General features: G+C 40.2%; 3 protein-coding genes and 1 pseudogene across 9 annotated transcripts in view; 1 reads left to right on the top strand and 3 right to left on the bottom strand.

Annotated features, from left to right (window-relative positions):
• The window catches only part of LOC122438673 (solute carrier family 23 member 2-like), a 57,365-nt gene extending 5,761 nt beyond the window's left edge, over window positions 1-51,604 (bottom strand). Inside the window, exons 1-8 of one of the 2 annotated variants that reach the window (XM_043463785.1) lie at window positions 51,491-51,604; window positions 36,658-36,801; window positions 33,532-33,689; window positions 22,045-22,204; window positions 10,167-10,348; window positions 8,373-8,493; window positions 7,126-7,282; window positions 6,220-6,473 (exon numbers count right to left, since the gene is read on the bottom strand). In XM_043463785.1, coding sequence (XP_043319720.1) covers window positions 6,220-6,473; window positions 7,126-7,282; window positions 8,373-8,493; window positions 10,167-10,348; window positions 22,045-22,204; window positions 33,532-33,689; window positions 36,658-36,801; window positions 51,491-51,532 — 1,218 coding nt within the window. In that variant the 5' untranslated portion in view covers window positions 51,533-51,604. Of the gene's footprint in view, window positions 1-6,219; window positions 6,474-7,125; window positions 7,283-8,372; window positions 8,494-10,166; window positions 10,349-22,044; window positions 22,205-33,531; window positions 33,690-36,657; window positions 36,805-51,490 lie in introns of both variants that reach the window. The other variant, XM_043463786.1, reaches the window with a different exon arrangement.
• LOC122438675 lies at window positions 44,591-44,988 on the top strand (annotated as a pseudogene).
• A 19,432-nt stretch (window positions 51,605-71,036) lies between the features above and the next one.
• Window positions 71,037-72,191, bottom strand: LOC122438674 (transmembrane protein 243-like). Its single transcript, XM_043463787.1, has one exon. It carries the CDS (start codon window positions 71,847-71,849, stop codon window positions 71,493-71,495), a length of 357 nt encoding a protein of 118 aa, XP_043319722.1. The 5' UTR covers window positions 71,850-72,191; the 3' UTR covers window positions 71,037-71,492.
• Window positions 72,192-93,406: 21,215 nt separating this feature from the next.
• CNOT4 (CCR4-NOT transcription complex subunit 4) lies at window positions 93,407-243,055 on the bottom strand. 6 transcript variants are annotated; one of them, XM_043463789.1, is made up of 12 exons: window positions 242,834-243,055; window positions 172,945-173,210; window positions 159,759-159,956; window positions 152,127-152,213; window positions 151,229-151,330; window positions 150,389-150,514; window positions 147,479-147,603; window positions 128,983-129,040; window positions 126,037-126,286; window positions 124,650-125,147; window positions 95,471-95,683; window positions 93,407-94,798 (listed from the first exon to the last, which is right to left on the bottom strand). In XM_043463789.1, the coding sequence occupies exons 2-12, from the start codon at window positions 173,116-173,118 to the stop codon at window positions 94,497-94,499; spliced, it is 2,133 nt and encodes a 710-aa protein (XP_043319724.1). In that variant the 5' UTR covers window positions 173,119-173,210; window positions 242,834-243,055; the 3' UTR covers window positions 93,407-94,496. The 6 variants fall into 6 exon arrangements, with proteins under 6 accessions (XP_043319724.1, XP_043319723.1, XP_043319726.1 ...); XM_043463788.1 differs by having other exon boundaries at window positions 147,470-147,603; XM_043463791.1 differs by lacking the exon at window positions 95,471-95,683.
• Window positions 243,056-279,194: the final 36,139 nt, after the last annotated feature.

A 279,194-nucleotide genomic window follows, 5' to 3' on the forward strand; every position in this document is an offset into this window, starting at 1 on the left:
GTCATGACTTGAAGAATTAGTATATTATTAAATGTCCATATTACTGAGGTCATCTACAGATTCATTGCAATCCCTATCAAATTTCCAACAGCATTTTTACAGGAATAGAAAAAAAATCCTAAATGCTTATATATAGTAGTATAGTGTCAGTTGTTCAGTTGTGTCCAACTCTTTGCAACCCCATGGACTGTAGCCCACCGGTATCCTCTATCCATGGAATTCTCCAGGCAAGACTACTGGAGTGGATAGCCATTCCCTTCTCCAGGTGATCTTCCCAACCCAGGGATCAAACCTAGATCTCCTGCATTGCAGGGGGATTCTTTACCATCTGAGCCACCAGGGAAGCCCCCTAAAATGCTTATGTAAGCACAAAAGATGCCAAATAGCCAAAGCAATCCTGAAAAAGAAAAATAAAGCTGGAGCCATCTCAATTCCTGATTTCAAACTATACTACAAAACTATAGTAATCCGAACAGTATGGTTCTAGCATAAAAATAGACACATACACCAAGGGGGCAGAACTGAGAGCCCACAGATAAGTCCATGCATACATGGGCAATGCTTGACAGGGCTTCCCAGGGTGCAAGTTTCATCCCTCATCCTGGAACGAAGATCCCACACGCCATGTGGCCCAGCCAAAATGCAAAAAACCAAAGAAACAAACAAAAACATTAAAAAGATACTCCAGGATAGTTTATTTTGTAGGAATAAAAAGCTGTGAAGATCTGTTGCACAGCATTGTGGATACACTTAATAGTACTGAACTGTACACTTCAAAAATATTAAGATGGTAGATTTTATGTTATGTGTCTTTTACCACAATTTTTAAAAATTTTAAGATACTCCAATGTCAACAACTTGAAGTCCGTTAGTGCACTGATAGAGTAGTAGATTCTACCTTTGCTTATTTTTCTTCCCAGCTTAAGAGCACAGTGACCACTGACTGACACCTGGTGGTTGGTGAAGGTTTATACGGTCAGTGAGGACCAGCAGTGGGACAACCAGGGCACCAGTCATGTCCTCTGGCTACATGGAGTGGCTGAAGGGCATGCCCCTGCTATACAGGGCCTAACAAAACATGGTCCACTGGAGAAGGGAATAGCAAACCACTTCACTATTCTTGCCTTGAGGACCCCATGAGCACAATTTATTTAACTGACTTCATAAGAAAACATGTGATAAGAATTTACCACATCAGCAGGCCTCCCTCGCCTGCCCGCTGCATCTCTTAAAATTATCCTATATTAATAAATCTACTTCTTGCCTATCAAAAGAAAAAGAGTTTACCACACCAAAGGAAACTTCTGTTTTGTTTATAACCCTAACAATGAACTGTGGGAACTAAGCATGAAGCTAAGCACAATATATCAACTTGTCAGGTTCAACCAATGCCCTTTGGATATACTGATGATCTCATAAATGGCAGGTCATCCAAAATCCTACCACCACAGTATTTACCATGCAACCCTGGGCCTCTTTTGGTCTCAGGATTGACATCTGAGCTGGAAGCTACAACACCCTAGAGAAGTGATGGGAGGTCTCTGACCTTCAACCTAATTCCTCCCCCCACGCCACCACCTGTCCCCCACTTCCCACCCCACCAACTAGGAGAGAACCAAGAACTAGTGAAAGGCAAAGGAGAAAAGGAAAGATATACCCATCTGAATGCATAGTTCCAAAGAATAACAGGGAGAGATAAGAAAGCCTTCCTAAGTGAACAATGCAAGCAAATAGAGGAAAACAAAAGAATGGGAAAGACTAGAGATCTCTTCAAGAAAATTAGAGATACCAAGGGAATATTTCATACAAAGATGGGCACAATAAAGGACAGTATGGACCTAATAGACACAGAAGATATTAAGAAGAGGTGACAAGAATACACACTTCTATACAAAAAAGAACTTAATGGCCCAGATAACCACAAAGCGGTGATCACTCATCTAGAGCCAGACATCTTGGAGTGTGAAGTCAAGTGGGCCTTAGGAAGCATCACTGCGAACAAAGTTAGTGGAGGTGAAGGAATTCCAGCTGAGTGATTTCAAATCCTAAAAGATGATGCTGTTAAAGTGCCACACTCAGTATGCCAATATTTGGAAAACTCAGCAGTGGCCACAGGACTGGAAAAGGTCAGTTTTCATTCCAATCCCAAAGAAGGGCAATGCCAAAGAATGTTCAAACTACTGCACAAAATTGCACTCATTTCACACACACACAAAGTAATGCTCAAAATTCTCCAAGCCAGGCTTCAACAGTACGTGAACCGTGAACTTCCAAATACACAAGTTGGATTTAGAAAAGACAGAGGAACCAGAAACCAAGTTGCCAACATCCATTGGATCACAGAAAAAGCAAGAGAATTCCAGAAAAACATCTACTTTTGCTTCATTGACTATGCTAAAGCCTTTGTGTGGATCACAAAAAACTGTGGAAAATTCTTAAAGATACAGAAATACCAGACCACCTTACCTGCCTCCTGAGAAAACTGTATGCAGGTCAAGAAGCATTAGTTAGAACCGGACATAGAAGAACGGACTAGTTCCAAATCGGGAAACGTGTACATCAAGGCTGTATATTGTCACCTTGCTTATTTAACTTATATGCAGAGTACATGATGCGAAATGCTGGGCTGGGTGAAGCAAAAGCTGGAATCAAGATTGCCGAGAGAATTATCAATAACCTCAGATTTGCAGATGACACCACCTTATTGCAGAAAGCAAAGAGGAATTAAAGAGCCTCTTGATGAAAGTGAAAGAGGAGAGTGAAAAAGTTGGCTTAAAACTTAACATTCAAAAAACGAAGATCATGGTATCTGGTCCCAACACTTCATGGCAAATAGATGGGGAAACAATGGAAACAGTGACAGACTTTATTTTCTTGGACTCCAAAATCAATGCAGATGGTGACTGCAGCCATGAAATTAAAAGATGCTTGCAACATGGAAGAAAAGCTATGACCAACCTAGACAGCATATTAAAAAGCAGAGACATTATTTTGCCCACAAAAGTCTTTATAGCCAAAGCTATGGTTTTTCCAGTAGTCATGTATGGATGTGAGAGTTGGATCATAAAGAAGGCTGAATGCCAAAGAACTGATGCTTTTGAACTGTGGTGTTGGAGAAGACTCTTGAGAGTCCCTTGGACTGCAAGGAGATCAAACCAGTTAATCCTAGAGGAAATCAACCCTGAATATTCATTAGAAGGGTTGATACTGAAGCTGAAGCTCCCATACTTTGGCCACCTGATGCAAAGAATGGACTCATTGGAAAAGACCCTGATGCTGGGAAAGATTGAAGACAGGAGGAGATGAAGATTGAAGACAGAGGACGAGAGGGTTGGATGGCATCACTGACTAAACGGACATGAGTTTCAGTAAGTTCTGCGAGATGGTGAAGGACAGGGAAACCTGGCGTGCTGCAGTCTGGGGGTCACAAAGAATCGGACATGACTGAGCGACTGTCACCCTGCTTGTTTACCTTATATGAAGAGTATATCATGCGAAATGCCAGGCTGGATGAAGCACAAGCTGGAATCAAGATTGCCAGGGGAAATATTAATAACCTCAGATACGCAGATGACACCACCCTTATGGCCAAAAGGGATGAGCTAAAAAGCCTCTTGCTGAAAGTGAAAGAGGAGAGTGAAAAAGTTGGCTTAAAACTCAACATTCAGAAAACTAAGATCATGGCATCCGGTCCCATCACTTTATGGCAAATAGTTGGGGAAACAATAGAAACAGTGAGAGACTTTATTTTGCGGGGCTCCAAAATCACTGCAGATAGTGGCTGCAGCCATGAAATTAAAAGACGCTTGCTCCTTGGAAGAAAAGCTATGACCAACCTAGACAGCATATTAAAAAGCAGAGACATTACTTTAACAACAAAGGTCCATCTTGTCAAAGCAACGGTTTTTCCAGTAGTCATGTATGGATGTGAGAGTTGGGCTATACAGAAAGCTGAGCACTGAAGAATTGATGCTTTTGAACTGTGGTGTTGGAGAAGACGCTTGAGAGTCCCTTGGACTGCAAGGAGATCAAACCAGTCCATCCTAAAGGAAATCAGTCCTGAATCTTCATTGGAAGGACTGATGCTGAAGCTGAAACTCCAATACCTTGGCACCTGATACAAAGAACCAACTCATGGAAAAGACCCCAATGCTGGGAAAGATTGAAGGCAGGAGGAGAAGAGGACTACAGAGGATGAGATGGTTGGATGGCATCACCGACGTGATGGACATGAGTTTGGGTAGGCGCCAGGAGTGGTGATGGACACTGGGAAGCCTGGTGTGCTGTCATCCATGGGGTCACAAAGATTCGGATATGACTGAGCAACCGAACTGAGCTGTAGTCCATGGCGTTGCAAAGGGTAGGATATGACTGAGCAACCGAACAACTGGATTTGTAGCCTGCTCATGTACCTTTCCGGAGAAGGCAATGGCAACCCACTCCAGTACTCTTGCCCAGACAATCCCATGGACGGAGAAGCCTGGTAGGCTGCGGTCCATGGGGTCGCTAAGAGTCGGACACGACTGAGTGCTTTCACTTTCACTTTTCACTTTCATGCCTTGGAGAAGGAAATGGCAAATCACACCAGTATTCTTACCTGGAGAATCCCAGGGACGGGAGCCTGGTGGGCTCCCATCTATGGGGTCCCACAGAGTTGGACACAACTGAAGTGACTTAGCAGCAGCAGCAGCATGTACCTTTCTGCCCTGCTCCTTCCCTCTAGTCTAAACAGCCTTAGTTCAGAAAAGAGAAAGTTAGTTCAGAAATGATACATCAAAAAAATTTTTGTTCCGTTTATTGAGTATAATTTTCTGTTCTGCATGATATTTGCTTCATTTAGCAGGAAAAATTGTTGCTGCTTTATACTCATGTAACCCATTCTTGTTATATTTCTGTGTGGGTCAGTGATCCTCATTCCTTTCACTTGCACTAAAGGTTTGGAAACTTTGGGAAAATATCCAAGAGTCCATGGTGTCAGTTCACATGGTACTTGCTCCAGGCTCTGCTGTTGCTCACATTTTAGCTCCCACTGTGGACCCGAGGTCATGCAGATACAGAGGTGGATAGGTCTGAGAGAGCGATTAGAAAATGCAGGGAGGGGAAGTGGATAGCGGGCTCTGTATTCTCCAAAGCTGACTTCACTTGTTCTGGGAAACACCGCACTTCTGCACTGAAGCAGACAGGAAAGCAACATTGTAATACTATTCTTTTCAAGCCTTTCTTAGAAAGCACCATCTTGAAGAATTTGTGCTGAACTTAGGGGGCTTTGCTGTGGAAAACGGGAGCCCCCAAAGAGATTTTAAGTAGGGACTAATTTAATTGGATTCTAGGAAGATCCTTGGGCAGCCACGTGGCAGCTAGATGAGAGATGGGCAAGATCCTGGGAAGGGACAGTTAGGGATGCTACTGCGTTCAGGTGAGAGATGATTGATCAAGCTGTAGTCCTGCTTGGAGAAAAGCGGACAGGATGGCCACAGGCACCCAGAGAAAACAGAATCCACTGTGAGGGGTACAGGACAGAGATGACAAAGATTCACTGGGACAAGCTTTACAAGGAGGAGAAGTAAGAACGGGGCATGGACTGAACATCACAGAGGTCACGCTGAGTGAGAGGTACCTGTTGGACATGCAGGTACAGGAGACCACAACCAAGAAGGTCAAGAACAGTAAGCAGAATGAGGCTCCTCAAAGATGTCCACATCCTGATCCCAAAACTCACATGGAAAAAGGGACTTAAGGATTTTGAGATGGAGAGAGTATCCTGAATTACCCAGGTGGGCCCAATCTAATTACACATACCCACATAAACAGATAATCTTTCCCAGGTGTAGTCAAAGGGAGACGTGACAGAGGAAGAAAGGTCAGAGAGATGCAATGTTGCTGGCTTTAAGATGGGGGAAAGGGGCCATAACCAAGGATGTGGGGAGCCTCTAGATGATGGAAAAAGCAAGGCAATGGATTCTACCCTGGAGCCTCCAGGCAGGAACGTAGCCTTGCTAATACCTTTACTGTAGTCCTGTGAGACCTGTGTTGGAGTTCTGACCTCCAGATTGGTAAGATAATAAATTTGGGTTGTTGAAAGCCACTAAGTTTGTGGTAATTTGTTGCAGCAGCAGTAAGAGACTAAGACATGGGTGACAGATCCAGGTACTTAGCCTGCACACCCACCCCCACCCCCGTCCCCCACACACACCTATGGACCTCTGTCTGCAGCCTTACCCTGGTGATGCCCAGCGCGCCCACATTCTCACTGTAGGAGGTGGTACCGTTCCCTGTCCCCCAGGCTCCTGCCAGCAGGCAGCCCAGGCCCTCGATGCCGATGCCTCGGTTGATGGCGTGCTTCGGAGGGGGTGGCACCCCCACCAGGCGGGCACAGGCATAATAATCGCCTATTGACTCCACCATTGAGGAGATGACGCCTGCGCTGATCCCAAAGACCCCAGCCAGGCTGACGGTGGGGAGGCCCCACTGTCCTGAAAATCCAATGCAGAGGGAATATTAACCCAGAAGACAACAAGTTACTGGACCCCCAAATAATTTCTTTCTGAGAGGATTCTCCGGAAGGCTTTAAAAACTGGGCAACACGTCTTCCAGCCCCACAACTGTCCTGAGACTTTGTCTTGAACCCCTGCTTACCCATGCCTCCCTGGGGGTAGGTCAGATGCCCTGACCTTGAGCTCCCAGGGCACACAAAGAACGAGCACCCCGGCCTTTTCCCAGGAAGGCCCTGAAGCATTCTGAAGTCAAGATACTTACTCAGGGAGGCGCTAGCTCCCTAGTCCATGAGGCCACCCCTGCCTATCACTGCTGAAACGTGCTTATTCACACAACCTGAGCCAAGAACTGCAGGGAAAGGAGACAAAAGAGGCCTAAGCGATGGCCTTGACCTCCAGCCCAGAAATGTTCTCCTTCAGTCTCGAGCCTCCCTTGTGTGGGACCCTCCAAGTCCAGGAGACCCAGATGCTGGCTAGAGGTCAGGTTCCTCTGTGCTTTTCCCACCCACAGGCTATTGTCAGATCCCTTGGAGAAGATTCTCCACCCACCACCCACTCTGGTGCCCTGAGCCCCATGGACAGACCTAAGAAGCGTGTGTCCCAGGCAATAAGGGCCCAGTGCTCTCATTACCTGGGTAAGGGAAGCGAAACCACGGAGCCTGGCTCAGGACGTTGCCTCTGGTGTCAGTGCGGGCCAGGTACCCGTAGGCTGTGGGCGCTGACGGGAGGGCGTCGGTGACTGTGAGCGCGAAGCAGAGCAGCCACGAGATGCAGAGCCCCAGCAGTACCTGCGGAAGGGAGGTACCCTTCACACCTGGCCCCACTCCCTGCCCCGGTCCACACCTCCCAGCAGGGCTGGGCAAAGGAGAGAATTCAGGAAACCTCTTCAAAAGGAGGAAGTGTTGGATTAGGATCCCTTCCAGTGACAACAGAAATCTGCCGTGTCAGTGGATGAGTAACTCAGTAAAGGAACACAGACAATAAACCATAGGGAGACCTTATGCCAGGTAGAGGCAGAAATGTCTAGGAAAGTAGACAAGGCCTGGGTCAGAAGGACTGCAAGCTGACTCCCTTTCTGCTGTTTGCTGGTCACGTGACTTGCTTCAAACTCCCTGAGGCTCAGTTTGCTCATCTGTACAATGGAATTTCAGCCATTGCTCTGCAGAGCCTGAAGCAGGATTTCTTAAAGTGGGGTCCTCAGATATGTTGATTGTTAATCTCTGGTGGTAGAACCCCAGACATCTGTATTTTTAGCAACGTTCCCAAGTGAATCTTATGCACACTGAAGTTTTGAACCACTGGCCTACAGGGTTGTGGAAGGATCAATGAGATCACTATATGGAAGTATCTTTTTTACGATGCAGAATGTCGTTCATAGGTGAATTAAACCTGAAAACACCTTTATGGGGTTGGCAAATGTGCCTGCTTGACAGAATGGAACAAATTCAACAGAGAAGGCTCTGAAAAAGGAGGCACCATCTGAATCATCCAGGAACCAATGAGAAAGAATCTAAGCATCTTGGCCCTTCGTTTTGCACCCATAGTGGTGATCCTGGCTATCTCCCCCAGGGCCATGTTCTGAGGACGTCCCGGCAAACATAAGGAAGCTGTCCCACACTGGCAACCACTGTAGCAACCTGGGGCGAGCTATCTGCTCCTGCAGGAGAGAAACATTGAGGGAGGAGCTGCAGGGCATCAAGCCAATGCTCCTACCACCCACGGGCAGAGTGGGGAGGAGCAGTTAGGGGAGGCCGAGGAGTAGAGGCCACTGCAGGTGGAGAGCATTTGACTTGAGGCCCATCTGGATGAGCAGGAGGCTGCTCCTCACTCTCCAAGTGAGACAGCTAAGGATGGTGGCGGGTGGGGAGTGCTTCTTACAGGGAAGACCTGAAACAGGTAGAGCTTAGAGGTGTGACACTTCTTCTCTCGTCCATAAATGGGCACGGGCACTGCGATGTTTTTCAGGTACTGAGAAAACAGCACGATGAGGAAGATGGTCCTGAAACAGAAACAAACCACACCCAACCTGGTGAGCTGGGGCTCATCCAGAGCGAGGATCCAGGAAGCTGGGCCACTGTGTGTTTCTGGGTCTGGGGAGCAGGGACTGTGCTAGGAGGGCCCTCATCTAGGCCCTGCTCTGCATCCTGCCAGCTGGGAACAGGTGGGCGGGTCCCTTTCAGAGGCTGCAGGTGGCTGAAGAGAAAGAGTGGGCAGAGGACTACTATTCCTTGGGACCTGAGAAATGAGCATGACAGCTGCATAGATCCAGACTGGAGCCAAAAACCATCTTTTCTCCCACATGGTCCTGCAGGCCCTTGAGGTCAGAGTGAATGAACACATCCATCTGTTGTTGCCAAATTCCTCCAAAGCTCTGTTTAAATGTTGAGGGCCTCTTCTCCACCCCACTCCTAAGCCTTCCTGACACTCTTCCCCGCCATCTCCATCCCCCACAAGCTGGCTGTCACTGCCCCATCCCCTGAACAAGCTTGACACTCTGGGACCCTCAACACTCTCTCCTGGTGTCACAGGTACTTGGACTCAAGTCTTAACCCTCTGCTAAACTACCAAATGCTTGAGAGCTGGGCCATGTCTCTGTACCCTTCCCAGGAGCTGGAGGTGTACAAATATTTGCTCAGTGAAAGCCTAGGAGGCAAGGGACGGGTAGCATCAGCCATCTGTGAACCCTGCACTAAGTATGTTTATACACTGCCTATGGTGAACTCATTGTCTGTGAGGATTAATAACAAATAAATAGTAATAATACATCCTAAATAGCCATGTCACTGCTTTTTAAGGTATTATAATGTACATGAACTAGAGAGCCTCTTGATGAGGATGAAAGAGGAGAGTGAAAAAGTCAGCTTAAAACTCAATATTAAAAAAATTAAGATCATGGCATCTGGTCCCATCACTTCATGGCAAATAGAAGGGGGAATTGTGGAAGCAATGACAGATTTCCTCTTCTTGGGCTCTAAAATCACTTCAGATGGTGACAGCAGCCATGAAATCAGAAGACAATTGCTTCTTGGCAGGAGAGCTATGACAAAACTAGACAGTGTGTTAAAAAGCAAAGACATCATTTTGCTGACAAAGGTCCATCTAGTCAAAACTATGGTCTTTCCAGTAGTCATATGGGTGTGAGAGCTGGACAATAAAGAAGGCAGAGTGCTGAAGAATTGATGCTTTTGAACTGTGGTGCTGGAGAAGATTCTTGAGAGTCCCTTGGAAAGCAAGGAGATCAAACCAGTCAATCTTAAAGGAAATCAACCCTGAACACTCTTTGGAAGGACTGATGCTGAAGCTGAAGCTTCAATACTTTGGCCACCTGACGCAAACAGCTGACTCACTGGAAAAGACTCTGACGCTGGGAAAGATTGAAAGCAGAAGGAGAAGAGGGTAACAGAGGATGACATGGTTGGATGGCATCACCTATTCAATGGACATGACCTTGGGCAAACTCCAGGAGATGGTGATGGACAGGGAAGCCTGGCATGTTGCAGTCCATGGGGTCACGAAGAGTTGGACACGACTTGGTCTCTTAACAACAACAAATGTTCATGAAAGTACTTGTAAACCACCCGAGCTTGCCAATATCCAGGACTCACTCTTTATATTGGGTAACCTTCCTCTAGAGGGAACTCAAATGGCCCTCCCACCCCAGAGGGTACTTACGTGACAGCAATCCCCCAGTGGATCCCCGCGTTGTCGCCCGCAGAATCGAAGAGAGGCAGGGCCACCAGGGAGATTGTGGGAGCAATGGTCAAGGGGCCAATGAAGCGCATGAGGAAGCCAATGAGGCCAGAGAAGCCGACCAGCATCTGGACACAGGAGGCAACCATGACGGCTCCCTGCAGCTGAAAAGGAAGAGTGGGGCTCATCGACTGAGAGCCCGCGGCGGGGCGGGGCCTGCGGCGGGGCAGGGCCTCAGGCCTGCCCAGGCCTCCGGGATCGGCGGTACCTTCGGAGGCAGGGCATGGGGCAAGGCTGGACCCCAAAGGAACCCACGGAAGGCGAGCTCTGACCTCACTCCTCTCTCCAGCCCTCTATTGCCAACTGTCTGTTGGACATTTTCACCTTATGTGAAGTTTTTCAGAAAGTAGACTTCAAGATTATCTGTTGATCAGGGTGATAATGCTGACGACTTGTAATACTGGTGTTACCCAGTAGTGTATTGACCGTCTTGCTGCTTTACTTTTCTCTGTTTGCCTACTTTCTGTCGCAGAGGCTGGCAGAGGGGACAGAGAGTGAATTGTTGAGCTTCTGTGGGCTGTCCAGGCTCAGTCAAAACTTTTCCAGACAAGATGGGAACAAATGAGCTTGCCCATGTTCTAATAAAACTCCACGGACAGGCCCTGAAATTTGTATTTTGTACAATTTGGACTTGTCGTAAAATATTATTCTTCTTTGATTTTTTTTCCAGCCATTTAAATTATAAAACCATTTTTAGCTTGCGGGCCATTCAAAAAACAAACAGAAGACAGGCAACCGGCCAAATTTGACTCATAGGCTGTAGTTTGCCAACCGCTGAGCTATGGGACTCATTAAGTTTATTTCTCTGTTTTTACTTTACTTATTTGGGTGTTATACATTCTTTTTTATCCCTTGCTTTGAAGTCTGATTTCCCAGAAAAGAAAGAAGTCTGATTCCTGCTTTATTTTGATTAGTGTTAATATAGTATATTCCTCTCCATCTATTTACTTTTAAGCTACATGTATCTTTATATTTAAAGCAGGTTTCTAGAGAAAGACAAATATAATATGATATCACTTATATGTAGATGTTTTTTAAAAGGGTACAAATGAACTTATTTACAAAACAGAAATAGAGTCACAGATGTAGCAAACAAGCTTATGGTTATCAGGGGATAAGAGAGGAGGGGTAATTAGAAGACTGAGGATGACATATCCTGAGGATGACATTACTATATATAAAACAGATAACTAATAAAGACCTGCTGTATAGCATAGGAAACACGACTCAGTACTCTGTAACGGTCTATACATATGAGAAAAGAATCTAAAAGGAGTGGATATATGTATATGTATAACTGATTCACTTTGCTGTACATCTGAAACTAACACAACAGTGTAAATCAACTCTACTCCAATAAAAGTTTTTAAAAATCAAAGTAGGTTTCATCTGGACAACATATGGTGGGGTCTTATTTTTTGATCCACTCTGACAATCTCTGGTCTTTTAATCAGTGCATTTAGAGCAATGATGTTTAAAGTAATTATTGATCTAGTTGGCTTAATATCCACCATATCCATTACTGTTTTCTATTTGTTGCCCTTGTTCCTCACTTCTTTTTTTGTCTTCTACTCTTTGTTTTTGTCTTCTACTCTTTTTCTGCCTTTGGTGGTTTTAACTGAGATTTCTATATGACTCCATTTTCTCTCCTTTCTTAGCATAACTATTATCCATTGTTTTCCCTTTAGTGGTTTCCCTAGAGTTTGCAATAAACATTTACAGTGAACTCAAGTCCACTTTCAAATAACACTATACTACTTCATGAGTCGCATGAATAACTTATAGTTACAAAACAATCCTAATTTCTCCCACCTAGCCATTTTATCATTGCTGTCATTCATTTCACTTATAGATAAGCATACACAAGTATACACAATTTTTTAAACTACCCTAATACCAGAAGGTGAAGTTTAAATTGGTGTAACGTGTTGAAACCTGAGCTTGCCATCTCTTCCCTATCATCATTTTCTTAAAACACAATCACTATTTACCTTTCCTTTCTATTATTTCTTATCTCCCAGAAAGTAATGACATGACTATTGGTCCTATATTTGCCTCACTTTCATTTGTGGCTACTATTGTGATGTAGAGTGGGACTGCTAACCATTGGTGGTTTCAAGACTTGAGATGTGTGTAAACAAATATAACCCAGTGAAACATGGAAAAATCTACCTTGAATTCCAATAGGCTAGCTCAGTGAATTAAACCAATCCATTGATCAGTGAAAGGAAGTTGAAACTTGCAAAAACTTTCCCTTGTTTACTGGTGAAAAACCCTGGACCAGCAGATGGAGCTAAAACACCACAGCTAAGACTCTGGGTTTGTGCTCACTCTCAGACACTTGGAAGTGATGTGGAAAAGAATTAGTGGAGGCTACCGTTCTGGATCTGGGCAAGAGGAACCCCTACCCTGGGCCCTGTGCTTTAAAGCAGGGGTTGGCAAACTTTTCCTATAACTGGTCAGATAATAAGCATTTCAGGTTTTGTGGGCCACAGGTAGTTTCTGTCACATATTCTTTTTTTAATTTTAAACAACTTAAAAATGTAAAAACCAGGACTTCCCTGGCAGTCCAGTGGTTACAACTCCACCCTTCCATGTCAGGGGGGCAAAGGTTCAATCCCACACACCCCACAGCATGGTGTGGCCAATAATAAATAAATAAATAAAATGTAAAAATTATTCTTAATTGGTAAGGAGTGAAAAACAGATTTGGCTTCCCTGGTAGCTCAGCTGGTAAAGAAACCACTTGCAATGCAGAAGACCCCAGTTCAGTTCCTGGGTCGGGAAGAGCCCCTGGACAAGGGATAGGCTACCCACTCCAGTATTCTTGGGCTTCCCTGGTGGCTCAGATGGTAAAGAATCCGCCTGCAATGCAGGAGAACTGGGTTCGATCCCTGGTTTGGGAAGATCCCCTGGAGGAGAGCATAGCAACCCACTCCAGTATTCTCGCCGAGAGAATCCCTATGGACAGAGGAGCCTGGTGAGCTACAGTCCATGGGGTCTCAAAGGGTCAGACATGACTGAGCACAGCGCAGCACAAAACAGATTACAGGCTAGATCTGGTCTAAAAGCCATAGTTTGCTGACCCTGGCTTTAGAGGACTCAGAAGCACAAGAATAGTGAATGCACTAAAGAAAACTCGGTTACATCTGTCACTTGGGATCCTGTGCCCGGTGCAGGCTCAGCATGACCCACATCCCTGAACATCCTCTCACTGCTAGTACTGTGTCCTCAGAACACAAGGTAACTGCTTCTGACTATTCCAGTGTTGCAGCAGACACGTCTTTAGAACCCAGGAAGGATTTGAGCAACAGAAGTGCTCAGGCAGGAGAGGAAACAAATTAACTTGTTGGATCTTTCTTCTCAGATAGTACGAAGGCAAGAGATTCTTGCATAAGAAATTACAGTTCTCGGGGCTTCCCTGGGGACTCAGTGATGAAGAATCCACTTGCCAATGCAGGACACACGGGTTCCATCCCTGATCCAGGAAGATCCTACAGGCTGCAGAGCAACTAAGCCCATGGGCCACAACTATTGAACCTGTGCTCTAGGGTCCAGGAGCCACAACCACTGATCCCACGTGCCTCACCTACTGAAGCCCGAGTACCCTGGAGCCCACGCTCTGCAACAAGAGAAGCCACTGAAATGAGAAGCCTACGTGCCACAGCTAGAGAGTAGTCCCCGCTTGCCCACGCGCAGCAATGAAGACCCAGCCCAGCCAAAAATAAATTTTAAAAAAATGAATTATAGTTCTCAGTAAGTCTAAGTGAAAGGGAAATTGTGCCCCTGGCATCTAGCAGATCAGGGTAAAGAAACTGATGAAATAAAATTCATATTTTAAGGCAGACAAGAAAAAAATTAAATATAAAAGATGATTGCTCCTTGGAAGAAAAGCTATAACAAACCTAGGCAGCATATTAAAAAAGCAGAGACATTACTTTGCCAACAAAGGTCCGTATAGTCAAAGCTATGGTTTTTCCAATAGTCAGGTGTGGATGTAAGAGCTGGGCCATAAAGAAGGCTCATCACCAAAGAATTGATACTTTTGAACTGTGGTGCTGGAAAACACTCTTGAGAGTCCCTTGGACTGCAAAGAGATCAAATCAGTCAATCCTAAAAGAAATAAATCCTGAATATCCATTGGAAGGGCTGATGCTGAAGCTGAAGCTCCAATCCTTTGGCCACCTGATGTGAAAAGCTGACACACTGGGAAAGACCTTGATGCTGGGAAAGATTGAAGGCAGGAGGAGAAGGGGATGACAGAGGATGAGATGGTTGGATGGCATCACCAACTCGATGGACATGAGTCTGAGCAAACTCTGGGTGATGGTTAAGGACAGGGAAGCCTGCGTGCTGCAGTCCATGGTGTCGCAAAGAGTCAGACACAACTGAGTGACTGAACAACAACAACAAAGGAAGACAAGAAAAAAAATTAAATATAAAATTCTTTCTGTTTGTTTGGGCCTCCTCCCTCCCTAAAACGCAGTGTGCACCCACATTACACATTAACCAGAGCTCTTCAAAGATGGAAGGGCCAGATAAACAGTAAAGCAGTCTTTTTTTTCTTCTGATGCTAACAATGTAACTTCTTTTATTTGTTTATTTATCTTTTAATTGAAGGATTAGTGCTTTACAGAATTGTGTTGGTTTCTGCCAAACAGCGACATGAATTAGTCATAGGTATACATATGTTCCCTCCCTCTTGAACCTCTCTCCCATCTCCCTCCCCATCCCACCCCTCTAGGTTGTAGCAATGTAACTTCTTGAAAGAATAGTGTTCTTTCTCAGCTCTGTTGGGAGTCATGGTGACCTGCTGCTCCCTTCTATGTGTTTACCTGGACAATGTGTTCCTGGTGAACTTTACATGAAATATCAGTATGTCATTTTAACGTATGATCCTTTGTCTCAAAAAAGTATATGACTATGCCTTTGACTTCTAACAGGTGAAACAGTTCCCAGAGCTTCCTGACAATCTGCTCCCTGGGTTATAATCCTCAGTTTGGCTTGAATAGAATCCCCCACTTTTTTTTCCTTAACTTGATAGTTAATTAAAATTTCCACTTCTTATTCTTTGCTTAGTTTTAATTTGGATTTACCAAAGCCAAGTATTGGCTCCCTGGGGGAGAGCAGAAACAAAACCAAACCTCAAACCACATGTGTTTTGTGATTCATGCTATTGATGATATAATACAAATAGGCTGCACTGAAGAAGAAATACACCCTGCTTTGAAAAATGTTGTTGTTTGACAAATGGCATTTGAAGGTTAGCCAATTGACCTGGCAAAAATCCAGGGCCCACCAGCTTGACAAGTGAAATCCTTAGGTATGTCTTGGTCTAGAGCTACATGGAAAAGTTTATTAAATATTAAAAACTCCTGTTAACTCTGGGTCCACCTTGAGAAAAGAAAGGAAGCACAAGGACTTGATAGATCACTGAAGTACATCCACATCTCTTGGACTGTACATCAGAGCACAGGCATGTGCAGAAAGGCTGTTTTGAAAGGGAAGAACAGCAGAAAGTTCTGGCTGAAATTCACAAGTTATGGCTCAGACTGGTCTCAGACCAGCACCCCAACCAGCACAGCACTCCTGAGATAACAGAAGTGTTGGTGGTTGAGTCCACACTGAATGAGGCCTGACCCTGGCAGATGCTAGGTGCTTCAGCTCTGAGTGGGGCATTTGATGCAGAGGTGGCCCAAAGCAGTTACTCAGCCACTCTCCCTTTGAAGTGGCTAAGCCACTCTCCTAACTAGTCTGCTACTGGGCACTGTTTGGAATTAGAGCACTATTGACTGGCACCAAATAACTCTAAGATCAGAAATCTCAACGATATCTTGAATGATGTCAGAAAGACATTCAAATAAGAAAGGGGCGTGTGTGCATGCTAAGTCTCGTCAACAGAACTTGCTGGTTAAAGGGAAATAGTTACAATCAGAAAAAGAAAACACAGTTACACAAGGAGGAGTTCATAGGATCCAAGAGTAAGTGACAGTCCTTGCCTTCCCTGGGTGGACACTACTTCACAAGATAATCTAACTCTAGCAACCAAGATTTGGATCTCACTATGTGGGTCTTTGAATTCAGAAAGCAAGTTGGAGTCTTGCTAAAGGTGCTGCTCATCCACCTGAGAGAGACTGATTCTAAAAAGTGTAACATTTCAATAGAAAGGCTCTGATGGAGGAAGGAAGGCAAGTCTAAGTCCAACCAATGAACAATGTGTGTGATGTGCCAGTGGACACGAAATTACCCAGAATCATCCCTTTAGAATTTTAGGTTTTCAAGCTGTGGCCAATGGACTAGCAGTTTGGTCTGGCAAGTCGGTCATAGAGGCTGTACTGAAATTTCACCTTTTATGGGACAGGACTTAATAGTCAAATCTCAAATACTGGTGGTTCATATCAATGTCCCCGTGTCTTAAAAAAGAGGAGGGAAGTATGACTTTGAATGTAGTCACTAGGGTCCAGGAGATGACACCTCAGGTCACAAGCCACGCACATGTGGGCTCCACAAACTGCACGATCTCCATCTCTGTCTGACGTTGTTTGTGTTTCCCAGGATGATCCAGATTGATGACAATGATTGATTAATGACAGTGATGGTCACAGGTGCCTCTGGTGGGAGAACATGAAGATAAATGGCCCATCACAGAACTGGTAGGCTGCCCAAACTGGACAGTCCACAGAGTATGGGAGATTTTTAACACTCTTTAAAAACCTGGTGGTTCTGGAGAATTGTGGTGCTGGAGAAGGCTCTTGAGAGTCCCTTGGACAGCAAGAAGATCAAACCAGTCAATCCTAAAGGAAATCAACCCTGAATATTCATTGGTAGCTGAAACTCCAATACTTTGGCCACCTGATGTGAAGAGCTGACTCATTGGAAAAGATCCTGATGCTGGGGGAAAATTGAGGACAGGAGGAGAAGGGGGTTACAGAGGATGAGATGGTTGGATGGCATCACCAACTCAATGGACATGAGTCTGAGCAAACTCCAGGAGACAGTGAAGGACAGGGAAGCCTGGCATGGTGTAGTCCATGGGGTCACAGAGTCAGACCTGACTTACTGACTGAACAACAACATGAAAAACCTGGTATGGACAGTGTTTCTGATTTGAACTTTGCCTATCCCATCACTGAAACCCTGGCCCAGGCTACAATATAGAGACCAGCAATCCAGACTGAAATCATCATGAAGATCAACTTATGTATTAAACAGCTCAAGGATCACTTTTCACAGCATGAACATGACAGGAATGGACCAAGAAATACAATATCAATTGATCTTTTCATATTTCATGACACTTCACCCCAAAGGAGTAAAATTACTGCAAAATTAGAATGTGTGCTTGAAGCAATAAAATGTGGGTGACAAAGGCAGGAAGGGCAGGCTTTGCAGGGTAACATAGTGTAAGCTCAAGATCGAGCTGAAAATGGGGTACAAAAGTGAGTTGCCAGTGGAGCAGTTGGAGCAGAGGGTAAAGAAATCTTATTTTCCCAGGACTAGAGCTTTGGTTGTGTTCCTTAAGATGGAATACTAGAATCAATTTAATTTGACTTGCTGGTATTCTGACGGTATTTATGGGCCGGATTGGAAAGTCTGATATGTTTTTCAGGATGCATCCTACCCAGTGGAAAGAATCCAGTGACAATATATTTATTAAATCATTTGAAAGTACCTTGGGAAAGGACACACAAAGGAATGTTTAGCAATGTTATTTTTCCTGCCCACTAATTAAAAATTAGGGGAGAAAAACTCAAAACCCCCTCTAGGAGCAAGAAAATGGGTTGAGAAGGGCTCATCGTGGGAGGGGGGGAAAGATGGTGGCAGAAAGAATTAGAGTCACCAAATCTTGCATCAAATAATGCTACTTTTGCCCATTGTGTTTAAAATGGGAATAAGAAAATGATTTCTTAGTCATACTTCTAGATACATCTTCAATCTGGGATGAGGGGTGCTGGCATCATAGTTAATTCTATGAAACTGAAGCACATCTAATAAAGTTAGACCCAAAGTATACTGGGCTGTACTGAATGGACAGTGAGGAATGAACACCAATACCTACAGTGATGCTGGCATATTTAGGACGTGGTCTGTTGTCTGAACTTTAAGATTAAAAGGTCATAGACTGACTATGAGCTCACAGGTGATTTACATGATACTTGATGAAATGAAAGTCACAGAAATAATGATAAATAACAAAATCTATATTGGGATATTGAACTCTAGTCACCAGTTAAAGGGCTTCCCAGGTGGCGTAGTAGTAAAGAATCTGCCTGCCAATGAAGGAGATGCAAGAGACTCGGGTTTGATCTCTAGGTCGGGAAGAGCTGCTGGTTTAGGAAATGGCAACATATTCCAGTATTCTTGCCTGGAACATTTCATGCACAGAGGAGCCTGGCAGGCTACATGGGGTCACAAAGAATCATACACGACTGAGCACACACACACACACACACACACACACACACACACACACTGTTAATGTGGCAAGCATAGGAGCAAGAGTGAGTCCAGGTTTTCAAATAGACCTATAAGATGAGGACAATTATAATTAATTCTATATCATTCAATAGCATCATAAAAGAATGATACAAGTTTACCATAATGCACTCAGGAGAGTGGCTAACATGAAAAAGCTAGAAAATGTTGGTGAGATTGTGGAGTAACTGGGACTCACATGATGCTGGCAGGAGGGTAAATTGGAACATCCACTTCAGAAATGTATTTGCTAGTGCTTACCCAAGTGGAACATATGCACAATGTGATGGTGAATTTTATATGTCAACTGGACTGAAGGATGCCCAGACAGCTGATAAAACATTATTTCTGTGGTGTTTCCAGAAGAGATTAGTATATGAACTAGTGAACTGAATGAAGCAGATGGCCCTACCCAAAATGAGTATCTCTCTCTGCTGAATCACTTCAGTCATGTCAGACTTCTTGTGACTCAATGGACAGTAGTCCTCCAGGCTCCCCTGTCCACGGGAGTCTCCAGGCAAGAATATTGGAGCTGGTTTATACTGGTTATATTCCAGGCAAGAATACTGGAGTGCTCTTCTCCAGGGGATCTTCTTGACCCAGGGATTGGACCCATGTCTCTTACATCTCCTGCATTGGCAGTCGTGTTCTTTACCATTAGTGGCACCTGGGAAGCCCACCCAATGTGAGTGAGTGCCATCCAATCCTTTGAGGGACCCAACAGAACCAAAAGGCAGAGGAAGAACATTTTCACTTGCTGCTTGAGCTGGGACATCCATCTTCTCCTGCCCCCAGACATCAGCACTCCTGGTTCTCAGGCCTTTGGAAACAGATCAGGACTTACATTGTTGTCCCTCCGCCCCATCCCCCGCTGGAGTGTTCTGTCCATTCTATTCCCTCTCAGTGGTCAAACTTGGGTAAGAATAGGAATCTTGTTAGGAATGTGTCTCCTCTGTATTACCGCTTCCTTCATCTGTCACGTAATGAGAATGTGACCCTTATTGCAGCCATGAGGCTGCTGAACTTGGACTGGGTGGGAGGCTGGATGGGCCCTGGCTTCGCTAAGGAGTCAGCTAGACTCCCAGGGATATCTACTAACAGACTCCACCCTAGGTCCATAGCCCTGAGTTTTGGAATGCCTTTGGTCCAGTCCTAGTGAGCTTAGGGAAGGCACACTAAGACAATAAGTGAGGGCTGGAGTAATGCCTGAGCAAACTACCTTGTACTAGAAGGAATGGAAAAGATCAGTTTTCATTTCAATCCCAAAGAAGGGCAATGCCAAAGAATGTTCAAATTACCCCATAATTGCACTCATTTTACATGCTAGCAAGGTAATGCTCAAAATCCTTCAAGTCAGGCTTCAACAGTACATGAACCATGAACTTCCAGATCTTCAAGCTGGATTTAGAAAAGGCATAGGAACAAGAGATCATATTGCCAATATTAGATGGATCATAGAGAAAGCAAGGGAATTCCAGGAAACCATCTACTTCTGCTTCATTGACTACACTAAAACCTGTGACTGTGTGGATCACAACAAACTGTGGAAAACTCTTCAAGAGATGGGAATACCAGATCACCTGACCTGCCTCCTGAGAAACATGTATGCAGGTCAAGAAGCAACAGTTAGAACCAGACACAAAACAATGGACTGGTTCCAAATTGGGAAAGGAATACGTAAAGGCTGTATACTGTCACCCTGCTTATTTAACTTATATGCAGAGTACATGTTGTGAAATGCCAGGTTGGATGAAGCACAAATGGAATCAAGATTGCTGGGAGAAATATCAATAACCTCAGACATGCAGATGACACCACACTTATGGCAGAAAGCAAAGAGGAACTAAAGAGCCTCTTGATGAAAGTGAAAGAGAAGAGCGAAAAAGCTGGCTTAAAACTCAACATTCAAAAAACTAAATTGTGTCATCTGGTTCCATCACTTCATGGCAAATAGATGGGGAGACAATGGAAACAGTGGCAGACTTTATTTTCTTGGGCTCCAAAATCACTGCAGATGGTGACTGCAGCCATAAAATTAAAAGATGCTTGCTCCTTGGGAGAAAAGCTATGACCAACCTAGACAGCATATTAAAAAGCAGAGACATGACTTTGCCAACAAAGGTCTGTCTAGTCAAAGCTATGGTTTTTCCAGTAGTCATATATCAATGTAAGTGTTGGACCATAAAGAAGGCTGAGCATCAAAGAACTAATGCCTTCGAACTGTGGTGCTGGAGAAGACTCCTGAGAGTCCCTTGGACTGCAAGGAGATCCAGCCAGTTCATCCTAAAGGAAATCAACTCTGAATATTCTTTGGAAGGACTGATGCTGAAGCTGAAACTCCAATACTATGGCCACCTGATGCGAAGAACTGACTCATTTGAAAAGACCCTGATGCTGGGAAAGATTGAAGGTGGGAGGAGAAGGGGATGACAGAGGATGAGATGATTGGATGGCATCACCAACTCAATGGACATGAGTTTGAGTAAACTCTGGGAGTTGGTGATGGACGGGAAGACCTGGTGTGTTACAGTCCATGGAGTAACAAAGTGTCAGACATGACTGTGACTGTGTGACTGAACAACAAGAAGAACCCCACACCATCTAGTGCTTGTGTAACTCTGCCCCTGCTCCAGAAGAGGTGGTCCTTTGAGTCACTCCAGGCTTACATATTTAAGGTCAAGCTGGGAGGGAGCTGATTGGACTTCCTAGAAATCTCAGGCAACCTTCACTCTCATATATTATTCCACCCATGAGCCATCCTTGACACCTCACCTCAGGTGAGGCCAGGTGAGGATGTTAGAGTTTGGAAGCTGTGAGGCCTACGGTCCCTGAGGGTGTGGCTGGGCTTTCTGCTGACAATCCTGTGTGCTGATTTCCTAATCATTTAGATAAGTCAACCTGGAGCACAGGCTTCCTGGTGACTCAGAGTGTAAAGAATCTGCCTGCAATGCAGGAGATCAGGATTCCATCCCCGGGTTGGGAAGGTTCCCTGGAGGAAGCCATGGCTACACACTCGAGTATTCTTGCCTGGGGAATTCCATGGACAGAGGAGCCTGGTGGGATAGAGTCCATGCATTTCCAAAGAATCAGACACAACTGAGCAACTAACACTCACTGAACTCAACTTCTGGAGCACAGCCAAACTTTAGAGCCTGCTTCAAGGCCACCCGTTTCTTTCCCTGAATGACACAATTGAATTAAACAAGAACCAAGTGTCTTAAAGTTTGGAATCTTGCCTAGCAGTGATCTGAAAAAATGAGTCAACTCCGAAGCCCCTTTTGAGGACCACCCCATTCCTCGTACCCCCACCCCCTCAACCCCTTACCTCTCGGATCCTCTTCTGCCATTCCTCAATAAATTCAGGCGAGCTGGTGTTCACCAGGCTGGCATTGAGTGTCCACGTGGGGCACTTCCAGGTGGGAAGAGACAGCATGGCCAGGGAGGGTGCCAAGAAAGCAAATGTCCCTCCCTGGAGAATGGGCAGCCTGGAGGAGGGGAAAGGAGACAGTTACCCACTAGCCCCTTTAACACTGGCCTGTCACTGGCCCCAGCAGAGGCCTTTTAATCCCAAGTCCTACCTTGGTTCCAGGGCAACACATGACTCCTGCAGTTCTCAGTTATAGGGAACTCCTATCAATCTCCAGGTCAGATCCACGAACTGTGCCAGACTTTGGACAGGTAGGAGAGGTGGGGAGGATAAGACCAGCAGACCTGATCCCGTTCCTGGAGATGCGGGCCCAGGAGCAGAGAGTCACGTACTGGGAAACGATCTGGGGCAGCACAGAACTCAGGGAACATGTTTGGTGAGTGCCGCTGCCTTCCAGTCCCAGAGATCAAAGCACAGTTCACACACATCAAGTTCCCCCACTGACAAGAGATGCACAGCCTAGAATCTGGGTGGCCAGATTCCTTTGCACCTTCAAAAATGAAGGGCAATTCCAGACCTCTACCTCCAGGCTCCTTTTTATGACAGGGACTGAACATGCTTGAGGTCCATTATCAGGGCGCGTCCTCCACACAGGCCTTTCTTCCTCCTGGTCAGCGTCTCACTCTGGCCTCTGTGAGAACTTCTAGCAGTGTCCACCTGACTTGTCTCCCTTCAAGGTGAATGTAGCCTGATAAGTCAACCTCCAATAACCCTGTCTTACTAGAAGGTCAGAAGCTGTTGAGGCTGACCTAGTCTCCTCACCCTGCATATTATAATAGAACTGGTGTGGAGGGAGAGTGGAACAGAGGATCTTAGCCTCTTGCTTGCATTTGTCATAGTATAGCATACCCAGTTTAGATACTTGTTCTAACAATACTAAAAGAGTACTTTTGAAATCAGGATTCCATGAAGATAGCTTAAAGAGTCTTCTTGAGAACAAACACGTTTTATTTAATGAAAATATTAAGTATATGAAAGAGTTTTACTGCCTAACTGGATTTTGTCCTGGCTAAACATAGGAACTAGCAAGGCCTGAGCATCAGCCTCAGATGAGTTCACAGGCTTGTCAAATGGTACACCCAGGCATGGGGAGAGCTTAGACCTCCAGGTGATTCTAACATCAGCCAGGGTTGAGAACAACTGATCTAGATTCATAAATCTAGACCCATAAGGCTCCAAAAGATTGGAATATATGGCACACACAGGGCAGGAAACATGGGTGATGGAATGGGTATGTATGAATGATTTTTTAATTAAAAAAATTATGGTGGGGAGAGATAAATTAGGACTTCAGGATTAACATGTACACACTAATATATATATATAAAATAGGTAAACAACAAGGACCTACTGTATAGCACAGGGAATTATATTTTATAATAATCTATAATGAAAAAGAATCTATATATATAATATATATTTATATATATGTATAACTGACTTAACTTGCTATATACTTGAAACTAACACAACACTGTAAATTAACTATACTTCAATTAAAAATTCATAGAAATTATGAAGCTAAGTATCTTGACAGAGAAGGGAAACACACTATACTTATATCATTGCAAAATCCCTTTTGAGCTTTTAAAATGAACACAGACATCTTTGCATATCATATGTACCAACAGTATGTAAGACAAGATTTGTGTTTCAGTTTTTTGCTGTAATTCCATATGCACATTTCATTCATTCAACAAATATTTACTGAGGACTTGCTCTGTGGGAAGCACTGGTTGTCAGGCATTGGAAATACCACAGTGAGTGAGACAAAATTCCCACCTATATTCTAGTTACATATTTCCTCGTTAGCCCTTGTACTAACAAACTAATCATTTACAGTAACTCACTCTCAGGGATTCTTTTTTTTTTTTCCTCAGGGATTCTTTAAACAGTTTACAGTTATACTTATAAACAATCCATCATTGCTATACCACCATGGCCTCAGCCATTTCAGTATTACTGGGTTCCATGAGGGCAGAGAAGTCTATTTTTCTTTTCTATCCCTCCAGGACCGAGGTTAGTATTGCAAAATCTGTCAACATTGGGTTTTCTCATTTCATTTTTTTAGTTTAATAGGCATATAATGAAATCCTGACAAATGTGAATTTGCATTTCATTAAGTCATGAAAGATGTGATTTTATGTCTGTTTTTCCTTGTCTATAAACTGTTTTACTCATTACATAGAAATTAGATACTGCCAAAATATATTTAAAGCAGTTTCACTGATGGTGAGATTTGTTTTCACTTAAAAAATATTTTCTGTTTTTATATCCCTAACTTAGAACTTATTTAAGGGATATTTCAAAATTTTCAAGTAGTTCAGCATTTTTCTAACTCTGTTCATGTTATTTTTTTTTTTCAAGATTATTACATGTAGTTGGGATAATGTACTAACATGATAGATGCACTTTTTACCTTTTTTTTTTTTTTTTGGCTGCACCTCTCAGCTTGCAGAATCTTAGTTCACCCACCAAGGGAACTTGCATCAAAAGCACCAAGTCCTCACCACTGAACCACCAGGGAATTCCCCCTACCTTTTTGTAACTACTAAATACATTTTATGTTCAAGAGCAAGATGAACTGTTTCCATTAATTTACTAGAGTGTATTCCTATGTCCTACCACTAGATTCATACAATGTATCCATAAATTCGTCCTTCGCTCTCCTATACTCAGATCTTCCAATCCCATTTTCCATCCATTCCTGTCCCCCTCCCCACCTTGTTTTATGAGCATTACCACCTTGCTCATACTTCTTATTGATACTCTTTTGACAGAGATCTATGTATATTTCTTGCATTTCTACTAGTTTTTCTTTTATGCACTTTCTTGGTACATGTTTAAGATATATGCATTCAGTATCACTACAAGGCTTTCATTGTTCTTTATACATTTTACCTTTTGTGGTGACTTTAATGTATCTCAGAGCTGCTTTTAATTTCACAGTTAATTTCTTCTTATTTTAAAAATTGAATTACCTTGAATATTACCTTGAATATGATTCACTATTATTATACATATGCCTTCTAACTCCTTTGTAAACCACAGATTGTTGATTTTTAAAACTCAACATTTTAGAAATAGAAGGGCCATTTGAAGCATATCCAGCCGGGACTTATCACTTTATAGATAACAGATCTGGAGACCAGGGTCATAGAATTAACCAGGATAAGTCTTAGGTTTTTTCACCACAGCCCTATAACACCAATTAAGAGCATGGTATAGACCAAAGGCAAGTTCGAATATGACTTTGCCTTATCAGCTGTGTGACGAAGGCATGTTGCCCAGCTTCTGCAAGCCTCTGTGTCCTCTTTGACAAAATATAGTAGTAATCTCCCAAGGAGTAACAGTGAAGATAAAATATATATAAGTGATTAGCACGATGCCTGGGGAAGAGCTCAATAAATAGAATAATCTTCATTATTATTCCCTCTGAAATGTGTGGTTACTTCTGGAAAGGGTCAGTCAGTCAGTTCAGTCACTCAGTCATGTCGACTCTTTGTGACCCCATAGACTATAGCATGGCAGGCTTCCCTGTCCATCATCAACTCCCAGAGCTTGCTCAAACTCATGTCCACCAAGTTGGTGTTACCATCCAACCATCTCATCCTCTGTCATCCTCTTCTCCTGCCTTCAATCTTTCCCAGCATCAGGGTCTTTTCCAATGAGTTGGCTCTTTGCATCAGGTGCTCAAAGTATTGGAGCTTCATCTCCAGCATCAGTCCTTCCAAAGAATATTCAGGGTTGATTTCCTTTAGGATGGACTGGTTTGACCTCCTTGCAGTCCAAGGGACTGTCAAGAGTCATCTCCAACACCACAGTTCAAAGGCATTAGTTCTCTGACACTCAGCCTTCGTTATGGTCCAACTCTCACATCCATACAAGACTACTGGAAAAACCATAGCTTTACTATATGGACCTTTGTTGGCAAAGTAACGTCTCTGCTTTTTAATATGCTATCTATGTTGGTCATAACTTTTCTTCCAAGGAGCAAGCATCTTTTAATTTCATGGCTGTAAGTCACCATCTGCAGTGATTTTGGAGCCCAAGAAAATAAAGTCTGTCACTGTTTCCACTGTTTTCCCATCTATCTGCCATGAAGAGATGGAACCAGATGACATGATCTTAGTTTTCTGAATGTTGAGTTTTAAGCCAGTTTTTTCACTCTCCTCTTTCACTTTCATGAAGAGGCTCTTTAGTTCCTCTTCACTTTCTGCCATAAGGGTGGTGTCATCTGCATATCTGAGGTTATTTATATTTCTCCCGGCAATCTTGGTTACACTTGTGCTTCATCCAACCTGGCATTTCACATCATGTACTTTGCATATAAGTTAAATAAGCAGAGTGATAGTATACAGCCTTTATGTACTCCTTTCCCAATTTGGAACCAGTCCATTGTTCCATATCCTGTTCTAACTGTTACTTCTTGACCTGCATACATGTTTCTCAGGAGGCAGGTCAGGTGATCTGGTATTCGAATCTCTTGAAGAGTTTTCCACAGTTTGTTGTGATCCACACAGTCAAAGGCTTTAGTGTAGTCAATGAAGCAGAAGTAGATGGTTTCCTGGAATTCCCTTGCTTTCTCTATGATCCAGTAATATTGGCGATATGATCTCTTGTTCCTATGCCTTTTCTAAATCCAGCTTGAACATCTGAAAGTTCACAGTTCACATACTGTTGAAGCCTGGTTTCAGTCATATGAGGACTTTCTTCATAGCTCAGTTGGTAAAGAATCCACCTGCAATGCAGGAGTCCCTGGTTTGATTCCTGGGTCAGGAAGATCTCCTGGAGAAGGGATAGACTACCTACTCCAGTATTCTTGGGCTTCCCTTGTGGCCCAGCTGGTAAAGAATCCACCTGCAATGTGAGAGACATGGTTTGATCCCTAGGCTGGGAAGATCCCCTGGAGAAGGGAAAGGCTACCCACTCCTGTATTGTGGTCTGGAGAATTCCATGGACTGTATAGTCCGTGGGGTTGCAAAGAGTTGGAAAAGGTATGTATGCTAAAACATTTTCTTAATTTTTCCTCAAATAACAGATGTTATAATATGGGCTTTTTGTTTTGTTTTATTTTAAAGCTGTTGCCTGGCATTCCCATTTCTTGAAGGTTGGTTCTCTAAGATGTGCTTTCTCAGACTCTCCCTTGTCCATTCTCCCCTTCCCTTCCCTCTTTACTATCTCATCTGTATGCTCAAGTCTGAAGAACATTCCCCACCGTTTTCCTTTACAACAACTTGCAAAATCTACAGTCTCAGGAACGTGCCTTAGAAATTTGATAGGATTGGTATTTTAAGTGGTCAAAGCCACAGATATGTGTCCGTGGGGGTACTATCAACATCTAAGCTCGTATAGTGTTGTAAAGTTACACAGCATTTTCTCATCCTTATCTCAGGAGTATTGCAGGGTGTGTAGCACAATGCTGCTTTGTCTCTGTATGAGGAACTGATACTGGGGGAGGTGCCAGTGGCAGGGTTCAACTGGGAAGCGCAGAGCCCTGATCAGAAAGTCTAGTCACGGGGCCAAATTGTGACAGTATGTTTGTTATAAGAACAGTTGGTAAGAGGACATGTGGTAAGAACAAACTGCTTACACAGTTTATGGTAACGATTATGTGAGTAATTTTTCTCATTTCTTAGTATATATGAATACTTCCATTTGGGCTCATAAAGTAGGAACAGCTAACCTTTTGGAAGTATTGGGAAGTCAAGCTTCAATCCTTCTCCCTGAGTTCTCATGCACTCCATAAAAATAGTATACATGACACTTGTTAAAGACGTTAAGGCAGGCTTTATTCAAGGGGGCTACTACAATGGGATTTAGTAATAGGGGAGAGACATCAGGCTCAACTCCCAATGTGACAAGGAAAGGTGAGAATTTATAGCCAAGGAGGAGGGTGGGGTTCAGTGGATAGAAAAGTACTAAGAGGAAGCATCAGGGTGAAGAGAGGATTCTTGATGAAGACAGGACAAGGTGATCGGACATCACCTGGGGATGATGGAGAATGAGGAACCCAATCAGAGAGTGAGGGTGGATAGTCTGACCTCAAGGACTGAGCAGGATTCTTGCTAAAATTGGACCTTGCAGAGACCAACATGCAAGCTCAAAAGTCAAGCCTAGTTGAACAGTTGTAACAGTAGGATGATCATAGTCAATCTTGTATGTTAAGACACTATGACTAAATGGATCTCTTCCAGTTAAATAGACTCAGCACAACTTGGGCTTGTACAAAATCCTGCAGCAGAAGGGGGAAGGTTGCATAATACTTTGGAGTTCCTAAAACTACACTGGAAACTAGAAGGCAAGGGAACAATGATTTCAAAATTCTGAAAAAAAAAATTATTTCCAACCTAAAATTCTATATCCAGCCAAGTTATCAATCAAATATGAGAATAGGATCAAGATATTTTCACATATGAAGAGTCTTACAGAATTTATCTCCCATGTGGTCTCTGAGGGAACTACTGTGTAATCATGTTCCACCAAAAAGAAGAGGAAGGCCTGGGATCAAGAGATCTAGACTTGAAAATAGACATGAAGAGAATTGCCAGGATAAGGGTAAAGAGGCATCTCAAGATGACACATCTAATATACACCAGGCACACGTATCGACTGTTCCAGACTATAGCAAGTCAGAGAGCCCCAGGGGGTAGTCCATCAAGATGAAGCTGATAGCTACCTGATGCGATGAAATTATCAAGAAGAGATTTATACCAACAGGCAGGGAGTTTATCGTTGAAATGAAAATAAACAGAAACTTTAAAGTATTTTTTAAAAGATATTAATTTTAGAGAAAACACGCAGTCATTATAATGTGCAGGCTTCCCTAGTGGCTCAGTGGCAAAAAATCCACCTGCCAAGGCGGGAGACATGGGTTTGATCCCTGGTTTGGGAAGATCCCCTGGAGAAGGAAATGGCAGCCCCCTCCAGTATTCTTGCCTGGGAAATCCCATGGACAGAGGAGCCTGGTGGGCTACAGTCCACGAGGTCTCAAGAGTCAGGCATTACTTAGTGACTAAACAACAACATTATAATGCGAACACTCAATGATGACCAGGAGACTCAGGGGAAAATAGCTAAATAATCAGCTTGGAGGGATGAGAGTGCTTGCCTCTGCCTAGAAGAAAGGGGAGGGGATAGATCTCCTTCTCTGGTAGGAGAAGGCTGTGTGTCTGTCTTCTTTAAAGCCATCACTACCTACTGCCTTGAGAGTGCCTTTGACAGCCACCCACATTGCTCCAGTCCTCCCTTCTGATCTGCCCCACAGATTTGCACACCTATTCTTTTCTTTTTTCTTCTAAGGGCTTTAATGCTGACCACCACAGGGAAACAGATTGGGAAAACAGAGATAAAAGCAGGTGAAGAGACAAAGGTTGCAGAATCTGGGAGGTTGTCTCAAGCCTGGAGCCGTGAGCCATATCTCCCAGCCCCACTTCCAAGATGGTAATGAGCAGTCTACTGGACTTTTGCTCTCAGGCAAAGTACATCATGCAAAATGCTGGGCTGGATGAAGCACAAGCTGGAATCAAGATTGCCAGGAGAAATATCAATAACCTCAGATATGCAGATGACACCACCCTTAAGGCAGAAAGGGAAGAAGAACTAAAGAGACTCTTGATGAAAGTGAAAGAGGAGAGTGAAAAAGTTGGCTTAAACCTCAATATTCAGAAAACTAAGATCATGGCATCCGGTCCCATCACTCCATGGCAAATAGATGGGGAAACTGGAAACAGTGACAGACTTTATTTGGGCTCCAAAATCACTGCAGATGGTGACTGCAGTCATGAAATTAAAAGACGCTTGCTCCTTGGAAGAAGAGCTATGACCAACCTAGACAGCATATTAAAAACCAGAGACATTACTTTGCCAACAAAGTCTGTCTAGTCAAAGCTATGGTTTTTCCGGTAGTCATGTATGGATGTGAGAGGGAGACTATAAAGAAAGTTGAGTGCTGAAGAATTGATGCTTTTGAACTATGGTGTTGGAGAAGATTTTTGAGAGTCCGTTGGACTGCAAGGAGATCCAGCCAGTTCATCCTAAAGGAAATCAGTCCTGAATATTCATTGGAAGGACTGATGCTGAAGTTGAAACTCCAATATATTGGCCACCGGATGAGAAGAACTGACTCATTGGAAAAGATCCTGATGCTGGGAAAGATTGAAGGCGGGAGGTGAAGGGGACAACAGATGATGAGATGGTTGGATGGCATCACCGACTCTATAGACATGAGTTTGAGTAAGCTCCAGGAGTTGGTAATGGACAGGGAAGCCTGGCATGCTGCAGTCCATGGGATCACAAAGAGTCAGACATGACTGAGTCACTGAACTGAACTGAACTGAAAGATTCAAAGGGTGTGGGGCTCAAGAAACATGCCCTGATACTTTTCTAAGAAAGAGTTTTAAATGGTTCTTATTTCTCCCAGTTATAAAGCAACACATGGACTCTGAAGAAAAATTAATGGTAAATAAAAATACAAAGCATAAATCAACATAATTCCACAACCCAGAAATAATTTTTAACATCTTGTTCTAATCATTTTTTTAACCCTTGAGTAGATAAACTTTATCAGCACACATACAATATTGGTACATATCTTTCATATATAATATGTATCACCCAGAAATAACCTTTAACATTTCTTTGATTCTTTTTGCTATCTTTAACTAGATAAATGATTATCAGTTTACATAAGATGTATTTCTCTCGCGGGCTTCCCTGGTGGCTCAGCAGTATAGAATCTGCCTGCAATGCAGAAGACCCAAGTTTGATCCCAGGGTTTGGAAGATCCCCTGGAGAAGGGCATGGCAACCCACTCCAGTATTCTTGCCTGGAGAATCCCAAGGACAGAGGAGCCTAGGGGGCTACAGTCCATAAGGTCACAATGGGACATGACTAAAGCGACTTAGCAAGCACAGAGTTCCAATGGCACATCTGGTGGCTTGTGCGATTTGTCATTGAGGCAAGGGCAAGGTGGCTGCAGACCTCTGGTGACGGGCATGGACTTTCTGCAGAACCTAGCAACAGATACAGAGCTCGGGCAGATCAGGGCCCAGCTGCAGGCAAGTCCATGGAAGAAAAGGACCCAGGCTGATTTGGGCAAGACTATATAGAAGCCAGATCTGAATGTCTCCACACTTGAGACATTCCCAGGAAAATAAAAAGGGAGATATATCACTTGGAACCACTCCAGAAAAAGAAAATCCTAGGTAAAAATGAATAATTCCAGAAATGGAATTAAGACCCAGAATTACAGAGTCAATATTTCATTTCCTTTAGTGACAGCATTTAAACTTAATGCTTTCTTTTGAAACAAATGGTTACATAAATTCAGAATTGAGCACCTCAGTGGGAAGGGCCTTGGGAGATCCATCCAAGACCCTAAAGTCACACCAGGGAGGCAGCCATCCCTCTGCCCAGGGCTGCAGCTGCCTGCTCCGCAGTGGGCACTGCGCTCTCCAGCTCTTATTCGGGAAGCCGTTATTGCCTCTTATCATTCCCTTTGACTATTTAACATGGTTTTAATCATTAACACCTTCTGAAATCTTATTGCAGTATCAGCATTGTTGTTTACAGTCTAAAAAAGTACATCATTAAATACTGTTTATCTGATAACCTGCAATCAAATCTACTAGGCCTTTGATTCACAGGCTATCAGCTAGTTTTATAATTTCTAATGTCTCTAATGAGCTACTGTACTTGTTAGTCTCCAAACAGGAAGGCTATTTTGGGGAAATAATCTCAGGTGTATTCCTGTCCCCATCTTAGTCTAAGACATTAGCATGGCTTTATTTCTTAATTTTATTTCCCTCTTTCTTTGCATGTTTAGGTAAACAGATCCTTTTAACTCTATCTTCTGATTTTGTTACACCTCTCACAGGGTTTACCAAAAGGCGAGGCCCACAAGCACCCTCAGTACTGAGATTCCAGTTGGAACATAGTACTGCATCATCTTCTCTGTCAACAACACAGGTGTCCACATATTAGAGATGAAAGGACTTACAGATACGACACACTTCAACTCCCTCATTTTACAGATGAGAACACTGGGTTTTAGAGAGGGTGAATGGCTTGTGCAGGTTCCCACAACACAGAAGCCAGAACTAGAATTCAGGCCCCCAGCTTCCAAGATCAACCTTTTTCCATTATTATAGTGAACACCATCTCAGTTTAAGGCAAGGAGCTCCCCCATCCAGAAGAGCCTTGTGTATGTAACTCTCCACGGGGCGGCCCAGGGGTGGGACCTCCTGGGTGTCCAGGCAGGTGGCTGCAAGGCCTCGCTACTGCGGCACCTGTCACTCCAGGGGTTGATCCTGGGAAGGTAGGAGGGGGCCTGGATTTCAGGGACTTGAGAAACAGACCAGACCAAACCTTAAACCTCTCTCAGTGCTTGGTGGGGGGTTTGGAAGAAATCTTGGCTCTCAGAGATGATGACAAAAGAAGGAAGAGAGAGAAGGGAAATAATCTGACAAAGATGTAGGCTCTAAACCCCTCTCCTCAACAAAAATAGGAGACCTTAAGCACTGGTATATCTCCTGTAAATGACTTGCAAAAGCAGCACTTTGGAAAGAGTCTTTGATTTGATTTAGGCAAGAAGACTAGGTTAGGAAGGAATATTCTCTAGGTACTCTCTACAGGCAGCCTATCTTGGAATAATCAGCCACCTTGTAACAGCCTTCACTTGTAGTTTGATTCAGATAATTGACAAAGGATAAATAAATGATAGAGTAAATCCTGAGTTCTCATCAGAAGGAAATTTTTTTTCTGTTTCTTTAATTTTGTATCTATGTGAGATGATGGATGTTCATTAAATTTACTGCGCTAATCATTTCTTGACGTATGTAAGTCAAATCCTCATGCTGTCACTTATACAGTGTTGTCTGACAATTACAACTGGAAGGAAAAAAAGAATAAATAGTAATTTTTCCTCTCAAGTAATTTTCTCACAAGACAGGTTGGACAGAAGCACATCGTAGGGAATGTTTTTCATGTTCCTCTGCATCTCCAAAACTGGGCACAGACCTGGCACAGATTAGGTCACAAGCAGACTTACAGTGAAGATTCCCTCACTTGCACTGCTCCTTCTAAAGTCCAGGGAGGAGTCCCCACAGTGTGTTCACTAGCCACAAGCCTTGTAGAATTTGCAAAGGTAAAAGGTTTCAAGCATGGCTACCTGTAGCTATTTGTATTCCTTTAACCAAGAACTCTGGCTAATGTAGATAGTAAATGTTGGAGCTGGGACTTCAACTCAGGTGCTTATTTCTGATCCTTTGCTCCCTCTATCATGTCACACCAGCTTTCTAACTCATCTCAGGCTACAAGCCAAGCAAATCTTATTGCTACCCTGGGAGATAAAAGTCAGAATCCATGGGGAGGAGTTTTACCTACCTGATTCCTAAAAATACTTGCAGGAGAGTGCAGATGCCAGAGACAAAGAAAATGGTGCTGATGAGGTAGCTCTGGGTCAGGGGATCATGCTGCAAACACAGGTCCTTGGCCAGGATGAGCGGCACTGCCACAAGCCCCCCTAGGGCCGTGAGGAAGTGCTGTGGGCAGAGCAGAGAGAGGAGACAGACTTAGAGATGCTGTGGCTGCCTACTCCGCCTAATCCTATTCCTCCCACTGGAGGCTCAATCGCTGGTCTCAGAGGAGATCCAGGCAAGTGGCAGGAACTAGGAAGCCCTGGCAGCAAGAAGCAGGGACACAACCAGAAGGTCTGGGCTTCAAAGGCAGGACCCTGGGGCTGAGAACTGCTGTTCTAGGTAAGAAACCAAGGTAGGGACACAGTGCAGGAGGATGTAACGGGAACCAAGGAAGTGGCCTTAAGAAAAGGAATAAGACAAGAGGCTCATTATTAAAATAAGGCACAAGGTGAGGGCAAGACCATTGACCAGGAAGGCCTGAGCACGTTCTTCAAGACTGATTATACATTAGGTCACAAAACAGCATCAGGAAATTTAAGACGACTGAAATCAAACCAACAATCTTTTCTGTCTGCGATGGTCTGAAACTGAAAATCAATAAGAGGAAGGAAACTGGACACAAATTGGTGGAAATTAAGAAACACATCCTGAACAACCAATGGGTCAAAGAAGAAATCAAAAGGGAAATAAAACATAACTTAAGACAAATGAAAATGGAAATACAACATACCAAAACTAATGGGATGCAGCAAAAGCAGTTCTAAGAGGACAGTTTATAACAATGTATACCTACATTAAGAAAGAAAAAAGGTCTCAAATAAACAACTTAACTTTATTTCTCAAAGAACTAGAAAAGGAAGAACAAACTGAGTCTCAAGTTTGAAGAAGAGAGGGAAAAAATACAGATCAGAACAGAAATAAATGAAATGAAAAACCATAGAAAAAATCAACAAAACTAGAGCTCTTTTAAGATAAGCAAACCCTTAGCTAAACTCAGAAAAAAGGAGAGAGGACTCAAATAAAATGAGATATGATACAATAGAAATACAAAGTACCATAAAACAATAGTAACATTACACACCAAGAAATTGGATAATCTAGAAGAAATGGATAGATTACTAGAACATGCAACTTGCCAAGACTGAATCATGAAGAATAGAAAATCTGAACAGACCAATGACTAGTGAGGCAACTAAAACAGTAATCAAAATTTCCCAACAAAGAAAAGCCCAAGACCAGATGGTTTCACTGGCAAATTCTATCAAATATCTAAAGAAGAATTAACACCAAGCCTTCCCAAACTCCTCCAAAAAATTTAAGAGGAGGGAACACTCTCAAACTCATTTTACAATCCAGCATAACCCTGATGGGGTTGTGGCTCAGACCATAAGGAATCTGCCCGCAATGCAGGAGACCCAGGTTTGATCCCTGGATTGGGAGGATCCCCTGGAGAAGGAAATGGCAAGCGGCTCCAGTATTCTTGCCTGGAAAATCCCTTGGACAGAGGAGCCTAGCAGGTTACAGTCCATGGGGTTGCAAGGAGTCAGACGCAACTGAGCGACTTTCACATAACCCTGATTCCAAAGCAAGATAAGGACCCTACGAGGAAAGAAAATTACAGGCCAGTATCCCTCATGGATATAGATGCAAAAATGCTCAATGAAATTCTAGCAAACAGCATTCTATAGTACATTAAAAGGGTCATATGCCATGATTAAGTAGGATTTTTATCCCTGGAATGTTAAATATGTACAGATCAATAAATATGATACACCATATTAATAAAATGAAAAATAAAAATCACATCACCCCAATGGATGCAGAAAAAAAATTTAACAAATTCAACACCCTTTCATAATAAAGTATCTGCATTATCCATTTTATTGGCTCACAATAATATTTTTAAAAATAGTAAGACATTTGCTTCTCTTCTTTTATGGAAAAGCACAAGGATGAAAACAGAAAAGTATATCCCACCCCTGATATTCCACATTGAACATTTTGGGATTAAAATGAAAACAAATCCATCTATGAGATTAAAGATTCAAGCTACAAAAAGTTACAAAACAAATAGTGAAAGTTGAAAACTACTTTCCTTTTTCTAGTTCCTCAACCCAAGGTTAAATACCTCTATTAGTTTCTTATGATTCCTTCAAGACATGCAAAAATTACTACATATACTTATTTCTGCTGTTCTCTTTTTTTGTTTGTTAGTCTTTAACATAAAAAAAGATCACACTATACACAGTTATTTACTTGACTTTTTTCACTTAATCTATGTTGGTGATCATTTTTTAACTGTAAGGTAAATATATCTTTCTATTTCTAACAGCTACATTAAAAAATTATTTGTTAGAATATGCCACAGTTCTCCAAGATGGATATTTTGGGGGTGTTTCTGGGTTTTGCTTGTTGTTGTGATTTTATGATTAATCAATAGAACATCTTTGTACTTATCTTAACAAGTCTTGCCAGCATATCTAGACAGAAATTGTTTAAAAAAAAATTTTTTTTTAATTTGGCCAGGCCACATGATTTGTGGGAACTTAGTTCCCCCCACCAGGGATTGAACCCATGCCTTGGCAGTGAAATGATGGACTCTTAACCACTGGACCACTGGGGAATTCTTTACAGAGAAATTCTTAAGCATTAAGGCCTGGGTTAAATAACATGTATTTTACCAGTAAATAGAAAAGTTGCACCAGATAACATTCCAACAAGTGTTTGACAATGCTTGTTTTCCAATATTCCCCAAGCACTGGTTATCAAACATTTCAGTTGTTTCCAAACAAATTAAAATTGGCATCTTGGGGAAAAAAAAAAAAAAACCTCACAATGGCCCAGTTGGTGTCCTTGATGTGACCTAGTAGCTTAACATGGGGGAGAAACTTCCCCTAACTCCCTGCCCCCATCCCCAAACTCCTTGGGAGAAAAGAAAGCCTGGAGGAGCCTTGAGTCCCCAAAAGGTTCACAATACGGAAGCCAAGAACATAAGCAACTGAAGTTAGATCTTGACTAATTTGATCCATGTGTGTTGATGTGCCTTTTGAGACAGAGCCTCCTTGCACCCAATGCTTCTGTGTGGCCTTACCTGGATCCCCAAGAAGATACAGAGATACCATGGTGGGAAATCCAGGATGCCATAAGCCAGGTGGCTGCTGCTGGGAGTCTTGAGCTGGCCATCCTTCTTTCTGCCTTTGTCACTTTCATGGGAGCTGAGCACACCATCACCCCTCTGCTGGGAAAAAGACAAAAACACGTTTGAGCATTTCAAGAAGAATCAAGTGCATTTTGATGCCAAAAGTTTGGCCTCTATGTACCAGTGTCAAATCAAATCTCAGAGACAGAGTTTTGGATGAAGTAGAAAAGAATAGCTCATTGCTTTGCCAGGCAAAGGGGAACACAATGGCTCCTGCCCTCGAAAACCATGTGTCTCCACCCAGAGGGATTTGGTGAGAAGTTTTATAGCAACGGCTCAAGCGTGGGGCTGCTAATAAGATCAGGCCATGTACAGTTCAGTTCAGTTGCTCAGTTGTGTCCAACTCTCTGTGACCCCATGGGCTGCCGTGCCAGGCCTCCCTGTCCATCACCAGCTCCCGGAGCTTACTCAAACTCATGTCCATCGAGTTGGTGATGCCATCCAACCATCTCATCCTCTGTCATCCCCTTCACCTCCCGCCTTCAATCTTTTCCAGCATCAGGGTCTTTTCAAATGACTCAGTTCTTCCCATTAAGTGGCCAAAGTACTGGAGTTTCAGCTTCAGCATCAGTCCTTCCAATGAACATTCAGGACTGATTTCCTTTAGGATGGACTGGCTGCATCTCCTTGAAGCCCAAGAGACCCTCAAGAGTCTTCTCCAACACCACAGTTCAAAAGCATCAATTCTTTGGTGCTCAGCTTTCTTTATAGTCCAACTCTCACATCCATACATGACTACTGGAAAAACCATAGCTTTGACTAGATAGACCTTTGTTGGCAAAGTAAGGTCTCTGCTTTTTAATATGCTGTCTAGGTTGGTCATAGCTTTTCTTCTAAGGAGCAAGCATCTTTTAATGTCATGGCTGCTGTCACCATCTGCAGTGATTTTGGAGCCCCTCCCAAAAAAAGTCAGCCACTGTTTCCATTGCTTCCCCATCTATTTGCCATGAAGTGATGGGACTGGATGCCATGATCTTAGTTTTCCAAATGTTGAGTTTTAAGCCAACTTTTTCACTCTCCTCCTTCACTTTCATCACTCTCCTCCTTTCACTTTCATCACTTTCACTTTCATTTAGTTCTTCTTCGCTTTCTGACATAAGGGTGGTGTCATCTGCATATCTGAGGTTATTGATATTTTCCCTGGCAATCTTGATTCCAGCTTGTGCTTCATCCAGCCCAGTGTTTCACATGATGTACTCTGCACAAAAGTTAAATAAGAAAGGTGACAATATACAGCCTTGATGTACTCCTTTTCCTATTTGAAACCAGTCTGTTGTTCCATGTCCAGTTCTAACTGTTGCTTCCTGACCTGCATATAGATTTCTCAGGAGGCAGGTCAGATGGTCTGGTATTCCCATCTCTTGAAGAATTTTCCACAGTTTGTTGTGATCCACACATTCAAAGGCTTTGGCATAGTCAAAAAAGCAGATGTTTTTCTGGAACTCTGTTGCTTTTTCGATGATCCAACAGTTGTTGGCAATTTGGTCTCTGGTTCCTCTGCCTTTTCTAAAACCAGCTTGAACATCTGGAAGTTCACGGTTCACGTACTGTTAAAGCCTGGCTTGGAGAATTTTGAGCATCACTTTGCTAGTGTGTGAGATAAGTGCAATTGTGGGGTAGTTTGAACATTCTTTGGCATTGGCTTTCTTTGGGATTGGAATGAAAACTGATATTTTCCAGTCCTGTGGCCACTGCTGAGTTTTCCAAATTTGCTGGCATATTGAGTGCAGCACTTTACAGCATCATCTTTTAGGATTTGAAATAGCTCAACTGGAATTCCATCACCTCCACTAGCTTTGTTTGTAGTGATGCTTCCTAAGGCCCACTTGACTTCACATTCCAGGATGCCTGGCTCTAGGTGAGTGATCACACCATCATGATTACCTGGGTCATGAAGATCTTTTTTGTATAGTTCTTCTGTGTATTCTTGCCACCTCTTCTTAATATCTCCTGCTTCTGTTTGGTCCCTACCATTTCTGTCCTTTATTGTGCCCATCTTTGCATGAAATGTTCCCTTGGTATCTCTAATTTTCTTGAAGAGATCTCTAGTCTTTCCCATTCTGTTGCTTTCCTCTATTTCTTTGCACTGATCACTGAGGAAGGCTTTCTTACCTCTCCCTGCTATTCTTTGGAACTCTGCATTCAAATGGGTATATTTTTCCTTTTCTCCTTTGCCTTTCATTTCTCTTTTCACAGCTATTTGTAAGGCCTCCTCAGACAACCATTTTGCCCTTTTGCATTTCTTTTTCTTGAGGATGGTCTTGATCCCTGCCTCCTGTACAATGTCACAAACCTGCATCCATAGTTCTTCAGGCACTCTGTTTATCAGATCTAATCCCTTGACTCTATTTCTCATTTCCACTGTAAGGGATTTGATTTAGGTCATACCTGAATGGTCTAGTGGTTTTCCCTACTTTCTTCAATTTAAGTCTGAATTTGGCAATAAGGTTTTCATTATCTAAGCCACAGTCAGCTCCTGGTCTTGTTTTTGCTGACTGTATAGAGCTTCTCCTTCTTTGGTTGCAAAGAATATAATCAGTCTGATTTTGGTGTTGACCATCTGCTTATATCCATGTGTAGAGTCTTCTCTGTGTTGTTGGAAGAAGATATTTGCTATGACACAGAAAACTAACCAATCTGATCACATGAACTACAGTCTTGTCTAACTCAATGAAACTATGAGCCATTGCCATGTAGGGCTACCCAAGACAGACAGATCATGGTGGACAGTTCTGACAAAACATGGTCTACTGGAGAAAGGAATGCCAAACTACTTCAATATTCATGCCTTGAGAACCCCATGAACAGTATGAAAAGGCAAAAAGATAGGACGCTGAAAGAGAAACCCTCCAGGTTGGTATGTGCCCAATATGCTACTGGAGATAGTGGAGAACTAACTCCAGAAAGAATGAAGAGATGGAGCCAAAGCAACAACAACACCCAGTTGTGGATGTGACTGGTGATGGAAGTAAAGTTTGATGCTGTAAAGAGCAATATTGCATAGGAACCTGAAATGTTAGGTCGATGAATCAAGGCAAATTGGAAGTGGTTAAACAGGAGATGGTAAGAGTGAACATCAACATTTTAGGGATCAGCGAACTAAAATGGACTGGAATGGGTGAATTTAACTCAGATGACCATTATATGTACTACCATGGGCAAGAATCCCTTAGAAGAAATGCAGTAAGAATCATAGTCAACAAAAGAGTCTGAAATGCAGTACTTGGATACAATCTCAAAAACGACAGAATGATCTCAGTTCATTTCCAAGGCAAACCATTCAATATCATGGTAATCCAAGTCTGTGCCCCAACCAGTAATGCTGAAGAAGCTGAAGTTGAACAGTTCTATGAAGACCTACAAGACCTTCTAGAAATAACACCCCAAAAAGATGTCCATTTCATTATAGGGGAATGGAATGCAAAAGTAGGAAGTCAAGAAACACCTGGAGTAACAGGTAAATTTGGCCTTGGAGTATGGAATGAAGCAGGGCAAAGGCTAATAGAGTTTTGCCAAGAGAACGCACTGGTCCAGCAAACACCCTCTTCCGACAACACAAGAGAAGACTGTGTACAGGGCACTGCTTTAATCTGCTCTCAGGTAATCTGATGAGAACCTTGTTCTTGGGCTTCCCTGGTAGCTCAGACAGTAAAGAATCCACCTACAATGCAGGAGACCCAGCTTTGATCCCTGAGTTGGGAAGATCCTCTGGAGAAGGGAATGGCTACCCATTACAGTATTCTTGCCTGGAGAATTCCATGGACACAGGAGCCTGGTTGTCTGAAGCCCATGGGGTTGCAAAGAGTCAGATATGACTGAGTGACTAACACACACGATCTTATGAGTTTGAGGTTCCTTTAATCTGGAATGAAGAATGGTGACATCTTCCTCCTTAAAAAACTAGGTATAAAACCACCATATGACCCAGCAATCCCACTCCTAGGCATATACCCTGAGGAAACAAAAATTGAAAAAGACACATGTATCCCATTGTTCATCGCAGTGCTATTTACAATAGCTAGAACATGGAAGCAACCTAGATGTCCATGGACAGATGAATGGATAAAGAAGTGGTACATATTCACAATAGAATATTACTCAGCCATAAAAAGGAATGCATTTGAGTCAGTTCTAATGAGGTGGATGAACCTAGAGCCTATTATACAGAGTGAAGTAAGTCAGAAAGAGAAAGATAAATATCATATGCTGCTGCTAAGTCACTTCAGTCGTGTCCGACTCTGTGTGAACCCATAGTTGGCAGCCCACCAGGCTCCCCTGGCCCTGGGATTCTCAAGGCAAGAACACTGGAGTGGGTTTGCCATTTCCTTCCCCAATGCATGAAAGTGAAAAGTGAAAGTGAAGTCGCCCAGTCGTGTCTGACTCTTAGCGACCCCATGGACTGCAGTCTACCAGGCTCCTCTGTCCATGGGGTTTTCTGGGCAAGAGTACTAGTACTGGAGTGGGTATATACCAACGCATATATACAGAATCTAGAAAGATGGTACTGAAGAATTTATTTGCAGGGCAGCAATAGAGAAACAGACAGAGAGAATAAGCTTATGGACATGGGAAGAGGGGAGGAGAGGTGAGATGTATGGAGCGAGTAACATGGAAACTTACATTACCATATGTAAAATAGATAGCCATGGGAATTTGCTGTATGTCTCAGGAAGCTCAAACAGGGGCTCTGTATTAACCTAGAGGGGTGGGATAGGGAGGAAGATGGGAGGGAGGTTCAGAGGGAGCAGATATATATATACCTATGGCTGATTCATATTGAGGTTTGACAGAAAACAACAAAATTCTGTAAAGCAATTATCCTTCAATTAAAACAAACAAATAAATAAAAAGAATGGTGACATCTTCTATTTATTGGGGGGTTTTAGTCCTTTTGTTATTGCTGTTCAGTAGCTAAGTCATGTCCCACTCTTTGTGAACCCATGCACTGCAGCATGCCAGTCTTCCCTGTCCTTCACTATCTCCTAGACTTTGATCAAATTCATATCCATTGAGTCAGTGATGCTATCTAACCCTCTCATCCTCTGTCATCCTCTTCTCCTTTTGCCATCAATCTTTTCCACCATCAGGGTCCTTTCCAGTGATTGGGCTCTTTGCATCAAAAGGCCAGAGTATCGGAGCTTCAGCATCAGTCCTTCTAATTCATATTCAGGATTGATTCTTTTAGGATTGACTGGTTTGATCTCCTTGCAGTCCAAGGGACTCTCAAGAGTCTTCTCCAGCATCACAACTTGATAGCATCAATTCTTTGACACTCAGCCTTCTTTGTGGTCTAACTCTCACATCCATACATGACTACTGGGAAAACCATAGCTTTGACTACATGGACCTTTGTTGGCAAAGTGATATCTCTGCTTTTTAACATGCTTCCTAGGCTTGTCATAGCTTTCCTTCCAAGGAGCAAATGTCTTTTAATTTCATGGCTGCAGTCACCATGCACAGTGATTTTGGTGCCCAAGAAAATAAAGTCTGTCACTGCTTCTACTTTAGTTCTTTAAAGAGCTCGAAAGATATTGTTTTATCTCTTGAGGTGGAACCAGGACCTTGCCCAAAGCCTGCACTATTGTTTCCTGGCTGCTCTCTGTTATCTCCAAATCCCCTCCTTTCCTTGGTTAGCAACGGTTTGAATCTACCCTTTGGGACTCAGGGAAGGTCATGGAGGCTGGAGTCTGTTCCCCACAAACAGAGAACAAGGGACATGGAAAGGCTTCTGTGCCCAGGAGCCCCAGAGGCAGGGGGGGGGGGGCTTAGTTTCCCTTTCTTATTACAACCAGACAGATGGACAGCTTTCTAGAAGCAAGAACAATGGTATTGTGATATATGCTGGCCAGCTTGTGGTTTCTAGATTCAGACTCAAAAGACCAGTGACTTTTTATATTACACATCTGCAGCAAGCCCTAACAGAAAATAAACTTTGTGGAAGAACGAATGGGGATCAACTCCATGGTCAGGAAATGGGCAGAGGAATTCCTTGATGATTCATTTAGTGGTTAGGACTTCATGTTTTCACTGCCAAGGGCAAGGGTTTAATCCTTTGTCTGAGAACTAAGATCCCACATGGTGTAGCCAAAAAAAAAAAAAGAAAGAAAGAAAAGTGGGTTTCTCAAGAAAAAGTGCAAGGAAATAGGGATTCTGACCCAGATGATGTAGCTGCCGGTGTTTATGCTCCCACAGGCCAGCCCTGTGCCAAAGCCCTTATCATAATGTGTTTATTACAATGGACTATTTCCTTATCCATTTCTGCTGCTGGAACTGAATTCCTAGGATGCATTCACTGTGCCTTACTCTCCTTTGTTGTCCCAGCTTCTAGAACAACCCCAATGCTCAGTGTAGACTGTGTAAATGGTGGAATGAATGGACATAACACAAATGTAAATAAGTGTAGAGCATATAGAATGTTCTAGGGTCAATAGCCACAGAAGGCAATGGCACCCCACTCCAGTACTCTTGCCTGGAAAATCCCATGGACAGAGCAGCCTGGTAGGTTGCAGTCCATGAGGTTGCTAAGAGTCGGACATGACTGAGTGACTTCACTTTCACTTTTCACTTTGATGCATTGGAGAAGGAAATGGCAACCCACTCCAGTGTTCTTGCCTGGAGAATCCCAAGGACGGGGGAGCCTGGTGGGCTGCCGTCTATGGGGTCACACAGAGTCAGACACGACTGAAGTGACTTAGCAGCAGCAGTAGCAGCAGGGTCAATAGCCAAGTTACATTCCTTTAAGGTTACTACAAATTAACTTCAACTCATAAACTCTCTCCTCTAATTTATTGGCTATATAGTTTACCAAACATGGGCAAATTATTGACATGTATAAGCCTTATTTTTCTGATCTGTGTAACAAAAATGTTAATAACACCTACTTCATAGATGAAAAATTTAAATTGGAACATGAAGAAATGGGGAGATGTTACTCAAGGGATACAAACAAATAGTTTAACATGAATAGGTTCTGGGAAACTAATGTACAGTGTGGTGATTATAGTTAATAATTGTATTATATATTTGAAAGTTGCTAAGAGAGTAAATCCTAAATGTTCTCAGCACAAAAATGAAGTGGTGACTGCATGACGTGATGGAGGTGCTAACTACTAATAACTGCTGCTAACTCACTAAGTCACTTCAGTTGTGTCCGACTCTTTGAGACCCCACGGGCCATAGCCTGCCAGGTTTCTCTGTCCATGGGATTCTCCAAGCAAGAATATTGGAGTGGGTAGCCATGCCCTCCTCCAGGGGACCTACCTGGCCCAGGGATCAAACCCAGATCTGTTAAGTCTCCTGCATTGACAGGCAGTTCTTGACCACTAGCGACATCTAGGAATCTATTAATAACTGCTATGGCAGAGACATTACTTTGTCAACAAAGGTCCGTCTAGTCAAGGCTATGGTTTTTCCAGTAGTCATGTATGGATGTGAGAGTTGGGCTATAAAGAAAGCTGAGAGCCGAAGAATTGATGCTTTTGAACTGTGGTGTTGGAGAAGACTCTTGAGAGTCCCTTGGACTGCAAGAAGATCCAACCAGTCCATCCTAAAGGAGATCAGTCCTGGGTGTTCAGTGGAAGGATTGATGTTGAAGCTGAAACTCCAATACTTTGGCCACCTGATGTGAAGAGCTGACTCATTTGAAAAGACCCTGATGCTGGGAAAGATTGAGGGCAGGAGGAGAAGGGGGTGACAGAGGATGAGATGGTTGGATGGCATCACTGACTCGATGGACATGGGTTTGGGTGGACTCCGGGAGTTGGTGATGGACAGGGAGGCCTGGTGTGCTGCGGTTCATGGGGTTGCAAAGAGTCAGACACAGTGTCAGGTCAATATGGCGGGCTGGCCAGCTGTTTCAGCATCAAGCAGGTGGCTGGAGGGTATTCGAAAATGGCATTACAATGCTGTCAGGTTCAATAAACTGGGCTTCATGCGAGATGACACAATATATGAGAATGACAATGTAGAAGAAGCCATAAGAAGGCTACCTGAGAACCTTTATAACGACAGAGTGTTTCACATTAAGAGAGCACTGGACCTCAGCATGAGGCAGCAGATCCTGCCTAAAGAGCAGTGGACAAAATACGAGGAGGATAAATTCTAACTTGAACCATATCTGAAAGAGGTTATTTGGGAAAGAAAAGAGAGAGAAGAATGGGCAAAGAAATAATTTAATAGTCTAAATCTGTGGGTACAGCTGTTTTCAAGTATTTTTATGAAGTTGGTTAAATGTGAAATGTACAATGTAGAACTATTTTGGCTGTAAGTGTATTACTTTAAATAAATACCATAATTATTGTTGGAAAAAAAAAAAAGAGTCAGACATGACTGAGTGCCTGAACTGATGGTGGTAATCATTTTGCAGCATATAGTTGTATCAGGTCAATGTCTTAGACACTTTAAACTTACACAATGTTATATGTTAATTACATCTAATAAACCTGGGGAAAAAAACAGAGCATGAAGCACATAGTTCTGTGATCTGCACAGTAAGCCTGCCCAGTAAATATATTATTTGCTATAACTATGATAAGCTTCTGGTCCCATGTTTCAAAGGCTTTTAACTCACACTTGAGTGACATTCGGGCAGCTGTAGGTGAGAGGAACAGGAAAACAATGTCTTCAGTATGGCCAGAGGGGGGGTAAGGCCACCAGCATGAAGATCAGGCAATTAGGTGACAAGCCCCAGCAGGGTCCTAGGCCCTGGTCAGACCACAGAAGAAGAGCAGGTTCTGCCTATTGGCACAGCCAGGGTGCCCTGAAAATAGTGTGGGCTTCTCACAGAGAAGTTCTGGAAAAGACGTTAAAGGCACCTATACCAAGACCAACCTCCATGGTCAAGCACCCTTTACTCCAGCACAGCCTCAAAGAACATCTTCTGAACTGAAGCTGCACTATGACTCCTGGGAATGCTAATCACTTCAATGCTATGGGCTCCTCCTATAGAAGAAATCTGCTATTTTTTGTGACTATATTGATATAAAGATATATTATTATATACTAAAAATTTTCTCTTTCATCTAAAACTTTTTTTTTTCCTTCTGATTTTGAAAGAAATGGGAGCAAAATTGTGGGCACAGAATTGCCCACAATTTTGTGGGCTCTCCCTAAGGATCGCTCCCTAAGGATGGCTGCTCTCCCTAAGGATCAGTGGCCCTGCTCTGGAGAAGGAGAAGCAGATGAGTGGAGGGGAAGGGGTCACCAGTTGCTTTGAAGTGGAGAGAAGCAAGAAAGTCACCAGTTCAAGAACTGGGTGTTTGTCCCCTACCACTTCCAGGACAGCACTGGTCCCTGCTGCTGCTGCTGCTAAGATGGCCCTAGGGAACATTATATTCTAAGACAGGGTTTCTCAACCTCAGCACCATTGCCATTTTGGACAGGATAATTCTTCCTTGTGTTGTATGTGTACATGGCAGGGGTTGGGGCTATATAATGCACTCCAGGATATTTAGTAGCATCTTTGACCTGGACCCACTAGATGCCAGTGGCAAGCCCCTGCCCTCACCTTCAGTTCTAACAACCCAAAATGACTACAGACATTGCCAAATGTCACCAGTAGGGTAAAAATCACCCCCAGTTAAGGACTGCCATTTTAAGAGTATTGTTCAGATCCCACCAGGGAAGCTGCAACTAAGGACAGTTCTGTCTGAAGTGGGGAGTGGGTGGGATGGATGTGCTATCTCCACGTGGAGATAGAGGAAGCCAGTCCTCCTCTTCCATGGGATGGAGCACTGGCAAACCGGATCTCAACTCCTTCCCAGTAGGTGGGGGCCCCATCACTGGCGATGGAGAAAATATCCCAGGGCACTGAGGTCCAGGCAGTGGGAGGAGCTCAGGGCTGCGTCAGGCTTGCAGAGAGTGGGTGGACTGAGTCAGCCACAACACAGGTCTGCAGAGTCACCCTGTTCTTGGGGCTCAGTGCAGCATTTGCCCATGAATATATTATTTAGTTTCTGAAACTTAAATGTAAGAGTTTTGCTTCTACTCATCTATTCAGCAATGCCTGGAAGCATGCCTCCCAAACCTGCTCTAGGAAGCCTTCCCTGACTTCTCTCCTGCCTCAGACTACAGCCCCAGGCATGCCTCACAGCCATAAAACACGTTTCCTCATCTAAAAGGCCATAAAGTCCCATAACTTCTCTACTCCATCGCTAGCACAGAGTTAGTGCTCACAGCACAATCTGTTGAGTGAGAAAATAAATAAATGAACACATGTATAAATTAATGACCATGAAGATTCTCTCATCAACTTTTAAAAATAAATCCATAACTGGTGAGAACTCTTTGGAAACATTATGCTGATCTATTTGGATTCCTGAAAAGAAGGCTGTACTGATGCAGCTTTGGTATTTGGGTTGGATGTGAAAGAAGGGTGGTTTTGCCTAAGCAGATCAAGGCCAAGCCAAAGATAGCCTGGAGGATGCCCGAGGGAACTCCGGAGCACTTATCGCGAGGTTTTAGTGACCGCGTGGTGCAGTCAATAGGCACAGCAGCAGCAGAACCTGCTGAAGAAAAGAGGAGGGGCAGAAGAAAAAAGAGTGGCTGTTGATTGGCTGGCTGGTTGATTGACGCTGCGGAGGCTACACAGAACAACAGAGCGCGCAGTTTGAACTGGGGCCGCGGTGGTCTGTCCGTCCCCTGCTTGGCAGCCATTAGCACATCACTGCTCAGACTGTCAAGCGTCTGCCTACAATGAGGGAGACCCGGGTTCGATCCCTGAGTCGGGAAGATCCCCTGGAGAAGGAAATGGCAACCCACTCCAGTATTCTTGCCTGGAAAATCCCATGGACTGAGGAGCCTGGTGGGTTACAGTCCATGGGGTCGCAAAGAGTCCAACACGACTGAGTGACTTCACTTTCACTTTCACTTTCCCCTCTCTCAGACTCCGTGTCCCCTTCTGACTCTGGGAGGGTTGCAAAAATGCTCAGAAGTGTATGTGGCTTCCTGTTATGTGTGCCTGTGAATGAGCTCACATGACTCGGGCAGGTACAGCTCTAGCAAACTCACCTCATACCTTCTCCCAAGACCCCTTGGAATTCTCAGAAAGGCGAAGGGGCGGGGGGTGGGGGGAGGGTAGGGGGGGACAGTAGGGGGGATGTTAGTTTGGGGCCTCCCCCCCCCCCCATTTAGGAGTCAATGAATGACTCAGGACTTCCCTGGTGGTCCCCTGGTTAAGATTGCCTTCCAATGCAGGGAGTGAGGGTTTGATCCCAGGGCAGGGAGCTAAGATCCTACATGCCCAGTGACCAAAACAACAAAACATGAAACAGAAGTATTGTAACAAATTCAATAAAGACTTTGAAATTGGTCCACATCAGAAAAAAATCTTTAAAAAAAAAAGTCAATGACTCAAAGAGTGTTCTCAGCCTGATGACTCTGAATATTCTAAGTTTTGTCTGGATATCAATCTGGATCTGATGAGGTTATGGAAACCACTTCTGTAATTGCTTTACAACACTTTTCTGGGAAATTGTCCTTGTATGAGGCTCAACATGGAAAAAAAAATTAGAACTTAAGAGTGGAGAAAAGCTCTCTTCCTTGAGAACAGCTGGTTCCTCACTCTGATAAGAGTGTGACTTCTGTGAAACATGTCAGCTATGGCTGGTAGAAAGCACACGGCCTGATCAAAATACGTCTTTTGCTGTAAAGCACTTTGTGTCACTTACAGAAAGTGCTGGGATAAAAAGTAAAATAAGAAGGTACAAGTGGGCTAAGATTCCTGTGTGTCAGAGATGAGTCACTAGCATATTAAAGATATACATGGAAACGTGACGTCCCAGAGATATTGTAGAGCAGGGGCTTCCCAGATGGAGGTGGAAAAAGCCCCACCTCAGTACATATCCAGATGAGGGAAGTGACTTTATCCCAGGGAAATCCCTGGTCAGTAAAATTTTGTAACTCTCAGACTTCCCTGGTGGCCCAGGGGTTAGGATTCTGAGCTCCCAATGTAGGGGGTCCAGGTTCAATCCTTGGCCAGGGAACTAGATTCCACATGCCTCAACCAAGAGTTCACATGCTGCAACTAAGACCTGGTATGGCCAAATAAATAACTTGTTTTTAAGTCTTTGACTCATAGTGGCAGAAGAATGCCTCTAAGCCCCTTTTTGAAGGAAGAATAAACTCTTAATGAAGTTTCCCCATGAGTCAGCACTGGTATGAGAAGATGGGCCACAAGCTTTTCTTCTGATTGGAAGAGTCTATCAGCTCAACACATGGGCTGTAATTTCACGAAAACACTTGCTCAAAGAGGCATTCGTTGAGGTGTGGCATTTTATAGCGCTTTACAGTTTGCAAAGAGCTTCCAGTGCATCCTCTCGTTTGATTCTCACAACCCAGTTTCCAGAGAGGAGATTGAGGCTCAGTGAGATTACACGGCTTGTCCCAGGTCCCCTTGTAAATGGGAGAATGGAACTCTCCTCTCCTGGTCGAGGGCAGTTGCTGGCATGCATTCCTGTGTGTTCAGGGACAGCCTGTTGTCTCCCTGGAGCAGAGCAGGAGGAGACTGGCACAGAGGGAACAGCAGTGGGAAGGAGGATTCCTGGGGGGAAATGAATCCCTTGGCCCTCTGACTCTATCCATCCCCCACACAGCCTCCCACTCCCCAACTTGCCCCCTAGGTTTGTTTCCTAACACTTCCAGTCAACTGACTCTAGCCATTGGGATTGTCCAGGTCTCTCCAAACATGGCTGGGAATCTGTCTTCCCCATGTTTATATCCCTAGAAGGTTCTAACAAAGCAATATGCACAGGAAAACCAAAACATCTCAGAAAAGTGGCCTTTTAATCTGGGTGCTGAGATCGAGGCTTTGAGGAAAATGAAAAGACAGTTCACTGAATAAAGATAGATATGTGCCCAGACCCTACCACTCCCTATTGGCCTCAGGTATGCTAAAGATGTGGAAAACATCACAGCTTTCAGAAATAGAGTCTTCAACTTATTTCCCAAGTTGGGTTTTTTTTTTTTGTTTTTTTTTTTTTGCGTCTATGAGATGGTAACAGAGTGTTTAAAAAAATTTTTAAAGGTCCAAAATGGAGTAACTAATGCTAAGCCCATATCAGCCAACCAAGACTTAATACCTAACCTAATTAATTGCATGCAGTTTTGGTCTCTTACAGGAATGTAACCTTTTGCTATTCCGTCTTGAATTATCTGGTCAGAACTAATGAAGTGATCTGCCTGGTAGACGGCTGCTTTTCAGGAAAGTGACTTGGCCTGAAACAATCCACTCTTTGATAGAATAACTTTGCCATGCCTCCTTCTGCCTATAAAACTCCTCCATTTGGTACAGCTCCTCAAAGCTCCCATCTATCTTCTATGATGGTATGCTGTCCATTTCATGAATCACTGAATAAAGCCAATTAGAGTGGACTTCCCTGGCAGTCAAGTGGTTAAGATACCACACTGTCTCTGCAGGGGGCCTGGGTCCAGTCCCTGGTAGGGGAACTAAGATCCTGCATGCTACGAGGTGTGGTCAAAAGACATAATAATAATTTAAAAAATAAAGCCAACTAAGCTTTAAATTTGCCCACTTGAATTTTTACTTTCAGCAGTAGGAATTCTGAGAAGAGAGGAAATTTCTCTGAGGTGCCTGTCACAATTTTCCAGAAGAGTCAGCCACAGTCTCTTTACCAGAAGGCTGATTAGCAGTGGGCAAGGTCTGGCAGCCGGGCTCCAGGGGACAGTTCTGAGGGCCCAGCCCAGGCTCATGCATGGCACCTGTCCCACAGACACCATGGCTGGGCCTGGTGGGGAGAGGCTCTGTCTGGCTATGGTGGGCAGAGGGTCCCCCCTCAGTCAGCTCCCCCCACCCCCCGCCCCGGTTGTTTTTAGGGGGCCAAACTAGGCTGGAAAGAATGGTGGGAGCAGGGCTCAAGAACTAGCTGGAGAGGCCTCCAGATTGGTTATTGTCACTTTACTTCCCTGGGCCTCAGCTTCCTTGTATGTAAAAGAAGTGCATGCTTCGCTGGCTTGAAGGAAGCAAACAATGCTGGGACTTCAGCCATTCAGTCAACAGAAGTTCATTCAGTGCCTCTCTCGCTCCCTGTATGTGGAAGACGCCTCTTCCCTCGCTGTTCCCGAAGGTGACCTCAAGTTTGCCCTTGCCCACAGGTCTGTGAGGGTCGGGGGTGGGGGGGCGGTGCAGTCAACTCCCCACTCCTGGACCCTCATTCTCTCTCTGCTTTCCTCTTTCTCTTTGCTTTGCTTCAGAAAGGGTTTCTGATCAAAGAAATCATAATGCTGATAAGCCTGGAAAACAAACACCTAGATTCAACAGAGTAAAACAAAGAGGACCTTTCAGCTCTCCCTTCTTCCTTTGTAATTCTTTCACGAAGTTTAGCACCGAGGGTGGAATCTTTGCCTTGTGAGGGTGGCGGCAAGAGAACAGCTGTAACAATTCAAAGTCTCACTTAGAACACGAGCCACCTTGCTTATGAATCAGCATTAGGACTCCATGCTGGGACCTTTCTCCAGAGTCTTTCCTCTTTTCGGCTACCCCACCAATCTGCCTGCAATGCAGGAGACCTGGGTTTGATCCCTGGGTCAGGAAGATCCCCTGGAGAAGGGAATGGCAGCCCACTCCAGTATTCTTGCCTGGAGAATCCCATGGACAGAGGAGCCTGGTGGGCTACAGTCCATGACGTTGCAAAGAGTCGGACAGGACTGAGAAATTAATACTTAACACACCCCCCACCGCTATCATCCCCTCTCTTCTACCAGCACTCACCAAGGGGTTGGGGTGCTCACAGCTGGTGATGGCAGAGTTCATGGCCACCTGGGGTCTTCTCGTTTTGGCTTCCTCTCAGAATAGAAAAGAAGCAAAGCTGCTGCAGGAGAGGAAGATTAACTTCTCACAGCCTGCTGAAATAATAAGAGAGAGGGAAAGACGAGGATCTGAGAGGGTGGGGCCTCCAAGCCCCACCTGCTGGTCTATAACAGACACCCCCTCCGGCCCCCTGCGGTCACTGCAGGGGACCAAGGTACACCTAGTGATAGTAAGCGTTGCATCATTTGAAAAGTGTGGGTAGTTGCAGAAGTTAATGATCCCCCATGGCACCAAGAAGACAAATCAGGGTGCAGCCTGTTGAGAAGTGGCAGGGCAGCACTTTCCGGAAACCAGGTTCCCAGGGGCAGGAGAAGAGGGGGGTGAGGCTCTGGGCCAGACATAGAGGCTTTTCTGTTTTCTAAAGCTGATTTCTAGTGACTGGTTGAGCTGGAATGAAAGCATTGCAAAAGTGACACAAGCAGCCTGGCCCCTGAGATACATGGACACAGTCGTTAGGGAGGGACGGCTGACCCTAAATGCTGACTTGGGAGAGGGCAATAAGTCTCACGGGTGGAGCAAAGACCTCAGGTGAGAGGCTGAGAAAAAAATGCTTCTACTCCTTGGGTGCCTGTCTCCCTAATATGCAGAAACTTCTAGCAACCTACCTATTGGAGAGACAAATCCAAGAAGGCATAGTCTCGGTCTTATCCCGCACAGAGTACTAAAATGCTCCTCTAAAACTCTCGATAAACTCCGCTCTTTGAAGTCCAATGGGGCTTCCCAGGTGGTGCTAGTAGTAAAGAACCCGCCTGCCAGTGCAGGAGATGTAAGAGATATGTGTTCAATCCCTGGGTCGGGAAGATCCCCTGGAGGAGGGCATGACAACCAACTCCAATATTCTTGCCCAGAGAATCCCATGGACAGATAAGCCTGGTGGCTACAGCCCACTGAGTTGCAAAGAGTCAGACACGATGAAGCAACTTAGCATGTATGCACATGAAGGCCAATGCAAGCAAATACCTGTTATTCATAATGATGGAATGTTCTAGAACAGATAGCACTGGGACCCAAGTTTCAGGAAACACATAGTGGGACATATATAGACACTGATAGGAGTCCATCCAAGAGGAAGCCCTGAAAAGCACAAAAATGAGAAGCTTGACATGGGAGGGGACAGAGCTGACTTAGGCTATAAGAGAAAAAACCAAGGTCAGAAGAGAGTCAAAGGTAGTTGACCTTTACTGAATATTAACTGAGCACTGCACCATACCTTTTCTGTTTTTCTTACTAATTGTTCACTACAAACTATCATTCACATCCTTATTTTACAAAAGGAGTTAAAATCCTATAAATTCAGATTTTTCTAAGATTAAGAAATATGGGTGTCGATGGGTTAAGCTATTTGCCCAAGATTCGTAGCAAATGCAGGAGCTGAGATTCAAACCCAGACAATCTTGTCCTACAGCCCACGGGGCTCAAGGAGATGCCCATCGGAGCCAGGCAAGTGTTCTGGGCCTGAAGAGGGCTCAGGGGACACTGTCCAGGGAGTGTGGTCAGAGAGGCTTCCCCACACCACCCAGAAAGGAAATGTGGATTGTTCTGCCCGTAGTCCGAGTCCCCGGTCGGGAAAGAAGACTCCTCAAAACAATGCAACTTGCAATAGGGGAATTTATTACTGACTTGAGCCAGGGCCTCCCGCCCTCACCAGGTATGTGAGGACAAAAGGCCCCGAGCCCCAGTTCTCTCAGGTATTTATTAGGTCAAAACAAGCAGCAGGTAGTTGGCGCAAGCGGATTGGTTACACAGTGGGTAGTTGGCATAAGTGGATTGGTTACACAGTTGCAAGGTAGTTTTTGGGCTTGCAAAAACGTGGGGCTTTCAGCTTTCCCCTGATAGGTTCCCCTTTTTCTGGCTAGGCATATGTTGATTGGCTGGCTCAAGGAGGCCTGATAATTATGTTACCCTGGGAAACCAGGCCTACTCCTAATCTAGGCTGCCTGCCATGGCGTTAGCCATGACAGCCTCACATTTCCCCCCTGTCTGTTGTTCAAGTAGAGGAATCGTCCTCTTCACCCTGTGAAATTGACTGATACTGTTGTCTCAATACCATAATTTGGATGGTATTTAGGCGCTCCATAATAAATGAGACCAGACGGTTTAAAATGCATGGACCAAAGGTCAGTAACAATATTAATATTATGAGTGGACCCAGGAGGGTGGAAATCAAAGTGGTCAACCAGGGGGAGCGCTGAAACCAAGATTTAAACCAGCCTTGTTGGGCTTTTTGTTCTCTCTTTCGCTGGGCTAGTCCTTCTCTTACTTTCTGGAGAGATTTTTGTACCACCCCTGAATGGTCGATATAGAAACAGCATTTTTCTCCCAGTGCTGCACATAATCTTCCTTGTTGTAGAAACAACAAATCTAAACCTCTCTTATTCTGTAACACTACTTTAGCCAAGGAGCTCAAGGATTTTTGGAGGTGCGAAGTGGACTGTTCCCATGGTTTTGCAACCCCAAACGGCGCAATAAAAAGAGTCAATTCCCCCACATTTTTCATTTTGGTTCTGATCCCTTCTTCCCCCCCAGGCAGACATAGACAGGCACCTGTTCGTAGTACTGTGGGCCTTTTCGCTCACAGTTATGGGTGAACAGACCGAAAGAGCCGTGGGCAAAGAACTTGGTCAGTTGGTGGGGACCAAACCCATTACCGTCAGCCGCCAGCATGCACAAATCAAAGGTCAGTACTGGCCACCATGTCCCTTTGGGGGCCACGTTGGAGCTCGAATTAAGCACATATCCATTCTCAGGATTGTAGATCACCCAAGTCAGGTTAGCTGGCTGATGGGGGTTGTGGCTGGTTGTTCTTGGGCCGATGAAAACTGTTATCAGCAGGAGAGTTAAGAGGGCTCTCGTCGTACGAGTTTCAGTTTCAAAGGATTTGACGGGTGATGTCTTGCCTCCCATTCTGCTTGCATCTTCTCTTGTTCTTCTGGGGTGGCTTGCCGCAAGTGATTGCAGTGAACCTAGGGCCCAATCCCATCGACCTTAACAGCAGTAGGAGTGGTAAGGAGAACAACATAAGGACCTTTTCATCTAGGTTCTAATGCTTTAGATTGGTGTCGTTTTACCCAAACCCAATCACCCGGGCCAATATTATGTGAGGGGATGGTCCCCTTGCTTGTTACTTAATGCCATCAGTGTTTGCTGGAATTGTCCCAAGGTAGGGGGTGGTAGGCATTTTCTCTCGAATATAGGACACACAGGAGGGGGTCTTCCATACAGAATCTCAAAAGGGGTAAGATTCAGCTTATAAGGGGTGTTACGCGCTTGAAAGAGCGCGAAGGGAAGGAGGGTCACCCAGTCCCCGCCAGTCTCCATTGCCAACTTTGTCAGAGTTTCTTTTAGGGTCCAATTCATTCTCTCAACCTGTCCTGAGCTCTGGGGATTATATTTACAATGTAACTTCCATTTTGTCCCCAGAGCTTGGGCCAGCCTGTGTACAATCTGGCTCACAAAGGCAGGTCCGTTATCAGAGCCTGTCGTCACTGGCAGCCCGTACCTAGGCACCATCTCCTCTAAGATCTTTTTAGCAACCACTGGTGCTGTCTCTCCCTTATTGGGGAAGGCTTCTACCCATCCTGAGAAGGTATCTACCAGAACCAACAGATAGCGATACCCGTACTTGCCTGGTCTTACCTCAGTGAAATCTATCTCCCAGTGTTGCCCTGGCTCTTCCTCTTGGTACCTCGTTCCAGTGTGCTGCCTTTTCCCTGTCCTCATCAGCTGGCACACTTTGCAAGCCTGGATTATCTCTCATACAGTTGCATTTTGTCGAGGGAACCTCAGGCAGGCCATCTGGAGAAGAGTCAAGGTCTTTTTTTCTCTCAAGTGTGTAGTTGTGTGTAGGTGTTCACATAGGTGATGACCCAGGATGGCAGGCAATATCAGGTTGTTGTTTTGATCTCAGTACCATCCATCTTTGTCATCCTTCTGGAGGGTGGTATCCTCGTTGATCCAAACGAGGTCAGGGAGGGAATAGTCGGGGACTGGCGGCAGAGTCCCCATACCAGGAGGTGGAAGTCCCACGGCTAATATGGGGGCGGCGTAGTCCCGGCTGGCCACTTCTAGTAGGGCCCATCTGAGTGTCTGGAAAGCCTGTTTCATTGGCTCAGTCCAAGTCCAGTTTGGGGTCTCTTTACTTCCCTCATATAAGGGCCGGGCCTTCTCAGCAAACCCCATGATCCACAGTCTACAATATCCAACAGTCCCCAGAAACTCTCTCACCTGGCGGGGGTCTTGGGCTCTGGTATCTGCAATATTGTTTTCTTCATGGCCTGAGTTAGCCACCTTTGCCCCTGCCTGATCTTATACCCCAAATAGGTGACCTCTTGCCGGGATATTTGCGCCTTCTTTGCGCTAGCACGATATCTCAAGGTGCCTAGAGTCTGTAAGAGGTCTCTGGTGGCCCGGCTGCATGCCTCCTCTGTGGTTCCAGCCAATATAAGGTCATCCACATACTGCAGCAGGATGACCTCTGGGTGGCGAGTCTGATATTCATAGAGGTCCTCACTCAGAGCCTCATTAAACAAGGTAGGGGAGTTTTGGAACCCTGTGGGAGGCGGGTCCAGGTTAGTTGTACTACCGGTTGGCCTTCCCCCTAAGTCTACTCAAAGGCAAAAATCTCCTGGCTCTGGGCCGCCAGGGGTAGGCTGAAAAAGCATCTTTCAAGTCCAACACAGTGTACCAAGTGTACTCAGGCAGGAGACTGCTCAGGGGGGTATACGGGTTGGGGACAGTAGGGTGTATGTCACTCACCCGCTTGTTGACTTCTCGCAGGTCTTGGACAGGTCTGTAATCCGTACTCCCCGGCTTCTTCACCAGTAGTAAGGGGGTGTTCCAAGGGGATTGGCACCGCTTGAGAATTCCAGCATCTATGAGCCGTCGAATGTGGGGAGTGATCCCCCGCCGAGCCTCCTGGCTCATAGGGTATTGCCTCACCCTCACAGGAGTTGCCTCGGCTTTTAGTTCGATGATGACCGGATGTCTCTGTTTAGCCAGTCCCATTCCTGCTGTTTCTGCCCATGCCAACGGGTATTTGTGGACCCATGGTTGTGTATCTGGTGCTATAACCTCTGAGGGCTTAGGCACAAAAAGTCTGTATTCATCTCTTAAAGCTAGAGACAAGACATGTATCGGCTGTCCAAGTCCATCCGTGACTGACATCCCCCCAGGGTCAAAATGGATCTGAGCATTAACTTTAGTCAACAAGTCCCGTCCAAGTAGAGGGGCTGGGCATCCTGGTATCACCAAAAACGAATGGGACACCTGATGGGTCCCCAGATTTACTTTCTGTTCCGTGGTCCAACAATATTTTTTTTGTCCCTGTGGCTCCCTGCACCAGGCTGGTTTTTTTAGACACTGGTCCCAGTTTTTTATTTAAAACAGAATGTTGGGCGCCAGTGTTCACCATGAAGCCAGCGGGTTTCCCCTCCACATGTATGGTTACCTAGGACTCGGGGAGGGGTGTCGAGTCTTGACTCCCCTAGTCACTGTCTTCCCCCACATATAGAACTCGAGTTCCAGGGGAAATTCTCTCTCTCTGGGTTGTTCCTCTCTTCGGGTCCCTCTTAGGGCACTCATTTTTCCAGTGCCCCCGTTCTTTGCAGTAAGCGCACTGATCTTTCTTTAGGGCCTGCCTTTTTGGTCTCTCTGTTTCTCCCGTCTGGGGGCCTCGAGGCTCCCTCAATTCTGTTCCGGCCTTCATCCCCGCAAAAAGAATCTGGGCTAGCTCTCTCTGGTTCTTCCGGTTTTCCTTCGCCCTATGTTCCCTATCTTCTTTCCTGATCTTTTCAGCTAGTTCCCTTTCCTCCCGACGAAGTCATTCCTCCCTTTCTTCTGGGGTCTTCCTATTATTAAATACCTTTTCAGCTGCTTTCAGTAAGTCTTATATTGTCTGTTCTCCTAACCCCTCTATCTTTTGTAATTTCCTCCTAATATCTGGGGCTGTCTGATTCACAAACACTAGTAGAACTGCAGCGCGTGATTCCTCAGCCTGGGGGTCCATGGGTGTATATTGCCTAAAGGCTTCCATTAGCCTCTCTAGGAAGGCTGACGGGCTCTCAGTGGGCTCTTGCCTTACTAGATTTACCTTTGCCAAATTTGTTGGCTTTTTAGCTGCGGCCTGCAGGCCAGCCATTAGAGTCTGGCGGTACACTGGAGACGCTCCCTACCTTCCACTCTCTCAAAATCCCAGTTGGGCCGCAACAGAGGAAACCCCTCGTCCACGAGATGAGGCTGGGCGGTTGGTCTCCCGTCGACCCCCGGGACCCGTTTCCGCGCCTCTGCCAGGATTCGCTCCCGTTCTTCTGTGGTGAAGAGCACCTGCAACAGCTGCTGGCAATCATCCCAGGTGGGGTTATGAGTGAACAAAATGGGAAAAGGGCCAGTATTGATAGGTTCGCTCTCCGTCTGGATTAGCTGGTCCCACCGGGACGGGGAGTGCCTGTACAGTAGATGAAGGTAACTCTGGGTCCCCATGATCCTGCTCACCCCTATTTCCTCTATTCCTTCTCCGGGGTTGGGATTCCCTTGTCCCTTCTGATTAATCGTGGAGGGGGGGGGCTCTTTCCCCCGGGGGCACCTGCAACGGAGGAGGGGCATATGGCGGGGGCCTAATTTCCGTCTCCAAGTCAATCAGGTTCCGGTCCGAGGATTTCTGCAAGACCGGTTTTGGGCCCTTATTCTTCTTGGCTTCCTCTGGGGGAGTGGGAGTTTCCATAACCAGGGCCTGTACATTAGGAGAATCAGGGAGTTTGTGAACAAAAGGTTTTAACCATTTGGGCGGATCTTCTACTAGATCTTGCCAGACTATAATTTGGCAAGACTATAACTGGCAAGACTTCCCAGACTATAACTATGGGACTTGGCCCGGGTGGCCCCAGGGATCAGGAGCCATAACTTTTTCTTTCACCGCCCGAATAATAGAAGGTTGAAAAGTTCCTTCTGGAGGCCATCCAACTTGGAAGGCGGGCCACTCTGCAGAGCAAAAGGTTATTAATTTACTCTTTGTAACCAGTAGCGACAGATCATACGCTCTAGCCCTGACATCCGAGAAATGATCAGTCATGAGAGAGAGTGGGGTGGATTCTCCTTGCCCCATAGCGAGAGTCAGAAGAAAGTCACCGAGAATTTCCACCAATAAATCTTATCGGGAGTGGTGGCGGCCAGGAGGTTGGGCTTGTGGTGTGCTTCGTGGAACTATTTGAGTGCCTTAGTCGTTGCACGGAAGTTTTCTTGCTGGGGGCGGGCACCCTAAGGGTTTCTAGCCCGTTCCGTGACCCCCTTATCCTTTCACGGGAGTCTTCCAGTGGCAGGCGCCCTATCGGCTCTTAAGTGCCTGTCCCGTGCCCACACAGACGGGTTTTTATTTGGCCAGATTCTCGGTGTAGAATACGAGAAAAAAGAAAGGAGTTTCACCCTCTTGGGCTCCCATTACTGGGGCTGACTTGTTGGGAGGCCTTCAGAATCCGCCAGGGAGTAGCCCTGGCCGGGACTCGTCAGTTGCCCCAACAACTGTCTGCCTGTTCACTGAAACTCCCAGAAACAGAAATGAGGCTCCAAGGCCTTATAGGAAGAAGTAGACAACGACACACCAGAGAACAACGAGACAGGAGACAATGCCGGCAATTACACAGAAAAACACACAGACAAACATACATTGGCCGACGACACAGATCCTCTGGAACAAGGGTCACCTTACCGTATGGCGTCCACTGTTCCCCAGATTCGGGCTTAGGAGAGGAGGTCTCCTTCCCGCAGAGCTGGTACTACCGCGCACAGTCCCAGCGTGCTCGGCGGCCCTCGGCTCACGCCAGCCGGAACGGCCAGTTGTTCCCTCATGGAAGCGTTTCCTAACGCCAGACACCTTCCCGCTTCACAGCAGGGCCTCGGCTTTACTCTGGTCTTTTTCTAAACCTGCCTGAGCACCGGTGCTATTCCCTATCTTTTTTTCCCCTTTGTTCCAAAGAGCGTTCTTCCCCGGTCAAGGGATCCCGGACGAGCCACCAAATGTTCTGCCCGTAGTCCGAGTCCCCGGTCGGGAAAGAAGACTCCTCGAAACAATGCAACTTGCAATAGGGGAATTTATTACTGACTCGAGCCAGGGCCTCCCGCCCTCACCAAGGGTGTGAGGACGAAAAGGCCCCGAGCCCCAGTTCTCTCGGGTATTTATTAGGTCAAAAAAAGCAGCAGGTAGTTGGCGCAAGCGGATTGGTTACACAGTGGGTAGTTGGCATAAGTGGATTGGTTACACAGTTGCAAGGTAGTTTTTGGGCTTGCAAAAACGTGGGGCTTTCAGCTTTCCCCTGATAGGTTCCCTTTTTTCTGGCTAGGCATATGTTGATTGGCTGGCTCCAGGAGGCCTGATAATTATGTTACACTGGGAAACCAGGCCTACTCCTAATCTAGGCTGCCTGCCATGGCGTTAGCCATGACAGCCTCACATGGATCTTCTCCAAAAGGCACCTGGGGCCCCAAGTCCACCTGAGAAGGGGAAGTGAGGCTGCTCAGCTTCAAGGGGATGGGTCTTGCAGGGGTTGGGATCCCCAGAGCAGGCTAATTCTGTAGTCCCCAGGGCAGGGAGAGGCAGGAGGTGATGACAGAGGGCCAGAGCCAACATTTACATGGACAATGAACAGCACAAGCTCTGTACGTTGCTCCAGGAAGGCCTGGCTTAAGGGGGGCACTAGGAGGGTCCAGGAGTGGGGAGTTGACTGCACTGCCCCCACACCCCCGACCCTCACAGACCTGCGGGCAAGGGCAGAGTTGGGGTCACCTTCAGGGACAGCGAGGGAAGAGGCGTCTTCTCAGACTCTGCCCTCCCCACACTGGAGGCCTGGCCTCGCAGGCTCTGACTTTTCCTCTTGCTGCCAATTTCTTGGATGGACAGTTAAACTCTTCTATAGACTGAGGTAAAATGGCACTGGGTTAGCCACACAAGGAAGGTAAAGCAGAGAGATGGGCTCCTCTCACCCCTTTGTCTGGCTGCCTGTACAGTGTCTCAGCGTCTTCCTCCTTCTTCAACCTCAGCACCTCTCTTCCGGGGCTGACACTCTGTCTCACAAGGCTCTGTGCTGGGCGTCCTCCCAGCGTTGGCCCCTTGGCCTGTGGTCTCTGCCACTGTTCCTTTCTTGCTCAGTGCTGTGAGGAGCCAAGCCAGCCGCCCCACCTCCCCTACTTTCCCTCCACCTTCCACACCTTAGAAGTCATTTTCAGGGAATTCCCTGGCGGTCCAGTGGTTAGGGCTCGGTGCTTTCAATCCCAAGGGCTCCACTTCAATCCTTGGTCAGGGAACTATCTCACGACCCTCACAGCCAAAAAAGGAAAAAAAAACAAAGTTACTTCCACAGATTCGTCCCTCCTCTCATGCTTGACTGGGCCTGGCTTTGAAACAGGAGGGAAGGGCCCTCGAGGACTAGCTAGAACCGACTAGATGGTGGAAGAATTGACTCCCAGCAGCCCCTGGGGGCTCATTATAATATATTAACATGCTGATGACACACCCACAGCCACCATGACACTTTCGAGGCTGACCATAAAAGGCCAAAAAGTGGGCAGTGGCCCAATTCCTAGAAATCTCCACTGCTTTTCCAAGATAGTTGAAATAATCCTCCGACTCATTAGCCTACAAAATTGTTCTTGCTTATTTGCTAAGTCCTGTCAGACTTTTTGCAACCCTATGGACTATAGCCCACCACAGACAGATTTCTCTGTCCATGGGATTTCTCAGGCAAGCATACTAGAGTGGGTTGCCATTTCTTTTTCCAGGGGAATCTTCCAGACCTAGGGATCGAACCTGCATCTCCTGCATTGGCAGACAGATTCTTTCCCACTGAACCACCAGGGAATTATGAAATTACCTAGTCGGTATGAAGTTACCCAGTCGGTAAAAACTAACCATCCCATGTTTCAGGGCCTCTTGCCTCCTGAGATGGCCCACACTCTGTGGAGTGTGCTTCTTCTATGACAGCACTCACATGAGATGACCTCATGCCCTCCAGCTGCTCTTGCCTTTTGAAACTGCCCAGATACTGTCTGTGGAATGTATATTTCTCCAAATAAATCCATGTATTACCTATTGCTTTGTCTCTCACTGAATTCTTTCTGTGCTGAGCTATAAAACCTGAACTTCAGTAATTCTTGAGACCAGGTGTGTGATTTTAATTAAAAGACAGTGGGTTCAAGTCTCATCTGAGTTATGTGGTTTCAGCTTCTGCTACCATCTCTTACCCCAAAGCCTCAGTGGTACCCCAACTCTCCCATTTCCTTGGCTATCCCAGACATTGGCTCACCCCTACCTCCCTGATTAGAATGATCCTGCTACCCTATACATACACTAGCCTGCGATTCTCCGCTACACATTCAATACAGTCACATGTGATTATTTATTACCCTGTGTTTCAAGTTACAGAAATCTTGCTGTTCAGTCACTCAGTCATCTCCGCCTGTTTGCAACCCCATAGACTGCAGCATGCCAGGCCTCCCTGTCCATCACCAACTCCTGGAGCTTGTTCAAATTCATATCCATCAAGTCCGTGATGCCATCCAACCAACTCATCCTCTGTTGTCCCCTTCTCCTCCTGCCTTCAATCTTTCCCAGCATCAGGGTCTTTTCTAATAAGTCAGCTCTTCGAATCAGGTGGCCAAAATATTGGAGCTTCACCATCAGTCTTTCCAATGAATATTCAGAGTTGATTTCCTTTAGGATTGCCTGGTTTGATCTCCTTGCAGTCCAAGGGACTCTCAAGAGTCTTCTCCAAAACCATGGAAATCTAGTAATTAGTTCAAGCAATGACAGTTTTAAGAATATGAAATAAGAATAAGAAACTGGTTTTAAGAATATGTGGTCTCTCTAGGGACCTATCGGAGAAGGCACTGGCAAGTGCCACTCCAGTACTCTTGCCTGGAAAATCCCATGGACGGAGGAGCCTGGTAGGCTGCAGTCCATGGGGTCGCGAAGGGTCAGACACGACTGAGCAACTTCACTTTCACTTTTCACTTTCATGCATTGGAGAAGGAAATGGCAACCCACTCCAGTGTTCTTGCCTGGAGAATCCCAGGGATGGCAGAGCCTGGTGGGCTACCATCTATGGGGTCGCACAGAGTCAGACACCACTGAAGTGACTTAGCAGCAGCAGCAGCTAGGAACCTATGAAGGTTCCTCAAACCCATGAAGGAGTTAAAAACTCTTCCATTACATTTTCACACATAAACTTCTAATCCAAGAGCTGAGACAGTTCCTCAGGCCCCAGGCACTTTGGGAGGAGAAAGGCACTGGGTCTCTCCATCTATAATGCATAATAGCCCCACTGAATGCACCATCTTTGTATGTGGAATAGGCTACACAAGGAGGCTTGATCTGGACTGATTGAGGTCAGATAGATTGGTAGTCGGTGGTCGTAGGAGGGAATCTGCCGGGAGACAGCCATGGGGCAAGGCATACCTGACGGCAGGAATGAAAGAGGCCAACAGAGTTTCTCAGAAGGTCAAGCTAAACTAAGGGTTTTACCACTGAGAATCTGCTTAGCCTTCCCCGATTTTCCGAGCTGGAACCATCCTGACCCCACAGCAGCCAGCCCATGGACTTCAGGCAGAGTTCACTCTGCCCCTGGCTGCCTGGCTTGAGGGTGAGAGGCCAGTTGTATACTCAGTTGCTTAGTTGTGTCTGAACCTTTGTGGCCCCATGGACTGTAGCCTGCCAAGCTCTCTGTCCATAGAATTTTCCAGGCAAGAATACTGGAGTGGGTTGCCATTTCCTACTCCAGGGGATCTTCCGGACCCAGGGATCAAACCTGTGTCTCTTGCATCTCTGGCATGAGGGTGAGAGGCCAGCTGGAGCACTGCAAGCTCCTGGCCACTGCCTTGGATGCGTGATGGGCATGTTAGCCAACCAGAGTAACAGATGCAATGGAATTTTGCTGGGATTTGGGGAAGGGAGGGATTCTGTCTTTGTCGCTAAACCTGAACCCACAGGATGTAGCTTCCAACAGCCACCTCATGACACAGAGTCTGTGAAGGAAGCCAATATGAAGAAGAGAGACCAGGCCCTAGTGATATTTGAATCCATACATCAAGCCATATATCTCAGGTAATAAGTTCTCCTTTTGGCTTAAATGAATCTGATTTTCATTTTCTGTCATTTGAAGCCAAAAAAAGAAAAAAAAAAAATTCCCATACTTACACTTTTCTCTTTAGTCCTAGACTGATTCTTTTTCTGGAATAACTTACACAAAATTTACCAAGGTCTTACCCTTCACGAACAATGATTGTTAAATTTCAAAAGCAATAAAACTAACTTAAAATTGACTCCAATGCAGACAACCTCAACATGCTTCTACACAATAGAATCCATTGTTTAAAATGTGACACACACAACCCAAGAGAGTAACGAGGAAGCAGGGTAAAGGCTACTTGTCTCTGAGATGCTTCACTCAAATGAAAACCTAATTTGTTCATCTTTTTTTAATTTTAATTGAGGGGTGATTGCTTTACAGAACTGTGTTGGTTTCTGCCAAACATCAACATGCTGATTCGTTAATCTTATACTCTTGATGTAAAAGGCCAAGAAACCGACATTAGTCATGGAGGCTGGGATTTTCTAAATGTTCATCAAGTCCTGACTTGTTTTAACAGAAGCTGAATTCTGTTTAGACTTTTAGGTTTGATTTTGCCAAGTTATTTACTTCAAATTTTGATACATGCAGCTTGGGAAAATGCTTCAAGTGGACTGTGGCTTTTAATGTATGACCTCCTGGTCTAAATATTAATAATTCCCATACCCAGTTAAATCTCTCTTATAATGCAGAGATTGGTAAACTGACTCACAGACTAAACCTGGACCATGGCCCATTTTTGTAAATAGAGTTTTCTTGGAACACATCCATGCCCATTCATTTATATATTCTCTATTGTAACTTTGGTGTTACAAGGGCAGAGTTGAATAGCTATGACAAGATAGAAAGCCTAAACTAATTTACTACCTGACCCTTTATAAAGAAAAAAAAAGTTTGCTGATTCCTGGTAGAGAATATCAGTCTGAAAATTAAGTCTTTAGCATGTAATTTTTTCATCTATAATGATACAATGGAGGTACAATTTAAATAAATGAAGTATAGCTAAGAACTCATTAAAAATTCTGTTTTTCTCCTCTTTTTTATATATTCTTTTCAGATTCTTTTCCATTATAGATTATTACAAAATATTGAACACAGTTCCCTTGCTCTACAGTAGGTCCTTGCTGTTTTTCTATTTTATATACAGTAATGTGTATCTGTCTTATTTTCTCTTTTTCAGTTGCTATCCCTCTTTGTTTTTCTCTTCCAAAGCTGCTTGACAGGAGCAGTCACCTGTTGTGGCTTAATAGGAACATACCAGGCAATTTGCCAGTTACACTATTTTCTCTTTCTCTTCTTGTGTAGACTAAATGCTTCTGCTAATCGTTTAGCTCATGTCTGTCTCTGTGTGTCCACGTCCTTCTGTTGGGCAAGCGGGGCCCTGGGAAGAATATCCAAGTCGCGTCAGGGGAGACAGGGCTGGACACCTGGATGAGATGGTACTGACCAGGAGACTGCTGTCTGTAAAACCAAAATCCAAAACCAGCTTTTGGAGAGTGGGGTTGAAAACTATTACTCTGATACAGGGCTTCCCTGGTGGCTCAGAAGATGAAGTATCCACCTGCAGTGTGGGAGACCTGGGTTTGATCCCTGAGTTGGGAAGATCCCCTGGAGGAGGAGTATTATAGAGTATTACTCTGTCCAGTACTTGCCTGGAAAAGAATCCCCATGTGCAGAGGAGCCTGGTGGGCTACAGACCACGGGGTCACAAAGAGTTGGACACAACTGAACAACTAAGCATACTCTAATACAACCAGGCATATTCCAAAGTTGGAAAACAGGTTGCCAAAATTTAATGGCTGTTACAAGCTGCCCGTTGCCCTGCAGCCAGCTCTGGTGCCTTCACAATTCTAGCTCTTCCTACGGCGTGCTCTGCTAATCGCCACCCCCCACCTCCATCAGGTCAATAAGGCTGGGAGAGGAGCAAGGGGCTGGCTGGAGACCACTGAAAGTCAGGTTGGGCTCTCATGCAGAGACCCTTCTGGCATGAGCGATCCTGGGATTACAGACTCCACCAGCTTGAAGTGCCCCATCTGATCTTTTTCCCTGCCTGAGCACCACTCAGCAGCCTTCGTGGGTCACCTCGTGGCCCACATGGCCAGAGGGCTATCTTCCAGAGCATTTGTTGGCAACTCATGATGCACTGGCTACCGCCTGGCCATTGGGGGAGCTGGGAAATCAGAGGATGCCTAGTAGGGGTAAATCAAATGCTATGAGTTAGCATTCTTAGTTGCAAGCAACAGAAACAGACTGTGACCAACTTTAGCAAGAAATGGGCATTTACTTGAAGAACTCTGGTAGCTCAGAGAATGAAGAATTGACCAACCAGGAGCTGGGAAGGATGGCAGCTGTGGATCTAGAATCACAGCAGCAGGAACACAGACTTTGTCTTTCCGGGTATTACCTCCCCCACCCACTGTCTCTGCCTTGCGCCATCACTCAGAAGTCAGACTCTAGGAGACGGGATCTGATTGGTCCCACCTGGGTTATGTGCCCACCCCTGCAGGCAGCCCATGGCACTGGCGTGGTGGTGGGGTCCTATAGCGGGCAGCTGTCTGCAGGACACCTAGAATGGGGAAGGTGCAGTTTTTCCAAATGAAAGGGAAGAAAAGCAGAAGGAAGGTGTAGAAAGGAGATGATCACTTGGCAGCATAATAGGGAGCATCCGGGTGGAGGAGCCTAACAAGTTTTCCCACGCAAGTTCTGTGCTATTGCAGGCAAGTGAACTGGCCACGTGATCAATAAGAATTACCAGTTCAGTTCAGTTCAGTCACTCAGTCATGTCTGACTCTTTGTGACCCCATGGACTGCAGGACGCTAGGCTTCCCTGTCCATCACCAACTCCCGGAGCTTGCTCAAACTCATGTCCATCAAGTCAGTGATGCTATCCAACCATCTCATCCTCTGTTGTCCCCTTATCCTGCCTACAATCTTTCCCAGCACTAGGGTCTTTTCAAATGGGTCATTTCTTTGCATCAGGTGGCCAAAGTATTGGAGTTTCAGGTTGAGTATCAGTACTTCCAATGAATATTCAGGACTGATTTCCTTTAGGATGGACTGGTTGGATCTCCTTGCAGTCCAGGGGACTCTCGAGTCTTCTCCAACACCACAGTTCAGTTCAAAAGCATCAATTCTTCGGTGCTCAGCTTTCTTTATAGTCCAACTCTCACATCCATACACAACTACTGGAAAAACCATAGCTTTGTCTAGATAGACCTTTGTTGGCAAAGTAAGGTCTCTGCTTTTTAATATGCTGTTTAGGTTGGTCATAGCTTCTCTTTCAAGGAGCAAGCATCTTTTAATTTCATGGCTGCAGTCACCATCTGCAGTGATTTTGGAGCCCCCAACAGTCTCTCATTGTTTCCACTGTTTCCCCATCTATTTGCCATAAAGTGATGGAACCAGATGCTATTATCTTAGTTTTCTGAATGTTGAGTCTTAAGCCAACTTTTTCACTCTCCTCTTTCACTTTCATCAAGAGGCTCTTTTGTTCTTCTTTGCCTTCTGACATAAGGGTGGTGTCATCTGCATATCTGAGATTATTGATATTTCTCCCAGCAATCTTGATTCTGGCTTGTGCTTCATCTAGCCCAGCATTTTGCATGATGTACTCTGTGTATAAATTAAACAAGCATGGTGACAATATGCAGCTTTGACGTACTTCTTTCCCGACTTGGAACCAGTCTGTTGTTCCATGTCCAGTTCTAACTGTTGCTTCTTGACCAGCATACAGATTTCTCAGGAGGCAGCTCAGGTGGTCAGGTATTTCCATCTCTTGAAGAATTTTCCACAGTTTGTTGTGATCCACACAGTCAAAGGCTTTGGTGTAGTCAATAAAGCAGAAGTAGATATTTTTCTGAAATTCTCTTGCTTTTTCAATGATCCAGTGAACGTTGGCAATTTGATCTCTGGTTCCTCTGCCTTTTCTAAATCCAGCTTGAACATCTGGAAGTTCATGGTTCACGTACTGTTGAAGTTTGGTTTGGAGAATTTTGAGCACTACTTTGCTTGCGTGTGAGATGAGTGCAATTGTGTGGTAGTTTGAACATTCTTTGGCATTACCTTTCTTTGGGATTGGAATGAAAATTGACCTTTTCCAGTCCTGTGGCCATTCTGAGTTTTCCAAATTTGCTGGCATACTGAGTGCAGCACTTTCACAGCATCATCTTTTAGGATTGGAAATAGCTCAACTGGAATTCTATCACCCCCACTAGCTTTGTTCATAGTGATGCTTCCTAAGGCCCACTTTACTTCATATTCCAGGTGTCTGGCTCTAGGTGAGTGATCACTAGGTGAAGTACCAGATGAAAAGTGAAGTTGCTCAGTCGTGTCTGACTCTTTGTGACCCCATGGACTGTAGCCTACCAGGCTCCTCCATTCATGGGATTTTCAGGCAAGGGTACTGGAGTGGGTTGCCATTTCCTTCTCCAGGGGGTCTTCCCAACCCCGGGATCGAACCCAGGTCTCCCACATTGCAGGCAGACATTTTATCATCTGAGCCACTAGGGAAGCCTCCACCAGATTGCTCAGTGGTAAAGAATCCACCTGCAGTGCAGAAGATGCAGGTTTGATCTCTGGGTCGGGAAGATCCCCTGGAGGAGGAAATGGCAATTCACTCCAGGATTCTTTCCTGGAGAATCCCATGGATAGAAGAGTCTGGTAGGCTTTAGTCCATAGGGTCTCAAAGAGATGGACATGACTGAAAGCCCAACAACAGAGTGGGCCTGCCCTCTAGGCCCCCGCTGAAGCACTTTCCACCTCTATGCCCTATCAAGCACACACCTGGAAGGTGATTACCTGCTGCCCTCCCCCCTTCATCAAGAAATAAACATTCACTGTAGTGAGAAGATCCCATTTTTGCACTGTTAATGCGTGTTTTCTGTGCCCATATTCTCTGCTCCCCATGCTCTGCCTGTTCTATAAGACACAGCTCTAAGGCAAGCAGGCAGGAGCCCTGAACTGATCAAGTTTTAGAACAATGTGGTCAATTTCCAGACTTGATTTTCCAGACTGAGAATCCTACCCTCCAGTGTGGGAACTCACCCAGTTGGCTAGACTCCTCGGGCAGAGGCGACTGATCACAGACCAGAAGGAGATCCACTCACAGCCATGGGAAGTTGAGTAGAGTCACAGTGGAGCCGCTCAAGGCCGGAGTTCAGAGTGACCCTCCAGGCTGCACGGGGGAGGGTCCCACGGAATGCTGAATGCTTTCAGCAGATTCAGGGCCAATGGAAGAACAGAGATGGGAGTTACGCAGGCTGTTAAGAGTCTGTGGACCAGATTCACTCTTGATTCAGAAGAAAATATTAGAAAAGGAGAGGCATAGAGAATGAATTTTTAAGCTTCCCAATGCCAGGTTTGGGGCTTCCCAAGTAGCACAATAGTAAAGAATCCACCTGCCAATAGAGATGCAAGAGATGTGGGTTCGATCCCTGGGTCAGGAAGATCCCCTGGAGAAGGAAATGGCAACTCACGTCAGTATTCTTACCTGGGAAATCCCATGGATGGAGGAATCAGACAGGCCACAGTCAATGGGGTCACAAAGAGTCAAATATGACTGAGCACAACACAACATGCCAGTCTTGGAATTTCTAGAACAGACACTCTTCCTGGAGAGGGAGGGGGCCATTCCAGGAGCCCTCCTTCTCTGCCTTGAGGGTTGAGGGTATTTACTAGACCTGGTGTGACTGGCTGGGACCAGGCAGGGGTCACGGCCCATCAGATGGGAAAGGAGGGGGGCACTTTACCGGAGAGGCCCCAGGTGCCCACCCAATGAAGGGGGCCAGGTTCAATGCAGAAACTGAGTTTGGGGAGGGTTCTGAATTCCTAGGAAAGCCAGAGCAAATGAGGCATCGTTTCAAGAGATCTCTTCAGGATTTGGGGCCTATGGGTGTCCTTTTTGCTGTATTTCTAGGACTTTCTGCCCTTTCAAGGGTGGTTTGACCCATAGACTTGTGAACTCTCATTTGAAAGTGTGAAAGTGAGGTGTGGTTGGGAAGGTCTCAGGAGACCAGGGGCACAGAGGCAGGAGCGCTGAGGGTCCCACACAATCCTACCCCCAGCTGACTCTACACCGGTATGATGGCAGAGGGCTGAGACCCAGGGACAAGGACTGGAAGAAGCAGATATAGCTGGAGACCGGGGGCAGGTGGCCACCCACATTCACCGCTTACCTTTAAAGCTGAGATCCCAGGGAATAAAGCCCACCCCCACGCCCGCTTTCAGGGAAGACACTCAGAGACTTATCCAGATTCAAGGAAAGTTATGCTGGGCCCCTGTATGGGAAGGAGAGAGGGAGGGGCGGGCATGGTGCCAGGAAGGGAGAAGAGATCTTTGCCCGGTATCCAGTCTCAGCTAGCTGTCCCCAAGAGACCCTAGGAGTGGCTGACCCACACAGCCAGGCACTCATTGTGCAGGGCAGAGCCAATGTCCCCATCTTTGTGAGGACATCAAACTTACTAGGAAGGCACTGTGGAAGCATAATATTTTGGAAATAATGATAATACTGGGTTCCTCAGGCTAAAAAATAAAAGTTCACCATTTATAAAGGGAAGGATTTCACACTGCAGGTAGTTGAGGGGGTCGATGATGAGCGGAAATGGAAAATGTCAGAGCCTTGTGGATCTCCAAGAGGTGGCTGAACCCCACTTCCTGGGGAAAGAGTCCCTCAAGAGGACGGCAAGACCCTGAAGGGACCATCTGCACAATGGGTCCAAGTGGCAGGGACCCAGCAGCACCCTCCCAGGAGACTGAGGCAACTGAATAATTCCTGGGTCCTCAAGCCAAAAAATCAGAGAATCAGAGGTGGTCATGATGGCTGATGGCCTGAAATGATGAGGGCCTTCTCATGGGGACATATGTGAACTGAAGAACATGGAAAAGCCAGAAAACAGACAACTCCGGGGACACCTTTGAGCACAGCTGTTAGTCACTCAGTCATGTCCGACTCTTTGCAACCTCATGGACTGCAGCCTGCCAGGCTCCTCTGTCCATGGAATTCTTCAGGCAAGAATACTGGAGTGGGTTGCCATTCCCTTGTCCAGGGTATCTTCCCGACCCAGGGACTGAACCCGGGTCTCCTGCATTGCAGGCAGATTCTTTACCATCTCAGCCACCAGGGAAGCCCTGAGTACAAGTGACTCAAGGCCAAATGGGACCTTTCCTAAAGCCCTGGCATGACCCATGTGCTCCCGAACTTAGCCACAAACTCCAGGAAAGGGGGAAACCCCAGCTGGAAAGGTTGAACATCTACCATCCTAGTAGAATGAAGGGTCACAATAAAAAATGAATGTTTTTTCCTCTTTGCCCACCTACATTTTTTTTTTGTATAAATTATTTTATTTGTTACTGTAATTAGATCTACACAATCAAAGTTGTCTTTTCACCGTCTGTGTTTTGTTAACGTGAAATTGTAGTTATAAGCAAAAGTTGGTTGCCTAGGGAACAATAATTGTATATTCAGTTTAACAGAAATAAAAGAATATTTGTCTTAAAATGCAAGATTGTTTGTTACATAGCCTTGTGCCATGCAATTACTTTATATAAAAAATTTCAAAAGTGAAAATGACTTGTGCTTTAAGGGGTAATGTTTAAGTGCAGCATCGGCTCCTTAAAGAAAAAGCAAAGTGATATAGGATATGTCTCCCCTGCAAGAGGGAATTTAGATTTACAATTAACATCAAAATCATGTATCAGCGTTTTGCAGGAGACTCTTCAGCATACCTTATCCAGCTCTTATTCGAGTCCAAATGTATTGCTTTGAAGAGACCTGGTGAGTGTATCTCTCGGCAGCCTCACTTTCCCACATCATGGAAGTACAGATTCGCACATATACATAACATGATGATAGAAAATAAGATATAGTAAATAAGGTTTCTAAATTTCGGTTCTAAATCTCCTTGTTGATACCAGTAGATAAGTATGCAGGCAGTGATACTGCTCAAAGAGATGCAGACAGCAAAAAATATATTCAACGGTTTTGGAGGTAGTTGAGGGAAAACAAAAGCACTAATCAGCGTTACTAGGATCAATAAAGATGTTAAGCTGCCAACAACTAAACTGATGATTCGATCCTTGGCAGACGTCTCTCCGAACAGAGGTCTGTTGTCCAGGCCACTTGTGCCGTAGGTCCTGGTGGAAAAGTCCTCCATTTTAGGGTTTCGTCACTGTCCCCGAGCCAGCATTGCCTCCCGGAGTCCCGGGTCTACGACTCGCGGCGCCGCCGCTCACCGAGCGCTCATCGCCGAAGCCCAGGGAGGCCGGAGTCCCGGCGGCGGGGGTGGGCGCTCAGACCCGCGGGACGAGGCCGCTCCGCCCGAGCCTCTCTCCCCTCCTCATCGTGAGCAGCTCGGCGTCTCCAGCCCCCCCCCCGCGCACGCTCGGGAGTCCTGGCCGCACTGGGGAGCGCGGGTGCCGGTCCACGTCGGCGCGGGGATGCGGTGCCAGGCGTCGGGGAAAGAGAGAGAGAGAGACCTTCCGCGCGGGCGGCGAGAGTGTGCTGCGCGGCGGGTCCCCGGTCCGCTCCCACGGCCGGGACCCGCGGCCACTCTACATTTTTTTTTTTAATAGGAATTCAGCCTTGTTATCGAAACCTTAAGGAGGAGGGCTGATGCTTTACACAAGTAGAAAATTGCTCCAGGAGTAGCAACTGTGGTTGTGTGAGCCACAGACAAAGCAGAATGAGTGTTTGTCTTCCCCACACTCCACCTTCGAGCTCAAATCAGGGACTAGATATCATGGAGGTGCCCATGGTTGGCCGTTCTTCGCACCATCGCCAGTGTTATACTGGAGACAGTGGTGTCCTGGCACTGCGCTCCATTGCAGCTCTTCGGCTCTCGGTTGATGGCGGTGAGGGGTGGGGGGTGGGAGCCCAGAGCCAGAGACCTTCTAAGATCTGCGCTCTTGTGCTCCCCCCAAATTCATATGTTGAATCCTGATGCCCAACATGATGGTCTTTGGAAGTGGGGCCTTTGAGGGAGTGATTAGGACGTAAGGGTGGAGCCCTCATAAATGGAATTAGCGCCCTTATTAAAGAGACACCAGAGAATTTCTTCACCCCTTCTGCCCTGTGAGGACACAGCAGGAAGATGACCGTCTGTGAACCAGGAAGCAGGTCCTCAGCAGACACTGAGCCCACCAGCACCTTGATCTTGGACTTTCAGCCTCCAGAACAGTTGTTAAAGCCACTCAGTCTATAGTAGTTCTGTTATCACAGCCCAGACAGACTAAGACCATCTGGCATGTGTGGAATTCCCTTGTGATTTGCTTTACAAGAAGAGTGGCTTTAGCCTCTGGCCTTTTCTTCGCTCAATTTCTCTCGATAGGAGTTTGACCTAAATACTTTTTGCACGTGGCGTCCATCTTCTCGTTGAACATTTCTAAGGAGACTGAGAAGCAGCAGAGCTTGGGCTACATGTTGAAATGCTTCTCCTGAGAGGCACACCAGGTGGGCATCATGGGTGGTTTCTGCCCAGCTCTGACCAAGATCCACGTGAACTCAGTCCTCTGAATGCCGGTCTGGCAAAATATCAGCAGCTGACTTCAGAGCCCACCAGGGTAAACATTGCTTCTCCCTTTTTTCCCTTCATCTTCTTGCAGACATGTTTCTGGAAAGTAGGATTCTAGATGATGAAATATGGAAAGAACTATAGAAGAAACTAAGGTCCAGAGAAGGACAGAACCTGCTCCGCCCACACATCTCATCTCAGTGAAGGACACTAATGTCCTCCAATACCCAAGCCAGAGCGCAGTCCACCATATGCAGTTCTTCCTAAGTCCTGTCCACTTCACCTCCTAAATGTATCTCATGTGTGTCCAGTTGTCCAGGGGTGGCAAATTTATAATATTTATTTCATCTAAGCTAACTTCATTGAGTCAACTCTTAAAACATAAATCTAGTCTTGTCATTCTCCTTTTTAAAACTCTTCCTGACTCACCTGTGCCCCAAGGTTACAGTAAAATGAATCCTTGGCATGGCCTGTGATGGCTTTCACAATTTGCCTTCTCAGAGCCCCATGGCTCACCACTCCCCATCACTCTGAATGGCACACAACGGTAGGTCCTCCATGAAGAACAGTTGGATTGAATCACATTATCCAGACATATTCAGTATGTCTCAGTCATTAAGTTGTGACTTTGAACTCTTGGGCCAGGTCTTTGTCCACAAACAGGTGGAGACTCCAATACCTCCTCTTCCACCGGGCAGGCTTTCTGTGAGCCCCAGATGCCAGAAAATAAGAAAACACAGTTGATACAATCCTGGATGGAGAGGTTTGGAGTTTCTCACGTGCCCACTGCTCACCAGAGCAGCTCCTCAGGGATATTGCATTGGCCACCTTCCCCTTCGTAATGAGGACTTCCCAGGTGGCACAGTGATAAGGAATCTCCCTGCCAATGCAGGAGATGCAGGAGACTTGGGTTCAATCCCTAGGTTGGGAAGATCCCCTAGAGTGGGAAATGACAACCCAACCTAGTATTCTTGATGGGAGAATCCCACGGACAGAGGAGCCTGGTGAGCAACAGCCCACAGGGAAGCAAATAGTTGGACACAACCGAGCAACTGAGCACATACACTACACCTTTGTAATGACATTTCTTCCATGAAAAGGGCCCATGGAGAAGGACCATGGGAGAATTTGGGGAGAGAGAAGTGAGAGTCTGAAATAGAACTTGTCTTTGCCATCCTTTCTAAACAAGTTTTGCACTTTGGTGGGACAAAATAGACTGATGTTGGAGCTGAGATAGGAGGGAGAGAAAGCACCAGAGATCAAAGGGGAGAGTGGCTGCTAGACGGCTCAGGACGGCCCTGGGGCTTGAATCACCTACTTCTTGGTCACTTGGCTTTTGGCCTGGGATCCAACTGGACAGTCACAAAGGTCAGTCCTTACTGATGTCTGTTTCCTTCCTTCCCTCAGATCTGCTCTGGGTTGGAGCAAGGTGTGTAGAGGGCTGGGAAGTGGGGGTGGGACACAGCTGCTGACACCAAAGCAGAAGCACAGGGAACCTCCTGGTGGTCCGGAGGTTATGACTTTGCGCTCTCACTGCCAAGGGCGTGGGTTCAAACCCTGGATGGGGAACTAAGATCCCTGCCCCTCACCCCAACTCCCACCCCCAACATAGCAGCAGCACAATCAGGCTTAGCAAGGTGGCTTTGTGGAGGAGGAGGAAAAGGAAGCTATTAAAGGATTGTGTCAACAGCTCTGAAAACTATAAACAGGAGGGGGGTGTGGGAGAGGGCTGTTCTGTTGAGGGTGACTGAAGAGTGAGCCACCCAGGCTGAACTTGGAGGTGTAGTCAGGTCCGTGTCTCACGGAAGTTTCTTTTCAGGAAACTTGCACACACCTGCATAAGTCTACACACCCTCCTTCTGATACTGTCTGGTTTCAGCTTTGACTTTTTTTTCTTTCCCAGGATCAGGAAAGTGCAGAGGGCTAGACCCTCATCCACCCTGTGTCTGATGTCCTGGAAAAATCTCAAAGCCACTCTGATTGCTGCTGGAGATGTGAACAAGTTTCCTGAGCAATGCCACTCCCTGGACCGACACTCAGAAGAATTTGAGGGGTAGGTTCAGAAGTCCCCAGAGGGGGTCTAAGAGGTCCAGAGTCATCAAGTCAAGCACACTTCTCCTAAGACAGTCTGGGAGAAATGACTTCAGTGGCCAAGACACCCTCATTGACCAGAGGGTCTCTGGTGGATGCTGTGAGTGTGTGTTTGGAGGATGGGGGGCAGGGGAAGGATGATGAACTTGAAATGATGGAGCAGGGCAGGTAGAAATCAAAAGGCATTGTAATAGTAGCTTCAATGGCAGTGAAACAGAGCGGGATCCGATGGTCCTTGCCACTCCCCCCACCATGTCCTCTGCCTGCCTTTTGTCAATGGAAAAACTTTAGTGAAAGAATAACTTAATCAGAGAAATGAGAACATATAAAAACAAAGGAGAACAGTCAAAGGAGACTAAATAATAAAAAATGTAGTCATTAAGCATAGTCAAGGACTTTGAGTTATTTCTCAAGGGCTGTAGATAATATTCTGAGCCATATCCTGGGAGCTGTCTTATAGGTACTAGAACACAAGGTGCAGAATTTAACCACATGGTGACCAGACTGTACCCAGGACATGAGCTGCCACAATTCTGAGAATTGGCCACAAAGAAATGGGAACAAATGGACCCTGGAACTGAAGGTTAATTGTACCTAAAACAACCAAGATGATGCTGGTCAGACCACTGATGACCGATTTGAAGATGACTGTTAGAGATGACGGTGCTGTTTCTGCATGAAACACTCTGTCTATAAAAGCTTTCACCCCTGCTTTTTAGGGGGTAAGGGTGGAGCTGGCTTTTGCACAGATATCCGCCCCCTGCTCCCCACCAGTTGCTGGCATCTGAAATAAAGCAAACTCTCCTCTCCACTAACCTGGCCTGTTTATTAGTTTTTGAGAAGCAAGCAGCCTCTTTCATTAAAAGTAGGTGTCTGGGGCAGGCATGTTAAATTTTAGGCTGAAGGACTTCCCTGAGGGTCCAGTAGTTAGGACTCCATGCTTCCACTGAGGGGACATGGGTTCAATCCCTGGTCAAGGAACTAAGATCCCATATACCACAAGCCACCCCCCGCCAAATATTTTTAGGCTTAAACCAGACACTCTAAAAACGTACGTGGAGGCTCAGAAGCCTGGCAAATCAGAAGTAGAGTGGCATAAAATGACCAAGTCATGGCAGGAGCATTTGAATAAACTAGGACGCAGGCCAGGAGAACCCTTGTGTAAGAGCCTCTTGAGGGACCTGTCACTCAGGCCTGACCTTCCCTCCTGCCTCAGACATGGCGACCAGCAGCCTCTCCAGGCACCCTTCTGGCAGTGAAGCCCTGACCCCCATTGTCTCCTGGACCCAAAAGGAGTTGTTTTCATGCAACAGGAACACAGTATCCTGCTCCCCAACACGGAAACAGCCTGGCACTCTGGACCGTCATCACACCTCCAGTAATTAGCTTAGAAAAGTGTTCTCAGGCCAGTGACCACTCTGGGAACGCAATTTGTGCCCTTAGCCCTTTAGATGACTTGAATGAAAAAAAATCCAACAAAATGGATTTTGGAGGAACAAGAAAGATGTCCTGTCGGATCTTGTCAGTTCAGGGAGGGATGGGGGAGGTTGTGCAGTGAGGACTGGAGGGGGTGGGGCTGAAGGCGCAGAGGTTACACGCCTGCCTGCTCTCTCTTCTGTTGTCCTGCGTGTCCCCATTGAAGCGGCTCCCATAGCCATTCAAAGGATGGCTCTGTTGGGGGTGAAACCAGGTCATAGTCCCAGCGGATGGCACTTTGGCTGATTTTACACTTGATGACACACTTTCTTCCATAATTGTTTCCTGGCATAGACATACAGAAATTGCTTCACTCAGCTCTGCATCCATGCAAAGTCCCTTCAGTCATGTCTGACTCTTTGTGACCCTGTGGACTGTAGCCTGCCAGGCTTCTCTGTCCATGGGATTCTCCAGGCAAGAATACTGGAGTGGGCTGCCATGCCCTCCTCCAGGGGATCTTCCCCATCCAGGGATCAAACCCTTGTCTCTTATGTCTCCTACTTTGGTAGGTGGGTTCTTTACCTCTAGTGCCACCTGGGAAGCCCCTCACTCAGCTCTAGGCCTGGCCAATGAAGACGAAACAGGCACACATCCCAACTTGGGCACAGTGGGAACTGCCAAGTGACGTCAGAGATCATTTGGGATGCTCTGTGATAGAAATGCCTGTGGGTTTTTCTGCTCAGAAATATGACTTCTGCAGGACTGGAGGGCTGTTCTCTTGGACATGAGTTCTCTTAGTTCTGGCATTTCCTCTGAGTCCTTCTAACAAGCCCCAGGGCCCAGGCCACTGCCTTTCTCCTTTCAGCTCTGACATCACCCAGGCAGGCTCAGGCCACTCTCTGGGCCCCAGTGCTGAGTGGGGTGTCAGCTAACAGGCCGCACTGTGCTGTTCTGTCCCTGGGGAGGCAGTGCTGCAATCTGGAGTCCCTGAGGGTGGGCCAGCACACTTTCAACGCCAGTGGGACTGGCCAGGGCCTCACGGAACCCTTGAGCCCTCCGAGGATGTTTTCCGCAGGGCAGTGAGTGCAGCCAACCCTAATCTTACCGCTGAGGTCAAGTGGGGTCCTGCCTGCTAAGTAGCATCAAAGACTAAAAAGCCATCGCAGGGCTCCCAGCCAGCCTTCTCCGGACTGACCCAGATAATTCCTTCCCTGTTCCCTACTTGGCGGAGAGGGAGGGGCCTCCTTCGCGTCCTGACCTTGCAGTCAGGCGGAGCCTGTGTGATGGAGAGCAAGGGGAAGCAGTGACACCCAGTGGAGAAATCATCACCATCTTGCTCCAACTGGCCTGAACCCTGAACAGACCTCATCTCCCCAGTTCTGGGCTTGGGTCCTGTCCATGGTGCTGACATCCTGGAGTGGGGAGGAAAGGCAAGCTGACTGGAAGGTGCCAGAAGGGCCTGACATGTGACATCTGCAGCCCCAAGGGAAGCCCACGAAGCCACTCCTGGCTCCCAAGTCCTCTCCCAGGACCAGCCCGCTTCTCTCCACTCTCCCCAGGTATTACCTAGGGAGGTGGCCCTACACAGGAAGAGGTGTGTGGGGCTGATGGACAGGGCTGGGCTGGGGACGCAGAGCTACCTTCCTGCCCTTTACTCCATCAACTCACCACCCCAATAGCTGGGGCTTTCAGAGGGAATGTCTCAAGCTGGACCACGCCCTGATCTGTGTGCCTGAAGGCCCAGGCAGTCCACCAGGGGGGTGGGGGTAGGGGGGGCGGGTGGTCCTGGTCACTGTGAGGTCAAGCTACCATACTGGAATTTTTCCTTCAGCCCAGGGAGTGGTGGGCTTCCCTCTAGCTCAGTTGGCAAAGAATCTGCCTGCAATACAGGAGACTCGGGTTCGATCCTGGGGTCGGGAAGATTCCCCTGGAGAAGGAAATGGCAACCCACTCCAGTTCTCTTGCCTGGAGAATCCCATGGACAGAGGAGCCTGGTGGGCTACAATCTGTGGGGTTGCAAAGAGTCAGACACGACTTGGTGACCAAACCACCACCACCACCCGGGAGTGATGGGCTGAGGGTGCTGCCTGTGGCCCAGAGTCTGGATCCAGTGACTGGTTTCTTGCCCCCATATTTATTATCGGTGACTTAGAGTCCTCTGGCTTGGTTTTCGCTTGTCAGTGGCCAACATCACTTAGCTCCCGCAGAGGTGGGCTTCGTCCCCTGGAGTGGCTTCCTGCCAGCCACCCTCCCGCCCTGCCCAGGGTGCTGGCTGGTTCCTCCTATGCAGCCAGGCTCTCAGCCGTGCCTGGGCCTTGAGCCGGCTCCCTCAAGCCCCACGTCCTGGCCCTTCTGCCCACTCGATGCCCAGTGACTGGATGGCTACCTGGACTCCACTTGCCTGATGACGGGGGGGGTGGTGAGAACAGACCTGACTCCCATAGCCCATCAGTGCCTCTCATTAGACGGTAAACGGGTTCCTGGTGATACAGGAGTGGGGAGCGCCCTGTGTGACTGGAAATTAGCTACAACTGGGTAGCAGACTGCCCTCACTGGCTTTTATCCTCAAAGGCAGGGGAAAGCAGTGGAGGGACATGCCATAGGAGAAAGTGCCCCTCCCCGAGTCCAGTGAAGACGGGGGAGGAGGCCCACCCTCCCCCCAGAAGCAGAGAAAACATCCGAGTCTGGAGAGCAAGACAGCGCTGAGCGCCAAGACACAACCCCATGGCGGGCCCCCACAGATGGCGTCCTGGGTCCCTCTTGTCTCCCTCCCTCCCTTTTCTCCCACTTCATCCTTCATCGCAGGGACGCCTCCTCAGGCCAATCGGCAGGCCAGAGTTTCCCCTCTGGAGTCTTCACCAGGGGCCCTGCCAGCAGCTCCAGGGGCCAAGGGGCCTGCACTCTGCTCAGGCCTCGCAAGACACGCCTCCCTGAGGCGGGGACCCAGGAGAGCCGGGATCCCCAGAGAGCTGGGAGGAGCAGCAGCATGATCCCTGCTGCCCTGGGCTCCCGCTCTGCCTGCCGAGGCAGCAGGGAGGTATCCTGGGCAGGCTGCCTTGTGGAGACTTCTCCCCGATACCCCCAACCCCATCCCCACCCCGGGTTCTTTGGTGAGCGAGGCGGGAGACGGAGCTGTCGCTCACTCAGCCATCCGTCCTGTCTTCTCCATCCCATCGTCTTTGGGGCCCAATCCAGACCTCTCCTAGGATGGGCTGGAGAGTGCAAGCCCCTGGCTGAGATCCGACTTCAGGCTCTGTCCCCGTCAGCAGCCGTCCCCGTATCAACAGAAAGATCTTTCTAACTTGCCGCATCCTGTGCCTTAAGGGAACTGAACTTAAGGAAGAAGATGTCCTAAGAAGGGTATGAGGATGAATGAGGAACAGGATACTCTGTGTCCCTATAAACCTCTAGAGAGAAGACAGGCTGCCTGCCCATGTCAGGAGCATGGTTGAGGGACCCTGCACCCTTGACATGGGCAGGCCCTGGGCACACACACAAAACGAGGCCTATGCACCCCATGCCCACTGATGGGTTACACATCCCACTGACGCGCTGTGACTAAGTCCGTCCGGTCATTCCACCCTGACACTCGCACCTTCATAACAACCTGGGAGCCGGCTTGCATTTGGGATTCTCTGCCTCCTGGGATTCTGTGCTCAAATGCACAGGCAGAGCAGAGCGGGCCTCAACTCAACTCACAGCTCCACCCTGCTGAGTGGGTTTCTCATTGAAATCAGAAGTGTGAACCCATATATAATTAAGAGTGAGGGTTAATGATAAAACTTCTAGTGTTATTTGCAAAGGAGATGAAGAATCTCACACGTGTTTCAGAAAAATTACTCTCTGCTGACCACGTCCATGTCCTCACACTCCAGGCACTTCTTACCCCTCTGTGATCGCTCGGCTACCTTCCCTCCATAAAGGTCGTCAGTGACCCCAAACGTCTAATCTGCCAACTGTGTTGTCGTCATCCTAACTAACCTCCGTAGCGTTTGACCTAATTGACCACGATACTCTTTCCTCTCTTTGCTTCCGTAAAGCCATTTCCCCACCCTGGTTCTTCTTTCCTCTCTGTCTCCTCCAGTCTCACAAAACTGATGTTCTCCAAAAGCCTGCTTAGGGTTCTCTTTTTGTTTTTTTCTCCTCACTCTTCCCTGAATGATTTCAGTTCCATACTAGTCACCCCTGAAGTGTCATCTCTAACTCTGTGCTCTTCCCTGATATCCTGTGTGTGTGTGCACACGTGTGCGTGTGTGCATGAACACGTGTACTTTGTCCACTGTAGATTATCCCACCCAGCATCAAACTCCTCCTTCCCTTCCTCTTCAGCCAACACACACACAGCTGTGTGTAAACCGAAGACCTCTGTCATCTCTGCTTCCTTCTTCCTTGATCTTTTCACCCAGACACAAGTCCTGGCAACTACCTCTCAGGAATGTCTTTTCAACTTAAATCACTCTTATTGGGGGAAAATTCAATTATTCTTTTCTTCTTTAAACTCATTATCTCAATTCAGATGCATGTGCACTTTCTTACCAGGACAAATGCTTTGTTTCTCTTTCTTTCTCTTTGTTTTAAAGTCAAATATGCATAACATGAAATTTACCATTTGAATCCTTTCTGAGTGTACAGTTCAGTGGCATGAAATACGTTCATACTGCTATGCTATCCATCTCCAGAACTTTCTCATCATCCCAGACTGAAATGGTACTCATTCAACAGGAACTCCTCACCCCCTTTCCCCAGGCCCTAGTAATCAGTATTCTGCTTTCTCTATGGTTCTGACGATGTTAGGCCCCTCATGTAAGTGGAATCATATAATATTTGTCCTTTTGTGTCTGGCTTATTCTCAGCAGTTTTTACAATTTTTCATTATTTATTTTTAAATTTTTATTGGAGTATAGTTGTTTTACAATGTTGTGCTACTTTCTGCTGTACAGTAAAAGTGAATCAGCTATACGGATACATATATCTGCTCTTTTTTACTTCCTTCCCCTTTTACTCACCACCGAGCATTGAGCAGAGTTCTCTGTGCTATATATTAGGCTCTCGTTAGTTATCTATTTTATACACAGTATCAACAGTGTATGTATGTCAACCCGAATCTTGCAATTCATCAGTAGTTTTTTAACTGGTTTCATTATGTACAGGGCTTCCCAGGTGGTACAGTGATAAAATACCCCACTGCCAAAGCAGGAGATGCAGGTTCAATCCCTGGGTCTGGAAGATTCCCTGAAGAAGGAAATGGCAATCCACTATTCTTGCCTGGAGAATTCTGTGGACAGAGGAGCCTGGTGGGCTACAGTCCATGGGGACACGACTGAGCAATTAACACACACACACACACATTACATCTTGTTTTTCTTCTGCAACACTTTTGGTACAGCACAATCCAAATTACCTTTCTAAGACATGAAAAGACTCTTTCACACTGACTACAAAAGAAAATCCACAGTCTTTGGGATGGTGGTCAAGGCCTTTCAAAACCTGGCCACCACCTACCTTTCCAGCGTCACTTCTTGCTACTCCCACACCACCACGTAAGTCCTCCTATGCCTTTCTCAAGGGTCCTGCACCTGCCACCTCCTCTGCTTGGAATATCATATCCTCCCTGTCCTTTCTGTCCTCCTTCAAACCTTTGGTCTTCACTTAGCAAGCTCTACTCATCCTCTGAAGCCCAGCTTCTGTGTTTCTTCCCCGGGGAAGTTGGCCTTGACCTTCCAATACTGATCCAGTCCCTCCCTCCACCATGTTGCTAGATCACCGTACACATCTAGGTTTTACGTACTTTCTATTATATTTCTCATTCAAAACACTTTAAGAAATATTGTCAGTCTCCCCTTTGAGCCTGTGACTTCTTTAGTGGTCGGGAACATATCCTTTCCTTTCCTTTAGGGCACTCTAGCTGGTGGGTACTCAGTAAAATGTAAGTTCAAGGAATAAATAAGCAAAATATTCATCTGTCTATGTGGGGTTACAATTCAGCCTTTTTTTTTTTTTTTTGGCTGCATGTGGGATCTTAGTCCTCTGACCAGGGATTGAACCCATACCCTCTGCACTGGAAGCACAGAGTCTTAATCACTGGACCACCAGGGACGTCCCAGCCTTCTTTGATATATAAGGACACATTTGGTGGTCCCTAAAAGTCTTCTTAGATACAGGATTCTGAAACACACTTTAGATACCCTGCCATATACCGTGTAGGAGCATCTGCTCCCAACATGAAAACCTGGAATAACAGTGGTTATCACAACAGCTGCTTATGACTAGAAGCTCTTTAAGTGTCAAATATAATAAGGGTAATTACTCAAAGCTGTCATCTTGATCATCTGAGGCAATCAAACCCAAAAAAGTGGCTTTTCCCCAGGAGGGTTGGTAGCAGAATTCAAACCTAGAAGTCACTTGAACTGAAGGTCTTCTTGAAAGGAAACTGTGGGTGCTATTCCCAGGGGGAGTGACGGTCACAATGCAGCGTGGCCTGTGGAGGGCTGTCTAGGAGGCTCCTTGACCTACACTGACGAAATCCACGTGACCATAAGTGTATGCCCATGTTCCCAGCCATCAGCCTGCCACTTGACAGCAGTATTTCAGGTGAAGAAAGCACGGTAGCAGTAAATCATTACACACTCTTTCTTGGTATTTGCATTGTACTTCCTTTTCAAAGCATGCTCATTTACAATATTTCATTCAAGCCTCACGGCCACATGAGTATAAAGATCTTGATGTGTAGATGAAGAGGCCAGCACTGGTACAGTGGTCTTCCCAAGGCCATGGAGTCAGCAGCAGCACTTTTTGCTGTTTCATATCAGGGGTTTCTCAACTAGATTATGGTTATTAATACATACGTGGCAATGATTCTCCCCTAGTCTATTGTTGATCTAATTTTGTTTATAGTGTTTGTTTTATAAGTCTTAAATTTAGGTTTAGTAAATGAATCAATATTTTTTCTTTTGGGTCTTACATTTTGCTTATAAATGCTTTCCTTACCATAGGGTGATAAACATATTCTTCTGCACTTTTTTTCTTCGCCAAGCCACAAAGCTTGTGGGATCTTAATTCCCTGACGTGCATGCATGCTCAGTCATGTTCAGCTCTTTGTGACCCCATGGACTGTAGCCTGCCAGGCTCCTCTGCCCCTGGAATTTTCCAGGCAAGAATACTGGAGTGGATTGCCATTTCCTTCTCCAGGGCTTAATTCCCTGACCAGGGATCAAACCCCAGACCCCATGAGTGGAAGCCTGGAGTCCTAACCACTGAAGCACTAGAGAATTCCTTCCTCTGCATTTTTGATATGAGTGCATAGTCACTACTGAACTGTTTGTTTAATGGTCAGCACTATCACTCAAGTATGAGTTCTAAGAAAGAAGGAGTTATGTCTGTTTTATTACCAACTGTATCCCTACAGCATATCACAGCCTAGTACCTCTGGCTCAAGAAATATTTTGAGTGGAAAAAAAAAAAAGAATTAAGGGGATACTATTAACAAGAGAACATAGATACCCCTGGAAGAAAATCAATATATGAAATTTGATTATTGTGAATTTTATTTTAATAATTCTGCACATAGTCTATTACATTTTACACTCAGTTTTGAATTCTGAAGATTGCCAACTTCTACAGCAATCCTAAAATAATCATAAAATCTTAAATGTTGGAAGCAGCTTTCGGGATCAGGGAGAAGTCCAACTTCTTGGTTGGTATGGCACCACCACCAACCCCATCCCCCCCCCGCATTCGGCTCTGCCCTGAGAAGAAACTGTTTAGTGTGTGTGCACAACCTCATTGGCAGCAAGCCCTGCCCCAGGAGACCGGTGCGTGGCTTAAGAACATCCCCTGCTGCTGGCCTTCTCTGGGACCGAACCTGGTGGTAAGAGCACCACTCTCCCAAAGCACCAACCCCAGGGTTTCTGCCATGTCTATTTCCTAAAAGTCCAGGTACTCTCTACTGCCTGCTTGCCTTTCTTTGCTGTAAGACTGTTAAGTATTTGGGGACGACATCAAATTATTCTGATTGGGTCCATTTCAGATATATGCTAACCTCAACTAGGCCCTTTCTACTTGTTTGCCACTCTTTTTATCCATTTTTTTTTAAACCTTCCTGCTACATTTTCCTAAGTGCTAATTAAACATTTTGTCGGTTAAGCTCCAAACCCTGAGTCTACCCCTGGCCTCCTCATTATACTGAGCTTATGGGTTCTCTTAAAATTTCTTGTCTTGTGTATAAATGAAATATTGCTGTGATTCTGAAATATTTTAAGTCAACTATACTTAAATAAATGGAGAAGGAAATGGCAACCCACTCCAGTGATCTTGCTTGGAGAATCCCATGGACAGAGGAGCCTGGTGGGCTATAGTCCATGGGGTCGCAAGAGTCGGACATGATTTGGTGGCTAAACCACCACACTTAAATAAAATATATATGTTAAAAAAAGAAAAGATCTCTTGTTTTTAACCTCAAAATCCTCTCTCGTATTTGCTACTACTAATATCTTGGAGGAAAAAATATCCCTCTTTCTATGAGTAAACCTCCACATGTGCTCTTGATTGAATTCAGCTTTCTTGTTCAAATTTCCTTTTCCAGGTAGTTTTGTCTTCTCTGACTTCTAAAAGGCTTATGGCTTCCTCGGGGATAGGCGGAGGCGGTGGGTGGCAACAGGCAGGAAGCTGCTGGTACTCTAATTTGGCCTCTGAAATTGTGTTGTCATCATCTCTTCATCAAACGTCTTGGCCATTCATGTCTCTTAATTCTTTAATTCCTACTCATTCTTCAACTCATACTGCAACTGACTTTCGGTACCTCCTCTGAGTTAAAACCAGTCCCTTGAAGATCATTACTGATCACCTACCAATAAAATTTAATAGCAGTCCACCACCCAAAGTTTCTTTCCTTCTCTCATTTATGCCAATAAAATGGCAGTCAGTACGCTAAGCCCTGGAAACATGTAGACAAAAATAAAGAAAACATTACTCAGGGTAAGAAAGGTACCAAGGACTACCAAAACTTGAGAGCAAGCCTCAAGGAGCAGATTACCAGGGTGAAGATGAGATTGGTGTGGATATTCCAAGTTGAGAGAACAGAAAGGCACGGAACAGACAGTCTTGTGAAACACAGAATATCACTGTGCGTTGGGAAGGCACTGGCTACCACCCTAGCGAAACTTAAACTTCATTATGAACGTGTTGGGAGTGGGGGTTTTGGAGAGTTTTGAAGGGAAGTGACATGACCCATTTTAGCTGCTCTAAACCACAGGTGCCAGCTTTGTTGACAATCATCAGCCCCACATCCTGCTACCCTTTTCTCTGCATCACAGTTCTCAGAGTGCCTCCAACAGGATCCCAGGCTAGGCCCTGCTGGTAAGAGGCCCAAAAGTGAAATCTGAAAGGTGAGAAAGAAAAAGTCTTACTCCTAGAATCAGCAGCTATGGGCAGGTCGCTGGCCACTGGCAAACACAGGGTTTTGGTAGCCACTTCCCGCAGCCTCCTGAGAATCACCAACTTAGCGCTGCAGGCAGTTGAGAGGGAGCTCTTGGGTGAAGGCTTTCCTCGGACCCCAGCAATTCCAGATCTCCTGCAAGCCAGAGAGTCCTCCTAGCCTTTCCTCTCCCAGCCTTCCTGGGGGTTGTGAAACCCCTGGTTTCCTGGTGAAAGCCTCATACAGGATACCATTTTGAGTAAGTCTTGCCTAGAAACAGTCCTACATTGACACCATATACTCAGTTCTTTGTCAGACCACTCATCTCTATTTCCCCCCAGATTTCTACCTCACTTCTCTCCACTGTAAAGATGATGCCAAAACTATATTTTCTACCTCTGGCTTTTCCTCTTAAGTTCCGCATCCAAATTTCCAACTATTTCCTGGACACTTCCATCTTGATGACCTGCGGAAACCTCGAAATCGACACATTCCATAAAAATCACCTTCTTTTCAAACTAGTTCCTTTTCATGAGTCCACAGTTCTTTTAAGCACAATGCAGTTATTTATTTATTATTTATTCCAGTTATCTGGCTGCAAACCACAGCCATACTAAATTTTACTCTCATTCAGGTAAACATTTATTGAGAGGTTACTATGTGCCAGGCCCTTTGCTAAGTGCTGGGACTAGCATGGCTAACAGGTAGATATGGGGACCTCCCTGGTGGTCCACTGGTTAAGACTATGTGCTTCCACTGAAGGGGTGGCAGGTTCAATCCCGGTCAGGGAGCTATGATCCCACATGCCACTTGGTATGGCCTAAACAAACAAACAGGTAGGTGTTTTCCTTGCTCTCAGAACTTAGTCTAGTGGAAACTTCTAGAAACTTCAACATGTTTCTGAATTTTTTTTTTAATCCTTAATCTGTCACTGGGAAAAATTCAAGATTCTGAAATATCTTTTGAATTATTTCCCCTTCTCATCCTCTCACCCCTTATTAATCAGTAACCTTCACCTGGACTATTTCTCTTGTTTCCTAGCTAGACCTTTTATTGTATTGTGGACTTTCCTATGTGTTGATGGAACACACATGCACACACCTTATTTCACAGAAAATTTCAGGCGGTCATCAACAGTCCCTTTGAGGCAAAACCCCAGACTCTTGGGGTTTTTCATTAACCTAAAGAATCTCACTTCAGTGTCTCTCCCATCTTCATCATTCCTGCCTAGGGCTGTGTATGTACAAAGTGCAATCTTATAATGTCTCTCTCCTAAAACAGAAACTGGAAACAGGCTCATTTCCAACAAAATCAGAGTCCAGGACTCTTGCAGGCCTTCTTTCTCACAAGTCTCCTGCACAATCCCAGGTTCCTTCCAAACTGAGATGCAGTCCCTAAACATGGCCTATGCAATCTCATCACAAGGCCTTTCTTTGTTCAGGCTGTGTCCCCACCCAAGTCTTAGTTTATCCAAAGCTTGCATTTCTTTGAGCTGGTTTGACATTTCATACATTAGACATTCACATCCAGTCTTAGTTTTTAATTTTTATTTATTTATTTATTTATTTTTGGAGGGTGGCATATTAGATCTCATTTCCCTGACTGGAGATCAAACATGTGCCCCCAGCAGTGGAAGCATAAAGTCTTAATCACTAGACCACTGGAGAAGTCCACAGTCTTAGAGTTGACTATCCAGACTTTTTCAGAGTAAGAGAATAGGAATCACCTTATCTTTGTACCTCCTGAAGCACCTGGCATAATGCCCAGCCCAAAGTAGATGTTTGGAAACAAATGTTAGACTTTATTAAACTCAAATTTCTCCTTTACATCCCAGACTCAGTTGTGTCCTTCATCCTTTTTCCTCTCCTACATAACTGTCCTTCAAATATTTGAAAACAATTACCTTGTTCCTTTTTCTTATCTGCCCCAAATCCAGGAGACACTGGCTAACTTGGTAGTCTATGTAAACAAAACTCAACATAAGCACAACATAGTCAAGAAGTCCCTCAGAGTTCTATTTCCCAGCCAACCTTTGACTCACACTCTATGATTCGGAACAAGAAGTATCTCTTCACACCCTTCATTTCACCACCACTTTACTAAAATAAGGAAGAAAGAAAAATAAAACAAGGAGGAAGCAGGCAATTCCATCCTTATCTCAGTCATTTTACAAATATAAACAAGAAAGGCGGCAAACACTTGGAGTTTCAGAACAGAAAGGGAGGATGAGCAAAGTAATGGATAAATGCAGCTGAGAATGGGTGACAGCAAGCTTTAGCTCTGCTATTAAATCTGTGACCCAGGACAAGACTCAACTTCTCTGAGTCTGTTTACGTAGTTTTTGCATATTAAGGAGACTGATAAAAACCAAGGAATTCACATCTGGACTGTATGCAATCTTCTGGACCTTAGGTATTTTATTAATAGTTATCTGTTTTGCAAATACTAAAGCTGAAAACAAAAATATCCCACAGATCATTGTTTCTCTTTGTTGTTGTTTTTCAGTGATTCAGTCGTGTCTGTCTCTGCAACCCCGTGGACTGCAGCACGCCAGGCTTCCCTGTCCTTCTCCATCTCCCAGGACTTGCTCAAACTCATGTCCATTGAGTCAGTGATGCCATCCAACCATCTTATCCTCTGTCATCCCCTTCTGCTTTCAATCTTTCCCAGCATCAGGGTCTTTTCTAGAGTCGGCTCTTTCTCTTTAAATTCTCTTAATTATTTATGAGCCTTAGTTTTAAAATCACCCAGCCTACACAAAAATATTCTATTTGAACTATTAACCTCTATTGGTCATATATACCTACTCCCATCAACTCAGGAGGGAAGCTGTAGAAGGAAGTGCAAGGACTCCATTTACAAACACCCGCATAACATACTCAGTTTCCTTCAGAGACGGAGCAAGTGCCGAATACTTTAGAATGGCCAATTCTTATGAGATGTGCCTTGAACATTTGGGCCAATGTTTATGTCCTTTCTCAAATTATTTGGGTTACCACCAATGGAAACTGTTATCTTACCCTTTAAAGGCATTTCCCCCCCCATAATCATGTATTCTCTTCTTTAAATCAATTTGTTCAGTGGCAATTTTAGAAATGAATTTTCAAAGGCAGTTCTTTCCAGTAGGAAATTGCCCGCATGTCTAAAAGCTATGTCTAGACTAAGCTAATAATGTGTTAAGCACAAAGAACTGAGTACTGATTTTTGTGACAAAATAAGTATTTGGTTTTTAAATAATTCATGCTAACGTCCTCAGTCATCTTTCACTTGGATAGATCTCTTGAGTGGAAATAGCCATATCTGACAAAGGATATGTTTCATGATTATGTTTAAAGTATAGAAGCTGTCAACTCTTTAAAGTCTACATACCCTAAATATAATAAGGAGCGTAAATCAAATGATGATGGTAAAAACTTGATAGAAAACTTGAATAACATGTGCAGTGGATGCCACGTCTTTAAATTCAGGCAGGTGGTGGAGAGTGCTAACTGTATTCAGCTCTGTTATGGGTTGTCATGGCATAATCCTTGTGGATACACACTGTTGACACTTATTACCTGCTCACAAAATATAATCCATACAGTGCCAAGGGGAGGCTATTTCCTCCTCTGCAATTTCCAGAATTGCTCTAACTCAGGGTAGCCTAGAAAATGACCCACATCCATCTGACTTGCTATGTCCCCTAAAACTGCAGTAAATGCGGACATCTAGTTCAAAATTTTAATCATTAAAATAATCCCCTGTATGATAAGCTTTGGGAAAACAAACTAATGATTGTAAATCAAAAGAGCTTCATTGGAAAAGAGGATATTAAAAAGAGAGAAACCACTTCAAGGTTAACAGAACAAACATGTGGGCAGGTGCCATTCAAACCATATATATACATATATATATATACACAACATGGTGGCTAGCGCTTGTTCCTCTACTGCCTAAAAATCTATGCCGATTAGCTTACAAAATCAGAGCACAAAACTGGACTAAGATGGTAGATTAAACCTACATACTTAACTTAAAATTAGAATAAAGAAAAAAGCAGGGAGACCCTGAGAGGAGATGACAGAGCAAAATGCGGTGACCAAGAAAACAGCAGTTTGAGTCACCTGGCTGGTGAGAAACTTCACGCTAGCAGCAGAGATGCTGAGACCCAACACCATTCACACCACAGCACCCTCAAGGGCACACACTGCCAGGTGCCCTGAGAAGCACGGATAAAATGTGTGGGGCGGGGCTAAAGTAAAGCTTACTGAGAAAGCTGTTTCAAGAAGTTAGTTTCCTAGATTCAATCCCCCACTCCACACCATAGTGCAACCACACGTTTCTTAAATGGACAGGTATTTACTTGGAGACAATCTCTGGAGAGAAAAGGACTGAAAACAAGGATGAAGTAAACATTCTCATAATGAATACAGAGACTACCGTAGCAGCTCTGGCCTCAGACCCTCACCAGCCACCATGAGACTCTTCTCTAGACAATCTGACCAGCCCAGGAGAAAAAGCCCAAAGACATTGACAATAGGTCTTCCCCAACAGAGCCCATCCAGACTTTCCCAAAGTGAAGTTCAAAGTTGGCATGCCTTCCTGTTTACAAAACTTCCTGTCAGCTTTTTAGTCTTATTCATGAGTGGATAAGAGTTACCAGGGATCTGCGAAGTCTCTAATGTGAAAGACAGAGATCAGAGCAAAGAGGTAAAACCAACTGGGAGAAACAGACACAAGGCAAGGAGAAGACAGCTACATGTATAAACAAACTCGAGATAAAACTTCCTAGAAAGAGCAAAAGACCGAGCTGGCAAATTGGAAAAAAAGGCGAAAGTCCAGAGTAAGGGCATTTTTAGAAAGGGAGAACAGTGAAAATAACTGCAAGAAATTCACTTGTGAAATAAGTCAAGAAAATTTCCTAGAACTGAAGGACGTGAGTCACCGGGTTTTAAAAACCTAGTGTGTATCCACTGTGCTCAGCATAGACCCATATCAAGGAACACAGAAGACAATTTCTACAAGCTTCCTGAGAGAGAGAGAGAGACAAAAGGACTACATACGAGTGGCTTTGAATTTTTTTTAACAGTAATACTGGAAGCAAGAAGACAAGAGAGTAAGGCCTTCAAAGTTCTAAAGGGAAAAATATCTACAATTTTCTGTATCAACAATTTACGGTTTATCAACTGAAACAGTATTTTCAGGTATGCAAAATACTAAAATATTTATTTCCCATGTGCATTTCTCAAGGAGTTTCTGGAAGATGTCACTCCAACAAAATTAGAGGAAAAAAGACCAAGATATGGCATACAGGAATACAGGGGGGAAAAGACCCAAGAAAGGAGACAGGTGAAGGGAACACTAGGAATGTCGGCAGTGCACCAGATCTAAGAATTGTGAGCCCAGAGACAGACATTGAGGGCTGTCAGTACCAAGATTCCTACTGCTGTTATGCCAGCAGACCGCCTAAATTGGTTTGGTCCAGATTCTTTTTTGCACTTATCTGATTTTGACCAAATCTAATGAAATTTCTGTTCTCCCCTCCATGCCCTGGTGAATTGATCAGCTGACGCTTCTTTTAAACCATCCCATTCCCATAGGTTGGGCTTTGATCAACTCCAGAGGACTGGAGGGAAACCAGAGAGCTCACACACAGGAAACAGAGCAGACTACTTGCATCAGTGTCTCTGCCAGACGCCCAGGGTCAGACTGCCGGCAGCCGTGTCAGAGGCCCCACTGGCATCCTTCTCCAGGATTCACTCATGGCCTTGCATCGTCTTCCCCAGAACTGGCTTTTATAAATTATCAGTGAAACTAAAGCCAAACTATGACCTAGAGAATCCGTTCAATTTATCTTCTAAAAGCCTGGATCTGATGGTGATAATACTGCTCTTCCTTACACATTTAGGTTTTGCTTTGCAACTTAGCTTTTTAAAAAAAATGAAACAATGCATTATTCAGGGATATGTATGTCATCGCAAGATTTTAAAAAGAAAGATTAGCACAGATATCAAGATTATGGTTGTCTGTTGATGGGAAGGAAAGAAAACTGGAAAGGGAGAGATAGGAGGTCTTTCACGATATTATAGGTTCTAATTAGGTGGTAGGCATAGAGGGTTCTATAGGTTCTAATTAGGTGGTAGGCATAGAGGGTTTTATTATTTTTTAAATGGTATTTATATATTTTATAAGGTCTTCTGTATGTATGTTTCATTAAGCACATACACAATCATAGCACAGCCATGCAAGATAGAATTGCCCTCCTTTTACATTTTTATTGATATACCAACTCCCCTGGCCTGAATGCCCCAAAGCCTTGATAATAATTCATGGCTACCTGATATTACTTGTGTGTTGGGCCACCACTCTGCAGCACAAAGTGAAGATTTAGGCAACTGGAAGATGTAGGCAACTGAAGCAAAGCTTACAGACTAAAGAAAGCCTACAGCCTATAGTCTTCTCCTATCACAGGTTACATTGTGGTTAATTTTTTAAAACACAATTTGCTGTTCACCCAGTCATATCTACTTGTGGTGACATGTATTTGAAACAATCTGCTTCACATTCTTCAAAGATTGTTAAAAAAAATTTTGGTATCAAATTGAAGTACATATTAAAGGTAAGAAGAAGGACAATCAACCCGAAAAAAACCAGAACGTAAAATCTCAAAAGATTTACTTAATTCATTCCACAAAGATCTGCTTAATGGAGGTAGCTGGAAATATACCAACTCCAGCTTTGAACTTCTGAATGTAACCCAAATCACGCAGATTTCTAGCAACCTCATCCTCTCCGATGGTCAGTGACTCTCTCTCCCTCTTAGGTCCTCCCTAGGATAGCTGGTCACGAAAGACTTCTCTGTGGGTTTCCCGCATCAGTGTTCCCGATCTCTTTCCCGTCGTAGCACGCACACGTGCTGCTGCTTGGATGGCACCCCGCCTGCTGGTCCTGCCAGTCTCCCCGAGACCGCCAACATCTCAGCATGACACAGCCTATGTGCTCCTTTGTGGCACGTGAGGCCTCTCAGTTGCAAAGGTGTGGCCCACACAATGCAACAGCACAAAGAAGCATCTTCTACTGAAAGCCACTGGGAGAGGAACTCTTGAAGATAAGACGGGCTGATCATCACACATGGCAACGCCTGACAGTAAGATTACTTTTTTTTTCTAGTTTCTTCTTCTAACCCATCTTCCCTATTGCTGAAGATGTAAAATCCATGGAAACACCGGATGACTGTTATCACGAAATGTTTCAAATTCACATGCAACAAAATGGAAAAACAAAAACAAGAACAACCCAATGGTCATCATCAAGTTTTCTGTTTTATTTAAGATTTTAGTTTTAATTCTGAAGAAAGAGGTACATTTCCTTTTTTTTTTTAGTTTTAGCATCAGGTTATAACCAGGTTTCTGTTTTCTTTTCTCCTGTCTTTTCAATACTGCACAAACGTTCAGAAACTACAGGGTTAAGTAAAAGCTGCAGGCAAGGAGGTCAGAGATTTGCTCCTGATGGTGATCAGATGGCCCCAGAGCAGTGCTATCTCAGAGTGCCCTTAGTCAGGTGAATTTACGGTAAAAAGAAAAAAAGATTCTGACAGAGGAGAAAGATTGACAAAATCACTTATATTTCAGCTCTTATATATTATGCATAGGTATTAAATCTGTGAATACTTTTTTTCTTTAAAACATCTGAATTTATTTTAAATCTAAAGTCAAAATTTTTTCTCCTTTAAAAAAAATCACTTCTCCCCTCCTTATAAACTCTTTAGCAACAGGCCAGTTACTACTACAGATCAATTTATCTTTCCATCAACTTCCAATAAATTCTTAAGCTTAACAACACAATCAAGTCCTTTCCATCAACTTGCCAAAAGAATTAAAAATTAAATTAAAAGCATTTTCCCTGCAATAGTGATAAGCTGAATACAAGATGGATGCCAGGACCACTGCTTTCCCCCATGCATTTAGCAATCTCATTTCAACCTGGTTTTCAAACTTCTGCAGTTGATAATGCATTTACTTCACCTTTCCTAGAGATTAATCGTCATTTTCTGCTAAGCAGATTATATCATTATTATGCGCAACAGACAAACAGTAATTTTCTAAGTTTCGAGACTGCCCTTTGATTTCTTTTTTTTTCCTCCTTAAAAAGGCATTTTTAGAAAACATTCAACAGTGTCACTTGAATGCTGGATCAACAGAAACTTTTACATTAAAAAAAAGGATGGTAATGACCCTGTGATCGCATTGCATCTGGGGGTAGGGAGAAAAAAAAATTGATCAGGAACTGGATTCTTCAGAACGTAAGAGATGAGAAGGGAGCTGTGGGTGGGCTGAGAGGGAGAAAACAGGGTGGGACAAATCCTGCATTTTCTAATGAATTCTCCTCTTTCCCTAGTGGCGGTCCAGTGTTGAACTCTGTAATAAATCTGTGGGGGTTTTGCTGGGGGGTCTGAAGGCTGTCTGAAAGCCTGGGGGTGGGGAGTGAAAGCTGGAAGGGTTTGAAGGAGGAGGGTAGGGGTTCCAGCTGGCTCTGTGCAGAGGGATCTGTGTGCTGAAGGGGGCGCTGTGGTGGGTTTGTGACGGAGCGGCAGTGGGGCCGTCCATCTCTGTGAGGGCCTGAAGGGATTTTAGCCAGTGTGGAGGATTGTCATCTTGAAGAGAGTCTAAACTGTTTCCTGAAGATGCTGGAATACCTAAGGAGAGAAAACAAAACAAGAAGGAAGAGGGTGAGTCTGTGCAGAGAGAATAAGAAATTCATCAAACAAAAAATTTTAAGGAGCTTAGTTTATCCAAAAAGAAATGCAATTTTCAACTCTGTCCAAATAAGACGTTCTCAGGCTTACGTTGCTTTTATCCTCCACCCACAACCACCACGATTTATTGTCACACAAACCCATGCCTCCTCTTCAACTATACAGGCATTATCCCCCCGTGTCACAGAGGCGGAGTTGCAAAAACCAGTCCCCAAGATTGTATTTCCCAATTGTGCTTCTCCTTCTCTAGTAGGGATACACGGACCAGATAGCCTTATAATAGAGAGCTTTATGTTTTAAAGTGGAGTATGTTCCTTTAAGAGGATACGTCGGATCCTTTTGTACTTTGAGACCTACAAAATACACGCATGCTGTCAGACGTGAGCACCTACTGACATCAAAGGAAGCAACCTAGGTACCAAACGCCTTATTACACAACTAGGCCAACAGAGTTAACAACTGAGGCTATGTGACCCCAGAGGATCAAAGAAGCTGCCACACACTTGTGACTTTGGGGGAAGATTATGTTGACGAGACCTCTGCTTTTAGAACATCTGTGCTAAAAAACCAAACCAGTGGCAGTCAGTGGAGCTGAAGGAGCGAGAAAGTTACCTGTGATGATGGCTGGGTCTGTCCAGCTGCCAGGGCGGTCCCAACTCGGGCTGTCGGTGGTGGCAGTGTTGGACGCTGGTGCACTGTGGTTGGCGTTGGAGGGGGAGGAAGAATTGGGCAGTCCACCAAAGTTGATGTTAATGTTGGGTAGAAGTGCCCTTAGCCCGTCCTGCCATTCCTTCATATTTAAACTCTCTACAGAACTGCTGTTGTCTGGGAGATTTACCAACAAAAAAATGAAAGATAAAAAAAAAAATAAAAAGCTGACGTTAGAAACATATGTTGTTCTTTCGTGGTTAAGCGGGAGAAGAATTATTCTTTCTTTATTGAGCATCTAGAAAAGGTTGTCCTAGCAAGATAAACTTGGTTAGGATTTTGCTCGTGAACTCGGAGCCCCTGAAATCAGTGAGGAAAAACTTGCTCAAGGTTCAGGAGAGGGAGCTTCTTGTCCTGACAGACGCTTCACCATTTGCTTTTGTAAGCCAACAGTCCAGTTTAAAGACTCAGTGCTCCAGAGCATAATTTGGTTCCAGCTACATTATGAAGTTTCAGTTAGTGGGGCATGTAGCCAGCTGAGCTGATTTATGCTATACATAAAAAAAGCAAGCCTGTGAAGTTCAGTATAGGATTGTATTCTGAGCCCATTAAATGAAAAAAAAAAAGCCATTTTATGAAAAACAAACATAAGCCAATAGAAAAAAAATAATTTAAGTTCTTCCTGATTATAAAACTGATCATGTATTTTGGAGGAGAAAGGCGTAATGAAAAGGCTTTTGAATCTGAAAAGAGTATTTTTCCATTAGTCACAAAGGCCAAGGAGGCAGGGGCGAAGCTACCCTTTAAATGGAATCATTTCCAGTGGCCTGCCCACTCTGTCCTTAACGGTTCTACCAATCATTCACAACACAAGACCTGGAGTCCTGTGGTTGGTTCCCTGGTTCTTTTATAAATAGCATCAAATATGATATAATGCTATCAAGATAAAAAGGCTTTCATAAATTGTGACTAAACTCACTTGATCTGCTACCATCCAGAATCCACAAAGCATATAAGTAATTGCTTGGGGGAGGGGAAGGGTGAAGTGTAATTACTACTTAGAATAACTGTCTTATTGAGACTAGGACGGCAGGTCAAACTACGAACTGGAGTTCTTGAGAAGAGCACAGAAAACTGAGTTCTACAGAATTGATGAGAAATCACCACTAATGATGATGACGACGACGACAATGACACTTTATCAGGTACAGTCTAGGCTATTTGGTGAATTTAGTTTTCTTTTTATAATTTTTCCCTTGCCCCAATCACTGACCTATGCTAAATTAAAACGTTTCAGTCAGTGATGCTTTTAACCCTAATGACGTTATTTATAAGAAGATAGAAACTACAACTAAATGCAGTAAGTCATCTCTGAATTTACTAAAATGAAGAAAAAGCAATCAACACCATACGAGTCAGTAGAAAGGAAAATAAATTCTTCAAACAGAATTCCAATTCACCATCAGTGTAATCTCCTAAGGCTCACCCTTCTATTTGCATCCTACCTCACACTTGCACTATGTTGAACAATTCACAAAGCACTCTCACAGTCATTATTTCATTTGCTGCTCATGTTCTGAGGTATGCAGAGCAGGAGGTATAGCGTGCATTTAACAGATAAAGGAACAGACTCTAGAATAATTTGTCCAAGTCACATAACTTATATAGTCAACACTTGAAAGCCAGACCTTATCTGAGATTTTTTTTTTTTAAGTAACACCAAGCTCTAGATTTTGTATAGACTATTTGCTTTGTCTTTGTATAGACTATTATTTAGCTTTCTTAACAAGTTAAATGCTTAAGGCAAATCCCAGGAGCCTGTGAGACCCATGATGAAAAGGAAGCAAAAAATTACAGAAACATTAAAGAATGTCCATCAGTCATGACTTGGAGAAGAAATATTTCACTAAAGGAACAAATGAGACTTGGCAGCCAGGATGAAAAAATTCTAATCGACAACACAACCATCAGTCTCCTCTTGGCTCCAAATGCATAAGGCATTAACAAAATCACACTAATAAAGTCCTAGAACACTCTCAATTACAAGGTTTGGTGGCTAAGGCACATTCTAACCTTTAAAGTAGTCACACTGTCAGACTGAATAACTTAACTTGGTTTCAGTTCAGTTCAGTTCAGTTGCTCAGTCGTGTCCGATTCTTTGCAACCCCATGAACTGCAGCACGCCAGGCCTTCCTGTCCATCACCAACTCCTGGAGTCCACCCAAACCCATGTCCATTGAGTCGGTGAAGCCATCCAACCATCTCATCCTGTCGTCCCCTTCTCCTCCCACCCTCAATCTTTCCCAGCATCAGGGTCTTTTCCAATGAGTCAGCTCTTCACATCAGGTGGCCAAAGTATTGGAGTTTCAGCTTCAGCGTCAATCCTTCCCATGAACACCCAGGACTGATCTCCTTTAGGATGGACTGGCTGGATCTCCTTGTAGTCCAAGGGACTCTCAAGATTTCAGTTAACCAAAAATTGAATTCTAAATAAGGAAAACTTCACAGGAGGGGGAAAAAAAATCTCCCCAATATAAAAAAGTGATGTACAACTACATGGGAAAACTTTAAGGAAGATTAATGCCCTAGAACTTTAGGTAGCCAAACTCAACAAGAAGCCTATTAAGATAAACTGAGGTTCCCTCTTCTACTTCATAGGGAAAAAGCAAAAAAAACAAAAAAAAAACAACCTCGTAACTTAGTAAAAACCCATCTTCTCCTCACTTTTGCTCTACATTTAGTGAAGGCTGGAACTAAGGAACTCTGCATTAACAGAATAACATTTGCATCTATATAAAGTTTATCTGAAAACTAGTATTAAAATAAAATCAAAGATAACTGCTCACAGGCAGGAGGTATATGGGAACTTTTTGTACTCCACTCAATTTTGCTGTGAACTTAAAAAGTCCTCTAAAAAATAACATCTATTTTCTTTGATTTTAGGCTAATGAAATCAAACAAGAGTATGTTAGCCAAGACACTCACAGACGGCGCATGATATAGAAACTACAAGGAACGTGGATCCTCCCAAGGCGAACTATGATTACAAAATACCTTGGGAAATTAACTGGCTAGTTTATAATTCTTACAATCTTGCCAGAAAACAAAATCATGTATGTGCCTAGACATCATGGGAGCCCAATAGCATGGCTGGCTGGCTTGCAGTGAAGTTGCAAGTGTCACAGGAAGTGGACTGACATCATTAGCTCAGGGTATGGGACCACTCTTCTCAGTTGCTTGCAAAAAGAAGTTTTCTTCACTGTTTTGTCTACTATTGCTATGCCAAGTGTTGGCACAAAGAAAGGCCAAGAAAAAGGAAATCAGATAAATCCATCAAAACTTCTACAGACACATCTGTAACCACCTACTCTACCTCCCTGCCCACATTCCCACCCCACCTCTGGCCCAAATCTGTTCTGGCTGAGAGGGCTTCTGGTAATTCCATTCCTTGCAATACATACAGCAGGGCAGATGAACCTCGGCACAACTGACATTCAGGAGAAATGACAGTTCGTCTCTCGCCGCGCGGGGGCCGTCCTCTGCCCTGGAGGCGTTGAGCAGCACTGCCGGATGCTAGCGGCTCCTGTGCACAGCCGCCCCCGCCCCCCCCAATTCGGACAGTGAGAAATGTCTCCAGACATTGCCCAATAGCTACTGGCGTGTGGAGAGGCAAAATTACCCCTTGTTGACAACCACTGACACAAAGGAAGTTGATTCCTTTGTTTCTAAGATTCTAAATAATTCCATTCGAATACACAACTCCTTTTAAATAGCAACCTGGATGCAACCTGATGCGACTTCATTTCCCTTTGCTTATACAGGACTTCACACTGGCATATAAATTCACTATGTACAAGTCAATAGCTGTAACGGAGAAAACACTGGGCTGAAAATTGCAGATGGACTCTATAAGGCAACCGTAATTAACATAACCTTGAACATATAAGTGCATGCAAGTCTCTTAATATGCCAGGACCCTATTTTATGACATCTGCTTTTTTCTCTTATAAGGATCAAATAAGAGAAGGAAGGGCTTCCCTGGTGGCTCAGAGGTTAAAGCGTCTGCCTCCAATGCGGGAGACCCGGGTTCAATCCCTGGGTCGGGAAGAACTCCTGGAGAAGGAAATGGTAACCCACTCCAGTATTCTTGCCTAGAGAATCCCATGGACGGAGAAGCCAGGCAGGCTACAGTCCACGGGGTTGCAAAGAGTTGAACACGACTGAGCCACTTCACTTCAAGAGAAGGAAAAGCAATTTGAAGCCCATTTACTACTTGATAAATGTCTAACAACAATTTTTTTTTTTTAATACTCAATACTGAACAGATTAGTAGTTTCCGAAAAGCCAATGTAAGAACATTTCCCAGTTGCCAGAAAATGGCTCTGTGCACAATAGTTTCCTCCCAGGAATGTAGAGCTAACATCCAGCATTCTCCCAGAGGTGCTATGCAGTCAACCTAACTAATAAGCCTTCTTACTACCAACAGAGTACAAAGACAAACAAGACATGAGAACAACCTTTAAGTTTATTCTGTAAGCAGGGACTTCCCTGGTGGTCCAGTGCCTAAGACCCTGTGCTCCCAATGCAAGAGGCCCAGGTTTGATCCCTGGTCAGGGAACTAGATCTCACACGCCACAACTAAGTCCTGGAGCAGCCAAATAAATAACAACAATAAACTTACCATAAGCAAACTACAATGAAAATCATGTCACTGAACACACTTTATACTAAACAATACTAATTTTAGTGTTAACGTATTTAATTAGAAGTAGCATAATACATTTGGAGAAGGAAATGGCAACAACCCACTGCAGTATTCTTGCCTGGAGAATCCCAGGGATGGGGGAGCCTGGTGGGCTGCCGTCTATGGGGTCTCACAGAGTCGGATACGACTGAAGCGACTTACCAGCAGCAGCATAATACATTCGGCTTCCTTGGTGGCTCAAATGGTAAAGTATCTGCCTGCACTATGGGAGACCTGGGTTCGATCCCTGGGTTGGAGAGATCCCCTGGAGGAGGACATGGCAGCCCACTCCAGTATTCTTGCCTGGAGAATTCCATGGACAAAGGAGCCTGGAAGGCTACAGTCCATGTGGTCGCAGAGTCAGACACGACTGACTGACTAAACACAGCACAGCGTGATACATTAGGGAAGGATTGTGTATTTTTAAGGGATTGCTGATATGTTTAAATGTTTTATGATGTTAAAATTTTAGTTTCAATTTACAATTTTCACATATGTACAAAATCACTATTTTCGGTTCTAAATAATTCGAGGGCAGGATAGCAGGTGAAGTTGTTTATAGTAGTTTTATTTTTTAGAACAGAACTCAAAGACAGAATTTAAAGTACTTTCAAGATGCCTTCTCACATTCTCATACTTCACTGTGTAAGAAACATCAGTATACTTCGATTTACCTAGCTCAGAACACATTTTATTAAGGAAGAAATTATAGTTAAAATTCTGCCAGTTTGCTGATAGCCTAAGACTAGGTCCATAACAAGCCGGTCATCACGCATTAAAGCAAGATGACAAGTCTAGTTTTTAGCAACAACAGAAAATGTATGTGTTAAGGCTGCCAAAATAAAAATCAAAGCAACTATTTAGTGAATGCCTACAGTACACAGGGAGGACAAAGCCCTTATGTCTTAACTCCTGTTCTTAAGCAGCTTAACGTCTAGATGGTGAGACAACGCAAACATGGGAAAAAGTTCAACAACCGCAGCCTGAAAAACCAACAGAAGAAATGTCACGGGGTTGTACATGATTAACAAATGCTATAAAAGTTTAGTAAAAAGAGAGGCTAGGTAGGCACATGTGTAGAAATGTGGGTGAAAAAGAGTTGCAGTCTCTCATTCATGGAGTTTAAAGTTCACAGATGCCCTGAACCTGAAAAATCCATGACAGGTTAAAACTATCTTTGGCGTTTTTATATACCTAGCCTAACTATTTGCTAGAAAATACACATAAAGACACATTTTATAAGCAATGATTACAACATATTACAAAATCAAGTTAAGCTGTGTTCTGACATCAGGCCTTTCACAGAAAATCAAGAGCAGGAAAAGATGAATGGCTTTAGGTAAGAGCACATGTTACAGCAGTCGAGGGGATTTCTCTCCTTCCTGTTCCTCAGATTAACTGCCATGTGTTATTATAAAATGCAAAACTTTGCTACAGAGAACAAGACTGTGGGGAAATCTGCTCCTTATGATAAATCATCACTGGTGATAAGCCAATGACTTCTTCTGGCTTGCATGAAATCTTTATCTAAGAGAGAAATTTTCAAATTGGTTATACAGACTGCAAAACCACCTTAGGAGCCACTGAGGAAGAAGTTAAGGGGATAAGGGTAGAAGGACAACACATCTGCTCCCACCTCTTGATTTCATCTATTTCAGGGTAGCAGGTAAGACTGCATTTGAAAAACAAGGCCTGCTAAGATAGAAGACAGAGGATCTATGTATATAACACGGTGAAATAAAACACACTTAAGGGGAATCCTAAAATAAAAGGCTGTTCCAAGTCTTTGCTTCCTCTAATACAATAATATACCACCAGGTCACAATTTTATCTCCACTTGGCATTCTTGACTCTACCCTCTCTTTGGTTCCCCTCCACAAGGTTTTTTTTTTAATAAACACATAGGTCTTATTAATTAAACTAGCTAGATGCAACTACAGTCACAAATCTACCAATTTCTCCGCTTTCTTGTTCGGGCAGGGACAATGGTACACGTATTCAGCCCTGATCCTTTCATTATTCTGTTCCCGCCTACAGTCGCTAGGACCAGAGAACTCTTATTTCAAGTTAAATATGTTAGCAGTCTAACTCAACTGGGAAGTAGTCATTCAGAGTTCCAGTCCCAAAACATTCCTAAAAAGAGTTTATTCTGCTCTTCAGTTTTTAATCCTCATCTCACCGCTACTCCCCAAAGTCTCCTCAATCTGATCTTGTTTTCTAAAAAGCTTTAATCTTCCTTTTCTTCACTGCTGTCCTTTATAGTTCAAAGTCAGAGGCTACTTCTAAAGGTAAGTTACTTAGTGAAACAAATCTTTCTTGGTACAAGGGGCTGTCCATCAGAAATTTAGTTCCCATTATGATTAATTCTTGCCACTTAGACTCTCAAATATTCATTTTTAGGACAACCGAGTACGACCTGTCTTAGTCACTCTACCCCTTGCTAAACTCCCTGCCTCCTCCAGCCCTGTTAGATATTAATTCCTGTGAGTTTGGGGATGGAGTCTATCTCTATCAGTATATGATTTCAAGAAAGCCTAAACTTTCTCAAACTTCAACATATCTCTAAGCAACTGAAATAGAAATGAATTATGCTTGTCCTATATACAAAACCAAACTTTAAAGAGCACACAAAATTTCTCTTATCAGAACTTAAAAGAAAGCCTTTATGATACAGGCATGCTTTTCTCTAAAAGTCACAATAATCATTTCAATTTATTAACTAAAATGTGAATGAATTCTTTCCAACAGATACATAAAATCAGCTGTTTATTAAAAAAAAGTTATTCCATCTGAACAAAAAGAACTGATCCTCAGATTTTCTAGAATTATGCTCGTTATAAAAAGCAAAATAGACCATTACTGCACAGCACATTTGCTGGGGCACAAAATCTTAAGGGTTTAATAGATCTGAAAGTAGAGATTAAATGAAGCCAAACATTCTAAGAACTCAGAGCAGAAATGACACAAACAGGAAAAGAGAGGCCCTGAGGATCAGCTAAATACGATTTAGGCTTTCTGGGCTGTCTTTACTTCCTTCCTTTCTCCTTGTCTAGAATGCTTTCCTGATCTCTTCAATTAATTTTTACTCTTTCAAAAGTCCAAGTCTTCCCCACAGACAACCCTGGACGAGACTACCGTGGTCTGAACCGCACTCCGGCAGCCGCACGCTGCGCTCTGACACCCAGTACCCCCTGACGTGTACTCCCATCTTCTCGCACAACTCTACTGACAGGCCTGAGGGAGGCTGTCTCATACCTTCTTGAGCATACAGCTCAGCGTCTTAGAAACGTGATCTGCTTCAAGATACCTGCTGAGTCAAAGACCCAACTTGAGTGGAGCTGAAAAACCACTTTCCCCGAAAAGGCCTATTTACATAATATCTGTATAATGCAGCGATTCAACCTGTTCGACCAAAAGGGATGCAAATCCTTCTGAAAGGAGGAATCAGCTAAGTCTGGGGGCCCAAAAGGCCTCTCTGAAGAAGAGAGGCCACTAAAATATGCTTTCAATAGTGCTTGAGATGTTAAAACACAAATAAATATAACTTTTAAAATCCACTTTACCAAAATAAATAAGGAGTACTTTTAAAAAAGAGATATTCTAACATTATGTGCATAAGACAGTAAACAGGCCTATCCAGTTCAGTTCAGTTCAGTTGCTCAGTCGTGTCTGACTCTTTGTGACCCCATGAATCGCAGCACGCCAGGCCTTTCTGTCCATCACCAACTCCCAGAGTTTACTCAAACTCATGTCCATCGAGTCGCTGATGCCATCCAGCCATCTCATCCTCTGTCATCCCCTTCTCCTTCTGCCCCCAACCCCTCCCAGCATCAGGGTCTTTTCCAATGAGTCAACTCTTTGCATGAGGTGGCCAAAGTACTGGAGTTTCAGCTTCAGCATCAGTCCTTCCAATGAACACCCAGGACTGATCTCCTTTAGGTTGGACTGGTTGGATCTCCTTGCAGTCCGAGGGACTCTCAAGAGTCTTCTCCAACAGGCCTATTAGCTATATTCTATCCATTTTTCTACTCTAGACACTCTTCACTCACTATGCACTTTATGTACTTGATATCCTAGTACCAACAATCCAATGAGTTAAGTAGTAGCTTCATTTTATAAATGAGGAGACTAAGTTGACTCTGGAAAATGAAACTGCTGTCTAGCCCAGTGGATTGTTGGTACTAGGATATCAAGTACATAAAGTGCACAGTGAGTGAACAGTTCCAAAGTGCTGAAGTCAGCAATCATTTCCATTCTGATTCCAGACTGTGTGTTCTCACCACCAGGCACACTACCCAGTCCGTGTCTCGGCAGGACTCACAGGCCAAGAGGAGGGGAGGGCAGACATGTTTAAAAACCGATATGGCATGTGATAGTAAGTACTGTGATATGAACAAAGTCCTGTGGGGCACCAGGAAGAGAATGAACAACTGTGCCTTTCTGCATGCAGGATAAATGACGGCTGGAGAAGCTCAGGGGAAGAGAAGCTGACATGGGAAAGGGAAAGGCATTCCATACTGAACATAGAGCAGCAGAAGCAGCTGATCACAAAACACAGTACATGGTACAATATACATAGATGTGTTTTGCACAACATGTACTTCTCTCTTCTAGAATGTTCCTACAAGGATCTGTAAGTTTTGTTTTGGGGGAAGAATCAGATCTTTTAACGAGAGCTGGGAAGACATTTAGATGTTTGCTTTACGAAGGATCTGAAGAAGCAAAATCTATTTAAGGAAAAACAAACAAACAAACAGGAAAAAGTACCTATAGAAAGAAGTCTATATATAAAGCCTCATTTAGAATGAAGAAAAAGGTAACTGAGAAGTCAATGGAGGAGAAGACAATACATTCTTAGAAGCATTATTAGGTGGAACCTGAACCAGAATACACAAAACTAAACAATGGGGAGGGACAAAAATCCAGTGTAAGAAATTGACAAAATCTGAAGTTGGAAGCTTGAAAGCAAGGATTTAAGTGAGCATGAAACTAAGAACCATGAACAAAAGCCCTATGAAGACATCCAAGGATGACTGAGGGAGCTTACCACCCAGGAGAAGATATGTGGACCCATCAGAATATGATTTCACCCAATTATAAAACTGTGGGGACATGGAGAATGTCAACCACCCTGACATCTCTGAGATCTGAATCTGCCAGGAGAAAATAAACCTGATAAAATTTATCTCCTGACCCCCGCCCCCTCCTTTCCCAATGTGGAAACAGAGGGAAAATTTTCTTCTGGACCTCTGACCAACAAAGCACAGGTTGGCTATTGTGAATATAACAGAAGCCCTAAACACATGTGATATAACTTTAGGACTTTAAGAAGCAAGGCATGAGACTAACTGATGGAGTGCCTGGATGGCTGGCATCCTGGCTACTTTTGCAACCACCACCGTGAATTGCATTCACTTGTCAGTTTTTTCCTACTACACTGTGAGTTCCTTCAGAAAGGGCCTTGATTTGATCCTCTTTGTGTACAGTGAACAGTTTCTGAACCTCAAGAGGTATTTAATGTCTCCTAAATAAGGAGCCCTGAACATTTGCTTCCAGTTTTTTTTTTTTTTTGAGAAAACATCTTTCTAAAGGTTGTTTTTCTTTTTTTAAAAAAAAGGAAAGGTGGGTCAGCGTGGTCCCATGGTTATAGGAGGCAGTGATTTATAGACCATAGAAGATGCTAAAATATGAACATTCTGACTATGCAATAAATAATCTAATAAGGAAAATAAATTGGGGCAAAATCTAAAGAAACTAGTTCTTGTGCAGGGAGAGTCTCATGGGATAAGATGTGAAAAGCTGGATAGAGTTATGTAACCTACCTGTGGATAAGAGTATCATAATCCTTGAGGATTAAAATCAGAATCCATAATGATCTGAAGCTTGTGAAAAATGCTAAAGGCAAAAAAAACACAACAAACAACAACTAAGTTTGGAAGAGAAGAAAATTAGGAAAAGGCCATGGCTCAGCCTGTCATAATGTTAAGTCCTGAGGAAAGTCAGAGCTATGCAGTTCCATCTTCATTCTGCCTCCTTCCATCTTCTTGATAAAAGAGCATGATCCTCAAACCAGAAAGGACAGAGTAAGCAATGTGGAGAGAGAACTGTAAGTCACAAGAGATACAAAGACAGTGAAAGAATATCTACTCAGTTTCAGTAAGCTTAAAGTTTCTAGGTGCAACATGGATTCTACTCTAGGGTATTCATCCTCAGAGACGTCATCACAAAACCATTGTTAAAAGAATTACGAGGAAAGAAAGAAAAGGCGGCTCTGTAAGTTAAGTGCTTACCAAAGGGGTTCTGGGGAAAATTTTGAAACAGATTGGGAGATACCTGATTTCTTTAGAAGTGAACATGAGAGGTTTTGCAAGCACTGCTCTATTGTTTGCATTTGGGGTCATTTTTCATGAGAAATAATACACAACATTTTGGACTAAAACCTCAGCTCCTTTCCTAATGAAATATACAGGAAGTTTAACTTTGAGGTGAACAGCAGTCGTGAAGGCAGCTTCCACTGACAATTGTTTCCCACTGGAAATGTCCTGCTTCTAAATTCTGGGATCCATTTCCTTTCTTCTTCTGTTGCCTGCCCAAATTCAAAGACTTCACAGCTAAGACTTCACAACTCCATCTCTATCCCACCAAAACATCAATCCCATAAAACAAATGGAATAGAGTTGTCGATGAAAGCCAAAATGCATTTCCATAAAGAACCAACCATATCAGAGTAATTTATTCTTTGGACAGACTTTCTAGGATATGATATATCCTGATTTCAGCAGTTTCTGGAAGCTTTCTAATGGCAATCTTTTGGTATAAGATTCTAAAGTACAGCATGGATGATGGCAGTGTTTAGATGAACTGTCACAGAGCTTAAGACACTGTGTGTTAGTCTGAAAGTTGCTGAGATAGTGCTTGGCTTATCTTTGACTCCATGCTTCTTACTATACTTAACAAAACCCACACAGTTTATTTAAACATGCAAACAAAAAGCCAATTCTAGAGATGACAGAATCAATTATTAAAACTACAACTATTACTAAATCAAAATCCTTAAACTCTTCACTATTAATGTTACTAATAACATTTATCTCACTTTATAATCACATAGTCTCATACGATAAACTTGTTAAGATGGTAATATATAAACAAGGGTACACTCTAACTACACCAAATCCAAACACACAATTTAACATGGTTACATTCAGATTTTTAAAAATATATTTGGGAAGTACAGGATGGAAGAGATCTAACTAACCAGTCACATGTATGAAAAAAGGTTTAGTAGTTTTAGTTACACCATTTCATAACAATTGGGTTAATAGAATTTTTAAAAAATAACATTAAGCCCGCATAAATAGATGCGAAATGTCCAAATTAGCAACTGTATGACACTGAGCCAATCACAAATGATAACCACTCTGAGCCTCAGTTTCCTCTTTCACAAAATAGGGATAATATCTACTCCACAGGATATTTTTATAAAGACACTGTGTAAACTATAAAGGAATATACAAATATTAGTAATAAGAAAAGTGTTAATGAAAAAGTAGATTCTCTAATCACATCTGGATTATTAAAGTATAACCTCCATATTTCAAGCAAGCCATTCAGTTCCATGTCGAAATGTGGAGGAGAAATGGACTAAAGAGAACTAGAGACCATGTTAAATGTGAAAAGGTTAAAAGGACTCAGGATGTTTCATCCTCAGTCGAGAAGTTATTAGACAAGTGGATACTGCCTTCACATATTTGACAAGAAGCATAAATGGGAAAAAGATTTTGGTTTAGCCAAGAAAAAACATTCTTTAACAATCATAAGTTCCCTAAAGAGAGCGCCCTGCTTATGAAAGTACTAAGTTCCCCAAGTAGCTCTTCAGTACTTACATTAGAAAATAAGCTATTTATAAAGGTTTTCTGAATTGTGTGTATATGTTTGTGAGTATTACAAATGAGACACTGGAGGTAAGAAGGGTTATTGGTTAGGTGAAATTTTTTAAAGCTTGTGTGTATGGAGGAGGGAGCATGGTGGTCTTGGGAAAATAAGGAATAGTCACAAGCTGCATTTCCAGAGTTCAGAAGTAGAGAAGGACTGATTATGGAGTGATGAGGTGAATCCTAACACTGAACTGATGATCACAGTTCAACCAAGAGATAAGATAACTTATTTGTAAGCAAATCTGATTAATGTCTCCACAAGTCCAGATTTAACACAAAGCATATCCAGATCCAGGCTTTGCATACCTCCAGAAATAATCAGATACAAAATCACCCTCTCAACCACAAGTTTTCATTCAGCAAACGTTTATTGGCTATGTCTGGGGCTTGATGCTATAACATTCTGCAGCAGCGTCCTACATTTCACGCTGTTCTGCTTATTTTCTATTTCTTGAGCAGATCACTGGAGTTTGGTTATTCTGAAGAAAGCAGTGATAGCTTTCGATTGTTTAGTACCAATAAAATATTTTTTAAGGGAGTGTAAGTTCCCTTCAGGCTTGCATTCAGACCAAAGTATCTTGCCACACATGCAGCAAATCCTCACAGGGTTGTATGTCCATTGAAATTTCTAAGACTTTTATGTTCATAATCTTCCAAACTTAAAGATTTCTAAATTTTCTAAAAGTTACTAGAAACACTAAAGTCAGTTTTTACTTCATTTGATTATTACACAGCTCACTTTTGTTTTCACACTGAAGATCAGCCAGTCTCATCTTTTTCTGAAGGATGGCTCCTATCTTAAGGGTTTATATCAAAGACACAAAAATACCCTCAAAGGACGACTAAAAATTATCCATGCTCTGAAATGTGATTTTCCATGCTCTGAAATATAACCTAACTATGAGCTTTATTTTTAGAAAGTTATCTTTTTAGGCATTAAAATAAGAAACTGCTTCTTAATTTTAGAAAAACGATTGTTTTAGGAAATGAAGTAAAGTCCTCATTATTATACTAAAACTAAATGAAATAGATAATGGATATGGTCATAGTAATAAACACTTCCAACCAAACAGATCAAGCATACATCTTTCTTCTTCACTGTACTATTTTCACAAACCAGAGGTATTTGTTAAAATTTGAGGTTGTTTTATAAATAAACATTTGATTTTTCAAAATAAGAATATAAATTGAAATTTACTTTTTTATTTTCACATACATATGTGAAATTTATGATCTTAAAAAAAAAGACTAGTCTGCTTTTTCTTCCTTACTATTTATACTGTTGAAAATACAGACATTTTCTTGCTTTCAATTTTTCAAATAATGCCTCAATTTAAAGAGATTTCATCCTAATAAGACTGTATTCTTTTCAGACCTATAAAAGATAATACTCCTTTGGAGGATAGCATTTCAAAAGGCCTACCTACTGATGAATTTAAACAGCTATATGCCTACCATCAGGTTCACTAAGTGGCCTTAGTTTAAAAATTATTTTAAAAATATATTTAAGTGTTCATCCTTGGCTATGATTTATTGTAGTTCAACTGGCAAAGAATGCCAGAGATAGTCTTGACAGACCAATTCTCAATCAGCATTGAACAAAGGAAAGCAGGAAGGAAAGAAAGATCAGATGAAAACAGTCTTAAAATATAATATAAATTATATATTTAGTCTTAAATATAAATTAGAAACAACAATTCCTATTTCTCCATCTCCTGGAGCTGTATACGGAACTAGAATTTTTAGTGGAAAAAAATTAGTTTTATTAAAAATCACATATGATTTGTGAAACATTGAATTTCAGTAGTATTGTCCAGAAAGTATTTTTAAAGAGCTAGAATTACTTAGAAGTAAAAGCAAGTGAATAACGGCAATCTAGCAAAGTCAAAAGTCTACCCATCAGACATTTGTTACTCAATCTACTCCCAACCCAGACTGTACTTTCGGCTTAAATGTGCTGTTTTGTTTTTAAGAGAGAACAAAAAGACTGACTGAGAAGGAAACTTGGAGGTAAATGACCATAGAGGCACTGAGCGAACACTCAGGGAGCTGATAGAGCCCGTTCCTCTCCTCTGAAAAGGGAAAACTCAGGCCTGTCGAGGGTCCTGCAGGGGTACCGCACAGGAAGTGCACCTTAAGATCTAGTCAAGACCTCCCCCTCTAAATGTGGGCAGTTACATGCAGAAAGAAAGAAGCAACTTCTTCTTTGCCCAAAGGAAGAAAAAAAACTGGACAGAGAGGTGAGCACAAGCTACCAGAGTAAGACTCACAGCGGGCAAAACTAAAACCAGAAAGCATGTTATAAAACAAAAGTTGCAGGGGTGTGTGTATTTATTTGGAAATTATGAAAGATCTCTGCTTAGTTCAGTAATAGGCTTCATTACAATCACCTGCCATTTAAAATAAACGTGAGGTTTTGCAGCACTGACTCAAGAAATGTCATTCCTACCTGGGACTAGGGCTGGGGAAGACTATGGCTAGGTTAATTAGTGATTAACAGTTTAGATGTAAAAACAAAAACCCCAAAAACCCATACCTGGTAGCAAATCACACCCTAAGTAAGGGATGAGGGAATAGGGCTATCAGTAATTCATAATCACAAATTTTAATAAAAACTTGTATTTTAATAGAGACAACGTAAGTGAAATAACACTCAGCTTAAGGTCAGTAAGAAATCTTCCTACTTTGTTGATGAAGTCATAACCCAGGGCCTCCTTTTCCTTTAGGTGAATACTCAATTTATAGACATAATAAAGAAAAAAAAAGAATGGCTTCAGTGTCAGTTTTCTTGCCAATGCCAACACATAAAATGACAATGTTTAAAAACATCCCAGCAATATTCCAGATCACTATGTTCTGCTCCATAGACACATTATTTCCATACACAAAACTGATGACAACAGAGTAGAAATGCTAGCACAGTCTTTGGGAGGAGATCTCACCATATTAGGAAACAGCGCTAGGCTATAAAAGTTGATTGCAGTCAGCATCCCTGCATTTCTTCTTGGAGACGATGATGGTATTATCAACTTTAAATCCTTGTGGAGCTTCCCCTCTTTTTCATTATGCTGAAAACAACAACCTCCTTGATTGGAAAAAAATCAGCAGATGTGCTATCATTTTACATGGTGTAGCATACAGTAGCTCTTCAGAGATGAATCTGAGATCACCCCTTTGGTGTGGGTGCAGTACATCTTGGTGCCGTTACTGTAAGAATTTTTTTCACTCTGTAGTATTAGAGATATCAGCAGTCTAGTAGTCATGCAGGTCCATGCTTAAATGTTCTTTGGCACTGCAGAAAAATCCTGGGTAAAATCAACTCCACCTCTGTTTTACTCTTTACTTTGGTTCTGACATCTGTATTTAAGTCACATTAAGAGTACCTGTGAAGTTTCAATCTCCCCCCACTAAAGTTACTTCAAGGTCACTAGGCGACATTTAACACAAAGCTGTTTTAATAACAGTTGCCAACAGATGGACAATCTGAATGCTTTAAATTCATTATTTGCACGGATATTCACAGTTGAAAGCCCTTGACTTGTGAGAACTACTATAATAAACTGTAAGACACAATGAAGTTTAGAGAAGAGATATGTTCTGAATCTTCAAGTTTTCTTCCTGAGTTACATATACTCACATTAAGAGTACCTGTGAAGTTTCAATCTCCCCGCACTAAAGTTACTCCGAGATCACTAGGCCACATTTAACAAAGCTGTTTTAGCAACTTATAGGATCTGTAATTACAGTTGCCAACAGATGGACAATCTGAACATCTTAAATTAATTATTTGCATTGATATTCACAGTTGAAAGCCCTTGACTTCTGAAAACTACTATAGTAAACTACAGGACACAGTGAAGTTTAAAGAAGAGATATGTTCTGAATCTTGATGTTTTCTTCTCCTTGAATTATATATACGAAAGCATATTTATTGGTGAAGGCTAACAAAACTTCAAACTGTTGTTAGAATGTGATTGTGGGCAAACAACAATCCTTCTGAGCCTTAAATATTAATATCATTATTATTATTTGGTCTTCAAAAGAAGGATCATTAAAGGCTATGCTATATGTTTCATAGCTCTGAAGTTTTAGGACTATATAATAAAACTTCTTCTTCTCTTTATCCTTTCCTTAGGTTTTCCTAAAGAGTATGATATGGGACAGATATGTTCAGTAGTGCAAGTGAAAACTGATGAGAAAAAGCTAAGAAAATATTTGTTCGGATAAAGCATAACCAGGGGTGAAGTGGGCACCTATACCATAACCTTGCTCCATATGAACAGGACTTTAATTCCCATTAAGAAAAAAAAAAAAAACTTTAGAGAAGGACAGAATACGAATACAGCTCTTATCCTAAACACAAGAATTAATGAGAACACAGCAGGAATAAATACATGAAAAGTCACAGGGAGATGGCCTGAGGCTTTTTCCTCTGCCATATTCACCAAGTAGAGAATTTAAATGAAAATTAATATATATAAATCAATGTACATGCACACATACCCACTCAATCTCACCCTCAGACACAGAGCGAGGCTTATATAAAGCAAGGCTTCCTTGCTAAGGAAGCCGTTTTTTCTGTAATGTACTAGTCAAATGTCATGAAGACAGAAAAGACTATTATTACCGCTTAAGAACTACTCAGACAGTTACTTTAAACATTTTTACCTGAGTCTAGATGCAGCTATTACCACACAGCCCCAACAAGGACGGGCCAAATTTCTCACAGCCAGAGTGGGTTATTTATTCAACTTTAAGATAATTAAAGAACAGTCCTACTAGGCCATCAAATTGTACACTTTAAAGTAGTTAATTGTATGTTATGTGAATTTCAACTTAAAAAAAAAAAGGTACTCAGTTCTTTAAAGGCTTTATAAATTATATGGAAGGGAAAAAAAGCTTTGAGGCTGTTGCTTATAACACAGCACCATAGTGGGTCTTAGGACCAAGCAGGAGCTGCAACAACAAACTGTTCAAAGCACAGTATGTTCTTAGGGGTTGGGTTGGAGCTTCCCTTTCAAGTAGCTCCAAGCTACTTGAAAATAATCATAAAATGTGAAGCTGGCTAAGAACAAAGTGAAGTCAACAGCTGCTTATGAAGTCTGGTGTGAAGGAACCTGAAGAAAATGGATTGGTTCTCAAGTACAATAATTTCCATCTGGTTCATGGAATTTCTAGGTACTTCAGTCTAATTCTCAAGCAGCTTATAACTGCATAGGCCTGCCTTCAATTCTAGGCATCAATAGGTGTAAACCAGATTTTTATCTAACTCAAACTTAGGGTAGACTCTCCAAAGCTCCAAGCTACCAGACTCGTCACATGCACCTACTTCCTCTGTCTAAACCTTTCACATCATAAGTAACACACTCACCGGGGTTACCTACGCTGTCCAATCTCATCTCTGGCTTTCCCCAGGCCTTCCCTTGAACTATGTGTTCACATCCTCCTACTGTGCTTTGAGGAAGCAATGTTCACTCCACTGTGGGATGTTTTCCTCTGGATCACCTTCAACTTACAGGAAACATGACTCAGGATTCCCCAGGTAATACCATGCTTTCTACAACTCTCTCTCACACAGTCTGACTTCTTACTCTTGACAAAAGAACTAGAGGGGAAAGCTGGGTGAGCAAAGACCACAGGGGTAACGAAAGCTTGCCTTCTTTCCAACCTCCAGCCCTAATGTAAGACATCCATCTACAATCCTTTTTCTGGTTCTCACTTGTCAGGTAGTGCTGAGTGGTCATCACGCTGACTAGTCTCCTCATCTGTCCTTCTCTTAACAATACTATACTGGTTCTTTGTCCTCATCAACATATAAAATCAATGAACTCTGGATCACAAGATTATATCATTAGTTTTGCCTTCTTAAACATCTTTGCGTTCTTTTTTTCTTCACCCTCTAACCAAAATCTCATACATGCTTTGTCCACTCCTGTTGAATCATCACAACATACAAAACTATACATATCTGACTCTTTTAAATTTGATCCTTATCTTGACTCAACAATTCTTAAATTTCTTTCTGATGAACTTCTAGGCTTATTCTCACAGACTTATTTCTTTCTCTCCCGCTTTTTTTTTTTTTTAAAAAAACAGGTTCCCAACTCCAGTCTTTCATCCTCATTTTCTCACATGATATGCATCCAAGAATTACTCATATGAGCACCTTCATCTAATCTCATTTTCTCTAATCTCACGTTCTTTTGCCTAGATTTTCAGATTGTTTTTTACAAACAACAAAGGAAGATATAGCCCATCTCAATTAAGTTAAGCCCATAACCTAACCTCATCTTGGGTGTATCTCTTCCTAACACCTACAGAAATCTTTTACCCCACTGGTTAGCCTATTTTCTCTTCCATACTATCTATGCTATTCTCTCACTTAACTCTGTAAATTCTGCATTAAATATTCAGCTCCCTTATCTTAAAGCAGGGCTTCCCTCATAGTTCAGTTGGTAAAGAATCTGCCTGCAATGCAGGAGACCCGGGTTCGATTCCTGGGTCGGGAAGATCCCCTGGAGAAGGAAATGGCAACCCACTCCAGTATTCCTGCCTGGAGAATCCCATGGACAGAGGAGCCTGGCAGGCTACAGTCCATGGGGTCACAAGAGTCGGACATGACTTAACAGCTAAAGAGAGAGAGAGAAGGATCTTAAAGCAATGCCTTCTAAGATACACAACCTGTCTAGTCAGCATCTTGCTTTTCTCTTCCCCTTTGTTGCCAAATGTCTTTAGTCAATGACTGCTGCATCTACATCCTTGACATTTCCTCATGAATCCTAGAAATCTGCCCTTCCATCTGTATCTTTTTATGAAAGAAGCATTTCTAAAGGTCACTAGAGACATGGCCAAAACCAAAGGCCTTTCCCTGAATCTCATTCTGACTTGTAATTCACAATTTCTTCTGCAATTCTACTAGTATTACTATTCGTGTCCAGGCCATCTTGTTTTCACTGGTCAGCAATGATATATAGGAACTACTTTCTAACTAGTACTAATTTCCAGCAAATGTATTAATCTTAAAACGCTGCAATCAAGTTACATCTTTGCCAAAGAACATGTAGTTCTCTACCACTGACCACATCTACATCAAGACTAAATTCTTCTTCCTAGTTATCAAGGCTTTTGCACACTTACCTCACCTTCCTACATGACCTGTAATACCTCAGACAAGTCCATCTCCTTACCATCTTCTCCTTACCCTCCAAAGACCATGCTAATCTCCATCCCTAATTCTTCATTCAATCTGTTCCCTTTACTGTATTTTCCAATTCCATCATTTAATTTCAAGCCATCCTTCAAAAGCAAAACGTGAGACATTTCCTATGAAGGTTTTTTCCAAATCTGCCCTGAATAACTTCTTTCTCTAAATCCTATTTTTACTTCTGCATCAGCAAAGTGTCTAACTGGCTCACTCAGCATTTCATGTGTGACTATTCAGCACAAGGAGACAACACAGTACATATTCAGACAAAAAGACTGAGAGGAGAAAGACGCAGCACTAGCGGCAGAAGAACTAGCTTGAAACCAGATAAATGACTTAGTTATATTTTATAGAAAAAGACATTATATATCGTTATTTTCCAGTATCACCTCTTTAAAAGAAAAAAAATTTTTTTAAGTTATTGTGCTCTCAACTGTATGATATGCATCTCTTAAGCAGATATGGGAAAGCTTCATCATCAAATAAACGAAAGAATCCAAAACCTTACAACTCAATATAGGATAAAATGTCCTCTCATTTTTATACATGCACATGTAACTTGGTGGTCTTCATTTTGTGAGTTTCAATAAACCCGCAATTCGTTCCTTGCTCTTGACTCTGTGATGTAATGCCTCTGTATGAGGAGCTCCCTATGTACCTGGATCACAGCAGAAGAGAGCTCTGTCAGTCTTGCAGGTGCTTGGAATACTGTACAATAGGAGCCATGTCAGTAAAACGTGCACACAATGCAATGAAGCTTTCTTTAAAAGAATATATATATATATATATATGAATCTATACTTAACTACCACAACACTAAAGAATAAGACATGAGTATATGCCCACGACTGAGCAATACTTTAATCAGAATAATGAATGTATGTCTCCCCTGTTAAAATTTTTTTCACTCTAAATTATCACATATTTCAAAATGTCAAGTATCAGTATTCAATATCCTTCGTTGCCCTGTCAAAGCAATGAATAATGAAATGAGTGGACTAGTATGGCTGTTCTTGTAATTAAAATATATCAAGAGGTGACCCTATAGAAATAACTGAAATAAAATTGTCACAAGACTGTTATCCTTGATAATATATAATAGGATCTATACTTTATTTAACTGGTATCCCTCAAGATCTAGCTCGAGCCACTACACAGAACAGGCACTCAAACATTTAATCAATGCTCTGTTGAAGTAAGAGGAGAGTATACAAAAGTGCCGCCTGTAAAAACAAATGCAACAGTAGAATGAAAAGGAAAGTATTATTAATCAGAAAGTATTTCCTAATGGAATCTTTAAGAAAATAAAAAGAGGCACTTGACATTCATCATATGATCAAAATTATTCAGTCAAGGTCTATATCCTACTGTGGCACTAAGAAGTGATGCTCTAAATGTCTTTTTAACATTTTCCCCCACTTAGGCTGGGGGAAGAGGTCGGTCACCAGACACTTTGACAAGTCTAGTAAATACGAATATTCTCCCCAGAAAAAAAATGAACATCTATACACACATACAACTCATAAGCACGTCCAAGGAGTTTTATATTCCAGGTTAAACATTTCTGATTTAAGGAAAAGACTAGTCACTTTTGAAAAGTTAAGGATAGACAAGCATATAAAGTTTCCCTTGTGCATGACATATCAGTCATGCAAGGAATTTATCAAAAACTAATCTGAAGTTTTTAGAACTTCTCATTCTTTACCATCACTTGGCTTCATCACTTTACTTGCTATGTGAAGCAGTACTTTCTTGTACATGTTGTGTAATTTCTTCTGAGTTTTAGTATAATTAATATTGACTGATTTTAGGACTTCGCTTAAAAAAACCGTAACATACATAAAAGTAAGCAAAATAGTGAAGCTTAATTTTTTAGGCTTACAAAGTCTCAGATTTACAAAGTTAGTTAAATGATCATCTTTCATCCACATGAAAATATCTAAGTTGAAGCCTAATTACCCAAGAAAGCATTTTTCTGTTTACAGTGTGTATGTATAAGGTGGCATAGGAGGGGAAGCAGGCAGGAAGACAGTTCTGGGCTCTAGCAAATCAGATAAATTCTGACAGTTTTGTGGCAATGGCCAGGAATGAGAAAGGAGAGAAAGCTACCACAGGAGAAAGCCTTGTTTAACAGGTGTATTTCTCAACACAGAGAAGAACGTAAATGAGAGCTAACCACCTCTTATGTTTTCATAAGAAGAGTCAAGCAATGAAAGGCTTGCTCTGAAGGCTGGAGAAAACTATGCACTAAGTAAGCCCTAGCAGGGAACCCGAGTTTGTCCACAAGGCCAAGGAGCCTCAGCACCACAGGAGGCATTAAGTGGATGTCTTGGCCTCTTATAGCGAAAATGAAACCACAGTCAACACATACTAAAAGGCTTCATACTCAACACATACTAAAAGGCTTCTAACGAATTTACAGTATTTGTATTTGCTAAGTTTCTTATAATGCTGTCCTAAAGTCATTCCTAAATCAAAAGCTGAGGCTGTCATTTATGCAGAAATTTTACAAGAATAATTTAAATGGCTAGAGAGTTGTTTCTATACTCTCAGCTAACCAAATTGAAGAATATCTAAGAATGGATTTTAGTTTACCTCCTATACTTAAGGACAAAGCCATTTAATTTGTGTATTTTATTTAATGGAAGGTTATTAGACTTTACATAGAGAGGTAACCCTGAACACTCCAACTCCAACATGATATTATTATCAGTTCCCAGTAAGGTGTTTCATTATTATTATCATCACCATCATCATTATTATTTTAAATCTTTAGGCTTCCTTTTTTGGTATTCATGCTACTCTTTTAATATTTTTTTAAATTAAGGCATATCTTTTATATCACAATTGTCCTTTGAAAATCCCAAGAGGAGATCTGACTTTCCCTTTTCTTCCCAGATGCTTAATTTAGGCAGCAACAGACATGTTTTCTGAACCAGCTTTGTCTAATGCTGAGTATTGAACTCAGCTTATTTTCTTTCATTATCAGCTTTAAAACTATTTCAAGAAATTGTTTATTATCCAAAAAATCACTTCACATTATATCCTAATAAAGTACACCACTATTCTCTGTGATTAAAATTACCTATGACAACTTACGTGGCCTAATTTTAGAGGATCCCCAATCTCTTCTCTTCCACCTTAGTCTCATTCTGGTCAGGAACTTGTAATATAGTTTTATTATCACATTTCAATTGTGAAACAATGAAATTTCCAAACAAATATCTCACAGAACTACCATTTTTTCAATAAAAGTTTTACACTACTATGGTTGCTTCTCACATACAATATTTACCCCATATTCAAGTTTCTGATAAATCAACTGTAAGTTGAAATTCTGTTTCTGAGGCATTTCCTGGTATACTAGGCAGTGCATTAGGAAAGAGATTATATTGCATTTAGTCTATAATAATTATCTTTTAAGCGTCTCTATATAATTAACAACCATTCAAAAAGAAAGTGCAAATGTGCAAATGAGAAAGAACAAAAACAGTTTCTAAACAGGTAATGCATAATATAGGACATAAATCCATACAACTACAAACAATTACTGATAACATCCTTCTGGGCATTAAATGACACCACCAATTTTGTTTTATATGTATTCTTTCTTCTCAAGTATTCAAAGAATGCAATAGACATTATCTTCTTAATTTCCAAATTTCTCATGAATATATTAGGATATTACCATTTTTTCACAAGCCAGAAAACAAGGAACTACCATTATCTTTGAATATTTTCAATAACAGAGCCAAAGTAACAATTCTAGCTAATCTCATCTGGGATCTTAATTAGTACTACAAGTTTATTTGTGTGAGTTAAAAAATAGTATCACTCATGAGAAACAATGCCAAAATTATTATGCTAATAAATTGTGTTAAAGGCCTAATGAAGAAATACTTTAGCAGCTCTATGAGGTAACACACTAGTTGTAGGCATGAGGAACGTTTATGTTGGCTCTTTTGGGTGTATACATTAAATGCAAAATCAGAAAGGAATCATGCAAAAATCCGGTTGCCCATGCAAGCACCCCAGAGTCTAATCCTCTCCTCTCAGTTCTGTTGTCAGGCCACAGTAGTGTGGAGACTTGTAGGCCGCTGTCCTTGTTGTAATGAATGGGAAGAGGCTGACAGTGGCATGGTCGAAACCTTCACCTCTTCTTCCCCTGTGGAAAAGTCAGTCATGGTCTAGTTATGGGTGACTAGATTTGTTAACAGTCCCTTTAAAAATGATTTCAATATTTGGAATACTGATACATATATAAAATACATGCTTAATGGCTGTAATGCGAGTGTGAAACAAGACATGAATTTTAAAATATAAACTTATCAAGTACCTAGAAAGCAGTTACACTCTGATCACACCCTTAAATTTAATACTACGTCAGATTTAAGAACAAATAGATTCAGAATTATAAATATACAAAAAGGAAAAAAAGAGACCAGGAAAGCCATTCTTTTCCAAGCCAATTGGACCTTTTATATAGACACTCCTAATAGTAAGTAGTATTTTGTGGGGGAAAAAAAAAATTAAAACTAAATTCACCGAAGTGAAAATGTGAGTTTTGTAAAGGGCAAAATGGCAAATCCATGTTTTAAAACCAGTCATTATGTTTAGAAAAAAGAAATTAAAAGATATAAATATTAGCTTAGCAAATTACCGTATAGCATCTGAAAATTCAATGTGCACTTTTGAAATAATGAGAAAATAGTAAAATACTAACAATACAATGATCCAATTGACTGAAAGTAAGATGACTACTTCTAGGTCAGAGAACTATACATGAAATGAGATCAGTTCTCCCAACTATAATTGATAATGACTACAAGTGACTTGTTTCACAAATGACTCAAAATTCAATCAAGTCACTGTTAAAACAGTGAATTCAGAAACAAAGAATTTTCTTTAAATGCCCTCTTAAGTAAATTTGAATAAACAAAAACATGAACAAAAATCTAATCTTGAACAGTTTTAAATATTTTTCTAGGTATATTTTGAAACAACAGTGCTCACAGACTTAGATTATTATTTGTTTCCCAAATAATTTTTAGCTCTATAGAATAAAAACATCCTGGCAGAAAGTTCTTTGAAAAACAAATCTGCGAAGTTACACTTGGAAAGATAGTTTAAGTGATACCATGAAGAAAAAGACTTGAGTCTTTAGAACCGGTTATTTCATAGTTTTTCAGTAAATAGGCAAATATTCTATAAATCCCAAATATATAGCAAGAAAGCTGTGTAAAAGAAATTTTAGAGTTCTTGGTGAGGACATGGTACTCATAAGAACTAAGCAAGAGATTAATTTTCATCAAGTCAATGAAATGCATTCTATTTTGTAACTGCAAGTTATATTCCTGAGCTGGGCTAATTGTCTCATGAATAGATAAAAAAGGGACCTCTCAAGAGTGTGAGAGCAAAAATCAATTACTATGGGAAGAAAGCCAAGTTAAAGTAAATGCCAGTAATCTTCATTTATGATAGAGAACATCAATACTGTAGTGAAAAATATTTCACTTACTGAATCTGAGCCCTGGGTTCCTATCTTAAATCTACTACTAACTGAATGTGTGACTCCTAACAAATTATTTAACCTTTTCAGAACATAGCTTTGCCATTCCTAAAATGAAGGAGTTGAACAGGCAGGTCATTTTTTGGAACAGGAAAAGTTACTTTTTAAAACAAAAGCACACAGTTCCAATAACAAGGAAGGTCTGAATGGACTTCCCTATTACTGGTTACTAATCCAAGTTTTCCCTCAAGAATATTTATTCCAAAAACCCTTCTCAATTTAGAAAACTGGATATGCAGCCAAGAAAATGCTGCTAAAAAGATTTCACTTAAGGAAATAACAAATTTTCAACATTTAAAAAATGTTTTCAATTAGGCAGAGGAAATGGAAACCATGTTTATGTCAAACCTAGGGCAACTGTCCTTCCCATGATAGATTTCAGATATATCAATTTTTAATAATTAACTGAAACAAACCAAAACTTAAAATTTAAATACAAATGTATAATAAATACAGACATTTGTAAGATACAAAGGTGACTACTTACTCCTAACTAAAAGTCAGGAACCCCATCTTGCTCTACATATCTAAAGAACAAATACATATGATTTTTCCAGTACTGAATACTGTCTAAGCATATCTTAAGACCTCGCTGAAACCTATGTACTCTCCTTTATGAAGCTCTTAACAGTTACCCTATGTAAGAAACCATGATATTCACTGCAGAAAATAGAGTTAAACCTTTTTCAACAGTTCAACTCAAGTACAGCTGAGTTATAACTAGGGGTGGGAGGCAGACATTGCCTACATATTAAATTGCTTCAAAAAATGCACAGTTAAGATGTACACAGTTTTCCAGAATTTCAGGTTGTCATTTCTAATTGTTACGGCAAAACCTCAATCATTTGGCTACAATTATAAAACTATCCTGTTTTGAGGCTTCACACATTCAGCATCCTGAGGTATTTGCCAAATATATATAGGCCATGGAAGGGTTCTGTATAACTCTTGATATCAATTTTAAATATTTCAGTGCATTAACACTAAAATTTCTTTAGCCATGGGGACCTTAAGAGTTCTCTAAAAATAAGCTTAATTGTAAGTCACCACTTAAATACCAAGCTAGTATGCACAGTCAAGAAACTGAAATAACAAACTCCCACATCCCAGAAAACAGAAAAGTGATTCAGAATCTATAGTCGGTGACTTCATTCTTAGAATTTCTGGGAAAAAAAAAAAAAAAAAAGATTTTATGCTCTATGGTTGAGTATATGCTAAAAGAAAAGAAAAACCCAGGAGGACAGGATGATGATTTAATGCCACATTCTTCTTCATAAAGTATCTACTCTAGATGAAGATTTCAAATGACTAACATGAGGACAACTACCCTCAAAAATCAGTGATTACTCATCACTCCTGTGGCATTTCTGGAATATCTACCAGCTTAAAAAATATTTGGTTTAAACCTGCTCTTTTTACACTAATGGACAATATGATAACTATGAAATCAGAAGAACAGATAATTTTTGAGGATGGTCACATAATAAGTCAAATGAAAGTCACGATGAAGACAGCTAAGAACTAGAGTTCCACAAAGACATCCTCCTTCCTATCATATCAAGCCCACGCTGTTCTGCCTCCCTGACGGAGCTCCCCATCCTCTCCTCCACTCTAGAGAACACATGAAGCACCTCCTGGTACAGAAGGTAGTTCTATTGTTTCTTAATGTAATGACACTCTAAATTTTGCCTCTATGCCTTTATTTGGGAGTTTCTACCAACACAAAAGGTCTTGCCCTTTCCCTCTTGCTAACCCAAATCCAGGATACAGATCAATTCCTACTTCCTCAATGATGCTTCCCCAACAATTTATAGGCTCCACTGATGTGTCTTGCATTCCAGTATCAAATAGTTGCCACCTTCATACACAGCCTTATTTTATCTTGTCAACTACACTATACAGTATCTGGAAATAATATCTGCATTTTAAAGTTTTTCTGCATTATCCACATGGACTAGTTCATTCTTGGGCAGATACCCAAATATTCATAGTAATTGGTCTAATATTCTATTGTTAAATGTTTAGAATATTTAGGGGAAATTAAATTTTTGGTGTTATGTTATGAGATACACTACTAGTAATTTAAATTCCACACTTCTAAATGATTGAAACAAAGGAAAACAAAACAAACTTACATTCTAATATACTGTCTTGGAAAAAAATGAATACCAGGAACTGAACACTTAGTATTTCTCAAGTGAATATCATGTAGAAGAAGACTGAAAAATGTCACTCTCGATTACCTACTAACTACCAAAATCAAATGAACAAATATCATGAGTCCCACCAACGTGCAAACCACTACATTAGGTGCTACCGTGGTGGTGGTGGTTTAGTTGCTAAGTCGTGTCTGATCTTTGCAACCCCGTGGATGGGGACCACCAGGCTCCTCTGTCCATAGGATTTTCCAGGCAAGAATACTGGAGTGGGTTGCCATTTCCCTCTCCAGGGATCTTCCTAATCCAGGGATTGAACCCGGGTTTCCTGCATGGCAGGCAGATTCGTTAACAACTGAGCTACAGACCCCATGTACTATCACTCTTATGCGTAAATTAACTTGACTGTATCAAAAGCCACACACCATATTCTCTTAACCTACCTACTTGTTTTGAAATTCAAATGCTGTAGTCACAAAGAGAATAGAGTTAAAGAATTTTGATGGATCTCTGAAAATTTATCTATCAACCTTGCTAAAAATAAGAGAACAAAGGTCTTGCTGGTGGTAGCACATTATCACAATAATGCTGTGCCATGCCATATCACAAAGGCCAAGACAAGGGATAAAAACAAATTTTATGAGTTATGTGACAGAGTGAACGACTATTCTATTCTACTTGATTCTCTTCAGAATCAAGAGAAAACAAACTCTTTCACCAGTCATAGCTAAAGCCCAAATCAAACTTTGAAAAACTATTAATAAGAAAGATTCATTTAAATATAGAAGTCAGTTGGTCTAAAAAATATCATATGAGACCTTAAAAGCCAAAAGTTCTGAAACCTTCAAGGGTAGCAGTACAAAATCAGAAATATTCTGGCGTCACTTACAGGAATCTCATATTTACCCCAGAAACAAAAACATGACAGGCCAAAAGGAAAAAAAATCTCTCCTTGAACAATTTTTCACAGAAAGTATAATTATGCACATATGATATGTCTGTGAAAATTAAGAGTTCCCAAATATTATGTCGTTTACTATATAAGCAGAGTTTTGATGTGAGTGTGTGTCTATCAGTCAAAATAAACTGTCAAAAAGAGTTAAGAGGGTGGCTTTATCCCTCATGCTCTCACTAATTATCATCTCTAAAAACTTTTTTTTGAACCAGTTTACTTTCAGAATGTGTAATCAGCATTTTTGGTGTTGGACATTATGGCACCATAATTTCAGAGCCCATTTTTTTTGCATTTGAAAAAGATTTATATGCCATAAGAAAGTATGGTAACTATGCTATTAAGTAAAATGCTTCCGAGCAATAACCAGGTATAATACTCCACCATCCTTATAAAGCTCAATATTACAAGGCATCCATCCAATTAAAATTTTTTTAGATTATGATAAAGAGTGTTTCCCACTGAAATTTCCAAGACTAATGATAAACACTTTCTGTTATCCAAAAGTACCCTCCCTACCCACCCAACAATCTGCAGGCAAGAGTTATTCACAAATTCTCAAAGGCTATAAACAAACCTACCTGCTATAGGGATCCCTCCCAGACCTGTGTTGTGCTGTGGCGGGAGATTCAAGTCCAAGAAATTACTATTTGAGGTGGGGTTTGCTGTGTGGTTCAAGTGCATGATGCTATTGCGTGGAAAGGCCATCCAAGGATAGCGGGCTGCCTGGCCTGGAAAACTGAATGAATTATAAACCGCTCGGTGCTGCTGAAATTGAGGGAACCTCTGTGGCAAGACGGAAAAGGTACTATTCAGAGAGTTGGCATTTGTAGGTGCAGCAGGATGTAGGAATCCAGAGCCTGGACCTTTGGCGGTTGTAGTGTGTGACGAGGAGTTCTGAAGAGATGTGGGCGAAAGGGAAGGCTGGTCTTGGACTGACAGTTCCTTTTCAATTAAGTCTGCTAAGGCTTTTCGAGTGACATCAAAGGGATCAAAACCCAAGTCATCCTCTGGTTGTTTAGAAGAACCAAAGCCAAACGCTGCTTGCCAGTCTGTAGAGGATGATACTGGGATTGTTTCTGATGGGAAGAAAATCAGTGATAAATTTAAAACATATATCTCACTTCTATACTAGTGAAACATCATACTATATAACACAAAGGCAAATAAATACATGCAAAATCTGTTAAGATTTCTTAGAACATTAAGACTGTAAAATTATAATTGGCCTCAGATACTTTAAACAATGATTTCATTTTTAAGTTACTAACTTCAAAAAGTGAATGATACAGATTGATTTTGCTAATCAAGGAAAACAAAGTACTACTTGAAACCCAAATCATACCCTCAACTATTCATCATCAAAACCCAGAATAAGTTGTTTAAATGAAATAAAGTAGTAAATATGGTCAGAGAATTCAATTTAAGTTTATTTTTAAAATGTATTTCTCAAAGACACAAGTATAAATAATTTTGAATATATGCTTTATATACTACTATAACAATGAAAAAAGTATCTATATTTATATTTTTTTACATTGTCTTAATTTTATGCTATCTTTCACATTAATGAGAACAAAATGAATGAAACTGGAAATGGTTCAAAATGCCAAAATATAACGTTCGATATTAACATACTTTTTTGTCAGCTGGGAAAACACTTTATAAAATATAACTGTATAAATATAAATCTAATTAAAAACTGTAAGCCTTTCCTATTAATACTTCCTAGAGGAATAAGTATTTGAATATTGAAAAAATGATCTAATCCTTCATTTCTGGAGAAATCTGTTAACACAGTAATTTCTAGATCATACAACTCTTACCAAAACCATCCAATTTCTTGCAATTTAAATGTTTACATTTTTATGAAAAAAGAGGAGGACAAAAGCAGCGTAACAGCACACCCAGCGAAGGTCTGGTTTTAGTCTGAGTATCACTACTCATACACACAGTGTCGTTATGTACCTGATGTGAAGAGGCTCTGTGGCTCTGGTGCTGTAGGCCAGTCACTGGAAGTCTGTGGGGAGCTGGGGAAAGGAGGAAGCCCGCTTGGGATAGGGTTGGGATGGCGAAAATTATCTGAGAATAACGACTGTGACTCAGTTACTGCTCCTTCAAAAGGAGACCGTGCACTGTGATTGGATGCACTGATGGGGATGACTGGATTGGATTTTGATAAACCAGGAGGTGGTGAAGGTGTATCACTGTTAGATATCTAAATAAAATAGGAAAAGAAAAGAATAATCAACATAAATTTATACTATATACAATAATAAGCCATACTTTAAAGGGCTTGCAATGAAAAGTACTAGAATAGTGCTCTTCAAAAACGGGATACTTAAGAGACTTTTTTTAGGACTGTGTGAATTTTCAAAAAATCAACTTCGGACTTCCCTGTCAGTTCAGTGATTAAGATTCCACACTTCCACTGTAAGGAGCATGCACAGTTTGATCCCTGGTAGGGGAACTAGAATCCCACACGCCACACAGTGCAGCCAAAAAAATATCAACTTACATATGTACTTTTTTATGTAAACTCCTGAAAAGACACAGTCCGTATCCTCTCCTTTTACAACCTAATTTCTCTCACTATTTCTTACTCTCTGGGGTCTAACCAAAGTATTTTGCCCAACAGTGAAAACTTTCTGGAAGCCAAACACAACTTTATTAGAAATATTCAGATTAGTAATGACAGCGTGTCTGACTCTTAAGGACTACATTTTCTTTGGCAAACTAAGTGATTCCCAATACTTTGGTTTTAAACAAAACGAAAATATCTAATCAAGTTGTTTCCAAACATCATTATAACTAATTTTTATAATAAATCTTAATATGATTCTTAGGTATTTAAAATTCAAGAGTTTGAAAATTTGAGTGATACTGACATAATACTCTTTCTTCCATTTACTTATATATATGAACAAGATATCTCAGCACTTTTATTTAGAAAAACGAAAACACGATTAGATGGCTGCTGAAACATCTCCTTGTGCCAAAGGGTAATATTCATCCATGGATACAAGAAAACTAATTTTAAAATGCCCAATCTGCTTCATTAAGAAGTAAATTTCCAATACAATTTTAGCTTTTACGTTAAATGATTAATTTTTTTATTAAAAAAAAAAAATGAGGCCAAGGAAGGATGTAAAATTTCCGATTGTTAAAGACGAGCTTGTGTAAATGGATGAGGGAGTAACAAAACATTCTGATACTAAATCTCTCGAATACTAATTAAAAACCAATATAGCCTATTTATTTAAAAATACCAAAATTTATAGTAAGCTGGAAATCACATCTTTTGTGGCTATTTTAAACTTATTATGAAAAAATATTTAATGTTAACTTAAAATATACAAGGGGACATGCAGATTTTCAAATTCTTTCATGGAACTCGTGAACAAAAAGTTTAGAAAAGCAGTGTAATTTAGATTTCGCATTGTGGGAAACCACATTCTTTACAGAAGAGATTAGAACACTTTTTTTTTTTTTTTTAATTTAAACTAAAGTAAGAGGGTATACAGAAAGTAAGAAGGTGTAGTGAAAAGCTAGCAAATAGGCAATATCATACAAAGCATGCTCTACAGATTAGGACCTCATTCAGTATCATACAGGATACAACTCTGAAGTTAACTATTTGATTTAACCATTTCAAAGCCCAAAGTCATTTGAGGAATGAGGGAAACTTGGGGGAAAGTTCATTGAAAGAAACAGAAAATTAAAGTCAGTTTGGAACTAACAGATACAAACATATATATAAAGTGGATTAAAAGATCCTACTGCATTTCAGAGAGAATTATGTTCAATATCCTAAAACATAATGGAAAAAAATATGAGACAGAATATATGTATAACTCAGTCACTTTGTTTTACAGCAGAAATTAACACAACATTGTAAATCAACTCAATAAGATTTAAAAAAAAAAAGTTGAAAGTTGACAACAAGGGACAGGGGAGCACAGGACAGAGAAACAACTCAAAATCAAGAATGCAGAAGGCATGTTAGTCTGGGACCATTTCATGTAGGGTCAAACAGACCATGACTATCAGGGATTCTAAGGACACTAATGTATTGGTACATAGCAGAGTAACATATTTTATTTTCTTGGGCTCCAAAATCACTGCAGATGGTGACTGAAGCCATGAAATTAAAAGACACTTGCTCCTTGGAAGAAAAACTATGACAAACCTAGACAGCATATTAAAAACCAAAGACATTACTCGGCTGCCAAGGGTCCAAACAGTCAAAGCTATGGTTTTTCCAGTAGTCATGTACAGATGTGAGGGTTGGACCATAAAGAAGGCTGAACACTAAAGTATTGGTGCTTTCGAACTGTGGTGCTGGAGAAGACTCTTGAAAGTCCCTTAGACTGCAAGGAGCTCAAATCAGTCAATCCTAAAGGAAATCAACCCTAAATATACATTCACTGGAAGGACTGATGCTGAAGCTGAAGCTACAATATGAGAAGAGCCAACTCACTGGAAAAGACCCTGATACTGGGAAAGATTGAGGGCAGGAGGAGAAGGGGACGAGAGAGGATGAGATGGTTGGATGGCATCACTGACTCAATGGACATGAGTTTGAGCAAACTCCAGAATAGGGAAGCCTGGTGTACTGCAGTCCATGGGGTTGCAAAGAGTCAGACATGACTTAGGGACTAAACAATGAACAGCAACTGTAACATATGGTCATAATGATACTTCTGCATCATCAAGAAAGGGTTACATTATGCTCTATTCTGTGGAGAAAAAGATGGCTAATTATTATTCATTTAACAAAGATGCTCACTAAAAGTGTTTTTAAATTGTTTCAGTATTTAAAGTATTTTTCACTATCTAGAAAATTCACTTGCATAGAAGGCCTTATATCAGCAGATGGCAGGTAAATAAGGGAACACAGTTTCACAATCTTACCTGCTGAGAATTATCACCATTCCCTATGCTGAGAGAATCAGAAGGTTTGTCAATAGGGCTGTAAAAAAATAAAAATTAAAGTAAATTTATTCTCCTACAACCAAAGCCTGAAAAATAGACATTTTTTCATCTTAACATTTACTGAAGCACTCCGATGCAAAATATTAGGTTAGATGTTGGGGACACAAAGTGTAAGATAAAATCTCTATCCTTGAACAACTTACAGTCTAATTAGACTCTCCAAAAACGACGAGTGAAACAACAGTTTGGGGCCGGGGCAGGGGGGAGTAATGTTTAAAAAGGATACTAATCCATTATTTAGTTGGTGCCCATAATAAACACATTCCCCATTAAAATTCTGAAAAAATTCTATTTTTCTAGGTGCTTAACAGAGGGCATAAAAGTTACTGAAATGTCATCCACAGGTTCTTAAAATCAATACATTTTTAATACTTCAATAGCCTAATCATAACCTTAAGAGAAGACATATGTAAGCGTATACACATACACACACAAACACATACACACCACACACAACTAATTAAAGAAACTTTTGTGCCTCAAACAATAGTAAAATTTGATTTCCATAAGAGAAAATGCAGTAACACAGTAAAGTAACACAGATTTGCTAACTTCAAGTCCATTTCAAGTCCATTTTAACTGACTTAAAACAAAAATTTTTATAAACATTACAACACTGACCAAGCAAGCAATTTCTATAAAAAACTTTAATCCAGCACATGAACAAAAGCTTTGGCACTCATATAACTAATACTTACTTCTGATATAGTACTATAGCCAAAAAACTTAAGATTCCAAATTTCTGAAATTTATTTTATTGCCTGGAAACATATATAAAGTCACCTTACAAAGCAACAACTTACTGGTACCATATTTGATTGTTTTGGAATAATTTCACAAGAACTAGTACCCAATCTGAATACCAAGTGCACCTTCTGCAGAAACATTGCCAGGTGCTCTTGAATCTGACTGATAAGTCCGAAATTTACTTGAAGAACACCTTTACTTATTATTCACAGTGTATCAATAAATGAATTCATATTATTGTCAAGAGGGTGATCCTAATAATTTTAAGATCTAGTTCTGGGCCCACTAAATTTAGAGGTAGTTGGGTAACGAGGAAGGTGCCCACCAACAAGTATCAGTCAGTGTCAACTATTACATGAGCTGTTTAAGCACTAAGTGCCATAAATCCTTAGAAGAGGAGCTACTCTTAGAGGGGCAACTGTGAAAAGTTTCCTAGGGAAGTTCAAATTTAACTAGGCCCTTAAAAAATATTTACACATTAGAAGGAAGAGAAAGGAGGGGGGGTGGCAGACAGCATTAAAGGGCCTAGAATTAGCAAGAATTTCAAGAATCAAAAGGTTGTAGAAAAGGTTGAGAGAAAAGTAATTAGTTTAGCTAACATACAGGATGATTTTACCAATGGGAGGTAAGAAGAGAAAGACATCAGAGGCCATTGGAAATTTTTTTGAGCACAGAAATGATACAAATAAAGCAACGTTTTAGAAAGATTAATACACTTCAGTGGTATTAAATACACCTTGTTGTACAACTATCACCAACATCCATTCCCATAACTTTTAATTTTATAAAAATGAAATTCTATACTCACTAAACAACTCTATTTTTCCTCCTTCCAGTATCTACTATGTACTTTGTTTTGATGACTCTGACTACTCTAAATGCCTTGTGTATAAGTGTTAATCACAGAGTATTTATCTTTTTTATGACTAGCTTATTTCATAAACAATAATGTTCTCAAAGTTCACCCATGTTGTAACATACAGCAGAATTTCCTTCCTTTTTAAGGCCAAATACTATTACATTGTATATATGTACCATATTTTGTTTGTCCATTCATCCATCCGTGGACACTGAAATTGCTTCTACATTCAAGCTACTGTGGGTAATGCTGCTATGACAAAGTGCACAAATACCGCTTCAATATACAGCCTTCAATTCTCTTACATTTATATACAGAAGTGGAATTGGTGGGTCATATGGTAATTTTATTTTGAAATTTTTTGAGGAACTGCCATACTTTCTTCCACAAAGGCTGTACCATTTTAAATTCTCACCAACAGTACACAAGGGCTCCAATATCCCCACCTTTCTTCACACACTTGTTTTCTGCTTTTTTGATGGTGGCTACAGCGAGTGTGAGGAGAATGGGTATGAGGCGGTATCTCACAGTAATTTTCAGTTGTATATTCATAATGATTAGTGATATCCATCTTTTCATATGCTTAGTGGCCATTCACAAGTCGTCTTTGAGAAAATGTCTATTGAAGTCCTTTGCCCATATTTGAATTTGACATTTTTTGCTGTTCAGTTTTAGGAGTTCTCTACATATTCTGGTTAATAATCCTTAAGAGATTTATAATTTGCAAATATTTTCTCCCATTCTGCGACTTGTGGATAGTGTCTTTTGATTCATAATATTTTTAAGTTTTCATGAAGTCCAATTTATCTATTTTTTCTTTTGTTACCTGTGTTTTTGGTGTTATATCCAGGAAATCACTGCCAAATTCAATGTCATCAGGTTTATCCTACATTTTCTCTTAAGGTTTTTTTGGGGGACAAGGGGGTGTTTAAGGTCTTAAATTTAGGTGCTAGATCCATTTTGAATTGATCTTTGAATATGGTGTTAGGTAGGCAACCCACTTTATCCTTTTGCACGTGAATATCCAGTTTTCCCAGAACCATTTGTTGAAAAGATTGTCCTATCCCCAGCAGTCTGGTCTTGGTGACCTTGTCAAAAATCATTTGGCTATATATGAGTTAATATTTATGAGCTCTCTATTTTACTGGTCTGTAAACTATCTTTATGTCAATATCATACTATTTTGATTAGTGCAGCTTTGTATAAGTTCTGAAATCAGGGAGTATGGGTCCTACCGTTTTATTCTTCTTGTTCAAGATTATATTGGCTATTTGTCCCTTGAGATTCTGTATGAATTTAGGATGAATTTTTTCATCTGTTAAAAACTCTGGGATTTTGGACAGGACTGGGATCTGTAGACAGCTTTGGGTAGAACTGACATTTTAATATTAAGTATCCCAAGCCATAAACATTGGTCTTTTCATTTATTTATGTGTCTTTTTAAGTTTCTTTCAGCAATGTTTCATATTCTTATACAAGTCTTGCATGCGTGCATATGTGCTAAGTCACTTCAGCCATGTATTTTATTCTTCTATCTTATTGTGAATGAACTTGCTTTTGTAATTTCATTTCAGACTGTTCACTGTTCATGTACAGAAATGCAAATGATTTTTGTATGTTAACTTCGTATACTGCCACACTGCTGAATTCATTTACCAATTTTAATAGGTGTGTATGTGTGTCTCTCTGTGTGTAATCATTAGGATTTTCTACATATAAAGCCATACCATCTGCAAAGAGATAACTTTACGTATTCTTTTCCAATTTACATGCTCCTTCTTTCTCTTGGCCAGTTGCCATGGCTAGAAAATGCAACGCTGTGTTGAAGAGAAGTAGTGGAAGAAGGCATCCCATTCCTGCCTTGTTCCTCGTCTCAGGAAAAGCTTTCAATCTTGCCACCACTGAGTATGATGTTCACTTTGGTTTTTCATATATGGCTCTTATTAGGCTGAAGTGGCTTCCTTCTATTTCTAGGTTGTTAACTGTTTTTGTCACAAGAGTGTTTGTGTCGGATGCTCCTTTTGCATCAGTTGAGAGGATCATATGGCTTTTAACCTACATTCTGTTGATATGGCATATTGTACTGTTCAAGTTTCATACATTAGACCATCCTTGCATTTCAGGAATAAATCACACTTGGTCTTGGTATTTAATCTTTTCAATGTGCTGAACTCTGTGAGTATTCTGTTAAAGATATGTGCATCAATGTTCATTAGGAGTTTGAAGTTTTCTTACAGTGTCTTTGGCTTTGGTTATCATGGTAATGTTGGTCTCACAGAATGAATTAGGAATCATTCTCCTCTCTTCAATTTTGGGAAAAAGCCTGAAACAGGCTGCCATTAGCTCTCCCTTAAATACTTGGTAGAATTCAATAATCGAGCCATTAGGTCCAGAACTTTTCTTTGGTGGGAAGTTTTTAATTACTAATTCAATATGCTAACTGGTTATACGTCTACTCATGCTTTCTATTTCTTTGAAATACAGTCATGGTAGGTTTTGTGTTTCTTGGAATCATTTCATCTAGGTTATTCAATTTGTTGGCATACAACTGTTTATAGTACTTTCATATTTATTTCTGGAGAATTTGTAGCAATGTTCCCACTTCAATTTCTTATGTTAGTCATTTGAGACATTCTTTTTTTTCTCAGTTCACCTAGCTAAAGTTTTGTCAGTTTTGTTGATATTTTTGAAGAGCCAACTTTTGGTTTCCTCAATTTTCTCCACTGTTTTTCTATACTCTATTTCATTTATCTCTGCTCTAATCTTTCTTATTTTCTTTCTTCTGCTAGCTTTGGGCTTATTTGTTCATTTTCCAGCTCCTTAAACTGCGAGGTCAGATAGTTGACTTGGGATCTTTTTTATTTTTTAATGTAATATAGTACTTAAAGCTATAAATTTCCCCCTTAGCACCACTTTTGCTCCTTTCCAGAAGTTTCAGTAGGCTGTGTTTTCGTTTTCATTCATCTAAGTATTTTCTAATTTCCTTGTAATGTCTTTTTGAACCCATTAGTTGTTCAAGTGTTAATTTCCACACTTATGAATTTTCCAGGTTTCCTTTTGTTAATGATTTCTAACTTTATGCCACTGTGGTCAGAAAAGATACTTGGTATATTCATCTTTTTAAATCTACTGAGACTTGATTTGTGGCCTAACACATGGTCTATCTTGGAAAATGTCCCATGTACATTTGAGAAGAATGTGTATTCTGTTGTTGAACAACACCACAAACATATACAGAACAGGGTACAGTGTTCTGTATATGTCTGTGTTCTTTAAATCCTCTCCTTATCTTCTGTCTCGTTGTTTAATCCACTATTATGAGTGGGGTACTGAAGTCTCTAGCTAGGATTGCAGAACTATTTCTCCCTTCAATTCTGTCAGGTTTTGCTTCATATATTTTGGTCACTAAGTGTGTAAATGTTTATCATTGTTCTATCTTCTTGCTGTACTGAAGCTTTTATTAATATCTAATGTCCTTTTTGTCTCATTAACCTTTTTTATTTGAAGTCTATTTTGTCTGATATTAGTAGTAGTTTTTGTTTAGTTGCTAGCGGTGTCCGACTCTTTTGTGACTCCATGGACTGTAGCCTGCCAGGTTTCTCTGTCCATGGGATATTAGTAGCCACCTTTAATCTTTTCTGATTCCTATTTGCATGGAATATCTTTTCCCATTCTTTCAGTTTCAACCTGTTTGTGACTTTGAGTCAAAAGTGAGCCTCTAATAGCATATTGCTGGACTACATATTTTTATCCATTCTGCCAATCTCTTTTGAATGGAGAACTGAACTCATTTACATTTAACATAACTAGCAGTAAGAAGTTATTTATGTCATCATGCCATTTGTTTTCTTTCTTTTTTTTTTTGGATGCCATTTGTTTTCTATATGTCTTATAGCCTCCCCCCCTCATTTATTGCATTATTATCTTATGTTTAGCTTATTTTTCTGTAGTGAAATGTTTCTCACTTCCTTTTGTGTATATTCTAGAGTTCTTTGTTGCTATCATGGGAATTACATTTAATATCCTGAAGTCACAAAAGTCTACCTTAAACTTACACTAACTTAACAATATACCAAAACTCATAGCTCCTTCCCTAGCCCTTTTGGTTACTGATGTCACAAAATTGTGTCTTCATACATTGTGTGCCCCCAATAATTCTTCTGAATGCAGTTTCTTAAATTACATGGAAAACAAGATTTGAAGTCACAAAGCAGAGAAATATTACCTTTTATACTAAGGTACTGGACCTTAAATGTACTGATCTTAAGGTCTACAGGAAGAAAAAAGCATAGTTACAAACCATTGTTATAACACTAGGTTTACTTTTATTGAGATCTTTATTTCTCCATACACCTCTGCGGTACTGTTTAATGTCTTTTTATTTCATCTTGCAAGACTCCTTGAGTTTTTCTTGCAGGGCAGGTTTAGAGGTCCTGAATTCCCTTGGCTTCTGTTTATCTGGCAATACCTTAGTGTCTCCCTCACTCTTTGAAAACAGTTTTTCTAGACAGAAGATTCTTGGTTGGTGTATATATATATTTTCTTTATAGCACTTTGAGTCTATAAGCCCACTGCCTTCTGGCCTCCAAAGTTTCTAATAAGCAATCTGCTGATAATCTTACTGAAGATTCCCTTCTATGGATGATTTGCTTCTCCTGCTGCTTGCAAGATTCTCTCTTTTGTCCTTTGCCCTCTCTGATTATACTGTCTCAAGTATCTCACTGTGGGTCTCTGAGTTCACCTTAATTAGAATTTGTTAAGCTTCTTGGGTGCTTATACTCAGCAGACTTGGGAAGTTTTCAGTCATTATCTCTTCAAATATTCTCTCTGCATCTTTCTCTCTTCTCCTCTCAACTCCAATAATGCATCTGCTGGTCCCCTGGAGTCCTATAAGTCCCTTAGGCTGTTCTCCTTTCCTTAATCTTTGTGTGTTCCTCAGACTAGATAATGTCCATCACCCTATCTTTAAGTTTGCTGATTCTTTCTTCTGTCTTCTCAAATCTGTCTTTGAATCCTCTGTAGTAATTTTTGTTTCAATTATTGTACTTTTCAGCTCCAGAATTTTTTTTAGTTTCTTTTAAATTTTTCTACCTTTTATTGATGTTCCATTTTTCTTCATGCATCACTTTTCTTTCTCCACATCTTTCCTTAATTCTTTAAGAATCTGTAAGAGTTACTTTAAAGACTGTCCAGTATATCTGCCATTTAGGTCTTTTCCAAAGACAGTTTCTGTTGATTTATTATTTTCTTTTGAACGGACCATTCTTTCTGTTTCTTTGTATGCCTTCTGATTTTTTTGTTTAACACTGTCCATTTGAATCTATCTAGTAACATGGTACCTCTGGAAATCAGATTCTCCCCTTTCCCCAGTATTTGCTCTTTTTATTATCAGCTGCTTTTTTTTTTTTTTTTCTTTTTTGATTGTTGCAGCCTGTCTCTGTACTGAGAATTAGTCTTAGGTGTAAACTTAAGGTCTTCTCAGGTCTTTTTTGAGCCTTCCCTGGACATGTAGAGTAAGTTTCTAATTTTTTCCTTATATGTAGCTGTTTTTGAATGTCCTAGTCTTTAATGCCCAGTTCCCAAAAGGAGAAAAAGCAAAAATTAAAGGGGTATGGCAAGTGGGTATCAGTCCATCAAATTCTCTGGAAATCACTTCAGTCAGAGAGGAAGGGACTTGTAACTATGAGAGGAGATACAACAATGCTTGCCTGCCTCTCTGTCTGCACCTGTGATCAGAAGCCATGATCAGCAATCAGAGCAGAGAGCCTCGATATTTGAAGACATGGTCCACTTTGTCCATCCTGTCTTCCACAAGCTATAGGCAAGTTGCTCTAGGAACATGTACATAGCACCTGCCATGTGGCTGGGGGTGGGGGTGGGGAGCTACTGTGCTAAGAGTGGAAGTATACCAAAATTAACTGCCAAGTCTTTCCCTGAAAGTTGCAAGCCTTCAAAAGACCTCAGGAGTTCAAGAATAGTTTCATTAGACAGATTATGCAAGTGCAATTGTTGTCCAGGTGGAGAGACTGATTCCTGTTGCTATCTACTGTCACCTTCCCCAAATTTGCACTGTTCTTTCAATAGGGAATAAGGGCTTAAAAATGAGAGGAAGGAGTAGTCATAGAAACAGAAAGATGAGAGCAAGATATCACAGAAGGAAATTTCAGGGTCTTTATCTTGGTTCACCTCCTCAATTACCACCATTAGAAAGCACTAAATAATAATTTTCAACTTAGATAAGGTCAATCTTGCTAATGTCAAGGGTAATATATGAAAATATTATAGCATTCAGAATTAAACCTTGAGATTGTTTCTGGATTACAACTGATTAGAATACTTTATAGCATCTTTTCCACCATACCAACTGCAGTTTCATAAACAGTGATTCACGAATACTTATCACTTTACCTGGGAAGGTCTTATCAAAGATCTCTAGATCAAAATCTTTATATCAGTGTCATCAATTCAAAGACAGCTACTGAAATATCAGGATCAGGGCAAGATTTAGTAAGCTTAAGTCCCATTCAATTTTAGTATATTCTTCAATTTATTTTAAGAATAATTAACAAATTCAAGGAATAATAGATGACAGCTTTAGGAATAAGGATATAACTAGAAAGTTTTTTGTTTTGTGGGTTGTAAAAAAAAAAAGTTTTTTGTTATGTAAAAAACATGGGTCAATTAAAATTAAACTTGCCATAGTAAGTGCAACTATCAGTGTCAAAACGGAAAATGAAGATGGGGGAGTCCTCACAAATGAATGTATAAACTCAATAGAAAGAAAAGGTACACTTCCCAAGTCTAACTGCAATAAATGTACACTTCTTGCACTCTGATGGCTGAACAGAAAACACGTATCTCAGAGTTACCACTAACCAGTCAAAGTTCTCACAACTCCACTGGTATCAGGTGTCCAAATTCCTTCTTCATTATGCTCTGTCATACTAATAAAATTTGTTGTTTTACATTCAACATACATCCACCCATTATCATGCCAAGAAGGTTAAGAAAGGAAAGCAAACATAAATATCACATTTATAATGAAGATAGAGACCTATTTCTTAGGGTTCCCTGGGAATGACTATAGAACAGGCTCCAGCTCCAGTTCAGGTCCTGGGTTTGGTTCTGGCATTCTTAGTGATATCATGCCTAAAGCAGGTTCCACTGCTGGTCCCAGATCCAGCCCTGCTCAAGCAATGACTCTAACTCCAGGCTTAGCTCTGGCCCCCTGTGCCAGTCTGGGCTCCCCCTCTAATGATTCCAGTTCTGGCTCTAGTGGTTGTTTTAGCTCATCCACTGGTCTGTTAGAGATGACAATGAATCTCTGTTTCAGGTATTTCCTCTGTTCCTGAAAATTAACTTCCTCCTATAATAGCACCCCAAAGCCTCATCCCTGGGGCTTCAGGAGTGGAGGAAGTACAGCAGGCTCTCAGGTAAGTTTGCCTCAAAGATGCTGTTAGTAGTTGATGACTTCAGCTAGCAAGAATGATGGGAGCACGTTCCTGGTGCAGGGCTGCACATCATCATCATTCAACCAGGAGCAGATACTGCCCCCTTCCAGTGACTCACTGAAGCACAGCAGCAAAGTGCCAGAGATGGTCTTCAGAAGCTGGCATCCCTGGCAGTGCTGGAAAGGAACTGCTGATTCTAGGGGTCTGAACTGACCAGACTGAACCAAAGAATCAAGGACCAGGCAATCAAGAGTAGGTTCACACTAGGAATAATCATTAAAAGGAGGGTGTCTGTTTTCAGCTTCTGCTTCAGATCCTGGTAGTTGTATCCGACCATGAAGTTGATAATGTGCACTTCCTGTTGTACCCAGCAGTCCCCTACTGTTGCCCTTTCCAGAACCACCTGAACACTGCTCCAGAGTCAGGGAGCCAGAGACCCAAATTAAAATCTGACTCTGCTTCTTCTTGGGGCACAAAGTTTTCTGGTTTGAAATCAGAATGTTGAACTTCTATAATTTTGTACAGCTGGTCATCAACATCCATGGGTCCCATCTATTCAGATTCAAGAATATTCAGAGGAGAAAAAAATTCCAGAAAAGTTCCAAAAAGCAAACTTGGATTTTCCTTGTGCCAATAACTATTCACCTAGCATTTACATCGCATTAGGTATCATTAAGTAATCCAGAGATGATTTAAAGTATACACGAGGACGTGTGTAGGTTACGTGCAAATATCACACCATTTTATATAAGGGATGTGAGCCTTTGAGGACTTTGGCATCCTAAGGAACCAATCCTCATGAATATCAAGGGATGACTATAACTGAGGAAGATTATAATCAGCAGAGACTTCCGCAGTCAGTGACCCACGGCCTTCCTGGAATCTGTTCAGCAGCCTTGTTTGAACAGTAAACTTCCTCCCAGCCTTGAGGATGAGGGGCCAATGGGAAGTTCAGGAATTGCACGGCTGGGTTTCTACCAAAAAGGCTATGTGGAACAGACGTAAAAGCAACTCTGTGTATGGGACCTTTCACAGGTCCGCCCCTTGGGTCAAAGGGCCGTCCTAATATATAACCTAGCAACTCAATTCCATCAGCTTCTTCAGGTCAAACAACAGCTTAGCTGTGAACATCTCTCCAGCCAATCCAGCCAATGGTCCAGGGGGGCCGCACTGCGGGCGTTGTGCTGCTGGACATTCCATGCCTTCAACTTCAACAGCAATACTTTAATTAGGGTAATTGGCCCAGTAGTCCTCTGGAGGCATCCAACACCTCCTTATTCCTTTAGTCCAGTTCACTGAGAATTTCCTGAAAAAGCTGCTGCTGTCTGGTCTGACAGGAGTCCAAAAAGGGTATCCTCACTGGGTCTGGCTCTTATTTTGGAGGCAAAAGACATCCTGCTGGCATTTCAGTTGGCTGATGGATTTTACCAGTTTCTCCATCAAGCCCTTAATTCCAGGGTCCAGGACTCAATCTCATGTTGCTGGCTTTCCACAGGTTCTTTGAGGTCTGCCTCTCCTTGCTTCGAATGAGCCCTTTGAGCCTGGAGCAGAATTAAAGAGATCAAAGATCATCTCAGCCAATTACATATGGCCCCAAGAAAGGCCAGAATGTCCCAACAGAATTTTTGCAAGTTGGGCTGCAGTAACAAACACCCAAGGTCCTGGCTGCAGTAGCTACACTCATAGTTCAGTTGGCTTAAGAAGTGGAAGAATAGCATGTTAGCCTTGGTATCATCGTTATCCAGTAACAATATGAAGAGAGAGAAATCAAGACACCTGAATCACATAGCTGACTGATAAGCACTGGTTTCAAGTGGGATTAGGAAATTCTAATAGGTAGTTAGGGTTCATAAAAAGTGAAACCTAAGAAAGGGAAGAGGAACTGAAGAGCCTCTTGATAAAAGTGAAAGAGAAGAGTGAAAAAGCTGATTTAAAACTCGATATTCAAAAAACAAAGATCATGGCATCCAGTCCCATCATTTCATGGCAAATAGATGGGGAAACAATGGAAACAGTGAGAGACTTTATTTTCTTGGGCTTCAAAATCACTGCAGATGGTGACTGCAGCCATGAAATTAAAATACGCTTGCTCCTTGCAAGAAAAGCTATGACCAACCTAGACAGCATATTAAAAATAACAGACATTACTTTGCTGACAAAGGTCCATCTAATCAAAGCTATGGTTTTTCCAGTAGTCAGGTGGGAGTTGGACTACAAAGAAAGCTGAGCACCAAAGAATTGATGCTTTTGAACTGTGGTGTTGGAGAAGACTCTTGAGAGTCCCTTGGACTGCAAAGCAGTCCATCCTAAAGGAGATCAGTCCTGAATATTCATTGGAAGAACTGATGCTGAAGCGGAAACTCCAATACTCTGGCTACCTGACGTGAAGAACTGACTCATTGGAAAAGACCCTGATGCTGGGAAAGATTGAAGGCAGGAGGAGAAGGGGATGACAGAGGATGAGATGGTTGGATGGCATTACCAACTCGATGGACATGAGGTTGAGCAAGCTCCGGGAGTTGGTGATGGACAAGGAATCCTGGTGTGCTACAGTCCATGGGGTCACAAAGAGTCAGACATGACTAAGCGACTGAACTGAACTGAAGTTAGGTTTCACAATGCAATCAAGGTATTATTTCTAGAAGGTAATGCTGTGTGTATAAATCTCTGTAGATAAAAATTTGTAAACATGTTTTCATACAGTCTCACTAAAAATTTTTTTAAAATTCTAGTCCTAAATAGTTCTGAAATCTATGGTGAAATTACAGATTTCTCAGGAGTAAATATTTTCCAGTTAACCCAACAGTTGGAATTTGGTGCTATGGAGCTTTGCAAAATATAAACATTTACATTTATTTATTTAAAGTATAGAGTCTATATCTAGATTCTGTCCTTGGAGATTCTGACTCAATCCAAATTGAGATATTTGGTGTCTGATGATCACTGTTCTAGTGGAAAAGGAATACAGTGAAAAAGTATCAAGTTTCCTCAAAGTCTCTGATATTATTAGGCTTTAGAGCCAGAAGGAATCATTAATATCAAATTTAAATACTGTTTTACAGTTAAAGAAACCAAATTCACAACTATCTGCAAAGTGCCTCTCTCTGGATCTTCAGATGCTCAGCCAACTTTGCTAGCTTCTAACTGGCCCATTGGGCAATTTTTGAGTTTGATTTCCTTTAATTTCCTTGGTGGTGACACCAACCAAATTCCTAAAGATAGTCTCTTGGCTGCTTTCTAAAAATTATAACATAAAACAAGCAGTTATGTAGTAGAAGAAACAAAGAAAACATCACTTTCAAGGACTGGAGTTGGATAAGAAAAATAGGTTTAGTTTCCTGGTTTATCATATTCAAAAGATAAAAATAGTCTTCAAGGTTATATTAATTTTTGTTGCATTTTGAATATAAAGTAAAATTTAAGGCAAATGTCAATAAAATGCACATTTCCAAATTTCTGTCGTGTTACTATATACCCAAGTACATACTTATACTGCTCCTAAATATTCCCTTATTCATTGAGAATAATTCACTTTAATTTTTCATGCTCGCCAAAGTCTTAAATAACTGAGATAAACATTTGCTACTGCAAAGGACAAATTTAAGTTACAGACAGGAAGCTTGCTTTTAAAGAGTTTATTTTGATACAGGGGCTTCAAATACACATTGACACTAAAATTACTTTGCTAGTAAAATATGGCCACATCTTAAGTTACATGACACAATTAACATGGCAAGAAAATAATGCCTCAGTAAACCTAGACTGATTGTAGTTGGCAAGTATGATTCTAACTGCAAGTTTCTCAAAACTCCAGGACATAACAAATATGAAAGAAAATAAATGCTTTTATTACTGGTAAGCACAAAAAATTAATTATCCTTAATATTAAAACTGAAAGATGGACATCCACCATCCTAAACATCGCAGACTACTGCAAGCTTTCAAAAACAAAAAGCAAAATCTCCATCTATTCAGTATAATTTTGTATTTCAGTAATAAAATTTGATCTTAAAAAGATATTTGACATGTCTTTTCTTATAAGAAATAAAGGCACCAAAAACTTCAATCTCTAACCCATTCCTACCAATCCCCACTCTTCCCTCCCTTCCTCGCACTTATTACAACCACCCTCCGGAAAAAATACCCGTGGCTCTCTAAACTTTTTGAAAATATTCTACTTCAGAGGAGCAAGATACCAGAGCTGACTGACTAGTTTTCCAGTACCTATGTGCACATGTGCAGTAACCTTATATATCCAAATATATCATGGGAATAAGTAAGATTTCTTAAGAAAAATAAGGAAAGACTGAGAAATAAGTTCAGAAAAATCTCATAATTCATGAATTTTAATATAAATACCCAATTTTAGCAAACTTTACCACCTACTTAATTTAACAGTAAGCAGCCTTAGCTTTATACAAAAATAAAAGTTCAGAATGGTAAATAATTTACCTACTTCAAAAGAGGGAATGCCTTACTGGGGGTCCACTTTACAAAAACAATGTAGGCTACCTTTCATGACACTTGTCCATACTTTGAGAATTACTGCTTTATACTGCTCCTGAATTCACCTCTATAGGTATCAACACACATCAGTAATTTATAACTATTTTTAGGTCATGGATCCTCCCTCCAGAAAAGTATACACACACACACACACACACACACACACACACACACAATTTTACATAAGATTTCAGAGTCTGCAGGTATTCAGAAGTCTACACATGACTTAACACGTTCTACTCAAGACTATTTTATACAATTATCTGGACCATATCCTTTCTAAATTTCAGGGGTTTATCAAATTATATTAGGACAGAAGAATACGATTCAGGCAGTGCCTATTTCCATTCTGTTAAATAAATAAGGCACTCTCATTATGCCTTCAGTCTATCAGAGCTTATATTTGACTTTCAATACAAATATAGCTACATATAGTTTTTAAAAATACACCTTTTCCTTCAATGTGATAAAATAGACAAATTTCTAGAGAAATTTTCTTTTCACTGTTTCTTTAGCTTATCCTCTACTGCCACCAATCTGTGGTTTAGGGAAGGTTTTGCTTAAACCTTCCCTGGGATTAATAGTACATCCAATTATATTTATCCTGAGGTATAAGCCTTAAGTATCAGAGATCTTCAAGGTCAAACTACATACAGTTATGGCATAGTTTAACTGATTTACTTTGATTCACGCTAGAGTTTTTTATTCAGGTTAGAGTCTTAAATTTCGCCTCTTCTAGACTGAGAAATGGCAGAGTGGAAGAATGAACTTGGGCTTAAAACTGACAGAGACTTTTGGTCAGAATCTGGTCTATCACTTACTCATACAGGATACTGGTAAATTACCTAAACTCTCTGAGATTTAGTATTCTTGCCAGCAGTAAGATAACAATGATGTCTACCACACAGAACTACTAAAGAGATTAGATGAACACAAAAGACATCAACTTTTTATTCAACCTTCTTTCTACCTAAATCTAAAGCTGAACATCTCAATTCCTTCAATGATGTCTTCTCTGAGTCACAACATCAAGTCATAAACTTGACTTGCGTGATCTGCACATTCCATAATCTGTCCCCCAAAGTAAGTAGACCTATGCACTGTCCTGGGCACATAGCAGCCATTTAGCTATTACTACCCTGTCTAAGTCTTCAATTGGTGCACAAATAGTACCTCAATGTAAATAAAGGTTATTTCAAAGCCCTGAACTTAAAAACAGAATATCCAATCCTTAAGAATCACTACTGCATGGCTCCCTTACTTCCCCTTCTCTACATCTGTCTTCATCATTTCAAAGTAACTAATAGAAAAACAGCGTATCCACAGTCAAAACCCAATCTGACTGATACACTCTCAAACCCATAATAATGGAGGGATATGTGTGAAGAACAAATGATACACACCCTCTAATTAATTATTCATTTAAGTGATATAGGAATAAGACATATTACAGAAAATTTCACTAACATTAATGTGTATCAAGGGACCATGTTGGGGTTCAGTGATGATTAGTAGTTATGATATTCTTAATATTTATAATATGGCTTAATTACAAATGAAAAAAGTACATTTCAGTTTAATGTCAATCTATAAATTTTCAAGTTTTGCTTTCTTGAAATTCTTCTAAAAATGCTACTCACTACACAGCAATGCCAAGAAAAGAGGAAAAGGGGCCATTCTTTCTGTCCCTAGAAAGTTTAATTCTCAACTCGAATAAGAAAAATGTTCTCTCTCTTGGGTAGGACCACAGAAAGAGTTGTACTGCTCTTCATTCTAACTTGGCAGATCTTCCCTGAGGGGAGAAGAAAACTTGTCTACAAATACATCCCTACCTGTACCCTGTATGGTGGTAAGGTACAAGTGGGGACCAAAGCAGACGTTCAGTAATATTGACAGTCAAACTAATTCTCTGGCAGGGATTGGCATGCAAAGAAAATAAGCTATAGGAGCTTGCCAAACAAAACAAAACACCGTAATTCTATGTAACCTGGGCCATCAACTGTCCTTAATAAATCCTGGGGGGTGGGGGGTGCGCCTTGCGTTAAATAAACAAACAAAAAAAAAACCCTTCTCCCTCTCTCAAAAATCCTTCACATATCATGTACTTATGTTAAGCAAAGGTAACCATGTCAAAATTTATTTTGGTCCCAGCTGAAGTTCAGTTGCACTGATTTTGGGCAAAGTTACTAAATGGGTCTACTGTTTCAATCCCCCCCTTTTCTTTTTTCCCCTACAACTTGTGGTTGCTATGACACTCCTCTTCTGTAACTGAAACAATTATAAATGTGCTCTGACTATACTTTATATGAAGGCAAAGTCAATGAAATATTAGTAAATCTATATTAATAAGTGATCACAAAAACATAAATTAAAGACAGCTAACTACTGTTAAAATGCTGAAAAGACATGTTGGTAAATTCCAATTTTCACTTCTAATATAAAGAAAAAAGTCCAATAAATTAAAAATAATAAGGTGTTTTCATATTGTGATAATACCACTTTCTGACACTGTTGCTTAATTTTTAGTTCCTAGGGATTCTTAGACAGGAAGAGGTGATGGTAGGAGATCTGATTTAAAAATGCAGGGAAAAGACCAAAAAAAAAACCTTTCCTGAGCGACACAGAAGACAAGTATTTTGAAATAAATAGACTTGGTCAACTAACGGGGGAAGCTAGCCTATATACTGCACATAAAACACTTCAATACACCAATAAAACATGGCAAAGAGATATGAACTCACAATGCATAAGAAGTTCAGTATATTAACCAAATATAAATTAAAACAAAAAAGATTTTATCAAAATTGGCAAATGTGCAGAAAAAAATACTTAATTCAAGGAAATACTCATAATCATTGACTTAGCAGTTCTAAGAGCATCAAAACTATAACCAAAATGTTTACATGAAAAAATATTTATCACAGTATTATAAATAATAGCACCAAAATGAAAGTAAGATAATATACACCAGCAGGAGATTGGTTTAATAAATGTGCAATACTCACATATAATGGAATACTACACAGTCATAAAAATTATGTTTTCATAACATGGGAAAGTATTCATAATAATGGGTATTAAGTTTTAAAATGTAACAAACCAATGCAATTTTCTGTATATATACATTCACAGGAAAGAAACGGACTACAAGGAAATATACACTGTGAGGAAGATACACCAAATCATTTTAGTGAAAACGTCTGAGTATTGAGATCACATACAATATTTACTTTCTTCTTTATGCATTTGTATATTTTTCAGCTCTCCTTCAATAGAACATTACTTTTATATTCAGGGAATAACAGATGCTGTCACAAAGAGATAATCTAAATTTTACATTTCTGCTCTGCATTCTCCAGGGGCGATAAACCCAGAACATGACTTTAACTAGAATGACAACAGTTTTAATGAGAATAAAGACATGCATTTGAAAGCATCAGAAATAAATTTTTACTACAAATTCTTACATAATGTACTACAGAGTTAGCAACCAATGAGGTAAATAACAGCATAGGTTCTTAATAAAATAAACATATGGGTGGGTACAAAAAGATCAATGGAAAGGGTCAAAGTTTATCAACCCCCAAAGATTTTAGACTTAACTTTTATCCTTAGCTTTGATAAAATAAATTTCATGTAGTTTATTATATAATAATTTTACATTTTGCTCTATGGCCACCTATATATTTATTATATATATATATATGTACATATGTGTATGCAAATAAAAGGAAGTTTTTAAATTTGAATTGCCTTTATAAGTAATCTTTACTATCAAAGTGAATAAACTTAACAAGGACTTCCAAGAATTTAAATATAAGAATAAGTTTTAAAGAAACTGACTCTAACAACAATCCATGTGGTTATTATTAACTATGCTTAAAAATGGCCCTTACATTATTCTAGTGCTAAATAGACATGGGACTGTAATGGGACTATGTAATACCCAGACCTTTAAAGCATCACTTAAACAAATTTAACTTTGGAATAAATTTTTTAAAAAAGAAAACTGACCTATTTGATTACAGCTATTTACTTTAGATGAATTCACTTTACAAAAGTTAGACTTACCAAATTAAAAAAAAAAACAAACAACAAAAAAAAAACACACCAAGATCCTAACACAAACTTAAGATATATTCAGAATAAAGTGTAACCCCCAAATTATCATTTTTATTAATCATATCATTTTCTGACAGGCCAAAACCAAATACAATCCAAGATGTGACGATCACCATATCAGAATGAGATTCGATACATAAAGTTATAAATTTGTTTAAACATGAACAGAATATAGGTCTGTGCAAAAAACAAGTTGTCTCCAAGATGAAAAAGATCTGTATATGGGATACCCTCCTCACTCAGAGGACATAAGACTTTGGTGATTCCTGAGACAAGACAAACATGAATACTTGTATCCCCAACACAAAACGCTTCAGATTAATACCCTCTGTCCCTTTTACAGTATTTTGTGCCGCCCCCGCCCCACACCCAGCCATTACATCAGGAAGGAAACCTCCATTAGGTGACAAGAGCCTTTTAATAACCCACATCTCTTAATTTCCCTTTTTATCAAGGAGAGTGTTCCTGGGGCTCAGGGTAGTCTGCAAATCAATGCAAAGGGGAAGCATCGAGAGGCTCATCTGAAGTATTACCAGGGAGCAGCAGGCAGCAAATATTCAAACCCAGAAATTGTGACTCAACATTTCCTACAGTACAACAATTCTGCACAAATGACAGACACTGTCAAGAAGGATCCTGCCTGAAAAAGATGCAGAATGAAAAGAGAAGAATGACAGACAGGAAGGTTAAGGTATTTGATTATACTAGTATTGGTACTTACGTATCATACCTCTGCAGTGGTGTCACTTTGTTCTTATTCTTATCAACTGAACCCGTAGACAGTTGAAGGAAATTGGGGTTTAATTTATATAATTCCTGAAGGAGCTTCTGTTCATATTCTTGGTGTTTACCCGCCTGGTGGAAGAAGAAATGAAAACTGCAGTGGGATTCACAAAGTGGCTGGTATAAAATGCTGACGTACTTTCTGAATCATTAAAGCTATCCTAAATAAAATACGTAAGAGTTCGTCACAGTGTCAGAGAAACCTGTGAGGAAGATGTCACAGAGCTTCTAGACCAATGAAAGTTCTTTCAACAAAACTACAGGAGACATATTCCATTAACTAAGCATATCGTCAACCACCTTATGTGGAGAAAAAACATATTAACAGACAACATTTTTGCTAGCTTAAAAAACTAGAGGGGCCCTTTTAAATTTACTTCCCCATCTTTCCACAAAAGAATTAAGCTTTCTAACAGGTCATTACAGAATTTTCTGAAGATCAATGGAAAATCAATCTCTCTTTTTAGAAGAGATTAACACTAAAAGTAACTCAGAGATGAAGAATTTTCATTATCCTAAGTAACACATTTACATAAAAATGAATATATTTAAACATTGGACCAGAAGATGGCAATTTAGAGCCAACCGCTTTGATTTTATAAATAAAGTTTTAAGGGAACAGTAATGCTCATTCATTTACATATAATCTATGACCTTGTTGGTGCTACGACAGCAAATCTGAGTAGTTGTTACAGAGACCATGTGACCAGAAAAACTAAAAACTAGAACATTGACTAACTGTCCCTTTACAGAAAAAGTGTGCCAATCTCTGCTCTATACATGACAAAGAGAGCTCTGTATTTCCTGGAGTTGGTAGCTCTCTATCAAAATGCAGTGTTACAAACATGATGGAAGAAATCAGACAACAACTGACTGTGCAACTAGTCACACACAAAAATAAATTACAATGAAATTACACTGAATAACTTTCTACTCTTTGCATGTATATTATGACTGCAAGGACATTTTTACTTACCTTCAGGATTGTTAATTATTTTTAAAGTGTGGTCTAAAGAGATGTTATGGGAAAACCAAAACCAGAACAGATCAAAACAAAAACAAAGCAAGAAAAACAAGGGCAGTATCATGTGATCCAGCACAACTGTATCATATATATTGCACAATGCATCATTCCCTGCTCTGAGAGGGCTCTTGCTTGTTCAACTATACAAATATTTCATATGGTACTGAATTTTGAGTTATGCAGTAACAAGGAAAGACCTAGTTTTTGCCATGATATAATTTGTTCGTTTCCTTTCTACACTGAGGAAATGTTTTAATGAAGAAACCCCCTTTCATAGTAATTTTAAATTAAAAGAAGAGAGAGATGTATACAGGTCAACAATATGAAATAAATTTTAAATTGTTAAGGAAAAACACAGTTTAGATGTGGATTTTACATCTTTAAAATAAAAAAAGCCCTGAAAATTGTTTCTGCAAGCAATACTTCAGGAGATATTACGGCTTTCATTAGCCACAAAGAGCTCAAACTGGTATTCAAACGGTTTAACAGGGGCAGTTTACAGAGACAGGTTAAATAGCATTACAAATAAATTTCAAGGGACTGCCCATCCATTTTCTTTTACTTTTTAATAATACTTAAGTGAGATCAACTGGGGCTTAGAAACTCCTTGACAGATATTTTCATTGTAATAATACCCATAAGTAAAGCATAGTTCCTGTTAGTCAAAATACAGCATGAAATGGCTCAACCTTAGATTTCATCCAAGAAAGTTTCATTCAAAAGAAGAAAAAAAGTCAAGAACCATTTACTGGATAAGCAAGAAATAAGTAAGTCATCTGTCCCCATTAAATATCACAGAGAACTTAGTTTTTGGGTTTGGGGTTTTTTTGTTTTTGTTTTTGTTTTTGACATGGACCATTTTTAAAGTCCTTACTGAATTTGTTATAACATTTATTGTTCGGTTTTTTTTTTCACTGTGAGGCATGTGAGATCTTAGCTCCCCAACCAGAGATCGAACCTACAGCGCCTGTGTTGGAAGGTGAAGTCTTAACCACTGGACCACCTGGGAAGTCTCTTAACACTGCTTCTGGATCATAAAGACCATACATACTGTAAAGAAATTCCAATGTATTTATTATAATGTGATTTAATCAGTGATAACTCCAAGTCAAAAAGGGTAATATTTCATTCCATTTAACAATCTGCTCTGAAAGGAGCCCCTCCTAGACTGTCTCTAGTTTGACCTGGAGAATCAAAGGCAGCAGTCAATGCCCCCCACCTTCTAAATGAGAAGTATTCCTGCAAAGTCCACAGCAACAATCTGAAGTCTTCACCTATAACAGGGAAGTGCAGCATTGTGCTTTGGCATAATCCTCATTTAATATGCCGTATGGTCAATATTTTTACTTGTAAAAGCAAATTTATACTACAAATTGAAAGAAGACAGGAGAACAGGAAATGTAAAAAAGAATACAGGATAATAAGCCTTCAATTCACCCTTTACAGGACACTGACTCAGTGTACACTTTCATGGATAGAATCACTTCATAAAAACAATTTAGCTTTTCAGTGGCATTTAATAGAGTATTATTTTCTAGCATGCTCTATGAAGAGCAGAGATGGCAGAGGGGAACCTCATAATTACAATACTCCACTTAGCTTTCATTTTGCCTACATTTTCAAAACTTAGGGGGCCACAGATGCATTTTTTATTATACCAACGTCCTGCAGAACTGATATTCCATGGAACAACTACGTATTTGGAAAAAGCTAATTTAAAATAATAAGAGTTTAATAAAAAATAAAATTCTTAGTTTTTGCTTTTGCAATTTTAAGTTACAAAGAAAAATACTTCCTTTGCTGCAAAGTTGATAATTCACATTACTTTACTACCTGCATTTCCTCTTTTGTGAAGCTGGCCGCCTCGTCCCCCAATTCATGTAGGTACATGCAGTCAGGCTTTGGGCACTGCATATTCTTTAAGAAGTAACTGCAGTATTTTGTTGTACCTAGAGATGCCTGCAGGAAGAGAAGGGAAGAAGGAAAAAGACCCAAAACGTAAACTGACACCAGAATGAGAATTTCCGTATCTAGTGTTTTCATTTCATCTAAAATGAGACAAAGACACAACTAAACAAAGTATGGCTGTGAATACTAGAGAATTCAACTATCATTAGCAGAATTTATTAAAGGTGATGAAACACCTCAATCTGTGGTTTCCAGAGCTTGAGCACCCAAATCCTTTCCATAGAGATCAGGAGAGTAGGAAGGCAAAATCTGTTCCATGTTTTAAGCGGTTAGGCACATAAGACAAACTCCTTTTTCTAATTATGCCATCCTTCTTTCAACTTACTTAAAGCACTGCTTGGTGGGGCCCTTCACTCAAGCCTGAACTAATCAAGGTCCAAATATTTAAGGACAACAAATTGGAACCATCACCTATTTCTTACAAGAAGAATAATAAATCCATTTTCACAAGAGAAAATATGTGTAAATACAGGAAATTTTTTTTTAGGACTAATCCCCTAATAAGGTATGTGTTTACTTCCACCTGGTAGAACAGGACCCTAACAGGTAAGTGATAAGCAAATTAGCTGTCATAGGTTAGAATGGATACCTAGGAAGCAATCTTTAAATAAGACTCCTTCATTAATATGTAACAGCTATGTTCTTCTGTACTTGCTACATGTTATCTCTTCCCCCTAAAAAAAAAAATCCAGAGGACCATATTACCTTAAGTGTTCTGCCATCCACCACCACATTGTTAACACATTGTATGGCTCTGAGAGCATCTTCCGACCGTATATAGGTTACATAAGCACTGGCACTTGGACCCTAAAGTGAAAAGCCACTGTCGTTAGAACCAAATTCAACAAAAACTTAAAAAAAAAAAATTAACTTGCAACTTGCCAAAGGAATTCTAAAGGCCTTTACTAACACTATCTTTAATAATAATGACAATGATTAGAAGTAGCAGTAGCTTTGATTAAACTATATACTAGCTCATCTTAAGATAATCATACTTAATCAATTTTATCTGATTTTAAGCAGACTAAAATATTTATGAATGAAATTTCTTTGGCTTGGCAATTTTCTTACAAAAGTCATCTGACAGGCTTGTCAACATTACAAAAAAAAACAAACTTTGAAAGTTATATTTGAAAAAATAAGATGTGAAGATACTGTGTCAAACTACATTCTCAGAATAAATGCAATCTTAATTTAAGAGTATTCTAATAGAAAATTAAAAAAAAAAAAGAAAGAGAGTATTCTAGCTGCTAATATCAGCATAACAAAAATGCTCTATTAAGTTCACAATATCCAAAAATATTAAATAGAAATCATTATATAATTTAACTGCTTGGTTATAGACTCAATTCTCCCTCCCCTTCAAACCATCACTAAATCTCTGTTACTACTTTTCTCTTAATACTATCAATTCACTGTTAAGTTTTGAAAGGATCAAACAAGCACCAAAAAATTTCCCCCACCCTACCAATAGAGGTCACTATATGGTGTAAATGCTTGACCCCCAAGCTTTCTAATCAGAGAAACCAAGTTTTCCTTCTGAACAGCCCAGGTCAAGCCCTGACCATAGGGAGGAAAGGTAAAAATCCCTATAATTAGTTACCTGTGAGCCTGCATATGATGTGCTATTATTGATGACAACTTTATGTATTTTACCAAACTTCCCAAAATATTCTGGTCGTTTTAAAACCTATAAAAGAAGAAGAAATAAGGTATAAACTGTCCCCACTTCATCAACTTTATCCTTATAATGGGGACATGCACCATGCCTCTTGAGTGAAAAGAAAATAATTGTTAAAGTTTCCCAATAAATGTGACTACTTTACTGATTACAATTTGTGTGGTTAACTTACCTACAGGAAATCATCAACAAAAATCTAAAAGCTATTCTTTACTGACCCACTGAACAGAAACTGAGACTGAGTTAAGTCTCACATTATCTACTACGTTCTAACATGTGCACCAATAATCTATGGGATCTTAATTTGACAGTATTCTTAAACACAAAACAGATCAACTATCTTAACCACACTGTCATTAATAGATGATTCTTATAAAGTCTCAGAACAATGACCAAGATTATGTATTAAACAGAAACAAGTAGAGACAGTTTTACTCATCAATCTATTGTACATAAAATATTATGTATTATATTAAAGCACTGTTTATAAGTTATAAATTCCAAATATGGTAACAGAATATTTTTCAAACTTTCATGCTTTATGATTTATTACTCAGTGTATGTCAATAAATTTTCCTTATGTCAATTTCACCATTTTTCAATTGTCTTGTATGTTTTTCTCTCTTTTCCTGATAAATAACAAATGAACTTTTCTCTATTACCTGGTTACTTCTTGGTGGTCATTTTCCCTCATACTTGTGTCATCTCCTTTACTATGTGATCACTATATGCATTCATTTAGCTTCTCCTGCAAACTAACTTAATTTTGGCTAACTTAATCCTCTCTCCCAGGATTTACAACTACCTCAAAATTAAACTGTTCCTTTCTAAAATTTACCACAGACCTACATAGTATTTGTTTATAGGTTTAAAATTCAACATTCAAAAAATGAGTATCATGACAACCAGTCCCACCACTTCATGGCAAAGAGGAGGAAAAGTGGAAACAGTGTCAAATTTTAATTTCTTGGGCTCCAAAATCACTGCAGATGGTGACTGTGGCCATGAAATTAAAAGATACTTGCTCATTGGAAGAAAAGCTATGACAAACCCAGACAGCTAATTAAAAAGCAGAGACATCATTTTGCCAACAGAGGTTCATATAGTCAAAACTGTGTTTTTTCCAGTAGTCATGTATGGATATGAGAGTTGGACCATAAACAAGGCTGAGTGCCAAAGAATTAATGCTTTGGAAGTTGTGGTGCTAGACAGGACTCTTGAGTGCCTTGGACTGCAAGAAGATCAAACAGTCAATCTAAAGGAAACCAACTCTGAATATTCATTAGACAGACTGATGCTGAAGCTAAAGCTCCAATACTCTGGTCACCTGATGTGAAGAGCCAGCTCATTTGAAAAGATTCTGATGTTGGGAGAGACTGAAGGGAGGTGGAGAAGGGGGCAACAGAAGATGAGATGGTTGGATGGCATCACTGACTCAGTGGACATGAGTTTGAGGAAACCCCAAGAGATAGTGATGGACAGGGAAGCCTGGTGTGCTGCAGTCAATGGGGTTACCACAGACCCACTGTTTCTACAATCTCTCCAAATAGCAAGCTATCTCTCAGTTGAAGCTTTCTGCATATATCTGTTCAAGTGTATGCAAAGTACCTTCTCCAAATACTCTTATTTGATAATATTCTCATATACTTAACATCTTAGCTATTATGCTCTACATCTCACAGAACCAAAGTTTTGTGAAACAGTCTATGGTTGGGGTGTCATGAATTCTTAACAGTTTTCAACTTGATTAATATAAAATTTTTTTACCTTACTTTATTTTAGGTTTTTATAAGTATAGGGTTATTATGTTTTCTGCAGCCAAATTTTTTTTTTTTTTTTTTTTTTGTCTGCAGCCAATTTTAATGGATAAGAAGGTGCAATGACTACACTGGCTTTCTATCTTTTTCCCACCCAAATCTTCTGAAGGATATGACATTTAGAGTGGCAAAGGCAATGACTCTCGGGTTGTTCACAGAGAGTCTTAGGATAGAGGCTATGGGAAGAGTATGTATCTTGAAAAGCCTTCTGGCCAGTGGAGAACAGAACTGCGTTCAATATTCCAGCTGGATGTGTACCAATTCAGCAAAAGGCCTCAGCCAAAAGACCTGCTTCAAGGGACTCAGCCTGGTCAAAAGCTGTGCTGCATTAGCATCTCATATCACACCCAAGTTGATGGTAGTACTTCTCAACGCAGGCGGCATCAAGGGATGCTGGCACATCATGTCAACGTAACTGGGAGACACTACTGGCGCTCAGTGGATGGGGGCCAGGGACAGCTTACAGCACTCAGGCTAGCCCTGCGCCACAAAGAACCATCCTACACAACTTCTGAATGTTCTACAAGACATTCATCTAGCCAAGATGCTTGTTTATAACTAAGTGAATTTAGAAACAAATCATAAATATAAAGCACTTTCCCACAGTTTCAATGTATGTTGAATTTAAAAGCAAACACTATGTAATTAAGGGACAACTACAAATGCTTTGTTTGAAATTTTACTAAGAATTCTTCAGAAAAATCACACACATCATTAACTCTTTATGGTACCCATGCTGTCAGTACATACATCTGTAACAATCTGCACTTCTAGTTGTCACATTCACAGTGATTCTACAAACAGAGGCAAGCTCCTATTTCATAATGTACTGGGAAAAAAGGTACTTTACAAACTTATATACACACACAAATCATTTGCGGATCCAGTTGAAATACTTATTTCAGCCCCTGAGAGTTTGCACCATAAGCTCCCAGGTGATACTAATGCTACCAGCCCAGAGGTCACACCCTGAGTAGCGGTACCAAGTATTTACACGTAGAAACAGTCTTCTTATACTTTAATCTCTCCCTCATTTTTTTCAAATTATGTATCTACCTAGACAGATGATATGATCAAGAAGTCATTTCATGAATCTCAAAGGGTGCTACAAAATACTACTTAAAAAAAAAGTGGGTATGGGTCTGAAAAGGTTAAAGACTGACTTATGGAAATAAATTCTGGCCAATAATTGAGCAATACTTTCATAAAAAACATAAGACTTGTATACAGTTACAGTGAGCAGCCAGAATAGTATTTCCAAAGCACAAATCTCACCATGTCATTCTGTTCTTAAGATTAGTCAATAGCTTCTCATTGTCTTTAAGATACAGTGCAAACTCATTGAAAGTGAAAGTGAAGTCGCTCAGTCGTGTCCGACTCTTTGCGACCCCATGAACTGTAGCCTACCAGGATCCTCAGTCCATGGTACTTTCCAGGCAAGAATACTGGAGTGGGTTGACATTTCCTTCTCCAGGGGATCTTCCCGACCCAGGGATTGAAACCGGCCCAGGTTGGATGCATGAGACAAGTGCTCGGGCCTGGTGCACTGAGAAGACCCAGAGCGATCGGGTAGAGAGGGAAGTGGGAGGGGGGATCGGGATGGAGAATACATGTAAATCCATGGCTGATTCATGTCAATGTATGACAAAAACCACTACAATACTGTAAAGTAATTAGCCTCCAACTAATAAAAATAAATGGAAAAAAAAAAAAAAAAGAATACATGATAATGAAACCGGGTCTCCCTCATTGTAGGCAGATGCTTTACCGTCTGAGCCACCAGGGAAGCCTTTTAAAGCCCTTCCTTATCCCTTACCACTTACCTCATCAGCCTCATCTCTCACCATTTCACTCTTAATTTTCCAGCCAAACAAATCATTTGAAGACCAAGCCTTTTTTTAAATCCAGAAGCACTTGTATAATCCCTATGCCTGAAGCACTTTATACCAAAGATAGCCAGGAAGTTCATACTTCCTGACGGCACTCCAACAGTCAGGTGCCATCTCTTGTGCCTCCACAACACACAGCACTCCTCACAGTATACAGCTGCTTTTATAAATAAACAGGGGCAATCTTTTATTGGTTTATGTTCAATGTCTCACACAGTGCCTGGCACACTGCAGGTACTCAATAAATGCTTATGGAATAATTAAACTCTGTTAGCATTGAACAAAAAGAATAACACATGTGTAAAACACTAGTGGGCCTTAATGTATTAGGAAATGATCTATGGGTGACAAAAATAGCCTGCCCAGGCAAGGGAAACTCAAGTAATTTCGATGTTCTATATTAAGTTGCACATTCAAGGTTCTATCTAAACATAAGTCGAATAAGCAAAACAGTAAATAAAGAAAGTAAAGATCATGGGTAGTAGGCAGAACAGCCTGCATATAACCACATAACCTATATATTCAAAGTCCTATATTTACTTCACAGTGAGTCAACTTGAGTACTAGCTACTATATAAAAGGTTATATGGTAGAATTATAAATGCCCAATGACATACCTAATGTGTAAAATGTCTTCCTATACATTGGGAACACAAATGTTCATGCACATGTCAGAGAAAATAAAAAATGTAGTGACAGATGAAGGAAGAATAGACAAATATGTGGATGAAGGAACCATACAGATCACTGGTATAAAATTCATCGGAATAGGAGTTCTAAGACCAGGGAGATGGGGGCGGGGGAGGGAGGTGGATGAGGGTGGTTTCTAGTTCTGGGTTTGCTATGAAATAGCTAAGTGATCCTAGACAAATCATTCAACTTCTCTATGCCTCAGTTTCCCATTTGTAAAAGAAAACGGTTACATTTTTAAAGTCTTTCAGTTCCTCAAACAAGCAGCTCTTTCATGCCACCATGCACCTGGGACATGTCTGCCCTTATTTGCTACCCAGCTAATCCCTAGTCATTTTTAATCATCCTTTCCTCAGGGAGGCTTTTCGTGGATCTCTGCACTAGCTAAATTACCTACTGTTCGTATGTTCTCAAAAAGCCCTGTATCTCCCTATTTATAAATACTCAACACACTTACAAGTACTTAAGTCTGTCTTCTCCACTGTCTGTAAGCTTCTAAGGGTAGAGACTGTGTCTGGCTTGCTAAACCATTTCAGTAAGTATCTAACAGACTGTAAGTATTCAAGAGCTAATTTACAGAACGAATGATTAAGGTTCTGACAAATTTAAATTTTTAGGATTTAGGAGATGATTACTCTAAGCATTATCTCTAACTACCATATCTTCTAAGACAGGCTTTTTTCCTATCAAGCGATAAATGGATACATTCGACCATCAATCTTGGTATGAAGTTGTCAGATGTACAAAAATTATTTTCAAAATAAGCTTTAAATTTTCCTAAATGCTCCTATTCTACTAATCAGAATTCAGCCAAATATCAAATTGTTCATCATCCAAAAATAAGTAAATGATAGGGATCTTCTTTGACTCAAAGTTCCCCTAACAATTTGAAACTTGGTGATTTCTAACGAAGTGTTCCAATCTGAAAGAGTTAGGCAGTTACATTAAAAAAATTTTTAAGGTATTATTTAGAAGTAGTAGGGTTTAATAACTAAAACACTAACCTTTGGTTTTCTTAGGGTTTCAAGAGAAACAAATGAGAGAAACTAATGTTTAAGAAAATTCACTGTCCTCTTACCAAGCAGCAGTGCTTTCAAAAGTCTAAAACCAAGACAGTGATTTTTTAGGTATATTTACATTCATGATAAAGTATTCTCTTTCAAGAGTCATTCCCTAGATTAATTTCTTTCTGTGTAATAGTTCTTCAGATTAATCTTACTGACATTGTGCTATTTGAAATGAATATAAATCTCTGTACATAAGTAAAAACAAACTACAGATCTAAGTCACTTCTCTAAGAAGCAGCAGAAACCTGTAAACCAAACATCAGACTGAGACTATGGCTTCATTTTATCCAGAGTTTGGGTGCTGCTCGGTAAGCCTCCAATACCACAAGCGACTGGGTTTTGTATTAGTAAAATCAAGTACATCCACATCCAAGAGTTGTTAAATAAAAATTAAAGTTCCATTAATTTGCTGGACTAGCAGGGAGCCCCTTGGTGGCCTAGTGGTTACGACTGAACACTTTCCCTGCCATGGCCTGGGTTCAATCCCTGGTCAAGGGAGCTGAGATCCCACAGGGTGCATGAGTGCCCTCCCACCCCCGACAAAAATTTTTTTTTTTTCACTGGAGTAGCAGCTTCAGAAAAGCAAATATAGATTCTAATCAATAAGATTAGCAGGAATAAATAGAGGTAGGTAAATTAAAAACCTGCTTAGGCAAGAAATGTCCTCTGGTTAGAAAAAAGTAATGTTTAAAGAGGGAGACAGAAGCATTGATACAAAGTTGTGGCAGTGTTCAAGAGTGAAATGGGATCCTGACTGTCTGGGGAGTTAAATGCTAGATGATTTAGGAAAAAGGGAGAACTAGCTGCTGAGGTTAAATCGCAGGCCTAAAATGAGCTCCTTTCTTATCATTTATTAGAGATATGAACTCTAGATCCACCCCTTTGGCTTTGGAAAAAACCTCGTCTCTTGAAGATCGTGTAGCCCACTAATGCCAGCATCTCGGACCTAGATCCTAGTAATTCGTGAGCTGCCTCCACATTTATTACCAATGACAGAGACTTCTTAGTAAGGTCACCCTGATGTTCTCCTCTACAGATCTTGAATCCCTTCACAGCCTCAATACATAGTTAACTAATCAGCAATAAATATTTCTTATTCTTTCTAAACTGATTTTTACAAAATCAATTTTTAGACTCCTTATATTTCCTCCTTCTGGGGCCTTTAGCCCTCTTAGACCAATTCAAAGATTCCCGCCTCCCTAAGCATATTCACTGTAATCCTTCCTCTGATTGCTGCCATCCTGAGCATTACTTTAAACCCTTCTCAAGGAGTACTTCCGACAGATCCCTCAAATCCAGCTCTCTCCAACTGAAGCAGACATTCTGGCTGCCATTCAGTTTCTATTTGCCTTCCCAACAATCTAGTCAGCATCTCCTGGTATATTAGGAACTAAACATTAGCAGACATGTGTCCAAGGGCATTAAGGAAAAGTAATGAGTTCAACATTACTCTAATAAGCCTGGTGGAGGAAGGAGAGAAGAGTTAAGTAATAAACAAAAGGGTTAAGGCCTCCCCTGCTTTCAACGTATGACAAAGAACCTCAACCACTGTTTCCCTCTGAATTCTTTCTCCTTCCCCAAAACTGGCTTAAAATGAATGAAGAAAGAATGATGACACAGTAGAGCAACAATTCTATCACTGTTTTATAATCACGGTTCACCGCTTCGGCGTGATTAAAAAAAAAAATACAGATCTCTGGTGGGTTCATGAAAGTAAATCTCCACTGCTGGTCCTTAATACAGCTACAGAAAAGAGCAAAGAAACAGAGCGGTCATATCAGGGGAGCCTTGAGAGCACAACAGAGCCACTGTCCAACTTCTGTAGACTAGGAGCACTGAAGGGGACTTCAGAGACCTAATTCAACTGCCCAGTTTCACAACTGAAGGAAATGGGCCAAGAACGATGAAGACACTGGCCTGAGATCACAACTGGTCATGGTTTCTTAGTGATTATTAAAAATCATTTCCCATTATCTTCTAAGTTTTAGAATTTTCAGGTAAATCCTGCCTTCGGGCAGGGCCAGCTACTATTTCCAAATAAAGAAAAAGAAAAAAGTGCCAAATTGAGAAAGAAAAGAGAAGACAACTTACCTCTGGGTCTGCTAGGCGCTGAGACAGACCTACAACAAAGACGAGGTTTTTTTGTACAACACGTACACTAGCCAAATGTTTGCGATTTTCTGATATTTTCTGTTTTCTCTCATTTTGTTTCTGTTTTTTCTCATTCTTTATCCTTTGCAGTTCTTCCTGGGAGAGTGGTTTATAAACTGCTGGGTCTTCTGGATATGGCTTTAGGCATAAAACAAACACAGAAGTTAGCATTAAATGAACAGAAAACCATGAGTAAATAATTTTCAAATGCTTGATGATATGTATGCAGTTATTTGCTACATCTCCCTTTTTCTGAATGTTCTAACTGTGTAACTTTTTATTTAATAAAAGTTAAATGTTACATAAGAGTGTTTTTAAATACTATGTAAACCACTTCTGGTGCTAAAACTTAAAATATCACCAAAGGTTCTAAAATTTTAAAAAACCACCCTGGTATTACTGACAATGCCTAGTACACAGTTTACAGGAAAATTAAGCTTTTAAGGTACTATGTAAAGGGCAAAAAGTACAAAATATCATCTAAATATGGGTTTATTGTATTACAATCAACAAATATTTAATGAAAACGTACTATGTGCTTGAAGATTAATGAAGTACTTATTCTTTAATAGATATCTTCCTGTCAAAGAAATAGATAGACTTCCTGTCAAAGGAGATGGGCAAATAAACAATACACAGATACTCTGGCTCAGGAGTTTGAACTTAGCTTCAACACTTATTATCCACATGGCTTTAGACAAGTCAATAGAATGCTATGTCTTCGTATCCGTGTTAAGTAAAATGAAAATAATCTTAAAGGCTGGTATAAAAATAACACTCGTAAAGCAATTATTTTAACTGGCCCACAGTAATCTCTCAATAAATACTAGCAATTACACCACTGTAATGTTTTTCTCTCTCATCATTACAATTTTGTTTTCATTCCTACTGCTAATGCCAAGACTACTGGCCTGAATGAGAGTTGCAAACTGGCTTTGAATCTTGGATTGTTCTTTACTGAGAGACCTTGGCTAAGTTATGTAATTTGTCTGCCTCAGTCTTCCGTAAAATGGGAATCACAGTACTTTATTCAGAGGGTTTCTGTGAGAACTTTAAAAAGGCAACACACTTACAAAGTGATTAAAACTGTGTCCTGCACAGAAGCATTCAATAAATAAGTTATTATTTCAGCTGGCCCTCCATATCTGCAGGTTCCACATCCTTCAATTGAACCAAATGAAACTATTTGGGGGAAAAAAAATTCTGGGAAAAAAGTTCCAAAAACCAAAATCTGAATTGGTCATGCACCTAGCATTTACATAGCATTTACATTGTATTTACAACTATTTATACAGCATTTACATTAGATATTAGAGACTATACATAATCTAGAGATGATTTAAATTACATGGGAGGATGTGTGTAAGTTACACACAAACACTATGCTATTTTATATGAGGGACCTGAGTATCCACAGATTTTGGTATCTGTGCAAGTGGCATGGAGGGGGCTGTTCCTAGAAAAAAATTCCCCACAGATACAAGAGACAACTGTATTAACAAAAAAGGTTAATAATAAATGGAAGGTGGAACACACTAAATAAATAGTAACACGTAAAGCTGAATGTGAAGAGATCCCAGAAATGGGAAATTGTGCCTATCAGAATACCAGAACCTGGGATTAACAGAAACGCTGCTGTCAAGAATAAACTGGAAGAGGAAGAGAGAAGGGAGTATCACAAGCCTGACACCGTGCATGCCTTTAATGTAAAGTTACTTTCATCTTTTCCATACATAAGTTTAAAAAAATTACTTAAAAAAAATGAAAACACCCTCCAATATGTGAGCACACTCTGAGTAATGCTGAAGGCAATTAAGAAAGTGAGATTTCTTTTCCTGCTCCATTATTTTTACTAGTAATAACATAAAGTCTCCAAAACTCCTGTTCTTAAATATTCAGCCATTAACTCTTAGTGGTCCTGCAGAATAAAGTGCCCATTCCATTCAATTCCCACATTTAAACATTTGAATCTTTTAGCTAATTGGTCCTTTTTGGCATACGCCAACATACTAGTGAGTGAGAAGCATATAAAACAGCTGATTCAGTAATTTGCCTGACTTTTGCATGACCTAAGGGTTTTATTCCAGGGTCAAATATAAAGTTTGTGTCATACATTTTAGAAGCTTACTAAATATTTGCCACATTAATACCAAGCTATTTTCTAGAATTAGAAATTCAGCACTACTAATTTTCCTTTTTAAAAAAATCTTATTTCAAAAGTTCTTACATTTTAATTTGAGGAACCAAATGGTTAGAGATCTATTACAATAAATTCAATTCTTCAATCGATGTAACCGTGCCCATTTAAATTTTTTCCCTTTTCTACACTCACACTTCTGTACCTATATTTCTTCTTTCAAATCAAACTATCTGCTTGGATGATTTTAATCCCATGAAACTATTTAAAACTACAGCATGCATATTATCTATGGTGAAACAGATCACCAGCCCAGGTGGGATGCATGAGACAAGTGCTCGGGCCTGGTGCACTGGGAAGACCCAGAGGAATCGGGTGGAGAGGGAGGTGGGAGGGGGGATCGGGATGGGGAATACGTGTAAATGTATGGCTGATTCATTATCAATGTATGACAAAACCCACTGGAAAAAAAATAATAAATAAAGGAGAAATTGAAAAAATAAATAAATAAAATTTTGCAATAAAAAAAAAAAACTACAGAGGCAAAAGTATAAAAATGAACTACATACAAACCAATGTAAATACCTTTCCACAATATCACTTACATTTTCATTTGCTATTTTCTACCACAGGATTTCTGGGTAGCTCCTTTTAGAGCATTTATTAAGTTTATTTGAAAGCTGTTGCCCTTCACTAACATGTGGAGTGGTGATAATCCACTCCCTGAGTCAATAAAGCCTTTAGATTGTTCCCAGATCCATTTCAAAGCCTGGTCCATGCATTGCATCATTCCACCAGTCCATGGTAAGTGTAAAAATTAAGAAAAAGCACTTGGAAACTTTTACAGCAACTTAACATTTCCACAACATTCAAGTATGTCATCAGTGGGCTCTGAAGAATAAGATACTTATCAGTGTGGTTGTTATCAAGCTTAGGTGGTAAATCACATGACACAAGCTGGATACTAGGCATGCTCAACAGAACCTTGTATCAGTTTCCAGCAGACTGTGCTGGGCGGGGGGCGCACACAGATCTGGTTCTACATCAGAGATAGTCTGAGAAACACTAGTGTAACTTTTCTGAGAACACGAAGATTTGACAAGCATTCAGGTTTTTTTTTTTTGCTAACCATCTCTGACACTGTAAAATCCTAATAAAAGATGATGCAAAATAATATAAACACCTCCAATAAATGGAGAATGAAAATGACCAAAAATCAGGTTGTGGTACCAATTCTCATGAAGTGTATTACTGATGTTATCATTATATTGAGTTTGTAACACTGGTTTATCCCAGTCTTTTTCTATATTACTCCAAGTTTTTTCTATGGAAATTAATACTTCTATCAGTCTTCAAAGGCAACTTTATTGGACTATAACTGCTATGTAATGATAGATTACACATACCAATACAGAAAGATACCACTACAGGAGAAGAAGATAAATTAGTTTATTATGACTTATCCTCCAAAATCCTCTTACTCCAACTTAAAAGAGATTATAAATACTAACTTTTTCATCTTAACATATTTGTGAATCTGCATCTCTGTTGTTAGGAAGAATTAAATAAATTGTTCAGATAATAGAAATCTGATAATTTAACCTAAACACAAATGAAAAATATAGAAAATTTTATTAGTCTCAACCTGTCTAAAGGTTTCACAAAAAGTTGGTAAAGTACACATTCTATGATGGTTCCTCCTCCACACACACCACCATTAAATACCTACTCTACAAATCTGATAGAAAGTTAACCGTCTGATACGGTAAGATGAGGAAAGAAGCTAGATTAAAGATGGGAGATGAAAACACATAATTTGAACAGCTGCAGAAAAACACTGTGACTCACAAAACTAGTAACCTTAGTACTAAAAATGAATATAAAGAAAAATACATCTGGTCTACTTTTTGACTGAAACACATACGTTAAACCTAATATTCTAGGAATATAGGATCAAATAAAAAGCTATAAGCAAAAAATTTTTCTTTAAAATTTTCTACTGCATGTTACAAACTAGTGATAAATAGGAAACTTGTGGAGAAGCATTTTAAATGTGCAAAATATTTTTACTAGTGTTAATTTGTCAACAAATTGCCAAACTACTAATTAAGATGGTTTATAGCCTTTAATATAATCACTTAATTCCTTTCATATGTGTAGTTATGGTTCCACTTTTATTCCCAATTTACATGTATATTTAGATGTGTCTTCCGTTTTATTTTCTTAGCAGACTTACCAAGACTTTGATTATTTTATTGGCTGTTTCAAAGAACCAGCTCCAACTTTTATGGAAATACAGCTTTCCTATTTCATTAAATTCTACTTAATCCCTACTTTCTACTGTCATGTTTCTTCTTTTCCTAGTTTCTTAACCCAGACATAAGTTCATTTACTTTTGCTCTTAATTTTCTAATAAATGTATTTACAGCTTCATCTTTTTCTCTTGCTAAAGACAATGAAAAATACTGTGTAAAACTTTTCAAACCAACATCTTAAAAACAATAATGATCTGCAGTGGTGAAGTCCCAAGCAAATTTCTGGATAAAAGTCAAAACCCAAAGAGATAAGTGGGGCTGAGTAACAACCAATGGGAGAGAGGAACAAATGAGGGAAGAAGTACAGCATTCAAAGTCCAAAACCAGTCCAAGGTAAAGAGTTCTGGGGAGATCACTCCCATGATAAGCTGAGACCAGCTCACCCCCAAAGGGCTCATATTCTCTTAGGGTTAAGTACAGCTACAGAAAGGTCAGAACAAGATAAGAAGAAAGGAAAAGGGTGAAGAAAAAAACCATCCTAGAGAAGTTGAAACCAGCCCCAAGGAAGATGTGCACCTGAGAGAACAAAAGATTAAGGCATCCCTAATGGCAAAGAGTCGGACACGACTGAGCGACTGAACTGAACTGAACTGAATGGCAATGTTCGCAGGTTCCAGCAGAAAGCAAACCAAAGCCTATCTACAGGATGGCAAATTTATCCTGGGCCTCAGAGAACTACACAAATAACTCAGTGACAACCACGAAGCCGATACAGACAACAAATCATAGAAATAAAACAACAAGAATGACAACCAGCAGAAACATCCCCCACAGACTTTAGCAACTGGAATTACTGGACAGATTTTAAAACAAGAAGGATTATCTGTTTAAACAAATACATGACAAACTTGAAAATATCTGCAGGGTTTAAAAATCCTTTTTAAAAAATCAAGTAGCAAAAAAGAACATACATTACTTTTAGAAATGGAAAACAAAACTTTAAAATTCAGTAGACTAGACCTTATATACTATTTAACTTACATGCTGAGTACATTATGCAAAATGCCAGCCTGGATGAATTCAAGCTGGAATCAAGAATGCAGGGGGAAGTAACAATAATCTCAGATATGCAGATGACACCACCCTCGTGGCAGAAAGCAAAGAGGAACTAAAGAGCCTCTTGATGAAAGTGAAAGAGAAGAGCGAAAAAGCTGGCTTAAAACTCAACATTCAAAAATGAAGATCATGGCATCAGGTCCCAGAACTTCATGGCAAATAGATGGGGAAGCAATGGAAACAATGACAGACTTTATTTTCTTGGACTCCAAAATCACTGCAGATGGGGACTGCAGCCATGAAATTAAAAGATGCTTGCTTCTTGCAAGAAAAGCTATGACCAACCTAGATAGCGTATTAAAAGCAGAGACATTACTTTGTCAACAAAGGTCCATCTAGTCAAAGCTATGGTTTTTCCAGTAGTCATGTATGAACGTGGGAGTTGGACCACAAAGAAAGCTGAGTGCCGAAGAATTGATGCTTTTGAACTGTGGAGTTGGAGAAGACTCTTGAGAGTCCCTTGGGCAGCAAGGAGATCAAATCAGTCAATCCCAAAGGAAATCAGTCCTGAATATTCACTGGAAGGACTGATGCTGAAGCTGAACCTCCAATAGTTTGGCCACCTGATGCAAAGAACTGGCTCATCTGAAAAGACTCTGATGCTGGGAAAGATTGAAGGTAGGTGGAGAAGGGGATGACAGAGGATGAGATGGTTGGATGGCATCACCGACTCAATGGACATGAGTTTGAGCAAGCTCTGGGAACTGATGAAGGACAGGGAAGCCTGGCAGGCTGCAGTTCATGGGGTCACAAAGAGTTGGACACGACTGAGTGACTGAACTGAACTGAGACTAGACCTAAAAAAAAATTAATTGATTAGAAGGAATCATCTATTTATGCATTAAAGGAAGAAAAAGAAAGAAACAGAAAAGAGATAAAAAGACATGACAGACAGTGAAAAGAACTGGAAAATATTTAATCAGAGTCCCAGAAAGAGAGGAAAGAAAATACTGGCAACAGCTGACAAGATAACAGCTTAATTTTTTCCCGAACTAATGAAACTCTAAATTTGATGATTTTGAATTGTGGGCTGGAGAAGACTCTTGACAGTACCATGGACAGCAAAGAGATCAAACCAGTCAATCCTAAAGGAAATCAACCCTAACTATGCATTGGAAGGACATGTTGCAGCTCCAATACCTTGGCCACCTGATGCGAAGAGCCGACTCATTGGAAAAGACCCTGATGCTGGGAAAGATTGAAGGCAGAAGAGGGTGACAGAGGATGAGATGGGTGGATGGCATCACCAACTCACTGGACATGAGTTTGAGCAAACTCCAGAAGATAGTGAAGGACAGGGACACCTGGCCTGCTGCAGTCCATGGGGTCTCAAAGAGTCAGACACAACTTAGCGACTGAACAGCAACAATAAAACTCACCAAATCCACAGATTCAAAAAGCCCTACAAATCTCAAGCAGAATAAATAGAAATACACAAGTGAGTTCTACATTTTGGAACTGATCAATAGTCAATTTCTGTGCCCGATACACTGTATTTTAAAGTTTTGTACAAATTTATTTGTACAAAGTTGTATGTATGCACAAACACACATACTTGCTAACTGTGTTAATCAAATTTTTCATTCCTTCTGTGTACTTCATGTGTGCTAATAAGTGACTCTGTGTGACATATTTCTAAAATACAGAAATTAGAAGCTCCTTGATTATGAAAGTGGGTGCAGTTTCTCCTGGTATTTACATCAGCTCAATATACTTCAAAGCTCTACTAAGTAAATAAAAGTTTTGTGACTCTAGGGGATCTTTCATCAGTAAGAAAAATATCCTCTTTAACTACTTTCAAAACGTGTAGATCTTGAATCTGATTATGACTAAATAATATCAGTACTATTATACTTTCTTTCCTATGGTTTCCATTTGCCCACTCCTTTTTCCCCCCTAGTTTCATGATCTATTTCTTACATGTGTTCCTAGTCAAACAGTTCTACAAGGTTTATCAGGAAATAGAGCAGTCCCCTATATGCTTCCCCCTCAACAGTTGCCTCTCCCTAAAAATAATCTGTTTATTCTTTTACTTGATTCTTTTGTCATTTACTATCACACCATTAAATAACATGCTTGTACTGCTACTTCTTGATTTTTTCAATATTCAATATTATTACATTATGCAAACTCAAGATTTAGCTTTCTTTCAGCCAGCCTAACAACATATTCCAAGCCCACTTTCTAACCTTCCATCCTAATTTCATTAGGCCAATAGTCATAATTACATTATTACAAAGTTCAAATATTACTTATACACTTTCACCTCCAGCTATGGCAGATTACTAGACGATTAACAGACTAGGGATACCAGCATAAACAACTAGAAAACTAGACAAAATGTATGAAATAACTGTTTTCAGACACTGACCAACAGGGAATGAACAGCAAGCAGATCTATGACCTCTGAGAGAAAAGAAATAAGGCAGATAAAAACCACGAGTGTCCCAGTTTTCTGCTCTTCTGGCACTTAAGGGACCCTGGCACTGGTTCTAACAGTCACACTAGGCAGAAGGGACAGTGTTCAAAATTTGAAGAGGCTGAAGCAACTGAAATTTACGGGGCAAAAATACCACAAAGAGTGAACTAATAAAAAAAAGAGTTCCAGAAATCAATGTGGAAGAATCCTGTGGTATCCAGTTTTCATAACAGCCCTCCTGACAGAGTGTCAACAGTGAATTTGGGAAGGAAATCAAAAAGAATTAACACCAGTCACATGTACACTCTTTCAGAATACAGATGAGGAGGAAACACTTCCTGAAGCAAGTATTTCTTTGGTACCAAATCTAAAAACAATATAAAAGAAAGCCATAGATAAATACTTCTCATAACACAGGTACAAAACTCCTTATGAAAATATTAGCAAATTGAAAATAAAAAGGATAATACATCATGACACATAAATCAAACAAGATTTACCCTTGGGAGGGAAGGTTGATTTAAAAAAAAATGAACCAACCTAAATCACTGTTTCTACAGAACAAAGGAGATAACACACGATCACCTCGACAGAAGCAGAAAAGGCACTGACAATATGCAACACCTACTCATGATTAAAATCTCTCAGTAACCAAAGAATAAAAGCAAATGTCCTCTACCTGATACAGACCATCTACAAAAAAATGGTGACATACTTAATAATGAAATACTCGATGCCTTCCCACTTTGGAAACAAACAAGGATATGTGCTTGTAACACTTTCATCCAAGATTACAGTGTAGAGCTTTATTGTTGTCCACTCGCTAAGTCATGTTCAACTTACCCAGTGCAATATGGCAAGAAAAATAATTTTTAAAAAATAAAGACTGAAAAGAAATAAAACTGTCTTAATTCACAGAAGGTGTAACCATCTATTTAGAAAATCCTAACAAATCTGTTTTACAAAAATCAATTATTCTACCTATAAAAATGAACAATTAGAAAATGAAATCTTAAAAGGCATATCATGTGCCACAGCTCAAAAAACATAAAATAGTCATAGGCAAATATAACGAAACATGCTGTACTACTCTGTACACTGCAACTATAGAACAGTGTTTCTGAAATGTAGAAAAATAAACCTTATTCATGAACTACATAAGTCAACATTTTTAAGATGTCATTTTTCCTCAAATTGACCTGTTTATTCAATGCAGTCTCAATCAAAATTCCAGTAGGCTTTTTGTACAAAATGACAAATGAATTAAAAAACTTATGTGGAAAGGCTAACCAAACATCAGTCTGAAATGACCAATTCCTGATCTTTTATGTGCAACCTACCTCTTCCTCTTTGGCAACTTGTAGAACCTCTTTCTCTTTGGTATTCTGGTATTTGAAAATAAAAGTTTGCTGGACTTCCCTGGGGGTACAGTGGGTAAGACTCTGCCTGCCAATGCAGGGGACACTGGTTCAATCCCTGGTCCAGGAAGTTTCCACATGACACAGAGCAAGTAAGCAAGGGTGCCACAACTACTGAGTTCGCGTGCCTAGAGCCTGTGCTCTACATCAAGAAAAGCCACCGCAATGAGAAGCTCGTACATTGCAACAAAGAGAAGCAAGCCCTGCTCGCCACAACTAGAGAAAGACTGCACACAGCAACGAAGATCCACTGCAGCCATAAATAAATATTTTTAAAAAGGTCGTTGACTTTGTTTAATACCTAAACAATTATTATTTAAAAAGTTTGTGCCTGGCACTTGATAGGCATTTTTGATTCTTGGGGGTGTTTTTTTGTTTTTTTGTTTGAGGTAACACTAGTTTATAACCTTCTGTAAGTTTCACATGTACAACATTTTATTTCTACTTCTAGTACCCTACAGCAGGCTCGCAACCAAAAACTTAAGTTTCTGTCACCAATTGATGCCCTTTATCCATTTCACCCTCCCTCTTTGCCCTTTCCCCTCTGATAACTTTAATTACTCTGTTCTCTATATTTCTGTGTTTTTATTTTGCTTGTGCATTTATTTTGCTTTGTTTATGTACTTGACATATGAGTGAAATCACACAGTATCTGTCTTTCTCTAACTTATTTCACTTAGCATTGACTCTTCAAGGTCCACCCAAGTTGTTACAAATGGCAAGATTCTACCTTTTTGATGGCCGAGTAATATCCCAAGGGTGAGTGAGTCAGTGAGTGTGTGTGTGTACACATCACGTCTTCTTTATCCATTCATCCATTGATGCTCACTTACATTGCTTTCATTTTTTACTCTAAATAATACTACAAGGAACGTAGTACACGTATCTTTTTAAATTAATATTTTTGTATTCGTTTCTTTTTAATATGAAAATATATCCTTTGGTCCTGGGATATTCTTCAGTCATATTATTGAAGGTAATTTTCTTCTCTATCATTGTAGTCTCTTCCTAGAACACTAACTTATTTGGCATGTGACCTTCTGGACTGATCCTCAAATCAAAGTTCTCTCTTCTGTCAAACATTCTCCCTTGCTTTTTCACATTACTTGTTAAGAGATTCATCTCAACTTCATCCTCCAACTCCTTCCTTGAGTTATTTCTGCTATCATATTTAATTTTCAATAACAGTGTTTATTGTTCACTGAATTTTTTTATACCATCTTATTCTTATTTCATGGATGCAGTAGCTTCCATTATTTCTGAGGTGAGAATAAAACATTTGTTCAAGTTCTCATTCCCTTGGCCAGCCTCTAATTTTCATGAGAATCAACACTGTGTGGTGCTACATCAGTATACCACCCATATTTCCACATCTGCTGTTTCCATTTTTCTCAGATATGCTGCACTAAAAGGACATGCAAAGGCAGTCTAAAGGATGACCTGTGCCTATGTTTAGGGAAGCACTAAGGTCCACTTGACCCCACCAAGCTCAGCAACTAGGACCAAAGAGAAATGTTCAACTTCATGTTTTTAAAATCTGCCTCTCTCTGCTTTTCAAAGCTATGTAAACAAAAGAGGCCCTTTCTGCAAAAAGACAGATATCATCTTGTGGGCCAAAATCAGACGCTGGCTTCGACTAGTCCCCACCTGCATCTCCAAGTTTATTTAAATCATCTCAATTTGCCACCTCACAGAATGCCTTCTACAGACTTTTCCCCACAGGGTTGAGCTACATGTAAACTATAGTTTCATGGTCCTCTCCAGAAACACCTGTGGTTTCTTTCTGCATTAACATAACCACCGAAGCTGGTCTCCAAAGATGTAAAGATCTGCTGGTCCCTGACTGAGATGGGTAGCTTCATAATTTTGGATGTCCAGCACTCTCTGGCAAAGCTAAGCCAGATTCGAAGACTTTGCCTGACCTGTACTATCTGCATTCCATGACTCATGCCATGAGATAGGTATGAGTAAGGTCTGATAGTTAAGAGACTAAGGACAGGTTCTAAGAATTGTGGCTATGAAATCAACAGGAAGAAAAAAAAATATTCCTGGTCTGACTATTTACGATAAATGACTCATCTCATATTTCTTTAATCTGGATTTTTTCTCTTTTTTTCTATAAATGTTGGAAAGCATAACCTGTCATCTTTTCCACTGACCCTCTCTTGTGATTTCACTCAGTGTCATTAATTTACAAAAACATTATATTTATTGATAACTTCCAAATTTATAACTCCATATCCAAACCACCTTGAATAAATTCACCTGTTTATTCACTATCTCCATTTAGATCTCTAACAGGAATCTCAAACCTAACATGTTTAAAACCAAGTTCCTGATCTTCTAAAAAAAAATCTATTCCTATTACAGTCTTCCCCACCTCAGTTAACAGCCATTCTCTACTTCTAGTTGTTCAGTTCAAAACCTTCCTGTCATCCTCAACTTTTCTACTTGTGTTGTTATAAAACATATATATATATATATGTTATAAAACATATATATATACATAAAACATGTATATATATATATATATACAGTTTTGAAACTACATTAATTAACACTTAAATAGATCTCACCTTTTTTCATTCATATAACATATGTTAACTGCCCACTAGATTTTAAATAAAACACTGGACAAAAAAAAAAAAACACTGGACAATGCATTGTCTTCTGAGTTTTTGGTTGTTAAATATTTTTTTTAATAATGCAGGTATGTAAAACACATTTCTACTTTATCAAAATTTGGTAATAATAAACCCAAGAGCTTTTTTAATGGGTAAAACAGAAAAGAAAGCTTAAATTATACAAACAGACATTAAAGAGAAGGCAAAAAACAGATATTTGCATTAATCCCTAAGGTAACAAATAAAGAAAGACCTTCAAAACAGAAGCAGCAATCTTACTCATTCTAATAGGTCATTCACTACACTATAACTGCTATATCTGCTTAGTAAAACAACCAGGCCCAGAAAATTACTTTAAAAATCATAGATTTTTTTTATTTAGAGGGGATTCAAAGGACTTGCCTGTGACCACCGAACCTACTCCCCATCAGTTGACGCCTTAGACAAATTACTTAGAAGGCCTAGTTTCCTTAAGTGTATAATAGGGATAGCACTATCAGCCTAGAATTGTAAACAAATGAGTAAGTGCTACCTTCTGAACCAGGATTTCTCTTGTCATTTTAACTCACACTCTTTCTCAGTAAACGTCAAAACTTCTCTATTTTGTACTAGAAAACTAAATCAAATTTCTCCCCAGAGGTAAAACTGATTGTGTTTTTCCAATTTGACACCATCCTATCTAAATCTACTGCCTCTCACTACTCCTAATCCTTGCTAAAGAATCTGCCGGCAGTGCAGGAGATCCAGGTTCGATTCCTGGGTTGGGAAGATCCCCTGGTTCGGAAATGGCAACCCACTCCAGTATTCTTGCCTGGAGAATCCCATGGACAGAGGAGCCTGGCGGGCTACAGTCCTGGGGTTCCAAGTCAGACACGACTTGGCGACTACACCACCACCACCACCACTGACTGGCAGTCTCCTCAGATAAGAAAACTAAAGGCCAACCAGAGAGGCTCTATGACTTTAGCAAGGTAATATACTTAGTTAACCATAATGTTGAGACTCTGACTCCCAGGGCAGTGTTCTTTACACTTCATGATATATTAAAAATATAATGTCACACTTTATCTCACCTGAGTTGTGTGGATTCTATTAAATCAACTTACTCATAGGCATGGGGGAAAAAACTAAACGCAAAATTACTTTGGAGCATTTACCTTTCTACATGCAGGACAAAGCCCATTTTCATCAGTGCGAATTCGATGCCAACAAAAGCGGCAAATCTGGTAGCCACAGGTGCAAGGGAAAAAGTTGATATCATCTATCTCCAAGGGCTCCATGCAAAGAGGACATTCCACAGGGTCTTCCTTCGCGTCAGGACTGCGAGACATCTTCACTTTTATTAAACAGCAGCAAAAGTTTATAATAATTTAAGGGAGAAGAAAGTTCAGCACTGAGAACTAAACTGTAGAACTTCAAAGACCTGCATGACAAAAAAACAAAATATACTGCTTACTACTGAAAAACAATGGCATTTTCAACAATCAAGAATCATATTATCAACAAATTTGAAAAATATTAATCAGATCCATTTTTGCTATCATCTCAGAAGATGGAATTCTGAGCATTTTGCATGTCAAGATAAAAGACCTGAGAGGCTGTTACATTTTTAGATTCAACAGAAAGAGAAAAGAACTTCCTTTTTTTAGCTATAACGTTTAATACAAAACCAGTACTAATCATAGCACATTTTAGAGTAATAAATACTATACAGAAGCACATTCATCTTAAAACATATTTCTAAATTTAAACTGTCTTATCTTTGACCTAAAAGCTACTAGTAATATTGCCATGTAACTAACAGTATTATAGCAGTCTAAAAGGTGTCCTAATTTACAAATAAGTTTAATAAAGAAGAGAGGCTTCAGATGTCCATTACATGTTAATATCAAACCATAACCACAGAAAATATAAGAGCTGAAAAAATGTGCCACAGAAGCTAGCCGTTTACAATTAAATAGGTATTAACATGCCAAGAAAAATTTCATCTCTGGGAAAATAAGCATGTATTAAACAAATGAAAATATTCCTTTTTATTGCAGAAATGCTACTAAAAGCCTAGAGAAAGGGGGAAGAGAACAAACAGACCTCCATGTTTCAAAGTTTTCTTAAAAATTAATAATTTATCTTTTTAGATTATGGAGAATTGAGAATTTTAGGCAAAAGTCACTGTTAAATTAAAAAGTTATGTCAAAATAACATATTTTGGTTTATTTACATAATTTGACAAGTTAATTCTAAAGTTTACATGAAAGAGTAAATGCATGAGAAATGCTTTGAAACTCTTCAAGGGCCAACTTGGGAATTTGTGCTATTGGATATTGAGCTGTATCACAAAGCTATAGTAACAAATAATTTGATAATGATACAAAAACAGACAATAGATCAAAAAAACTAAATAAGGAATTTAGAAACAGACCATGAATAAGATTTCAAAATTTGATAAAAGAGACATAACATCAGTATGTCAAGGATGGACCCAATTTATAAAGAGTAACAGGATCCTGTTCTATCTATTTTGAGAAAGAAACAGTATATAGCCATCTCACACTGCAATCAAAATAAATTCTAGATGATCTGTCTAAAGAGTTATACAGTGAAATAAACTATTAAAGTGTTAGAAGAAAAAGGAATTTTTTAAAAACTTGGGATACAGAAAGTCTTCCTAAGAAAAAAACATAAATTCATAAAAGATAAATATGATTAACTTAGCAAAGTAAAAAGAGAAAGACAAAATTAAAGGCAAGCAACAGAGTAAAGGATACATCCACTGTATGTAAGAGTTACTGTCCTGAATATACAACGAAATCTTACAAGCAATGTTTAAAAGGCAAATAAGTCAGAAGAAAAGATGAGAACAGAATATGATTAGTAGTTCACAAAAGAAGTACAAATGACTACAATATACAAAAAGATGATCAACCTCTTTAGCTTTAAACAGTGAGATAGCATTTTCCCTGCACCAGCATGTCAAAGTTAGCCTCCCCACAAAGCAGAATACTGGAATGGGTTGCCATTCAGGATATGCCATTCAGGGAATTCTTACCTGGAGAATCCCATGGACAGAGGAGCCTGACGGGCTACAGTCCATGAGGTGGCAAAGATTCAGATACAACTGAGACAAAGTCAAAGAAGAACAAAAAAGCCTCTTGATGACAATGAAAGAAGAGAGTGAAAAAGTTGGCTTGAAACTCAGTATTCAGAAAACTAAGATCATAGCACCTGGTCCCATCACTTAATGGCAAATAGATGGGGAAACAGTGGAGACAGTGTCAGACTTTATTTTTGGGGGCTCCAAAATCATTGCAGATGGTGACTGCAGTCATGAAATTAAAAGACGCTTACTCCTTGGAAAAAAAGTTATGACCAACCTAGATAGCATATTAAAAAGTAGAGACATTACTCTGCCAACAAAGGTCCATCTAGTCAAGACTATGGTTTTTCCAGTAGTCATCTATGGATGTGAGAGCTAGACTATAAAGAATGCTGAACATCGAAAAATTGATGCGTTTGAACTGTGGTGTTGGGGAAGACTCTTGACAGTCTCTTGGACTGAAAGGAGATCCAACCAGTCCATCCTAAAGGAAATCAGTCCTGAATATTCACTGAAAGGACTGATGCTGAACCTGAAACTCCAAAACTTTGGCCATCTGATGTGAAGAACTGACTCATTGGAAAAGACCCTGATGCTGGGAAAGGTTGAAGGCAGGAGAAGGGGATGACAGAGGATGAGATGGTTACATGATCACCAACTTGACGGACAAGAGTTTGAATAAACTCTGGGAGTTGGTGATGGACAGGGAGGCCTGGCATGCTGCAGTCCGCTGGATTGCAAAGAGTCAGACATGACTGAGCGACTGGACTGAACTGAACTCTCCAGGGGATCTTCCTGAACCAGGGACAGAACCCAGGTCTCCTGCATTGCAGGCAGATTTTTTCCATCTGAGCCCCCAGAGAAACCCCACCTTGCCTTAAATTGCACAGCTATTGAGTGGTGGTTCCTGAATTCATTCCAGGAAGTCTTAGCCCCAGAATCTGTACATTTAACCATTCCTTTAAACCACCTACGAATTTATTCTACATAAATACTCACATATGCCGCAAGTACTTTGTTGTACGTTTTGCAGCATTGCCTGTAAGAGTAGAACTATAAACAATGTTAACTGTCCATCAGTTGGCAAATCATTATGCAAATAATGATACAGCCATTAAGTTGATGTGTGCTGAATCAAAAGATGTTTATCATACAGATTTTTTTAAATTTGTAAAAGTAACTAACATAAATACACAGTAGCTTCAATATTAATATATAAAAATCTGTATGTGTATATTTTGTTTCTCAAAGAAAATAAAGCATATTAAAGGTTTTACACCAAAACGTTAACCCATATCGTACCTCCAAAACAGAGGTACTAATTTCATTTTGAAAATCTGTATTATCTGTATTGCTATGACAAAACTTTCTGCAATTTAAATGGCAAAAAAAATTAAATTAAAAATTATTTTTATCTCCTTTAGGAAAATTAAATCTGACTTGTGCTAATAATTAGGAAAACGAAATATCTTATGCATCTATAATTATTTCAAAATATAAGTTTTTTAACGGCATATAAACAATTCAGGAATCCTGGTTTACAGACCCAGTTTTGTCACTATCAGTTTTCTCATATATAAAATTAGGGGTTTAATCTTATGGTTACCAGGGGGATAAGAGGGGAGGGATAAATTGGGAGACTGGGACTGACATACACACTACTATATATAAAATAAATAATAATGACCTACTGTATAGCACGGGCTTCCCAGATGCTGCTAGTGGTAAAGAACCCACCTGCCAACGCAGGAGACATAAGGGATGTGGGTTCGACCCCTGGGTCGGGAAGATCCCCTGGAGGGTAGGGCAATCTACTTCAATATTCTTGCCTGAAGAATCCCATGGACAGAGGAGCCTGGCAGGCTACAATCCACAGGGTCGCAAAGAGTCATATACAACTGAAGTGACTCAGCACACACATGCACTGCATAGCACAGGGAAATCTACTCAATACTCTGTAGTGACCTATATGGAAAAAGAAGCTATAAAAGGGTAAATACATGTGTATGAATAACTGAATAACTGATTAACTTCACAGCAGAAAGTAACACAACACTGTAAATCAACTATACTCCAATAAAAAATTTTAAATAAATAAAATGAGGGGTGTTAAAGACAATGCAAAAGTAAGACTGTAAGCTTCAAAGTCCATGTCCTTTCCAAAATGGTAAGGATTACCAAAGCTATGATTAACTGAAGGCGCAGCCACATTCTCTTCAGTATATACTGTAAATGTCCTGAAAGTAAAAATGACATTACTGTCTCAAAAAGTTAAGTTCTACAGGAAATCTCTACTTTATTATCTGAGTTCTTGTCCCCTATATTACCTGAAACTGCTATCACAACACAGTATATATTTAACATACATAAAAATGCTCCTGTATCATCAAAGACTCCCATGTAGTAAGTGTACAAAATATTTATTTTGTACAATATACCCAAAATCATGGTCAAAAGTTCCTTATCACTCATAACGTGCCACATACATGGTTTTATACTTAAGACCATTTTCAAAAGATCTATGTAAGATGCACTACAAAATGTCAAGAACTAAAGCCGCTATGGAAAATAGTTTAGTGGCTCCTCAAAAAGTAAAACATGAAATTAGCATCTGATCCAGCAATTCTACTTTTGGGCTATACCAAGAGAATTAAAGGAGGGACCTGAACAGATACTTGCACACAAATATTCATAGAAGAATTATTCACAGACAACCCAACTATCCATTAACAGATAAAAGGATAAACAAAATGTAGTCTGTACATACAATATAATGTCATTCAGTCATAAAAGGAGTGAAATTCTGACATGCTACAATGTGGATAGGGCTTCCCAGGTGGCTCAGTAGCTAAAGAATGCTCCTGCAAAGCAGAAGACGTGGGTTCAATCCCTTGACCGGAAGATTCCCTGGAGGAAGGCATGGCAACCCACTCCAGTAGTCTTGCTTGGAAAATCTCATGGACAGAGGAGCGTGGTGGGCTCTAGTCCATTGATAAGAGTCAGACACGACTAAAGTGACTGAGCATGCACAATGTGGATGAACTTTAAAAACATTATGCTAAGTAAAATAAGCCAGAAACAAAAACAAAAATAGTTCGATTTCACTGACAGGGGGTATCTAAAATAGGCAATTTATTGACACAGAAAGTAGAACAGAGGCTGGGAGGAGAAGAGAGAATAGGAAGCTTCTGTTTAATAAGTACAGAGTTTTGGTTTGAGAAGACAAAAAAATTTAGAAATAGAAAGTGTTGATGGTAAAATAACATTGTGAATGTACTTAATACCACTGAATTGTATACTCAAAAATACGTAAAGTGGCAAGCTTTATGTTCAGTTCAGTTCAGTTGCTCAGTTAAGTCCGACTCTTTGTGACCCCATGGACTGCAGCATGCCAGGCTTCCCTGTTCATCACCAACTCCCGGAGCTTACTCAAACTCACATTCATCTAGTTGGTGATGTCATCCAACTGTCTCATCCTCTGTCATCCCCTTCTCCTCCTGTCTTCCATCTTTCCCAGCATCAGGATCTTTTCCAATGACTCAGTTCTTTGCATCAGGTGGCCAAAGTATTGGAGCTTCAAAGTATCATTCCTTCCAATGAATATTCAAGACTGATTTCCTTTAGGATTGACTGGTTGGATTTCCTTGCAGTCCAAGGGCCTCTCAAGAGTCTTCTCCAAACCACAGTTCAAAACATCAATTCTCTGGCGCTCAGATTTCTTTATGGTCCAACTCTCACATCCATACATGATTACTAGAAAAACCACAGCTTTGACTACATGGACCTTTGTCGGTAAAGGAATGTCTCTGCTTCTTTAACATGCTGTCTAGGTTGATCATAGCTTTTCTTCCAAGGAGCAAGCGTCTTTCAATTTCATGGCTGCAGTCAACATCTGCAGTGATTTTGGAGCCCAGAAAAATAGAGTCTCTCACTGTTTCCACTGGCTCCTCATCTATGTGCCAGGAACTGGTGGAACCACATGCCATGAACTTTGTTGTCTGAATGTTGTTTTAAGCCAGCCTTTTCTCTCTCCTCTTTGACTTTTATCAAGAGACTCTTCAGTTCCTCTTCACTTTCTGCCATAAGGGTGGTGTCAACTGCGTATCTGAAGTTATTGATTTCTCTCTGCAATCTTGATTCCAGCTTGTGCTTCATCCAGTCCGGCATTTCATATGATGTACTCTGCACATAAGTTAAATAAGCAAGTTAACAATATACAGCCCTGACCTACTCCTTTCCCAATTTGGAGCCAGTCTGTTGTTCCATGTCTGGTTCTTACTGTTGCTTCTTGACCTGCATACAGATTTCTCAGGAGGCAGGTATGGTGGTCTGGTATTTCCATCTCTTTAAGAATTTTCCACAGTTTGTTGTGATCCACACAGTCAAAGGCTTTAGTGTAGTCAATGATGCAGAAGTAGATATTTTTCTGAAATTCTCTTGCTTTTTTTATGATCCAAAGGATGCTAGCAATTTGATCTCTGGTTCCTCTGCCGTTTCCAAATCCAGCTTGAACATCTGGAAGTTCTCAGTTTACGTACTGTTGAAGCCTAGCTTGGAGAATTTTGAGCATTACTTTGCTAGCATGTGAGATGAGTGCAATTGTGCACTCAAAGAATTTGAACATTCTTTGGCATTGCCTTTCTTTGGGACTGGAATGAAAACTGACCTTTTCCAGTCCGGTGGCCACTGCTAAGTTTTCCAAATTTCTTGGCATACTGAGTGCAGCACTTTCACAGCATCAACTTTTAGGATTTAAAATAGCTCAGCTAGAATTCCATCATCTTCATAATGATGCTTTGTTCATAATGATGCTTCCTAACACCCACTTGACTTCACACTCCAGGATGTCTGGCTCTAGGTGAGTGATCACAGCATCATGGTTATCTGGATCATTAACCTCTTTTCTGTATAGCTCTTTATGTTACATATATTTTATTAAAAAATTAAAATATACACTATACACACAAATGCAGTATATAATACACAGCACTTTTTAAAGAAGTATTTCATTTCTTTATTTAAATTAATTAATGCTCCAGTTTTCTTTCAATCTGGTAGTAAATTTGTGGTAAGTTAAATGTGTGTGTAATACAAGTCCACTGAATAGTCACATAGAAATTACATTCCTGAATACATTATACAGGAATGTACATTATCATTACACATAATAGAAAAACTACTTATAGATATGACGTATACACACACATTTTGGTTTTTTTTGTAATTTTTTTTTTAAATTTTTTATTAGTTGGAGGCTAATTACTTCACAACATTTCAGTGGGTTTTGTCATACATTGATATGAATCAGCCATAGATTTACACGTATTCCCCATCCCGATCCCCCCTCCCACCTCCCTCTCCACCCGATTCCTCTGGGTCTTCCCAGTGCACCAGGCCGGAGCACTTGTCTCATGCATCCCACCTGGGCTGGTGATCTGTTTCACCATAGATAGTATACATGCTGTTCTTTTGAAATATCCCACCCTCACATTCTCCCACATAGTTCAATAGTCTGTTCTGTATTTCTGTGTCTCTTTTTCTGTTTTGCATATAGGGTTATCGTTATCACCTTTCTAAATTCCATATATACGTGTTAGTATGCTGTAATGTTCTTTATCTTTCTGGCTTACTTCACTCTGTATAATGGGCTCCAGTTTCATCCATCTCATTAGGACTGGTTCGAATGAATTATTTTTAATGGCTGAGTAATATTCCACGGTGTATATGTACCACAGCTTCCTTATCCATTCATCTGCTGATGGGCATCTAGGTTGCTTCCATGTCCTGGCTATTATAAACAGTGCTGCAATGAACATTGGGGTGCATGTGTCTCTTTCAGATCTGGTTTCCTCAGACACACACATTTTGAATGGTAACTAGAACAGCATCTTAATTGAACTTTCAGAAAGAGACTCACAGACTCAAGAGGACAAACCTGTGGTTGCCAGTGGGAGGGCTGGAGGGAAGGGACGGTTAAGGAGTTTGGGGTAGTCATGTACACTCTGCTACATTTAAAGTGGACAAACAGTGAGGACCTACTGCACAGGACAAGGAACTCTGCTCAGTGTCATGTGGCAGCCTGGACGGGAGGGAAGTTTGGGGGAGACTGGATACATGCATATGTATGGTTGAGTCCCTTCACTGTTCACCTGAAGGTATCATAACACTGTTTGTTAACTGGCTATATCCCAATACAAAAGAAAAGAAAAAAAAAAACAAGAACAGCACCTTAAGCTTCCATTAAAACCTTACATTCAATATATACACAGAACTATAAACTAATATTTTTTAAAAACCTATAATAAATACAAGTACAATACCACACAGCTTACATTTTACTTAGTCAATGTTTCATAACTATAAATTCTTGTTTCTTTAACAATCAGTCTATTCTCAGTAGAACGCAAGCTTCAGGAGAGAAGTTAACTGGTGTGTCACACGTACCAAGCAGCTACACATGGCCGCAGATAAACAGCACTCAAGCATTTGATGAATGAAATATGAATAAAAGAAGGAATGAATTATTTGTTATACATCAGTTTTGACTGACCATCCTCTTCAAAAATAGGAAACAATATTCTAATTTGTTCATTGTTTCTGTATTAGGCATATACTTCATAAAGCATATATAAACTACACAAAGGCAAAAGCAGATTGAATGGTAGCTATGAACAGTTTGCTAAGTGAAAGAGCAAGGTAAGTCAACTGAGTTTCAGTGGCAGTACTTCTTCCCCTTTTTAGATTAAATACCAAAGTATCAATAACATATACCATGAATGTACATTTACAGAAGAACTCAAGACTGCCTCCACCAAAATTAGGAAAGCTTATTTTCTCATAGAAATAAACATTGCATTTAGATATTTTTTTACAGAAAAATATCTACCTAAGAATTTAAAGTCTCTTTCATAAAAGGTTAAGCTGCAGTTATACAAAAAAATCAATTATGTGGAATTGCTCTCTACTTCCACACCAATTTGTTCTTTATTCAGCAACTTATCTGTACTTCATATTCTCTTCCTTTTTGGCAGCACTGTGAAGCTTGTGGGATCTTAGTTCCCCAGCCAGGGACTGAACCTGGGTAACGGCAGTGAAAGCAATGAGTGCTAACCACTGGACTGTCAGGGAACTCCCTGCGCTCATCAGCAAAAAGTCATTTCACATAATATGTGACGTCCCCTAAGCAGTTTCTGCAGAAGGGACAGATAAGGCTGGAAGGAGACAAACAATGTTTATCCAACAGAAAGCAAACTCCATGAGGACAGAGACTGCTTTGCTTGCTAGCGTATCCAAAAATCCTAGAAGAATTCTTGGCAGAGAGCAAACACTTAAGAAATATGTGTCAAATAGAAGGAAAACAAGAAAGGATGGAGGAAGGAAGGGAGCTGAAGGAAAGTACCTCCTCATTCATCCATAAACGTGTAAGCACATATTTGAAGAGTCACTGAACAAAACTGAGCCAATCTCTGTAAGTCTTCATGCAGCAAATACACAGCAGACATAGTAATACACTTCTCTGAATGTATCACTGAAAAAGGCAAAGGTTTTTCTATTTTCTTATGACGTAACACTACTAAAAAATAATTTCTAACTTGCATGCAGTATTCATTTGCATAGTTAGAGCAATGTGATTGTTAATTTGGGGAAGTTGTTCAATAAAATCTACCAATTTATCAGCTACATAAAGACAATAAAGATGACAAACTATCTAAATCAAAGCCATAAAGAAATGTAACCTTTGCAAACAAGTATGTTTTCAAAAACCTAACACTATGAAAACTTACATGTATAAAAAATTTGAAGATGATCACTTTATGATAAGTCAGTTTTAAAGAAAAAAAGTTTGCTAAAACTTTCCTTTAAATAAAAGTTTTCAAACATATTTAAAATAGTTCAAGCAAAAGTATCTAATTCAAGCCAATCTGGTAAAGAGTTCTACTATGGAAAGTATGGTAGGCAGAACTTAATGATGATTAGTCTTTTTGAGGGGGTGAGAGCTTATCTTTTTTTAAGGCATATTTAAGCTTTCTTACAAGAAAACTAACTGGTTGTTCTAACTGTATCCAGTATACCAATAACATTACCTATGATTCTCTCTAGGTAAAAAGATTTTCACTTTATTAAGAAAGTCAGATGGCTGACCAGTGAAAGTTTTTGCCACCTAAAAGTTCATTGTATCCTTCACTCCCTTAGTGATTCAATAAACAGTTATTAAGCTCTTGTTTCAAATTCTAGTCTAAGTCCTTGAGATACTTTAGTGACCCTAAAGGGCAAATATTTCCACCTTGGTTTCCTGGCCCAATTCAAACCCGAAACAAAAGTCATAATAAGTCAGTATATTAAGTATGATAAAAGGTGATAATGCTGTGTGTGTGTATGTTCAATCGCTAAGCTGTATCTGACTCTTTGCAACCCCATGGACTGCAGCACACCAGGCTTCCCTGTCCTTCTCTATCTCCCAGTTTGCTCAAATTAATAGAAGGTACCAAAGTCAGGATGCAATGGAAATGAGCCAATTGGACTAGATTTCATTAAGAAGGTAATATTTAATGGAGGAACCTGAATAAGCCATGCATTGAAAAAGCTGGCTTGAAACTCAACATTCAAAAAATTAAGATCATGGCATCAGGTGCCATCACTCCATGGCAAACAGACGGAGAAACAGTGACAGACTTTACTTTCTTGGGCTCCAAAATCACTGCAGATGGTGACTGCTGCCATGAAATCAAAAGATACTTGCTCCTTGGAAGAAAAGCTATGACCAACCTAGACAGGATATTAAAAAGCAGAGACATAAGCAGAGACATTACTTTGCCAACAAAGGTCTGTGTAGTCAAAGCTATGGTTTTTCCAGTGATCATGTATGGATGTGAGAGTTGGACCACAAAGAAAGCTGAGTGCTAAAGAACTGTGATGCTTTTGAACTGTGGAGTTGGAGAAGACTCTTGACAGTCCCTTGGACTGCAAGGAGATCCAACCAGTCAATCCTAAAGGAAATCAACCCTGAATATTCATTGGAAGCACTGATGCTGAATCTGAAGCTCCAATACTTTGGCCACCTGATGCAAAGAACTGAATCACTGGAAAAGACCCTGATGCTGGGAAAGATTGAGGGCAGGAGGAGAAGGGGATGACAGAGGATGAGATGGTTTGATGGCATCACAGACTCAATGGACATGGGTTTCAGCAAGCTCCAGGAGTTGGTGCTGGATAGGGAGGCCTGGCGTGCTGCAGTCCCTGGGGTCGCAAAGAGTCTGACATGACTGAGCAACTGAACTGAACTGAACTGATATCTGAGAAAAGAACAGAAAAGGCAAGAAAAAAATCAGTAGAGAAACCCCAAAAAGGAAAACTGCCTAAAATGGTTGAAGAACAGCAAATTCAGAGTGGCTGGAACAGAATAAGCAAGGAGAAGAACAATTTCAGATAAGGTCAGAGTGGGGGTTCAGGATCTTGGAAGGATTCATCACAGGCCACTAGAACAGTTTTGGCTTTTTTTTTTTTAAGTTATTTATTTTTTAATTGAAGGATAATTGCTTTACAGAATTGTGCTGGTTTCTGCCAAACATCAACATGAATCAGTCACAGGTATACACATGACCCTCACTGTTGAACCTCCCTAGTTTTGGCTTGCTTTGTAAAATAAATGAAGAGAACCAGAGTTTTAGAGACAGGAAAGGCTGTGGATTTGACTTATATTTTCAAGTTTTCTCCGTGTTCTACTTCCAGACTGACAGTGTAAGGAGCTCTATGACCTCAATCCCCAGCAAAACTGCTGAAAATTATTTAAAATGAACCATTTGAAGTATCTGGAAATGATACTAAGAGCACAAGAGAAATGAAGAAACACTCACTGAAGAAAATCTACTAAGGCTCAAGAAGAAAAACAATACTATGTGGTATTGGAACCAAAATCTGCCCCGTCTCTTCTTCTCAGCTGCTTCTTCTTCTAAGTCTTCTTCTTCTCAGCTCAGTGAGACTGGAACTCTACTCCAGGCTGGCACTGCCAAGAACAACAGGGTGCTCCCTAAACACAGTTACCACTCAGAGAGCATCTGCCTAAGAGGCACAGGACATTAGCACTTCTTATCCTCCCAAAGCTACCTGATGCTGTAGCTAAGTTCCAGGTAAGTGCAACCAATATGTGAAGGCGCCCCTCCTCCACCCAACTGCCATTCACAGTAAAGAGCACCTCTGCTGCTGCTGCATGTTGAAAACACTAGGACCCAGACTGCCCTGCAACCAGCTACTTTATAAAGCTGGGATCCTGCAACAGAAAAGGTAAGACAAGACTTGAGGCTACTGTACACTCTTCCAATGAGGGCTCAGTTACTAAACTGGGAGTGTCACACAGAGAAAAAGAGCACACCGCTGCCATTCCTTCTCAGTATCAGAGCTCAGCAAGAGATTCTGACAGGGAGGTAAAGCAGGTCTTAAGGATCTCTTCCCCCCTAAACCAACTTCATCTGTAATGGTGTCTTAAGTCCAAACCTAAGCGCAATCTCAAAACCAGGAAGCCTGTGGTGAAAGACAAATAAGAGGAGTCAGACACAGGCTGAAGTGTAAACCAGCTAGCTTGCAGGAAAGAATAAGGAGAATCAGGTTTTTCTTAACAGCTGGGATGATCCCCCCCGTGGTCACAAAACAAACTTCAAGCTGTGACCTAAAAATCTATGCCTTCAAGTGAGCTCATTAAAAAAAAAAAATCAGGTGGAGAAGCAATTTATATCCTAGGGCATTGTTGAAATCAACTGAGCAGTCAGCTGGAAAGTTGTAGAGTTTAACATCTGGATGTGGTCAAGGAAAGAGGGGAAGAGGGCCCTGTCGAAAACACAGTCATCCCAGGGTACATGTGGACATATACAAGTCTGCACCCCCCAGGAACACAAACAGATGCTTAACACAGTCAGAGCGAAACAGTTCACTAAATTAATTCACTCAGTCATTAAACAAATAAGCAAATAATAATAACAAACCCTGGGAAAAGGAGGACACTAGTACCCAGAGTCACTACAATACTATATAAAATGTCCAGTTTCCAACCAGAAACTACAACTGTGCAAAGAAACAGGGAAGTATAACCCATACACCAGGGGTGGAAAAAAAGCAGACAACTTCCTGTGAAAGCCACAAGACATTGGATTTAATAGCCAAAAACTCCAAAGGAGCCATTTCTAATATGTTCAAAAAACTAAAGGATATCATAATTAAAGAAGTAAAGGAATGGATGTGGTCCACTGGAGAAGGGAATGGCAAACTACTCCTGTATTCCTGCCTCGAGAACTCCACAGACAGTATGAAAAGGCAAAAAGTATGACACCAGAAGATGAGGCCCCCAGGTCAGGTGTCTGATGTGATACTGGGGAAGAATGGATAAACAGACCCAGAAAGAAGGAAGAGGCTGGGTCAAAGCAGAAATGACACTCAGTTGTGGATGCATCTGGTGGTGAAAGCAAAGTCCAATGTTATAAAGAAGAATATTGCATGGGAATCCGAAATGTTAGGTCAAGGTAAATTGGACACAGTTAAGTAGGAGATGGTAACAGTGAACATCGACATTTTAGGAATCAATGAACTAAAATGGACGGGAATGGGCGAATTTAACTCAGATGATCATTATATCTACGACTGTGGGCAAGAATTCCTTGCAAGAAATGGAGTAGCCCTCATAGTCAACAAGAGAGTCTGAAATGTAGTACTTGGGTGCAATCTCAGAAACAACAGAATGGACTCAGTTCATTTTCAAGGCAAAGCATTCAATATCACAGTAATCCAAGTCTAAGCCTCAGCCACTAACGTCAAAGAAGCTAAAGTTGAGTGGTTCTATGAAAACCTACAAGACCTTCTAAAACAAATACCAAAAAAAGATGTCCTTTTCATCACAGGGGATTGAAATGCAAAAGCAGGAAGAGACACCGCGTTTGGCCCTGAAGTACAAAATGAAGCAGGGCAAAGGCTAGGGAATTTTGTCAAGAGAATGCACTGGTCACAGCAAACACCCTCTTTCAATAACCTAACAGACTACTCTACACATGGACATCACCAGATGGTCAATACCAAAATCAGATTGATTACATTCTTTCCAGTCAAAGACAGACAAGCTCCATACAATCAGCAAAAACAAGACCTGGAGCTGACTGTGGCTCAGATCATGAGCTCCTTATTGCCAAATTCAGACTTAAACTGAAGAAAGTAGGGAAAACCACTAGACCATTCAGGTACGACCTAAATCAAACCCCTTATGATTATACAGTGGAAGTGACAAACAGATCCAAGAGATTAGATCCGGCAGACAGAGTGACTGAAGAACTATGGACGGAGGTTCATCACACTGTACAGGAGGCTGTGATCAAAACCATCCCCAAGAAAAAGAAATGCAAAAAGGCAAAGTGGTTGTCTGTGGAAGCCTTACAAATAGCTAAGGAAAGAAGAGAAGCAAAAAGTTAAGGGAGAAAGGTGAAGATATACCCAACTGAACGCAGAATTCCAGAGAATAGCAAGGAGAGAAAAGAAAGCCTTCTTAAGTGAACAGTACAAGGAAATAAGAGGAAAACAATACAGAAAAGACTAGAGATCCCTTCAAGAAAACCAGAGATACCAAGCAAACATTTCATGCAATAAAGGACAGAAACATCAAGGACCTAAAAGCAGCAGAAAAGAAGAGGTGGCAAGAATACACAGAAGAACTATACAAAAAAAGGTCCTAATGACCTGGATAAACACAAGGGTGATGTCACTCACCTAGAGCCAGACATCCTGGAGTGTGAATGATTGCTGGAGTGGGCTTTAGGAATCATTACCATGAACAAAGAGCAGAAGTGATGGAATTCCAGCTAAACCATTTCAAATCCTAAAAGATGATGCTTTTAAAGTGCTGCACTCAATGTGTCAGCAAATTTGGAACACTCAGCAGTGGCCACGGGACTGGAAAATGTCAGTTTTCATTCCAATCCCAAAGAAGGGCAATGCCAAACACTGTTCACATTACCATACAATTGTGCTCATTTCACATGCTAGCAAGATTAATGCTCAAAATCCTTCAAGCTAGGCTTCGACAGTATGTGAATCAAGAACGTCTAGACGTACAAGCTAGATTTAGAAAAGGCAAAGGAACGAGAGATCAGATTGCCAACATTCACTGGATGTGAGGAAATTAAAAAAAAAAAAAATCTACTTCTGCTTCACTGACTACACTAAAGCCTTTAACTGTATGGATCACAACAAACTGGAAAATTCTTAAAGAGATGGGAATATCAGACCACGTTACCTGTCTCCTGAGAAACCTGTATGCAGGCCAAGAAGCAACAGTTAGAACCTGACATGGAACAATGGACTGGTTCAAAATCAGGAAATGAGTACATCAAGGCTGTACATTGTCACTCTGCTTATTTAACTTAAGATACCCCTGTGGCTCAGTAAAGAATCTGCCTGCGATGCAAGAGACCCAGGTTCAATCCCTGGGTCACAAAGATCCCCTAGAGAAAGGAATGGCTATCCACTCCAGTATTTTTGCCTGGGAAATCCCATGGACAAAGGAGCCTGGCAGGCTACAGTCCATGGGGTCACAAACAGTCAGACACAACTTAGCAACTAACACTCTGCTTAACTTATATGCAGAGTACATCATGAGAAATGACGGCTTAGATGAGTCACAACCTGGAATTAAGACTTAACTACTTAATTAATTAATGCCAGGAATTAATGCTGAGAGAAGTATCAATAACCTCAGATATGCACATGATACTACTCTAATGGCAGAGTGTAAAGAGGAACTAAAGAGCCTCTTGATGAAGGTGAAAGGGGAGAGTGAAAAGGTTGGCTTAAAATTAAAAAAACTAAGATCATGGCATCCAGTCCCATCACTTCATGGCAAAAGGATGGGGGGAAAGTGCAAACAATGACACATTTGATTTTCTTGGGCTCCAAAATCACTGAGGATGGTGACTGCAGTCATGAAACTAAAAGCCACTTGCTCCTTGGAAGGAAAGCTATGACAAACCTAGACAGCACATTAAAAAGCAGAAACATCACTTTGCTGACAAAGGTCCATCTAGTCAAAGCTATGGTTTTTCCAGTAGTCATGTAGAGATATGAAAATCAGACCATCAAGAAGGCTGAGCGCCAAAGAATTTATGCTCTCAAATTATGGTGCTGGAGAAGACTCTTGAAAGTCCCTTGGACTGCAAGGTGATCAAACTAGTCAATCCTAAAGGAAATCAACCTTGAGTATTCACTGGAAGGACTGATGCTGAAGCTGAAGCTCCAATACTTTAGCCATCTGATGCGAAGAGCCGACTCACTGGAAAAGACCCTGATTCTGAGAAAGATTGAGGGCAGAAAGAGAATGGGGCGACAGAGGGGGAGATGGTTGGATGGTATCACCGACTCAATGAACATAAGCTTGAGTGAACTCCAAGAGATAGTGAAGGACAGGGAAGCCTGGCGTGCTACAGTTCATGGGGTCACAGAGAGTCAGACATGATTTAGTGACTGAATAACAACAAAATGAATGTATGATGACAATGTCACAAATATCAAATTTCAATACAGAGAATGATGCTATTTTTAATAGAAATTCTGGAGTTAGAAGTACAATGACTGATATGAAGTCACTAGCGGGGCTCAAAGCCTGTACATGTAGACTAGCAGAAGAATGAATAGTGAAAGAGAAGACAGATTAAGAGAGATTATGCAATTTAGAAAACAGAGTGGGAAAAAAACTGAAGAAAATGAACAGAGCTTCAGAGAAACGTAAAACATCATTAAGTACATCAACATACACATCATGGGAATACTAAAGAAAAAGAAAAAAATACCTGAAAAAAACAATTGATGGACGAAAAAGAAAAACTACAGCAACACTAAAACAAAGACGAATCCCACAAACACAGTACTGAAAAAGGAAGAAAGAAGTAGAATGTAGCTGTGCTCAAACAAAGTTGAACAGGTAAAATAAAACTTTAGTTTTTGGCTGCACCAATTACATTCCCACCAACAGAGTAGAAGGATTCACTTTTCTCTAAACTCTCTCCAGCATGTGTTGTTTGTAGACTTTATAATGATGGCTATTCTGACCAGTGTGATGTGGTACCTCAGTTTAGAATCTGCCTGCAATGTAGGAGACCTGGGTTCAATTCCTGTGTCAGGAAGGTCCCCTGGAGAAGGAAATGGCAACCCACTCCAGGGTTGTTGACTAGAGAATTTCACGGACAGAGGAGATGGCAAGGTACAGTCCATGGGGTCATAAAGAGTCGGATACAACTGAGTGACTAACACTTTCACATTTCTCTAATAACTGTGGGTGTTAAGCATCTTTTCATGGGAGAGTACATCATGAGAAATGCTGGGCTGGAAGAAGCACAAGCTGGAATCAAGATTGCTGGGAGAAATGTCAATAACCTCAGATATGCAGATGACACCACCCTTATGGCAGAAAGTGAAGAGGAACTAAAAAGCCTCTTGATGAAAGTGAAAGAGGAGAGTGAAAATCTTGGCTTGAAACTCAACATTCAGAAAACTAAGATCATGGCATCTGGTCCCATCACTTCATGGGAAATAGATGGGGAAACAGTGGAAACCATGTCAGACTTTATTTTTGGGGGCTCCAAATCACTGCAGATGGTGATTGCAGCCATGAAATTAAAAGACGCTTTCGCAACATCCCACCCTCACCTTCTCCCACAGAGTTCAAAAGTCTGTTCTGTACTTCTGTGTCTCTTTTTCTGTTTTGCATATAGGGTTGTCCTTACCATCTTTCTAAATTCCATATATATGTGTTAGTATGCTGTAATGTTCTTTATCTTTCTGGCTTACTTCACTCTGTATAATGGGCTCCAGCTTCATCCATCTCATTAGAACTGGTTCAAATGAAATTCTTTTTAACAGCTGAGTAATATTCCATGGTGTATATGTACCACAGCTTCCTTATCCATTCATCTGCTGATGGGCATCTAGGTTGCTTCCATGTGCTGGCTATTATAAACAGTGCTGCGATGAACATTGGGGTGCACGTGTCTCTTTTAGATCTGGTTTCCTCAGTGTGTACGCCCAGAAGTGGGATTGCTGGGTCATATGGTATATTATCTATGGTGAAACAGGTCACCAGCCCAGGTGGGATGCATGAGACAAGTGCTCGGGCCTGGTGCACTGGGAAGACCCAGAGGAATCGGGTGGAGAGGGAGGTGGGAGGAGGGATCGGGATGGGGAATACGTGTAAATCTATTGCTGATTCATGTCAATGTAAGACAAAACCCACTGAAAAAATGAATTAAAAAAAAAAAAAAAAAGAAGGCAACTTAAAAAAAAAAAAAAAAAAAAGACGCTTACTCCTTGGAAGGAAAGTTATGACCAACCTAGATAGCATATTAAAAAAACAGAGACATTACTTTGCCAACAAAGGTCCGTCTAGTCAAGGCTATGGGTTTTCCAGTGGTCATGTATGGATGCGAGAGCTGGACTGTGAAGAAAGCTGAGCGCCAACAAATTGATGCTTTTGAACTGTGGTGTTGGAGAAGACTCTTGAGGGTCCCTTAGACTGCAAGGAGATCCAACCAGTCCATTTTAAAGGAGATCAGTCCTGGGTGTTCATTGGAAGGACTGATGTTGAAGCTGAAACTCCCAATACTTGGGCCACCTCATGTGAAGAGCTGACTCAGGAAAAGACCATGATGCTGGGAAGGACTGGGGGCAGGAGGAGAAGGGGCCAACAGAGGATGAGATGGCTGGATGGCATCACTGACTCAATGGACATGAGTTTGGGTAAACTTCGGGAGTTGGTGATGGACAGGGAGGCCTGGCGTGCTGCAATTCATGGGGTCGCAAAGAGTCTGACATGAGTGAGTGACTGAACTGATTGGCCATTATGTCTTGTTTGGAGAAATATGTATTTAGGTCTTCTGCCCATTTTCTGACTGGTTTGCTTGGAGGTTTTTTACTGTTGTTATTTTTTTCTTATTGTTATTGAAATGGGTGAGCTGTTTTTATATTTTGGAAATTAAGCCCTCGTCAGTTGCATCATCTGCAAATATCTTCTTCCAGTCTGTAGGCTGTCTTCTCGCTTTATGTTTAATTTTGCTGTACAGAAGCTTCCAAGTTTGATTAGATCCCATTTGTTTATTTTTGCTTCGGTTTCTATTGCCTGGGGAGACCAACCTAAGAAAACACTGGTACGATTTAGGTCAGAAAATGTTTTGCCTGTGTCTTCTTCTAGGAGTTTTATGGTGTCAGGCCTTTTATTTAAGTCTTCAGGCCATTGTGAGTTTATTTTTGTGTACAGTGTGAGGGTGTGCTCTAACTTCACTGATTTACCTGTGGCTGTCCAACTTTTCCAACACAACTTGTTGAAGAAAGTGTCTTTTGCTATTTGAAGTCTTGTCTCCTCTATCAAACACTGACTTCAGTGTGATCACTACTGAAATAGGTGTGTGGATTTATTTCTGGGCTCTCTATTCTGTTCCATTGATTCATATGTCTGTTTTTGTACCAATAAAACTATGCTGTTTTTGATAACTGTAGCTTTGCAGTATTGTTTGAAGTCTGGGAGGGTATGCCTCCTGCTTTGGGATTCTGGGTCTTTTATAGTTCCATATAAACTTTAGGATTATTGTTCCAGTTCTGTGGAAAACATCATGGGTATTTTGTAGGGATCACTTAAACCTGTAGATTGCTTTGGGTAGTATTGCCATTTTAACAATATTAATTCTTCCAATCCAAGAACATGGGATATCTTTCAATTTCTTTGACTCATCTTCAATGAAATATTCTATTTTTGACCTGGGAAATGGTTACAAAGACGTTTGCTATACACTTAAACTGTACATGTTCTACATGTACACATTTTATGTTTCTGAATATGCAGTTCTTACATTCTTCAAAGTCTTGAAAGAAAAAGATAATAGTTGCAATTTTCCTAGAATGGTTAAAAATAACCCCTTGTCCCACAAAGCACAACATACCCAAGGGAGATCAACAAATCCACACCCAGACACAAGACAGTAAAACTGCAGAACACTAAAGGCAACAAGAGTCTCAAAAGCAAACACTAAAAAAGAACCCTTCACCCAGTAAAATAATCAGACTTTACAACAGATTTCTTAGCAACAGAAAATTACTGTCAACCTACAATTGTGCTACTTGAAAACAATAACCCTTAAGAACGAAAGTAAATGATAAAACAACATTTGAGATAATGAAGCTTTTCACAATGGACTGGTTATTAAAAGACATTAGTTAAATATCATACTAGTATTGAGTTTATTTTGTTAAAAAGGTCTCTACAGAAAATACATTCTAAAGTATTTACAGATCTCATGATGAGATATTCTAGCAGGAAAGGAGACACAAAACAAGGAAGAGATGAATAGCAAAAGTCCATAACTATGGAAGCTGAGGGGTAGTAATAACTGGGTTTCATTACACTGTTTGGTCTACTTTCAGCTATGCTTAAATTTACCATGATAAAAAGCTAAAAATAAGTAATTTAAAAAATAAAGTGAATGGGACTTCCCTGGTGGCCCAGTGGTAAAGAATCCACCATGGAGTGGTCGGGGAACTAAGATCCCACAGGCTACAGAGCAACGAAGCACACAGGCCACAACTACTGAGCTTGGGAGCTCCAGAGTCTGCTGTCACACTCCTGAGGCTCATGCTGCAACCAGACAGTCTGTGCGCTGCATCGAAAGATCCTGCATGGCACAACTAACACAGCCAACAACTAACTCAACACAGCCAAACAAATATATAAGTAAATAAAGTTTTTTGAAAGTAAGGCTAGGCTTCCTGGTAGCACAGTGGATGAGAATTCACCTGCCAATGCAGGGACATGGATTCAATCCCTGGTCAAGGAAGATTCCACATGCTGTGGAGCAATGAAGCCCCCTCAGCACAACTACTGAAGTCTGCACCCTTCTAAAACCCATGAGCCACAAGTGATGAGCCCTTGGGCCGCAACTACTGAATCCTGCGTGCCCCGGGGTCAACAAGTAGCAACTACTGAGCCCACGTGTTGCAACTACTGACACCCGTGCACCTAGAGCCTGTGCTCTAAAACAAGAGAAGCCAACACAACGAGAAACCTGTGCACTGCAACTGGCGAGTAGCCCCAGCTCCCCAACTAGAGAAAGCCTGCATGCAGCATCAAAGACTCGGTGCTGCCAAAAATAAAACATAAAGCGGTGTGTATATGTAAAAAAAAATTAACAAAAAAAGGCTAAATTAAAACAAGTAAACAAAAATAGAGACAGTTTTATCAGCAAGCCACCTCCATTACAGGCATTTGTGAAAATATTCTTCAGGATAAAGGAAAACAATCTCAGAACAGCCAGAGATTTAAAAAGATGGTGAGGAAAGAATATAGTAAAAATATATGTAAACTGAATCATATTTCTATAGAATATTCTACTTCTCCATAAAGTAATATAACTTTTTGGATTTGACAAAGATAAAATAAAACATTAAATAATAATAACATGTTGGTTGGGAGAGGATTGATATAAACTGCTATAAGATCCAACTTTAAGAACAATACAAATAGTAAAATCTCAAAGATAACCACATACACACTAAGATCCACTAATTCCCTTGCCTGTACCTTTGTTAGAGAAACCACTGCACATTTTAGTAAGGTACCATATACAAATAGTTCCAGCACTGTTTGTAATAGAGAAAAAAACTGGAAATGTAAACATCCATCAAGGAACTCACTGGTGGTCCAGTGGTTAAGATTCTGCAATTCCACTTTAGGGGGTATGGGTTTGATCCCTGGTCAGGGAACTAAAGATCCTCATGCTGCAGCATAGCCAAAAAAAAAAAAAAGTCGGTGAATAGGAAATGGCAACACAGCAATAAAATGAAACACTATACAGCAATTTAAAAGACTAAAAGAGATCCCTACATTACAAACAGATTGAATGAGAAAAGCTAGTTGCAAGTACTATATAACAGTTTTTACATTAAAGAAGAAACCATATGCTTTCTTTATATACAAACATACAGATGGTCTTCAACTTATAATGGTTCAACTTACAACTTTATCATGATGCAAAAGCAAAATGCATTCAATAGAAGCCAAAATGTACTGTGAATTTTGAATTCTGATCTTTTCCCAGGCTAGCAATATGTAGTACAATATTCTCTCGTGATGCTGGGTAGCGGCAATGAGCCAGTGAGCCACAGCTACCAGTCAGCCACACCTTCCCAAGGGTAAACAATAGATACACTCAAACTATTCTGTACCCAGATAACCATTTTGTTTCTTGCTTTCATTACAGTTATTCAATAAATTACATGAGACAGTCAACACTTCACTATTAAAAAAAGGCTTGTGTTGGGTGACTCTGCCCAACTATATGCTAATATAAATGTTCTGAGCACAAGGAAGGGTAGGCTAGCTTATGCTATAATGTTTGGAAGGCTAGGTGTACTAAATGCACTTTTGACTGACTAGATGTTCAATTTACTGAAAAATAATTCCAGAGTAAGATGAGAAAAATCTATAATAACATACACAAAATCATAGAAAAATTAAACACAAGCTGGTAACAGTGGTTACATCTATGAAACAATGAAGAAAACGGAATGGATTGGAAACTTGAGGCTTGTCTGTAATTTTTGTAAAGATGGCTAATGCATTTCTCTATAATAGCAAAATTAACTTTTAAAGATAATTTTAAAGACATTAAACCTTGAATTCTTTGAGTGTAAAGATTGTATCCACTGTGTTCAAGTACTGTACCATGGGCAAATGTATAGCAAATAACAGATTCCCACAACTGGAAGAAATGGAGGGAGATCCAAAGGCTGACTCAAAAGAAATATTCCAAAGTAGCAGACGTTATCACTTAGCAGGGCAATTATGAATAGTTTCTTGTCTTCCTTTTATTTTCTTCCCCTTCCTAATTTTTAGAAAATAAACATTTACATTTACAATGGAAAGAACTATTTTAAATTAGTTAAAAACTTGGTACAATTGACCAAAAGAGACAATAAAGTGATGAGATGAAAACTTTTGACTGTATAATTAGATTAGCAGCATTAATGTTTTCCATTAGTTTGATGCTCTCTCAGAAGGCCAAGAGTATAAAAAAATTAAAGGCTAAGCCTGATGAAAGTCTTATTAATAAGATAAAATTAAACCTATATAAAATCAAACCAGAGATTAATTAATCAGTGTGCCAATCAGTTCTCTACCATACTTGAGCAGGTTGTCAACAGAAGTAGTTACCTTATCAAAAAAAACCAGATCTATGGCTGGGGGTGGGGGGGTGGTAACAGTCTGTTTTCTAACACAGGGGGTTACAAAAAATGACTTAAACATATACACATGTAAATTCTGAGATGAAGAATACACTGTTTATTTAATTGTGGAATGTATATTAAGTCATCCATACCACTGCTATCTTAGAAACTAAAAGCCCCATTTTAAAAAATGTAACATTAAAAGAGAAGGGGCTCTAAACCAAGGATCAGCAAATATTTTTTGACAACAGCTGAATGTTAAATTTTATGCTTTGTGGGCCATGTGGTGGTTTAGTCGCTCAATCGTGCCTGACTCTTGCAACCCCATGGACTGAAGCCTTCCAGGATCCTCTATCCATGGGATTCTCCAGGTAAGAATACTGGAGTGGGTTGCCATTTCCTTCTCCAGAGGATCTTCCCGACCCAGGGATCAAACCTGGGTCTCCTGCATTACAGGCAGATTCTTTACTGACTGAGTTATGAGGGATGCCACACAGACTTGCAATTATTCAACTCTCTACTGAAATGTAAAGGCAATTACAGACAATACCTAAATGAGTGTGGCAATGTTCCAATAAAACTATATTTATAAACACTAAAATCTGAATTTCACTTAATTTCCCCATATCATAAAATATTACTTTTTTAAATTTTTCAACCACCTGAAAATTTAAAAATCATTCCATTTGGCCCTACAAAAATAAGCAGCATGAACCCCTGCTCTAAACTAACATGGAAACCTCACAAATTTGAGCATGAGTCTAAGTCTTGGACTACTTTCAAATCTATTTCTCTTAACGTTCCTGAGGAAATCTTTTTAGTATTTTATTAGGCAAATGATTTGCCTCCACTCTAAGCATTTACTTTTACATGTCCTGCTGAGTTGGCCCTAGCATGGTATGAGAAACAAACTATAAGGACTATTTTAAGATACTAAAAATTCTTTCTGCATCCTCATATTCTTAACTATAAAACTTCACAGACCTGAAATAATTTGTGGACACAGGCTTGTTTGCCAATTAGACAAAATTCAGGAAGTAAATAAAGTACCTGAGAAATACTGACACGAAATACTTAACCTACCACATGACAGCTACAATGAAACCAAAATCATTAATAATAATACATGTTGAAATAGTAAGTAAAACTATCCCTAATGATGTTAACCTGCACTAACTAAATGTTTACAAAATGGTCCTGATTTTGAGGGCATCAGTAAACTTCTAGATACTCATAACTATTTGCATATAAAGAGTGAGAAAATAATCAAGATGTTTAGAATTGGGTGCAGTTTCATATTTCACAGAAAGAAGAAATTCTATTGCAGGTGCAAAAAGGAGTAATAATGAAAACAAATAATGGAAAATGCAAGAGGTAAAAAAGTAAAGGTATGGAAGTGAGATAAAACAATTATTAGAGTCTAAATTACATTTTAACAAGAAAAGAGAACAGCCAAAGGTGGACTCTTAAGTTTAGCAACACAAAGGAAACAACTGGGTTTTTTAAAGAGCAGAGAAAACAGTTAATATGAATAATGGTAGTGATGCCAGAAGAGGGAATAAGAAAAGCAAATGATGAAAATAAAACATTAAAATGAAGCCACCATTTAGATACCCAGTTACAATCTAACTCCAATCATTTCTGCAATATATTTATAGTCTTATTGGAGAAGACTCTTGAGAGTCCCTTGGACTGCAAGGAGATCCAACCAGTCCATCCTAAAAGAGATCAGTCCTGGATGTTCAATAGAAGGACTGATGTTGAAGCTGAAACTCCAATACTTTGGCCACCTGATGCGAAGAGCTGACTCATCTGAAAAGACCCTGATGCTGGGAAAGACTGAGGGCAGGAGGAGAAGGGGATGACAGAAGATGAGATGGTTGGATAGCATCACTGACTCAACAGACATGGGTTTGGGTGGACTCCGGGAGTTGGTGATGGACAGGGAGGCCTGGCGTGCTGGGGGTTCATGGGGTTGCAAAGAGTCAGACATGACTAAGTGACTAAACTGAACTGACTGATATAGAAGTATGCAACCATTACTTTCTAATTACTCTAAAAATCACAGTGTATCTATTAACGGGAAACTTTAAGAATCAAGATGGTAATAATAATATACGCACATAATAAAATGTCAAAGATAACTGTAAACTTTTGTTACTACACTTACAACCTGTGGAAGAGTCTAACTTTTGATAATGGCTAGAATTTCAGCATTTATCATTCACCAATTTTGGGGAACAAGGCAAATTACAGTAAACTGTTACAAACATCTACAATGCTTCTAGAAGCTTGAATGCACAAAATGAGAATTTTTTTGTAATTCTCCTTCAAAGCAACAGGAATGTATAAGAATACACTAACCATCGCTTCTCGGCCTTTTGGCTAAGATCAAGTGAAGAATACACTAACTAAGCAGAAATCTATATCAAACTAAGAATCAGAAGAACTAGCTTGAAGTTTGTGAGTAACAATCTAGACTACAACCTACTAGGGCAAAACTAAAATTGCAGAAGTAGCAAAATTAGATTTATAAGATTATGTCTCCTAAATAAAGACTAATCAATAAACAGGTCTTAGAGTAAGGAACAAGTATAAAGTGCCCTGTACTTTAGCTGTAGGTTTAACTGTAGAGAAGGATGGAGTTTGAGAAAATGAGGAGGGAGAGGAAAAAGGAGAGGAAAAACAGATGAGGAAACTATATCATAAGCTTAATACCAAAATTTGAGTAAAGAAAACTACAGATCCTTCTCATAAAAACATAAATACAAAAATCCTAACACAATATTAGCAAAACTAAATTCAACAATATTAAACTAGAGTTTTCCCAGAAGTGCAAGGACTTCATAATAGGAAAGTATTTATCTCCTCAAAAGGTCAAAACAAACAAACAATTGTTCACCTCCAGAAGTACTAAAAAGTCACTTAATAAAAACCCACTATCATGGCCTTATGAACTCTCTTAACAGAACAGGAATAAAAAGATTACTCTATAACATGATAATGGGTACCTACCCTAATACATTCTAATAACAAAATATTAAAGGAATTCTCAGTAAAATCAGGAATAATGTAGGATGCTATCATTACTATTAACATTATTTCAAAAGCTGTAGTCAGTGTTAAATAAAAATTTAAAATTAAGCAATATTATTATATGTAAAGAACAATTAAAAACAGAAAATGAAGACAAACATGTATTACCAATATCATAATAAAATGGATACTTGCTGCATATGTGGGTATTTATGTAGAATAAATTCGTAGGTGGTTTAAAGGAATGGTTAAATGCACAGATTCTGGGGCTAAGACTTCCTGGAATGAATGGGTTCTATCCCTGGTTGGCGAACAAAGATGCTGCAAGCCACAGAGCATGGTCAAAAATCATAAAAAATGAAGAAAAAGAAAAAAGAAAAACTGAACCCAAAACAAATAGAAAACCTAGACTGCCCTCTAAAGGTTAGTACAATTTTATTTGTATTTTAAAATATTCTCAAATGGCTTCATGAATGAGTCCTCAAAAAATTTAAAAGATAAGTAATACAAAACTCAGACAAACTCTTACAGAGAAGAGTAGAAGAGTAAACACTTCCCAAGGCATTTTATGAGGCAGTATATTCTGCTATCATGACCTGACAAAAACATGACAAGAAAAGAATATCCCCAAAAAAGAATCTTCATGAACACAGACTAAAAAAATCTTTGAAGCTCAACAAAATATAGCAAATATATTAAAGAAAATATATCATGACTGTGATTATGCCAGGGATGAAAAACTAATTTAACATTCAAAAGTTAAGTCAGCGGATAACCGAACAAACTGCCAAGGAGAGTATACCAGGATGTCAGTGACACTAAAGAATAGAATATAACGTCAAGCAGCCCAGATGTGAAGACTGACCTGCACAACCCACGGCCTTAGTGAGCAAGTTCAAGTGAAGATGAAGTTGCCTGATGGTCAGGAAATGAGAATGAAGCTGCTCAGATATAAATCAATTATCAGTGGGCTCTAATAGCCCATTACGCTCATCCTCATTTATTCAGTCATATGTATATTTTAAATGTATTATAAAGTATATGACAAAAGGTATTTAAAATACAGACAATACTTCTGAAATAAAACATTACAAATATAAACACACTAAAAAAATCAGTAAGTGGAAATCACCACATTAACCAAATAAAGAATCATGATCAATTTGAAAGATGCAGAAAAGTGACAAAATTTAACATCTATTTATGATAAAAACTCAGCAAATTAGAAACAAAAGGAAACTTCCTCAATGTAATAGAATATCTGTAAAAAGCTTACAGCTAACATCATACCTAATTGATGAAATACTGAAAACTTTTCCTGAAATCAAAAAGTCAAGACAGTCTGCTCTCAACTGACTTACTCAAACCTTCTGCTAGACAGACGGGAGGGAGGTCCGAAAGGGAGGGGACGCAAGTCTGCACACAGCTGACTCATTTCATGGCACAGCAGAAACTAGCACAACACTGTAAAGCAGTTATACCCCAATTAAAAGAGAAAACTTGTTTTTACTAGATGTCCTAGCCAGTACAGCAAGACACTAAACAGATAAAGATTGTGAGACTAAAACCAGTCTTTATTTGCAAATGATATAACTTCAAACATAGAAGATCCAAAGGGATAGAAAAACTACTTGAACTAAGTGAATTTAGCATGACCACTGGATACAAAAGGTATACACCAACATCTACTGCGTTTCTAAATACTAGTAACATACAATATAGACAGAAAGTAAAACTACAACACCACTTATAATTAAATAAAACATCAATTACTTAGGAATAAATTTACTGAGATGTGAAACACATCTATACTGAACCACAAAATACTGCAGAAATGTATGGAGAGGTTCACAATGCTTATAAATTGGAAGACATGATATTTTTAAGATATCAACTATCCTCAAATTAAAGTATTTATTCAAAGCAATCCAAATCCGAATGCATTTTCATGAAGTGAAAAAGCAAGTTAATATTGCAAGATAACGCTTAAAACATCTAACAGAATTCATACTCAAAATATATAGAGAACTTCTACAAATCAATAATAAAAGACAATACAATTTACAAAAATGGTCAATAAGCAATTATTGTGTTCAACACCACTGGTCATCAGGGAAAAGCAAATTAAAACTACACTGAGATATTACTACACAATCACGAGAATTGCTATAATCAATATCAAGTGTTAGTGAGGACATGAAGCAACTAGAACTGCCATACTTTGATTAGAGCATAAAACAGGACAACTATTTTTGGAATCTAGCAGTTTTTAATAAAGTTAAACACACACCTACTCTATAACCCAGAAATTCCTCAGCTAGATATATACTTAAATAACATTGAGTGTGTATGACTAACAAAAGATTTGTACAAGAATGTTCATAGCAGGATTATTCATAACAGCTTCCCTTCCTTTGCCCACAAAAAAAGGAAATGATTTAAACATCCATCAACAGAGGAGTGGATGAACTGTGCTATATTCATACAATAGAATACTACTTCACAACAGAAAAGGTATTACTAATACAAATAACTACTTCAATAAATCTCCAAGTTATTATTATGTCTAGAGCAAGGAGCCAAGCACAAAGGAACACATGGTTTCATTACATAAAACTAACCAAAAGTCAGATGCTTTTTCATCATGGGGGTTGGAATGCAAAAGTTAGAAGTCAAGAGACACTGGGAATAACATGCAAGGTTGGCCCTGAAGTACAAAATAAAGCAGGGCAAAGGCTAACAGAGCTTAGATAATGCACTGGTCATGGCAAACACCCTCTTTCAATAACACAATAGACAACTCTACATGGCCATCACCAGATGATCAATACTGAAATCAGACTGATTCTATTCTTTGCAGCCAAAGAAGGAGAAGCTCTATAAAGTCAGCAAAAACAAGACCTGGAGCTGACTGTGGCTCAGACTGTGAGCTCCTTATTGCAAAATTCAGGCTTAAAATGAAGGAAGTAAGGAAAACCACTAGACCATTCAGGTATGACCTAAATCAAATTCTTCATGATTAGACAGTGGAGGTGACCAATAGATTCAAGGTATCAGATCTGGTAGATAAGAGTGCTGGAAGAACCATGATGGAAACTCATAACACTGTACAGGAGGTGGTGACCAAAACCATCCCCAAGAAAAAGAAATGCAAGAAGGCAAAGTAGTTGTCTGAAGAGGCGTTACAAATAGCTGAGAAAAAAAGAGAAGCGAAAGCAAAGGAGAAAGTAAAAGATATACTCTACTGAATGCAGAGTTCCAGAGAATAGCAAGGAGAGAGAAGAAAGCCTTCTTAAGTGAAAAATGCAAAGAAACAGAGAAAAACAATACAGTGGGAAAGACTAGAGATCTCTTCAAGGAAATTACAGATACCAAGGGAACATTTCATGAAAAGATGGGCACAATAAAGGACTGAAATGGCAAGAACCTAACAGAAGCAGAAGAGTTTAAGAAGAGATGGCTAGAAATACACAGAAAAACCGTACAAAAAAAGGTTTTAATGACTTGGATAACTGCAATGGTGTGCTCACTCACCTGAAGTCAGACCTCCTGGAGTGTGAAGTCAAGTGCACCTTAGGACTCATTACCATGAACAAACTAGTGGAGGTGACAGAATTCCAGATGAGCTATTTCAAATCCTAAAAGATGATGCTGCATTAAATATGCCAGCAAATTTGGAAAACTCAGCAGCGGCCACAGGACTGGAAAATGTCAGTTTTCATTCCAATCCCTAAAAAAGGTAACACTGAAGAATGTTCAAACTACTGGACAATTGAGCTCATTTTACATGTTGGTAGCTCAAAATCCTTCAAGCTAGGCTTCAACAGTATGTGAACCAAGAACTTCTGGATGTACAGGCTGGTTTAGAAAAGGCAGAGGAAAGAGAGATGAAACAGTCAACATCCGTTGGATCATAGAGAAAGCAAGGGAAAGAAAGCAAGGGAAAAAAATCTACTTCTGCTTCATTGATTATGCTAATAAAGCCTTTGACTGTGTGGATCATAACAAACTGTGGAAAATTCTTAAAGAGATGGGAATACCAGACACTTTACCTGTCTCCTGAGAAACCTGTATGCAGGTCAAAAAGCAACACTTAGAACCGGACATGGAATAACAGACTGGTTCCAAAATGGAAAAGGAGCAAGAGGCTGTACACTGTCATGCTGCTTATTTAACTTACATGCAGAGTACATCATGCAAAATGCGGGGCTGGATGAATCACAAGTTGGAATGAAGACTGCCAGGAGAAATATCAACAACCTCAGATGACACTACTCTAATGGCAGAAAGTGAAGAGGAAGGAGACTCTTGTTGAGGGTAAAAGGAGAGTGGAAAAGCGGCTTAAAACTCAACGTTCAAAAAACTAATATCGTGGCATCATATCCCATCACTTTATGGGAAATAGATGGGAAAACAATGGATACAGTGACAAATTTTCACTCCAAAATCACTGCGGACATTGACTGCAACCATGAAATTAAAAGATGCTTGCTCCTTGGAAGAAAAGTGATAACAAACCTAGACAGTGTATTAAAAAGCAGAGACAACACTTGCCAAAAGAGGTCCATATAGTTAAAGCTATAGTTTTTCCCATAGTCATGTACAGATGTGAGAGCTGGACTATAAAGAAGGCTGAGAACTGCAGAATTGATGCTTTCAAATTGTGGTGCTAGAAAAGACTCTTGAGAGTCTCTTGGGCTGCAAGGAGATCGAACCAATCAATCCTAAAAGGAAATCAACCCTGAATATTCATTAGAAGGACTGAGGCTGAAGCTCTGGTACTTTGGCCACCTGATGCAAAGAGCTGACTCATTAGAAAAGACCCTAATGCTCTGAAAGATTGAGGGCAGGTGGAGAAGGGGGCAACAGAGGATGAGATGGCTGGATGGCATTACCAACTCAATGGACACAAACTTGAGCAAACTCTAGGAGATAGTGAATGACAGGGGTGCCTGGCATCCTGCAGTCCATGGGGTCACAAAGATTCGGACAGGACTTACTGGCTAAACAACAAACAACAAAAGTCAGAATGCTTACTTCTTAGTGTGAACAGTGAAACTGACTGGAAAGAGGGAACCACCTGATTGTAAAAGTTTCATATCTTGATCTGGGTGTTGGAGACAAGTTTGCATACATATGTAAAAGGTCAAGTGTCTAGTTTTACATAAGAATTGTCCCTCAATTTTGTACTGTGCAAAGGAAAAGAAGGAAGCGCCATTTTAATTTAATTTAATTTCATGACCTAAATCAAAATTTTCTCTCTTAAAATGACACCAACAAATTTTTTGTGGAAGGGAGTGTTCTCTATGATACACAGTCCCTCAAATTGTTAGGAATATACCTCATATTGTATTGTTTTTTGAATAGCCCACTGAAATGCCATTATTACACATTCAGCCTGTTGAATGTCTAAGGATAATACATTAAGAGGATTTCGACAGCAGTTCTATTTTCTCTCATTTGCCCAAAAACATCTTAAGTTTCAACAGAGCATTCATACTTCTAATACTACGTTAGCTCTTCTCTTTGGGACTTAAAACTAATGGTTAATTTTTTCAAATTCAATCATCTAAGTTCACCGTAAAATAGTTAGCAATTACAAAACTGCAACAATTCAAAAAATGTGAAGTCACCCACAATCCCATATTCTAGTACATAAAGTTTTCTGTATCCACACATCTCAATTACATATTATAAATGTTCACATAATTTAAAATGGCGGAAGGATCATGCTGCACCCTATTCTGGACTCTGGCCCCGTGCTTAATGCTATCTTCCCTTCATAAGTCATGGGTGATATCTCTCAATGCATAATATTCTTCTACACAGATGTCCTGTAATTTATTTAGTCAGTATCCTGTTACTAAAAACTTGTTTTCAACTTTTTATCACTGTGAACAATATTGTAACAAACAGTACATCTGTGTTGATTTTTTTCATATCTTTTATTTTTACTATAACTTTAAAAGGCCTGAAATGATTTAGGATCTTACTGGTGATTCTGGGCAGATAGTGAAGATTTTTTCTTCAAAGGCTAGATGGCAAATACTTTAGGCACTGAGGGCCATGTACAATCTTTGTTGTATATTCATTTGTTTTTACAAACTTTTAAAAATGTAGAATACCACTCTTAGCTCACGGACCTTACAAAAACAATCCATGGACAGGATTTGGTCTGTAGGCCAGTTTGCTGACCCAATTTAGATCATGTTTTATAAAAAGACCCATGAAGAGAGAAAGTTACCTTAGAATTCTTGGTGGGTGAGCCAGTCACCACATTTTACTGGACAGTGTAGCCTAATAAGTTTAATTCTTAGTTATTTTTAAGGAAAACTTTTACTTTCTTATGATCTCTTCTTTTAACCCCCACAAGATCACCTAACCTCTATCCTGATGAGATTATTAAAATGTCTTATTTAAATTTTAAAACTATAAAGGCTGCTGTGCAAAAAATTTACAATTTTAAAGGTGCTTATCAGAATCAGTGATTTTGCTAACGTTCATAACTCTTCAACTTCAACATTCTAGGAATCAGCGAACTAAGATGGACTGGAATGGGTGAATTTAACTCAGATGACCATTATACCCACTGCTTTGGGCAGGAATCCCTTAGAAGAAATGAAGTAGTCATCATAGTCAACAAAAGAGTCCGAAATGCAGTACTTGGATGCAATCTCAAAAACGACAGAATGATCTCTATTCGTCTCCAAGGCAAACCATTCAATATCACGGTAATCCAAGTCTATGTCCCAACCAGTAATGCTGTAGAAGCTGAAGTTGAAGGGTTCTATGAAGACCTAAAGACCTGTTAGAACTAACACCCCAAAAAAGATGTCCTTTTCATTACAGGGGACGGGAATGCAAACGTAGGAAGCCAAGAAACACCTGGAGTAACAGGCAAATTTGGCCTTGGAGTACAGAATGAAGCAGGGCAAAGACTAATAGAGTTTTGCCAAGAGAAGGCACTGGTCACAGCAAACACCCTCTTCCAACAACACAAGAGAAGACTCTACACATGAACATCACCAGATGGTCAACACCGAAATCAGATTGATTATATTCTTTGCAGCCAAAGAGGAAGAAGCTCTATACAGTCAGCAAAAATAAGACCGGGAGCTGACTGTGGCTCAGATCATGAACTCCTTATTGCCAAATTCAGACTTCAATTGAAAAAAGTGGGGAAAAACCACCAGACCATTCATATATGACCTAAATCAAATCCCTTGTGATGATACAGTGGAAGTGAGAAATAGATTTAAGGGACTAGATCTGATAGACAGAGTGCCTGATGAACTATGGATGGAAGTGCGTGGCATTGTACAGGAGACAGGGATCAAGACCATCCCCAACAAAAAGAAATGCAAAAAAGCATAATGGCTGTCTCAGGAGGTCTTACAAATAGTTGTGAAAAGAAGAGAAGCGAAAAGCAAAGGAGAAAAGGAAAGATATACCCATTGGAATGCAGAGTTTCAAAGAATAGAAAGGAGAGATAAGAAAGCCTTCCTCAGTGATCAATGCAAAGAAATAGAGGAAAACAACAGAATGGGAAAGACTAGAGAGCTCTTCAAGGAAATTAGAGATACCAAGGGAACATTTCATGCAAAGATGGGCTCAATAAAGGACAGAAATGGCATGGACCTAACAGAAGCAGAAGATATTAAGAAGAGGTGGCTAGAATAACAGAAGAACTATACAAAAAAGATCTTCATGACAGAGATAATGACCATGGTGTGATCACTGAACTAGAGCCAGACATCCTGGAATGTGAAGTCAAGTGGGCCTTAGGAAGCAGCACTACGAACAAAGCTGGTGAGAGGATGGAATTCCAGTTGAGCTATTTCAGGTCCTAAAAAATGATGCTGTGAAAGTGCCGCACTCAATATACCAGCAAATTTAGAAAACTCAGCAGTGGCCACAGGACTGGAAAAGGTCAGTTTTCATTCCAATCCCAAAGAAAGGCAATGCCAAACAATGTTCAATTAACCGCACAATTGCACTCATCTCACACGCTAGTAAACCAATGCTCAAAATTTTCCAAGCCAGGCTTCAGTAATACATGAACTTCCAGATGTTCAAGCTGGTTTTAGAAAAGGCAGAAGAACCAGAGATAAAATCGCCAACATCCTCTGGATCATCAAAAAAGCAAGAGAGTTCTAGAAAAACACCGATTTCTGCTTTATTCACTATACCAAAGCCTCTGATCGTGTAGATCACAACAAACTGTGGAAAATTCTTCAAGAGATGGGAATACCAGACCATCTGACCTGCCTCCTGAGAAATCTGTATGCAGGTCAAGAAGCAACAGTTAGAACTGGACATGGAACAACAGACTGGTTCCAAATAGGGAAAGGAATATGTCGAGGCGAGGCTGTATATTGTCACTCTGCTTATTTAACTTATGTGCAGAGTACATCATGAGAAATGCTGGGCTGGAAGAAGCACAAGCTGGAATCAAGATTGCTGGGAGAAATGTCAATAACCTCAGATATGCAGATGACACCACCCTTACGGCAAAAAGTGAAGAACTAAAAAGCCTTTGATGAAAGTGAAAGAGGAGAGTGAAAAAGTTGGCTTAAAGCTCAACATTCAGAAAACTTAGACCACGGCATCGGGTCCCATCACTTTATTGCAAATAGATGGGGAAACAGTGGAAACAGTAGCTGACTTTATTTTTTGAGCTCCAAAATCGCTGCAGATGGTGATTACAGCCATGAAATTAAAAGACACTTACTCCTTGGAAGAAAAGTTATGACCAACCTAGACAGCATATTAAAAAGCAGAGACATTACTTTGCCAACAAAGGTCCATCTAGTCAAGGCTATGGGTTTTCCAATAGTCATGTATGGATGTGAGAGTTGGACTATAGAGAAAGCCGAATGCCAAAGAATTGATGTTTTTGAACTGTGGTGTTGGAGAAGACTTTTGAGAGTCCCTTGGACAACAAGGAAATCCAATCAGTCCATTCTAAAGGAGATCAGTCCTGGGTGTTCATTGGAAGGACTGATGTTGGAAGCTGAAACTCCAATACTTTGGCCACCTGATGCGAAGACCTGGCTCATCTGAAAAGACCCTGATGCTGGGAAAGATTGAGGGCAGGAGTAGAAGGGGATGACAGAGGATGAGATGGTTGGATGGCATTACTGACTCAATGGACATGAGTTTGGGTAAACTCTTGAGAGTTGGTGATGGACAGGGAGGCCGGGCATGCTGCAGTTCATGGGGTTGCAAAGAGTCGGACACAACTGAGTGACTGAACTGAACTGAACTGATCAAATACTAAGAAGATATTCTTTGAAAGGCTACTGTTAACAAACACTGCACTCCCAATTCTGGCCACGTAATGATTAACAACTACAGCAGTAAACATCGTCACCTAATTGTCCTCATCTTATCCCATAGCCTGTCCTTGCATCATCTATAAACTCTTTATAAAAAAACACATGAAAGAAATGCAATAAATATTAAAAAGTAAGTTGTTTACCAATATATGATTTCACTAAAATGTTTTTAACAGCATCAGCAAATCATACAATTTAAACAATAAGGATAAGACCAGTGACATTACAAAGAATTAAAAGAGTATGTCTTATGAGTATATTCACTTTATATTTTATCCATTTTTTTAAAATAAACACTAAGCAAAGAATGCTTAAAGAAGGATAAAAGGAAAAGTTTTTTAAAAAAGAAAACACAGAAGACAGACTTTATAGGTGCATGGTCGAAAACTAACGGAAAGACTATTCAATACATTTGTAATACCGCCAGCTTTGGTGCACTCGTGGATGCTTCATAAATCTACTGATTTTGGTTCTTTTGGTTTCTAGTGCCTAGGTTGGAACATCAGAACTAGCATGGTTACTTGCTGTTGCTGTTGTTTAGTTGCTACGTTGTGTCCAACTCTTTTGCAACCCCATGAACTGCAGCCAGCCAGGCTCCTCCATCCATGGGATTTCCTAGGAAAGAATACTGGCTGGGTTGCCATTTCCTTCTCCAAGGGATCTTCCTAACAGGGATCAAACCTGCATCTCCTGCACTGGCAGGAGGATTCTTTACCACTGAACCACCAGAGAAGCTACAAAACATAACCTACTCCAAATTCACCCCATCTCGCTAGGTCCAATTTCCTTATAATAGGTCCTCTTTACAGTCTTTTTATGTGCACTCTAAAAGAGAAAGGAAAAGAAGGAGAGGAAAAAAGATATGGAAAAATAAAAGATAGTATCAGCCACATAGCACTAAGACAGTATTTTCTCACAGGAAATTTCACTTTACCCAAAGTGCTTTTGGCCATCATAGGTTCTGGCAGATTTTCTTACCAAAGAAATAATTGAACATGTGAATATTAAGCTCATTCTCTATTTCAAGCAAACTCACGGCTAGAAAGGGCCAGAAAATAAGATATATATATATATAGATCTAGGTTACAGTTCTGATTCTTACCACAACTTGTTTTGGGTAACTGGTCAAGTTACTGACTTTCTATGGATTTCTTTGTTTGTAAAATAAAGGGACTGTATTAAATACTGAGATCTCTCCCAGTTCTAAAATTCTAAAAATACAAGGTGCTTAAACCTCCCACAATTAAGCACAAAGTACCTTAAAGGGACTATATAACAACCACGACCAATAATAGGAAAAAAATAAAATGTTACTTAGGAAATATTAAATAATCCAACATCTTGTGATTCTAAAATTCCAAATTGTCATCATTCTCAAGAAAATTGTAATATTTAATAAAGCCCAATGTTTTGATATTTGATGTTAATTCAATTCAGTTCAGTCGCTCAGTCACGTCAGACTCTTTGCGGCCCCATGGACTACAGCATGCCAGGATTCCCCGTCTATCACCAGCCTTGGAGCCTACTCAAACCCATGTCCATCAAGTCAGTGATGCCATCCAACCACCTCATACTCTGTCCTCCCCTTCTCCTCCCACCTTCAGTCTTTCCCAGCATCAGGGGCTTTTCCAATGAGTCAGTTCTTCCCACCAGGTGGCCGAAGGATTGGAGTTTCAGCTTCAGCATCAGTACTTCCAATGAATATTCAGGACTGATTTCCTTTAGGATGGACTGGTTTGATCTCCTTGTTGTCCAAGGGACTCTCAAGAGTCTTCTCCAACACCACAGTTCAAAAGTATCGATTCTTTGGCACTCAGCTTTCTTTACAGACCAACTCTCACATCCATACATGGCTACTAGAAAAACGATAGCTTTGACTAGACGGACCTTTGTTGGCAAAGTAATGTCTCTGCTTTTTAATATGCTGTCTAGGTTGGTCACAGCTTTTCTTTCAAGGAGCAAATGTCTTTTAATTTCATGGCTGCAGTCACCATCTGCAGTGATTTTGGAGCCCCCAAAAATAAAGTCTGTCACTGTTTCCATTGATTTCCCAGCTACATGCCATGAAGTGATGGGACTGGATGCCATGATCTTTGTTTTTTGAATGTTGAGCTTTAAGCCAACTTTTTCACTCTCCTCTTTCACTTTCATCAAGAGGCTCTTTAGTTCTTTGCTTTCTGCCATAAGGGTGGCGTCATCTGCATATCTGAGGTTATTGACATTTCTCCCAGCAATCTTGATTCCAGCTTGTGCTTCTTCCAGCCCAGCATTTCTCATGATGTACTCTGCACATAAGTTAAATAAGCAGAGTGACAATATACAGCCTCGACGTACTCCCTTCCCTATTTGGAACCAGTCTGTTGTTCCATGTCCAGTTCTAACGGTTGCTTCTTGACCTGCATACAGATTTCTCAGGAGGCAGGTCAGGTAGTCTGGTATTCCCTTTTCTTTCAGAATTTTCCACAGTTTGCTGTGATCCACACAGTCAAAGGCTTTGGCGTAATCGATAAAGCAGAAGTAGATGTTTTTCTGAAACTCTCTTGCTTTTTTGATGATCCAACGAATGTTGACAATTTGATCTCTGGTTCCTCTGCCTTTTATAAATCCAGCTTGAACATCTGGAAGTTCACAGTTCACATATTGTTGAAGCCTGGCTTGGAGAATTTTGAGCATTACTTTACTAGCGTGTGAAATGAGTGCAATTGTGCGGTTAATTGAACATTGTTTGGCATTGCCTTTCTTTGGGATTGGAATGAACTAACCTTTTCCAGTCCTGTGGCCACTGATGAGTTTTCCAAATTTGCTGGCATATTAACTGCAGCACTTTCACAGCATCATTTTTTAGGACCTGAAATAGCTCAACTGGAATTCCATCACCTCCACTAGCTCTGTTCATAGTGGTGCTTCCTAAGGCCCACCTGACCTCACATTCCAGGATGTCTGGCTCTAGGTGAGTGAGCACACCATCGTGGTTATGTGTGTCATGATCTTTTTTGTACAGTTCTTCTGTTATTCTAGCCACCTCTTCTTAATATCTTCTGCTTCTGTTAGGTCCATACCATTTCTGTCCTTTATTGAGCCCATCTTTGCATGAAATGTTCCCTTGGTATCTCTAATTTCCTTGAAGAGCTCTCTAGTCTTTCCCATTCTGTTGTTTTCCTCTATTTCTTTGCATTGATCACTGAGGAAGGCTTTCTTATCTCTCCTTTCTATTCTTTGAAACTCTGCATTCCAATGGGTATATCTTTCCTTTTCTCCTTTGCCTTTCCCATCTTTTCTTTTCCCAGCTACTTGTAAGGCCTCCTCGGACAACCATTTTGCCTTTTTGCATTTCTTTTTGTTGGGGATGGTCTTGATCCCTGTCTCCTGTACAATGTCATGAACCTCTGTCTGTAGTTCTTCACTCTGTCTATCAGATCTAATCCCTCGAATCTATTTGTCACTTCCACTGTATCATCTAAGGGATTTGATTTAGGTCATATCTGAATGGTCTAGTGGTTTTCCCTGCTGCTGCTGCTGATGCTAAGTCGCTTCAATTGTGTCCAACTCTGTGCCACCTCATAGACGGCAGCCCACCAGGCTCTGCCGTCCCTGGGATTCTCCAGGCAAGAACACGAGAGTGGGTTGCCATTTCCTTCTCCAATGCATGAAAGTGAAAAGTGAAAGTGAAGCCGCTCAGTCGTGTCCGATTCTTCGCGACCCCGTGGACTGCAGCCTACCAGGCTCCTCTGTCCATGGGATTTTCCAGTCAAGAGTACTGCAGTGGGTCGCCATTGCCTTCTCTGGTGGCTTCCCTACTTTCTTCAATTAAAAATGTGGCAATAAGGAGTTCATGATCTGAGCCACAGTCAGTTCCTGGTCTTGTTTTTGCTGACTGTATAGAGCTTCTCCATCTTTGGTTGCAAAGAATATAATCAATCTGATTTCGGTGTTGACCACCTGTTGATGTCCATGTGCAGAGTCTTCTCCTGTGTTGTTGGAAGAGAGTGTTTGCTAAGACCAGTGGGTTCTCTCAGCAAAACCGTTAGCCTTTGACCTGCTTCATTTTGATGTTAATTAAATGGCTCTTAATGTTAGTGTTAAAGTAATAGCTAGCTATGGTATAAAAAAAGTTTTTCCTAAATTTTCCGTATGCAAACCCAGAAGTTTTACTAATTTAGATTGGAGGACAGTCTGAATTAGCAGAGGACTTCTTTGTATACAGATTGTATCAAATACATCAGACTGCTTTTGATAGTACTAACTTATAAATTATAGAAGATGATATGGAAGACAGATTGGCTACTAAAGCAGATTCTTAATAAGTCTGGCTTATTTTCTAGGGTGCTGCTCTCTGGTTTTAGTAAATTAATTTTTTAAAAAAGGACATGCCTTGGTTACATAACCCAGGAGTACTCTAAGTGCAGAAATCTTCCTAAAACTCTAAAGTGCAGAAAGGCTCCTAAAACTCACTTAAGGCAAGCAACTGTAATTTTAAACACTGTTTTTTATTTAAGTGTGTATATTTGTGCATACATATAAAATCTTATAAGTATAAATGCCAAATTGACTAGAGGAGTTAACTAAGTGATCTGGATGGGCAAAGGGCAGTGCAGTTCAATTAAAAGGGACTTTTACTCTATTTATACAGCTTGAATTTTTCTAAAATTTCATCACTTCTGTGACTATAGTTAAATTTTTTAAGGACAATGCTTTTAAGAAAAATATACTCAAAGAAAGTCATATTAGTACAACACAGTGATCACTAGTTGGAGCAGGATTACATGCTATATTTAAATGTCTAGAAAAAAGATAAACAAGAAATAAATTCACATTTAAAAAAACTTATATAGACTAGATATTTAGGTCAAATTCTTACTCCTCCATAAAATACATTTCCATTTCTAGGACTGAGTATTTTTAGCAGTGTTCACTTTATATTTCACCATCTGTGAATTTTTCAGGGAACTGAAGTGCATCACTTTTAAAGTAGCAAATCCTATGTTCCTACTATGTTTCAGATACAGTGTTAGGCACTGAAGTTGGTGAGTTGGTGATCATAATGAAGTTACTGCTGTTGTTGTTGGGGGGTGTGGGGGAAGAAAAATTAAGGACTAATGAATTTATTATACTATACTCAATGACCTTTACTCTATTTAGACAGGCAAATTTCAGGTTCTTCCAGATTTAAAAATAAGTCAGCTATGTTCTAAACATAGCTGTGCAAACTAGTGTGCAATTCTGTCTACTCCATGCTGTTCCAACTTTCTCCATCATCAGCATGAGCCAACCTTTTTTCATTAAGAGTCTATGATGTAAAGAGGTAAAATTTACAGAAAACTTGAATGTCTGAGGAAAATAAAGGGTAGAATGATAAGGACAGTCAAGAGCAAAGAGAAAATATAAATGCTGGTGTTTTAACTGAATTATGTAGCAAACTTTTTTTCCTTCACAGATTTTAAACTCATTTATTAGCCTGGAAAAACAAAATTGTTACAGATAACTTGTAATGTACATGAAGATTATACTGTGGATATTTAATTTGTAGATTGAAAACCAAAGGAACAATTTTGGTTTTCTATTTTCCTGAGTTATTTTCTCAATTCTCAAGCGAACCAGAAAGGACTCTACTAGAAATTTTCCTACAAGTTTTCTGTATCTACTCCTTTCCTGAACATAGTTTTATTATAACCATTAACATATTTCCTATTTTCTCCTCAAAGCAAAGCAGTATGTAGTTCACTGTATGTCATAATCACTTAAGACCTCATGCCTTACTCCTAATATCACACTTTTAATCTTCCTTTAAAAAAAAAAAATCTACTTTATATCCAGGGAAGAGCACAAAGAAGAAATAAGCACACAAGACCAAGGTCAGAGTGATTCCAACCTTGTAGAGACTGCAGTGGAGACAAAGGATGTTTATGAAGACCACGAAGACACTCCACAGACAGACAGGTAGGAGCAGAAAAGAGCACAGTGACAGCAGAGATCAAGAAGAGTGAACAAGCTTGAGAAATATTTTGACAGGAGAATAGACTAGATATCAGAGAAAGGAAGAAAAAGAGGTTTCAAGAATGACTCTCAATATGACTCTCAGAGATGCCCATGAACATTCATTCATTCACCAAAATATTTATTGAGCATCTAACAGGCACAATGCACTTACTTTCCAAAGCATGGGGGTTGGTGTCACTTGAATAAACATACAGAGCTCAGCGATATGAGGGCTGATGAAATATGAATTTTTAACTCAGACACAGATTTAATATTTACAGTTTTGATGATACTACCTGGGCTTTCTCGTTTATGTGACACAAAATATTCTCATGTTTAAGCCAGTTTGGGTCAAGTTTTATGTCATTTGCAAGGAAAGAGTCCTCTTCACAGGGTCTTGCATCTTCAGCCTCATCTTTAACCCACTCTTCAAAAAAGTGGTCTCTTAAACCCTTCCACGGCTTTATATTGTACTTGGGATAAATGTTCTTTAATATGACCTCCAAGATCATTCACGGTATAGCCTTTAAAGGTATTTCTCACTTCCATTGCCCTCTAAATTCTGGTCTTGGGAAAACGGTTTTTAAGCAGACACTTACCACATAACCCAACAATTCCACTTCTAGAGATTTACCCAGGAAAAAATGAAAACACATGTCCACAAAAGAGCTTATCCATGAATGTTCATAAACAGCCTTATTCAGAGTTAGCCAAACTGAAAACAACCCAAATGTCCACCAACATATGAATGGATAAACAAACTGTGGTATATTTATTCACTGGAATACTACAACTATTCAGCAATAAAAAGGAACTGCCGATAAATATGACATGGACAATCTCAGACGTATTACACTAAGTATAAGAAATCAGTCACAAAATTATTCCACTTATGTAAAATTCCATCAACAGCAAAACTAAGGTCTGGTAACAGAATCAGAACAGAGATGCATTCTGGGAGATAGGTACTGAGTGGTAAGAGGCATAAGAGATTTCTGGGGTAACTGGCATGTTACAGATCTTGAAACAGGTGTAGCTACACAGGTGCATACATCTGTCAAAACTCACATATTTCACTATTCAGTTGGTGGTAAAGACCCCTGTAAGAGCAAAGCACAGGGGGTGAGAAGGGGGAGTTGAGGGGAGGAAGAGAGGGAAGTCTTTTAACTCTCCTCTAGAAGTCTGAATCCTGAAATAGTCAAGACAATTTTCCTAAATTACAAGTAAATTTATTAGTTCGTGGATTGGAATAGAGACAAGGGATTCTAGTTGATAAAACGCCATTATGCATACAAAACCACTCAGACACCATTCAAACTACTGGAAAAACTTGATACTTAAAAGAAACTACTATATTAGAAATGACTTTATAAGATACCTATCTTATAAAATTTGAGATTCCTCAAACAACTATTAAACTATAGAATATCTTGCAATTATAAATTATTAGGAGTTGTAATACAAGCTTAGAAGTATAAGGTACTAAAATTGTAAATAAGATAACTGCTTATGAAAAAATCACGCTGAAGACTAATTTTAAAGCAATCTGATAAAATTAGATTTAGGGACGTAAAATCGTCAAGAGATAAACAAAGTTAAATGTAGAAAACAGCCTTGAAATGAAATTATTCATTGTTCTTTTCCTTCTCTTTATTCAGCTCCTGAGTACACATGACTTGTATTATTCATGTCTTACATTATACAAGCGAACCTTGCAATTCAGCTAGCCTACATGCCAGCACTTTGAAGGCAGTGTCCTACAGCTAGCAGAGAGCTGGAAGACACACTTAATAGCCAAATGAGATCCCGTTATACTGTATTGGGTCAGCCAAAAAGTTAGTTCAAGTTTTTCCTAACAGCTTGTGGAAAAACTAGAATGAACTTTTTGGCCAACCCAATATATTAAAGGTTCCTCACTACAAATCAGTCATGGCAGAAAGCATCAAAACAACCCTTTCAAACTGGCTCTAAAGATAATGACTGACTCCAAAAGAAATTAAACAGAGGGGGGGGGAAAAAAGAACCTTAAGCATGTGCCTCACAAATAAGAAATTCTAAGTGAGTTAAAAATAAATCTTTCAAAAGATGCAATTATAATTTCTTATCTTTAAAAAAAAAAAGATTAACCTGCCATAGAATCAGTTTTTAACAAAATTACTGGATGGTTTGGAGGCTGAATAAGTCTTAAAAGGTCACCAACAGGAAAGTAAATAAAAATATTCACTTAATGTATTAGTACTCCTTATTTTCTGACAAGTGACCTAGTGATTTGCTTAATTTAAAAGATTATTTCTAAGTTTCTCCTAAATTACTTACAGTTTTAAAAAGTAGATTCAAAAACAATAAAAATGGGGCTACACTAAAATTTTTGTTAAATAAAAAATAAACACGAAAAGCTATTAAAACACGACAAAAATAATTTTTTATTCAATTCCTTGCAAAATATATTATGACATTGCTAACTTGGCAAACAAACAAACAGTAAGTTTTTTAATTGACTGAACCAGGCAGACACACAGAGACAGACTCAAGCACAGTGACTGTTAAGCGGCAGGATAAAAGTAGCACATTATTCTATTCTCAGCCTAGGGGGACATAAGACAAAAGAACTCCTCTGTTCCAAGAATACAATAGTACTCTTCATGACTTTCTTCCAGGGACACTCTATTTCATTATGCTAATAACCAATCTTAACTTTTGATTCAAAACAATAATGTAGTGACAGTTGCATAACCAAATGCTCTAGTTAGAAGTTAACATTTTCCAAACCCACTTCTAATTTGTTGTTCCTACTGAATTTTTACACAAAGCAAATGAAAATGTAACTCCACAAGATCATTTTACTTCTAGTTAATATTTTCTAATAATAATAACTAATTCCAAAGAAAATCTATTTAAATCAAGGTGTTTATACACTGCTGACGACATTATAAATTGATTCAATCCTTTTGAAAATCAGTAACCGTGCAAAAACCTTATATAATGATGTCCTCTGCTCCAGTGTTTTTATGTCTGGAAATACAGCTAAGGCTAAAATACAGCTAAAAGAAATGTAAGCTATTTCAACCTTGCCTAGCACCTGAGAGTCCAGTTAATACCAATTTTGCGGTCAACTTAAACAGGCTGAACTCTGGTTTCAGTGAGTGTGAAGATCGGTATTTCCATGAATGAGATTGTCTCCCACTACTCTGAAAGTGTCATCTATGTAGCAGAACAACTAATAGCAACTACATAACAAAATTTTATCAAAGATGTGAATAAGTCACATACAAACAGAATTCTACATTCTAAACTCTCATCATTGGAACAGAAAGCCTCCAAAACAAAAATGTCAAAATCATGACCAGTAACTTTTAGGGAGAAGAACAACTGAAATACCGAAGAATGGAAAGAATTCTGAGACTCAATGAACATGACTGAGTTAGCAATCCTACAGTATTAAATAAAAGATGCTTACAATTTTCTCATGGATTAGCTAAGAAATACAACATCAGTTTTTTGCCCAATTCATAAAGAATATTAATGGCAGAGTTAATTAACAAAATTAAGCAGACCATGACCAAAACTGCACATGGTAAAACATCCCAGCAAAAACTGATGAGTCAACTCTTCTTGACAAAATTCCAGTGTACAGTATATAAGAAAAGTAAATTTGCATAGGCAGTTCAAATGAAAACTAACAACCAGAACTATACATAAGTGAATAAAACTAATTCCTTTAAAAAGACAGTGAAAAATACTAATGTTGTGGTGAGTAAACTAATACAAAAAAGCAAAATATAAAAAAAGTGAAAGGAAACACAGTAAAACAAAATTTTTAACAAACGTCACTGTTGGGAGACTTGTCCTCTACATGTCATTTTCACATCTTCTACAAGGAATATATGCTGCGAATATTTAATTTTACTTTTACTAGTTAGTAAAACTGATCAAGTTTTACTTGATCAAATCTATTAACTTTGTCTCCACCTGTTAGGATCCTAGTGGCAACCACTATAAATAACTTTTAGTACTCTTCCAGATATATCCCATGTATATATATGTTCATAAGCATCTTTTTTTTTAACTGAAAATGAAAAAGACTGTGTGCACTGTTCTGAACCTTTTTTACTTTACACTAAAACTTTTTCTATCTTAATACACTTACCTCTACTTTCTTTTCCATGGCTACAACATATTCCATCATACAGATGCAAACATAATTTAGTAAACTCTGCTGACACGAATTTCAGCAGTTTCAGCCTTTTGGTATTACAATAATGCAATGCACACTCTTCAACATATGTTCTGGTATGTTAGTATTATCAGAAACAAACCAAATCTCCAAAATTCAGTCTGCTGAATAATAAATTCACTGAAATTACCAAATTTACATATTTATCTCAAAGATCTCAACAAATCAGACACATGACCCTGATTATATTTTATATTAATATATACCATATTGGCTTACTAATACATTGCTATAACACATGTATTTAGAGTATAGTCTATATGTATAAATATATTTATTAATTTAAAAATATATCTGTATTTATAGCTACCTACATGTATAAATGGGCTTCCCAGGTGGCACTAGCGGTAAAGAACCCACTTGCCAATGCAGGAGACACAAGAGAAGTGGGTTTGATCCGTGGGTTGGGATGATCCACTGGAGGAGGTCGTGGCAACCCACTCCAGTATTCTTGCCTGCAGAAGCCAATGGACAGAGGACCCTGATGGGCTACAGTCCATAGGGTCGCAAAGAGTTGGACACAACTGAAGTGACTTAACACACATAAATGTATAAATACCTATATTTATTAATACATTAATAAATATAGAAATCTCATTTGTAAATAGTTCTTATTTATATTTATAAATACTTCTATAAGCACTTTATATTTATTAGTAAATATATTTGTTAGTTTTGTATTTCCAGTCATTAAATTTTTTGTCTTTTATAGCAAGATTTAGGCCACTGTTTCCAGTTCTTTTACATTCTTGTTTGAATGAAATATTTCATTACTCCACTCTTTAGGTAATTTTATTATTATTCCCCAAGGCCTCAATCAAGATATCATTCTTAATTTTTATAGCGATTAATAAAATATTAGCATGTCTTAGTGATAGTTACTCTAGATATTTTTCGGCACGTATCTATGGAAATTGCATGTAATATTTACACTGAAATATTAATAATTATGATTGTGAAATGTTTTTCTGAATATTAAATATGTTCATAAAAAAAGTCAATCAACCTATGACCCTTAGCTTCCAATATTCCTTAAAATAAGGGGGGGGGTCGGGGATTGTAAACCAAATCCCATCAAAAATCTTAAAAAGCTATTAAAATAATTCCATCCAATATACGTAACTGCAAATTTTTTATAACTCATAAAAATTTTTAATTTAAAAAAATTTATTAAAAAACAAAGGCTGGTAGATGCACTTGGAAACTGACAAAAGAACCCTAAAACTATTAAAATGCTAGAAGGAAACACAACATAACTTTTAAATAACTTTTTAAAAGATTATAAAGAAATCAGAAAGTGCTGGTGGGGGGACATAAACTAACTCTTCAAAGAATGGGAAAGAAATCAGAGTAAACTGAAAATTTTTATTATGAAATAATGCTATTTTGTCTATACTCATTAAAAAAAATATTTTCCTGAATACACTGATACAAAAAAATTGGTAAACGTGACAAGTCAGCCTTGTAGATTAGTTGACCTAGAGCCAGTATATTTGTAGAACATATTCCTAGAAGTGAAACTGCTGGACCAAGAATGGTATGTGCAATTTTTAGTTTTAACAAACACTGCCAAATCACCCTTTAAAAAGTTGCACCAATCTACATTCTCACTAAAATCTATTAGAACCAAACATTTTAATCCTTACCAATCTAAAAATGTAAATACTGAAATCACTGTTATTTTTAATTTGCATTTTTAAAAATGTGGATGAGAGGGTATGTATGTATTTCAAGTTGTAAAGAAATAGAAAACATTTATATAATGAGTTTTAAAGTATACAAAAAATATAAAAACAAGTTACTTCTTAATAAGAAATCAAGACAACATATAAAAATAATGAAAATGCTATTTATTTTAGGATTTTGGAATTATAAGCTTTTTCCATTCATTTTTCAAGATTTTCTCCAATGTTATCATTATGCTCATTTTCTATCAACAAAAAGTTCTCTCAGCCTGGGAATAAAAAATAATCACAGTTTTTTTGCCACCCAGGCTTTTTATTTCCTGTCAATGGCCCACCCAGTTTTCAGTTGCCCAGTGCCGAAACTTGAACATAATCTTCAATTTAGCAGTTTTATTATACTTAAGCATGCATACAAATTACCTATCTTATTAAAAAATGTAGGTTCTGATTCTGTAGGTAAGGTAGGGTATTAAAATTTGCATTTCTAACAATCTCCCAGGTTATGGCAATGCTTTATACTCCATTCTTCAAGTCACTCTTCAGAATGAGAACCTTTAAATCTGCTACTGCCTCCTGCTCAAACTGAAGCTCTTTCTCGGTATTCAGAAACTTCCCTCTAGTTGACCTTTGATCAACATGGGTTTGAACTGGGGATCCACTTATACATGGATTTTTTTTTCCCAATAAACACTACAATACTACACAATCTGCAGCTGATTGAATCCACAGATATGGAAGCAGGGATATGAAGGGCCAACTGTAAAGTTAGGTACTCCTAACCCCTAAGTTGTTCAACTACTGAATAATCCCACTGCCTCAAAGAATGTCCCCCTCTCCCACAGGCCATGCTCGTTTTTGTTCAATAGTCCCCTTATACAATGTTCCCCAGTTTCAATCAAACTTCCTTTCCAACTCCATCTACCACTCATTGAAGTAGTTAACCCTTGAACAACATGGGTTTGAAAAGCACAGGTCCACTTACATAGGAATTTTTTTCAACAGTAAATGCTACAGTACTACATGATCTGCTGCTGATTGAATTCACAAATGAAAACCTCAGATACAGAGAAACCTGGGACATGGAACAAAGAACCACATATATGAAGGGTCAACTATAACTTGGCTTCCCAGGTGGTACTAGTGGTAAAGAACCTGCCAGCCAATGCAGGAGACATAAGAGACGTGGGTTCCATCCCTGGGTGGGGAAGATCCCCTGGAGTAGGAAATGGCAACCCACTCCAGTATCCTTGCCTGGAGAATTCCCCAGACAGAGGAGCCTGGCGGTCTACAGTTCATAGGGTTGCGAAGAGTCAGACAAGACTGAAGCAACTTAGCATGCAACTATAAATTAAACAGAGATTTTGTCTTTTTTAATTTTCTTTATACTCGGATTTTTGACTGCAGGGAGGGTCAGTGTCCCTAACCTCCACACTGTTCAAGGTTCAACTGTATTATTTTTTTCACAAGGCTACACAAATTAATCCTGCCTACATTCTTTAATTACTCCTTTTCTGAATTCTTATAGTACCTCTCCATTAAGCATCTGTCTTATACTATTATAAACACTGAAGAAGCGTTTATCTTGTGTCCAATGAAGTACCTTGAAAACATAGATTTTCCTCCTATTTAATGCACAGCAATATGCCTGGCATACAATTCCTATTCAGTCTAAATTTATCCCAAGAATCATACTTTATGAGCGACTTTTTAAAGAATAATAAAAACACACCACCATATTTCACCTTGGAGCAGTAATATTTCAAGGTCAATCTGCCATTAGTGTAAGCACAAATGACACTGCCAACATTAAAAACTAGTGACAATATTAAATTTTGTTTAAAACTACAGAAAATGTCAAATGAGACATGAGACAAAAAATTAAGAATTTATGGGAAATAAAAAATTATAAGGAGAAGAATTAAGAATAAATGTCAATGATGCTCTACAAACCAGTAATAAGGAACATGAACCAAACAGAACGGGTGGGGCAGGCAGTAAGGAGAGAGCTGCACAGGGAGAGGTAGGTGGTATTCCAATGGAGTCAAAAAGTAAGTAGAACATATATTCTTTTCAAGCATCCATAGAACATTCTTCCAGAAAAACAATATCCTGGGCCATAAAACCTCAACAAATTTCAAAGAACTGACATCATAAAGAGTATGTTCACTGACCATAATGGAATCCAACTTACAATGTATCAAAGGCGAAATGCAGCTAAAGCAGTGCCCAGAGGAAAATGTATGGCCGTAAAGGCTCACTTTAGGAGACAAAAAAGGCCTTAAATTGATCATCCTAGTTCCTATTGCAAGAAACTACAAAGAAGAGGAAAATTAACTCAAAGCAAGCATAAAAGAGAAAATAATAAAGACAGAGATCAATAAAACTGAAAACAGAAATAAGAAAAAATAATGAAACAAAGAGCTGGTTCTTTGTTTCAAATAAACTTATAAACCTCTAGCAAGACTAACAAAAACAAAAAGAAGAAAGACTTGAATCACAACTATCAGAGGGAAATAGGGGATTATCACTACAGATTTCTCAGTCATTAAAATAATAATAAGGAAATACTGAGAACAACTTCATATTCATAAATTCAACTTAGAAAAAATTATTAAAAACCACACATCATGTTGAGGAATATAATAAATACAAATCATAACTAGACATCAGGTGATCATTTTGAAATGTATAGGAATACAAAAGCACTACATTGTATATAACAGGAACTAACATAGTGTTGGAGGTCAGTAATACTTCAAAAACAAACTCATTAAAAAAAAGAGATGAGTAACCAGAGGCAGGGAACAGGGGATGTGGGGGGTGAATTGAATGAATGTGGTCAAAAGGTACAAATTTTCTGTTTTAAGATAAATGAATACTAGGAATGTAACATACAACATGATGAATACAGTTAACACTGCTGTATGTTATATATGAAAGCTGTTAAGAAAGTAAATCCTAAGAGTTCTCATCACAAGGAAAAATTTTTTTCTATTTCTTTAATTTTGTATCTGCATGAGATGATGGATGTTCACCAAATTTCTTCTGATAATCATGTAAGTGAAATTATTATGCTGTACATCTTAACTTTACACAGTGCTCTATGTCAATTATATCTCAATAAAACTGAAAAAAACATTTTAAAAAAAACCCACATATCACCATAACTCAATAAAAGATGAAAGAGATCATTTGAATAGTCCTATAAGCATTTAAAAAAAAAAAAATTTGACTCCATAGTTCAGAACTCAGGAAAAGGAAATTCCAAGGCCCAGATGGCTTCACTGGAGAATTTTACCAAAAATTTAAAGAATTAGTTTTATTGTTATACTACCTTCCAGAAAAGACGAGGAACTCTTCCTAACTCATTTTATGAGGTGAGTATCACTGTGGCATCAAAACCAGACAGACACAGTACCAAAAAATATAAACAAAAACTTCACACCACTATTTCTCATGAACTTAAGATGCAAAAATCATAAACAAAATGTAAGCAAATAAAATCCAGAAACATATAAAAAGATTATTAGACTTATTCTAGGAAAGCAAGGCTGGTTCAACACTGGAAAATCAATCACTGTAATCCACCAAATAAAAGGGCTAGAGAAGAAAAATTACATGATCATATCAATTGACAGAAAAGCATTTATCAAAATTCAAAATAAAAATTCTCAGTAAACTAGGAATAGAGGAGAACTTCCTCAATTTGGTTAAAAAAAATAAAGTTGATTAAAAAAAAAAAAACCCATGGATAACATCACAACTTAATGGCGAAAACTGTTTCCCACATAAGCTTAAGTACAAGGCAAAGATGGCCACTCTCACCAATCTTTTTCAACACTGGAAGTTCAGCAAACAAGGTTAAGAAAAGGAAATAAAGGCAAACAGATTGGAACAGAAGAAAAAAATCTGTCCCTGTTTGTAGATAACATGACTTTTCATTTAGAAAATACTGAGGAATCTATAAAAAAAGAAATGAACTAACAGAACTAATAAATTAGTTCTGCAAGGTCAAATGATAAAAGGTTAACACATAAAAAGCAACCATAGTTCTACATACTAATAATAAACATATGAAAACCTAAGTTACAAACACAATGTCATTTAAAAATCACTCCAAACAAAATTAAATACTTAGGTGTAAATCTAACAAGATGGGCAAGGTCTATATATTGAAAGTTACAAAATGCTGATGAAAAAAATTTAAAAAGACCTAAAGAACTGGAGACTTAGGATGTTCAATGCCTGGAAGACACAACACAGTGAAGAACAATACTCCATAAATAAGGTATGTAATTGATATAGATGTAATTCTTAGCATGATTTTCACAAAATCTTAGCAAAATCTTTCACAGAAAGATTTTTTTTTACAGGTATAAATAAGCTTATTCTAAAATCTGTATGGAAAGGAGATCCTACAAGACCTAAAACATTAAGACCTAAAGAATCAAATTATGTAGTAAGCCTGATATTGAGGCTTACTACATAGACTTCCCTGGTGGCTCAGACGGTAAAGCGTCTGCCTACAATGAGGGAGACCTGGGTTCGAACCCTGGGTTGGGAAGATCCTCTGGAGAAGGAAATGGCAACCCACTCCAGTACCCTTGCCTGGAAAATCCCATGGATGGAGGAGCCTGGTAGGCTATACTCTGTAGGGTCCCAAAGAGTCGGACACAACTGAGCGACTTCACCTTACCTTGCCTTACATAGCTACATTACTCAAACAGTGTAGTACTGATGGAGACAAACACATGCATGGATGGAATGGAACAGAACATCCAGAAATAGGTCCACACAAATATGTCCAAGTAACTGTTGACAACAATATGCAAAGCAATTCAACAGAGGAAAGAGAGCCTTTTCAACAGAAGGTGCTGGAACAAATGAACTAAAAAGAAAGGAAAAAAATATCAACTGAAATCTCCTATCTTATACAAAAAGTGGCTCAAAATGGATCATACACTAAATGTAAAATGAAAGACAATAAAACTTCTAGGAAAAAATTTAGAAAGACATCTTCAAGACTCAGGACTAGGCAGAGTTCTTAGACTTGTAACAAAAAGCACAATACATAAAACAGAATTAACATATTGGCCCTCATCAAATTAAAAGTTTTTTCTATGAATGACCCTATGAAGAAGATGAAAAGACAAGCTACATACTGGGAAAAAAATATTTGCAAACCACATACTTGACAAAGTACTTATATCTAGAATATAGAAAATCCTCACAACTCAAGAGCAAAAATATCAAACTGGAAAACGGGCAAAAGACATCAGATATTTCACCAAAGAGGATACACAAATGACCAATAAGGACATGAAAAGGGGTTCTACAACTTTAACCATAAGGAAGTGCAAATTAAAACTACAATGAAATATTACACATTTGAGTGACTATAATGAAAAATAGGGATAATACACACCCACTCTGATCAGAATGCAGAGAAACTGAATCACTCATACAATGCTTGCAGAAATACAAAGTCATAGAGCAACTCTAGAAAATAATCTTATAGTTTCTTTTAAAACTAAATATGCACTTATCTGATGATCAAGTAAGCATGCTCTTGGGCATTTATCCCAAAGAAATGAAAACCTATACCATGCAAAAATGTGTACGCAAATGCTCAAAACAACTCAATTAGGAAAAGCAAAAAAACTACAAACAAGCCAAATAAACAAACTGTGGTATATCCACACCACGAAATACTACTCAGCAAATTAAAAAAGAACATATGATATACACAACACAGATGGATTCAGAAATTATTCTTATAGATCAACCCAAATCTAAGTCTGCACAGCCAACAGAAATCAGGCCTATCCTCAAAACTTAGGAAGAACCAAAAAGTTAAACAGGGTATTCTAAGATCCAGAAACTTGCCAAGTAGCAAAATCTTTGTTTCAGTCTATCAAAGAGTAACAAAATTATCCTTCCATTGAGCATCTAAGAATGTGAACTTCTATGAGCTCACTTTTCTACTTCCTTCTCACAATCCCTATTATCTCTATTTCTCTACTCTTTTCTCCCAAGATATGCTTTCTCCCAATTTTCATTTTTAAACCTATATTTTATCAATTCCAATCTTAAAAAAAGTTCAAGCTTGTTGGCCAAATTTTTTTCTTATATACTTTCTTGTGAATATGCTTTTATATAATTTACAGTATGTAGGTACCTACTATTCTCTAAGTAGGTAAGGATAATAAAATAGTTCTCCAGTAAATAATTTTCAAATACCTAACAAAGCCATTTTTGTTAATACCTTGATGGTAACAACATATGACAGATTAATTTGAAATAGATTTTGGAGCTCAGAAGTCAACAGCTCACTTTAAAATATAATCCACAATTACCCAAATCATTTATTCACTTAAAAATTACCCAGATCTGAGCTACACCACTTGGTTTTTGTTTTTTTTTTCCACCACTTGGTTTTAAACAGTTTAAGGCTTAACCCTATAAAGGTATTCCTTGAACCCAATATGAATCCTTTTTTTCCAAAGATCAAAAAAGGTAAGAGAAATAAAAGCAAAAACTTAAACCCTCAAAGGACTACAACATGGAAGGAGAAACAGTAGCAATGGTGCTAAGGTCCAAGTTTATGAAAGTTTATAAAACCTTTAACAGCAAACTAAGTCAGTGCATTTTTGCTTGTGTATTTATTTGTTTGCTGGGTTTTATGTTCAAGCAGACTTTCCTCATGTGAAATTTTCAGTCCCTTTTCTTTTCTACCAGGTACAAATTGCTTTTACTTTAAATTTTAAAATTTTACATTAGTAACAGAATGATTTATAAAATATAGTATTAGTAGTCCTAAATATTAAGAAGTAAATAAAAGATAAACTCTTATACTTTTTAAATTCCTCCAAAATTCTTCCAGGCAATATACAGAAAGCATAACATGCCTATATAGTACCATGAGAAGATAAGACGAAAGTCAAAAGGTTAAAAAAAAAAAAGGAAAAGAAAGACAACTCAAGGTTTCAGAAAGTGAATACTAATAAGCATAACAACATAAAAATACTAAACTTCAGAAAAAATCCTTTTATATTACATAACACCAAAATCATTTTTAGAGAATATATAATGGATTAAAATAATTGAAACTGTTAGAACAAAGGAAAAAGTAAGATAAGACAGCAATGTCAAAGAGATATAAAATGCAAACCACATATGTAACTGTAAATTTTCTACTAGACACATCGAGAAAAAGAACAGGTAATTTATCTAACCCAATATATCCAAAATATTACCAACTCAACATGTAATCATTAATTTATACTTAGCGCACAACTTAATTCAGACTAGCCACATCTCAAGTGCTCAAAAGCCAACACATAGCTCATGGGTAACATAGTAAACAATACAACTCTGAAACAGCTTGAGAAAACAGGCATATATATATATATCTATCTTCAGACCAATCTCTTGGTACCAATCTAGGGTCCTAACTACTAAAATATGAAAAGATCTGATATCAGTAGTAACATACACACAATATCCCAACTTGTAATATGACTGCTGATCCCAGTATAAGAGAACATTCTGAAAGGGAATCAAAAGAAAACATTAAAGAACATCTGCTTCAGAGAACAGAAGTGAAAAGATAAAAGAAAAGAACTATGAAGTTGTTTTTTCAACTAATCTCCAAGCTTCTCTACATGTTGCAATACAGTGTAACTCTTCTAGAAATCATGAGCATTATGACAAGCACATTCAGAGTACCCAAAAAACATATCTTTCATTTCCCCACAATTTTACACATGATTTCCCTATTTGTATCAATTAACCCTTTTGTTGTCATGTTCAGTATCATTCTGTTGGAAACTTTATTAACAAAAGTAAAACCAACTCACATCAGAGATGGCAGAATGCACTATCAAGATATCTGAAAGAAGAGTTTAAAGTATAAAATACTGATTCAAATAGAGCCAAAGGTCTTAAGAAATACAATACATCCATGTGGAAGTAGGGAAAAACAGAGAAAGGGCAGGGGTAGAGAAGGACACCAAGTTTGGCAGGAGTCGGGGAGAAAGCAAGTGTTGCTAGAGGAGGTTAGAGGCAGTGGTGAAGCAACAACAGATCACTCTTTTATTTGCCACACTGTGTGGCATGTGGGATTTAGATCCCTGACAAAGGGATCAAACCCATGTCCTCCACATTGGGAGCATGGATTTGTAACCACAGGGCCACCAGGGAAGTCCCAATGGATCTCTTATTTAAAAGGGTGGTCCAGTCTTCCATTCAAAGTAACTTTCTGTAATAGTAACCAACTCATAACCTCTCTTCCCAATTTCCTTTGGTATATAGGTCGTCAGGTCGTTTGGGTGTAGGATGGAGGAGAGGAGGGTGAATGAGGTGAAAAGCAGACAACTTCCCCACCCACAAACATTGGTATAATCAAAGTCTACGTTAAATATGCCTTCAAGGTTTAGTTAAGATAAGATAGACTAGAATAATCTCTCATCAACTCATGAATAGAATGATTGATACCCAGGTAATGAATGTACACTAGGTAAGAAGGGAAGAAACAAAATCAAGGTGGGGGTGGGGCGGACAGTGCAAAGGAAAATAGAATCTTTGGATCAGAGCTCCTAACTACAATAAGATTGTTGAGTCGGGAAGTGCCTGGAAGGAGTGAAAAGACATATGGTGGTCAGAGAGGGGTTGCATGAACTGAAAATCATGGGAGGCAGGGCTCACGTCATTGGTAATAACAAGGCATAAGATACGACTATGGGGACTTCCCTGGCGGTCCAGTGGTCAGGACTCCTCACTACCATTAAAGGGGGCACAGGTTCAATCCCTCGCTAGGGAACTGGGATCCGGCATGCCAAGCAGCACAGCTGGGGCGGGGGGGAAAACATACAACCATGAAGTAGTGGCTGAGATTGGGTGGAGAGCAAAATCATTAAAGAATTTTAGAACTTAAGAGGTCAAAGTAATAGAAACAACACAAATGGTACACACTGCAACTGTCAAGAATTTTTAAACGGATAGTGTTATTAGCAAAAACGACAGTATACTATGAGCTAAAAGATGAGTAGCTCAGAATGCAAGAAATGCCAGCAAACCTAAGGGTTTTTGGACAATATAAACCAGGCTCCCTTTTTGACTCCTAGTCAGTAGAAGTGGCCATAATGAGAAATGCAATCTTAAATCTCAGTACATGAAACTCACCACTGACCCTTGATGACAGCATATAAAAATTAAAGGAAAAATATGATAGCCAAAACTTGCAAGGATGACAGGGGAAACTGTCTTCATAACAGTAGGAAGTGGAGGAAGTGTTTAGGGGAAAAAAAAAAAAAACAGTGATATGAGAAATTTTGCTGATGATGGAAAGGACTGAAAAGGTAAGAAACATTCAGAACTTTGTGAGGATTCAAGCGTGAGACATGAACTGTCACTTGGGAGAATGGTAGTAACTGACATAAAAAGGGATAAAAGATATAATGAGATCTGGACTTCAGGCGCGCAGTGGTGTCAAGCCTGTGAGTGCCAGAGGGAGAGAGGAGGCGTGAGGAGCTCCCTGTGGACAGAGCACAGGGGTCTGGGGAGCCCTGCCCTTCGTCTCAGCGCAAAGGGCGCTTCCTTCACCCTAACGATGGCATACAAGGAAACTGCAATGTACCTGTGAGGCTGTAGAGTTTTTAAAAATTAATAATATAAATCTTTAGAACAGTTCCTAAATTCTAATAAACACAAAAATTTAAGCTTTTACCAGCTAATCAAAAGTAAAATATAATTATTATAGAAAAAGAGAGGTGTCTTAACATTTTTCTTTCCTCAGTTTAATGGGTTTCCCAAGTGATTTCCAGGGAAACCAGTACCAAAATGGACTCAGAAAACCCACTTGAGAAGAGGAAGTTGATCTGAGAAGATCAACTTCTATATAGTATCCATCAATCTCAGAAAATTGGCTTTTCCTCCAAAATTGTATCCCCAGCACCACTTAAACTGATTTCCCCATCCACCTCACTTCAATGGAGAAATAATTTACTCATTCAAAGAGCATATACTGAGCACCTATTATGTACTAAATGTTATTCCCAGAACCTGGGTCTATCAAGGAACAAACATCCCCAGCCTAGTAGATGGAGATTGACAACAAAAGGAATATATAATAAGTAAGTGGATTATATGATATGTTTGAAGTATTGTATTTTAAGGGCTTCCCAAATAGTGCTAGTGGTAAAGAACTGCCTACCAATGCAAGAGATTTAAGAGAAATGGGTTCAATCCCTGGGTTGGGATGATCACCTGGAGCAGGGCATGGCAGCCCACTCCAGTGTCCTTGCTTAGAGAACCCCATGGACAGAGGAGCCTGGCAGGCTACAATTCACAGGTTCACAAAGAGTCAGACACAACTGAAGTGACTTAGCACACTGTATTTTTTTTTTAAGTAAAACAATGCAAATATTAGGAGAGAGAGGCTTGAATGCTAACTGTAAATAAATAGGGCAGGCCTATTGAAAAGGACATTATGTGAACAAAGGTCTGAGGGAGTTGAGATAGCTATACAGTAATTGGAAAACTGTTCTCCAAGCAGAGGGACAGTCAGAGCAAAGGTTCTAAGGCTTTTCTATTCAGTTCTTACCACTACTTGGCAATGATTTTATTAATTTTTTTCCTATTCTCTTCTATTGTCCAATCCTACTCCTTACCCTCACTTCAGCAGTGGATGATAATAACAGCTAATATTTATCAAATATTTACTACATACTAAGCATTTTCTAAGCATTTTAAAAAGATTAATTTAACAGGTCTAAGAAATAACATAGATCTATGAACATAACAGATCTATGAACTAGATCTCCAACATTTACAAGGAAAAAACCAATGCATGAGAAGATTAAGCAACTTTCCTCAAGATTACAGAGTTATTTAGCAAGTGGCAGAGCCCTGAAGCAGCATGTGTAATAAGTCTTCTATACTGTGAAATTTAAGAACATTCAGCACGAAGACTGCCTCAAGTTTTCTCATTTCTAATAAACAGAATCTCTCATATTACACATTCAATAACTATGAAAGCTGCTATTATAATCTGTTTTACTGACATTTTTACAGTCATTATCTACTACTGAACAGTCTTTACCTACTATCTCTACTTACCACTTCCCTTAACTCCCCCCAATCTGATTCATATTCCCAGTCTAATGAAATTGCTCTAATGTGATTAGTGACCATCCCACCACAAGCCAAAGGGCCTTCTCAAGTCTCCTTCTCCTGGAATGTTGCATTGCTGCTGCTAAGTCACTTCAGTCGTGTCCGACTCTGTGCGACCCCACAGACGGCAGCCCACCAGGCTCCCCCGTCCCTGGGATTCTCCAGGCAAGAACACTGGAGTGGGGTGCCATTTCCTTCTCCAATGCGTGAAAGTGAAGTCGCTCAGTCGTATCCGACTTTTAGCGACCCCATGGACCGCAGCCTACTCCATCCGTGGAGTAGGCTCCTCCATCCATGGGATTTTCCAGGCAACAGTACTGGAGTGGGGTGCCATAGCCTTCTCCCGAATGTTGCATTGAATTGTGTCATTTCCTTCTTTCCTCCTGAAGTCATACTGGAAGTGATATCATACTGGATCTTACCATCCCTGTGACTTCTGCCCTAGGAAATTCTTCGTTTTCTGAGACATAGTTTTCCACCTTCTTTTTACTTCTCCAGTTGTTCCGTTAATAATACCTTTTTTAACTTCTACCCCTTTAAAAGGAGGGATCCCCAAAACTTACTTTCCTTTATACTTGTCTGTTATCTCAGTCCCCCTCAAGGTTCATTCATCCAATAAATATTTGTCAAGCGTCTTTTTACCTACCAGGCACTGTTGGAGTCACTCTGGATACATCAATGAACAGAATAGACAAAAAACATCTTATCCACATAAAATCAAGTATCTGTGCTACCACAGACACTCAAAACCATCTTCCCCTAAATACTATGGTTCTTCCAGTAGTCATGTATGGATGTGAGAGATGGACCATAAAGAAAGCTGAACGCCAAAGAATTGATGCTTTTGAACTGTGGTGTTGGAGAAGACTCTTGAGAGTCCCTTGGAAAGAAAAGAGATCAAACTGGTCCATCCTAAAGGAAATCAATCCTGAATATTCACTGGAAGGGCTGATACTGAAGCTGAAGCTCCAATACTCTGGTCACCTGATGCGAAGAGCTGACTCATTTGAAAAAACCCTGATGCTAGGAAAGATTGAGGGCAGGCGGAGAAGGGGACGACAGAGGATGAGATGGTTGGATGGCATCACTGACTCGAAGGACATGAGTTTGAGCAAGCTCCAGGAGTTGGTGACGGGCAGGGAGGCCTGGCGTGCTGCAGTCCATGGGTCACAAAGAGTCGGACACGACTGAGCAACTGAACTGAAACACTATTTTAAACACATCTCTCCCCAACTTAAAAAAATGAATTTGAAGTGACTGCAATGATTCCCCTCTTATCAATCACATCTAAATTTCTCTGTCTTCGTTCAAAACACTCATAATTATTTTCTATCATACCTGTCCAGATTCATTTTCTAGTATTCCCTGATTCAAAAGAATCCTAGATAGGTCAGTACTTGGATTATCCCATAAAACACTCTACTTGTGTTTCTAGTTGGTCAAATAACTACTGAAAACCTATGTCCACTACCTAGACAGAAAAAAGTATACTGAATAAAAACTCTACTGAAACAGATTTTTTTTAAATCCTTTCAAATGTGTAAAAACAGCAAACACTTCTACAGGGCCTACTATATGCCAAGGGTTTCCCAGGTGGCGCTAACGGTAAAGAATCCTGCTGCCAATGCAGGAGACACAAGAGACACAGGTTTAATCCCTGGGTTGGGAAGACCCCCTGGAGGAGGAAATGGCAACCCACTCCAGTATTCTTGCCTAGGAAATCTCTTGGACAGAGGAGCCTCGAGGTCTACAGTCCATGCGGCTGCAAAAAGTCAGACACAACTCAGCACACATACAAAACAAGACTATATGCCAAACACTACTCCATGCATTTTATAGACATTAACTCATTTATACCACACGACAATCTTAATGGCTGCATCCTACAAATGAGGAAGCTGAGGCCCTGATAGGATAAAGTAACTTGCCCTAGGTCTGACAAGGAGTATGTGGTAAAGTCAAGATTCACGCTCAGGCAGCCTGGTTCCATACTAAACTGCATAATATTCGCAGCAGAAGCAATAAACAAAAATAGCAATTCAAAAGGCTGGCAAGAAAATCCAGAGGCCAATGAAAACTATGTTCAACTGTATTAAAAAAAAATCATTTAAGTTAACTCCTTTACTCTAAGAGCAATATTTCTTTTAATATAATGCCAAGTTTTGAAGATTGTAGAATTTAGTAGTACATCATAAAATGCACAATCTGTAAACACAAACACATCATATGTTATTCAAAGTTCTTCAAAGCTGCTGAAAATATTTGCTAGGCATGACAAAATATATTTTTATATATTTATATATACATATAGCTAATAAATGTTCTTTTATTAGCATGGCTATTAAAGTATTTTATTGTCATACTTGTTTTCATTAGTATCAAACAGATTAGAATACAGTGCAGGGAAGGTAACTACCTTAAACAAAGACTACGAGCTCTACTTTCTAGAAGCAACATTCACATCTGTACTAGGGCGAGTATAACAGAAGAGATTTTAATAGAAGCAAGACATTCCCAAAGATGTACCACTAAGCACCTAACTTATATCCATACCCTGCAACCTACCACCAACTCTATGGCTAAAGCACATTTTACAAGATTTCTAAGGATTCATTTAGGAAATTTATGAAGCTATTTTAGAACTGATTATATACAATTAAAAATCAAAGGAAGAGGTTCTTGTATAAAATAATCTTAGAATAATCATATGCCAATTTATGAAGAGACGAGGAGTATCATACATATTTTTTTCTCTTTCCCATTTCCCCCTTCTTCCTGGCAGATTAAAGACACAATTATCAGGTTCTGAGCTAGAGAGATTAAAATACCGAAGCCTGGCGAAGGAAGCTAGTCTGACTTAGAAAGGGCTAAAGTTTGTAGCCTTCCCAACTAGTAGCCTAACTTAGAAAAGAAAAACCTAAAGTGTGTAGCCAAAGGCAGCAAAGGAGCCCGTACCATCAACGCCTGAGGCAAAAATGCACTGTGGCCGTTATTAGAATTTGAAGACTTTCATTGTATTTTCTGCCTGTCTTCCCTTTTCCTAGGTTTGCAATGCACCTGCCCTCCTAGCAACTCAAGACACTCCCAAAGCCACTCACACAAAAAGGGCCCTTTCCCAAGGTTTATATGAATAAAGCTATGCAAAATACTAATAATTTGACATTAATTCAAGTTGTTAAAATCTGGGAGAGCCTCTTGGAGCATGGAACCATTTGCTCCCCTCCCTACCAACCCCTCAGGGCTTCCCTGGTAACAGCTGGTAAAGAATCCGCCTGCAAGACAAGAGACCCCGTTTTGATTTCTGGGTCGGGAAAATCACCTGGAGAAGGGATAGGCTACCAACTCGAGTATTCCTTTCCCTGGTGGCTCAGCTGGTAAAGAATCTACCTGCAGCATGGAAGACCTGGGTTCAAAAGATCCCCTGGAGAAGGGAACAACTACCCACTCCAGCATTCTGGCCTGGAGAATTCCATGGACTGTATAGCCCATGGGTCACAAAGAGTTGGACACAACTGAGTGTCTTTCAGTTCACTACCACCCCTTCATCATGGCTCCATACTCAAGGCATTAAATTAAAAGTTGCTGGGGGAAAAGAATAGATTGGGAGCTACCAATGAAAATATTCTCAAATACTAAGGCTCTCCTATACTGCATATTTGATAATTTACTTCCTTTCCACGTAGACTGGGAATGAGAAAGAAGCATAATCCTCCACAAGATTCTTCTGCGCAAAGGCGATCTCAATTCAATCTTAAATCCAAAATTAAAATATGAAAGGCTCTGTTAAAATATAGCAAAGGAGAAAGCAACAGCTTTCTATTCTAGTGACCATATTAGACAGCACACATAACCCGCTAAAGAAAGAAGGGGAAAAATGTCAGAAATAGCTCTGTCACATTACCAGGATCAAGGAGGTTCAGGATGGAGGGAATGTCAATGAAAAACACATATTTCCCAACAAAGCACCATATTACATTATTATCTTTATTCTTATTATAATTTCCCAAAATATTCATGGCATTATTGTAAATCTTTTATATTAATAATAGGAAAGAAAATGATTGATAAGTCATTTTGAAGCTGTAAGCACCCCAAGCTTGATATATTTTCAGACTCAATTGTGATAATTCTTGAGATCTACATGCTAAATGTTGTAAAAAGGGACTACGTGTCATATTGAGGGAAGCAAAAAGAGAAGAAATGCAAATAAAGTATTATTACTCATCTATTTACAAAGCCAAAACAAGAAATCTACTTTTTCCCCGTTGCTTTAAGATACAAAATGAAATTTTCCTTCACAAAACAAAGAAAGCATGCTATCCAGAAATACACAATAGATGAAGAAAGTTGGTTTAATGAAGAGTAAACAAACCAAAACAAAGAAAAGAATAATTTCAAGGGTCTCAGAACTTAAAAAAAAAATTCCAAATAGAATAAGCAAGCCTGTTGTTTAACCAGATCTGTTTAGAATACCTCTGCAAAACAAAGTATAATCAAAATAAATCAAAGAATAAACTTTCACTTAATAATGGCCCTACATTCTTTCCCCTGCTGACCTATCCTTATTCATCCTTACGGGAGCTTGGGGTTGACAATATTAGTATTCTATTCATCAGAATTTTATGCCATTCCTTCTGCTTTCATCAGGTCACTATTAAACTTTAAAGACACCCAATAATATATACTGGTTACAAGCTGTTCAAACATACATTTCCTAATAATCCTGAACTCATACACACTTAAGCAGATGAGGCATCAACTTCTCTTTTACAGATGAAATATGTTCCATCTCATCATCATGTAATAAAGATTTTATTTTCTAAACTCTTATTTCTCAGTGAACACACAACTAAAATTATTTGAAAACACTGGTGGTTATTTTCTGCTGAAATTTTTTGAGATTGTTATTTTGAGAAATCACGCATCACTTCCTTTCCAAAAGCTGGGCTTGGGTAACAAACTGCAGTTTACTATCAAAGACAAAGAGACTACGTTTCTTCAGTTCTCTGCTCTCCAAAACCTTGTTGTCATTTCTGGATGTAAAGGACTGAAGCGAAGATGGAATCTAAGAGACGTCACGCCAACATCTCTGATTAATTTTTCTCACTCAACTGTCCTCCCCAAAATATACTGCACACTACTGAAGGTGGGATCTTTCTAGAGAGTACTTTCACTATGTCATCTCCTGCCCCAACCAACCTACTGGCTCCTTACTACTTAGCAGATCAGATTCAACCTGACACTGAATACACCTCACAATCTAGCCCAAATCTAGTATACTAATTTCTCTGACACCATTCTCAGAAATTAGCACCTTATTCCACTGAGATCAGACTCATCTCTCTCTCACATCATGCTGGTCCCCATTAACGTGTCTGCTCCTGCTTCCACACTCCACATGGAATGTATGGAATGTTCTCCTTCTGAAGACGCTCTGCCTATACAGACAGTACATATTCTTTATTCAAGTCCTACTTTCTCAAGAAGCCCTACTTCTAAATATCCCTACTCTAACATACTGGACTCAGACCTATGAATCAAAGCATTAGATGTATTATGTTTTGGTTAGCGCTAGTTAATAATTATGGAAGTACACCCAAGAAGATAATGAACTCTTAGAAGAGGTTGAACCGTTTCCCAAGAAGCACATCTATAGTAAATACTTAAAGACCATCTGACAGACTGAATAATCATGCTTCAAAAAGAAAAAAATCAAGGATTTTTATGTCAAAAGATTTCTAGCTCATATGAAATAGTTGTGAAGATGAGGATTTGCTTCAGAATAATCCAGGTCAAAGAGCAGGGGGACACGGAGTAAACTAAGTGAAGGCACAGGTGAACCCAGACTGATTATGAGTTGACCTTTGAAGTGACACAGACACTTCTGTCTGTGTCAGAGATTTTTGACACAGTAGACAGCGATTTTTGTCCACTTTTGTTTAAAATTTTCCACAATGTTTTCTTTTTTAACACTAATAAGTCTATAGTTTATTTTAAATGACAAAACCAAGGCATAGAATACCACTTTTCTTTACCCAACAAATACCCAGGTCCCTATTTAAAGTAAGAAAAAAATTCTGGAATGATCTAACTTGGCAGGGAACTTGTATGATTCTAATTCTCAACTAAGAATTAACTTAAAAATTAAAGGAAAAAAAAAACAAAAAACAACAAAAAAAGAAAAAAACAATCTAAATGGAAGGGATCACCATCAAAAGAAAAATTAATCTACTACCAAAAGCAATACTGTTTATATCTCAAATTCTCATTCAATTACAGCATTCACAAAAGGACCCACCCAAACAACAGCTGAAAATCAGCTGTTGTTTTTTTTTTAAAAAAAGCAAAATATGAAAGGCAAAAAAAAAAAAAAGACTGCTACAATCAACGTTCAATAAGCCAAATCAGTCAACGCTACTTCAAGAAATACACAATCTGAAGACACCTATTGCTCTTAACAAAGACTGACTTAGTAGAGTATTAAATAATCAGAAAAATAAGCACTTCCTCTATTCTGAGAACTGAAAATTATGTTTAAGAAATTTCAGATATTTGTCTTAATGACAATGTATCTGTTTGCTGCTACTAAGGAATGCTCCACCGCTTTGGTAGTTCAGGCTACAGCTACTTATCAAAATTCAACCACCATTTCTCTACATCATCATTAATTCTTTTTAAAAGCAGTAATACAAACACCTACTATCTTTAAATGTTGGCGTTTTATTCTAATGACATTGCTTCTTTACCTTGACTTTTTTTCTCCCAAACTAGTTTTAGGCATATACACACACTAATCTGATTATTTTGATTTCCCCTTCTCCACAATTTCTCTAAATATTCAAGAGGGGAGGTTTTAGATACCATAACTAAAAACCCAGCTGATTGCGAACAGATATTTCACACACCCTGATGCTGGGAAAGATTTAGGGCAGAAGGGGCGGGGGGGGGACAGAGGATGAGATGGTTGGATGGCATCACTGACTCAATGGATATGAGTTTAAGCAAACTCCAGGAGATGGTGAAGGACAGGGAAACCTGGTGTGCTGCAGTCCATGGGGTTGCAGAGTCGGACACGACTGAGCGACTGAATAACAAATAAATAGCAAGCTTTATCCTCATAGCAATACATCATCTGTCCATCACCCAATACAATTAAAGTTTAAAACAGGACAACTTTCTTGTATAAACAGAGTTTAGAAAGAATGAAACCACACTCACAAATAAACTTCTTAGAAGAAAAATAAACATACTCAAATTGCCTTGTACTTGCCCTATCTTTAAAGTTTCATTTTCCTAGCGAGTAAAGGTAATGATCTTCTTTTTAGTAGCATGTAATTTCCCTCTTCCAGTAAAAGAAAAACTGCTATAGGAAAGCTAATCTAAGGGGCCAAAGAAAAACTGCTATAGGAAAGCTAATCTAAGGGGCCAAAATAGTGTTGAAATTTTCTCTTCTATAAACTACTTTAAGAATCATGCTATGAAAAAGAAATGAGACAAAACCTATTGGATTAATATTACATCTGAAAAAATTTGATATTTACCATACAATCTTTTCTAATAAAGAAGACCACATAAATATCAAAAAGTATTTTCAGAAAACCACTAACTATAAGATTATCTTCTTTCATCACATCACTAAGTGAGTAAATAATGCCCATCTTTATTATTTGTATACTCTTGACTTTTGAGAAAAAATATTACTTTTTAAAATATCAAGGGTATTACCACAAAGAATGGGCCATTTGCACATTTTTCCTAATATCTCTGAGTTAAACACAAATTTTTTTAAATCTCAAAATGTGTTAACAAATTTTATCCAATACATGCTACTCCAGTGGGATGAAAACCATTTACAAGTTCCACTTAGATTAAGAAATCCTTTGAGAAAAGTATGTAGTACATTCTAGTTATACTATTTCTAGAGCACTAAAGATCTCTATAACCTATTTCCCTACTGTTTTTCTTTAGAACCAGCTGAGATGAATGTAACTTCCTTCACAAAAAGTCAAGACAGTAGTAAATTTAATGACAAAAAACTAACTGAGTTTTCAGCAAATGCTTAAGTTTTCACAAATTAAAACTTTGTACTTCACTTGAATGGTCTATAGAAATAGTAACACTGAGTTGAAACGGATTCATCAAGTGCTATTTGCAGGCACCAAAAAGAAAAAAAAAAGTTTTAATCAACAGTGTGGCTTAACCTTAAGACAGAAGTAGTGAAGGAGAGAAAGGGAAGATCTCTAAAATCATAGTGCTTAAACTGAGAAGGTATTTTTTCATTAACTATATATATATATAAAACATCATCTTAAAAATAAAACTCCCCTAACACAAGATGTTCACCCTTAAGCAATGCCCTCTTTCTTTTACAAAGTAATAAACTGCAAGTTATCGCTAGTGCTCCATTCAGACTGAAGTTGAAGGGCATTACAAAACAATTTTTCTGCACTTTGCCATTTGATTATAATTGTCTCATCCCTCGTAAAAGGTCTGTCTACAGAACTTCATATAAATAAATTTTATAATAAGGTAACCTTAAGTAACTCACATTCAAAAACTCTCCATTAGAAATAATCTATTCAATTGAAGAATTCAACTACTGAACCCAGCAGAAAGTATTTCAAACCACCCCCCACTCCCCCCCAAAAAACCCATAAAATTAGGAAGCTGCAATATTAAATCTCAGCTCTCTATTTCCTATCAAAATATCAAAGCACTTTTAAATTATTTTCTTCAGATGTGTTAAAGATCCCATAGTGAATTCATTTTGACTTCACAGTGCTGAAAATAAGAATTTGATGACTGCAGGTAAAAAAAGTATAGAGTGGAGAAAACTACTTGAGAACATTTTTTTATTGAAGCAAAATAGCTTTACAAAAGAAAAGCTATATTAAAATCATTTACCTTCTTCTGCCAGACAGTCCTCTCCTAGAATACATTGCTTACAATTCAGCAAAGCATGACTGCCAAAGGTTTCTAAACCCATTCGGATTTTTCATAGTAGAAAGCTTCTCCGCCAGTGTATTACAAAGAAAAATGAAATGTATTTTTTGCTTAGAGTTGAAGATCAATTGTATTAAATATTTTCCTACTAATATAAACTAAAAGTAATACTTTAAAAAAAAAAGCTCAGGTTATAACTCAACACAAGGTTTGCTACATAAATTGCTTCTAAATCTCAGAAGAGTAGGGATTAATTCAGTTTCCCCAAATTGTGGCTTAAGTGGTTGAAAGGAAAAATGAAGCTTTATAAACATCTTTTCCTAACCTTGGTTTACATTTGATGAAACAGACCATTTATCACAATCAAGTGAATGTAATGTCAAAGGTAAGATTCCTCAAGTATTACAGGTAAAATCTGTAAAAATCACAATTAATGCAGTAATCTCCAAAAGTGATTTAAAGGGCAGCTGTATGTATTTATATTTACACTTGAGGTATTATTACTTTTGCAAATAAGAGGTATATTGCTGCATGAGATTGCTACCATGACTTTTAACATTTTTATATATATCTCATGAATACAATGTCTTATTCATGTTTAAATTTGAGATGTATGTATCTGATCTATGTAATCCTGTTTGTTTTTCTGGTAATTCTTTACTTCACAGTAGTCTGACTATAGCAAAAGCTCCTTCTTCACTTTATGCCATTACTCAGGACATTTTAATTTCGCTTTCACCAAAACAGACATCATAAGCCACCCTTGGCTTCTAGCTTTCTGTTTCTTAATGTAAACAATAATGACAGTGAGTGTTACCAAATGCATTTATGTGCACAGCTTTGTCATTTCTTTTCCCAGCCCCCTTCTTTCCTATGAATAAAACGAGGGATTTCGTTCTAGAAAAAAATCGATTTTTCTTTTGCTTATATACCTAATGGTTTTCAAAAGAAGATAATGTATTCTGATACCTACCATTCTAGAAATGTTAAAAGAAAGAACTTACCAAATCCAAAAATATTAAGTCAGTCTGGTATTAGCCAGAGAGGAAATTTCCACTCAAACTATAAATAAAATGTCATCAATTAAGCTGAACATCAATAAAACTGAGTCAATAATCAATTCTCAATTTGGAAGGAATCCGTAAACCACATATAACCTGCATATAATCAAAATACCACTTATATTTGCTCGTGAAGCTCACAGATGAATTTGATTGTGTGCCAGATTTATCTTATTTTTTAAACGCCTAGGCTAATATTTGTTGGTATAATCAGAGCCCATACTAAGTGTCCTGGGGAGATACAATTCAGAAGAACGTTTGGTAGCATGGAGAAACCAGTCCAAAATGAAAAAAGAAAAACAAAACAAAACAAAACCACGTCTCAACAGAGCGAATAATCCACAAATTGATCACTGGGAGCAAAATGGTCAAGACGCTCCTCTCCGGAGTAGCCTGAATAAACGATCTTCACTCAAAATGTTTAATAGTATCCTACCTCACTTCATTCACTTCCCAACTTCCTTGACTTTTCAGGGGCCAACACGGGGCGTCCCTTTCTTTTTTTTTTTTTTTCTGGAAGAGTATGCTGAAAGAATCAGTTAGGAAAGAGGGACGGGAAGGACAATACCCAAGAAAGCTGTGAAACAGGTGGGTTAGAACGAGCAGCGGCACAATCGAGATAGTTAAGGGGCAGCTTTAAAAATGACAGATGTGGTTAAACGAAAGACAGCAAATCGGAAGAAGCTCCAGGGTAGCAAGACAGGCTGAGGGGCTGACTGCAAGCAACAGAAGGGGGCAAAGGCTAACTCCAGAGTGGTAGCAGCCGAGCAAAAAAAAAGAAACAGCAGCAGGACGAGTGGGCAACGAGCAGTAGGATTAATGAGCAGCAGCAGCGGCACGGGTCAGAGTGGGAGTGATGGCTTTGGTCCTGCGAGACGGGGTCCACTGGGAAAGGACGTCAGAGAGGGGCAAGGGGGCTGGGAAAACAAGGAGTCCTGAGACCTGAGATTGCTGCTCCTACAAAAATGTAGAGGAAAGCGCTGAAGACGAGCAGCCGCCTCAGCTGCCCAATTGAAGAGATTTTCGAAGCAGCCGGCGCTCGCCGCCGTGCTGCCTTCTGCCCCGCTCCCTTTTCCTGGTGGTAACTGCTGTGGCGTAGAGGGGAGAGGGAGGAAGAGGAGGAGGAGGAAGATCGAGAAGGAGGAGGGTGAAGATGAGGCGGGGGGGTGGGGAGAAAGGGGGGTGCGGCCTGCACAGTCCCAGCGAAGCCTCCGCTCTCTCGTAGCCGGTCAGCCCTGGGTTTCCCCTAAAGCCCAGCCCCGCATAGACTCACCCGCCTGCCTTGCCTCGCTTTTCCCTTAGCCGACTCCACGCGCTGCCGCGTCCTCACAAGAGACCACTGAACGAGTGTCGGGGAAAAAAACTCTTCAGAACCGGGTCTGATTGCTTCAGCGAGTCCGACCTTTACGGCTGAGAGAGAGACTCTCAGCTTTCGGTGGGTTCCACAGCCAGACGGGCCACCATCTTACATTAGGGTAAGACTCCTCCGGCCTCCCGTGCGCAGGCGCACGCCGATCCGGTCGGGAGGGGCGGGGGAGGGGCGGGAGGAGTGGCGGGTGGTCGCTCCCGCAGCACCCTGGGAGTTGTAGTCCTGGGATGGTAACCGCCCAGCTGCAAGCCGGGAGTTGAAGTTCTCACTCGGAGGGCGGCTGGCATCGCCTGCCTCACGTGGCTGCTGCTACACTATTGCCTTTTTTCGTGTTTTGCTTCCTTCTTGGCCCTCGTGTGTGCTGCTCCGCTGTCATTTGGTCGGCGGCCTACGTTAGCGGTTCCGTTTCCTCAGTGTTTGCTCAAATATGGGAAACCAAAACTCGGGGCGGGCGTAACCAATTTGGGGGAGCCGAGAGCGTTTTTTCTCTGCTCCGCCCACCATAGGTATCAGAGAGGGCGGGGTAGAGGCAGATGCGGGGGTAAGAGGAGCGCGGGATTTGATATAGGGTGGGAATTAGATTCTGAATTAGCGTTTGTTTTTTGAAAAGTGAGTGTTATCTCGTTTCCCCTGTTTGCGCTTTTTGGAGCCACCACCCTTCTTCCCATCCTCACCATTAATCTCCAGTGAAGAGGTAATCCTAAATTGTCCTGTACAGAAGTACAAGAGATCGGAACACCCACGCACTTACAAAAATGTGTTTCTGATGAGGTCAATATGAGAACATTATGCGGACTTTGCATATTAGTTCGGTTTCCAGTCTGCACAGCTCTGCGCGCGGAGTTCACAAACCCTTCACACATCAATACATGCCAACGAACATAAGAATGCACTCGCAATTTCTACGAGCGCTGAGGAATCCTCAATCTCAAAAATCAGTCAATTTACTGGTCCCGCCCACAGCCCTCCTAGAATTCTGGTGGAAGTGGCGCTCCACGCAGTCGTTTTTGCTTATTGCGTGTATTCCTCACCATTCATACAACAGATATTCATGGAGCTCCTCTTGTGTGCCCGGCACTGTTCTATACATGGGGAGGCGACGGTGAGCAAAAGAGATAGCATTCTCCGTTTCTATTCTAGGAATTCCTGTATCTATTCCAGTGTGTGTGTTGGGGTGAGAGAAAAGGGAGAGGAAGCAATATATGATTAAAATGCATAGTGCATTGTAACTGATGAAAAAAAAAAACCAAGGGGAATAGGGAGAGGTTGCTGAAGTGACTTAGCAGTAGCGGCAGCAGGTTTAAATCTGTGAACCTAATCCCATAGTGAGCAGCTTTTTCATTTTTAAAAAATACGTTAGTTATTTGTGTTTCAGTTTCTTCACTGTCAAGCCTAGACAAATTATTTGGTGAATACATAAAATATGTAATAAACTCACAATTTCCCCAAAATTTGAAATTGTAGAATCATGAGAGTATTATCTAGCAAGCAAAATTGGGAAAATCATTTGGCTTCACCACCTTAGGTAACTGTCTAAACCTTCAGTATAGGAGATGTGTTTTTTTTTAATGTGTGTTTGTTTTTTTAATTACCAATTATATGGTGAAATATAAGCCAAGTAATGCAAAGACCAAAATAAAAAGTATCCTTAACCTTATTAAAGATTAGAACCACCACACTAAGTCTTTTAGAAAATATCTTAATCATCATTTAATCCATCATCTTATCCTACACACCTTTTTTTTTTTAAGAACAGTGTCTTCACAGTGTCTCTTATATTAGCCTAAAATGAAATTCAGGGATAATTTATAAATTTCATTTACATATGTGACTTTGTTTTAAATCAAAATAATGTCCTATATATGATATAAAAAGTACAAAAAGTAATAATACAGTGATTTGTAGTTCAGTATGTAAATGCTCAGACATAACTAGTCTAGAAAATATAATCAAATCATCATTTGTTGGCTCCTGTAAATCTCCACAAATGTGAAAACTCCAAATACCAACTGACACAAGTATGGTGATTTGGCCACCTCTAGCCACAACGCTAATCTGTCCTCAGTGTCCACTGTAGATGCATTCCCAAAGCACTCACTGTTAGAATTGTGTGATAATTAGAAACAGTGTTGGTGAGAAGTTGCTCAATAACACAGGTAGCCCAATCTGGTGCTCTGTGAGGAACTAGAAGGATGGGCTATGGGAAGGGGAGGGAGACTCAAGAGGAAGGTGATATATGTATAATTATGGCTGATTTGCATTGTTGTATGGCAGAAACCAATGCAACATTGTAATTTTCCTCCATTTAAAAATTAAATTTTTAAAAAAGCAAAAAACCCCTTTGTGTTCATATGCAAAATAGTTGTTCATATATATACTGATCATATATATATATATATATGTACAGGTTTTTCACCTGTACTGAGGACATTTAAAAGATATGAAGGACACACAAAAAATTTTCATGTGAGAAAGGTTCCCATGTTTCACAGGAAGTCTTGGGCTTCCCTGGTGGCTCAGCTGGTAAAGAATTCGCCTGCAATGTGGGAGACCTGGGTTCGATCACTGGATTGGGAAGATCCCTTGGAGAGGGGAATGGCTACCGACTCCAGTATTCTGTCCTGGAGAATTCCATGGATTTGTATAGTCTATGGGGTCTTGAACAGTTGAATGCGACTGAGTGACTTTCACTCATTCACTAGTTTACCTGGCCCCCAGCCTCTAAAGGTCAGTAGTACCTCCAGGAGTATTCAACACTAGGGGGCAATACCATACCTACTGACAGTCATTTATTCCTGGAGATTAACAGTACAGTGACATTTCCTAGTTCACCAACTAATTAGTGACATAGTCACAACCCTCCCAGGCCAATGCTCCTTTTACAGTATTTTGCCAGTTTTTCATATATGTATATGTGTATGTGTTGTATGTATAATTTCATATAGACATCCAACATATTTTTTTCATATCATTTAAAAAATTAATTAACATTAAATTCTATTACCTCACTGCCCAGTGATTCCTTAGGACTTCCTAGGTATCTCAGTGGTAAAGAATCCTCCTGCTAATGCAGGACACCTAAGAGATGTGGGTTCAATTCCTGGATTGGGAAGATCCCCTGAAGGAGGAAATGGCAACCTACTCTGGTACTCTTGCCTGGAAAATTCCGTGGACAGAGGAGCCTGGCAGGCTACAGTCCATCGGGTCAAAGAGCCAGACACAACTGAATGACTAAGCACACACAATGATTGATTCCTTGGTGTAGCATATGCAATCTATTGACTCAATAAATGTTTTTTGCCTTTGAGTATTGTGCTAGGAGGTGTTGGTGGTACAGTAGAGCAAAACATTGTCTCTGTCCTCATAGAACATGGTACCTAGTGGAGGAGAAAGAGATGAAATAATCAGACATTTAAATATATATATATATATATACATTTAAATATATACAATATATAAATATAATTTCTTATAGATTATTATAACTGGTGATGAGTACCATGAAGGTGTTTATAAGATGTTATGAGAGTGTTTAAGAGGGGAATCTCTTTTTTTTCTCTGTTTTTTATAGTTTGTATCTACCGGCCCCAAACTTCCGATCCATCTCTCTCCCTCCTCACTGCCAACCACAAGCATAGGTCTCTATGTCTGTGAGTCTATCTCTGTAGATAGATTCCTTCATGCCATATTCTAGATTCCATACGTAAATGATATCAAATGGTATTTGTCCCTCTCTTTCTGAATTATTTCACTTAGTATCATCTCTAAGTTGCAACCGTGTTGCTGCAAATGCAATTATTTTGAGGAAAACCTAATTTAAATGAGTGAGCAAGAGGAGGATGTGTGCATGTGTGTGTGCTCAGTCACTTCAGTCGTGTCTGACTCTTTGCCACCCCATGGACTGTAGCCCACCAAGCTTCTCTGTCCATGGGATTCTCCAGACAAGACTACTGGAGTGGGTTGCCATGCCTGAGCAAGAGGACGATAGTCAGGGGAAATCTTTACAGGTTAAGAGTTAAAAATATACAAGAATTATGAGTGGGGGGGGGGGGACCTTATTAGAAGGCCAGTATGGATTATGGTGAGCAAGGCAAGGTGGGGGTGTAAGGTGAATTAAAGAGAAGCAAGGGCCGTATCATACCTGAGCCTTGCAGGCCATGGTAGGTAATGTGGATCTTATTCCACAGGAAAAGGAAAGTTTGGAAGGAAAGAGGCATGATCTCACTTACATTTTTAAAAGGCCATGCTATGGAGTGTTTGTCACTGAGGAAGTTACCAATTTAATTTCTGTACTTCCATTCTCTGGAATAATATACAGCTATATAAAAAAGAGAAAGGGAAAGAACTGTATATCAACCTGAAAGAATGTCCATGACATGTTATTATGTAAAAAATAAATAAGTGAATTATAACATGATATATTGTGTATAATGTTACCCATTTTTTAGAAATAAGAAAGAATCAATCTATATTTATGCAGAGCACAGAGAAAAGAATGGGCAGATGGTTACTTTGGGGGGTTTCAGTTGGAAAGGAGTAGAGGGAGTATACAACTCTGTCTTTATAAATTGCTATATGGATCTATTATGTGTATGAATTAGTCTTATACATTTTAAAAAAACAGATCAATCTGCTGTGTGGACAGTGGATAGGAGAAAAGCTATAGAATGAAAATGGAGCAACTAACTAAGAGGATATTTCAGTTATCCATATGGTGGTTCTGATAGTGGTCGCAGTGAAGATAGCATAGTGGTGATGAGTTCAAGATCTATTTCCTGAGGTGGAAACAATAGGACTTAGTGATATAATGGATCAGGAGGCAGTCCCATGAGTAACTCTCAGGTTTTCTGATTTATTTGGCTTTGTAGATGGTGGCTCCTTTGATCCCGGGAGAATGGTGAATATTGAAATAGCATCTGTAGGGAGAAGAACAGCTTCATCCAAAACAACAGCATTTCAGGGAAATGATTGCCCATCTGAGCTGGGTGATCTTAAAAGTCCTGCTGATTGTATTTTGCCCAACTTAGTGGTTTATCTCTAATAATGCTTATCTGCTTGGGTTCTGTCAAAGAAACAACATACAGTTGGGTTTATCTAGGCTGGAGAAGGAGAATGAAAATAGGAAACATTATGGGTTATTTCCCTTTTTTTTTTAACCTTAACAAATAATTAATATATGGATATTTTAAATAAATAAATAAAAATTTCAAGTTATATTCTTAGACTATAGTCTCAAATATAGATCTACAGGGCCAAAGGAAATGATCAGCTTTATGACCCTTGTTATGGCCAGATTGCTTTAGTATTAGTGAACATTAATGCCATTTTACATGGAGGCTTTTTTTTTCCCAAAAATCCATTTGCTTGGAGTTTTATTGTTCTTATTTATCTTTTCTAGTTTTAATTATTTATATTTGAGTGCTAAATATTGACTATGTGGAAGTGAGCAAAGCACTAAGCTCCCTCAAAGATCTTAGAGTTTAAAAGGAAAGACAGAAAATAAGTTAAAAAGCAAGTAAAACTCCACTTATTTGTTGTTAAAGTATTAAGAAGGAAAAAGAACAGAGAAATATATACATTAGAAGAGGATTTACTTTAAATTGGACAGCCTTTCTAAAGAGATGACTTAATCTGAAATTTAAAGGATTGGAAGGAATCACCCATTTAAAGAAAAGAGAAGGAGAAGGAAATGGCAACCCACTCCAGTATTCTTTCCTGGATCAAGGAACCTGGCAGGCTATAGTCCGTGGGGTCCAAAAAGTACATGACTGAGCAATTAACACTACTACCCATTTAAAGAATGACTTGTGTTAAGATCCCAGTGTGGGGATGAATTTAGCATATTCCAGGAATGGAAAGTTTACCAGTGAAGTCAGGGCATTCAAAGGCAGAGTGGTAGAAGATGGAGTTAGGGAAAATCTAGTCTATAAAGGGTTTTACATGGAATTTGGATTTTGTTCCAAGTAGATTGAGGCAATTGAATGGTTTGAAAAAGAGAAGTAAAATAATCAATTTGTCTTTTCAAAAGATCAGTGGGGCAGTGATGTGAAGAGTGATCAAAGATGGCTGGCAAGAGTATATAGAAGTGGAGAGACCAGTTAGGAAGCTATTGCAAAAGTGCAACCTGGAGATAATTAGTTTAGACTATGGCAGGGCTGCAACTAGGATGAAGTGAGGCAGGCTCTTGCCTTGGGCACAGAATTTAAGCAAGCTCTCAAAGATGCAGTCATCAAGGTAAATAACATTTTGATAGTATACGTTTAAAAAGCAACATTAAATAAATAAATAAATAAATAAAAAGCAACATTAATGCAAAAAATCCATGGTGAAAAAACTTTAAAATATAAAATAAAGACAAAATCTGACCCCCAAGTTTACACAACTTTGCCTCACTTTCCTCCCACTAATTCTAACCCTGGTTCCAATAAAAGTTTTGGGTTTTTTTAAAAGCTAAGATAAGTAGCTGGCACTTGGGTACTTTTCTGGTTTGATATTTTTCTTAATCATTTATATAAAAGAAAATACAAGTGCCCCATTAATTTATATACTCTAACCAAACAGTTCCACCCCTGGGTGAGTGTATGTGTGTATGTATATGTGCATGCCAGGAGACTTAATGGCAGCATTAGTTGTAATAGCAAAAGCACTGGAAATAACTCAAATGTCACTCAATAGTAAAATGGATAAATTGAGTAATTTAATACAATATATTACTATACAGCAAAAATTTTTTAAAAAAAAGGGATTAACTTCAGGTACACATTTCAATTTCAAAGGATGAATTCCAAAAACAAAATACAGGGCAAAAGAAGAAAATCATACATAAATATATAACAGTATGATACATTTTATATGGAGTTCAAAAATAGGCAGAATTAAATAATATTGCCCAGGGATACATAGGTAGAGTTAAAACTACAAAGAAAAATAAGGACATGTTTTATACAAAATTCAGGACATGGTTATCCTTACATGGGGGAGAAAGAGATATGACCTTGGAGGGTTACACAGGGAACTTCTGAAGAACTGATGCTATTTCTTTATCTTGTAGACCTACAGGTGTTCAGGTTACTATTATCGTTAAGAGATGCAAATGCATTTTGTACTCTCCTTTGTGTGACTTGCTTCATGGTGAAAACAATTATATTATTCAGGGATATACTCAGGAAAAAATTGAATTACTAACCAGGTTTCCCCAGCTGAAAGACAGCATGTCTGAATATTTTTGCAGGCTCATTTTACCAATCATTCAAAGAAATCAATAATGCCTCTCTTATTCAACTTCTTCACTTATGGAGATAAATGCAGCATAATTTACCACATCAGCAGATTAAAATAGAAAATACATGTAATCATTCTAATAGATGCACAAAAAGCCTTCAATAAAAGACAATGGTCAGTTATTAAAATATATATTTTAGCAAAACAGAAATAAAAAGGAACTTCCTTAATCCACTAAAAACTTTTGGCAAACATTACACATAATAGTGGATTTTAAAAGCATTTTCTTTAAAATGTGGCAAGGATGTTGTGCTATCTTTGTTACTATCACGTATCATACCAGAGGGCCTAGCCAATGCAAAAAGACATAAAAAGGAAACAAGAGATATAAGAAAACTAGGAAGAAAAATGACGTACTCATTATATACAAATATGATTGTCAGCATAGAAAATTCAAAAGAGGATATATGAACAAATAATGAAAACTAAAGAGGATTCAGCAAGGTCATTGAACATATCAGTATACAGGAATCAAGAGCATTCCTATATGTCAGCAATCAGTATGAAACTGCAAAAAATGCACATGACAAAATCGATTTGTAAAGTTTGGGTGATGGGTGTTCAACTGAGAGATTAGGATTTCTTTTTTGGTAATAGCATGCAAAATGATTTTGATCAACCTTTCCACTATTGTTGCAAAAGGAACAGAAGCCCACACACACTGCTCATGCTGCATAGTATAAATGCAAATAAGATTTAGTGAGGAAAACATGCTGGAGATGCAGCACAGATATTATTCCTCATTTATCCCAGAGACACATGCTTAAGCCTGGTATAAATATACGGGGAACACTACCTGTAAGGGAGTTTTCCAAGTGATAAACCAAACTCCCGAGATACTGTTGACACTTACACAGAATGGAAAACAGAGAGCATCTAGGCAATTGTGTGAAAATAAGAATCTCCTGGTTGGGGAATGACCTGTTAGAAGAGAGAAGCTTCTGGAGCTCAGATTCTGATAATAGCCTTTTTTTCTGTTGTGATAACTCACATACCTGTATGAGTAGTTATTACAGCAAAAGTACTATGTAACTATCCCCTAAATGCAGTGACTTAAAAAGAATTATCATTTGCTGTCTCTCATGCAACTGTAGGTTAGCTGGGGGGGTCAATGTACCTAAACTGGGCTCACCTGGGTGCCTCTGCTTCTATCTCCAAGTCCAGTTGGAGTTGGCTGTTGCAGGTTGGGCTCAAGACCACTTTCATGTGAGTTTATTCTGGGGCCCAGGCTGAAGGGGCAGCAGCTCCTTGAGGAAAGTTCTCATGGCAATGAGGGAGATAGATGCAGGAGGGCAAGTCCAAATATGCACATATGTTGGGCAACAGCTCAGTAGTCATAGCAAGTCACCCAGCCAGCTTCAACATCAAAAGAACTGGAAAGTAGACTCTTCTTAGGAAGGTTGCTGTGCTGTGCTGTGCTTAGTCGTGTCTGCTCTGTGACCCCATGGACTGTAGCCCACCAGGCTCCTCTGTCCATGGGACTGATTCTCCAGGCAAGAATACTGGAGTGGGTTGCCATTTCCTATTCCAGGAGATTTTCCCAACCCAGGGATCAAACCCACATCTCTTGCATCTCCTGCATTGGCAGGTAGATTCTTTACTGCTATGCCAGTTGGGTTAGGTAAAATGAATAATTTGCTGAACAATAATCTAATCCACCACAATACTACAAAAGGGACAGGAGTGAATCTCTAGGATCATGTAGATTTGTCTCTTTTCACTTCCTGGCTTTTGGGGTCTCATTAGATGAGACGCTTTATCCAAAACTTCACTAAAGACAACTGAGAAGAAGTTGGATAAATACCAAGAAGCATTTACTAAAAAGCATCAATGTGGCAGGCCTTAAACCTGGGAAAGAATTGGAACTTGAGATTAACTGAAGACATTTCTGTCCAAGGGGCATTTGCTTATACCAAATAAAGGGGGTGAGGGGCATCTGAGAGACAAAGGTGCCAAAGGTAAAGATCCCCCTCCTGTTAAATATGCTAATGAGCTACTGCTTTTACTCTGGAGGCATTTGTTAATCTGAGGGGAATAGCTTAAAAATGGAGTAACTTCATGGACACCTGAGGTTTAAGAAACAGGGGTTGGGATTCAACACATCCGAAGGTGGAGATCTGCCCTTGTGCTGGGACCCAGAAAACCCCTATTTCAAAAAGTAAGGGTAGGTACCGTCCAGTGGGTCATCTCAGTAACCCAGTCTTGCCTTTGACTGCATGAACCATCAGGTCCTTGGTTGAAGAAAACAAAAATTTGCTGGAGGAAATTTACATTATCTTAGCTTTTAAGTTAATCCTAAAGATAATATTTAAAATAAAATGTCTAAGAAACAGTGAGAGATTATGGAATACACCTCAAGTCAAAACAAGGCAGGATTGAACACCAGTTGCCCACTACAGTACATGCATCATTCAGTTCAGTTCAGTTGTTCAGTCCTGTCCAACTCTTTGCGACCCCATGAACCACAGCATGCCAGGCCTCCCTGTCCATCACCAACTCCTGGAGTTTACCCAAACTCAAGTCCATTGAGTCAGTGATGCCATCCAACCATCTCATCCTCTGTTGTCTCCTTCTCCTCCTGCTCTCAATCTTTCCCAGCATCAGGGTCTTTTCCAATGAGTCAGCTCTTCGCATCAGGTGGCCAAAGTATTGGAGTTTGAGCTTCAGCATCAGTCCTTCCAATGCATATTCAGGAATGATTTCCTTTAGGATGGATTGGTTGGATCTCTTTGTAGTCCAAGCGACTCTCGAGAGTCTTCTCCAACACCACAGTTCAAAAGCATCAATTCTTTGGCATTCGGCTTTCTCTATAGTCCAACTCTCACATCCATACATGACTACTGGAAAAACCATAGCCTTGACTAGGTGGACCTTTGTTGGCAAAGTAATGTCTCTGCTTTTTAATATGCTAGGTTAGTCATAATATGTTAGGTTGGTCATAACTTTGCTTCCAAGGAGTAAGTGTCTTTTAATTTCATGGCTGTCATCACCATCTGCAGTGATTTTGGAGCCTAGAAAAATAGTCAGCAACTGTCTCCACTGTTTCCCCATCTATTTGCCATGAAGCGATGGGACCGGATGCCATAATGTTAGTTTTCTGAATTTGAGCTTTAAGCCAACTTTTTCACTATCCTCTTTCATTTTCATCAAGAGACTATTTAGTTCTTCTTCGCTTTCTGCCATAAGGGTGGTGTCATCTGCATATCTGAGGTTATTGATATTTCTCCTGGCAATCTTGATTCCAGATTGTGCTTCATCCAGCTCAGCATTTCGCATGATGCACTCTGCATATAAGTTAAATAAGCAGGGTGACAATATAGAGCCTTGATGTACTCCTTTTCCTATTTGGAACCAGTCTGTTGTTCCATGTCCAATTCTAACTATTGCTTCCTGACCTGCATACAGGTTTCTCAAGAGGCAAGTCAGGTGGTCTGGTATTCCCATCATTAATGTGTCCTTTTTCTCTCTTCCCTGTCTTACTTTCCATGCTTCCTCTGTACTTCTGCATTTCTTGGAATCATCTCCCACATAACTTCTTTTACCCAAGCTCTTACCTCTGGGTTTGCTTCTGAAGGACTCTACGCTCACCCAACAGGTGGGACAATCACAGAATCAAGATAAAGGACAGGGACTTCCCTGGTGGTCCAGTGGTTAAGACTCCACACTGCCAATGCAGGGGGCCTGGGTTCATTCCCTGGACTATAAAAAGGGATCCTGCATGCCAGACTATAGAAAGAAAAAGATACTATGCACTGCAACTCAAGGTCCCACAGGCTACAATGAAGATCTAGTATGCCGCTAAATGAATAAATGATACGGGGCAGCGCCTGCATCCTAGTAAGTTTCCTTGTACCCCTTTGCCATCAGTCCTCTCCCCCTACCCAATTCTCAAGCATCTGCAGATCTGCTTTCTATCATTATCATTTTGCTTTTACATAACATGGAAAGGATTTAAAATTTCTTTCACCTTGTTGATTTTATTGAATGGCAGTTTAAAGAGAATTTATTATGTGTGATTGAAACTGCTAACCTTGTCCAGGAAGGACCCCAGGAAGAATCTCATTTGTATCTACTGCTATTATAGGATTTATATATGTCTGTTATCTTTGGAAGGCTGAGGGATGGCCACCAGAATTCTATCTGTAGAAGATCCCAAAGAATCTCCTGAGAGACATGAGTCTCCGGGGAAGAACCTGGCATAAAGGACTGTAAGAAAGCCTTAGTCATTGGAGGGCCAGGAGATGATACTGACTCATGTGTGTTACTCAGATCTGCATCCCAATTCAGCCCTCTCCATAAACTCATATCTGAGTAATGCAGGTGTATGTACTGGGGAGAAAAGGAAACATGAGCTATGAGTCAACTCTGAAAGAGCAATGTCCCTACAGTCTCTGTGTGACGTTGATATACGAGCTTCACGTCGTTGATACTCATTCATAAGCATGACATCCAAAGCACATTTGCCCAGAACTCAGAGGAGCTTTGGCACCTTGAAAAACCCAGCATATCTTCCATGACGATGCACAGGGAGGGAGGCGATGGTGCCTAGGACAAGTGACAGATTAGTGAGCACCAGCAGTCATGATGGGTGCCTTCACGTGACTTGACAGGAGGCAGAACCCCGAGCAATTATGCTACTGGAGTCCAAGAAGTAAACAGTATATCCCAATGACTAAGAATCTGAACCTTGGAGTCAGGTCTAGATTGAAACTCCATATATGATCCCATCCTACCTACCTGAGGTGCCCCAATGAAGTACCAACTAATGGTGGCACTGTTATTGTTCAGTCACTAAGTTGTATGTGACTCTTTGCAACCCTATGAACTGCAGCACACCAGGCTTCCCTGTCCACTATCTCCCAGAACTTGCTCAAACTCACGTCCATTGACTCAACAATGCCATCCAGCCATCTCATCCTCTGACGCCCACCTCTTTTCTTGCCCTCAATCTTTCCCAGCATCATGGTCTTTTCAAATGAGTCGACTCTTCACATCAGGTGACCAAAGTATTGGAGCTTCAGGTGCAGCATCAGTCCTTCCAATGAATATTCAGAGTTGATTTCCTTTAGGATTGATGGCTTTGATTTCCTTGCAGTCCAAGGGACTCTCGAAAGTCTTCTCCAGCATCACAATTCAAAAGCATCAATTCTTTGGCACTTAGTCTTCTTTATGATCCAACTCACATCCATACATGACTACTGGAAAAACCATAGTTTTGACTATACAGACCTTTGTTGGCAAAGTGATTTCTCTGATTTTTAATATGCTGTCTAGGTTTGTCATAGCTTTTCTTCCAATGAGCAAGTATCTTTTAATTTCATGGGTGGAGCCACCATCTGCAGTGATTTTGGAGTTCAAGAAGATTAAATCTGTCACTAGCAGGTGTCTGATTTTAACGATTCTTTCATTCATTCAACACATACTTATTGAGAACCTACAATGTGCCAGGCACCTTTGAGTGAGCAAAGCAAATGAGCTCAAGGGCTTAACTCCCTCTGTGCTAGTATCACAAAGAATCACGCAACCTGCTCATGCTGTCTTACTGTTCCCAAGTTATAGAGCCTTTGCCTCTTTCCACCAAGCTCCCTTTGAACAACTGAATTTGAAATCTGCAGTTTTGCCCTGGATATCTTCATCAGTTTTCTCTTGATTCTCTGTCCTTCCCCTTTCCTACATGCAACCAGTTCCTACTTGCTGGGGAGAAAAGCATTCAGACATTTCTCCTCCAATGATCCTGATAATCCCATTGGAAGAGAAGTGAAGTGAAGTGAAAATAGCTTAGTAGTGTCTGACTCTTTGCTTCCCCATGGACTACACATGGATTCTCCAGACCAGAATCCTGGAGTGGGTAGCCTTTCTCTTCTCTCTTTGTTTTTTCTTTTTTTTCCTTCTATTTTTTTTAATATATTTTTTCCATTTATTTTTATTCATTGGAGGCTAATTACTTTACAATATTGTAGTGGTCTTTACCATACATTGACATGAATCAGTCATGGATTTACATGTGTTCCCCATCCCGATCCCCCCTCCCGCCTCCCTCCCCATCCCATCCCTCTGGGTCTTCCCAGTGCACCAGCCCTGAGCACCCGTCTCATGCATCCAACCTGGGCTGGTGATCTGTTTCACCCTTGATAGTATACTTGTTTCAATGCTGTTCTCTCTGAACATCCCACCCTCGCCTTCTCCCACAGAGTCTAAAAGTCTGTTCTGTACATATGTGTCTCTTTTTATGTTTTGCATATAGGGTTATCGTTACCATCTTTTTAAATTCCATATATATGCGTTAGTATACTGTATTGGTCTTTATCTTTCTGGCTTACTTCACTCTGTATAATAGGCTCCAGTTTCATCCATCTCATTAGAACTGATTCAAATGAATTCTTTTTAATGGCTGAGTAATATTCCATGGATACAGCTTCCTTATCCATTCGTCTGCTGATGGGCATCTAGGTTGTTTCCATGTCCTGGCTATTATAAACAGTGCTGCGATGAACATTGGGGTATACGTGTCTCTTTCACATCTGGTTTCCTTGGTGTGTATGCCCAGGAGTGGGATTGCTGGCTCATATGGCATTCTATTTCCAGTTTTTTAAGGAATCTCCACACTGTTCTCCATAGTTAGCCTTTCTCTTCTCCAGGGGATCTTCCCAACCCAGGAATTGAACCCTGGTCTCCCACATGGCAGGCATATTCTTTACCAGCTGAGCCACAAGGGAAGCCCCACTGGAAGAAAGGAGGGTTATCTAATCCCCAGACACCAGTGCAGCCTTTATGTACCTTGCCCTGCCTTTTACTTTTCTGGCCTCACATGATGAGACCAAGTCTATACTGTAGGTCAGTATTAGAGCTTTTCCCATTTTGGACCCAGCTCTCGGGATCTCTGCTCTTACCCTTTTTTCTGCTGGAGGCTGGCCCCAATCACTGTATGTTCACTGTATCAGTCGGGGTTCTTGAAGACAAAGAACAGCGATGGGGCCTGGCTAACAAAAGTGGGGAATAAATGTATTAGAGGGACTTTGGATGACTCACTCAGTTGGCTGAGAAATGGAGAACCAGGCTTGGAAAACAGACAGGAACCAGGGGGCTGGCAGCTGCAGCAATCTGGTTAACAGCATAAGTGTCAAGGCCACCACACCCATCACCACTGTTCTGCGTGGCTTAAATGGCCCTGTTGCCTCTTTGCATACTGCCACAGGTCAGTCCGACTCGGTCTGCCTCCTTGCATCACTCAGAGTCCCAGAAAGAGCATCTAACTGCAGAGCCTAGGTCGCATGCATGGTCTCTAGCTGTCCAGATACTCAGGCAAAACTCGTTGGCATACTATTTGGCATTTTTGCTTTGTTTCCCTGGTTTCCCCTAGCTGATACTCTTCCAAGTTGAAAGGATCAGGATTGGTTGTGGAGATGTAAAATCCTGTTAGCCAGGAGGCTTCCATGGATTTCGTGCTGACCCTGCTTGGGCTGATCATTGCAGAGCCATCCTTTGGATATTATCCTTTCTTTTCAACTTGAGACTAGCCTGTAGTTCCATTTTAACCCCCTTGCCCTTGTTCTCTGTCTTTTTCTTTGCCATGTTTATCTGCAACACTGTTTGAACCTGTTTATTCTGCTCTGTTTTTGTGACTAGGACTCTTCTCTCAGCTTTAATCATTTCAAACTTGTAAGTCCCATGTTCTATACCTTTTCCAGCTTTAAGACTTTTGTAAACTGCAGCTAGAGAAGCCCCTGTGCCACAGTGAATACCCAGCACAGCCAATAATAGTAATAAAAAATGAAAGTTCTGTCTTTATGTAAAAGAAGGCTTTTGTACAGTGGGAAAATCTGTGCACATGTAGCTAAAGTTATTTCTCTTCAACCATCTTGTGCTGCTACCCAAACAACTTAACTCTTAAACCAACGTACTCCAAAAGAGAATGTTCATTCCCAAAACTCCAGTTTTCTTTTGCATGTTACAAGTCTCTAATTCTTATTATACTCACTGTCTTTATACATTATTAGAGATTTAAAATATTTTCCTTTTTTAAATTTTCAAAATGAGTACCCCTAAAAGGGTTTCAAGGACTTTTCCAGTGGCTCAGACAGTAAAGAATCCACTTGCAATGTGGGAGACCTGGGTTTGATCCTTAGGTTGGGAAGATCCCCTAGAAGAGGGATGGCAGCCCACTCCAGTATTCTTGCCTGGAGAATCCCCATGGACAGAGGTGCCTGGTGGGCTACAGTCCATGGGGTTGTAAAGAGTTGGACATGACTGAGCGTCTAAGCAAATAGCAGAGCAAAAGGGTTTCAAAGTGCTTTCTTTCTCAGTGTTTACCCAATACTACCTCCCTCTGACATACTAGTTGTCTGTATGTTAGATATTTTCTTCTCAGCATTGTTTATAATAACCTGTAATTGTTTATAAAAGTTTTAATTGTCCAATGATGGTAGACAGGCTAAAGAAATTATAGTATATTCATATGGTGGGATTCTGTATAGTCATATTAAGTAATGATACAGATCCATATATACTGGTGTGGAGCCATGTCCATCATGTCCTGGTGTGTTAAAAAAAAAAGAGAGAGACCAAAAGTGTGTGTATGGTATATTATTATTTGTGAAAAAAATGTGTGTGTATGCAAAGAATGTCTTCAGAAGGATATATGAGAAACTAGTACTGGTGAGTCCCTCTAGAGATGGAATCTGTGGGCTGGAGGATGAGGTGAGAGGGAGAGACTGTTTTCACTGCATGCTCAATATGGTACCAAAATAAAACAAATTATTTCTACTGAGGAGAAAATCCAGACACAAAGACCAAAACTGTAATAATTTATGATTCATTTGAAAGACCTTGAGAAACAACTCCATTTAATAACTTTGGGTTCATGGTTTAAATATTTTCTGATTTCTTGCCTGGGTTTGATTGCAACAAAAAACTTGGGGAAAACAGGATTTGAGGTTTCACATTATCTCTTTGGAGAGGCTGATCTGCATTTTGGGAAAGTCATTCTAGATCAGTCGGTCTAATCTTCAATGTAACTCCCTCTTCAACAAGTATTTATTGAACACCTGTTGGAACCAGGCCCAGTGCTACACACTGAAGTGGCCCATATGCTGCAAACAGGTTTCATAAGCTGATGAGAATCAAGTGGGAAAAAATATAAACTTGACCATGATAACTCTTGCTCCATCACTGAGGGCACAGTTCTGTGGGACTTTCTTGTTCCAAGTCCTTGAAATACCAGTAAAGAGACTCAAGAATTAAAAAAAATTTTTTTAATGTTCAGGCACATTTACTTCCAAACTATGCCTTTTTTTTCCTATCAGTAGTCCAGTAGTAGGTGTCAAATAGTTTTTAAGAAAGCAGGATTCAATTTTCACGGCACAAGATTTTGTAGAACAATTAAGTAAGTAATAAACTGCAGAAAATTTCATAGAAGTTTCTGTTAGAATATTTTAAATATGCATTTTTAATTTTGTTTCAATATTTTTTTCACAAAATGTACTTGGGACCAGAGAGATTGCAGCAAAATAATGCTGCATGTTTGGAAATAAAATCATTCTTTTAGCCATTTTTTCCCATTTGGCACTTTACTGACGTCTAGCAATGCTGTGAAAATCCAGTTCTTTAGTTCTTTTCCAAAGATTTAGACAACTATTTCCACCTTGAGACATTTGTTAGAGACTAAATAAAAATCAGAGTAACTGAGACAGAAATGTCTGGTACTTCACTCAGCCAAGTTGCAATTGTAATGTTCATCATCTTTCTACTGGGGAGATCAGTGAAAAATAAGCCGGAGTCATAAAGGAAGCCATCAAGAAGCCACTTGGAAAACTAACTGACCACAAAAGCCTAAGGAGCAGCAGTCCTAGATTATACAGTGCATACAGACAAAGGTTTCATTCATTCATTCATGTATTTATTCAGTTTAGTAGTAATGTGGACTCTGAAATCAGACTGCCTGGGTTTTAATCTTTGTAACTTGGTAACATTACTAGTGTGTGATTCCAGTCATTCAGCTTCTCTGTGCCTCAGTTTCCTTATCTGTAAAATAGTACATATTGCTTTATAGGGTGTTTAGTATTTGTTCTTTGAACAGTGCCTGACCCATAGTAAACATAGAAGTGCTAGTTAGATTAACTTATACATTAGTTTAACAAATATGCATCGAGCAACTGTGTGGTCCAAGCACTGAGCCTGATGCTTGGGTTACAGCAGTGAATGAGTCACAGAATCTGCCTCCTTGACTTTGAGATGATGGAGAAAGACACAAACTTGTGATAACAGAAAATGTGAGGAGCATTTTGATAGAGGATGTAGAAGGCATTACGGGAACACAGTATGGAGGGACATCCCTAGCCCATATCAAAGGGAAGTCTGGCTTTTCTTGGGAGGAACTTTTCGGGCACAAGAAGGGGCATTAGAGACTAGTGGTTAAGTGACTCTGAGAAGCCCAGCTTTCTGGGTTTGCATCATAGCTCCATCACTACTGCTCATGTGAACTTAAGCAACTTACTTAACCTCTCTGTACCTCAGGTTCTTCATCTACAAAATGGGAATCATAATTATATCTGCCTCTTAGAGTTATAGTGAGGAACCAATGAATTTATACATCTAAAATACTTAAATGGTACCTGGAATATCATAAGCACTTTTTAAGTATCTTAATAATAAGTATTACTTGAGTATTAGTATTACTACTTAAAAATAAGTATATTACATCATGAAAATAGAATGACATGTGATAATACTCTTGTAGTTGATGTTGTCTAGCTCTCTTCTTTATGGCTTCCCTGGTGGCTCAGATGGTAAAGAATCTGCATTGCAGAGACCCAGGTTCAATCGCTGGGTCAGGAAGACCCTCTGGAGAAGGGCATGGCAACCCACTCCAGTATTCTTGACTGAAGAATTCCACAGACATGGGTATTGGTGGGCTAGCTATCTTCTTTAGCTTTACCTCTCCTTTTATGAGACAACTGAAAATTTTAGAGCGTTATGTTTTCCTTGCATCTTTTGTCTAAATCAGTGGTATAACTAAAAACTTCCTCCTCACTTCCTCCCTTCTGAAGTCTAGCTTCTAAACAGGTTTTACTGGACACTTTAAAATGATAGAAGCTGGAGTCATTGCTCGCATGGATAATACCAGAATGCCTGCTATTGTATTTTGGCTTTCCTCTACTGGAAGGAGCACTCAACTTGCAGTCAGAAGACGTAGGTTTCATGCCTGGCTGTGTCACTTTCTGGGTGGTCTTGGGCAAGTCATCTAACTTGTCTGATGTTCAGTTTTCTCATCTGTAAAATTGGAGAATAATTCCTCATTTACCAAGTTGTTATAGGGACAATTGAGATTACATAGGCAGGAAGGAAGACTTTGTAACCTGTAAAGGTCTATTCAGGTCTGATCTGACTTATATGTGGAATCTAAAATAGTCAAATTCAGGGCTTCCCTGGTGGCTCAGTGGTAAAGAATCCACCTGCCAATGCAGGAGATGCAGGTTCAATCCCTAATCCAGGAAGATCTCACATGCAGCAGAGCAACTAAACCTGTGGGCCACAACTATTGAGCCTGTGCTCTAGAACCTGGGAGCCACAACTGCTGAGTCCTCATGTCACAACTATTGAAACCCTCTTGCCCTAGAGCCCGTGCTCTGCAACAAGCTGCTGCTAAGTCGCTTCAGTCGTGTCCGACTCTGTGCGACCCCATAGACGGCAGCCCACCAGGCTCTCCCATCCCTGGGATTCTCCAGGTAAGAATACTGGAGTGGGTTGCCATTTCCTTCTCCAATGCCTGAAAGTGAAAAGTGAAAGTGAAGTCACTCAGTCGTGTCTGACTCTTAGTGACCCCATGGACTGCAGCCTACCAGGCTCCTCCATCCATGGGATTTTCCAGGCAAGAGTACTGGAGTGGGTTGCCATTGCTTTCTCCAGCCACAACAAGAGAAACCACCATAATGAGAAGCCCGTGTACAGCAGCTAGAGAGAAGCCCCCACTTGCCGCAACTAGAGAAACGCTCATGCAGCAGCAAAGACCCTGCCCAGCCGAAAATAAATATATAAAAAAATTTAAGAAAATAGTCAAACTCATAGAAGCAGAGAGTAGAGGGGAAAAAAAAAAAAAAGAAGCAGAGAGTAGAAATGATTTCCAGGGGCTGGGAGAGGGGGTATGAGGTTGAAGTTTCAATTATGCAATATAATTAAGTTCTGAAGATCTTCTATTCAGAATAGTACCTATAGGTAGCTATTGTTTACTTTTAAAATTTGCTGAGTAACTCAAGTGTTCTTGTCACATACACACACAAATAACACTAATGAAGGCGGTGAGAGGAAACTTTGGGATACATTTATGGCTTTGATGGTGATGGTTTCACAAGTATATACTTAACCCAAACATATCAAGCTGTGTACATTAAATATGTACAGCTTTTTATATGTCGATCATATCTCAACAAAATGGAAAAAAATTAGAAACATAGCCATATGCATATAATATCTGATCTAGTTTTCCACATAGCCGGTCACTCCTGTGGCCCATTCATGTTGCCCAATAAATCCTCAGCCATTTGCCCCAAAGCTTTGGCTACTTATGTCAATTCTAGATCAATCTTGGAAGCCTAACTAGGGCTTAAATTGCGAGAGGGGTGGGTTTGTGGGTATGGGAAAGAAACTAACTTTGTTTTCTTCTTTTTCATCCCATCCTCTTTCTTTTCTCTCTCCTTTACTTCCTGGAAAATCTTTGAACCACCCATTCAACAAAATAAGAGGTAAGAGGAGTTTTTCTTCCTGCTCCTTACCTGTATTTCTGTGGTCCTTTATTTCCATCTGTATCACATAGAGAGTCATGGTGTATTGTGGTTATATGTTGATGTGTGTTCTTCCTATGCCACCTCTTTTTTGTTTGTTTCTTTCTCCTGGTGGGTTCTCAATGAGTGTTTATTGGATTGAATTTACCTGAATAGAATGTAACATAATTGAAGCTATTCAGAGCGTATTCCACACACTCAGATCAAGTGATTTATTCAAAAAGAGTTTCAAAGGGGTTAAAAATAGAAATCTGGATTCAGGCAGTTTTGTTCAGAGACTTTCAAGGGGGTAAAACAGCTCTGGCTGCAGGCTATGGTCTTTGTAATGAGAAAAATGCAAATATGAAAAATCGCAAAACACCACTAGGGAAATGTCTGGGTATTTTGAACCTTTGGCAGAGATGTATTTCTGTCTGGAATACACTTCCTTCTCTTCCCTCATGTCTCTAATCTTAGTCATGGCTCAACCCAGTAGCACATAATAAATAAGCAAAATTTATAGAAATCTTTTTCTAAATCCTCATCCCTTGAAATTACGACCTGGCAATTTCTTCCCCCACCAATAATTCTGAATTCAACATGGAATATAAATATGGCAACTGCATATCCTGGCTTTTCCATCACAGTTTTGATATAAAATATTATCTCAGTATCAGACTTGTTTCTTTTCTTGTTCATATTTATGGGGGTCCTATAGTAAATTGGGTAACTTCCCAGGTGGCACAGTGATAAAGAATCTGCCTACCAGTGCAGGAGATGCAAGACACGTGGGTTCAATCCCTGGATTGGGAAGATCCCCTGGAGGAGGAAATGGCAACCCACTCCTGTCTTCTTGCCTGGGAAACCCCGTGGACAGGGGAGCCTGGCGGGCTACAGTCTGTGGGGTCGCAAAGAGTCAGACATGACTGAGCACATACTGTTACTGTCTATGGTAAATATGTTATATGAGAAAAATGACACTTTTTAAGATATTATGCTTCATTTAATTATGTTTTTAAACATAGGATAGGGAGAGTACTTGGATTCCTAAAGAAATTTCTTTGAAGAAATTCCCAAACTTGACAAGCAATAAAAAATGCATTTTTAAAAAATTAGATGTCACTTTTTAAAAAAGCTTCCTAATAATAAAATTTTAAAGTTATAGTGTTTAGTATTGGTGAAGGTTGGAGAATCAGGTCCATTCTATGGAAGGAATGTAATGTCTTTAAAACAATTTTGTAATATTGACACAGAGCATTAAAAACTGCTTGCTTGTTAAACTAATAATATTACTTCCAGGAAACATTTGTAAAGAATGTGGACAGAGATTCATACATAAAGATATTCATCAAAGTATTTGTAACAATGAAAAATTAGAAGAAACCTCAATATTCAGTATTAGCAGCTCAACTACATAAATGTAGGATTGTATGCTCATGCACAGGATTAATATTTTGGCTTTTGAGTTCTTAGCACATGAATGTTCTCTGAGCAGAATGACAAAGTGGAAAGCTGTGATCCTGAAGAATATTTCATGATGAAGATAAGGCTCATGAAGTTCTTATTGAGAATATAAGAAACAAAATAAATATATAATGTTAATAATTTATATTAATATCAATGTGTCCAGCTGGAATTAAAGCAAGATGTCTAGCTATGGTTATTAGAGCTAATTTCAGCTTTTTATTCTTGTAACTATTCTGTGTTTTCTAAATGCTCTGTAATGAGCATGTGCTATTGTTACAATCAGAAAAATATAATTTAAGATTATGAAGGTTTAACAGTGAACCTCAACAAGGAGATAAACTGTTATGCTATAAACCAGGTGGGGTAAGTGAGGCAGTCAGGAGGGGGTTGTCAAAGAAATTCTTGCTTGGAAAGAGCCTCACAGGAGACCACTCTGCACACCCAGGGGTGAGAGCTGGGCTTTGCCTGTTGCCATCCAGAGAATATTTATGTGTTAAGGACTCAGAAAGCCAAGATCGTGGAAGAATTTGGTTTGAACATGCTTAAAAGAATTGAAAATCCCTCTCTCCAGGAGGAGAGAATATCAGAGAAGAGAGTACAAAGAATTTAAGGAAAGCTAATAGCTATGAAGTTATATGGCAAGGCAGAACAGTGTCTGGGAAGGTCAGCCAGTCACCCAGACAGGTCCCCCTGTCTGGAAGGTGGAAGGCCCAGGAAGGTGGAAAGTAAGTCACTAATTATTCTTTATTTATTTATTTATCTAAGAGATTTATTGACCACCTCATAAGTATCAGACACTCCGCAAAGTCGAGGGAATGTGTTGGTAAATAATATACCAGGAATGCAAGTATAGTTGAACAAGTTGAGTTTATTGTTGCTGCAAACAAGAATACACACCTCGGGGATCCATGGGGCATTTCAGTAAAAGTGTGTTAGAAAGGACTTAAAGGATTTGGGTTTGGGTTGGGTAATTTGAGGGAGGATTCAAGGAAACAGAAGTTTGATCTAGATTGAGTGCTTTCAGAAAGAAGGAATAATTCTATGATTCATCACATCAGTCTATCTTATCTCTAGGGAGGGCAAACTGGAGTAAGGCTAAAACTGCAGTTGGGAAAGAAGTGACAGTCCCTCATGTGAGCTGAAGGGAGGATATTTGGTATTTTATAACTTGGACAATGTTATCATCTTTTTCTCTATTCAAATTGATTACAGAGTGGTCTTGTTTTGGTCTTGATTCATCATGGTCACAGAGTGCCTTTATCTGTCCTTGATATTGTGTGACATTGTTTATGTTCAGTGGGAACACATCAAGATCTAGTTATGAGTGCTGGGCCAACTCAAAGCAGCACCAAGGCCTACGTAATTAGTAATATCTTGCCAGCTTCTGGATATCAGGGGGATGCTTTTCTCTTTCTCAAAAGGAAGTAAGTAAATGTAGAACTTCAGATTATACTTGTTGTTTCATCATGTCTAACCCTTTTTCATCCCCACGGGCTGTAGAGTTGAACCATAAAGAAGGATGAGCGCCAAAGAATTGATGCTTTTGAACTGTGATGCTGGAGAAGACTCTTGAGAGTCCCTTGGACAGCAAGGAGATCAAAGCAGTCCATCCTGAAGGAGATCAGTCCTGGGTGTTCATTGGAAGGACTGATGCTGAAGTTGAAGGTCCAATATTTTGACTTTCAGGTATTTATACCTGAAGGAAAGAGCTGACTCATTGGAAAAGACCCTGATGCTGGGAAAGATTGAGGGCAAGAAAAGAAGGGGGCAACAGAGGATGAAATGGTTTGATGGCATCACTGGCTCAATAGACATGAGTTTGAGCAAACTCTGGGAAATAGTGAAGGACAGGGAAGCCTGACGTGCTACAGTCCATGGGGTCACAAAGAGTCAGACACCACTTAGCAACTGAATGATGACAGACTATAGCCCACAAGGTTCCTCTGTCCATGGGATTCTCCAGGCAAGAATACTGGAGTGAGTTGCCATTTCTCTCTCCAGAGGATCTTCCCAACCCAGGGATCGAACCCATGTCTCCTGAATTGGCAGGTGGATTCTTTACCACTGAGCCACAAGTGTTATACCAAATTAATAGGGTGCAATGTTAGAGATCAAATTAATAGGATGCAAATATTAGAGATCAGTGTTAGAAATCAGCTCCCTTACGATTATACAGTGGGAGTGACTAATAGATTTAGAGATAAGATCTGATAGACAGAGTGCCTGAAGAACTATGGATGGAGGTTCACGACATTTTACAGGAGGCAGTGATCAAGACCATCCTCAAGAAAAAGAAATGCAAAAAGGAAAAAGGCCTGAGGAGGCCTTACAAATAGCTGATAAAAGAAGATAAGCGAAAGGCAAAGAAGAAAAGGAAAGATATACCCATTTGAATGCAGAGTTCCAAAGAATAGCAAAGAGAGATAAGAAAGCCTTCCTCAGTGATCAATGCAAAGAAATAGAGGAAAACAATAAAATGGGAAAGACTAGAGATCTCTTCAAGAAAATTAGAGATACCAGGGGAATATTTCATGCAAAGATGGGCACAATAAAGGACCTTAATGGTATGGACTTAACAGAAGCAGAAGATATTAAGAATAGGTGGCAGGAATACACAGAAGAACTATATAAGAAAGATCTTCATGACCCAGATAACCATGATGGTATGATCAGTCACCTAGAGCCAGACATCCTGGAATGTGAAGTCAAGTGGGCCTTAGGAAGCATCACTATGAACAAAGCTGGTGGAGGTGATGGAATTCCAACTGAGCTATTTCAAATCCTAAAAGATGATGCTGTGAAAGTGCTGCCCTCAATATGCCATATGGAAAACTCAGCAGTGGTCCCAAGACTGGAAAAAGATCAGTTTTCATCACAATCCCAAAGAAAGGCAATGCCACAGAACGTTCAAACTACCGCACCATTGCCCTCATCTCACATGCTAGCAAAGTAATGCTCAAAATTCTCCAAGCTAGGCTTCAACATGAACCATGAACTTCCAAATGTTCAAACTGGATTTAGAAAAGGCAGAGGAGCCAGAGATCAAATTGCCAACATCCAATGGATCATCAAAAAGGCAGGAAAGTTCCAGAAAAACATCTACTTCTGCTTTATTAACTACACCAATGCCTTTGACTGTGTGGATCACAACAAACAGTGGATAATTCTTCAAGAGATAAGAATAACAGACCACCTGACCTGCCTTCCGAGAAATCTGTATGCAGATCAAGAAGCAACAGTTAGAACTGGACATGGAACAACAGAATGGTTCCAAATCAGGAAAGGAGTACGTCAAGGCTGTATATTGTTACCCTGCTTATTTAACTTATATGCAGAGTGCATCATGCGAAATGCTGGGCTGGATGAAGCACAAGCTGGAATCAAGATTTCCAAGAGAAATATCAATAACCTCAGATATGCAGATGACACCACCCTTATGGCAGAAAGTGAAGAGGAACTAAAGAAGTGAGTGAAAAACCTGGCTTAAAACTCAACATTCAGAAAACTAAAATCATGACATCTGGTCCCATCACTTCATGGCAAACAGATGGGGAAGCAATGGAAACAGTGACAGACTTTATTTTTTTGAGCTCCCAAATCACTGTAGATGGTGACTATAACCATGAAATAAAAAGATGCTTTACTCTTTGGAAGAAAAGTTATGACCAACCTAGACAGCGTATTAAAAAGCAGAGGCATTACTTTGCTGACACAGGCCCGTCTAGTCAAAGCTATGGTTTTTCCATTAGTCATGTATGGATTTGAGAGTTGGACCATCAAGAAAACTGAGCGCCGAAGAACTGATGCTTTTGAACTGTGGTGTTGGAGAAGACTCTTGAGAGTCCCTTGGGCTGCAAGGAGGTTAAAGCAGTCAATCCTAAAGGAAATCAGTCCTGAATATTCATTGGAAGGACTAATGTTTCCGTTTCAGAACTCCAATACTGTGGCCACCTGATGTGAAAAGCTGACTCATTGGAAAAGACCCTGATGCTGGGAAAGATGGAAGGCAGGAGGAGAAGGGATGACAGAGGATGAGGTGGTTGGATGGCATCACCAACTTGATGGGCATGAGTTTGAGCAAGCTCTGGGACTTGGTGATGGACAGGGAAACCTGGTGTGCTGCAGTCCATGGGGTCACAATGAGTTGAACATGACTCAGTGACTGAACTGAACTGAATGGTAGAGAATCAAGGTTAGGGTTGGATCCATTTGCATAGGTTGGTTAAAGAAAGCTTCTCTTAGGAAGTAATGTTCTATTTAAGACCAGAAATGCATTACACTTGCTTACATACATGTGGATCCGGGATGATGCTGTAAACATATTTCTTTTTAAAAACAGTTTACTTATTTATGACTGTGCTAGGTCTTCACTGCTGCTCGGGCTTTTCTCTAGTTGCAGTGAGTGGGGGCTACTCTCTATTTGCGATGTGAGAGCTTCTCATTGCGGTAAATTTCTCTTGTTGCAGAGCACAAACTGTAGGGCAGTTGGGCTCAGTAGTTGTGGTTCCCAGGCTTTAGAGAACCGGCTCAGTAGTTGTGGTGCTTGGGCTTATTTGCTCTGAGGCACAATCTTCCCAGATCAGCAATCAAACCTGTGTCTCCTGCATTGACAGGCAGATTCTTTACCACAGAGCCACCAGGGAAGCCTGTACATAGATTTCTTATTGTGGGTTGTCAAAAGGAAAAAAAGCAAGGGGGGGGGTGAGGAAAGCATTGCATAATGAAGATATGAGCATGAGTAAAATAAGGAAATTGGATCCAGATCATATAAATCCTTACAGGCGAGGAGTTTCTGTTTTATTTTTATTAGATTGATCAACATAAAATTGTTGATTTTCAGTTTTGACCAGTGATTTTGATGCTGAAAACTCAGCCTCTGTGCACTAGTGCCAAATCGAACCTCAGAGTTTGGGTGAAGTAGAAAAGAATAGCTTTATTTCTTTGCCAGTTAAAGGAAGCGATAGCAGGCTTGTAAAAAGAGGCTATGTAAAAAAGAAGATGTGGTATATATGTATACAATGAACATTACACGGCCGTAGAAAGAATGAAATACCATTTGATGCAACTAGAGATTATTGTACTAAGTAAAGTAAGTCAGAAAGAGAAAGACACACTACATGATATCACTTGTATGTGGAATTCTAAAAAAATGATACAAACTATACCAAAATTGTATGTCCCAACCGGAGAAAGGTTTGATAAGTTTTATAGCAAGGTTCAAGAATGGGGTTGCTGATAAGGATTAGGATATGTGCAGGGCACACTCCTTTAATCTGGTCTCAGGAAGTCTCTTGAGCTTCTCTGGTTCCTTTAATTTGGCCTCAGGTGGTCTTCTCTGGAGTGAAGAATGCTAACATCTTCCATTTGTTGGGGTTTTAATTCTGTTGTTGTTGTTTAGTTGCTAAGTCACTAAGTCACCTCCGACTCTTTGGGACCCCATGGACTGCAACACAGTAGGCTTCCCTGTCCTTCATTATCTCCTGGAGTTTATCCAAACGCTTGTCCATTGAGTCAGTGATTCCATCCAACCGTCTCATTCTCTGTCACTCCCTTCTCCTCCTGCCCTCAATCAGGGTCTTTTCCAATGAGTCAGCTCTTTGCATCAGATGGCCAAAGTATTGGAGTATTGACTTCTGTAAAGAGCTCAAGGTGTGTGTCGGGCAGTCGTATCCGACTCTTTGTGACCCCATGAACTATATAGTTGGCCAGGCTCCTCTGTCCCTGGAATTTTCCAGGCAAGAATACTGGAGTGGGTTGCCATTCTCTTCTCCAGGGAATCTTCTAGACCCAGGGATCGAACCCAGGTCTCCTGCATTGCAGGCAGAATCTGAGCCACCAAAGAGCTCCAAGATACTGTTAAATGTGTCCCTTGAGGTAGAACCAAGCTGCACCGACCTAAGGCTGCACTATTGTCTTGGCTGCTCCTCCCTTGTCTCTTCATCCTCTCGCTTCCTTAATTAGCAACTGTTCCAAACTGCCTTTGGGAGCTCAGGGAAAGTCATGGAGGCTGAGTCTAGTCCTGGCCTCAGGTATAAATAAGAAACAGTGGACACAGGAAGGCTTCTGTGCCCAGGAGCTCCACAGGATCCTGCTCAGTTCCAGTTTCACTTGGTTCAACTTAATGCACTTCAACACCATTAAAACAGGGGCTGCAATGACTGGATTTATATTTTTAAAAGGTCACCCTGGCTTCTGGGTGGAGGATAGATGGCAGATGGATGAGAAGGCAGGGAAAAGATCAGTAAGGTCTCTTCTGATACTGAGTCCTCACTTTGGTTGACTTAGAAATCTGTTTTATTAATTACCCAGTGGAATCTGTGCAGAAAGGAGTTGACTCATGCTAGAAAAATTCACAAGAGAGTGTTAATAGTTGAATTGGAATGCCAATTTATTAATTTTCAATGAGAAGTAACACTGTCAAGCAACTGAATTCCTGTGTTTATTGATTAATGCCATCTTTTTACACGGGTAGCTAAATTCAAATCAACAGATTATTGGATAGGACTGCAAAAAAATCAGAGCAAGGGGAGTTAGGGAGAGTCATTGCCAGCAAACTTTGTTGGCATAACCCCTTGTTGGAAATATTTTTTACATGGAAACCTAGTTTATTAGTTTATTATTTTTTTAACTTTAAATTTTATGTTGGAGTATAGCTGATTAACAATGTTATGATAGTTGTAGGCAGACAGCAAGAGGACTCAGCCATACATTACACAGGTATCCATTCCATGGAGACCTATTTACACCACACAAAATAGAGCTGAAACAAACTTTTTACAAATCAGAACATGCTCTTCTTACACAAGACACTGATATTTTGTTATATATATATTTTTCAGTAAAAAAAATATTGAGGCACAGGCCCAATAAATTGATTTCAGGATCTACTAGAGTCACAACTTGCAATTTCAAAATCGCTGAGTCAAATCATCTTAAGGCTAGTTGGCATCACACTATGATAGTCCCATACAGGATGATGTCCAAACATCAGTAGCACCTCTAGGTTTAGGCTGAGACTGCAGACTGGCCTCTGCAACAACTTCCTGGCTTTCACATTTCCTGGCAATGGTCCCAGGCTGTCTCCTATTATCCTCCCAAATCTGCTGGGGGATTTGACTTGCTACAGTTATTACCATCTCGGTGACGGGCAGCACCTAGCTCACCTCCCTCTGCCCTCAACCTCACCTTGCCTTTACCCTGTTGAGCAATCAGCCTTTCTCCCTCTGGGTGGGGCAGAAGGAGGGAATAAGCCACCTACATAGCTAATGGCCTGTGCCCTGAAGCTTAACTGCGCTATGCAACTCCATATTTCAGATTCAGCAAATTAAGGTTAGCTATAAGGACGCAGTTCTACTTCAGCAGAGGTCCAGGACTGACTGGATGCTTGGGTGGCAGGTGAAATGAGGACTCTGCAAAGTGGAGTCATGATGCAGAACACCCAGGAGCCAGAAGGCCAGCAGCAACCCCTGCAAGTGAGGCGTCGCCCTGGAGAGTTTCTGCTCACTACTGATACAGGTTTTCTACCTGAGCAGTGAACGGGGAAATATTTCCCAGAGCTCTCTCAGGTCACCCATGAGTGAGCAGGTTAGGGGTGGGGTAATCATCTGAGATGAGTTAGAGGTCAAGAAAGCCAGGAGGGCCTGTTGGGGGAGTGACCCTCTGGGGAGGCTGGGATTCAGGTATTATCACTCAAACCTCTTTTGGTTGGCCCTAAGTAGAAATGGTGTCCTGCATAAGTGTAAGTAGTATTGCCACTCATATCTGTATTCAAGAGCTGGACGGGTTCTGTTTGTTGAAAAACTTTTATGCTTTTCCTTTTTTTCTCCCCTTATTTTCCTTTTCTTTTTTTTAATTGAAGTATAGTTAATTTACAATGTTGTGTTATTTTCAAGGGTACAGCAACATGATTCAGTTATACATACCTATATATTCATTTTTCAGATTCTTTTTCATTTTAGGTTATTTAAGATATTAAGTATAGTTCCCTGTGCTATACACTAGGAACTTGTTTATATGGCAGGAGGTGGGAAGGAGATTCAAGAGGGAGGGGACATATGTACACCTATGGTTAATTCATGTTGATGTATGACAGAAATCAAACCAATACTGTAAAGCAATCATCAACCAAAAATAAGTAAGTATTTAAAAAAAGAATAAAAAGGATAAAAAATAAGTGTGTGTATGTCAATCCCAAGCTCCTAATTTATCTCTTGACCCTCCCACTATCCTCTTTGGTAACTATATATTTGTTTTCTATTTCTGTTTTGTAAATAAGTTCATTTGTATCATTTTTTTTTTAGAATTCCACATATAAGTGATATCATATAGTATTTGTCTTTCTCTTTCTGACTTACTTCACTTAGTATGATAATCTCTAGTTGCATTCATGTTGCTGCAAATGGCATTATTTATTCTTTCTATGGCTGAGTAGTATTCATTGTATACATATACACCACATCTTCTTTAACCAATCATCTGTTGTTGGACATTTAGGTTGTTTCTATGGCTTGGCTTTTGTTGTGCTGCTATGAACATAGGGGTGCATGTATCTTTTTTAATCATAGTTTTGTTGGGATATATGCCCAGGAGTGTGATTGCTTGATCACATGGTAGCTCTATTTTCAGTTTTTTTTTTTTTTTTTTTTTTTTTTTGAGAGATCTCCGTACTGTTTTCCATAGTGGCTGCACTAATTTACATTCCCACCAACAATGTAAGCTATTACAAAATATTAAGTAAGGCATGCTTAATTTTCATTCAGTTAAAAATATTGTCTAATTTTGCTTGTGATTTCCCCCACCTTGGGTCCTTCTCAGTAGTTTTTTCTTTCTCAATCTCACACTGCCTTGTGCACCAGCTTTTTCTCCTGTATATTTATTCATTCAGCAAATATGTATTGATCGTCTTCTATGAGGTGCTAGGTATTGTTCTAGGTACTTGAGAGGCAGAGTGAATAAAATAAATATCCCTGTCCACACAGACATGTATTTTATTGTAGTGTCAATCACTCAGTCGTGTCCTACTCTTTGTGACCCCATGCACTGTGCCCTGCTAGGCTCCTCTGTCCATGGGATTCTCCAGGCAAGAATACTGGAGTGGGTTGCCATTTCTTACTCCAGGGGGTCTTTCCGACCCAGGGATTGAACTCGAGTCTCCTACCTTGTAGGCAGATTCTTCACCATCTGAGCCACCAGGGAAGCCCCGTACACAGAACATGTATTTTATTAGGAGTTACTGTTTTATGATTTGGCCAGGATTTACTCCTATCAAAGGGTCACCTTCCTTTTGAAGTCTTAACATACTATTTCCTTCCTGTATCTCCATGATGACTTTACAGACCTTATTTGCAACTATGCAATGATACCAGTGACTTTTACACTTAAAAAGTATGTACCAAGGGAGACTTCCCTGGCCAAATATAAATAAATAAAATACATTAAAAATAGTAAAATAAGGTAAATCTCACTTTAAAAAGTATCAATACTTAATGCCTCATATTTATACTTAAACAGTAGATTCAAACCTCCTGTCTACATATATTTCCTAAACTTATAATCATGTTTTTGAGACAGATGGTATTTATTGGGAGATGTGTTCTTCTCTGTCATATTTATGCCTTATTCTGTCTGAACTCAGGAAGATGGACTGAATTTTCGTAAGCATCAGCTAGCTTTAGAGTTGAATCATAACCAAGGTTTCCTACTATTGTCAACCAAAAAAAATTCTGAGATTATGCTGATTTAAATTTTCCCTTTTGGACTTCTTTCATGGAGTGGTGGATGAGAATCCACCTGCCAATGCAGGGGACGTGGGTTTGATCCCTGGTCCAAGAAGATTCCACCTGCCACGGAGCAACTAAGCCCACGCATCACAGCTACCAAGCCTGTGCTGTAGGGCCTGCGACCCACAACTGCTGAGCCTGTGTGCTTCAACTTTTGAAGCCCATGCACCCTAGAGACTACAGGCCACGACTATTAAGCCCGTGTGCTACAACTACTGAAGCCTGTGTGCCTAGAGCCTGTGCTCAGCAACAGTAGATGCCACTGCAATGAGAAACCTATGCACTGCAACAAGAGCGTGGGGCTCTCTGCAACTAGAGAAAGCCTGGGCAGCAATGAAAACGTTATGCAGCCAAAAATAAAATAAATATTTTCTTGTATACTTTCACTGTTTGAAAAATGAACAAATTATGGAAACTTTCCAGTCGCTATGAACGTAATTAACAACTTTTCCTGATCACTGTGGGATGATCATAGATAATGCAGTAAAAAATGCCAGAGGAATCGGGTGGAGAGGGAGGTGGGAAGGGGGATCGGGATTGGGAATACATGTAAATCCATGGCTGATTCATATCAATGTATGACAAAACCCACTGGAAAAAAAATAAAATAAAATAAAATAAAAATGCAAAAAAAAATGCATATAAAATGTTGTTTTTAAAAATATTTATTTATTTATTTGAGTGACCCTGATCTTAGTTGCAGCCTGTGGGATCTAGTTCCCTGACCAGGGATCAAACCCGGGCTCCCTGCACTGGGAGTTTGTAGTCTTAGGCACTGGACCACCAGGGAAGTCCCCTGAAATGTTTTTTTTTATACATTACACATGGCATGTGGGATCTTAGTTCCCGAACCAGGGATCAAACCCATGCCCCCTGCACTGGAGGCACAGAGTCTTAACCACTGGACCAACAGGGTATTCCCAAATGCGTATGAAATGAAACAAAAAAGTGAATAGCTGATAAGAGATTCATGTCCACAACACATAAAGAACTTTAAAAATCCAACAACAAAAATTCAATTAAAGAATGGACAAAGGACTAGAATATACATTTTTCCAAAGAAGATAAACAAATGGCCAATAAGCACATGAAAAGATGTTCAGCATCATTAATCACTATGGAAATGCAATAAAAACTGAATGAGATACCACTTCATATCCACTGGAATGGCTAGCATTGAAAAAAATAACAAATATTGTCAAGAATGTGGAGAAATTGGAAAGCTCATGCACGGTTTAGTGGGAATGTAAAATGGTGAAGCTGCTATGGAAATGTTATGGAGACCCCTCGAAAATTAAACACAGGACTTCCCTGGTGGTCCAGTGATTGGGAATCTGCCTGCCAATAAAGGGGACACGGGTTCAATCCCTGGTCCAGGAAGAGTCCACATTCTGCGGAGCAGCTAAGCCCATGTGCCACAACTACTGAGCCTGCCCTCTACAGCCCATGGGCCACACCTACTGAAACCCACATGCCTAGAGCCCAGCTCTGCAACAAGAGAAGCCAATACAACGAGAAGCCCCCGCTTGCTGCAACTAGAGAAAACTCATGCGCAGTAGCGAAGACTTGGCACAGCCAAAAATAATAATGATAAAGAAATACTTTAAAAAAATTAAACAGAATTACCATGTGATCCAACAATTCCACTCTGGGTATCATTCCAGAATAACTGAATGTAGGGGCTGGAAATATTTCTACACCTATGTTAATCGCAGCATTATTCACAATAGCAGAAAGGTGGAAGCAACCCGGGTGTTCAACAGATGAATGGATAAACAAAATGTGGTCTATATATACAATGGGCTATTATTTAACCTTTAAAAAGAAGGAAATTCTGATACCTGTTACAATGTAGATGAGCCTGACATTATGCTAAGTAAAAATAAACCAGTCAGAGAAGGCCGGGTGTTGTATGATTCCTATTACATGAGGTACCCAAAGTAGTCAATTCATAGAACCAGAAAGCAGAATGGTGGTCACCAAGGGGCTGGGACGAGGGGAAAACAGGGAGTTGTTTAACGGGTACAAACTTTAGTGGGGAAAGATGAAGAAATTCTAGAGATATGGATGGTGGTGATGCTTTGAGAACAGCATGAATGCACTTGATGTCATAGATCCATACACCCCAAAATGGTCATAATTTTAGGTTATGTTTATCTTGTGTGTGTGCATGCTCAGTTGCTCAGTCAGTCATGTCTGACTCTTTGTGGCCTCTTGGACTGCAGCCCGCCAGACTCCTCTGCTCATGGAGTTTTCCAGGCAAGGATACTGGAATGTTTTGCCATTTCCTACTGCAGGGGATTTTCCTGACTCGGGGGTCAAACCCACGTCTTTTCCATCTCCTCCATTGGTAGGTGGATTCTTTACCATTAGTGCCGCCATGTTTATCTTATCACAATTTTAAAAAATGAGTACCCAGACTTGGTCTAGGTACTGTGCAGATGTAATTTTAGAAACCAAGAAGCAACAATATTTCAGTGCTAGATAGTACCTTTCTAGAAAAACCACATTTTAAAAATGGTTACCTTGTTTGGCATCGTCACACTTATGACTAAAGATTAAAATCTTAAAATCACAGTATATTCAACTAAGTTCTAGTGACCATGTTGATTTTCTAATTTCAAATGCATTTAAATTAGTCTTATTACTACTCTCAGGGCTTCCCTGGTAGCTCAGACAGTAAAGAATCTGCGTGCAATGTGGGAGATCCAGGTTCAATCCCTGCGTCCGGAGGATTCTCTGGAGTTGGGAATGGCAACCCACTTCAGTATTCTTGCTTGGAGAATCCCATGGGCAGAGGAGCCTGGAGGGGTTGAAAAGAGCCAGACGTGACTGAGGGACTAACACTTTGCACTTTGACTGCTTCTACGCTTATTAAATGGGCAGCTTAAAATGTATAGGGTTGTGCAACATGGCTGAGTTAACACTCCCATGGGAGCCTCATTAAAAGAGTTCACTGGTGCTATGCTATTGTTAATACAATCATCCCTGGGTATTCACAGGGGATTGGATCCAGGACCCACCCCCCGCCCGCCCCCACCAATACCAAATTCTGAGGATGCTCAAGTCCCTTATATAAAATAGCATAGAATTTGCATATTGCTATATTACACATCCTTCTCCTCCCACTATACTTTAAATCATCTCTAAATTACTTGTAATACCTAATACATTGTAAATACTATGTATATAATTGCCAGCACAAGGCAAACACAAGTTTTGTTTTTTGGAACTTTCTGTAATTTTTTCTCCAAATTTTTTCAATCTGTGGTTGGTTAAATCCTCAGTTGTGGAACCCACAGATACAGAGGGCTGACTGTATTAGTATAGCTTTATCAGACACTCTTATTCAGTGGCTCCTTCTTTCTTTGGGTAATCCCCATATTTTACCTTCACTCTTCTTCATTCTGACCATCCTATGACCATAGCAGAGTATCTTCTAAGTATTTTATGTCAAGTTCATATATTAGTTTACTGATTCTTCACAGCAATTCAAGGAAAGTATTACTCCTATTTTAATGGATGAGGAAACTCAGAGAGATTGAAAAACTTGCTTACAATCACACAGTGAGTCACTGGCAAGGTAGAAATTTAGATTCAGGGCAACCTGCCTCAAAATCTCTTCTCAACTCCACCAGCATGCTACACCTTGCACTGTTGATTGGTTCCTCCCTGAAATCTCAACTCTTCCACGAAGCAGGAAGAGAAGATACAAAATGCACATGGCTGAAGAAGGACCCTAAGCCAAATGGAAGCAGAGAAATGATGCACACAACAGCTTCGTGGTAAACTGATATCTAAAAAATCTTTCTCTAATGTATTTATTTTTGCATTTGTTTGCACTTGGAAATGTTTCCTATTGTCCTTTGTTTTGGAGTTTACGTCATGTTCTGAACAGTACGGTAGTTTACTTCAGTTAATGCTTTCTTGTTCCTTGTACATAGTTTCACTTTGAGTATTCTGATAGGATGAATGCCCTGCTCTTTCATCATACTCAGACAGAATTCTGCTTTCCTCAGCGACTCCCCATTCTCCTTCACACACAAGGCGTCCCAGACTGGAGCCAAGTAGTCATGCTAATTCCCGGGGTACAGTCCAGACTATTTTTTGATCAGATAAGTTGACTTTGCCACCAGTACATTTACACTCCTTTACCCCTGCTCATTTTCCTTTTCTATGTCTGCACTGCCGTGATGCCTCCTGTCAGGACCAAAGTTCCCACCATATCTATATAGGAAAACCTCTCAAAGCGTTGTTGCTGTTCTGTCGCTCGGTCGTGTCTGATTCTTTGCAACCCCATGACCTGCAGCACACCAGGCTTCCCTGTCCTTCACTATCTCCTGGAGTTTGTTCAGATTCATGTCCATCGCAAGGGGATTCCGCCAGCTAATTCCTTAGCTGGACCCTGGTGTGTTTCATGTAAGGGAGCATGGAGGACCCTATCCCCTTCAGGTCTGTATCGGTAATCCATGCATCAGGAACAGAGGCACCAGCCTTCTTTTCTGGAGTTTTCAGTCACTTACAAGAGAGATGGCGGTATGTGGAGCCATTTTTCAAGGAGCCCATGGTATAGTCAGGCACTGAGTAGAAGACGGTAGCCGGACATCTCATCTTTATTCATTCAACGAATATTTGTTGGCTGCTGGCTGCCTCTCCTTTTCTGTATGCAGCTTCCAGTCGATGACTGACAAACCTGTGGGAGATTGTAGTACATTACTGGAGAGACAGGAGGGCACATCGTCCAGGCTGAGGTAGGAGTTCCATGGGGGAAAGTGACACCTGAGAAGAGTAACTTAGATGAAGGGGCTACAGGTATTCTAGAAGAAGAAGATCATGCCAACAAGGATTCAGAGGCAAAAAGTTATGACTCTAATTGCTGTTGTTGTTTAGTCACTAAATCATGTCTGACTCTTTGAAAACCCATCAACTGCAGCCCACCAGGCCTTCCTGTGACTCATTATCTCCCTCACTCTGTCCAAGTTC

This window comes from Cervus canadensis, chromosome 3 (assembly GCF_019320065.1).
Source record: "Cervus canadensis isolate Bull #8, Minnesota chromosome 3, ASM1932006v1, whole genome shotgun sequence".
In the NCBI taxonomy this organism is placed as follows: Eukaryota; Metazoa; Chordata; class Mammalia; order Artiodactyla; family Cervidae; genus Cervus; species Cervus canadensis.

Bases quoted from the DNA above. Each gene is read 5' to 3' on its own strand.
- LOC122438674 (XM_043463787.1), bottom strand. From the start codon at position 71,849: ATGGAGGACTTTTCCACCAGGACCTACGGCACAAGTGGCCTGGACAAC.
- CNOT4 (XM_043463788.1), bottom strand. From the start codon at position 173,118: ATGTCTCGCAGTCCTGACGCGAAGGAAGACCCTGTGGAATGTCCTCTT. The intron at 159,957-172,944 runs GTAAATGCTCCA...TTATGCCTAAAG, and splicing joins TTTGTCCTGCATGTAGAAAG to CCATATCCAGAAGACCCAGC. The intron at 125,148-126,036 runs GTACATAACGAC...TCTTCCCATCAG, and splicing joins ACAGAGCCTCTTCACATCAG to AAACAATCCCAGTATCATCC.